At 43.4% G+C, this 286814-nt stretch overlaps 16 protein-coding genes across 25 annotated transcripts; 8 read left to right on the top strand and 8 right to left on the bottom strand.

Annotated features, from left to right (window-relative positions):
• The first annotated feature begins 14260 nt into the window (after window positions 1-14260).
• On the top strand, window positions 14261-18557 carry lig4 (ligase IV, DNA, ATP-dependent). The gene is made up of 3 exons (XM_079185484.1): window positions 14261-14355; window positions 15046-17116; window positions 17206-18557. Exons 2-3 carry the CDS (start codon window positions 15054-15056, stop codon window positions 17873-17875), a joined length of 2733 nt encoding a protein of 910 aa, XP_079041610.1. The 5' UTR covers window positions 14261-14355; window positions 15046-15053; the 3' UTR covers window positions 17876-18557.
• Window positions 18558-21344: 2787 nt separating this feature from the next.
• On the top strand, window positions 21345-43230 carry nalf1a (NALCN channel auxiliary factor 1a). Its single transcript, XM_079185455.1, has 3 exons — window positions 21345-22499; window positions 41470-41641; window positions 42535-43230. The coding sequence occupies exons 1-3, from the start codon at window positions 21813-21815 to the stop codon at window positions 42831-42833; spliced, it is 1158 nt and encodes a 385-aa protein (XP_079041581.1). The 5' UTR covers window positions 21345-21812; the 3' UTR covers window positions 42834-43230.
• A 15546-nt stretch (window positions 43231-58776) lies between these two features.
• cckbra (cholecystokinin B receptor a) lies at window positions 58777-85906 on the bottom strand. Of its 2 annotated transcripts, none has more exons than XM_079185709.1 (5): window positions 85476-85906; window positions 75353-75601; window positions 70094-70355; window positions 65322-65449; window positions 58777-64530 (listed from the first exon to the last, which is right to left on the bottom strand). In XM_079185709.1, exons 1-5 carry the CDS (start codon window positions 85630-85632, stop codon window positions 63959-63961), a joined length of 1368 nt encoding a protein of 455 aa, XP_079041835.1. In that variant the 5' UTR covers window positions 85633-85906; the 3' UTR covers window positions 58777-63958. The 2 variants fall into 2 exon arrangements, with proteins under 2 accessions (XP_079041835.1, XP_079041836.1); XM_079185710.1 differs by lacking the exon at window positions 85476-85906 and adding an exon at window positions 77173-84766.
• Window positions 85907-93198: 7292 nt separating this feature from the next.
• On the top strand, window positions 93199-96627 carry LOC306715399 (carboxypeptidase O-like). Its single transcript, XM_079185761.1, has 9 exons — window positions 93199-93311; window positions 93447-93486; window positions 93616-93717; window positions 93809-93913; window positions 94005-94121; window positions 94394-94487; window positions 95013-95215; window positions 95902-95986; window positions 96084-96627. The coding sequence occupies exons 1-9, from the start codon at window positions 93247-93249 to the stop codon at window positions 96347-96349; spliced, it is 1077 nt and encodes a 358-aa protein (XP_079041887.1). The 5' UTR covers window positions 93199-93246; the 3' UTR covers window positions 96350-96627.
• Window positions 96440-97882, bottom strand: nudt15 (nudix (nucleoside diphosphate linked moiety X)-type motif 15). Its single transcript, XM_079185762.1, has 3 exons — window positions 97698-97882; window positions 97079-97275; window positions 96440-96990 (listed from the first exon to the last, which is right to left on the bottom strand). The coding sequence occupies exons 1-3, from the start codon at window positions 97844-97846 to the stop codon at window positions 96860-96862; spliced, it is 477 nt and encodes a 158-aa protein (XP_079041888.1). The 5' UTR covers window positions 97847-97882; the 3' UTR covers window positions 96440-96859.
• Window positions 97883-98940: 1058 nt separating this feature from the next.
• On the top strand, window positions 98941-104497 carry trim25l (tripartite motif containing 25, like). Of its 2 annotated transcripts, none has more exons than XM_079185708.1 (16): window positions 98941-99625; window positions 100475-100570; window positions 100672-100905; window positions 100991-101150; window positions 101234-101266; window positions 101346-101384; window positions 101478-101519; window positions 101611-101655; window positions 101747-101788; window positions 101907-101963; window positions 102744-102965; window positions 103076-103186; window positions 103283-103318; window positions 103395-103463; window positions 103581-103646; window positions 103804-104497. In XM_079185708.1, exons 1-16 carry the CDS (start codon window positions 99008-99010, stop codon window positions 104376-104378), a joined length of 2445 nt encoding a protein of 814 aa, XP_079041834.1. In that variant the 5' UTR covers window positions 98941-99007; the 3' UTR covers window positions 104379-104497. The 2 variants fall into 2 exon arrangements, with proteins under 2 accessions (XP_079041834.1, XP_079041833.1); XM_079185707.1 differs by having other exon boundaries at window positions 101904-101963.
• Window positions 104498-104501: 4 nt separating this feature from the next.
• On the bottom strand, window positions 104502-115478 carry trak2 (trafficking protein, kinesin binding 2). The gene is made up of 16 exons (XM_079185706.1): window positions 115372-115478; window positions 113475-113673; window positions 113009-113194; window positions 110371-110450; window positions 110167-110283; window positions 109833-110051; window positions 109660-109738; window positions 109436-109566; window positions 109115-109189; window positions 108711-108848; window positions 108495-108574; window positions 108217-108357; window positions 107843-108132; window positions 107228-107713; window positions 107054-107153; window positions 104502-106959 (listed from the first exon to the last, which is right to left on the bottom strand). The coding sequence occupies exons 2-16, from the start codon at window positions 113527-113529 to the stop codon at window positions 106179-106181; spliced, it is 2958 nt and encodes a 985-aa protein (XP_079041832.1). The 5' UTR covers window positions 113530-113673; window positions 115372-115478; the 3' UTR covers window positions 104502-106178.
• A 61-nt stretch (window positions 115479-115539) lies between these two features.
• stradb (STE20 related adaptor beta) lies at window positions 115540-121635 on the top strand. 4 transcript variants are annotated; one of them, XM_079185481.1, is made up of 12 exons: window positions 115540-115770; window positions 116348-116582; window positions 117113-117193; window positions 117996-118098; window positions 118190-118311; window positions 118409-118517; window positions 118737-118860; window positions 118949-119120; window positions 119219-119323; window positions 119488-119744; window positions 119841-119883; window positions 120025-121635. In XM_079185481.1, the coding sequence occupies exons 2-12, from the start codon at window positions 116571-116573 to the stop codon at window positions 120175-120177; spliced, it is 1281 nt and encodes a 426-aa protein (XP_079041607.1). In that variant the 5' UTR covers window positions 115540-115770; window positions 116348-116570; the 3' UTR covers window positions 120178-121635. The 4 variants fall into 4 exon arrangements, with proteins under 4 accessions (XP_079041607.1, XP_079041608.1, XP_079041606.1 ...); XM_079185482.1 differs by lacking the exon at window positions 117113-117193; XM_079185480.1 differs by lacking the exons at window positions 115540-115770; window positions 116348-116582 and having other exon boundaries at window positions 116694-117193.
• Window positions 121636-123134: 1499 nt separating this feature from the next.
• nbeal1 (neurobeachin-like 1) lies at window positions 123135-155721 on the top strand. Of its 5 annotated transcripts, none has more exons than XM_079185651.1 (54): window positions 123135-123193; window positions 123714-124072; window positions 130179-130270; window positions 131253-131414; window positions 131624-131705; window positions 131880-132007; window positions 132108-132190; window positions 132865-132950; window positions 133269-133707; window positions 133902-134008; window positions 135276-135362; window positions 137497-137580; window positions 137672-137770; window positions 137858-138429; window positions 138525-138657; window positions 138947-139066; window positions 139260-139569; window positions 139729-139814; window positions 139963-140052; window positions 140169-140346; window positions 140436-140569; window positions 141227-141386; window positions 141673-141775; window positions 141866-142028; window positions 143038-143196; window positions 143354-143513; window positions 143771-143859; window positions 143994-144593; window positions 145334-145509; window positions 145620-145908; window positions 145990-146298; window positions 146401-146550; window positions 146646-146803; window positions 146934-147058; window positions 147219-147345; window positions 147430-147578; window positions 147666-147799; window positions 147911-148015; window positions 148142-148237; window positions 148328-148452; window positions 148550-148690; window positions 148792-148922; window positions 149119-149228; window positions 149350-149467; window positions 149819-149916; window positions 150007-150123; window positions 150220-150309; window positions 150412-150521; window positions 150673-150845; window positions 151024-151118; window positions 151390-151506; window positions 151724-151885; window positions 152026-152174; window positions 152259-153031. In XM_079185651.1, the coding sequence occupies exons 2-54, from the start codon at window positions 124022-124024 to the stop codon at window positions 152563-152565; spliced, it is 8418 nt and encodes a 2805-aa protein (XP_079041777.1). In that variant the 5' UTR covers window positions 123135-123193; window positions 123714-124021; the 3' UTR covers window positions 152566-153031. The 5 variants fall into 5 exon arrangements, with proteins under 5 accessions (XP_079041777.1, XP_079041778.1, XP_079041780.1 ...); XM_079185652.1 differs by lacking the exon at window positions 123135-123193 and adding an exon at window positions 153218-155721 and having other exon boundaries at window positions 123435-124072; window positions 152259-152394; XM_079185654.1 differs by lacking the exons at window positions 123135-123193; window positions 135276-135362 and adding an exon at window positions 153218-155721 and having other exon boundaries at window positions 123435-124072; window positions 152259-152394.
• A 96-nt stretch (window positions 155722-155817) lies between these two features.
• LOC306715331 (uncharacterized protein) lies at window positions 155818-160502 on the bottom strand. Its single transcript, XM_079185649.1, has 7 exons — window positions 160344-160502; window positions 159582-159800; window positions 159433-159501; window positions 157363-158558; window positions 157060-157197; window positions 156425-156536; window positions 155818-156040 (listed from the first exon to the last, which is right to left on the bottom strand). Exons 1-7 carry the CDS (start codon window positions 160378-160380, stop codon window positions 155967-155969), a joined length of 1845 nt encoding a protein of 614 aa, XP_079041775.1. The 5' UTR covers window positions 160381-160502; the 3' UTR covers window positions 155818-155966.
• A 1072-nt stretch (window positions 160503-161574) lies between these two features.
• On the top strand, window positions 161575-165687 carry LOC306715625 (adrenodoxin-like). The gene is made up of 4 exons (XM_079186054.1): window positions 161575-162063; window positions 163398-163522; window positions 164022-164151; window positions 164829-165687. Exons 1-4 carry the CDS (start codon window positions 161930-161932, stop codon window positions 164935-164937), a joined length of 498 nt encoding a protein of 165 aa, XP_079042180.1. The 5' UTR covers window positions 161575-161929; the 3' UTR covers window positions 164938-165687.
• A 271-nt stretch (window positions 165688-165958) lies between these two features.
• On the bottom strand, window positions 165959-208455 carry LOC306715327 (rho GTPase-activating protein 20-like; the record flags this gene model as incomplete). Its single annotated transcript, XM_079185645.1, has 17 exons — window positions 208363-208455; window positions 205199-205284; window positions 203715-203888; window positions 203418-203567; window positions 203086-203127; window positions 202915-202999; window positions 202713-202790; window positions 202171-202237; window positions 201714-201875; window positions 201197-201609; window positions 200630-200742; window positions 200295-200487; window positions 199623-199737; window positions 171007-171842; window positions 170012-170737; window positions 166651-166704; window positions 165959-166063 (listed from the first exon to the last, which is right to left on the bottom strand). Exons 1-17 carry the CDS (start codon window positions 208432-208434, stop codon window positions 165959-165961), a joined length of 3471 nt encoding a protein of 1156 aa, XP_079041771.1. The 5' UTR covers window positions 208435-208455.
• Window positions 208456-211392: 2937 nt separating this feature from the next.
• Window positions 211393-219811, bottom strand: pspc1 (paraspeckle component 1). Its single transcript, XM_079186040.1, has 10 exons — window positions 219373-219811; window positions 218752-218901; window positions 218478-218629; window positions 218305-218400; window positions 217957-218153; window positions 217614-217698; window positions 217405-217510; window positions 214878-214935; window positions 212647-212783; window positions 211393-212204 (listed from the first exon to the last, which is right to left on the bottom strand). Exons 1-10 carry the CDS (start codon window positions 219733-219735, stop codon window positions 211893-211895), a joined length of 1656 nt encoding a protein of 551 aa, XP_079042166.1. The 5' UTR covers window positions 219736-219811; the 3' UTR covers window positions 211393-211892.
• A 5752-nt stretch (window positions 219812-225563) lies between these two features.
• On the top strand, window positions 225564-226960 carry LOC306715326 (ly6/PLAUR domain-containing protein 6-like; the record flags this gene model as incomplete). Its single annotated transcript, XM_079185644.1, has 4 exons — window positions 225564-225681; window positions 226344-226442; window positions 226568-226698; window positions 226778-226960. The coding sequence occupies 4 exons, from the start codon at window positions 225564-225566 to the stop codon at window positions 226958-226960; spliced, it is 531 nt and encodes a 176-aa protein (XP_079041770.1).
• A 779-nt stretch (window positions 226961-227739) lies between these two features.
• On the bottom strand, window positions 227740-231337 carry mmadhca (metabolism of cobalamin associated Da). Its single transcript, XM_079185994.1, has 8 exons — window positions 231289-231337; window positions 230785-230829; window positions 230379-230520; window positions 230041-230258; window positions 229461-229566; window positions 229259-229377; window positions 229085-229171; window positions 227740-228997 (listed from the first exon to the last, which is right to left on the bottom strand). Exons 2-8 carry the CDS (start codon window positions 230794-230796, stop codon window positions 228779-228781), a joined length of 903 nt encoding a protein of 300 aa, XP_079042120.1. The 5' UTR covers window positions 230797-230829; window positions 231289-231337; the 3' UTR covers window positions 227740-228778.
• Window positions 231338-269470: 38133 nt separating this feature from the next.
• rnd3a (Rho family GTPase 3a) lies at window positions 269471-280446 on the bottom strand. Its single transcript, XM_079185415.1, has 5 exons — window positions 280174-280446; window positions 279743-279830; window positions 272927-273036; window positions 271731-271865; window positions 269471-271552 (listed from the first exon to the last, which is right to left on the bottom strand). The coding sequence occupies exons 1-5, from the start codon at window positions 280321-280323 to the stop codon at window positions 271304-271306; spliced, it is 732 nt and encodes a 243-aa protein (XP_079041541.1). The 5' UTR covers window positions 280324-280446; the 3' UTR covers window positions 269471-271303.
• Between the last annotated feature and the right edge of the window lie 6368 nt (window positions 280447-286814).

Below are 286814 nucleotides of genomic sequence, written 5' to 3'. Positions count from 1 at the left end.
CGACTTGTGACGAACTCTTGCTCCAAGAAGTCTTTGGAGATCGGGAAGTTGTCCAATTTCCATTGAAATCAAGTGCCATGCGTTCCTTTTGAAAATGGGGAATATGTAATGACTGTCTTTGTTAATTGGATCGCAAATACACTTTTTTTCTTCTAGCAACAACACATATCAACTTTCAAATCTGTCATTGATAAACAGGTCATCTGCAATCATGAAACAGGAAGAGTGGCCGCACCGAGGATCAAACCCCGTACCCCCTCCCTGACATGTTCACGCCTTGTTCTTCAGAGAGAGGCCGAGCTGGAAACAATCTTGTGAAACTGAACTTTAAACAGCATGTACCCTGTGGCCTCGATGCACCCGCCGTACATTGGAGCAGCATGTGTGGTATGCGCTGTAGATTAGGGTCTTATAGCTGCTCCTTTGGCAACCCTGAGCTCCACTGGGCCTCCCTCCCTGCCAGCTTGCCGCCGTGCTGTGCTGAGGCTCTTGAGGGGGATTGAGAGTCGCTGGCCCCATTATTTCTCCCTGAATCAGCCTAAGGAGGGTTTTCAGCCGGGACTCACTGAACTTCACCGCGCAGCAGCAGCAGCAGCAGCAGCAGCAGCAGCAGCAGCAGGGCGGAGCTGTGACCCACTTACAGTAGCTGACTCTCCACAGAAAAGAGAGGACAGAGGCACACAGCGCTGGTGAGCCCACATGAAAACATAACATACTGACATATATTTCTTTGAAACACCGCACTAAATCAAAATACTCCCGAGAACATATTTGCTTTTGTCATGCAAGCGAAGACGTTCGTATCTACATCGAGGGATCACATGGCCTTCCACTGGTTGGTCAAATGCTGCCGTGCTGGCTTTTTCAAACATGTATATGCCATCAGCAACGTCGGTCATTTAAGGGGCTCGTAGTAGTAATAAATCAAGTGAGAAGTAGGATCATTTTCTCATAGACTTCTATACAACCGGAGGAGTCGCCCCCTGGTGGACACTAGAGAGAATGCAAGTTTAAGGCACTTCCGCATTCGGTTCCCTTTTCAGAATTTGAGGTTGCCGCCTGGAGGGGATCACCTAAATCAGTAGGATTCTTCCTTAAGGGATCCGGATTAGCTGTACAAAAATGGTATGACAAGCCATTCGATAGCTGTTGAGTTATCTCAGTGTGAACCAACAGGCCGACATTGCCATCCCATAGAGCCATGCTGCTATAAATGACACGGTTGGTCACACTGGAGCCTTTTCAATGACGTCTATCAGGAAGGTCCTAGTTTGAAAAATACAGTAGAAACATAGAGAAGAAAAACTAAAGGAAACACCAGGTTGCAGGTTAAGTTGGAAAAGGACGATTGGTGATAATGCAACATTTGCTTCTGCTCTTCTGGTTTGTTTGTCTCTAACTCATCAAAGAGCAGAAAGAGAGCTGCAGGAAGTGAGAGGATCATTTATTGTTATTATGCAACACAGGGATGCACGACGAAATTCAGTTGTTGCCCATTTGTAACGTAACAAGCACACGTCAAACAACACAAAAACAGCAGTAGATTCCTGTAGTGCATATATTGAATTGGCATCATAAGGAATGTAAACAGCAGCAACAAAAACAATTCTCTGGGCAGATAATATGGCCAACATCTTCACATTAAAATTCAACATAGGGAAAAAAACATTGTCCATCAACTTTGACTGTTTGAGCACCAAGCACCATGATGCAAACACAGAGTCCACGTCCTCTCGTCCCACCGGAGTCCTGCTCTCTGTCCTGTGGTCCACCTTTCAAGTGCAGAACAACGGAGCCAGGCCTTCGTTAAGATGTGGGGTCAATCATCACCGACCCACGCCATCAGTGGTAAACACAAAAAAACAAAACAAATAAAAGACAAAAATGTAGCGAGATTCCATTGCCATAGCAAATGTTGATCAGTTACCAAACCACACTCTCTTTAACCTGCTTCTCCTGGAGCAGCAGCAGCACTCTGAGTTACATGGAGGTCAACAGGTCAATCAGCCCTCATGCATTCTCTCTGGTCCTTTCTGGCTTTTATCAGCCATCACTTCTGCATGCTTGCCCAGACCAGAAAGCTGCCACAAGGCAAACAATCTGGACGCTTGGCTTCGTATCTGAAGACTGGGCCGTTTTTCATTTTGATCTGTCTTTTTTGGATTCTCGCTGCAATACCAGGGAAAGGTTCTGGGTCGAGATGTCTGCTTGAGAGCCTCACGGACAACTATTGTCTTGAGCTTGTCTCTGCTCAGTTTGACTCAAGCCAAGGTGGTTTAAACTGATAGATTTAATGATCAATGAGGCTTGAGCAGCATTATCCGGTACTCATTGTTCAACTTAAAATCTTTTTCATTGGCGCTTATATGATAAGTGAAAAGGTTTCGATGAAGTGGTTTGACGGATGCATTATTTGCTTGTGAGGGAGCCTGTACATGCATGTGACTGTGTGTGTCAATGGAAAGTCTTCAGACTCCACGTATAGGGACAGCATGCGGAGCCCGTGTCCCGCCCACTGCTCACAAACACTCCTGCTGCTGTTTACCACGCCGGCAGTGGAGTGGAAGACTCCAGCCTGCCCGGTCCACATGCCACCTTATCAGCCAACACTCTCTCGCGGCTCATCAACATGTTTTGCGAAGGAAACACTCTGAGGAGAACGCTGTCTTAAAAAAAGCCAAGCATGAGTCGACTCCTATGTGTTCCCCGGTGAGCTGGTATGAGAGCTAGTGGGCTGAGAGCAGGCGTCATTATATGTCACTTTACTAGTTTTGGAGTCAGCTTAAACAGATCACCGTCTGCAGGATGAGTTCTTCTCACATGCTCCCATGCTGCTGTTTATAGCAAAACATGACCCGCACCCGATCACGTCATACTGGAAACCCTTTTCACTCTTGAATTTTAGTTTCTCGTCTCATTAGTTAACTTAAACCTCTGAGCAGAGCCAAAATAAGAAGGAAGAAGGAAGTTAGGAACTAAGGAAGTGATAAAATAGGTCTAGGAGGCGAAAAGCTATAGCATGGCTACACCGATGTAGCCTTGGTTAAGCTAGGCTAAAATGCTAACTTGTAATTTATTGATTAAGAGATCAGTCAAATGGTTGTATTTCCTTAATGGCACATGAAATGCATGGTTCTATATTTGAATGGAATAGTTTTTACGAGAAATCAAACGAGCACTGGACTTGGAGCAGAGGCTAACCGCTAAGCTAGCTCTGTCCAAAGTTCCTTTCCAATATAACCACAACACGATATAATGTGCTCATTATACTCAATTATTAACTTAAGACAGAGCCCGGCTAGCTGTTTCCCCCTTCCAGTCTTTATGCTAAGCTAAGCTAACCACCCCTGGCTCTAGATTCATATTTAAAATACATATATGAGAACCAAAGATTGGCTGTGAAAGTATCATGTAATTATTGAATTATTTAATTAAAGCATCATATTTCAGACTTCAAGATGAAACAATAGACCCGTCACTAAGTCTCTGCTGAATATGTTTGACTTCCTGTATATATGAATCCTTCCAGTGCACACTGTGGACCCTTCTGTCTGCTTCTCTCTGAAAGCGCTCCATGGTAGCTCTGACAGCAACACTTATCTAAATCTAAAAGCTGCTTTAAATCTACCAAAAGCAACCAGATGACAGTGCCAAAAACTAGAGGCATCGTTTTAAATCTACAACCACAACTCTACTTGGTCCAATACACTTTGTACAAAAGCGAATATTGAAATGTGCTATTTCCTTATTGCCTATGTCGCCAACTGAAAGCCCCGACCTGAGCGGTGAGACACGCGCCACATTAGTGTCATCAGCTCATTGAATTCAGCTCAAAACGAGTCTATGATCTATTATTACTGTTATATCTTTGTATGTAAGTATTTGAGGTGATCCTCAGGTCGAAGCACGCCGGCCTATATGAGTCACTGCAGGCCTGAACATGTGAACACACAGTGGGCTCGCAGACAATGTAATGCTTGTTAATACACCTTCACACTGCTTCTTGAGTTTGCACAACCTTTAAATGTGGAAAGGATGACATGGTTCCAGCTATTTACTTTACATCTTCTGGCTGATGACTTGCAGCTCCAGGCTCCTGAAAGATAAATAGAGATTCTGAGACTACTTTTCTATTCTAAATGTATGTGTTAAAACAACCATATATTTCTTATTTTCTATAATCTGATGATGTTTGATGATGTCGGTTCGTGTCTTCTACAGCCATGCTAGTTCTGGTTGTAGGATTCATCCTCCTGAGACCATGAATATCTCCACAAAATATCATGGCCGTCTATCGAACAGTTGAAATATTCTGGACCGTCACAACGTTTGCTGCAGCTAAAGCCACATTGCTAGCATGACAGAATACATTCACCATGATGTGCACTGCAGCAGTGAAGCACAGCTTTGTGTTGTTGGCCATGTGTGTGTTGTGTAGTAAACGAGCTACATATGACTTTCGTACTGCATCCCTGTGTTGCATAATAATAACAAATGATCCTTGAATCCTTGAATGCTAAAAGGCTCGAGGACCGTTTCTTTTCATGTCATTTAATCCACCGTTAATCATGACTCCTTGATTTGTTTCCTGTCATCATACAAATCTCTTGGAAAAGCGGCATACAAATGCAAAAACATCCCCCCCGCCTACACACACACACACTCTGATCTTTGCCCTCTGATCCACAGAGTCACTGGGAAACACAGGCCGAGTTTTAAGCACGGCATTCTCCCATCAGAAACACGCGAGGTGGAGATTAGGAGTTATGGTGACTTTGATGCACAAATACAGTCATGCGCATGAAGCCTGTCAGCTTACCCATGTTTCCATCTGTGTGTGTGTGTGTGTGTGTGTGACATTTTACTGCCTGAGAGCAAACAACAGGAAACACACAGAGCTGTAAAGAGCCTTTTCTCAAATACTTACTAAAGACACTATGTGCTATGTGTGATCACAGTTTTGTTGTATTTTGAGGTAATTTCCCACAGTGGGTGTGTATGAGGTTCTCCTCATGCGCTGCAGTGTTCAGGTGTGAGGTAATTCGTGCCACCTGTGTTCAGGCGCCGCTCTCACGGAACAGGATTTCTTAAGATGCTCGAGTAATCTGGAGGGCGCTCGACCTTCATATACGTTTCTGAACTTAACTGACGTGTGTTCTTTTTCTTCTTCATAGTCAGTGACGTGATGTATTCCTTTCTCTCGTGCATCACATGCTCCAGTTTCCTGCGGCTCTGCGCGGTTGGCAGTGATGTTAACAGGTTCTCCGTAGTGGAGGAGGATGGTGTTTCAGAGCGGAGTCAGTGAGACACTGATGCTAATGAGGCATTAGCTTAAGCCTATAATGCGGAGCATGGCAGTTTAACATTGAGGGCGGCCCCTTCAGCGCACAACCAATCTGACTCACTGGATTTGGGATGATACTGCCGGTGACCTAACAGCTGCGCAACACACATTCAAACGCACACGTTGGCTCTTCTTTTTTTACTGAATCATAAATCTAATTCCATCTCCTTTATTTGATATTCTATTGTTAGTGTAGTATCCCAGAAACTGCTTTGTCAACGAATATTTTTATTTATTTTACAAAAAAAGTAAGAAATAGAACAAATGTGAACATGCTATATATATATATATACACATATACATATATATACACAATGTCATCCCTCCAGCTTGGGCCTGAGTCCAGCTCTGGTGTTGTCCGCCATACATTCCTCTAATCTTATCTCATACTGAGGCTCCTGCATCTGTAAAGCAGAGCTGTGAAAGCAGCACCATGGTCGCCTCTGAGCCGATTCTCAGCCTGTAGCTTTGCGTCAGTCAACTCTCTGAGTCACGCTTCTATGTGGATGTCTGCATGAGGACCATCTGTGTATTTGTATATATGTGTACGTGTCTTTTTACAGCGGCAGCTCCAGTCTGAGTTTCTCATCTCTGTTAGCGTGAATGAACGAAGACGAGAAGGATTTTGTGCTCACTCCTGTTAGACTGTGGGATTTATGTGCATTGTTCAAATTCCTTTTTTAAACCCGGACTTTTATGAACTTTGCTCTAAACTTTTGCTACTCGCCGCACTGCCAAATGAGGACAACTATCTAAATCCATCTACTTCTGGCATTTAACCCTCTAGCCACGGCCCTGCAGCAGGATTCTAGAACTATCACTACTGGACTGCTAATATGATGAAAACATACAAAAATACACAAACATTTTTACATTTCCCCTGTTTTCAGTCTTTGTGCTAAGCTAAGCTAACTGTCTCCTGGATTGGCTTTATATTTAAAGCAAAGAAATAAGAGTGGCATTGATTTTCTAGTCAAACTCTGCAAGAAAGCATTTGCACTTCCCAAAATGTTTAAAGGAGCAGTGTGTGGGATGTAGCGGCATCTAGTGGTAAGGTTGCAGATTGCAACCAAACGAATACTGCTCCCCTCACTGCTCCAAGTGTATCGGAGAACTATGGTGGCCTTCAGGTAACATAACATAACAAACAGCAGCCTCCGGTGCTGAAAAATGGCACCAATGCAGAAGTGCCAAAAACTGCAGTTCCTCAAATCGCCACTTGAGGCCCAAAGACCCTCAAGGTAAAATGCCTTTACAGCAGAAATAAACATGTTTACAGCCTGTCATAAAGGACCGTTTTGCTCTCTACAGCTAATTTCCAAGTTAATAACAACTGTTTATGGGGTGAATGTTTATATAAGTCAGCCATTTAAAGTATAATAAGGCTTAAAGTGAGACATAATTAAGGGCGTGGCTGCTCTGCGTGACAGGTGGGTGCCGTCTCAGGTTGCTTTCTGTAGCCAGTGTTTGGTTTGTCCCTTCTGGACAACGTTGTAGAAACATGGGCGGTGCAACATGGTGGACTCCGGGAAGAGACATAAATGGCTCATTCTAAGCTGATGAAAACACAACGATTCTTAGTTTCAGGTGATTTCTAAACCACGCATTGAGTTTGTGTGCCCGATGTGGGTCACTGTGGCTCAGATCTGATCCGCTGGCGTCTGGCTCCGTAGTCGAGCCGGTGCCTCACCGCTTGTCGACCTTAGTCCCGGGGCTTGTTTACCTGCTGAGTGGAATGTGGAGTTATGTAAGGCTTAATCTATCAGAGAGCACATATTTCCACTGTTACCTGGGTCACAGGGCAAAACACACACACACACACACGGACGTACACACTGACTCGCCAACAGCTTAATGACACAGCCTTTCTGGTGTCGCACAGGGTATATCAGAACTGTGCTCAAACAACAAAACACAACCCTGTGTACACACCGCCTCAACACACACACACACACACGCGCGAGTGTTACAGTCGCACACCGCGTCTGAGCTCCGTGTGTCCTGACGCGTGGACTTTTATGACCAATAACTGGGCTTCTGCGGTCGCACAGCAAAGATAAAGGCCCATTCAGCTTACGCATGCTGAACACACACACACCCACACACACACACACACACACACACACACACACTCACACACACACCTCAGGCGTTGTTAACCACTCTGAATGTGTTAATGGAAAAGTTCCCCTCATGTTTGCTGAAAACACGCCGCTGACGCGTTTCCGTGATACGTTTTTTGTGTTATTGACGCGCCGGACGGGGTCAATATTTCTTTCCGGGGGGTTTCCATTCGTGGAACCCGTCCCGATTCAAATGATGTGCCGCTGCCCCCCCGCGCCCCCCCGCGCCCCCCTGCGCGTCCCATGCTGGTGTGTGTCGTCAGACTTGCTCGGAAACACCCCGCAGAAAGTCTGCTGCTCGCACCATCGGGGGTCAACAGGCCCTCGTGTTTTTCCACACAAACATATCGGTGCGTTGGAAGTGTGATAGAAACACAATCGCCGTTAAGCACATTGAAGGACGCGTTACAACCATTTTGCTTTGTGTTCCAGGTGAACAAACTGCACAGTATGTTACACAACCTTTTGTTTGAGTAAGATAATTACCTGAACTTTGTTCTAATGCTGGTGCCCCATATGAACTTTTCACCAGCAGCTGTCTGCAGCGGTTTGAAAGCAGGCCCGATCGCATTACTGGGGAATAGTTGGTGTCTATAGGAATCTCATTCAGCGGCCCAACAACACCCTCCCAAACCAAGTTCACACGGGGGGCATGTTTGCGTGCGCGGCAGCCAAGTAAATCATCCGTCAAACATGCAGCCACGAGGCTAAAGCTTACAGGAACAGGACCGGGTCGGAGAAGCGCTCTCAGAGGGAGGGGTGGTGGGGGGGTGGGGGGGCTTAAGGGTGAGCGGCAGCACGCAAAGATTAAGCCAAGAACAAAGATCCGAACACCTCCCCAAGTCAACACCAGGTGCCGAATACTTGGACACCTCATTGGGCGTCCAACAAACACAATAAACACGAGATGGTCGTAGTGTTAATGGCAAGTGTGCTGTAAACAGAGCGTGACCTTTCCTTTGGTCTTGCTTACACAACTAAAACAAGACACGCCTGCATGAGCAGAAGTTCTCTTTTTTCCAACAAAACATGTACTTGATGCTTGTTTTTGTTCCACTGAGGAGAAAGACAGAGGTGGTGATGAGGTGAACAGGGTTTCAGACGGCTCATTGCTTTCAGCCATTTTTATGATGTTTTTAATGGTTTGTAGGGTGTTACCAATAGCTGAATTTATTAATAACTTGGTGGAACACATGACCCTTTATTTACAGTTTGTGAACATTATCTTTTAGTTACGTATTACGCAGACGCTGATGGAAAAACATGTTCATCATTTATGACTTATACTCATGCACTTCCAAAAACACATGCAGACCGTACTGCTGACAGTCCGGCTGGAGAGACGCTGGGAGTAAATGTTTGTCTCTCCAGTTGCTCATTGGATTATGGAATCCATTATGGAAGTGTCCCAGATTGGCACCGGGCACTGAGGGTCAAAGAAAACCAAAGCATGCCAACAACACACAGAGAAACAAACAACACGAGAGGTAGAGCGTCCGTGATGTATTAATGGTCCCTGTAGGCAGGTTAAACAAATAAATCCCTGTTGCATTCTTTCTACTGACCAGCAGGGGGCGACTCCTCCGGTTGCAAAAAGAAGTCCGATTGTAAAGAAGTCTATGAGAACATGACTCTTCTTCTCTACCTCAGTAAACATTGTAAACATTTACCCAAGACAAAAAAGAGCTTCTTTGTGTTTTATGTCAACCACAGAATGAGTGCTAACGTTAGCTTAACACAAACCATGAACGCTACGCTACCTAGCAGAGTGAATACACATTTTAGATGCATTAAAACAATTTACCCAAAATCTCAAGTACTGCAAGAATTTCTGTTCAGAAATTGTTTTTATTTTTAATTTTAACTCGAGGGGTTCAGGGTGCTTCTGTAAAAAAAAAACGCGCTCAGAAATGCAAAAGCAGCGCACAAGAAAAGTCACAGAAAGCAGCTCCCAGGCAGCAACATGGCCTTTGTCTCAGGGCCTCAAGGCAGTAAATTGATGAATGAAGGTGAAAGGCAGGAGTGTATCTGCACAGAGCAGGGCGGTTCAAAGCTCACGTCCCATTTAACAGTATTCAAGATCAAACTTCACGGCTTACTGTCTTGGCACCGTTCCGCCGGTCCGAATCAAAGTTTGAACCCCGTGTCCAACAAGATGTCTCACTCCGTCAGAACATTGCCGTGTCATTAATTTTGAATGTTACGCAATGAGTTGTTTTTGAGCGGTATCTTGGAGCGGGGATTGGTGATAGCACAGAGTTGCATAAGACGCATCAGAGGGTGCTGTCTGGTTGTGTACTTGGATTTCTGACGGGACTCGTCTCGTTGGAGTTATCGCTCAGAAAGCTCTTATCAGTCGTCGGGTTCGACAAAAGCGCTTCGATAGCTTTAGCAGATAGCAACGACTGTCACGGTGTTCAAAAACACATTGTGATCCACAATATGACCCGAATGACAGAGAAGCCTGAAAAGTAATTATGTTCTTTTTTAATAAAGATTATATATGTGGATACACCTGTAATCCATGCGGCTAAAATTGCTAATTAATTGTCCTTAAAACCTAAGAGATACAGGGAAATATCCTAAATAATTGAATGTGTTTATTTCAATTCATCGATACTCGTTACATCTTCTATGAAGCAAAGGATAAAAGGAACGGGTGCGTTTGCATTCCTGCTTAAATGGAACATTCTTGACAAATGAATCGACGAAACAACAGGACAGCAGCAGTGTTTTTGTTATAAATGCAATTATCACATTTAGGATGAAAGATAATTAAGTTTATTACAAAAGTAAAGTTCATTGTATCATCCATGAGACCAAGAGAAGTATATAGAAGGAAAATATCAGAGTTATGAGAGCGGAGCCCTGAGGGACACCAGCTCCCATGTCAGAGGAGAACCAATCAAACGCAGGTCCTGATGTGGGTCTGAAGTAATGAATCACTGATGGCGTGATCGGCGGCGTCGGGGGCAGCGCTTAGATTTAGCACCAGCAACGTGGGCACCTGCCAACCTAGAAAGGCTAGAAAGGCTTCGGTCTCAGTGGAGAGAAGCGAGCGTGTTGCGATTAAGCCGACGCCTCCCTTCACGTACAAATCTACGATGCTGATAATGGACTCAACAACAGTGGTCTTGCTTTTTTCACGGTTTAATCAGCCCCAATGACACCTGGGCCCCAATAGTGATATCTGAACATGTGGAGAGTTTCCCTTTGAATGGACGTAATAAAATACGTTTCCTGGACTCACAATTTCTATGTTGCATTGAAACAACAAGAACAACACTTAACAGCAACCTGGTTTTTTTAATTAGATGCCCACAATCTAACCCTGGCCTTCTTTGTTACTCCATCTGCTGCGAGGGCTGTTATCTCCGGCTTTAACCCCAAACCGAAGCCCAGTCCAGGTCACCGAAAGGCTACGGCGACGAGCAGAGGCCGCGGGGAGACACGGGGAGACGGATTAATAAACAGGTATAAGGATCGCAGATCGCAGTGTGGAATGGCAGCAATGTGTGAAGCTGATCCAGTCAGTTTAGAGCGGGGAAGGTCACTGGGTGCAGTCTGGCTCGCCCTGCCAACCGAGCAAAAAAAAGAAAAGAAAGAATCCCAGCACAGTATTTTGTGTTCCGCAGCTGAACGGGATCTCCCTGTCCTCACCTCCCCTGACATTTGCGTGAGATTATGTGGCGAGGAGTTCGATCGAGCCTCGAGGCGGCGGCGCATCAGAAGTGGCTTTGGCAAGTGCGAGGTGTACTTTTTTACTCCCTCTGTATATAAAACAGCTGCTGGGAACACACGTTAGTCCCCGTACGGTACATGCTGTTCTCTCATACGTGCCCTGTATTTATAATTGCTAATGTATGTCAGCTTTAGCCTCCGGGCCCATCTGTATCTGGTATTCTATACTTACTAATACAAAATGTACACGCCAGACCTCGTGTTCTACAGTTACGGCTACAGACTCCCTACCGCATATTTTGAGTGCAATTAATTCGCCATACGCACATTATACACAGTGAAAGATAAATCTGACTGATAGGGTTATTGAATATTATTCTTTGTTTTCTATAGCTATCGTGATAATATAATGGGAATTCTTATGGCTAATCGTGTTGTGACAATCTGACAATGTGACAGCCCACACATATTCTATGCAGTAATATAATATAATATAACCAGGAATTTATATTGAAATACAAGCCACAGCTCAATCATCGGAAAGCTTAAAAGTGTGTTCCAGCTGTTTAATATTACACTTTCATTATCGATTTAGTCAAAAGGAATGTGGGCGAGTCTTGCTAGCTGAGTGGTTAAAGAGCTCGTCATATAACCACAGCGTCTTGGGTTTGATTCCATCCTTGGAACCTTTGTTTTATGTTGTACCCATCTCTCTCTTCCCCATTTCTACTGAGAATATATTTAGCTCCTATAGCCCCCCAAAAAAAAACTTGGATCCCCCATTTCCCATAATGCAACCCAATAGCGTTCATCACACCCTCCCTGCCTGGCTGAGCACCTTTTGCTAACCCTAACCCTTGCACTTTTGCGTGACCTCGATGACTTTGTGAGAATCCAGCTGCCAGTGCAAAGAAAGGAACACATCAAACAGCTGTTTGTCAACTGATCTTCTTCGAAAGTTCTTCTTGACTCATCCGTTTCTACCCGTTTCCATCTCTCGTACCGGGATTCACCGCGTCCTTTCATGAAAAACGTTGCATAAACCAAGCGTGAGTAATAATCAACGGGAAGGCTTTTGGCAAACATCACCCCCCCAATCTGTCAGTGAGCAACAGGGGACAGGAAGTGTTTACGGTGGCAACACATCACCAACAAGTCCCTCTGAATGAGGAGCTGACTCACCGCGTAATCATTGAGCCAATTCTCTCTCTGTGCCTCTGTGCCTCTCTGCCAAAATCTCACGACAAACACACCGCCCCCCCTCCTCTTCCTCCTCCTCCTCCTCGTTCTCAGTCCCAGCACGGGCTGATGCATGCCACGGAAGCAGTGACGTCAGTTGTTTACTGTCTTGTGGGTCGTTGCTAGTTGCAGTGCAGCAGCACATCCAGCAGGGCTTATGTAACCCCGCTGCCCGCTGCACGACAGGAGGGTTACTGCAGTGTGTGTGTGTGTGTGGGGGGGGGCATAGCATCACCCAGTCCCACACAGGTGCATGCTCGTGCTGCACTAACACAGCAGTAAGCCCCCCATACTGGCCAGCTTTCATCTCCGCTGCATTGTGTGTGTGTGTGTGTGTGTGTGTGTGTGTGTGTGTGTGTGTGTGTGTGTGCTGTGAAAACACAGCGGGTTCACTGCTGGAGCACATAGTAGCTCCAAACGGACCCCCTCCCTTCCCCACAGACGCACGCACATATCCCAGGATCCTCCACTGCAGCAGCAGGACAGGTAAACAACCCCGGGATCAGCGCACGCGCTGCTCGCTCCGCCACAGGCGCGGGTCGCCCCCTGCTGGCAGCAGGAAGCAATGAACAAGACCAAATTTGGGTTGCTGTCAGAAGCGAGGAGTCTCACTTTGTTTTTCAGATCAACATGAAGCAGGTTTTATAGTCTCACGAGGGTATCGCTGTGGCAGAACGATCGTATATGTATGTTAAAATTAGAAGAAAATAAAAAATATTCAATTCTGTACCTGTGGGGAAGTAATCACAATGACCATCATTATATTCTCTATAAAGAATATAATCATAAAAGTCTTTATAAAGAATATAATCATAAAAGTCCTCCCCCACACCTTTACACATAAGATAGAATAAAGATGCATACCCTTACTGGTATTGTGATGATAGTTTCACCTTTATAGATGCTTTTCTGTTGGTCATTCATACCTTTTGTGATCTTACTTTTCAAATTTGCGCACACGCCCGCACAAAGGTCAAAGGTGAGGGTCATTGATTGAGCCCCACACCTCATGGCCTGGAAGAGAGAATTGCTGTTTTGCTGCCATCCAAATAAATGACTAAACTGTTATGAAACTTTGATGAAAAACAAACATGTATCGGTATTTGTGGAATCTACCCTCGATTGGGAACAACACATCGCTGCTTTTTCCTTTCAAGTAATGGCATGTTCTTGGCATAACTTGCCTACTAACACCGTGAGAGTCAAAACAAGTTGATGATGGAAACAAAGCACAAGGTTCAAAGTTGTGAAGCTGCTATCCAAACACCAACAGGCAACAAATATGTCTGTGCAGCCTGAAATGACCAAATCCATGACGTGTCAACTGAACAACTGTTATGCCAGTATTTGGAGATCCTACTCATAGTTTGTCCACACTAAATGGCCAGTCAGCCCAATAATTAGTTTTTATTGGACCAAGACCCCAAAACAGGACTATTTATTCCCTTAAATAAGCAAAAAAAAATAGTTATTCTTATCATACAGTATTTGTTTAGTACAAAATGATCCCAGGCCCATCTGGCATCATCACAATCTTCACTGAAGGTAAGGCTGCTGCATTAATGACCAACCAGGGAGGTCTTAAGTGTTAATAGTGCCGCCTGCAACCAGAGGACTCTGATCCAAATACGTCCACATAATCATTGTAGCGAAAGGGAAACAGCTTGCGGTCAACAAGTGCGCATTCCTGTTTTACTACCAGCTTACTACTGGCTCACTGGCTCGAGACCCGTTATGGTAAACAACCCTCCCTCACTGCAGCGGCTCGGTATCGCCCTCTGCTGGCGAAAGCGAGGAGCAACAATGTTGCGCTCTGCAGGGAATTCACACGACAAAGGTTCCGCATTTGTTTCCGGGGGAAGATATTCCCGGTTGGTCCCTGCTTTGAGTACGAGGAAGTAGTCCAACATTTAGTTAGCTCGCGGGGAGAAGCCTGCCATTCGCTACCTCTTCTTTGGAGCAAGAAAGGTAAGATTAAAATATATATGTCTTTAAGAACAACACCTCCCGCTTCAACGGTCTGTTTTCAAAATTAGAGCGCGACGAACATCTTTCCTGTTTTGATGTGTGTGTGTGAACGGAATTTGACATTTAGCTGCCATTAAAACACTAAATTACTCTTAAATATTGGCTAAGTAACTACCCGTAACTTCTCTGGACAGACACGGAGGTACAACACAGACGTCATATGACAACAAGTGCTTTTATTTTGGAAATAATCAAACCGGAGTTGACAGTAGCTTTGCGCTTGACAGCAAGACATATTAATGTACATTTAAAGGCTTATTAGGAGCTAATAACCAGTACGAGATCCTACACTTCACATGCAATTGAACGTGTAAACGTAGTATTGGGTTTAATACTTTCCACCATCTTTAGGTAAACTTCTGTGTTTTAGTTTAGTTCTGTTTCCTGTTTGTTTAAAGAGCTCTTGTTTGGAGACATGTTATAGTTTGATCTCTGTGGACCACTAATCTGCAACTAAGCAGTGAGTAAAATAACAAGAATTATAATGTATGTGAACATCATTCAATGTTTATCTGATCACATTATAGTTTGTCATAGCCTGTATTCATAATCATAAGGATGTTTTGTGAGGGCAAATATCTGCAATTCAATTGGTAAACAACACAACATGGCTGATTTTATTTATTTCAGATTTCACCATGGAGGGAGCTTCCAGCAGCGATGCTGCAGGTCAGCCCTTTGTTGCTGCTCAGGTCCCTTTCCTTCACCTTTGTAACACTTTAGAGAAGATCCAGAAGTCTAAACTCCGCCCAGAGAAATCCAAGGTCCTCGGGGATTTCGTTGAGTCATGGAGGAAGTTTCACTCTGCCCTCCACAAAGACGACCCAGATACAACCGACTCCTTCTACTCAGCCATGCGCCTCTTAGTCCCCTCCTTCGAACGAGAGCGAATGGCGTACGGCATAAAAGAGAGCATGTTAGCTAAACTCTACATCGACGTGCTGGGCCTCCCAAAGAATGGCCCGGAAGCCAATAAACTCTTGAACTACCGCGCTCCGACTACATCCCAAGGAGAAGCCGGAGACTTTGCCGGCATGGCGTACTTTGTGCTGAAGAAACGGTGCGCCAGCCAAGGAACCCTCAGCGTCAAAGAAGTCAATGACTTTCTGGACTCTGTGGCCATCAACAACGCGGGCAAGCAGAAGGATCTGGTGAAAAAGAGCCTGCTGCACCTCATCACCCGGAGCTCGGCCCTCGAGCAAAAGTGGCTCATCAGGATGATCCTGAAGGACATGAAGCTCGGGATCAGCAAAGAAACCGTCCTCGGGGTCTTCCACCCAGATGCGGCCGAGCTCTACAACGTCAACACGGACTTGAACAAGGTGTGCCGGCAGCTCCACTGCCCCTCCGTGTCCTTAAGCGAAGTCTCCATCGGGCTCTTCTCCGCTTTCAAGCCGATGCTGGCGGGCATGGCGAACATCCGCAACGTGGAGAAACAGATGGGAAACGGCTCTTTCTACATTCAGACCAAGCTGGATGGGGAGCGCATACAACTGCACAAAGACGGCGACGTGTACAAGTACTTCACCAGAAATGCTTTTGAGTACACCCAGCAGTTCGGAGGGTCCCCGCTGCAGGGCTCCCTGACGCCTTACATCCACAACGTCTTCAAAGGCCACGTCGTGAACTGCATCCTCGACGGCGAGATGATGGCGTACAACCCGACCACAGAGACCTTCATGCAGAAAGGGAGCAAGTTCGACATCAAGAAGCTCATGGACGACTCCGAGCTGCAGACGTGCTTCTGCGTGTTTGACGTGTTGCTGGTCAACGACCAGAAGCTCGGCAGGGAACCCCTGAAGAAGCGCTACGAGACCCTTCAGACGGTTTTCACGCCAGTCAAGGGACGGCTGCACCTGGTGCCAAAGGCCGACGCCAGGACCGTGCAGGAGGTGGTGAACGCCCTGAATGACGCCATTGACGGCAGAGAGGAGGGGATCATGGTGAAGGATCCCATGTCCATCTACAAACCTGACAAGCGGGGGGAGGGATGGCTGAAAATAAAGCCCGAGTATGTGGACGGCTTGATGGATGAGCTTGACGTGTTGATTGTCGGTGGCTACTGGGGGAAAGGGAGACGCGGCGGCATGATGTCCCATTTCTTATGCGCCGTAGCCGAGGCTCCAAAGCCCGGCGAGAAACCCTCAGTTTTCCACACTCTCTGCCGCATCGGCTCCGGCTACACCATGAAGGAGTTGTACGACCTCGGTCTAAAGCTGGCCAAGCACTGGAACGTCTATCGGAAGAATGACCCGCCAGCATCCATCCTGTGTGGAACGGAGAAACCAGAGGTCTACATCGAGCCCTGCAACTCCGTCATCCTCCAGGTCCGGGCGGCCGAAATAGTCGGCAGCGACATGTATAAAACCAACTGCACCCTGCGCTTCCCCAGGATCGAGAAGATCCGCGACGACAAGGAGTGGCACCAGTGCATGACCCTGGCAGAGCTGGATCAGTTCCACAGCAAGGCGTCCGGGAAGCTCGCCTCGCGGCACCTCTGCATCGACGGCGACGAACCGCAAAAGAAGAAGCGCAAGCAGCCGGCCAAACCCAAGAAGGTGGTCGGGATCATTGACAACTTCAAGCCCCAGGACCTCTCCGGGGTCACCAAGGAGACTGATATGTTCAAGGATGTGGAGTTCTGTGTCCTGAATGGCGCAGAGGATCGCAGCAAGGCGGAGCTGGAGAAGGACGTGGCCAGGTAACGTGAAAAAAGCCTTTTGTGTCAAAATCAAACGATAGTGTGAATCCTAAATAATGAAATGATTACTGGTGTCTTCGTCTCATTAGGTGTGGCGGGATCGTTGTTCAAAACCCGGGACGGGACACCTACTGCGTGATTGCCGGCACGGAGAACGTGCGAGTGAAGAACCTGGTCTCGTCCGACCAGCACGACGTGGTGTGGGCGTTCTGGCTGCTGGACTGCGTGGGCCGGAGGGAAGTGGTCCCGTGGCAGCCACGCCACATGATCCACATGTCGCCCTCCACCCGGGAGCACTTTGCCAAGGTGTACGACGGCTACGGCGACAGCTACTTTGCGGACACGGACGAGCAGCAGCTGAGGGAGGTGTTCGGGCGGATGAGCGGCGCGGACGCGTCCGTGGCGGTGAACGTCGGCCAGGTGGAGCAGCGGTACGGATGGGAGGACCTTCCCACCAGCATGTTCAGACCCTTCCAGGCTTACATGGACAGCTGCGCCGACATAGGAGACCCTGAAACCGCCATAGCTGCCACCTGTTTGGACATCAGGGCTCTGGAGTTTCGCTACCATGGAGGTACGGTGATGCAGAGGTTAGAGGAAGGAGCCTCTCATGTCATCATCTCAGAGGAGACGAGACTTCTGGGTTTAAAGAATCTGAGACGCCGCTTTAGGGAGAAATTTAAGATTGTAAGGGACTCATGGGTGACGGATTCAATCAAAGCAGGGCACCTCATGAATGACACGGACTACTTGGTTTGAAGAGTCTTCTGGTGACACACGGAGGACTTAAGGAGAGAAATCCTTGTATAGCTAGCGTTCAATTCATTTACTCAATAATCACTGTTTTAAAAGGACACAGGGATGCTACTCCTCAGGGGTTCATGCAAACGTTATGAGTTTTAATTTGAGTCTTCTTAGTGAGGCTTGTTTTTACTGTAAAAGTCAGAAGGCAATGATTGTTTTTTCAAATTTTGGAAGTTGGAATTAAATTTTAAATTTTATAAATACGGAAGCTGATTAATCTTTTAGCCGAGCAGTTATTAACACATTTTATGGAACGAGGTTTTCCACTTTAACAAATCGAGATTTGGGTTTAATTTGCTGTTTAAAAATATGAAGCTGCTTTCATCTTCACTGTTCTGCCTTTTAGAGATGAAATCCTAAAACAAAATAATCTACAATGGACTGATATAAATTCACCGTAATAGTCTATAATAATCTTATCTTTCAATTTAGTGTCGCACTTAAAATATGTGGACTTTAATGGTCCACATGGAAGCAGCAGAGGTCAGAGATCCTGACCTTTAGTCCCTTTTTATGAGGCAGCAGAACCGTGTGTGTAGAATTGCTGGAGGCAAAAGAAAAGGAGGGATTATTGTGGCGAGTCTTGAACATGTTGTCTTTTTGCCTTTATTTTTTCACATGTGAAGCACAACTCTAATAAATACCTTTTACTCTTTAAAACACGACTTCTGTGTAAAGCGATGGCCTTTGCCTCGGCTCGCCGGCGCTCACTCTGCAGAGAGAGAGAAACCGGCTCCGCTCAAGGCCCTCAGACGAAGATGTGGCCGTGTTTTTCGCCGTCTTCCAAAATGTCACCGATACGCCTTGGGACTCATTGATATGTTATAACCTTCATTACCACGGCCTCTAGGGTGCAAGGTAGCTGCCTGTGGTGTCGTGGGCATTGTTGTGCTTAAATGCCGCATGAATACATTTTCAAAGGCGAGGCGATGAGGTACCTGTTCTCAATCACCTACACTGGAGAACGTCTCTTATTGGCACGTCGCGGCGCTCCCTGCAGGGTTCGTCATTCTGTTCAACAAATTAATTAAAAGTCTCCCTCTGAGACAGAAAAACGACAACACAAAAGCATAAAACAGTTGAGAGCATACGATTCAAGATGAAGACATTGTGCCTTGATAGGCCCTCTTGTAACCCGCCGCCCACTCTGGACTATTTCCAGGTGCTGCGGCGTGAGCGTTGGACTGACAGGCCTCAATTAGAGGAACTCAACCAGCGCTCGCTCCAGCGTGGCCTCGTGTGCACGCGTTGCTCGCAGCACAACCGTTGGTCTTGAAAAGTCTCGACTTGCGTGGTCCTCGTCGGGAGCAGATTGGCAGCCAGCTGAAAGCTAGCGTGGCAGAAACACCGTGCCCTAATGGGATAAAAGCCATAATTGGGATGCTTTTTTTGGAGAGATGGTTTCCGGCAAGCACGCTCGGACACGAGCGGGAGCAAATGTCCCAGACTCAGCTGCACTCAGCTGAATGCACTCAGCTGAAATATATGAGCTCCTGTAGAGACCAAACAGAGGCTTCGCGGCTGCAGGGGAGGTTTGTCTGCAGCAATTAGCCCGGCGCCCACCCTCAATGGAGCGATTCAGTCAAAACAACCGAGAATCAAGCTCCAGCTCGTGCCTCATGCATAATCGGTCTCACATTTTGTGAATATTTTTTATATATGCATCCAACATCGAGCTCCGGTAAACGGGTTATTGTTGAAATGTCGAACATGTACAAAGCATTTTGGTAATTTGCTTCAAATTGTGTCCTTTCTACTGTGGAGGGGAGGAGACACTTGAGATAACTGACTGGACAAAGTGAACAAAACAAAAAGATGTAGATTGGTGAGATTTAGAGGTTCAGCCAGAGCCGAGCTAACGGTTTCCCCCTGCTTCCAGTCTTTAGCTCATGCTAAGCTAAGATAAACTAAACTAAGCTAAACGTCTCCTGGCTCTAGCTTCATAGCATCATCTGGAGGAAAGTCTGAATAAATAAAAAGGATTTTGTGTCGTTTCGTCTGGTTTGTTTCCCCTCAGGTTTATCTTGTGGCCCCTTGTTTGGGGGCCCCGACCCCCAGGTTTAGGTTCCAAGCTAAAAAATAGTTCCTCCGTGAAAAACAATTGCTCTGCCTTCCCTGTAACGCTGTATATAAACACCAGATTATTCATATTTTGATTAGAAAAACTGCAAAAACGGCTTCAACATAGCCTCGAGTTGAGAACACCGATTTCATTTAAAGGGCTGTACTTTTGTTTTAGCATGTTTTTAGCAAATGTTTTTAGCACTTCCACAGATCGATGCACTGATCTCTAAAACACAAAGGCAGCCTGTGCTTTTGTATGAATTATAAAGTGCACTTGAATTTTAAGTGAGATAAAACAAGCTAAATGCATCGGTGTTGTCCATTAAGGAGAAAACAGGCTCCTTTCTTTTGATGGGAGCATCTTGCCTGGAGCTGAAACCAGGTGAGTACCAACCTGTCTGACTGGTACAGTGTCAAGACAACTACAATACAGGCCATAATAAGGCTGTTAGTGGAACATTTCAAAATAAAATCATCACAATCACAAACTATCCCTAGCAGCACGTTGCATTGCTCTGTGTCGTCAGTAGAGCTGATGCTTTCACTTATAGTGGTTGCTTTTTGTCCTGTATTTTTTGTTCCACACACTTAAATAGTTGAGATATTTTATTTTGGTGGCTGACATCATAGGCTTTAATTTTGAAGTGACAGTCACAACATTCCTGGTGTCATTTCAGCGGGCTCTCTCTGACTTGACGCACTTCAGTGCCGAGGGATGCGGCGACTGCGATGCGCGCGCATAACGTAAGCGATGGAGAAGTTTGTCAAGGTAGGAAGATTAGGCAGCACAACACCGGATGTTGCGCGATTTCACCATCAAAATAAAATATATGTATCTGAAACATAGTATGAAGTTGTTGTTTTTTTAAATGTAAACTGTGTGGTGATTCAAAATTCTGAATACATTATTATTTCCAATGCTTTATTGTGCTGCATTTGTAAATGCACTAGAAGGCTACTCGCTTTTTTGTCTACAAATCTGTAAAGTGACAATAAAACAACTCAAACACATTGAATAAAAGGAGGAAGCTGGCTCCTGGAAGAGGTACTCTACAGGTGTTCCTAAACTGGGGGTCGGGGTCTCACGATTTGAAGAGGGTGAGAGATAAGAAATAAAAAAATGTTTGTTTCTCTGTGACGTAGAATTATGTTTAATGGGTCACAAATATAAATCAGTGATCAGGGTGAACAGAGGTTGGGAAACCTTTGTCTATATAACGGGACACATGAAACAAGTTTCTCAGGCACAAAAATAAACATGACCTTTATTTTGAATGCTGCACCCGGAAATGCTGACTTAACTCAGCTTCCTGCAAACACACACCGTCTCCTGGCGAACATGGCGGCAACTTGACAACGGCAGCGAGATGAAGACGGCGAGGGCTTGAACAAGAAAAGAGGTCCGTACCAGGCTGCAGGCCCATCCGCCGACACAAAGGCAGACAGCTTCGCCATGTTGGAAGAGGATAGCGCCCTTGTCCCTGCACGACCGAGGCCGGGGAAAACGTAAAAAACGCGTCGGTGAGTGTTTCTAAAAACGGAGTCGGGGCTACGCAGAGGAGCGGAGCGGCGCGGCGCGGAGCTCGGGGCGGGCGGGAGGACAGCGGCTTCACCGGTCAGCCATGGAGGATGCGGCCCGTGGTCGCCAGCGTCTAATTTCCCATCCGGCCCACGCTCGTTTTAATGGGAATTACCGCTGAACGCAAAGGCAAGCCGGGACAACCCACCGCCTGACATTCCGAGGGGAAGAAAACGCGAAGCGGACCCCCACGTCAATGACTGTTGCGGCAGAGGAGCCCCCACGGTGGAGTCGGCCGGTTCCCAAAATATGACCAGGGGTGCTGGGACGTGTCGGCAGCAAGAAGATGACGACGGCTTCCAAATCTGGCTCGAGCCCCCCCGCGACAACCAAAAGCCATTCACCGACTCCGAGAGGGCGCAGAGATGGCGACTGTCCTTGGCATCCCTCTTGTTCCTCACCATCCTCCTCTCTGATCACCTGTGGTTCTGCGCCGAGGCCAAGCTGGCCCGGACCCGGGTCAAGTTCGCGTCCTCCCACCTCCTCTCACCCCAGACCCACTCAGCACACAGCAGCCTCAGAGGAACCCCAGATGCTATTTTTATAGGAAACTCAACCAAACATGTGTGGCGTCTTGAAACTTGCCACCGGGATAGTTTGTCTAAGAACTGCTTCACTTTCGCAGACGCCGACCATTTGTGCGGGGGCCTTTCCGACAAAGAGGGGACGCCGGCTGTAAATATGAGCGATTTGTACCTTTCCTTTTGTAACTCCTACTCCCTGCTGGATTTGTTCTACGGGTCGACGAGTCCGGACAATTTGAACTGCAGCCTCGACGTGCTCGGCGACGGCGACACGGCCAGATGCAGCCTGTGCGTCCAGGCGTACCAGCGCTACGACCAGCACGCCCAGGAGAAATACGAGGACTTTGAGCTCCTGACTCAGAAATACGAGCCGGGGGCATATTCGGTGAGGACGTGCATGGAGCAGTGCAAGGTAGGCTGCAGAAAAGGGAAGGGGGGTTGGGGTTGGAGGGGTTGGAGGGGGGGGGGGGGGGGGGGTGTGTGTGTGTGGATGTGGTGGTGGCCATCTGTTGATTTGGGCCCGGATAGATGCCAGTTTTGGTCCTCCTCCTCCTCTTGTCGCCATGGAGACGGATGACAGATTCTAGGAGACTCCCGGCTCCGGCCCTCATGTTCATTCATCTCCTCATTGTGTTTAGGCCCCATGCTAATGTGCAGATGGAGGCCCTGCTCGTGTTTTTTCTTACAGCATCCGGAACCATTTCTCCATCTCCCCCGCTCCGGTCTGTGACATCGATGACCGCCCGGTGCCTCTCGCGGCTCACACACTCCCCACCGATTAGCCATCGATAACCCGGATGGGGTTGTTAGACCCGCACTGTTGCACGAGCCTTTTTTATGACGGTTTAATGAGCAGGAAGGAAGCTGTTGGCCTATGCAAACAACTCCGGGGGAGCCTGTGTATGTGTGAGTGTGTGTGTGTGTGTTGTCGCAGTCCGCCAGGTGTTCATCATGGCCGCCCCCACTCCATATCGAGAGCGTTTCATTAAAGTCAAGAGGTGGTTTCCCTGCCTAATGTGGCGGAAGGCTTTCTTCAGCCGGACTTGTGTTTGCTCATTACAAGGCCCGCGCGCATAGGGGCCTCGTGTCGGAGCCCGGGAAGAGCGCGGGGGGGAAGGGGGGGGGGGGGGGGGGGGTCTCGCTGTTTGATCACCGCGCGCACTGTTTACCCAGCTCACAACAAAACGCGAAGCGGGGGTCAGAGTGGGTTGTAACGGGGTGTCCGGGAGACGCGGAGGGCCACGAGAGGCTGCCTTCAGCACCGCGGAGAGGGCTCCCGAGCTGTCCGCGGTGCTGAATGGCGCTTCTCCCCCACCTCCCCCCTCGGGCTCCATTCACAGAAGCCCTGGCCAATCCCAGATGGCCTCCATTCACCCAACCGGTGGCAGAGACACGCGCACATATAGGCGTCAAAACGCGATTCTGATGAGGCCATCTGCACGCTTATACAAAACCAGTGCAACGCAGACGGAGCCACTGGGCCTAGACTGCAAGGCTAGCTTAAATTTAAAGGAGGAAGAACATAGAAGACTGTGTGTGTGTGTGTGTGTGTGTGTGTGTGTGTGTGTGTGTGTGTGTGTGTGTGTTGTATTCATCAAACAATGATTCACTTTATTTTATATTCTCTGTTGGATGTTTTAATCCCAGCAAAGACAACACAGCTTTTTCTTTTATACAGTAGGAAAAGATAATTCAGCATTCATACAAATTTCACAACGTAAACACACACACACACACACACACACACACACACACACAAACTTTGTGCACACGCGAAGTCGAGCTTTCACGTATCTTGTGCAGTTCCAGCTGTATATGGGAAGGGTTTAAAGCTGCGCTGATGTTTGGATTCATTCTGTTCGGTGCAGTTAGTCGACAACTCGTTGTAGTTGGATCTTGGACTTTTTGTGCCAACAAAACCAGGCGTTAGAAGACCTTTTTTTGGGGGGACGATTAACAGATGAAACAATGGTCGGATGAATCAACAGCAGACAAAATAACCAGTCGCAGCCCCAGTTCTCATATTTCCCATGAATCATCGTCGCTGGAAGCTCAACACACTCATCACACCAAGGTTCTTTACTTATGTTGCGTCGGTAAAGCCCGACCGCAGCTACTTCAGGGTTTAACTTCAAGGTTGGTCGGTTGCCGGCTGTAGAATATGCAATCATGTCACACAGGAAAAGAAAAGGCGATGGCCGCGATTGTGAAATAGACGTGCCGTGCCGGCAAGTATCAGCCATTGATGGGAGCCTTTCCTTTCCTCCGCGAGCTGACCTCCTGACACTCGGAGAGAAAACAGTCATTTAGCCACGCTGACTAATTCCTTCAACACTGACCGCATTTTCTCCATCGCCTTCTTGATTATAGGTTTTGGTCCCGCGCGGCCGGCAGCGGCGCAGGAGCGAACGGTGCCAACTCGAAAGCGGTAATGTCGAGCTCTCGTCGAGTTAATGGCTACCTGCCTTCAAGAGGAGCTCAGGCGGGTGCTTGCTGTGCGAGCTGTCTGAAATACAGCAAGACGGGACTGAACACACCGACCAAACACGAGAACCAGAGGAAGGTCTCTGACACCTCAAGTGTTGATGTTTGACATGGAGAGCTGCGTTGTTTGTTTGCGCGGTCCGCAGGTGGCGCTTTGATTCCTCTAGCCCGAGGTGAAACATCACATGCTGTTCCTCGCGATGGGATTCTCCATCGTCTGACTGTGTGAAACACATGACTGTGATATATACATGCTGATACATCTGTAATAATCAATAATAATAACTATGAAAGTGGCTGAGGTGGGACGAGCAAAACGACCCCGAAAGGCTGCTTTGAGGCCTACAAACATGGTGTTTTGTTGTTACTCTCTTCATCGATTAATCTGGAGGTTGTTTTCTCTTTAATTCATTAGTCATTAGTCGGAAATGTCAGGACATAATTGCATCTCTCGCTGGTTTGAGGTGGGCATCGATTGTGGTAGTTTGTGGCAGGGCGATAATTAAATATGATGACTACAGTATACAAAACCATATGGTTATTTCATATCGACTATTATTTATTGAATTACCAGAAATCTTGCTGTGTTGTACTATTGTTATTGAGATATGAAATGAACTATATTGAGTTCAGACCCAGACCCAGTTTTGATAACTGGATTCACATTTGTTTATTAATACTATGTGTATTTGTATGGAGGCCTTTATTTGATCCAGTTTGTCTTGAGCTTGGGCATAAACTAAATACAATGAACTAATCTAAAGCTTACAGAGTGAGAGACCGGGGGTCCCCTCAGGAGCCCCTTTAGAGGTTTAATCCGGCCCTGCTGGGGATGGAACGCGCAACACGTGGTTTGTCAGGGTTTCCCCGCCAGAAACGAGGCGTTTGAGGGCTCTTGGTTTCGTAGAAACACCTTTTCACAAGCTGGCGATCTGTTTGACGACAGCAGTGAATGCTCTGCTGCACAGGTGTCTGCAGCCTTATTCCTCCCTGGCAGTTTCACTCATTTGTGAGCTAAAAAGACGGATCTCTCTCCCTGCTTATTCTCTGTCTGCAGCTACTGTGTTGTAAAATACTTTCAGAACCAATCACTGATGAGCCACACACACACACACACACACACACACGCTCCAGGTCCAATTGAATGTCTAATCTTAGCCGGTGTTGTGTGCGAGTGGAAAGGAGGACAGCGTCCACGGCGTCCTCCTCTCTTCAGATCATTGTCCACCGCCCACATCTGCATTGATCTGAGCTCCTTTTGAGCCGGAGGGACGGGTGGCAGCAATACCAAGAGGTTGATCCCTATCGATTTGCGCCGAGCCCCTCCGCCATCTCTCGTCCTTCATTTGAGCTCCTCCGAACGACATAGGGCAGTGAAGACATCATGTCACTATCTGAACCTGTCTGATTATGCAAAATACCTGTGTGTGTGTGTGTGTGTGTGTGCGTGCGTGCTTTAGGTAGACCGAGCTGCACTCTCCTCATCTGTTACCTCCCATCTACATCATGACAGTGGACGGTTATGCCATTCAGCAGTAAATGATGTGTAACAACAAGGATATCGGTTCTCAGTTGGGGGGGTAGGCACTGAAACACAATCTAAACACAGATGGAGCCTCATGAAAAAGGCTTGAGCTCCACATTTTAAATCTGTCCTTTTAACGGAGTCTCGCCAAAATGTGCAAAAAGTTCAATCACATGTTGATCGCCCGACTTCTCCTTCTGCGCCTCCTCCATTTGGTTTATGGCTAAATACCTGTAAAGTTAATGACATTCCCACCGGCAGTTAAGCGAGCGCTAGCATGCTAACACGCTAACACGGTATACATTACCTGCTGCATGTTAGCCAGGCAGCAACCTCCGGTTCTGCTGAGTGAAGCTGATGCGGAAGTCTCTTTAAACGTGCATTCTCTCTACTGACCAGCAGGGGGCGACTCCTCTGACTGTATAGAAGTCTATGAGAAAATGACTCTACTTGTCTCTTGAATTATTACCTCAGTAAACATTGTAAACATACAGCATGATGTCATTTAGCAGACCCCCTGTACTTGACAACAAGACACACTCTCTCATCCCCAAATCTATCATTAATCTTAGAGTAACGAATGTGGTTTATCTCATCTGCATGAATATCCTGTGACCACTCGTGCCTTTATTAAAGTAAATGCTGCCTTTGTTAGCCTTTTATTCGTCACTCATATTGGCTCCAGCCTCGTGCGCATTAATGAGCGACGGGTCGTTGCATCGGCCACCCGTCCAGGTTGCACACGGAAGCGCTCACATGTGTGAACGCTGACCTTGGAGAGGGCTTTGTCCCTTCGAGATGCTGGGCCCGCTCCACGACGGCCCCTTTTTTATGAATGGGCAGATCCCTGAGCGGCATGCCAATGAGCCGGGGAGGAGAGAGAGGGAGAGAGAGAGAGGGAGGGGGAGGGAGGGAGGGAGGCTAGCTGCTGCAGTGCACGGCAGCGCTTCCATATTGTTTGAACTGTGATCGGAGAGCCGATCCGATCACGTGAGATAACAGCAGGGCTGGCGGAGGGAGGGGGACCGCACCATGGGGGATACAGGGGTTAAAGTGGGTTACCCAATTAATAGGCCTCATTTAACCTCTGTGGCATTTCCATTATGGCTGCCATGTGAAGTAATTCCTCTGGCCTACAGTAATGTTGTCAATCAAAGGTGGAGATTGTAATTAAAGCTGCATTGTCACTTTGTAATGATTCCATTTATGGAACTAATAGCATTCCCATCAGCCTCAACTGTACTTTGTGTTTAGCGCTCATTATGTTAGCATGTTAACACTTTACACTCAGATGGTGGGCACGGTAAACATTGCGCGTTTTCATTGCTAGCATGCTGACGTTAGCATTCAGCTAAAAGCACTTCCTGTATGGTAAACAAGTTCAGCAGCTTCTTTTTGGGTCACTTTTTTCTTTGAAACAAATTTATCCTAAATGATATATTTAATGTATTTCACAAAAGAAAAATTGAATGGCATCAGATTTTAAAGAGGCACACTTCCATAAATCTGGCAAAAATGTAAGCAGCAGTGGCTCGAAACTACATTTCCCATAATGCCACTCAGTGGTCTTTCAAACTCCAGTCTCTACTACGTGATGCAGGCTTTCTGTCACACATTTGAAGTGTCAAGCCCAACGAGTCAAAGTTGACACAACCCCGATGATGTCATCGATGAGGTAAACCTGATGATGTCGTCAGGGTTACCTCAAATCGGGCTTGAGACTTCACATTTCACTCAGACTTTAACAAGCTCCCTGCGACATATTACTGATTCAAGTAAAATGATGTTGGTGTCTAAAAATCTGTGGAGTTTGCCCTTTTCCCTTTGTTGTGTAAAAGTTTTTAAAGTGTATGTCGCCCAGAAGAAAACACACACAGACACACACACGCACACACACACACACACACACACACACACACACACACACACACACACACACACACACACACACACACACACACACACTCACAAATTGCATTCTTAAACAAAATCTTCCCCCGAGATGAATCGCATTTAGTTGCCGTTCTCCTGAGCACCACCGAAATGTAATTATAGTAAAAACATTCATTACTTTGGCTTCGTAATTGTGAGAAAATGAAGATGTTGCACCCCCCCCCCCCCGTGAAACACCTGAGGGTCAGACTAATACCTTCATACATTTATGGGCATGACATCAATTAGTCTAACAGTCATACTGTCTGCATCGGTATTTGAATGGATTATTCTTTTACAGGGACAGATATAAGCCTGAATGCATATCCGTGTGCTGTATTTAAATAATGTAGAGCGTTCAGGAGCAGGGTGGAGGTTTTGTGTCCTTGTTCGGCGGGGAGAGGCATTGTCCACAGCTGGTGGTGTCAGATAGGAAAACTGATGACTGTGTAATTCAGATATCCTGTGGGGCGCCTCCAGATGATCACATCTAAATCCCCGCACCACTTGGCACTAATGGGATTATCCGACTTCCCCTTATTCCCCGGGAAGGCACCTCTCTCTCTCTCTCTCTCTCTCTCCCCGTGTGCCCCCCTTTTGTAAAAGCGTGTTCAAACCCGGTCTGGATGTATACAGTGGACTAGGTAAAAGGTTAGAATCTCCGTTAAGCTCCGTGTGGCCCATTAGGATGATTGAGGATGATGCTCCCGTTAAATGAATTGTCAGTCACTGGACATGCGTTTTATTTATGAGAGCGCCGGGCGGCGGTTTGCCTATTGTGCAGTTCCTTCCATTAAATTGCTCAATGCATGATGGACGCTTCTGTCTTATGCATTAAGTTGATATGATACAGTGTGACAGACTAATGCACTGCCGGCATAAGATTCATAGGACAAAAAAGAAAGACAGAAATGGGATATAGTCTCGGAGTTAACGTCCACTCACATCAGAAGGTGGCTAAAATACTACGTGTATACACAGGGCTGGTTGGTTAACTATTATAGCTGGCAAGCTAATTGCTAACACGCTAGCAAGCCGGGCAACATGCTAGCACTAGTCAGTAACACTGGCTGTCAAAGTTTCTGTTTTACCCGTGTAGGCGGGAAACAAGCTCTCTGATGCTAGCGAGCTTGCTAACTGTCGGTTAACAGTCAGTTAGCGAGCTAGCATAGTTGCTACTGCGACAGTAAGTTTACACAGTTCTCCTGTCTCAGTAACTCAGACAGCAACTGTCTGCCAACGATGGACAATGTAACCCAGTCCAATCAGAGCCTTGTTGTCAGCTAATGTTAGTCCATCTCTCAATACTTTAGCACTTCCCTAATGTCTCTGTGGCACAGCCCTAAGCCCATTGGTTCATACTGAAGATGTATTTCTCACAGATATTTAGTTTCATTTTTGAAAAGAGCTCAGTAGTTTCCAAAAAGAGCTGAGCACTTACATTTTTTAGCAAATGCTATTTAAACAGGAGGAAATGGTAGCATATGTTTGGGACTATTTTCAGCTGCGGATTGATCCACATTTGGTGCTCTCGTGAGTATTTGTGACAACAGGATGGTGTATGTGGGATTGAGTCAATAATAAACTACAGTGCGTGTGTTCGTGGCAGGGCTGTAGTCCTTGAGTCCAGTCTCGAGACCACTTTTTTAAAAAGTCTTTCACTTGTCTTGGACTTGTGCCTCGTTGGTCTCCGGCCCGGCTATTGAGAACTGATCAGGTTGTTCCTGGCCGCTGATTTGGGATCAGTTGTACATAGGCTGTCCTGAATCTCCGTGTCTCCTATATGCATTCAACAGCGGTGCAGTGACACTGCTAAATACCTAGCGCCACTGCTAAATGCTTCAGGTCACTGCTAAATGCTGCTAAATGCTGCTTAAATTATCCTTAGGATAAGTTGGTCTGGACTACAGTCCTGGTTCGTTTCAGTTTACTTCCATGTCTGTCCAAAATGTCATTACATTTGATCCTATAAGACATTATTTTGTGAAATTGTCATAATTAGCATATGAATTCTTGAGTTATGGCCAAAAACGTGTTGTTGTGAGGCCACAGTGACCTTTGACCGGCAAATTCTAATCGGGTTAATCTTGAGTCCAAGACGTTTGTGCCACATTTGAAGAACTTCCCTCGAGGCCAATCACAGAAACATGTTGAACCGATTTCAGTGATGGAAAGATGTTTTGCAGTGATGGAATCAATCAGACTCAGAGCGATTTTCTTTTGTGTTGGCGCATTCCTTTAACAGTGTCGTTTTTTAACTTAAGGTAAAGCTCTGTAAACAAAGAAAACACTGAACACAGAAGGAACAGTTGGTGGCGCAGAAGGCGAGTCTGCAGAGGAAGTACATCACAAACAAAACCGTTTGTTTTGGTTTTGATTTCAGTTTCTGCAACTTCTACAGTAATATTCTCCATGTTTCAGCTGTATCATATGGTTCATAGGTCATTTAACGGAAATACTAATAGTAATAAAACTTCATTTCAGCTTTTTAGTTTTCCTTTTAAACTTCTTTAAAGGAAAGAAGTGATGATACGCTGTATTAAATACTGCCCATCGTGTGGAATCAACACAGCCCAAACCGGATGCAGGAAGAGGTTTTCATGGAGTATCAATCAATCAAACATCCGCCGAGTGGCCCCCTGAGTCGGGGGCCCCCCTGCAGCGCTTCGAGGAGGGCCCCTCTGACATCTCCCCCCGCTCTTCGACGGCTCCGTAATAACAGGAGAAGTTAAAAAGGGGGACCCTCTCTGAACCGGCCTCTAAAATGTCCCGGAGATATCGGCGAGGTTCTCCCGCAGTCACAAGGCCGTGATGCGGGGGATATCATCGCAGGGAGCTCGTGGGCGGACTGGGAGGCCTCTTGGCTGTTTAACTATCAATTTGTCCTTGTATGTTTATGATTCATTCCTGGAGAGCTTTTTATTAACATTTCTGAAGTGTGATATAGCCGACTGGTGTCTGAGAGAGTTCGCTTTATGCCACAGCTGTCTTCTTGGCAAATAAACACTATTTAGTTTTACGTTCTTCCTGAATAAAAGACGATGACACCCCCCCTCCCACTCCCCCTCTCGTTCTCCGGCTGTGGCAGATTCATGTTCACACTGACAGTGTTGCATAAGGACCGCCGCCTTGACCACAGTTATCTGCCCTCCATCACTCACACAATGATCTTTCACATTGTCTCTACCCTCCAGGCCAATAAATCTATATGCTGATTGCTCCCCCCCCCCCCCCCCCCCCCCCCACACACACCCCAGACCTGTCCTCCTCATTCCCTCACTCTCATTACGGCCAACACTCGGCCGATAATCATCGTCTTGCACAGTATTTACCTCGGAGCGGCGATCACGAGTGATGTCATGCGTATGTGTGAAGATGAGAGTGGGCATCTCCATGTTGTGTGGTGCAATTTTGCAACTCAAGCACTGTACAACCTTTACCTGAGTATTTCCATTTTATACAGCTTTATAGGAGGAAATATTGATATTTTTACTCCACTAACTTTATTTCACAGCCAGGGTTATAGTTACAACGTATACTTATACAACGGTTCGTATGATATCTTGGAAAGTTTCTCCTCATTTTCCTACCAAAGTCCAGCAACAGTCTTTTTTTTTAAATTCAGTCGATATGTCCCGGCTCGAGCCTCCTGCAGACAGCAGCCTCCCAGAGCTCTGATCCAGCTGAGAATGAACTCTTCAAAACCTTTGAAAGAGGTTGCAGAGCTGGAGCCGTGCCAAGGGGGATTCCCCCCCCCCCCCCCCCCCCCCCCCCCCCCCCCCCCCCCCCCCCCCCCCGAACCAGAGCACCGCTTGATCTGTGACAACGTGAAACCAAACCTGCTATCTGTCCCGATAAGCTTTGCTCCCGGCAGCAGAGAGGATCTTGACATCAGCGGAGAGCCAGTTGTTAGACCCCCACCTGTTTTGTAATCTTAACGGATTCGTTGCCGCGGCAAATCCTGCCATACACATTCATGACCACGTTTTTTCTCAGAACTGATCTGCAAAACACGGCTCGGGGGGGGGAAACGAGAGGCTGACTGGCGGATCCGCGCTCTGACCGACGTCCCACAATGCCGCGTTGCTCCACGGGGGCATTTCCAGTTAAAGGGTCCAGGGTTTGTGGAAGCCTCCGGGGGGGCCTGTCAATACGATTGACGGGTCGCGAGCTAAGAATGTGCTGCTTGGTGTTGTGTGGGGATCAGATGCTGACGCTGAATCGCTAAAGCTGTATAACCCAAAAGAGATTACATAGAATGTTTAAATACCTGAACGTCATATTAAAGTGGCAGTATCTAGCATTTAGATGCTCACATTGGTTTGGGGATGTCCCAGCCGAGCAGCCACAAGCAACAGAAGGAGCTGAAACCTCAAGTGTAACAGCAGCACAAGCTCCGGAGGCCTGTCGATACCTTTTATGGATCACTAATCAAGGCCTCTGTTTACTGTTACTGACGGCTTGCTTCTTGCTTCTGACACGGCATCTCGTTACGTGTTTCCGTTCGCTTTGTGAACATGTATTTATAGCCGTTTGCACATACGTATGCAGTTTGCTCACTGCATACGTATTTTGGAGTGAAAAGTTTCCTTTTTTAGTTTACAGATATTGTACAATTAAAAAAAAAAGCATAATCAATTGGCATCCATAGTTTTGATGATGTATTAAAAGCTGCTTAGAGTTACTGGCAGGACGTTAGAAAGCTCATTTCCTTTCTAATATCCATTTTATTTTGCTGTGAAAACTCCTTCAAACAACAGGATTCATTCACGTTTATTGGCAACAACTACATTTTACAAGATTACATTTGAACACATCTTGGTTAGTGTCATAATCTACCTTCACATGATGGCAATTACTTACAACAAAATACGTTTTTAATGTCTTTAAGGTTGTTCCTCCGCTGCTTATTTTGCGACCAGTTGTGAGTTTTATCTGGTCAGAGGTGTCGGGAACTATCGCTCGGACCGAGTTCCCCCTTCCAGTGTCTCAAACCTTCATGCCATTGCTCACCAGACTGTTATTCACAAGAGAAACCACGTTTAGGCTCTGTTACATTTGTAGTCCTCCGTCCTCAGACCCGTCTTTGACCCTACTGCTCCTAGAGTAGCACTTGTTGCTGGAAGATGACACGGTGGACGTGCAAACAAGGGTTGCACCGAGATTGCAAAACCATCTTCTCTTCGATGAAAAAAAAGCGCTCTGCCTCGGAGTTTCATTTTCCAGAAATGCGCACACACACACACAGCACCTGGATTCGTTACATCACCGGGGGATGGGATGTAATAAGTACGGACATCAATGCAGGAGGACAGACGCCCGTATACATCCCCGTCCTGCCGGATTATCCCGGGGTTGCGTCAGTGGGAGCGCATCAAAGTCCTGTCAACAACACTTTGTCAGTTTCTTTTTATGTTGTGTTGTGTGTGTGTGTGTGTGTGTGGCATATGAAAATAGTCCTTTTGAAAATGTCTCGTAAAATCGACCAGGTGACCTCATCCAATGTATCAGGAATTCATTCTTTTTTTGCACACTCAGGACAATAATGGCGCTATAAGAAGAAGAAAACACAGCCCAGGTAGTGTGAGAGCCGCTTCCTGTCCTCCCGCGGCCACGATTTGTGCGAGTGGCAATGATCTGTGTCATTCAGCTCATAACTGGGATCTCACTCTGTAGCTGACTCACATGCTTTTTATAGCCCGTCTCTGTCATTCCACTTTATAGCCGTGTGTGTGTGTGTGTGTGTCTGTGTGTCTGTGTGTCTGACTGAGACACACCGTCCTGCTGAGAAGAAAGAGAGTGTTGATACTCGAGTTAAAGTTCCGACACACCCGGGAGTGTAAACCAGCACGGGTACAGCTCAGGGATGCACCACTACTGGCTGAACATGTGCTTTTATTTTGGTGCTACGTCATTAGACGTCATTATGGCTTAAAGCTAGGTTAGGTGAAGCAGCACAAACCAAGGGAGGAACCCGAATGCAGATTGGATGAAGATGCTTTTAATCAAACAAGTCTTGCAGGCACAGCCGGCAGAGCACAAGCAAACAGAACTCCACGTAGCAACAAAGACAAAAACGACAAAAGACAAAGGAGGCTAAATACACAAGGACAGGAGGGAGATAACGAGGGACAGGTGACCAGCAACAGGTGAAACTGGTCAACAAACAAAGGCAGGAAGTAAAACGAGACGCGTCACGACAGGAGAGGACTTTCAAACCAAAACGTGACAAAACCCAGAGTTCCATGACAAAAAGAGATTTGACATTTTATAGAAATACTATTCTAACACCGCTCTGTTGACAACAATGAGGCGAGATGCACTCTCATGTCTGTACACTTAGCATGAAGCTAGTGCCCGGAAGGTGGATGGCTTAGCTTAGCATAAACACTGGAAACAGCTAGCCCCTGCGCTTCAAAGCAATGAAAGAAATGGGTAAACTAGATGAATCTTGCATCTTAAGTATATCTCTCTGGGGTAATCGAATGTTGCATCTGTGTCTTCTTGGTGAGTACTCCAGCGTGAAGCAGCTTTTTTATGTTTCCCCGATACAGATGTCCTCCCAGTAATCGCCGTCGGCATTTGTTACAGATAAAGAAACTACAATTGCGAAGCAGTTTTTTGTTGAATCACAACAAGGCGATAAAAGTTATCATGTAACAGATGACAACACATCGCAACGTGGATATGAGAAAAGTCCTGGTTGTTTTGAAAAGTGCTTCTTCTATGATTTTTATGTTGCAGCTGCAGCTTTTTTTTGGGAGTCATTTCAGCTTGACATTTTCCTCGCGGCGGTGGTAATTTCCCAAATTTGAGCAAACCTACGACGGTCCTCCTGTCTGCGGGGCGAGCTCCCCCACAGCCCCTCTCTGTGTCGGATGACAGGCGCGTGAATGGTGATTGGTGGGGGGGGAGCCCTTCTCCAAAGAGCTGCTTTGCTCGTCAGATTTAACAGGAGCTGTCGGCCTGGGACTGCTGGACGCTGGCGGAATGACCAAAGCTGACCTGCTGTGAGGGGTGTTATCCATCTGAGCCGAGCTGTGGGTTCCCTGAGCAGAGGGGAAACGCAGTATTATAAGGGTCATCTCGTCACATCATGAACGTGACATTTCACTCTCTGCTGGTTGCTAATTTGTATCACATTGAGCGCCCCATGCAGCATCAGTACATTATGAAATAGTGTGTCACCCCCACCCACCCCAACACACACACACACACACACACACACACACTCCCCGCGGAGACACGGCTGCGACAGCATTCGCTTTGGGCATGTTTTTCCGCTCTCAGATTGATTGATGCTACATGACAGCACACAAGCAGAACTCCCCTCCCCACTCCCATCTCGCAGGTATCAGATGCACACTTCTTTTTCTACCTGCCAATTATTTGATGTGCCAGACAGGAGCACAAACTCAGTGCATTTTAAATGGAACTGGTTGCTAAGAAATCAGCAGTACCATTGGTGTTTTGTTTTGACCTTGTGTAGTTCAGTTGGTTTAATTAGTATTTCACAAAAAGAGGACATTTACATTTTTTGGCAGTGATGGTGCCCCCATATTAGAGTTCTCCTTGGGGGGCATGAAGTTTTGGTTCCGACTCATGATGCTGGTACAGCACTGGTTAATTTGATTAGTGCAATATGGTGTCTTTAGCAGACGTAGCTGTTGCTTATGCTGCGTTCCAGAAAACCCAAATTTCTGATATGACTGAAAAAAAAGAAGAAAATAAAAAGGCCATTTAAATTTAGAGTTGCTACTTGTAAACTCCATGTTTTGATAAAAATGATGGAGTAATGTACGAAGTGCTGAGTTTACTGGTCTGTTCATTGCTACGTGTTTTGACAGTCTGGTCGTTTGCCATTATCTTCGATTGGAACCATGGAAGAGAGACAGCTAACACCAGCTATAACATTATAGCTTCTATAATGTATAATAAACCCAACACTGCATGTGTGGGAGCTGCCAATGACTCAGATGTTTAGATAACACGAATAAAAAAAATACTGTGTGAATCAGTGCTTCTATTACCAAGCAAGGCTAACTTGCTTCCACTTCCAAGTTGTAGTAGTAGCAGCGTCCACTTATGCTAGGCTAACTAGCTTCCACTTCCAAGTTGTAGTAGTAGCAGCGTCCACTTATGCTAGTCTAACTAGCTTCCACTTCCAAGTTGTATTAGTAGCAGTGTCCACTTATGCTAGGCTAACTAGCTTCCACTTCCAAGTTGTAGTAGTAGCAGTGTCCACTTATGCTAGGCTAACTAGCTTCCACTTCCAAGTTGTAGTAGTAGCAGCGTCCACTCATGCTAAGCTAACTAGCTTCCACTTCCAAGTTGTAGTACTAGCAGCTTCCACTCGAGCTAGGCTAACTAGCTTCCACTTTCAAGTTGTAGTAGTAGCAGTGTCCACTTATGCTAGGCTAACTAGCTTCCACTTCCAAGTTGTAGTAGTAGCAGTGTCCACTTATGCTAGGCTAACTAGCTTCCACTTTCTGAGGGGAAGTACTAGCGGCTTCCACTCAAGCTTGGTCAATTAGCTTTCACTTTGAAACTTAAAACTAAAATATGTCCACAAATGTTTTCATCCTTTCTTATCCATTAGCTGCCGTAATATACTGTAGTTTATTTCCTTTCTGTATACTTTAATTGTATTTTAGACCACCTGATGCATTTTCTTCTAGTTTACGGTGGACTCTGGAGGAAAGTCTGAGGTTTCTTGGTTGAAGTTAATTAACAAAATATAACAGAAAAAGTAATATATACTGCATAGTCACAGTCATTCATCTGAGGTTCTGAACAGTATGTTCTGGCTGGTGAGCGCACTGCGTGCATAGAGAAAATGAGAAGCAGTCCACGACTTGTCCTACAGTCTGCTTCTTATATAATAGTAATAATCACTGTGGTGAAATTCAGATGCCAGCGCTGCTGACACTTATCTGCCAAAGCGTCAGCATTTGAATCTTAATTTTTTTGAATGTTATTTATAGGCTTTAAAAAGATTTGCATGCAAGCACTGGCAGAAAGTGCCTCACTGGCGCATTTTACATCTCTGCGTTAATTTAAACGTCCAAAACATCAGGATCGCCTTGATTTCACCTTTGATTTGATGAGTGCTGGTGCTGGCTGATGTGAGCGGGGTGAAGCGCCGCGTGTACACATGTTCCAGGCTGTGGGGCTGAAACGGTGGAAAGAGTTCACCAGCTTGGTGTCTTTCCCGTCGGCGTCTCCGGGCTTCAGTGCATTGTTTGATGCAGACTAAGCTGCATGGCGACAGAGGCTTCTTGAGTGCCAGGTTCCCATTCACACTGATCACACATTAGACTGATCGAATCAGACTCCAGGCCTGCTTCCTGACTAACTCAATTTACTCTCATACGCTTCCCTTTTCACGCTGAGCACACACACACACACACACACACACACACAGATACCTGGTTGTGTGCTTAAACATGTGCACACAAACAGAAAACCAACAGAGAGCGGGGCAGTACCCATTGAGCTCTAATGAAAAGCAGAAAAAGCCGTTACCGTGGCAACTGCCAGCATACATCTTCAGGAGGACCCAGATTTCCTGTCTGGCTGCGCTCGTATTGTTTTGGTTCCCTTTTGATAGCCGCAGCATCCCTAGACGGATTATCTCACAGCTGGGAAGAATTTATGCTAAATCATCGTGAATTAAACAACAGCCATTTGCACAGACGGGAAGTCACTGAAAATCCCCGGTCATGGATTGAACGCCCCCCAAAACCCTCCACAGAATACCAGACCCAAACATCAACTTAATCAGTGATCTGGGACATTTCTGTCTTGGCCTTGAGCCAGTTCCTCTGTAGAGTCCCACCACGGGGAGACCACTGCCGCCAAAAGCGGAGGTGACTTATCCACATCACCCTCCAACATACAAAGAAGTGTAGTCGACCGTGTTTATGAAGACAGAACATGGAGAGAAACATGTTGTTAACCCTGCACCACAAGGTTCAGATGGAGACAGATCTCCCATCAAGGCTCTGAAACCAGAGTGTTGACCTTTTTTTCTTTTTTGAAGGATGAGTGTATTTCCTGGAAAACAGAGTTTAACCCCCGCAGTACAGCGTATTCCTGTAAGTCATACGTGTCTGGAACGTTTGTGATTTTGCAAAGCATTCGGGTCCACAATGTGCTCATCATTATCATTCTCATCACCATCACCGTAATCAGATTGTTATAATTATTATAATTGCCCGTGCAGTGTTTGTTATCTTTGTATGGCGGTACACAAATCAGACCCCCATGTGATTTCTCAGCATTCAGATGTTGGAGGAGGGGCACATTCACCTTCTTTCAGAGTCTGGTGGAGGTTCTGGATGTAATTTTACCAAACATCCATAATGACAGTATCCAGTCCCATTTACGGAGCCATTCAGTGGTAAATGACACAAGGCATAATTAGCCGTGTGCAGTGTGTTCTGTAGGTGGCTATGGCTCATGCTAAATGTTAGCAATGGACAGGAAATGGAAAGACAGGAAAACTTAAAACTGTGACAAAATATTTTCTCAAGTATCTTCCGACTATAAACATTGATTTCCTACATGTACACGCAACATTTTTGAAGAAATTTGAGCTTATTTCACATTATTATAGCAGCTTTTGTGTTTTTGTTGCTTTGGTTTGAAGTGGGCAGGGCTTTGCTGGAAAGGAGAGGTCACATATTTCGGTGCACCAATCAGACTACAGCCTAGACTGTATGTAAGAGGTGGACGTCACCCATTGGTTTGTGGACTGACGTTTTTAAGGCCTTGAGTTCGGCGATTTCGCCGTCGCCATCTTGGATTACGGCTCTTGCCATGTTGTTGTTTTGCAACCAATAATCCGAAGTTACCATATTTGGAATGCAGAGGAGTGAGTAGTAGAGACCTGTCAATCACTGTGTAGCCCCGCCCCTAAAGCATCCCCTGCTTTATGGTCTGTGTGACTCTAAATGGACCATCATGTACTAAATGAACATCATGCTGTATTGAAGAAGACTTGAAACTAGAGATTGAGACCATAAACTCATGTTTACAATGTTTACTGAGGTAATAAATCAAGAGAGAAGTAGAGTCATTTTCTCATAGACTTCTATACAACCAGAGGAGTCGCCCCCTGGTGGACACTAGAGAGAATGCAGCTTTAAGGCACTTCTGCATTTACCCGGCAGTACTGGAGGTTGCCGCCCAGACTATAGCTGCGTGAATTTGATCACTTTCAATCAAACTGGATGAAGCAGGTTTGCTGAGTTCATGTGTGTTAAACTTTTAGTAATAATAATAAACAACTAAGACATTCAAAACTTTGATTGTTGACTACTTAGTGGAGAATATTTCATTTCTAAAGACACAGACACTTGCTTTCAAACTAAATAATGGGCCTTGCAAGGTATTGCTTTTGTATGTGTAAATCTAATACTCAAAGGTCATTATTCTCCCACTCGGTAATCACCTGATTGCCACTAATGCTTGGTTTTGTCCTGGTTTCATGACTTGGAAAAGGCTGTTGTGCCCCTCTTGAATGTGTCAGGTAGTCAAATGACTCTTAACGCTCTGCATCACTTAATAGCAGCACATTTCCTCGACTGTATTATTCAATGGACAGACCTTTCCCCTTGCACGTCTTTGTGATTTCTGCAAGAGGTGACTGGATATGTTGCCATCAGTGTCAGGTGAGCAGTGGAACGGTGAGTTGCTGTTGTTGACACAGTAGCCGTGTGTGGGTTGTGTTCACTTCCTTCAAGTGGGTAAAAACTCTGAAAACTTCTCACATTATCCTGTTAACACAAGACAGAACCCTCCACATCTGTTCCTTATTGGTGACGTTTTAGCCCTAGCAGTGTAGTTCTAGCAAATGTGGCTAATTAGCACTAAACTAAAATACTAATTAGCTAAAACGCTTACTGCTTATTAGCCATATATGTTAATTAGGAGCCTCATCTGTTGCTATTTAGCCAATGTTAGCATGCTAACACGCGGTAGCCTCAGTACAGCCTCACAGAGCTGCTAGCGTGGCTGTAGACTCATAATACAGGTTAGAACTTCATTTAATGCTGTTTACAGTTCAGGAGTTTATTATAGTCCAGCTTTGATCGAGGAGCTAGGAGAGATCTCCAAGGAGCCATGAGTGAGGACGCATGAGAACAGCCTTCAAGGAAGTGTTTTAATGGCTGACACGCCCCCTCATTGTTCATCAGTCATGTGATTGGACGCTGCAGCCGATCAGACTGATCAGATTTTTCTTCAGAGGAAAGGAAGTCTCTTGTATCTTAAAACATATTTCCTCGTTTCCTCTCTCCTCGCATGGTTTCCTTGCATCTCTCCATGCATCCCTGGTGGAAGGGACTAAGACGCACGGAAAGGATGCAAGTGAGGGGAAACAGGGATGCAATTAAGAGACTTGGGATGCACCCACAGACTCACATGAAGGCTGTTTATCGGACAGAGTGTCGACGACCTTTCACCCCACCGGGTTGGTGGAGTTCTTCATCCAAACACAGTCTCTGTACGCTGGACCAGCTGTTATTCCCCTTCTCTGGTGTTAATCCTGGTAAAAAGCAGAGATAGCTAAAAGTGACAGTGAATCCAGTCTGTGGACCCTCGGTTCATTTTGTCTCGCTAAGCTTCTCCAGGCCCGAGGCTTTGGCTATTACATGTCACCATCTGTCTTCTTCTGCACATACGTCTGTGCGTTTTGTACATTCTGCCTCCCGGTGAACTCGTGTGACTCGGAGGAGGGACAGGAACTTGAGTTTGATGACGTTGTTCGGGGCTTGATTTAGCATTGCATCGCTGTACACACCAACCTACATCTAAGAAGGCAAACCACTCGCTGGATGTGTGGCGGAGAACTGTCTGATTTTGAGAATCGATTATTAATTTTACAAGCAAAATTGTAATGAAATCTTCAGTTCCAGCCCATCATATGTGAGGATTTGGTGCTTTTCTTTGTCCAATATGACAGTGAACTGAATATATTTGTGTTTTGAACCGTTAGTCACACAAAACACGAGATTTGGAGACATTACCTTTGAAAATGAATTGATTAATTGAGGAAATAATGTGTTTCAGCCCTACTCTGGTGTTAAAGTGCCTTTAGCCTTTTGATGTTAAAAGGTTCTACATCTGCCGTCTCTCATAATCCATATCCCGTAAACAAGCACATTATCACTCTGGGTTTGGCATGCTGTACTTTCTGTTAGCTAATGCTCTGCAGGAAGATTTATTCAACGTCCCAGAAGGCTCTGCTTTGCAGACTTGGCGAATAACTCCTGAGCTTTCATTAATGCATGAAGTGCCGGGTATCCATTTTGGAAGTTTGTATCCGATGGTTTAAATATACATGCAAAGACTTTTTTCAGCCCGAATGTCTCTGGATGTACGACTCAACAGATGGAGGCCTGAGTTCATGTCATCCTCTCTTCTTCTTCCTTCCCAGACGGCCTATAAGCCCTGGCTGTGCGCTCAGTACTTCCCCACCACCCAGCTGTCCTGTCCGAGGAAGGTACCGTGCCACCAGTACTGCCTGGAGGTCCAGCAGAGCTGTCCGTTCATCCTGCCCGACAACGACGACCTGATCCACGGCGGCAGCCCCAGCTTCATCTGCACAGGTTAATACCAGGTCCTCCCGTCCTCCCGTCCTCCCGTCCTCCCGTCCTCCCGTCCTCCCCAACCGCCTCAGAGGAAAACAACATGTCAGGGAACGGTTCTCAAACGTGTGTCTTGTATCTGCTGGGTGGTGTTTCCTCAGGAACAAAAACAACAACAGTCTCTGAAGGCTTTCTGATGACATCTAGTGGTGCGTCTGAGCAGTGATGAGTTGAATGTTTGCTGTGCTTTGGTACAGTAGTGATCAGCACAGCCATGCTGGGGTTTGAGTTCAGGGACGGTGGAGACGTGATTAGTGGGGGAGGGAGTCTGACAGGAAGGACTCTCTCACTTTCACTCATCATGAAAATATATATATTAGAGATTAAATGTTCACTTTCCTTCACTTCAGCAAAAAGTTTTAGATTTATAAATCTCATATTGTAATTCAACTTTAGCCTTTTATTTATCTTCTATCTCTTTATTATGTCCGTCCCCACACGAGTCATTACAGAACAACCAGGTCCTCTCATGGCATCAGTAGAGACTTTAGGTCTTTGTTATAAGGAGCTCAGCTGAGGGTCACAGAGCCACGGACTGAGACCTGACGAGGATCCAGTGCAGGTCAGACTGTCGGTGCTGCTTTTAACCCAACTGGAGCAGGTTTCAGGCTCCAGATGCCCTACTTCTATCTGATCCTGGATTACATTACTATCATATTAGTTTGTGTTCCCATTAGAATATATACTAATGGACGTATTGTTATTATGATTCCGTCCCAGTCACGTGATGAATAGGGAACCCAAAAAAAAAAAAACCCAAATCACCTTGACACCCAGGTTTTAAAAAGTCATCATCTCTCTCTCTCTCTCTCTCTCTCTCTCTCTCTCTCTCTCTCTCTCTCTCTCTCTCTCAGGGATCCTGGCAGATCATCGATCAGACGGCGAGGCGGAGTGCTGCGACGTCCGGTGGGACCCCAGAATGGACAGCCCCTCAGGCGGGACACTAAAAAGGACTGCCTCCTCCTGCCAGCCCGAGGGGGCCTCGGTCACCTCCGCCGCCACCCCGAGGCTGTGCAGCGGGCGACTGAAGATCTGCCTGCTGGCCCTCGTCCTCCTACACACTGTCATCATCATCTCGGCCTCCCACAACTCCACGCTGGTGGGCGTGGCGGCTATTTTCTCGCCAGAGGAGAGCGCCTCTAACGAGGAGTGAACCTTTTTGGGGTTTGAATCCGGTGCGTCGCTGGGGAGCGGCGCCGGGGTTTTTGTTTTTCTTCTTGCGGGGCTGCCGGAGGACACGCTGGAGATGCCTCTACGACCTCGCCTGCCAACGAACCGTCAGCCACGGTGGGAGTGGGAGGGTTTTAACTGGAGCCCAAAGGTGCCGGGATTGGACGTCGAACCGAACCGAGGCGTTTGGAGAAGCGCCCCCTAAAGGACTGACCTCTTGCCACTTGAAACCTGCTCATTGTTTCTAACCCACCCAAATGTTTTCTAGCATATCCTCCCTCCCTCCCTCCCCCCCTCCCCCTCCCCTCCCCCGGCGTTTCCCGTGTGTATGGACGGCACGTCGAAGGAACAACAAACGGACATCGATGAAGTGTCGCGCACTCACTTACCTTTTTAGATTTTTGCTGCATTTCTTTCAGGTGCCTGAATGTTTTGTTTCTCCATCACCTCGGCGGCATCCGGCGTGTGTGCGATGCCGCTCGAGGGGCCCGTCGGGGGGGCCCACGCTCATCCATCATTCACCTCGTTTCTCTGCAAACAGGAATGTGTGGGGTTCCTCTATGTTCTTAACGTTCAGCATTGTGTTTCTCCCCCCCTTCCCCCACCACCGTACCCACGCGTTTTAGGACCTTAAGTGCTCTGAGACCGGCTCGCTTTCTCTTCTTCTTACTTGCCGGAGACCAAAAGGGGGCGACAGGCGTCCTCTGGTCTCTGGAGTGTTCAGTTTACATCGTACGGTGGCGGCGCAGAGAGCCTTCAGAGTACGGGAGACTGCAGGGACACTAGAGGGCGGCTGCACGATGCCAAAACACCAGGGGCCTCATTTATCAAGCGTGCAAACGCTCATTTTTAATGTGCGGAATGCAACTTTCTACTTTTACCCAGCAAGACTTTCAAAACAGAAGTTAGAGCGTCTTTAGTTTCAGCTTTGGCTCAGTTACCAGAGGGGCTCAAACCAGATCCGACAGGCGTGATTGGCTCAAAAAGGGGCCGTAGCTCAGCGGCTGTTGGGCCTCCACCTGCACCTCCAGGAGGACGGGGGTTTGGGCTTCAACCACTAAATTACACATTCTTTGGGAAAAGTTTGAAAAAGTAATTACGAGCACCGATCCAATGTCGCACTACTCCTGACTGTCTGGCAAATAGAGCCTGGAGCAGATTCAGGAGCTTGTTTTCTGTAACAGTGTAGTTCCTTCGTATCGGCAGGGAAAAACAGTCGTCTCTTCGGTTGTCGGTGGTCAATCGGCAACGAGCCGGGGGGCGCGGTTCTGTCTAGGTTGGGACGGCGAGGAGATGTGTGATGGATTGAACCCGTCCGGCGCTTGCTTTGATCAACGAGGCCCCGGATCTTTGAGTGCCTCTACGCCCAGTGAGGCAGACGCTGGCAATGGAGCAATATAGACGGGGAAAAAAGAAAGAAAAGAGTCCACTTCAGTACTGTCGCCTCGTCTGTTCTGTATCACAGAGGAGGTGACCAGCCAGCCAATCAATCAATCAGTCCGTCGACTCTTAAATCCCCTGAGACGAGCTGATCCCCGCTATCTCTCACAGACTATAGCAAAGGGCTGTGTTAGTGTCACAGCGAGGAGTGTGAGGAGTTTTCAAAGGGCTGATCCATCCAGTTTTGTTCTGTTTGTTTTATCTATTTATTTATTTTTGCTAAAGTGCACACGGACACGAGGGCAGGGCCGCGCAGGGATTAACAACACTTTGAAAGAACTCGGGACGGGAAGCGAGAGATTAACCCGATGTTAAGATCTGATGCCGACGAGTGATATACCAAAAATAAAAAGTCTCTTCACCGCAGCCGTTCTTTTGTCCTCTTGATGATCAGTTCACCACAGATTTGGAGTTCTGCCTCCTGTGAAAGCGTGGTACTGTTGCTTGACCTCTCAGCGACCACCGTCGAGTTTCACTGTTCACGCGTCAGAACGGGACGTCCCGTCTTGCCCCCCCCCTCTGCTCGGTATTCTCCTGTGACGTGTTGTGACGACGAGAACTACGTTCCCTCGAAGACAGCAGCGGATGTAATCGGCCCACACTTTTTGCGCTTCGTCCCCTCCGATCTCTAGCTGTTCACGATCTGAGTCCTGTGGATCTATGCAGATGAACCCCACCCCAAACTAACACCCACCCACCTCCATCACCACACCCCCTTGTCCTTTCTGTTGTAAATACCCCCCCCTCCCCCCCGACCTGCCCCTCCGACTGTTGGAATCTCACTGTGTTTTCTGTTCGCCTCCTTGTTTTGTTTTTTGTCTGTTTTTTTAGATTTTTGCCGCATTTCTTTTCTTCTTCTGTTGTCTAAAGCAGTGGTGTCAGTTGATGAGTAGGACTAAGTTGGATGTTAAAAAGATGAGATGAAGAGGTCTTGAGAGAAATATACAAAAAAAGAAAGAAAAAAAAAATTATAACGAAGCTTGAATTGAGAAAAGGGTTCAAATATAGAGAAAAAATTATGATAAAGTTGTCATATTGTCATACTAGAGATGCTTTAGTTTGCTAATTTACTTTCTTTTTTTTCTACAAAAGACTTGGATGAAATTATTTATAAAAGTGCGTCCCACGAGTCATGATCTTTTTTGGACGTAAAACAAATACATTTATTAACATTTTGTTCAAAAGAAAATAAATATAAATTATGTTAAACATTACTGGTGTTTGTGCTTTCTTTCCACTGTGAGTGTCTTTGACTTCAATAGTAACGGAAACCCAAAGTGAAATAAAAAATAGACATTATGAAATATATAATCATAATAAATTCAGTCAAATATAAAAGTGATCCAACAATTTGTGAAATATCTGAAGAGGCTATTAAAACTCGAGTCATTATTATGAAATGTTATGTCATCTGGGATTTTTAGGATTTAATTGAATATTTATCTAATTTTAGGCTTTATTATGAAAGAAGAATGATGAAATTACATTTCATAACAATACAATAATTTGGAATAATTTCGCAAATGATTCTTCCATTAAGATATTTTGATAAATGTATTGATTTGATTATTTATTATTATTATTGAGCACTTAGGGTCTGCAGTAGTATAATCCTCATGTTCACCAGCAGAGGGCAGTATAGGACCATATCTCAGGCCACTGTATGCCCTGTCCTCCATACCGGATGTTGTTCTCACCCTGAGTGTTTTACGTCATCATCAACGCAAAGAAGTTATACGTTTTAATTTTAATTTTTTAATTAATTTTTTTAATAAAATGTAGTATATTTTACTTTGCAGTCTTCACTAGTAGAGTAAAAAATACTTGAAAAAGTCGAAGGAAATTGCGAGAAAGGAAGGAAATAGATGAAGAAGAAGCTGCTGGTGTGTTTGCGGCCGCGGGAGGGCAGAGCGTCAGAGAGGGGTGTTACATGTCCAATGTGTTGCCAAATCCAACCAATCCAACCAACGAAGGCAACGAGCACTAGCCAATCAGAGATATACAGAGGAGGGGGCGGGTCATGCAAGGACGCTTTAGCGAAAAAAGAAAATGTAATAATTCTGTACCATGTCATTATGGTGTGTGGTCAGCTTTTTGTACCTTGGCAAAAAAAAGGTTACAAACTACCTTAATTAACCGCTGATATAATTTACCTCCCGAAAAACACCTAAGTGACACAAATCAAGCACACCCACGACGTGCATGAGTGACAGGTGCATGCTAGGTCTGGCTAACACGCTAAATGCTAAAAGAGTTAATGGAGGTTCCTCCTGCGGCCGTTTCTGCTTTCAGTTAGGAACTTCAAAACTTTCGGTGAGTAGTGTGAGGACTTCTTTTTTATTTGACCGTGGATTGAGAATAGATGAGCAGAAAAATTCAACAGAGCCGACTGTGGAGGACTTCGCGGGGCACGAGACTCATGAAGTTCGGACACGTGAGTACAACAACGTGTGTGTGTGTGTGTGTGTGTGTGTGTGTGTCAGGCTAAGCTAATGTAAGACACATTCACTTAATATTGCTCTTCTTGTTGCACCCGCCGTGGTGTCCATTGCTCCTTGTTTATTTATTGTCGGCCATGTTTGTTTGAGTTTTGTCTCTTTTCTGGTTAATGCCTGTCAGACTATGAGGAAGCTGGTTGTATAAATGTATAATTGATAAGTTGTATGCTCAGGCCTCAACATGTCTTTCTATAGAGGTGGAACTTACTGCTAGTTTGGACACGAGGGCTTTGTGTTGTGAAGTTGTTCCACTAGTGAGTATGTTGACATTTTATGCAATTATGCCTTCTCTGTGATGAAAACAATGGCTGCCAGGGGTGTGACATGTAAGCAGTCTGGAGTGTTTTGTCTGTCGGGTGTTGTTGCTGGAGACGGAGTTAGTGGAGCCTTTGCTGGAGTAGCCTTCCATTGGGAATTCAGGCAAGCAACGCATAAATAAAGGATATCACTATTATCATTATTGCTAATGCAGCATCTCTGATAAGTGCTCTGCCATTCTCCCAGACGGAGACAAAAAGCCACCAATACCTCGATGCAGCCACAAGGCGGCACCACGAGACCTGGTTCAGCACTGAGGCCGGCTGCATGGCTCACACAGGGACAAATGGAATACAAATAGTTTGGTTATATTTTTGAATTAAGCGAGTCAAAGTTGAAGGCCTTTAGAAGACGGTGTTGGATTTAAGAGGCTGAAATACAATTCTTCTCTCTCTTAACCACACGTCATCTGACCTGACATTTCCCCATCTCATGGGCCCAGTTCTCCTGGACAGTTGAGTTTGGGGGGTAAAAGAGGAGCTACTTCTGGAACTTCGTGGTCTTGTTATACCAAGAAATTCCTAATTGTGTCTTAAGTGTGAAAATGCACTTTCTTCACGGGGTCTTTCTGGGTATGTTCATATCCATTTATACCATTTTTGGATCCGAAATCTCCCAAAACACGTTCTCCAAAGAGCATTATTTGCAGCTGCAGTGTTTCACCATTTTCCACTGATGTCCAGCAATAACGCAAGGGGTGCAAATCCCACACAGCGATGACATGTGTACATGCAGTGCTTGTGTTGAAATCAAACAGCCAGCCACCAACCAACACAAAAAGGCCCAGTCTGTGTTCTTGCTGTCATGCGCTCTAAATGAGTCGGAGATGCCAGCAGCACTCCTCCCACATCCCATCCTCTCGCTGCCCACTTTCCCTCCCCGGTACGAGTTTATTTATCGAGCGAAGCTGGCATCTAACTCGAGCCGAGACGCTTCAGCGTCTTGACACCTCATCTTAGCAACCGCCCGGCACACCGTCCATCCGACGCCGGGGCTCCTCTGCATCAAAGGCCCTCGCTGCACCAGCAATTTGGGGGGGGGGGGGGGGGGGGGTGACAACAACAACAAAAAGATCCCTGGCTGGGTGCATTTCTTTTACTCCGCTGCACCTGCCTGAGGGAGAACAGCTGGGGTTCACTACTGTACATGCAGCTTTGAGTGGAGAGGCAGCTTGACACCCTGGCGAAGGAGAATAATGTGTTTACATGCTGCCTTTTGGTCTGAAGGAAACGCAGAAGCAAGCTGCCGTTGTTGCTACACACACACACACACACTGCTGTCCAGTGACTGTGCAGTCTTACACCGTGCCCCGTTGGCACCCATGTCACCTCCCATCTGTCTTGTGCATTCTTGTCGAACAAGCTCCCCGGAGCCGTTGAGTTTTTCGATCCGGAAGCAGAAAACAGTTTAAATTGTAATGCTCCGAGACGTGTGTGTTAGTGTGTCGTTGCAGTTTGAAAAAATAGGTTTTTGGTGGATTTCTGTCCCGTGGAGAAATTGCATGGAAGCAAAAGAGAGCCAAAATCATTAGTTCTCTCCTCACCTAAATAATATTTAACCACTATTGAATACTTGGTGTCATTTCACCCCCTAACCACATTTTAAATATCGCAGTCCATCACGTTCATTTAATCGTGGGATGCCTGAATCGTGATTCAGATTAATTGAGCAGCCATAAACTTTGCTTCCATAAGTTCAGGGTTTAATTCCTGTTAAACACCTGCAACCTCAATTAATTTGAATTACATTAGTCGATCAAATAGGTTAATATCGATAAGTGTTAGTGTGTTTTTTGAATTATCATTATTTAATGGGTTTTAGTTGCTCCAGAGAAATATATGCAAAGTGCTCACGTGTAGACGCATTGCTCACATCCCTGCTGTAATGCATTTCATCAGGAGAATTGCAGCAGGTTTAGAGGCCACGTTGTTTTCAACGTCAACAGGTGGCTGATTTTTTGCAGCAGCAGCAGGAGGACAAGGGGTGTCATGGGAAACGTAGGCCTGGGATTAATTCCCAGAGGGCACAGAGCGATCGGCAGTCCGGACACGTTTCCTTTTACAGACGTTCTAGAAGAAGACACGGATGTGCACGCGCCACATCGGCTGACTTTATTAATGGCACCTGGCACGCCATCAACACTCTCCATTGTTGGCACAGCCTCCCAGCAGAAAACGGACACTGTGCGACGTGAGCAATGCGGGGACATAAACTCGTTTTTAATTTCTTTTCCCCGCATCCAAGAATCTGTCAAAAAAGTCACAATTGCCAGATGGCTCGCGGCCGCACCAGACATTTAACAGACCTCACTCTCTTTCATATAACGGAGCTGTAAGTGAGTGACGGCACAGAAATGTCACAGGTTGTTTTTTTCTCCTCGATGCGCACTTATTTATAAGTGAGCCTCCTTCTTTGCCATCAATCTCTGCTCTTCTTCCTACACACGTTGTTTTAGAGCAGTGGTTCTCAAACTGTGGGGCGCGCCCCTCTAGTGGGGCGCAGCGGTATTGCAGGTGGTTTCAAGAACTTAATTCATACCTGCATTTTGTTACCATGTTGTTGGGGCGGTGGGGCGTGAACATTTCTCTTCCTCCAAAGTGGGGCGTGACAGAAAGAGTTTGAGAACCTCTTCAGACTCCACCGCAGAGGACACCGACCCACGTGTGGCTGCTAATCGGTCCGATCGAGAACACTGCCGTGGACCCATAAACCAAGGCGTTCAGTCTCATTAAAGCCGATGGCGTCGTCGTCTTGCTCGCACTCGAGGAAAGCGAAAGCTTTAAGAAACACGGCGGCGTTATCGTAATGAAACACGCTCAGCAAGCTGTGCGTTGTAAAGGTCAGACGTACAGAAATGTGATTGAGAGTGGTATCTCCTTATCAAATCTTCTGCCTGAAATATGTGTTTTAACAGTTCTTGGCGCTGTCAACGGCACAAAGAGTACAGTAAATCAAATTTTAAATGGTTGTTTCCATCCCTCTATCTCAATGCACACAGCTTCTCACTAATTCTAGTTCCCCATACGCTGGTTTAAAGTCAGCTGTCGACTCTGTGTACTTCATTCTTAGAACTCCACATTGATGTCAAACTTCCGGGTGAAGTTCAGTCAAACGCTGTGAGAATGAAAAGAAGGCTGTCATGAGCGCCTGCAGCCGCTCTTATTAACTCGCATCGATTTTAGTCATGAAATCTATTGAGTTGAAATTGGGCTTTAATGACTCTGGTTAAAATGTTCGCTTTCAGGCTTCAGGCGAGTTGGCTTTCTCCTCACGGGCAATTACATCTGTCATATTCATGCAGGTCTCTGAGAGGTGGAAAAAATGTCTCAAATAGCCCAAAAGTTAATACATGTGGTCAAAATAAATACCCGCCGGCGTGGCGAGTGTGTCGGCGGGTATTACTACCTGATTACCCCTAGAGAGTGGAGCAATGAGGGGGTGCAAACACTCACAGAGACCCACATCAGCTGCCCCCCATTGATTACAACCAGGGAGAGTGTGGAAGAACAAAGTAGCTCTGGAGCCTCGCTGCCGCTTCTCTGGCTGAAAATGTGAGTGTTAATATGTGCGTGTGTTTACTTAATCCCCCCCCCCCCCCCCCCCTACTCTACAAACATGACATCTTCCACAGATAACTGCTGGTGGTAAATTACACATTCATCACAAACATCATACACAAACATTTAAATTCACTTGTGTGACTTGGGTGTGAAAACAGACAAAGGAATCTAAAATCCACCCTCGCACTAATGTTGCTCGGTGTATCGATACTAAAGAGGTACCGCGGTACCCGTACGTTAAAAACGTTCAGAGCGCACTCACTGTTCCACTTCCTGTCATGCTGCCGGCACGCATTGACTGCAAGGGGGCGGGGCTTCCCAGCGCTCACATCACATCTACAGCTTAACAACATAAACAGTGTCACACAAGCAACATGAACTATATTAATGATGTTATGCAATCAAAACAATTCACAACACACACAGAGACCCGTCTGCAAAACTTGTTTCAAAGCCACACAGACCAAGAGAGGCAACCCGTCAAACATGGCAACGCACCTTTCAGACAGACACCCCAACTGTTCAGAGTTCAAAGAACGACAGGTAGTTTTCATTAATGTCTTGCTGTAGGCTAATACTAACCATACAGATGTTTTATTTATTACTATTATAGATGAATATACCAGTATCGTATTTGTATTCTGGGATGGTATCGTAAGTATCGGTATCATGATATTTATGGCATATTTATACCACACACACACACAAAATAGGGCCGTAAAATAAAAGAATAACTCGAAATATATGAAAATGACACATTAGACATATGGAAAAGCAACAAATGATGCAATAATGCCCGTAGCCATAGTCACACATGGAACAGATGGCGAAGCATTTGCTGTAATTAAACCTCACCTCCTCTTTGTATGTCTAAATCTCTCTGTTTCACAGCCAGATGGTTAGATACGGTTAGAGGTGGGTGTTATCATTGTGTTTTGATAAAAACAAAAAAAAAGGGAAGTCCACGTATGCAATGTGCTAAACGTCACAGATTGAAAGAAAAGCCCAGAGTGTGCAGACATGTCTGCTCCTCTGTCAGGGTTTAATCAGGCTCTCTTATGTCCTGAGCACAGAGAGGTCACATGTGAGGCGTAATGATATCTGGGCCGGCTGAGGGAAGATGTGAAGCTGATGAGCTGGATGGTACAATCGTATCCGCCTGAATATGAGAGCAATTTAAAGACCTTTCCCTGGCAGACGGTTTTTGCAAATGACTTTTTCAAGATAGAAAAGAGCTTTGGGACGAGCGTAAAGCGTTTGTGAGGTGCTAGTCGACCAAAAGAAGAGAGAGTTCTTATCTCTGAAGCCCTTTTACTCTCAAACACTTGAGCAGGACGTGGATCAGCTCTCTCTCGTCAGCCTCTTTGAAGCGGTCAGATTGGTTTTCTCTCGGCGTTGACGTTTCTCAGACTCAGCTCTTCTCGGTGAGCCACAAATGTTTCTCGGCTCGGTCAGATATATTCTGCAGCGGTTTCAACTTGTTTTTTGCTCGTCAGGAGTTTATTTATTCCAAAACATGAGCCGTCTGAAACTGTTGAACTGGACTAGTTTCAGACATCTGTAACAAGTTAAGCTTCTTTCTGTCTCTGCTGACCCTAAACTGTGAGTTTTATGGAAAAACAAATGTCTTAAATTCCAGTATTTTACTGGATCTAGTGGGCGACATGACTACTGCTCCCCTGCGCTGTGTGATGTCTCTGCTTGTCAGTTTCCTAAGGAGAGGAAAAAGAAAGTATGAATATGAAACTCTGCATTTCCTTCATTTGGTTCCTCTTTGACGGAGCGTGGCTTTGTTTGGTAGCCATTTGACGGTAAATCAAGGCTCCTCACTTGGCTGGTTTCTGCTTTGTTTCAGCTCGCTGGGTGATTATAATCAATTTCATCAGACACAAAACGAGTGAAGACGACAGCAACGCGCTTGTACAGCAGAAGAGAAAAGAAGAAAGTAGCAGAATGCTTTAAGTTCCTTTGAGGCGACATCATTCGTTTGTGGATGCTCACTCAGGATGCAGCAGAAAAAGGCCCGCGCGGCTCATTTATCCGCCCGAAAACTGCGTGAACATTTCAAACAAAGCCATTCTCCGTCTCTTTGAAATGTCCTGGGAATTATTATCATATTTCTTTGAACTTTCGGGGGGAAAAAAGGAACGAGTCATTTTCGGTGCATCTGTTTTTTTCCTCCCGCCGCATTTGAATTGTGACGTAGTGAGTGAGAGAGACGACACATTACAGGAGATCTATTCTCATTCAGATAGTGTATGTATCTTGATATTCCTCTTTATACTTAGAGACACTGTGTTGTCATGCACACGCGCTGTAATTTTTATTTCTATTTCCTCTTTCCTTCATCTTTCTTTGCCACATTCAACCACTGAAGGCCCACTTTCCCCACAGGGAACATGGAGTCTTTGTTTGTACGTAATACGAGAGGCGTGAAGAGAAATAAAAGCGTCGCACCCTTTATTTCATGCTTTGTTACCGCCCAGCGTCTGAGAAGCCGTCAGACCACTCATTCATCCGAGTCCTCTCCAAAAAGCTAATTATGAAGCGCCGACCTCCACGACACCGGAGACCTTTGGGTTCAGCCTGAGCATTTCAAAGAAACGAAAGCAAAGCGTGTTTATCGCTCGCCAAGTCTGAGGACGCGGGGCGGCTTGCTTGGACTTCGCAAATTGGGCAGAAATGAAAAAGCGCAGTTCAACGGTCCGATTCTTTTGTTGATCTTCACGTATAAATGAAAAGTCTCCTTCTCCTTTCTCTTACTCCTCCCGACAATGTAGAAGTATTTCCGGTGACGCATGGACTGATGCTTCACGTCGTAGCAGTGAAACACCGCCGAGCACACAAGTGCAACTAAGGCGAGCGCGTATTGACTTAAGGCATGTAGATACCGCATGACTTGCTGAACACGGATGTTGTTGGTTCAAATCCCCTTTACCGGGATACTCCTTGAAGGTAAAAGGCACAAACATTTGCACAGTGAGATGAGAGCTCCGGTGTGTGTTCCAGTCACGGGCCGTGGCCTCATGTTTACCAGTGTGTGTCTGTGATGTTAGCCGACCTCTGCCCTGCTTCACCCGCTCTCTCTCGGCGTGGGTGGACACTGACCGATTGTTTTAATGTGGAGGCACAAACGAGGGCCTGCTGAGTTTTGGGGTTTATATAACTGTGCTGTACCTTCAGCCTCTCCTTTAAATGGATGCGGCAAACACTCTTCTGCTCATGTGACTCCTCACCGCCGGTCCCTTGGTGCCCGGTGCCTGTCAGGATGATTGACAGCAGCCCTACAGGCAGCTGAAGTCAACACCTCTCTGCTGGAGCAGTCACAGATTGATGTTTCTCCTCGGGGAGTTCAATTACATTCATGGTCCACTCGAAAGACAAGTGACAAAATGCCTTCATAGATATACGTAGATAAATGTGACATTTCACGTCAGCACTTAGCAAAGACACCGGTTAAACGTGTCTAGTTACTGGAAAAGTCATAACTGCAGCAGGAAGCGAGTTCAGTGGCGTTTAAATTGGCTCCTCTGAGTTTCTCTTGAAGGACAGAAAAGTGTTTTTTGAGCGTTCTCTTCCTCCTCTCGTCTCCACAATACAGGGATCGTCTGGCTCCAGAAAAGTCTTTGAATACATTTCAGCACGATATTTTTCCAGCCTCTGAGTGCTGCAGCAGCCAAAACACACGTCGTATCCGTCCGATTTATAGCACGAAAGTATGTCGTTCACCTTTGTTTCGGTCCGTCATCACGCACACATTCTCTCACGATGCCGAGGCCAATGCAGCATTATCTGACCCCCCCCCCCCCCCCCAGAGATCATCATAACGAGGTGTCAGCGAGGAGTGTTGATGCCACCGTCCCACATATTGCTTTGCTCCTAATAACCGGACTCCCACTGAGTCACCGGCTTTGATCAACACCCTGAACTTCGTTTCCGGTTGTTTTGTGCTGGGGGGCCCCAATACAATTATATTCATTGCATCTTTAATTGCACATTAAACCAGGTTGTGTCATTGTTACCTCCTCCTCTGGCTTTCTTTGAGTCATTCATTTCATTTTTGTCTTCATCACGGGTTCATGCAGCTACAGGTGCATGTCAGATGTACACACCTGTGTATTTTTTATAATGATTTCCATATTTGACTGCCGGTCTGTGTTTATTTGCAGTTTAGGGACTGGGACAGATGTTAGCTGTCAGCTAGCCACGTAGCTCAGCTCGGCCTCGGTCTGACCTCTGAACCCACCGGGGTCTGTCGCACACTGGCCATTAGTGCTTTAGATTGATAGTTAATAGTGTTGAAACACGACCTCCACCTCTACACGTGGGTCAACACATAACATCATTAAGACGAGCAGAGCTGAGACGGCAGTGTTTACACGGCCAGGTAATATGCAGCTCCGACCCCTCTTCCGCTGCGCTTATCAACATGAGGCGAGGCTCGATCAAATTGACGACCAATTATCGGCGCGCGTGTGACCCGGCGGCGTTCCCGGCGCCAGCTTTGATGTGCGCCCTCGGCCTCTCGGGGCAGACGCGTGTCAGAGTCGCGCGTGCAGCTGTGTTTGTTAATTATTTCATCCAGCCGGGTATTCCTAATTAGAAACTCATCCTGATGGCAGGATGGAGATGAAATTAACGCACCACGCTGGAAAGCAGACACGGAGAATTCGTCTAACCATCATTTTACATACGAGGCCCCTGATGCTGTCACTGTGACGATTACTAGTCCTGTAATGATCCGGTTAATGACGCTCATCATCCGTGATGAGAAAATAGTCCCTTAATGAGCTGTTGTTTTGATACCACGAGCTAATAACCCATCATGAGTTTTGATTTATTCGTCCTCGAGGGTTGTTCACAGTGCAGCGAGATGTTTCTTTCAGGTCTGCTGGCTGAGCTTGACTTTGTCCCCAGTGAGTGAATGTGGTTTCTCATGACCCAGCATCGTATTTATTCAGGATAAAGTACATACAGATCCTAGAGGATCACAACAGACACCAGCTCTTTGGATGCTGCATATATTTGTATGTAACTTCACGTTAGAGGCTTTTTCTTTCACCCACTCAATGCTCCCTGTATTAGACGCTCTGTAGCTTACTGTACAGTGAGCCGTTTGGCATTGCTAGCTGCTACTTTTTTCTTTCCATTTTGGGAATTTTGGAGGATGAGAGCACAATATACATTAGACAGACAAAGTAGGCTCTCATCAACAGAAACATTTCCAATTAAAGCTCTCCGGTTTCAATTCATTAACGCTATTCTGAAGAGTTGCTGCGCAGTTGGTTGCTTCTCGACCACGCCCTAAATAAAGATGTAAGGCTTTGGTATTCTTTTACGTAGTATATATTTCTACTCAGTATATCGTATTCATGAATAAGTCATTTTGCTCTGAACTCTGCCTGCTCCTTAGATAACTAACTGTGTTGGATGAGAATTGTTTTGGTCGCTGGCTGTTTGTTTTTCATTGTTGTTCCTCTCAGCGTGAGACCAAAATGTCTGTTTCTTTGCTGTAAATGTTCCAATGCTGCTTCATTGCTGGTGACTTCCATAATTGCTGGACGTTGAATCTGCTCAATACGATCAGAGAAGAAAACACCAACCAGCCTCGTCTTTGGACCCATTAAACAAAATGACATGTTTCTGCTTCGTGAGATCGTAAACATGCCGAAATCAGTCAACAGGCTCTCAGCTTGATTATACGATGATCATAATTCTAACGGCTTTTTGGACACCCAAAGGTCTCCTCACGTGAATTATGTCTCATCTTTGACCCTTCTTCTGTAAACGGCGTCGGGCACAAGCACCTGAAACCAGCCACAGAGAGCAGAGACGACAGTATAAACCTGTTACGCATGGCACTCCTTCCCTCCGGTGCAGGAAATGAATGCATAACACTCGCCAAGCGCGTCAAGCTGTCGGCCCCGGCTCGGGCCGACAAAACCAACGGCCAGATTAAGAAGGTGAAGTCCAAATTCATTACTTTTAGCTGCCGTCGCAAAGGCCGAGTGATTACTTTCCGCAGTAAAATGCAACAACCCCCCCCCGTCCCCCCCCCCGTCCCCGTCAGCTCTCCAAGCCAGCCAGTACCGTTTCCTTTCTGATGAATACATTTTACACCGCGGCAACTGTTCTTTTCAGTTTCAGTTACTTAGCAACTACATGACGTTACCTCGTAAAAAGCAAACCCTAACCCCTTTAAACGGTGACTGGGCGTTCATCCGAGACCCACGTAGACGTAATAGGGCTCAGAACATGATGATGGAAGTCTATGATGGCCATGCTCTATCATGTCTTTTAAGTTTTTGGATTGATTTATAGTTCTTCTTTTTTTCATATATCCTTAAATAGGTGGAGAATATGATTGTGGTTGTGAACTAAAAGGGTGAAAAGGGCATTTTTTTAAATGTAATTTCGGTGTTTTATTATTACGTTGGTCTCTTTCGTCCGAGGATAAAGACACAAGGAGCTCCAGAGAAAGAGGCAAGTCCTCCCGGTCCATATTTCGGTCTTTCACGTTTGTGGGTTGGAGGTTTCATCCGACCCCTTTCTCTCCCTCTCTGAAACGTGACCTTTCCCAGTGCGTCCTCCCCCCTTTGGATCCATACCACTCTAAATGGAAAACCTCTCAGCCTCCCAGGACACGGTGAGCTGTACGGCAAACTTTCGTCATAGCGCCGAGTTCTGCTCACACCGGCAAAAAATAATAATTCATGGCCTCAAGGTTTTTGTAGCTCACGTGGCTTTCTTAACAAAAGCGCTGTGGAGCTGAAAATACCTACAAATGCTCCGAGGTCAGGAAATGGGAAACATTACTTAAGTGCAGAGACGTCGACAGCAACACATGGATTTACTGTAGAACACAGGATGTGTCTTTATAATTCCCTCAGGCTGGTTGGACACGAGGTTCCTGCTGCTCTGGGAAACCCTGTATCTTCTCTTTAGGTCCCAAACTACAACCCCTGCCTTTACATGAAAGCAGCATAGCACAGCTTTAACCTCCTGGTCAGGACTATGATTTTCATTTTTTCAACCCGGGAGAGATAGATGAGGGAAAGAAGATGAATGAGCTGTCTGTGGTGCTCTGGTGAGAGGGGGGGGGGGGGGGGGGTGCAACAGAGAAGTCCATCTCCTCCACGCTCCACTGTTTACTGAACCCTGCGGTGGAAGGCGGCCGTGACAAATGGCGTAGGAACCGGCGCGGTAATGGACGGAGGGAACCCACCGCTGGCTGGGGTTACTGATCCACAACAGTGAGGGGCTCCTGCAGCCCTACAGGTGTTGAATACCTCAGTAACATCTGAAACCTATTAGGATGCGTCACCGGTGTACCGTCACTTGCAATCAGTGAGATTGTAAATCCCACTTTGTAGTCAGGAAGCTGTTTTGGGAAAAACAAAGCCGGTAGTTTGCACTTGTTTGTCCCAAGTTTAGATGATATTGGTAGTTGTAAAAATGTCTATTGGGCCCATCAGTCTTAAAACACTCTTTTGAAATAACAGGATGAACTATGACACATTCTTTTAATGTGATTTTTAAAGTGTAAAAAAACCAAAACATCAATACATACGGTTTTGGAATTCCTCGTACCCGGTGCAGTTTATCATTACACCTGTACACAGCCGTCATTAATATTCAGGCGCCGTGGCGTGTTTCACCATGTGAAATATTTAAACCGCCTCGTGGGCTTCTGCAGCGCCTGGGAGACAAAAAAACAAACGTGCTTCTGTTTTTACACAAGTCCAGATCCTCGTCTCTGAAGGCTCGAAAAGAAAAAGTATTTTCTTTTTTTTTGGGTTCAAGACGACGTTCAGCCTCTTCCTCATCCCGATCCTGGATGAAACGCCAGTTTGAACTTCCCGAGGGCTTTGATTTAAAGTATTCTCTGTGGAAGCTGGCTGGCCATTGTTTATTTTATTATTCATCTGCCCTTTTTTCATGTTTTACTGCTGAATACCTTCAGTCCAGCCCTCCTCTGCCTAACATGTGAAAGCGCTTCAAAGGCAGATAGATACCCTTCATCATCCAGCAGATGTTACACCAAAAACCTGTTTTTTATTGAAGTAATCACACATGCTCTCACACACACAACATCAACACATAATCATGTTTTTTTCCCAACGTTTATTCTTTGTTAAATAGTGGACATTTGGCATGAAAAACACCGCACTTGTAGCCAGCAACCATGACCCGAACAAGACCGCGTCAGTATAACAACATCACGCTGGAGACACAGTGAAAGCAAAACATCACCAACATCAACAACCTCACACCGCAGACCTCTCACAGACGCGAGGTCCCGTTTGACGGACAAGTTACACATTTCATAACGCAGCACGAGCAGGCACCAGATGTGGCAAAATGTCCCAAAAAGAAAGAATCCAGCAGCCTCTGGAGACCGCTTCGGTAAACATGTAGCGCATGTGGACACGCGAAGGGGACGGACCTCCAACAATAAATATAAGATTTCATCACCTCGGCATTTCTCAAGTTGTTGACTCGTTCTGCTGCCACGTCAACACCCAAGGCGCTCCGCCAGAAGGTGTGAAGAAGCGAGACGTTTGAGCTGGAAGCGGAGAAGAGAAAGCTGCCGTACCAAAGACACGTCTTCTTTTCTTCCCCTTATCATAAGGCTGAACACGGAAAGATGAGACCGTTCCCATTAAGTACGTTTCACAGGTGCAAGACCTGCAGGCCCAAACACAACATATTTCATTCTGTGCCCGAGGTGAAGCTACAAAAAAAAAATATATATATATATATATATATCGCTCTTTGAAATTATGACTTATTCTGCAGAAGAGCAAAATTAAAAATCCAGCAGAGGCACATTTTACTCGCAGCCGCTCCCCCCAGGAAGCCATTATAAATAATTGCGAAACAACTTCTCGTAATTCACTTATGAGCGTTTTGTCAGTTTGCTTGCCGGCTGGAAAATCTCTGAACTCCCAGCAGTCAAATATTCAGCAACTAAGGAAAGCAACTTTTGTAAACTCAAGGTGAGCAGAGTTTCCTCAAAGTGTGTAATCTAAAACTAAAAGCAAAATCATAATGAGCCGCTTAAAGAGCACAAACTACATTCCCCATGAATCATCACATATACAAAGAGGCGCCCGTCTCACTGCCAGAGAAGTGACATTTCTGAAACATGACACTGCAGCTTGTGATTGTGCCGTCCTTTCTTACGGTCAAACATTGTGCAGAACTGAAGAGGTTTTGTTGTGTTTTCTTTTTCCTCCCTGTGTGCCGCCTGCAGCGCCTAATGGGATTCTTGTTGAGGGAGGTAGAGATAAGAGATAAACCGACTGTGCGCGCCGTCCCGTGCCTCCGTCTCATTTCACTTTCAATTTGCATCAGGCATTGTTCTCGGGAAAGGGTACGAATTGGATTTCTCACCCCTGCAGGGGCATTTTTACCTCGCTTTTTTGAGGAGTCTGTAAACTTTCTGTTATGGTAGAAATGTATTATTTCGGTAGCCGGAAATAGCTTTTTTGTTTCAGGAGATATTCCCTGATAATAGAGACGTGCTCCATATAGACTTAAAGACCTTTTTTGGCTTTTTTGCTGAGAATTGGACAAGATTATTGACGTTACAGCCAGCACAGCGTATCCAACAGTTCGTATGATATCTCACGGAAAGTTATTTTGTTCTTTTTCACGCGTCAAGCGATCACAAGCATCCTCGGTTTTTAGGCAACAAAACTGCTTGGTTAGGTTGAGGAAAAGATCGTGGTTTGGGTTAAAAATAAGTTCTGGAAGTTACAAATCAGTCGATGTTGGCCTCTGGTTTCACACCGGACACGAACAGCTGTCTCCTGGGTGAAAGTTTTTAGACCCATCTGTCCATAAACACCCTATATGGCCTTTGTTGCTCTCCATACCTAGCGCACAATTACGTGGATAACATTAAAATTGATTATGTGGGTTATATACACATTAAAAAGCTATACTACTACTTTTTGTAGCATAGCTTCTTGACTGTTAAAATATATGTTTTTAAATATCTGCCTACACCTCTGTATGAACCACAACTTGTCGTTGGTTTTTGAGGATTTGGTTTAAAGACTAAAATCATCTCACACTTAAAAATGAAACATGAGCAAATCCTGCAGTGAGGAAAATGAATTGCACTTGTTGAAGGTACGAAGCGTGCTGAGTAAAACTAGCTGAGACTGGGAGGTTCGCTCATTTTAATAATGCAGACATGAACTCGCTGGCCTGCTGAGGTGAATAGATAAACTCAAATTCAAAAACAGTTCATTTTCAAGAGCAAACATTTGCTTCTCTCGGAGCCTTTTACCATAATTAGTGAGCGAGGTTGCCTGTAAGTCGTTACCCTGACCATTCATAATGCCAATGAGCGGTGATTTATTTTGAGAAGTTGTAAATCTACAGGCCATAAAATAATACCAACGCCAGCTTTAAGAGGCTTATCTTCATTATTCCTACTCAGCTATGGTCATTTAACATACTTAAACTATAACCTATAGGTTCATAATGTACCAAAACATGCAAATTAATCCAAATTTAACTGGAGGGGAAAGTGCACAGACCAGGGAAATAAATCCGTACTAAATCCGCCAGGTTCTCCGGTGCGCCAAGCGCCGGCAAAGATATGGAAATCACTCACTGTTCTGCCTTAATTACAAAAGCATACACGGAGTAGAGGCCGCCAGACGAGGTGTGTACAAGTGAGGCTCTGCCAATCGTCCGTCTGCGACCCCCCCCGCCACCACTTGTGCCTGCAAATCTCAGCTGTCACCCACACGCTATTGCCATTCATGTATTCATACGCCTCTGCGCTGAAAAAAGAGGATTAAAAAGGCGGGGTGGGGGTGGGGGGGCTGGAGGCGATGCGAGGTCATGAAAAAGAGCAGCAAACTTGAAAGTGATAGGAAATGAAAGGACTTAGCTGTCGACATATCACCGCATGTTGCACAAAAGCATTGCATCACTCTGCTTAACACACGTCCAGATACGGTTGTGCTGTGGAGGCCAACTTTTTGAATTAGTCACTGCGACGATAGCCCGTCCATATTTCAAAATCTAATTGCCTGAGTTCATGAATGAAGTCGTGCATAATTTCCACAGTGATTCAGAATTGTCCTTTCATCAAAATACTATCTACTACTAGCTCATGAATCTACCAAGTCTGCCTTAACATGAATGTTTATGTATGATGCGGGGGATTTGGGGATTTTTCAAGCTTGGGTCTCATTCTCTTATCTCATTGGTCATGCTAACGTTTCACTTTCCACCTTTTGTTACAAAGTTTTTAATATAAATTTGATAATTTAAACGCTTGCCTCCGAACCAATGTTATCACATGAAATAACCCCTGGGATTAGCTAAGGTAGCGCGCTACTTCTGGGGCAACTTGGTCGCTAACGACACAGCTACCTGGTTATCTTCACACACTGGCTGGTTAATTTACGTTACACAGCTGTGCATGCGTGAGAAGTAGTTCTGAATGATTTGTTTACACCGTTGTCTTGTTTATTCAAACCGAAGTACACAACCGAGGAGCGAGAGAAGACCGTCCCTCTAAACAGCTAGCTTGGTTAGCCGGCTGGTCGCTCCCTAGCAGCATTAAGCTAAGCTAACCGACAGCTGGCTGTTGCTTCATATTCAGCGTAAAGACATTAGAGGGATGTCAATCTTCTCACCTAACTCTCAGCAAGAAAGCAAATAAAGCCCTATCCGCCTGTGATCTTAGTCAAGTGCAAATATGCCGTAATTTGAAGGACATTGAAAATTATAAATGAAAGTTTTGATGACATTTTGGGTGCAAATTTAGGAGGCTCATCTCACTAAACAGCATGGAAACCCATTCACAACCCATTCTTATTATTATTAAAATCCTTTTGTACTTGTTTTTGCCCGACAATGTTCCCTTTTATTGTAGCGATTCCTCGAGTGAAAGACTCTATTTAACTGGAGGTTGTTGTTGTTATTGTCAAAGAACTGAAGGGGCTCAGATGTGGCGTGTCAGCGGAGCCATTTGTCGACGGTTTTGCAGAGGCGAAGCCACGAGACGCTCCACCGCAGGAGAGGAGAGGGTTCCCGAGGAACACCTCATTAGTCTAAGCCTGGAAACGGGGTCTTTGTACTTAGGTAACGCTCAGAATAATTGGCAGCGCTGCAGAGAGAGAGAGAGCGAGAATAAAAGACACTGCAGAGATAATTGAGCAGAAAAGGTGAGTTTGACTAAAGCACTTTTCTGTGCCATTTGTGGCAGACTGGAGCAACCAGCGGGTGCAATCAGCCTTTAATAATCCCCATCCCGATGTTAATGTCTGCATCAGTATTCAACATACATCGGAGCAGTGGCGACCGGAGATTGAAGTTTCACGACCGAGGCTGTGCGATCCCAGTTTGTTATGCTGCCGGCTGGATCAACACAATAAAATTGCCTCTTTTTAAACACCAGGCTGTCTCATTTATGCGTTCCAAGGAATGAAGCTAGATTACAGTCCTCAGATGTTTATCGTCAAGATAAAGATGCACCTGCCTCAATCACAGAGCGCTGCCTCAAAAAGGTCAAACACATAAAGAAACAAGTGGGCAAAATTACCTGAATGAATGGATTCTGGTGATATTTGCAGAAAATATGCTGAACAAGAAGCGATGAAACATAACTCAATAAGAGTGAAACATTAAGCAAGAAGCTGGACTGACTCTGTTCCCTTCAATATTTTTTGGTGTAAATAGAATGCTATCCAAAGTTGCCCTGTGTAGCCTTCAATAGACGACTCAGAAGATGCCCTGAATGAGTGAAGATATAACGACATTAAACACAAAAGGAGCTGAAATCCATACTGATTCATTCCTGAGGTAATGAGTCCTCATTGCTCAACAGTATGTCTCCGTCAAAAATGTACCTTTGGCACAATAAGAACTTAAAGGCAGTATTTACAAGTACACAAGATTCATATTCCCAACGTAGTTTCTCACTAAAATGTCTCTCAGCCAGTGAACAAACCACCACGACAAACACAAAGCTACACAAAGAGCACAGGCACTTGATGTTTTCTTCAGGATGCAACAAAGCGGATGCTGCCAATTAAACAGAAAAATAAGAATGTCACCAAACGCCTCACATTCTGCAATCATGCACGCAGAATTTGAAGGCAACCTTTTCAAATGGCCTCATGAACGAGGGCAGGGACATTACTCGGCGCGTGACTCGTAGCATATTCAGATGAAGAAGATTGAAGAAAAACAAAACAGATGGTGGACACGGTGACCGCTGCCCCGGCAGACACCCGATTGCGACCAGCTCCGCCCGAGGCTCAGCAGGTGCCGGTGGTGCTGACGGTGGTGTAGTTGAACTTGGACATGGAGGTGGCCGTGGCCATGGAGGTGGCGGTGGCGCCGTCTTCGGCCCCCTCCTTCCTCCTGCACCAGCGACAGAATCGGTTGCGGAAGCAGCAGGCGAAGGTGGACAGCAGGGCCTTGCGGAAGCGCATGTTCATGAAGCAGTAGATGATGGGGTTGACGCAGGCCGAGGTGTAGCACAGCAGGTGGATGAAGGAGATGGGCGCTCCCGTGAGGGCTTTGGCGGCAGACTTCTGGTCGAAGGCCTTCCAGGTGTTGGCCGAGTACAGTGGCATCCAGCAGATGAAGAAGAGCGCCACGATCACCATCAGCATGTGGACGACCCGCTTCTTGGCCTGCAGCTTGGCCGCCGAGGTGTTGCTGCGGGCGCGCTCGCGCTCGGTCTTGGCCTGGGCGGCGGCGGCCGACGAGGCGGAGAGGGTGGGGAGCTCCACGCCGGAGGAGGGCTTTTTGGACACCTGGACGTAGCAACCGTCGTCGTCGTCATTGGATCCCGCGACAGCCCGTCCTACACCGTTCTTCTGGCCTGGGGAGGGTCGGAAAGTTTACAGTTGGTGAACTTCAACATGCTGTCAATGCCGAGCACTAAAGGATAAACGGCCAGCGTGAACAGGAGGTTTGATTACAAAATGCCAAGGTTGGAAGTTCATGATTTTCTTTCGCATCCCGAAGGAATAGAACACTATGTTCAGCAATAACAGCTGCTACCGAAGGCTATTGCAGATCGTCTCAACCTTGATGAATCACACACTAGACTCCATGGAAACAGGAGCCTCTCATGCACACAGTAACAGCAGCAGACCACAGCTATACCTGACAGATCTTTCCTTTTCTTTAGGAACTATACTGTAAAGCCTCGCAGGAATTCCAAACGCGCACGAAAAACAAGCAGAGTGGGTATTTTCCGACAACTGAGAAGAAGTCTATTTGTGTCTGTAACAGGTGCAGAACGTCTAGGTAGCAGCCAAATATGTCATTCTCTGCTTGAGGCAAAACAAACAAATCTCCCTCTCGCAGTCGTGCTGCATTATGTGTTTACTTGAGAATGTTGGTTTGTTTCTATTATAAAGTGCAAACATTAAAACACTTGAAAATGCATTCAAACAAACGTGTTTAATTGGAATTTTCATTCTGTCATGACTGGAGGTTGTCGTGTTTGACCAGACTTCTGAGAAAATCCCGCTGTAGCCTCTTTCTAATGAATTCCACACACGGGCCTATAAAATGTGCGATGGGTGTTTTCATCCTTGCTGTGGAATAAATCGATGTGAACAGAAAGTCTGCTGCAGTTTGGATTGAATTTATGATGGTTCTCACCAGTGGTCTCTCTGTTCTGGCCCCCCTCAAACTGCATGCCTCGGAAGAGCTCTCTGGAGATCAGACCGTAGGCTACAATCATCACCACTCCCGGGATGAAGAACAGAATGAACAGCAGCAGCACATACCTGAAAAACAGCCAGAGTGGAAAGACAAGAACAAAACACAGAGAGGGAGTTGAATCAGCCCTCAAAACCAACCGAACACAACAGATTTTCTAGCTACAGGCAGAAAAACTCGCTTGTGAATAGCGCAGGGTATTGTTCTAAAGAATAATGATACCAGTACCCTGAAAGTGATACAAATACCAAGAGAGTACTATTAGATCTGGGTAAAAAAGGATCGAATGCATGTATCATTTGACTGGAGAAGTTTCGATACTACTTGGTTCTGATCAGAACTGTTTCTTCATTGAAAGAAGAGCACGAAAGGCTTTTCTCGATGGAAAAGATGTTTTCGCTCCAACTGGCTTATAGGCAAGACTTTGATTGACTGACAGTTCATCCAATGCCACGTATTTTCTGAAAGTGCTTGCCCTTTTCCTAAACGTTTGCCAATGTCGGCTTCCCACATGGTTCTGTGTAACAAACCATCTGGCGGGTCAGGTTAACGACGCCCAGCCCTCCGTGTGAACTCGTGTGCTGGAGGCCCTGCAGATGGTTGACCCCTCCCAACGGGCCTCTCTCCACCCGCGGTGCCTGGCGAGCACTACTGCAGCATCCCGGGCCAGTTCTGCAGCTTCTCCCTGCAGGCTATCAGGCTGCTCTCTGCACTTGCTCCACCTCCTTTTGGGCTGTTTTTGTTTACTACACGCAAATACTTACAGCTAGGACCAGTTGGACCAGTCAAACACTTCAACACTACTTTCTTTTAGAAGGTAAACCATCTTGTTTAACCAAGGAAAGGCTTTCAACACAACCTCATCAAAGTGCCTTGACATATTGACAGTGTCCACAGTAGCTATATATACGATACGCGGTAGACATGGCTGTATGTAACGCACATAGATTTAAGTGGATGTAGTCGCAGTGATGTCGCTCATCGGTTGGTGGACATTTCCATCATCCAGCAATGTCTCGGTAGCGACCTGTCAATCACAAGGTAGCCCCGCCCTAAAGAATATCCTGCTTCATCGTTTTATTGGGACCATAATTTACTAAATGAACATCATTGAAGAAGACTAGAGACTGAGACCATGAACTCATGTTTACAATGTTTACTGAGGCAATAAATCAAGAGAGAAGTCATTTTCTCATAGACTTCTATACAACCAGACGTGTTTGACTAATGGACAACCCTCTGCTGTCCATTAGAAATAATACGTTTATGGCACTAACGCACTGGCTTCACTTTTCACAACCTGATGACACAACAGACAGAAATGTTGTTTTTCAAAAGACATTTCTGAAATTACCTTTTGCCAAGTAAGCTTTATTAAATATGCTGTTAACACCGCATGCTGCTCCAGGCTGTGTACTCGGCTGTTGTCTGATCATAAATGTTCCATTTTCCTGGCACAGAAGAATAATGATCACGGCTCTCTCTCTCTCTTTAGTGCCTGGATTGATGGCACCTCAAAGAAAAAGCAGTGAACTGAGTAAGTTGTAAAGAAACTGAGGAAAATAGGGAATTTATCAACAGAGCCGCTGATACCGCTCTGCAAATTCTATACGAGACCTGCAACACTGGTCTGCTTTCTTATGAAAGGATAAACTCTATCAGCGGATCAAATGGATAAAACCTTAACATGAGTTGGCCTAGAAAGGGTAACCCGTGAATAAATGAGATAAAGAAACTGCAGGTGTCACTTTGATCGTAATAAATCTTTCCCGTCTGCAGACACATCTCCCTTTTGATTCGTCATAATCACAGAATAACCTTCTGGACCACGCGGCGCACATCAGTCAGCACATGAAAGTGACGGCACAGAGGAAGTCTCATTCATTCTCTGATATTCTAATGTCTTCTCAGGCAGCCCTCTGAACTCAGCCTCTCTCTTTAGCCTGTCATTTACAAAAAGCAAAGGGGGCTTTAGCCTCTCATCAGCTGTTTGATACTGTGGAAGATCCGTTTGGACAAAAGCTGTAAGGAAGTGAGCATGTAGAAGTGCGGGAACGTCGGAAAAAAGAATCGGGTCGTATCTGTGCTGGTTTTGCCTCGAGGGGGAAACCCAGATGGACCGCACGATGAATATTCATATGTAGCATCTTTCTTTTCACTGCTCCAACATCACCTGAAAGCTACATGATTAACAACCAGGAAAGGTGTGTTTGGTTCCTATTCATTACCTAGGAAAGCCATATGCACGTGCTACACATTTAACGACTAAGAATAAACCCAGCCTGTGATCGAGAGGTGTGGAAATTGTCTACTTTTGCAGCGTTCTGATGAAATCTTAGTTTTAAGCCACACTAGCAGCATTGCTCGATGGATAGCAATGTCAGTCAGTCCAACCATTTTTGGACAGGCATTCATGGTCCACAGAGGATGAACCCTGCTGATTTTAGTGATCCTTTGACTTGGATGTATTTTGCTGTGAAGTCACCCATCGATTTATGGACTGGCGCTTTGAAGCCTTGAGTTCGGCTTTTTGGCCGTCGCCATCTTGTTTGCATCCAGAAGTGACACGAGATTGTGTTGCAAAGTACAACCGAACGCTGATTAAGACATTTTTTGGCAACCAAAAAGGTTATTGGTTGTTTCTGTTCCCCTCAGGATGAATTGTTAGAACTCTGGTGGTCCCGACTTTTACGCTAGCACCACTAAAGATGCAAACACAGCATTATCTAAAGTATTGTTAAGCACAGGGCTGCAACTAAGAATTATTTTAGTAATCAAGTATTCTACTGATTATTCAATCGAGCAATCAGATAAAAGATACCGTTGCTTTATTCAGGCGTAGAGTAAATATAAAAAAGAGCAAACATTTCTGTTGCTTAAATTGCATACAAGAATATTATCCATCAAAACAAAACCCATTTAGTGCATTTAAGTGCCGTGTTAAATTCAGGGTTTTAAGGTACCAGACCAGACCACCATCCCGAAAAATGATTTATTTATAGTTGTAATGATGTACAATAAGCTGCCTAACGTCCGTGTTAGGAAGTTAAATGGGTCATAAGTCCCTCTCCAATTTCTGTTTGATTTAGCTGTGAAAGGAAAACTCTTTAGGAAAACATGGCTGTTTTAGAGCATCCTTATTTCTTCATCTTAAATGCTCATATTAAAAGTTTTGGGGCTGCTTTGCCTCAATGAATGTGATTATTCATCCCTCCGGCGTAGCTCTTTATTAAGACTAAATTGTCATTCACACTATGCATAATAATAATTACAAGAATCGAAAATCATTACATTCATCTTTGACGTGACAGGATTGGTTCATTAACCACTTTATGCACTTTAGTGTCATCATCTCAGACTATGAACGCTTCACTAACTCCAAGCACGGCTTCATTAGGAGCCATGTTCGCAGAGCGAGCAGATGGAAAAGGTGATCTCTCCTTTTTAACCCCTCACCCCGGTGGACTTTAAAAGACGGTCCCGATGGGGGCGAAGACGAAGCGGGGGATTAAAACTTGAAAGGTCTGCGTACTTAGTGACACATCTGGACTCTTGACATCAGAGCCTGGACTTTCTTCTTCCTCCTCCTCACCGAGCAGACTAATTAACTGGTCTCCCACTGCCTCGTCTCTTCCCAGAGAAGCTTTACAGTTTGACAGACGGACCGAGAAAAAGAGCGCGCTCGACCACAAAAGGCTGTCAAGTAGGGAGATGTCCGAGGTTCTGCCGTGTTCAACTTCTCTTTCATTTTAATTGCGCCGTCCTGCAGGACCTTAAGTTGCTTACGGACAGATCTGTGGAAATCCTTGAGTAGCATATGGCACTTTAACTTATCTTCTCCTCGGCAGCGTATCCATGTACTTGGGGTGCTTTTTAGCAACGAAGCATGTATTGGTCCTCAGAGGGCATGCAGATGGATGGATCCACCAATCCAGACTGTATAGCATCAATAATAGATTTTCTTTCTAGGAGCTTTATTATTAGAGTACAGTCTTTCTTTTTGGTCCCACCGCTGCTATGCTAGCAAATGAATCCATTACATACGGTCTCCAATTATGCCTTAACAGGAGCTGCTTGGTCAGCTTTGTCCATCTTAAAAAACTGTCCCCCCCCCCCCCCCCTCTAATGATTTCATCCATTTTTCAGACACCACCTTTCACAGCTTCAGCCCAGGGGTTCAAGTCTTAAACGACAAGAACTCAAGAGCCGTCTCTTCATCATTAGCGAGACTTTTTATCCGTCTCGTATGTCTAACTGGGCAGGTATGCAGTGTGTGGAAGTCAGTAGATCCATTTTTACAGCACCACAAAATGTATAAAGTCAAACATACAATATTTCAGAAAGCATGTTTGAAATGTGCTCCGCTGAGAACATGAAATTTGAGCTAGATTACCAAAATGACCAAATCCGCATGCAATCAATTTTCTAACTGCGAGCAATCAGTGGAAAGGGTCTGATTGCACGGCTCACAAAATGAAGCGACTTTCTGCTCAATAATGCATATAGATTACACAATTACACCGCATGTAAATCAGAGTGTCTCCACAGTGGAACCACAGCCATGCAGACTTTATTCAATTCACTAACTCACTCCGTCTATTCATCTGTCACCTCTGTTATTAAGGAGCACGTCCACCAAATTACCGTCGTGCATGTCTTTATGCAAGTTTTCACATGTTTGGTGAGCTGGTGAACGAGCCACCAGTGCTTACCAGGCCTGCTCCGCTTCCCTGCTGGGCCAGCCCAGGCGACACTTGTGGCCCACGGTGCCGTTGGCCTTTGGGAACGACGTGGTGAAGCTGAACACCGGGTAGGGCACCATGATCATCAGCGACACCAGCCAGGTGGCGGCGATGACGCGGTAGGCGTGGGATCGGGTCTGCCACGCGCGGGACTTCAGCGGGTTACAGATGGCGCTGTACCTCTCGATGGCGATGGCCACGAGGCTGAAGGTGGAGATGCTGACGGCGATCCCTGCAGGAGAGAAAAAGACCACAAGAAGACCGTTTGAGAGTCTGGTCTGCTTGTCCGTTCGGCACTTTTGTCCCAGGCAAGATATATCAGCACTTGGGATGCTTATTTGCTTTCTTGCAGAGAGTTGGACGAGTAGATCAATAGTACTCTCATGTCAATAAAGCTGCAGCCCCGAGGTTGCTATCTCAGCATAAAAACTGGAAGAACTAAATCTGCACGTATTGTCCGGTTCCCCCTCAACACTGTTGTCTTTGTCAGCACGTTGAGAGGCAATAGAAATGCCCCAAATCCTGTATGAAACCAGTACCCAGCAATCTGAACTATTTGCTTTATAACAATTGTAATAGCTGATGAGCTGCTGAAACATGCGCAGCGTTTAATTATTAATTATCATTATTATAATGCTAGTTATGCCCAGTTCGCTTTCGGCGCTATAAAATCATTGGTCGAATAAAGCCCCAACACATCCACCACCATGGCAATCAGACTACAAAGGCGTAGAGATATTTCTGTTTAAACATAACATCCATCTTTGATTGTCTCGGTCAACGGTCTATTGGGTCCGACGCGGGTTGAACTCCTTCTGAGACAATCCAAGGGCAAGTTGTATTTGCATGCATTGATCTGCATAATCAGCAGAGGGCGAGCCTTTTATCCGAGGGTGAGACGGGGTGAGACGGGGTGAGACGGGGTGAGACGGGGTGAGGCAGAAAGCATTAATGCGTGTCACTGGAAATATTAACCACGCTGATCCTCTTGTTGCTACGAGAAGCAACAACATTTTAATCCCCCGTCTGTTGTTGCTTCGCCACGGAAGAAAGTGTCCCGACGAAGCCGTCGCGTTGGATTATCATTCAAGGGAAGGAAGTCGTTCTGCAATCTACAGGAACCATATTACTGCAGGTGTTTGAGTGGGGGACTGCTCTCTGACTGAACAATGTCTCCTTTCCAGCATCAGCCTCTGGCGACGGTCTCTCCTGCCAACCGCTGATAAAGTTCCTTTCTATTGTGATAAGCTCTATCAGAAGCTAAAAGATTAGGGATTTAAGGTATATTGTCGACCGTAAAATTTGAAACTTAGAGAAGAAAGAGCTGTGGGGGCGTCTGGTTGTGGGGGTTTGATCCGGAGTGTGATAGAGCGGCGATGGGATGAAGCCATTCTCCTGCTGACAGAACAAAGGAGCTGACTGGTCGGGATACTCCAGAACAAAGAGAACATCATTATTACAGAAAGACGTCTGTATGCCTTTTATGCTCCGCCAGCAGTCGGAACGAGACTGCATTATTTAAAGCATTTCGGCTCATTGAGAGGGGGGGTCATTTTTTGTGATTGCTGCTACACCGACATGAAACCTGACAGGATACTACATCAAACCAAAACCTCTGGGTTTATTGGCTCAGAGTGGGTTATTCAACACGTGAGGCGAAGATACTGCGAGAGATGAAAGATGTCAGTTTGTAAAAAAAGCAGTTTGCATCAAAAATATGACATGAATTAGATTCACTTTCTGAAGTTATCTTTAATCCCTGATGGACATTCATGTGAAGATAAATGACAGAAATAGACCTGGCTTTGACGAGACTGTCCATCCATCTTTGTGTTTCAGCACTCTGGACAGTGACACACACACACACACACTAACTTCCTGTTGATATCCCCAAACCAGGCCACGATTATCCACCAAATAGAAGTTATGTATTAATGTGCTCAGAAAATCAGGGTGGCTCGTTAGCCGGCTAGAGTTTCTATTTTTGTCAGAGAGCCTTCGCCGTCTATAGGCTGCTGGTGTGAGGCTTGATTGACAGGCGACCACTGTACACCGACTAGAAAACCAGCCACCTCCGGCTCCGGGCTAAGCAGAAGGAGGTGGGTGGCACAGTCAACCGATGCAGATCTGTACAGTGCACCGGCACTGTAAGAGTCTCGCACAATAAGTCTCTCACACCCACACATCTCTTTCAAGTGCGAAGCACAGACACAGACCAAATCACACACACACGAGGGCGAGGCGGGGGGGTTCTGTTGTTGATGCTTGAAGGCGGTCATGCCCAGCCAAAGCGCCGGCTTACACTGATTGCTAAAAACGTGGGACACGGCAAGGTAGGAAGGAACAATAAAAAATAACGAGTAGAAGATGAAAAAGAAGGTGAATTATTTATACCGCACTTTTGTAAAGTGCTTTACAAAGCAAACAGACGCACAGCAGGATTAAAAGACTTATGGAATTATGGAGAGTAAAAAACAACTGGCGGTAAAATGCAGATCAAACGCGAAAGAAAATATATATTCAAGGCCTTTGCATAGAAAGTTCAAAAGGAATCGTGTGACATGTTTGGGAAATGTACTTGTTTTCTTGCAGAGGGTTGGACGAGATGATCAATAATACTTTCATGTCTGGTAAATGTAAAGTTTCTGCTAGCTTAGCTTAGCATAAAAACATAAAAATCATTGGCTCGTTCTTGTCAGAACACGCGTTCGTAGGCAACGTTTCAGTGCGTGGAAAACACGAGGATGAGCCCCGCCAGAGGGAGAGCCACAGGACTTCATCATGAGTTTTCAAACCCTACACTTATAAAGACTGATAGCTGGGAGGTCGTTCACATTCAAACTGAAAGGAAGTGCACTTCCAGGTGATGTACGGCGCCGACAACCCGGTAATTTGAATTAATGACGCAGCAGAAAGTGCGCAGACCGCTCAAAGACTAGCGCGCTTCTTGTCTAACAATCGGTTTGTATTGCTGGCAGGGAGGGGGCGGAGCAAACGCTGACATCATCAGCATTGACGGAGCAATTTGTTCGGCCTCTGAAGAAGCGTTATGACACAGGAAACCATGAAACCTTCAGCCACTTTAGAACAGACTCTCATATTAATACTGTACTGCATTAAGGAGACACAGCGAATATCATTTCACATGTCATGTTCCAACACCATGAAATAAAACAGCCGGCTCCTCAATATAAGCTTCCATTACGTGCACACTTGGCAGTATGGAGACAGCTAATGTTGGAGGATAGGAGGTTCTGGACAAGGTGCAGCCAAGTTAATTACCAGCCAAGTAACCGACTAAACGCTGCCATTTTTCCTCCCTTTGCGCCGTATCTTCCCGTCTCGGGGGAGGAAGCTCTAATCCCTTTTTTCTTGTTCATTAAACACGAGTCGGGGCCGATGCTCGCAGTTTGATAACTGGCTTTTCGGCAGATAAAGCTGTGAAGCTCTGATTCGAGAGGTCTGCCAGCACACCTCCACCCCGCGGGGGGGGGGGGATTTACATTCCTTCAGCTGAAACTATGTTCACCGTCGGCTCACACCTATTTCGCTCTGTTGAAAGTTGCCCGAAAAGAATCCTAAAGGCTTTTACAAATGAATGTTTAATAGGTGCCAGACGCGCTCGCAGCCAGTTTTGTAAAAGTCTGCTGGAAGCGACGACAAAACCCAAACTCGACTACATTATGCAAGCAGCTCCTCGGGGGGGGGGGGGGGGGCGGGGTGAGCTGGTAAGTATGTTAGTAATTGCATCATATGACCGGCAACGACAAACGCAAACATGGACGCATAAATGTGATGGAAGACTGCACACGCACACGTCCAGATTATTACAACATCGATCTCATAACTGCCACGGAAACAGTACGGGGGCCATGACTCACGCTCATCGAGCGCGGGGGCGGAGAGGAGGACGGATGGATGGAGGGTAGCGGGTGAACGGGAGGACGGACGGTGTATCGCATGTCTTAATGGCCGCGCGCTAACAGATGAGTTTGCCGCGCAATCAATGGGGTGAGGACGGTCACAGTGAGCCTGCGTATTGATCGGTTCTGGCTGATGGAGGGCCGTCCTCATGGGAGGGTCAGGTTAGGGGGGGCTTAAGATGGATGTGGGTGTTTACATGCACATGTTGGTATTTGTATTTGTCAGTATTTCTATGATTGTTACATGGAGGAGCTGGGACTACTTCTACTTATTTGACAGTGTAGACATGTGGGAGAGACGTGCCACAAAGGTCCAAAGGCCGGAATCCTTAGTGGTTGTACGGCGTGCGCTGGAACCGGCTCTCCGGACTACAAACACCAGAAAGTGTTTTAAAGTTAAAAGTTAGAAATTCTAATATTCAGATGCGGAAGAAGAACACAGTCGACTTTGGGGAAACTCGTAAAAACGCTGACTGAAGAGAATATAGAATAACAAGCAACACACAGAGGGACTTGCATCATTATTGAGACTCTTCCAGCTCGTATCAGCTCCAACAGAAAGGGGGAGGGAGGGGAGGGAGGGAGGGGGGTTCTTCTTCTTTAAGGCTGCCCGCCTGCTAACATTGCAACTCTCTCGTTCTAATTGACAGTCAGCAAGCTCACCAGCTCTGAGGACTTTGTTTCCCCTCCATCAGTAACTCTCAATTGAAAGGAATGGTGTCCTGGGAACTAAGTGCCAAAGGGAAGGGGGAGTGTGTGTGTGTGTGGGGGGGGGGGTGAACGGAGCAATAAACCGAACACGCTGAAGAAGCTCGGGGAGCTAGGTGATTGACCAGCTGTTAGCGGTTAGCTCCCAAGCTCCATCAACCGACCCAGAGACCCAGCTCTCAGAGCCGCATATTTAAATCTGGACCTTTTAGGTCATGGTGGGGCTGCAGCATCATCGAGCCCCCCCCCCCCCCAGTCACTGAATGACCTGCTCATTGTTATGTAGAATTAGATTCATTTGATCCCCGCCTTTTGCTCCTGACAAATGTGACTCCATGAATGATTTTGGAAATAATGGCCCACTCAAATTAGCATTTCATTTGAATATTAAATGGATAAGAAATAACCTCTAGCCTGGACCTTTCTAAAAGTCAACAAAATCCACCCACAAGCACCTGTGAAGCGCACTAATTAACACGTTATCTGTACAAAAAGCAAAGTGTGTTACAGGGATCGTGTGCAGTGACTTCCTGTTTCCAGTCTTTATGTGAAGCTAAGCAGCTGCTGTCCTTAGCAGGGGGAAAAAGCCCGTCCTCACCCATGAAGTAGGAGACGGCCTTGCACATGGCGCCCCCGAAGATGAAGTCCTCCAGGATGTTGGGGATGAGCGTGAAGGGCATGCAGAAGACGGCCATCATGACGTCGCTGACCGCCAGCGACAGCAGGAAGGAGTTGGTGACGGTCCGCATGCGCTTGTTCAGCACCAGGACCACGACGATGAGCAGGTTGCCGAAGACGCTGAGCAGGAAGATGAGGATGTAGAGCAGGATGCGGAACGAGTCCATCTCTGTGACAGAGAGAGAGAGAGGACATCATTTATTCTGCTATATAACTCCGCTGATCAATTAAAGGAAGGAAGCATAGTTTCAGAAGTGAATTACAAAGCTTTGAATTAATGGGACATGCCGAGTGAACGTTGTCTGCCTTCTAAAACAGAAAATACAGAACTTGATTCATCAAAACCTCAGTGTTCCAGTTCCTTGTTGTCATGAGACAACAAAACTAATGAATGGAACTGGGAACAGTCATGAAAGTAATTAAATGAACTGCGTGGTTGTGAAAAGACTTCGGCTAGATTGACAAAAACAAACTTTCGGTTTTAAAAAAAACAACTTTTTTCCTCATTTGTGTGCAGAAGTCGGTGCTTTTTCTTGTCTTCACTCCAGCAGCCCACGTATTCAATGACACAAGAAATGACAAAATAAGACTGAACATAACATCAATACACGGAGGGAACAGGCTGTATTCAGGCTGTTTACCTGGGGAAGGAGAATCCGGGCACATAAGACAACAAAGTCTATTACAAGACAGAATAACAGTCTTTTCCCGCCCCTGTGAGCCAAATTCTAATTAGATTAATACTACTGAGAGAAACGATGACGACAAACAACAAGCGTGCGCTCTAAAACATCTCTGAAACGAAGTATTAAAGGGTCTTCCTCTCTCGTCTCAGCGCCGCCACATGGCTGAGCATCGGAGAGAGCAGGACGGAGATTTGGGAACGCTCTGTGACGTGCTACGTATTAGTTAGCTATACTTCCGCGCGCCTTCTATTAGATATATGTATATTAAAAGACAAAAAGTTTTTTAATCAATAAAAAATACAAGTTCTTTATTTTTATTTTAAAATTTACTTTTATCAGTCCCTTTTAATCACAAGTGTGGTCCATCAAATGAACAGAGGCTCTCCGTCCGAGACGGACTGTGATTGACCCAGGATCTTTCGGAGTGTCTGCGTGCACTCTGACTCGGATCCTCGGCAGCGAGGGGCAGAATCCACGTCTGCCCTCAGGGTGAACACGGATCAACGGGGCTCTTGTCCCGAGGTCCGGTCTCCCCCGGTGAGTGGCCCCTGGGCCGGAAGTGGTCGGCTAGAAGGAGGAGGGGGGACGGCGCCCCTTTTTTCTTTACCTCTATGTTATTCCACTCAACTGGCTTTAAGTTTTAGCGTTGGCCTCTTGTTCTGGACTGATTTGTTAAAGAAAATCCCCGACGGGATGTCGCTTTCCCCACAAAGTAATAAATCACCAATATGACCCTTTTAACCTTTGGGCAAAGTTATTTGATCTCGCCAGTTTAATTACCTTAAGTGAACAAGGAGTAGCTACCTGGTCTACGATCAACTTCTCAATTTCAATCTCAACAGTCAACTGTACTTTTAGAAATCCTTAATAATTTTCCCGGTGCTCATAAAGGAGAAGCTGTTCTTAATTTATTACCACCTGGATTTAGAGCCCAACAGATATTAAGCTCGTGCAGGTTATCCTACGGATCTCTTCCTCCTTTTTAGAAACAGATGTATGTGGTGTGTGCTAAAGGAGCAATCAGTCGTGTAGCCGTGCATGGATCCTTGCTTACCTGCAGGGGCTGGTCTCGTCCCCGAGGGGGTGTCCCCTCTCCCGGAGGCCGGAGATCACCGATGGACAGGGAAAAGAATCTTTGACGAAGCGCTACAAGTTTACTTATTTATTTTCTGCCAATTACAAGTTTCCTATTTAGGTCCCAATGCATACAAAAATGATAACCAATAAGGTAAAGAACAAAATTGAAAAGACTGAAAAACCGCTAACACTCAGTGAGACACGGAGTTTACAAAAAGTCCTGTGAACAACCAAGGCTTATGCCTTCAAAAGACTATACGTCTTTCCTCCCGACTAATGCCTCGAACATTTAAAAATTGAGATTTTTTATACTCTCAAGCGGGGGATCTGCTGTCCCCCTCCTTTCTATCTTAGGGCAAGATCCTCTTTTTGGCAGGTGCCTCGTGACAGCTGTCTTGTGATTTGACGTATGCTTCAACTTGAACTTGCACTTGGTCTGAACCCCGACTTCCTCTTTTCTTTGTAATTAGGTCACAGGACTTCTTGCCTCCCCCCTTGCTCCCTCGTGATAGCTTCTGCACAAACGTAGGTTTAACAGTGCTCAGGGTATGACATTAATCCATCTCACTCATCACAGATCAAGGAAGGACAACATCATACAACATATTATCAGTCATAATACAACTCATAATACAAAATCATAATACAAAATCATAATACAAAATCATAATATCGTTTGTTGCCCAGCCTATGATTAAAATAATCGAGTATTCTTAATATACGTACTCTTTTGCCTATTTTAGGCCTGTTCCCTTAATGGGTACGGGCTTTACATGTTTTCTAAGCCTCTATGGATGTACCATTTAATCATCCTAAATCTTGATCAAGCAATCCTAACACAGTGATCCTTTTTGATATGTGTCATGCTTGTGGGTGTGTGTGTGTGTGTGGGTGGGTGTATATGTGCTGAGTGTGAGTTTGTCAGTTGGTGTGTGTGTGTGTGTGAGTGTACATGTGCTGAGTGTGAGTTTGTCAGTGGGTGTGTGTGTGTGTGATCGGCCCCCCTGATAAGAGGAACTTGAACTTGGCCATGGGGCCCAGCCTATGTGTCAGAGGATCTTCTCCCTCAAACCCGACATTGTCAGCAAAACACAAGAACCAATCTCTGTCCGTTCTTACATTATTCTTACATTAAGCAGAACTAGATTCGCCCCAGATTTGCTTAGTGTCTGTTTTTTCGGAGGCACCTTCTTACGAAACCCTCAAGGGTCAAACCCCGAGGCCTTCAGTTACTTATTTTGTTTTTAATAGTTTTTCTTTTACTGTTTTCTACTAAGCAGCCAGTATGGTGTCTTTAATACCACACGGCCCTGGCATTCCGGGGAGAAGCTACTCCCAAATTCGCAGATACTTCATCTCCTTCAACACCCTCTCTTGCGAATTGTGAGTCTCTTCCCCCGGCAATCCATAGGCCTCAAATAAATTGAATCCAAAATCAACCATCGTCATCACTATCCGGGCTCATTCGCTAACTCTCCTAACAGCTCCCTTCACTCACACCGGCCTGTCACAGCGAGTCTGTGCCAGAGTGAGAGTCACCGGCGGCACACGGCCGGGGCCTGATTGAGTCCTCCGATTAAAGGCGGCGACGTGAGAGAAGGCCGAAGGTCAGCAGACAGAGCGACATGCGTCACCTCAGAGGCACAAACGCAGTCTTCATTAGGGCTGAGCGGTGTGGAGGAAAATCTAATCTCACGCTATCTTGACCAAATGCCCTCTATGTGGATATTGTGAGGGAGGGTTGGCCACACCGCAGCTCTATTTCATACTTTTGTACACTACGTGTTTTGCAGCTACAGCCTTACTTGATCCGATATGACTAGTAGCTTATGGCGGCTAACGTTAGCTAACATTAGCATACTTCGGATACATATTGCTGTGTAACTGACGTCATAGTCAGTGTGGTCACTTTATGGCTCTTTGCATCCTGTGCTACTGTAAAGCTAACGCTTAGCATTTTCATCGTCTCGCTTTAAGGCGTGTGAACATTTAGACGGGTATATACTTTATTAATATCACATGCATTATCAACAGTATTGCTTATAGTGATGCTAGTTACATACAACTGCAGTGTTTTGCTGTTTCCTTCTGTTCTGCAGTAAGGAGCATCCTCATTCATTCGTTGAGATTGTGATTTAGTTTCTGAATGAATTGCTCCTACTGTCCTGTGTACCTTAACCTCCATTGGTGTTGGGGCATCGCTGGCCCAGTTACAGAACTGTTGACTCGTGTGGCATTGTGCTGTATAAATAAAATATGAGCTGTTTTAAACACCCTTCTCTGTGCGCTGCACCAAACATTACCTGGCCCAGTATTTTACCTGTCTAGTTGCATTTATCGGACAATCTGCAGAGGAACTACGGCTAAAGATAAAAGTATCTGAGGGATTTGAACAGGAAGCATGTTAATCACCTCTGCCATCTGAGAGACCTGGTCGCTCCGCCCTGCAAATATGAATTATTCTTTTGATCACAAAATGCTCTGACGGCTCCGATAACGGTTTCCTCAGCCGGGGATTGACGTCGCGGTCAAGTTAATGGGAGAGAGTTTTAACACACGCGGTAGAGATCTGCCTAATCAGCGCTCACTGAGCGGGGTGAGCCCACACACACACACACACACACACACACACACACACACTGGCTCAGCGGCTTCTATTGAGTTAGATCGGGAGCGATCCAGCTGAGTGAAAATGGAATTATCTATTCATTGGGCACCGGCGGTACGTCGGGCTCAGGGGAGCCGGCTGCAGAACAATTTACTTCGGTTCCTTTGACTTCCTCAAGCGTGACAGCTGCGTTCAAATACATCTATAAATACATCGCAGATTTTTTTAAAAATGCCCCCGAAATGCCCCCGTGCCACAGTTGTCAAAGTGGAACATTATGGGCGTGTCCCGGGGCTGGGTTACGTTAGGCCTGTTTATTGAACCTAATAAGGATCCTGATTAAGAGGATCCCTGAGACAGGGATCCATCTTGAGAAGGGATCACACCAGGTACGATGCAAAATCGAGGAAAGGCGCTTCCCTACGTCCTACCCCCTACTTCCTTGCTGCCTTGCTCTGACCACACCCATCGTCTTCATTTTGACCCGCACCTGTGAAGCTGCGTGAGCGGCAAGTCCGGCGCGGTCGCGTTGACAATCTGTCCACAGACAGAAGAAGTCACAACCGCCTCCGTGCTGGTTCCTCGATGACTCACGCCGGTAATAATGAACAGTAATAATGTCAGACGCCACAACCCTGAACTCTCCTTTTAATCACGGCCTCGCCATGAGGTGGTGTTTCGTACCCGAGGCGCTATGAGATGATGAAATGCTAAGAGACGACTGTCGGCTCCTCGCACATCTGATTTGTCTTCCTAATTACAAGCGAGCAGAACGCATTCATTGGAAATGAAACTGTGAAGCAGCAGACATGAATCAGGAAATTAGTCCTGTTCTTCTGGGAGTCGGCAACTGATTCGCTTTTCTCAAGTATATTTACTTTCAAACTTGTATTAACGTGTCGTTGATCAATACCTGGACTGTTTCTTTCAGCAATAAATGCGCCACAAATATCCGGCACTTCTTCATACTGCATGCTGTGGTTTCCCATCTTCCTCTGGAGCATGTGCATGTCTACGAGCACTAAGAATTACCACAGGCATCATTTACTTAAAGGCACCATGTGGAGAATGACAACCAGTCACTGTAGACATAACTCTGTGTCCCAGGAAACACCACCGTGTGTCTTTTAAGCTACAGATATGAATAAAACTCATTCGTGCAAACACACGATCACCAGAATATTAGAGGAATCACTCTAACATAATGACATTTCCAATTCTACAGTACAACTCTGTTGAGACGTTTCCAGTTTGTCCTTAAAGCGATAAACATCCTAAAATTACATTTTCATTCTTAGTAGTCGCTCTTTTTTTCTAATCAAGAGACAAACAAATCTATCACTGGTTGACGTTTCTGTAGCCTCATAAAACATTTTCCCATATCAAGGACGATATAATATCCCGGTGACAGCAGAGAAATGGAAATAAGATGATCCTCATAAATACCTTCAATACAGTAACTTGTGTTTTCATATTTGGTTTACCTGCACTCCCACTCTGCAGCTTCAGCTCACAGCGATCAACTCGTCTGTGCACCTTTCCCTTTTACGGTGTTTATCACGTCTGAGTGTTTTGAAATGTAATCTTTTTTTTCTTCTTTCCGAGCACAAGGACCTGCTGGTTATTACATATAAACATCTGTTTCCTTATAACCATGTACGGTTGTGTTTTGGAGTCATTTCATTCTTAACAAGTAAACACTCCAAACATAAACATGCTCATGAACGTTTCCCCAGACTGGAAGGTTGCTCCTGGTACCAGATTTGTGTCCGCATTGCCGATTCATCTCTTTCTCACGTCACTGAGGCGCTCCCTGGCTTTAATCCTCAAAGATAGGGATTGCTTTTTCAGTCTAATCACAGAGGGGTAGCCCCACCACCGAATACCAAGACGGATATCACCTTGAGTCAGGTATGCGGATTCCTTTTTAGGCCGAAAACATCAAACTCAATCTTTGGGCTCGGAGACAATCTGGCTGGTTGCAGATTGGAACCGTCAGCCCTCTTCGGAGCGAACACGCATTACTGGGTCTTAAAAGAAGCGGTGACAAGTAAATCCATTGACAAAAGCAATCAAGCGCCTCGTGCTCCGCATCTGTATCGCATTCTATCACTCTAATGAGGTTCAGTTACTGTTAGTCAGCACAGTTAAACTCAATTAGCCTTTCCATGAGAGGATAGTATTGACCGCTCTCTACCGGGACATTTCTGGACATCTGGGGCGGAGTTTGTTTGTAGCGCGCGCGAACGAGCTCAGCACATCTTAGATTACCCACGAGGCCTCGCCAGATATGCACTTTCACTTCGGAACGCCATTAATTCCTCCCGATATCTGCCTCATTACCATATTGTAAGATACCAAAGAGAATATTTAAAGTTGAAAGCACAAGTGGAGAACGGGTACGGCGGACAGCGCAGTAGGTGTGAGCGCACGTCTATTTAAAGTCGAGCGTTCAGCAGCGTTACCGCACTGCAGTCGACAAACTGAGTAAATCCCTGTCCACGCTGCTGCCTCTCCAATGCCTCCACAGTGTAATTAAGAGAGTGTTGTAATCACCACTACAACACTCATTAAAGGAAGGGAAATCAGCTATTCCGACCCTAACTTGTTGGAACTTGATTAAATGGGAGTTTCCTCATTTGCCTCGATAGAGCCTCATTTGAACACCTCGTCGCCGGGTATTACCGCAGCTGTATATCTTGAGGGATTTATTTATGGAATTAAACATTCAGCTGAGGTGGTCGCCATGTGATTCCCATAAATCACTGTGTAAACAAAGACAGCGGTGAGGCGTGTTCCCAAAGGGAGCACCATGCAGTGAACATTACTAATTGGACTTCTTCCGGACTACAGAGACCTCAAACTTAGTGAGGTTCAGACTTTACAGAAGAACAATCAATCAGAAGTTAGTTTGTATATTTCAGGATCATTGAAGTTGCACAGGAGGCGGAGAGCCCTGTGAAGCAGAGGAGGACTCAAGTCACGTGACTTGAACCCGAGTCAAACTCGAGTCACAACTTTGAAGACTTTATATTGGATTTGACAAAGTAAAAAAGACTCGACCTGGACTTTAACACCAATAACTAGTGACTTCATTGACTCGTGACTTGATTCTTTTGACTTGAAAATACTTGATGACTTCCCTTCAAAGATTAAAACGTATTGTATTTAAAAGGTTTACTACCAATCAATTTAATTCTTGAATTAACGTCCCAGCAAGTCGATATTTTTATCCCCAGATGCTTTTTTATGATTAAGTTGCACTTGTTTTAATAAATAAATACAAATTTTAAAAAGCATTCAGGATTTTTGTAAATGTAATGTGTTAGTATTCTGTTGTTAAAATGGCATTACATTTGGTGAAGAGCACATTTTGACTTGTTTAGAATTCAAAACTCAAAGTTTAGGAGGTGAGACTTGCCTCTCTTGAGTGGGGTGTTGACTTGGGACTCGTCAGTCTTGACTTGGGAATTGCTTTTCTTTACTAGAATCTGGACTTGGGACTGGACTTGGCACTAGTCAGTGTTGACTTGGTACTTGCCTGTCTTGTCTAGTGTCTTAACTTGGGACATGGCTTGTGACTTGTCAGTCTTTGACTAAGGACTTGAGCGCAAAGACTTGTGACTTGAAAACAAACCCTCTCTCCCTCCACCTCTGCTATAAATCTGTCACATGACGGCGGATTAACCGACGGTGAAATTGGTCCTCCATCATATGGAGTCTGTGATAACCCATAAACCTGCAGCCCTGCCTGCCACCAATCCTCTGCTAGCAGCGAGCTCAAAGGGCCGTCGTGCAGAGGCAGGCCATTAATATTAAAACGGCCGAGGACGTCTTTATTATTTGTGCTGTCTGCTCTACAGACAACACTCTACACCCTCTCATAGTCTGCAATAACTGTACTGTTTTTATTGAGTGAATGAGATAAATATCTAACGTCTTTACTGAATGTACGCCAACAAGAGGCAGCAGCTCATCATCGTCGGAGGGGAGGACATATTTCTGCCTCACCAGGTCGCTTCAAATGTCACCGATTATTTGATCTAATTCCCGTGATCATGTTATGACAGTCTACATCACCGTGTACACACCCAGCTGGAAGAAGCTAATCTCCTATACGAGACGACTCGCCGTAGATATTACAAACTCCTGAGGCGTCCCTCCACTATTACTGTGCACACAGTATATGCCTTCTCTGGACTAACAAGAGCCCCAGGGCTGCAGGAGTCTGCAGTCTGTGTGTCCTGTAACTACAGACCTCAAAGGATATCATGCATTTACATTGTAGGAGGGGTCACCTGTGTTTTTGTTGACGTCTCTGCATATTGGCGCCATCAAAAGTTAGCAGGATCAGCTATTACCGACTCCTCTTTGCGATGCACCCGAGTTTAAAATGTCACGATTCTCCGGCTAGTTAAGTAGGAGCGCCTTTTTTTCTCTCTGATTACCGAGCGATTATTCGTGGCGGTTGTTTGAAATGTGATGAGCCGATTTCAGAGTTGTGTAAGTGGACGATAAAGGTCTAAACTCCAGCCGTTAGTCAGGAAGTCTTTGCAGCCTTTTGTAAAGACGAGGGTTCAAATATTGAGAGCGACTGATGAAGTGCGTTTAGTCTCATGACGGGTTTGTCACCCCGGAGCTTTCGGGCCGAGGACGAGAGCAGACAGGAGGCTCCCTCGGCCTGAAGGGAGAACGGGTAAAAATCATCATCAAACAGCGGAGCACGCTCCACTCCGGCTCGGTTCTACGGTTGAGCCCGATGTGCCTCCTGTATAAGGTCAATAAAAGTAATGCAGCACAGAAGGCGGGAACGCCTGTGAATAATTTAGTGGGGGAAGATTTTTTTCTAAAATTTTCTGCAGCAGCAGCGCTGGGGGGGAATAAAAAAATCAAAGAACCCTCGCCCACGTTCAGACCTCAATCAACCCATATTTTCCACATGGTGTCCCGATAGGAGACGAAGGGCCTTATCTTCCTCGGTTGTGTTGGGGGGGGGGGGGGGGGGGTAATCTCCTCAATGTGCAGTCAGCAGTTTGAGAATTATACACAAGAAAAATCAACATTCAAGATTAAAACAGCTTCTCTCACACACACACACACACACACGCATCGATGCAGAGTGAAGTATAGTATAATTGGTCTGCTCGGTGATGGATTGCACACAATGAGGCTGAGGAACTTGATTTAAACTCCTCAATGCACCCTTCTTTTTTTTTTACTGTTTTGCAGGCAGGGAGTATGAAATACAGGAGGATCTGTCGTTTGTGTTGCAAACGTAATATTTGTGATGAAATGACCTTCGGGTCTGCTGATTACAGTTGATTACAGATTACAGTCATAGGTGGCTGTTTTGTAATTGGAAGCAAACAAAATTATCAATCGGAAAAATAAAAGCATCCTTTCAACCAAGGGGTTTGAGCTTTAATTTTGTAGGGCATATTTACAGATATGCACTTGTTTCCTTTTTTGTGTCCTAGTATCAACACACTATTTGTACAATATAATTACGACACAGTTTGGGGCCAGATTTTGTCTTTTTCTTTTTTTTTTTTGGCCTGATGGAAGCACTTCCATCTGAAGCATGAATACAGTTTCACAGCTCAGCTTGGGTGATTCATGAGCGACAGCTCGGCGTAAGGAGGAGAGGATGAGGAGAGGAGGATGAATCCTACCTTTGCCTCCTCTGGCTGGTCTAGGGAGGACGGATCCGTTCTGGCAGCTGACATTATAGTCGCCAACTTCCACGCTGAGGTTCCCCCGCTCCGCACAGCCCGCCGTCACCACCTCCACCACCGCGCTCCAGTTCGCCGCCCGCAGAGGCAGAGCCATCCTCCCTCGTGCGACAGGACGCGTGTCAGAAGTACTGTTTAGCGTGCACCCTGCGCGCGCTGTTCGACACCGGAGCCGGCGCTGGAATCAATTAGCCACCGTCGCGTTTATCTTCATAACAGGCGTCGTGGAACTTGGAGAAACTGGAGTTTGCTAATTTGAAAAAAAAATAAAAAAACAAACAGCGGTGGAATAACCGGACCGTGAGAAGTTAATCAGCGCGCAGTCGCGAGGGGAACACCCCGTGAAGTGAAGCGCAGCGCGCACAGCACCAAACTGTGAAGGAATGAAGCTGCGCTGCTAAGGCAACTGAGGAGCTCTCTCTCTATCTCTCTTTCACACACTCCTCCTCCCTCCCCTCTTTCTCTCTCTCCATTCAGCTCACGACTGTCACTGTACAATTCAGTCACAGCTACATGAGCAGCCTTCTTATTTGTATAAAGCTGCGAGGTGCGTGACTTCAGGCTCACCTCTTTTATCGTCTCTGCATCTCTCAGCTCATGCTTTTGGTCTGACGGCACCTTTTACTGCTGTTGGCTCGTTTTTTAGCATTTAGCTGCCAAAGAGACAGATGTCTTTTGTTGTGGCCCCAAAACTGCTTGCGAAGCTTTTCTTCTTCCTCTTTTCATAGAGGAATTGATTGTGCTGCTGGGGTATAGGTCAAGTGTGAGTGAGCGTGTGGAAATACATTAGACGTGGGTGGGCGATGGGGTTCAGAGAGATAGGGATGTAAATTCTAACACACTTAAGACTCGAGAGCTACAACGAAAAAAGTTCTAGGACGAAAACACGACCTGTCAAGGTAGCCCCGCCCTAAAGCATCCTCTGCTTTATGGTCTGTGTGACTCTAAATGGACCATCATTCACTAAATGAACATCATGCTGTATTGAAGAAGACTTGAAACTAGAGATTGAGACCATAAACTCATGTTTACAATGTTTACTGAGGTAATAAATCAAGAGAGAAGTAGAGTCATTTTCTCATAGACTTCTATACAACCAGAGGAGTCGCCCCCTGGTGGACATTAAAATGAATGCACGTTCAAGACCCTTCTGCATGGGCTTCACATCCCAGAAACAAAGGTGGCCGCCTGTACTATAAATATAAATGCTGAGACCAGCTCCCTCCCTCAGTTAGCAGTGTTGTTAGAACTCATCTTTCAATGTATTGTTTTAATTTCATGTACCGTTTCGGCGAATCGATAAAAGAACAATCTCTTTCTGTCAAGTAATGGATGCTGTGAGTTCCTCCAGATCTTGCGCGGGGGGGGGGCGACACATAATCAGTGGGACAAATAGCTGCAATTCTACAAGGTTTAGAGGAAGGTACCGGGTTCCTTCTTGGTGAATTGTCTGGTGATTTAAAGCAGAGGATGGTGCCATGGTTACAAATTGTTGTTTTTTGCACAGGAAAAGATATTGCACATCCTATTCACTCTCTGGTGAGTGTCACTGTCTTGTTTACGCTTCTGTTTCAAAATGATTTTGTTTTAAACGGGAGAACGTCTCTGATATTCTGTCAGGTTTTCCATTTGGCCGCCTGGCCCCCCCGCTGGGCTCCGACGTGCCTGATGGGCTGTTTATGGGGAACATTCGCCTCCGGCTGTAGCTCGTGTGTAACCACTTGAGAAAAAGGATACTGATGCTTTGGGAGGGGGGGGGATTTATTTTATTTTATGTGATATGGACATCACAGTAGCATTAGAATACATACATTTATGCACAAAGCCCAGATGCACTGTGTTAAGTGTTTGTAGCAAAATGCTAATTTACAACACCTGTCCACAGGAGGCTTTTCTTCTTTTTAAAAAGAAGTTAAAATGGAAATAAAAAGAAGTTAAAGATAGAAAATATATCCTCAGATACATACACAAATACAAATACAGATACACAAAGTACAAGTGTGGTTATAGGGGTGTTAGGTGTGAGAACAAAGATTTAATACCTCTATTAAAAACATTAAAGTTGTGTTGCATTTTCAACTCAGCTGGTAGACAGTTCCATAGTTTTGCTCCTTTAACAGAGAAGACTCATTGTCCAAATGAGGTTTTGCGTAAATCAATGTGACAGCAGCTCCCGTCTACTGAGGCCGTGTGTTCGCTGTGGGGGAGGAGGGGGAGGAGGGGGAGGAGGGCTCCACTATTTGTGTTTGGGATTTGTTCGATGGTTGCTGTCAGTCCCGATGATGGTTTAACAAGCGAACGCCGCCGCTGTTGTTGCTGCTTTCATACCGCGCTTGTGTGGGAGGTGTGTGTGTGTGCGTGTGTGTGTGTGTGTGTGTGTGTGTGTGTGTGTGTGTGTGTGTGTGTGTGTGTGTGTGTGTGTGTGTGTGTGTGTGTGTGTGTGTGTGTGTGTGTGCTGCTCCAGCTTTGCCAACATGTGCTGGTGTTTCGTCCACATTTCTTTTAAAGACAACAGCTTATTAGAAGGAATGCCAAAAGTCACTCCCTCCCGCTTCCTCTCTGAACCCACGATGTTCTTTGGCGAGATCGCCAGCGTCTCCACATTGATTTTTCACTGTGTCTCCACGCAGGCCGTGCGCAGCATGTCTGATGAGATGGGGGAACCATTCACCTTCTGGTACTCCTGGGTGTCAGAACATCCTGCTCCAGTAGAGGCATTTATTTGGCATTCTTTTTCTTTTTTTAGTGGAACTGAAAATCTTTGTGGAGAAATCCACCGACGCAAAAAGCAGCTCAGGTAAAGCACTGAAGCTTCTGATTTGCATAAGAGGGAACAGTCAAGTTAAATTCACGGGTGCCCCAGGACAGCGCTGTCAATACCGATGAACAAACACCAATCAACGGGAGAACTGCTACTGGACTGGAAACAGGCTGCTCACTGCGTCGGCAGTGGAATGATTATATTGCCTGAACAACTTTGGGACGCAATAATAAAATGAGTGGAACTTGGTATAAATATCTTCAAAATGAACAGGAATTAAAACTCCAGTGTAGATTAGGCTGTAGATTGAATAGATCAGCCTCGTTGTCACTGATGTGTGTCCTCTGACACTGAACCCCACATGGCTCCAGAAGGCTGTGCCATCAGTGTGAGTGGACGTCCTCGGTGGATTCCAGTTTTGAAAAACCCTGACCTGCCGACTCAGATTTTCTTTTGAAGAACTATAATTAACAGCGAGGCTCCAGGAGGATTTAGTTTACTTACACTGTAAAATGATTTGACATTATCCCGGTCCATGAAGGCATTATCACCACCACAGCGATCACGTGTCTCATTATGAGCCTATTACCTCATGTTAAGTGCAGACAGACAGGGTGTTGAACTTTCCCGTAAGAGAAAAGAAATAGACCTCGATAGGACTCCTTGACCTTAGCTATGTGTCTTTGTTCACCCGGGGATATTCTCCCAAGCCTGTGATGTAATTAGCACACGGACTGGAAGCAAGGGGGAGAAGCTGGCCCGGGTCTGTCCAAAGGTTAAGAAATGATTGCATAGCAGCACCTCTAAAGCGCGCTAATTAACTCCAAGTGTCATCTTTACATTTCTGAGTCAGGCGAGCTGGTTTGCCCTCGCTGCCAGTCTTCCAACCGTCTCCTCGCTGTGGATTCGGGCCACTTTAAGGAAAAGTTGGACATTTTGAGGAACGCACTTATTTGCTTTGTTGCCCGAGAGTTAAACGAGTAGATCGATTACACGCTCGTGTATCTCCTTCAAGTGTGAAGCTAGAGCCAGGAGACGGTTAGCTTAGTATAGCATGACGACTGGAAGCTAACGTACGAATTATTGAACCACCAGCGCCTCCAAAGCTCACAAATGTATATATTCTTCATCTATTCCGTAAGTAGTGAGCTTCAGAGCTGGTGGTGTATGTTTGAACTTTGAACTGAGTCAAGCTAGCTGTGTTTCCTGTCTTTACACTAAGAGAAGCTAACTCTCTCATGGCGCTAGCTTCATACTTAACGGACAATAAAGAGCTTTTTTACAATGTTATTTTTGATAGATGCCTGAAATATAGTCTGTGGTTAACACTTAATATTAACATGTTGTTCTACGTCAGTAAATACCCCTCCAGTGAAGCTTTTTACGTGGTCCAGTAAAGGCGGTGGCTAACAGGTGGCTAAATGAGACAAAACATCATCACGCCGACTAGCCTGACGGGTAGTTTGTTTATAGCGTAACATTTAGCATTTGAGCTTCAAATATCATAAAAGTGGTGCTCATTTGTGGAAATGATCTTGCTGAGCAAAGCTTGTAAGTATCTTAAACTTGTGTTTATTTTTTGCAATAATCCAAAAATCCAATAGAAAAATTGCATCGAGGGAACCAGTGAGCAAAAATACATCATCCCTGCAGCACTTTATAGCCTGATAATAACAAAGACGTATCAGCGAACTCATCTTGGCTGCTTTTTATTTTTGAAATAAAAGTATTTAGAAATAAAACACTGAAACACATTTAATGACAAACACACACACACACACACACACACACACACATGTCAACGCAGCACCGACAGACACTTCACCTCAAACCCGCCGACCCACAAGAACCCCGATGCTCCTCAGGGATGCACGGTGACCCTCTGCAGTCTGTCCCCATGTTTACGCAGCTCTCTCTAAGTTAACTGCAGCTCGTAAAGCAGCGAGTCCAGCGCTGGAATAAACCCCCGGAGTGTCAGGTGATGAGATGTTTGGTTCAATGAGTCACAAACCATAAATGGAAGAGAATGGCTGCGTTTGAAATTGCGTACTATGTACTTCATATTAATTCAACACACTTTTGTGTGAATAAACAGTAGTATGTTTAGTTTCGTTTAGTTTTCGTTTAGTTGTTTGAGATGCGCGTCATGTGACGCAACGATGATTTGTGAGCTGAACTTCAAAAAGTATATTCTACAAAGTGGAATCTTGTACTTAAATTGAAGCGTTTTTGACGTCCTTTGTGAACGTTGTTGCCACTACCGCGTTGCATTGTGGGATATCCATGCCAGCGTAGTGTCCACTGTAATATTTCCCCGGAGATATTATGCAATATGTGCTCTATTGGTTTCACATAAAAGTTTTGGACATACCAAACATCACATACTGTTTTAGCGTACTTGTATGGAATTTCAGCGCATGAAGTAGCAACAAATATCTAAATTCAGCTCTATTCCCCCGGGAGGAATCTCTGATCTCTGAATCCAAACTTGAAGATGCTATCGGTGGCTTTAAAGACGCCGACGTGCCGTGAGCTCGTGTCTGAGTGCAGCAGAGCGGCCCGCCTCTCTCATCCGAAAGCATTAGCGCTTTCATCCATCATTATGACTGTTTGTGCACACAGCACCAGATCTGAGGCCTCGTCTCCCTATCTCATGAGCAGCTTATGAAGAGACAAGATGCACACGTCAGCAAAGGAGTGGGAACAAAGGCTGGAGCTGCTGAGGCTCAGGTAGACGGAGACAGATAGAGCTCTGAATAAAGGAAAGACTGCATCCGACACTGACTAATCTCAAAGGGCTAGAGCAGCGCGTAACATGAATGAATAGTTGACAACATGCTTTACTTTTTTATTGACAACTTAAGGTGATTTACTCCCAATGAGAGTCTGTAGCTGTCGTTGTACTCTGGGTGTCTCTGATTATCTTACGCTACAGATTTGACCTGAGCTCAGCATTGCACTGACATCTGCTGGTGAGGCATTACATGGAAGATGCCTCCAAACCACCACAGAAGCAGACCTTACTAGAGTGGCAGCATACTTCATCTGACGTTCAAACGTGCCCGAGTTAAAGTTTCTTTTCCCATCGAGAGCAATGTCGTTAACGTCAGAAAGGTTGTCTGTTTGGCTCCATTGCCCCAACGCAATTTTCATTTTACTGCCTAACAATAAATCGCATGCTCGGACTCCGAAATCCAGCTTTCAGCGCTTATTACTAAAAGTATGAAGGTTTTACTGCAGTGCAGCAATGGAAACACAAAGTAGAAAGAACGGGGAGGAGGATTATTACTCTCAACATGCTGCTGAGTGTTTTATTCTTTGCAGCATGACCGCGCAATGTACTGATGCAGAGAGGTATAGTCATTACAATCCTCATTTAACCTGTAAAGTCAGACTCCAGACCTCCTTATCTATATTAACAGAAGAGTGAATTATGCTATTCTTCTGTTAATAAAAAAGATTTGAATAGCTTTTTGAGGAGATGATCCCTCTTTACATGATGTATGGAGAGAACTGGACACAGCGTTCGAGTATAAAACGACCCGGATCTGTCCGTCGAGCGTCTGCGTTGGCGGCTCCTTTAGCCCCTCCTCCCGTGGTCAGAGGAAGGAAACCCTGGATTCTGCTATTAGCTCCTTTTACAACGTGTAGGACCTACTGCTTTAAATAAGGGCTATTCATGTGTTCCTACCGGGAAGTTAATTCATCATTTTATTTGTATTAAAAACCTGAACGAGGACTCTTCAGCGGGCCCTGCAGGGACACCGTGATAGCTCGTTATTCTCTAAATGAAAACCTGCATTAGACTGAGACCACGATGTCATGCAGTCTACCTGAGCACAGTCGCTGTTGACCAGCAACATGTCAGCCTCACTGATGAAGAAAACATAGTTTTTTCCCTCGAGCATATTATAAAGACTAAATTCTTACATGCTTTAAATTCCAAAGAAGCTCTTGTTGTCCTCTATCACAGATGCTGATGTCAAAGCATGCCGACTGATTGAGAGGCGAAAACAAGATAACACTTCATTTCCAGATAAGGATCTTATATAACCACAGTTTAGCACTGATATAATGATTAATAATTACCTGGATAAATATTAGTAATGTGGAACTATAAACACGTTTGTATGCCTCCAGTCAAAGCCATACACTTCAAGAATAGAATCATGTTTAGCAATTAAAGACTGTTAGAGTCTACAGCCTTGTGTACAGTGTTCATTCACATCCTTATGTTTTTATATTTACAGAGGATACAAACTCATCCTCTTTGTTAAACACAATAACATTTGCAACATCGGCATTTATGACCCAGTGCTGGAGGACCTTTGCTCTTTTTCATCAGCCTCATTGTTTTTAACTGTCATGTCTCTGACTTCATGGCTCTTATCTAATCTGCTGCCTCTTATATTCTAGAGAGATGTTCTCTTGTGTGGCTCAATGCTCAGGCCAGGACACTTTAAAAGTTGTCTCACTTCAGGTTTCCAGAGAGGACGGACTGCTTATGAACCACACAATGTGTCACGTGAGTTCATCTGGTGTTCCTTTTGACAGGCAGGACTAAATATCACCTGCTCTGTTACTTGTTGTCCGCTCCACTAGTGAGGTAAGAATAGAGCGAGCTGGAGTGGATGCAGTATAGAAACATACGGTCAATTCAGTGCAGCTGAATGTGGCTCACGTCTGTTTTTATAGCTGTTTATAGCTATACCCTAACCCATCTGACCTTGATTAATATTTAGCAACAGCGACCTATAACATATAAAAAAAAGAAAACCATGATCAGGCTAAAGGATGTAAAGTCAAGGCTCTGGGCTCAGATTAATCACTAACCAGCTACTACGATAGCGAGTGAGCGGGAGGCAAAGGTGTCTCTTTATCCGATGGACGTCTTCTATAAAGGCGAGTCCCATCCGGAGGTCAGGAGTCTCAAACCAAGGAGTTGTGACGATGCTGAGCTCTGTACTGAGCCTCGTGGTGCTGCTTTCAGCAACGGGAGCAGCCGCAGCAGAGAGGTGAGTGTTCATTCATAAAGAGACACACTGGTCCACTGTGACTGACAGAAGAATGAAGAATTGTTTTTGCACAAATAAAACATGATATCAATGAGGTGGGACGCACTTCTCACGTATTTTTGCGGTGCGCAACAGAGTGGGGCATGACTACTACAAATATCATCCCATGCCGGAGGTGAGAAGGCCCCGATCGCCGCTCTGACACACCTCACTTTGACAGATCACTACGCTCACACACACACACACACACACACACACACACACACACACACACACACTGATGCGTAATGCGTACACACTGCAGATCACCGACTGGATGGCTCAGGTTGAGAAGGACCACCCCGACGTCGTGACCGTCGTGGAGTACGGGCAGACGTACGAGAAGAGGACCATCGCCTTGCTCAAGGTCAGCCGGCTTTGTATTTTGTTGAGTTCAGATCAGAGATGTTTGTGTTGCGCGGCGGCCTGATGACGAGCTCCATGAACGTGTCTTCAAGATTGGCCGAAACACCGGGGAGAGAAAGAAAGCCATCTGGATGGACTGTGGCATACATGCCAGGGAATGGATCGCCCCGGCCTTCTGTCAGTACTTTGTCCGACAGGTAAGAGACGCGTGGTCATTTCAAAATCACGACTTATTTTTATTTTTTATTTATGTAATTGATTCCAAACTGTTTTTTCCCCTCAAATCAGATCCTGCAAGCGCACAAAACAGACCCAAAAATGCAGGAGATGCTGAAGAACATGGACTTCTACGTCACCCCGGTGCTCAACATGGACGGCTACATCCACACCTGGAAGAACGACACAGTCAGTGCTCAAATCAAATCACTTCTCTGGGGGGGGGGGTAGTTTACAGCGAGCCACGATTCAATCAGGGAATAAATTGATGTCCGGTGCTCAGCGTGACCCAAGTAGAAAATCATCTCATTTTCAAAATAAGCTGGACGGAAAAATGATATCAAACAGCAATCCAAGCAGCACTGAAGTATGTTTGAGTGCCCATTTTGAATCCTTCTAAATTGATAGAACAAGCCGCACCGGCTGATGTAACTGACTGAGTGTGTTTTTTTTATCCGTAGACTCGACTGTGGAGGAAGAACAGGTCACCGGGACCTTCGGGCTGCAACTGCACCGGCGTCGATCTCAACCGCAACTTTAACGCCAACTGGGGCAGTGAGTCTCGTTGTGGTTCTCCATCTCCTTATTCGTGCAGCCTGTTGCCTCGATAATAAGCAAGTTTGTGTCACAAACCCCCAAATGTCCCTGAAACAGTCTCATCAATGGACAATTTGTTTTAAAGAGCGCTGAAAACGCTGGATCCTACAATTCCCACAATGCAACCCAGTGCCATATACACCCACGGCTCTCAAAATCCCGGTTCTTAACGCTCTTAATTTTTCTACGCATTGCATTGTGGGACAGCAGTATCTACCGTCAAGTTAATTCAGTGTGTAAACAGACATCTTTGACTTAAAGCTGACGCTATACAAACGTGAATCTACCACATGAGCGATACCCAATCAGTGTGTTGTATTGACTCAATGTCCCATGATGCTCTCTCACAGGCCCCAGTGGCCAAAAATCCGCTTCAGACATAAATGTTTGCACACAGTTATGTTGACGTTGGTTTATAGAGTTATTGTGTCCCGGCAAGAAGTGGCGATACTACTACATTTGATTCTCTGGCTGCTCTCACAGCGATCGGGGTGTCATTTGACTGCTGCTCCAACACCTACTGCGGGAGCCAAGCCGCGTCCGAGCCCGAGGCCCAGGCCGTCACTTATTTTGTGGGAAGCCGGAAGGAAGACTTCCTGTGTTTCCTCACCATCCACTCCTACGGCCAGCTGCTCCTGATTCCCTATGGACACCCCAACTTCACCGCCTCCAACTACAACGAGCTGGTACACACGCAGCCGTGCACGTTTTGACACATTAAGAGCTTATGCAGATCACAAAAAAACAGTGGAAGTGGGACAACCTGTAAATACCTCGGTACTCATGGTCTGGGATTGAATATTGTGCGTCGGACGTGCAGAACATTTGAATGGCGCATTGCCAAAAACACATCTCGTTTGTGTCACATGAACACACTCCAGAGCGGTCGGTCCTCATCTGCCAAGAGCAGAACAGAGCCGAGCCGGAGGAAGCTGTGAAGCATTGATAGTGGGGAAACGAATGGCTGGTTGCTGATTGGATAGAGAGGCTGATGCAGGTAATAACCACTGGAGCCCAAATTATGCTAATCAGGATTACGTCCATCCGTTCTCTTGGGCTTCAGTATGACTTTAGTCGGAGCGGGGGGATAGAACCCGGAGCAGGATTGGTTCATGAACACAGAGACGCTTGAATTGATGCGAGAACATCCTGTCGGGTCTTCTGTTTACGTTTTTGAAACATTACTATTGGCTGAAATATCCGATTTTATCAAAATCAGTGTCAGAAATCCATTATCTTCAGACCAACACAAACTTGAAATCTGCATTTCCCGCCTTGTTTTTTTCCCCTCTGTGCACTCAACGCTAGTATAAACCTGCAGCATAGATGCTTTCGATGACTGTATGATGAAAGCGAACGTCTGGTTCCTCAGATGGAGGTGGGTTTGGGTGCAGCAGACGCCATCAGGAGGGTCCACGGGATGAACTACACCGTAGGAACCTCACCGGCCGTGTTGTGTAAGTCACTGCCGGTCCTCGTCGCTCTTACCCGTACTGGCAAGCGTGCCTCCGATGGACGGAACGGTAAAAACTTTGTGCCCTCTTTTTTCTACAGACCCTAACTCCGGTTCATCCCGGGACTGGGCTCGGATGCTGGGGATCCCCTTCTCCTACACCTTTGAGCTGAGGGACAACGGGACGTTCGGCTTCCAGCTCCCCGAGGATCAGATCCAGCCGGCGTGCGAGGAGGCCTACAGCGGAGCCCTGCACATCATCACCTACGCCCACGACAAGACCTTTAGTGGTGCCGTGACAACCGCCGCCGCAACCCTGTGGACCATGCTGTTAGCAGCGGGTGTCACCGGCAACACCCTGATGTGAGGAGGGGAAACTGACCTGTACGGCTTTCTTTATATGGCACCAGTATCAGAAACAGTTCCAGTTTGTAAGACGCTGTTTTTTTAGGCAGGATGTTTTGTTGAGAACATATGATCAATAGTCTGGAAATGTATCTGTTGATGAATAATAATCAAACCTTAATGAATGATGTCTACATCTGTTCATAAATCTTTCATATCAGTGAATACCATGACATATAAATAGCATTACCTTGTGCCAGAATGTAATAAAAAAGAGAATAAAGATATTTTAACATGCCATTTTTCTTGTGGTGTTGAGTGTACTCTAACATTGTGAAGCCCATTCCAATCGGTTACATTTTATTTGTAATAAAAATCTGAATGAATGTGGCAAATGTTACAGTATGTACCGTAATAAAAGAACATGATGTTTGAGGAAAAGCACCAACCAGTGATGTGAAACAAAGAGGTATGTCTGTTCTATTCCCAATGTAACAATGTAACAATGTAACAATGTAACAATGTAGCCGTTTCAAAGCTGAGTTTCAGTGCTGCTCGTCGCTGTGATCCTGAACGGCTGGAAGCCTTGCTGTCTCAGACCCGCTAGGGGCAAGAAGAGCTGCTCCTCTGGCGGAAACCGGTCCCACGGCGTCCACGTCCAACCTGGGAGAGGCAGACAACCACGCACACTGCTCGGTTAGGTAGGACTCTTCTCCTTTTCTGCATTTAAATCTTGCTCCGCTTCACATACCCTCGTTCTTCTCCGGCTCCAGGTTCTCTGGCTCTCCTGACTGCTTCCGGTCCAGCTCTCCCTGCATGATGATGGTGACGTAGTGGTACTGCTCCTCCAGTCTGATGGAGTTCACCACCGAGGCGAAGCAGACGTCTACCAAACGCACCCCTGCTTCCTCCAACACCTCTCTGTGAGCACACTCCTCCCACGTCTCTCTTTCAATGACACAGAAATGAGTGTGTCACATCCACTGGAAGTCATCCATGTCATGTACATTGAGGAACACATTTAGTCCACTGGCTCTACTCGCCTAACCTCAATTTGCTTTAAGGTGACCCCAAATTATTACCCAGACTCACTACCTCAAACCAAACTGCCTTGGGGGGAAGTCGGCATATTGATAACTGGCTTAGACGTTTTTTATTTCATTGTAAGTTCACTCTTAATGACAGAAAAACACATCATAGTGAAAGCCGTAAAGTGTATGTAATGATGCAACAACAGCTGTTTTCTGTTTATGAATGAAGGCCAGTTTTGAGCGTTCATGAACGGCCTTACGTCACATATATACGCGACTAAGCCGTGTCAGATTTATGAATGGGGTTAGCTAACCGCTGTAGCTGCGCAAGTTACGTACCCAAACTCCAAGTGGCCCCCGGGGAGCTGGTACGTCCCGTGGCCCATTGGGCTCTTCCGTTTCCCCAGGAGAACACAGCCGGGGTGGGCCGAGTCTGTCACCAGCACCCCGACCCCAACTCCTGGACGTCTCACGGTTTTATCTGACATCTGGGAGACTCAGAAATGACACAAAGTTAGCTAAACACGCCGTTGCTACACTCAGTAGTAGCTATCTGGGAGGTACAAGAGGATTCCTTTACAGTACTTCCGTCTTCGTTTTTAAAGAAAATAAAATCGTTGGGTAGACCACGTCCTCTCTTGTTGTCTTTACTTTGGGACATTAACGTCTTCTTTGGTTCAGACTTATAGGGTGGCAACAATATAATGGTATATAAGTTGCAGATATTCCACATTATACCGTCTTAATTGTTCTATTTAGCTGGTTATCTGAATTGGCTTCGCTGTGGATACACTCTTTGACAGTTAAACGCTCTTTGGCTACAGGGCGCTTCAGCAGCGTGACCTCCATAACTTCTGTAATTGGTTATTTCTTCACATAATGGGCAATAATTACATTTAAAAGCACCAGCTGTAGCCACTAAACATTGGTGTAACACTGCCACCTAGCGACAAGATTTGCTAAGTGTATATCTATTTATAGACCTACAGGCACTATATTACCATGACCGTTAACGAGGGTCGGCTGCAATCACTGCTTTTAGCGCACGTGGCTTTGATAGATACGGTAGAGGCCTTTCTTAGAAAGGAGGAAGAAGAAGAAGAGGCATTTCACATCATTTATTTTCCAAATAGGACTTTATTCACAGTTAAGTCTAAGGGTTAAACCAAACTTGAATTATTGGGACACTAATTTCACACATTTCATTTGACAATCTCATCATCGAACTAAAAAGAATGCAGAGAGCGAAAGCTGCTCCCAGTTCCTTGTACAACTGTTGTCATATTAAGAAAATTTCAAGCACATTCTTATCTACTTTTAGTCTACTGAAGTAGGATTTTAAACAGAGGATTGTGACATTGTAGTATTTGTATGTTTACTAAAGTAAAAGATCTGAATACTGAGCAGGCCTACACCACTTGTTTTTTGTGCAAAGATCAATCCATTCACACACCTTTAGCAGTTTTCCACCGACACCCGTTTTCCCCGCTAGACCTGCCCGGTGGCTCTGGCCCCGCCCCGCCTCTCCCTGCTCTCACCTTGAGAGACAGAACTTTCCTCCGCGTCAGTCCAGACGAGGCTCTCCTCCTCCACCGCTCTGCTTGAGATTTTCTCTCTCTATCCTCTCCCGTCTCTTCCCCACCGCCGGCATGAGCGCTAAACTGTGGACTGAGGAGCAGTTCAACTGCCCCGTGTGTCTGGATCTCCCGAATGACCCGGTCACCATCCCCTGCGGCCACAGCTACTGCATGGGCTGCATCAAGGACTACTGGAGCAAGGACGACCCCAAGGGGGTCTACAGCTGCCCCCAGTGCCGAAAGACCTACAGCCCCAAGCCCTCCCTGTCCAGGAACACCATGCTGGCCGAGGCGGTGGAGCAGCTCCGCAAAGGGGCCCTCAAGGCCGACGTGCGTGAATCCATGCGATCCAAAGGGAAGACCCCCTCCTCCTCCTCCTCCTCCTCTTCCTCGGCGGTGCCGTGCGACATGTGCAAAGGGGAGCAGCGGGCGGCGGTCAAGAGCTGCCTGTCGTGCATGAGCTCGTTCTGCGCGGCCCACCTGAAGCCCCACACCAACAAGAAGGCCTTGAGGGCGCACGAGCTGATCGCGCCCACCGCCAACCTGGCGGAGAAGATCTGCACCCAGCACAAGTACCTGCAGGAGTTCTACTGCCGCCAGTGCAAGATGTTCGTCTGCTGGCTGTGCACCAGCAACCAGCACAAGGGCCACGAGTGCGTGTCCACCAAGGCCGAGCGCCTGGAGAAACAGGTACCGGGGAGGGGGGGGGGGGGGGATGCTGTGCTTTCCCTCCGTTAAAGTTTAAGTTCCGTTATGTTCCGCTACAGGTCAGACTTTCTGGGTTAAGTTAACGTCACTACCTGCGGAACTTTGTGGACTGTTAACGTTCGTCATTATCGCTCGTTCACGCGGTCACTCATTAACGTTAAACCGGAACACCGGCGCACCTGGTTGCGGGTTGGTATTTTATAACTCAAAGTAGAATGAGGATGATTTCGTGGTGATAATAACTTTCATGACCACGAAACATGAGGCCGAGATACTGATGAGATGATGAGGTCAAAGAGCTTCAGGGAGAGGAGGCTGTGTGTGTCGCGCAGCTTGACGCAGGGCTGAGCTGCGTCTTTTTTGCACAGATAGAACTTTATTTGCTTTGTTCTAACAAAGTGATTGCACATTGTATTTGTTTTTGTCTGATGGAGCGATCTGTCTTTTTGAACCGGAGCCTTGGACAGTGAGCATAGGCAGCTGTTTCTAGAACAATACTGTGCTGCACATCACCCCATCACCTGACGTCCATTGTTCAGCCTGATGGGGTTTCTGTGTCTTCGAGGGTGTCGTCCTCTCTCCTTTTGTGTCTCGCAGTGGCTCCAGCAGGGCTGAGGACATTCCTAACTGCATTCCTGTCCAATCATAACGCTCCACCCTGTCACGTTGTCCTCTGTGACACACACACACACACACACACACACACACACACACACACACACACACACACACACACACACACACACACACACACACACACACACGGCTGTTTCCTGGTTGTTTTTTCCCATGAGATAGATGGATATTGTCTTCTGTGTGCCCCTCCTGCAGAAAGTTCTGTACGAGATGCAGACCGAGAACCAGCAGAGGCTGAAAGACCGCGAGCAGGAGCTGAAGGACATGAAGAAGATGATGGACGGGATGAAGGTTGGTCGGTTGCACTGCTGTTTGTAACCTCAAAACAGGAATTTCCCATAAACCCCTGTGGTAGTTGTTTCAGGTGTTCATCAGACCTCCTCCTCTCCCAGCGTTCCGCAGACCGGGTGCACGGCGACACGGAGCAGGTGCTGGCAGAGCTGCAGCGCTCGGTGGAGCGTCTGCAGGAGCTGCTGGAGGAGGTGCTGGACCAGGCCGGCCTGGAGAAGATGGGACAGGCCCAGGAGGTCGTCGACAACCTGGAGGCCGAGCTCAAGGAGCTGAGGAGGAGAGAGACGGAGATGCGGGACCTGGCGCACTGCGAGGACCACATCCACTATCTGGAGGTAGGCCAGACCGTGGAGGCGGAAAGAGTCAAACTACGACACACGCCACCCCCGACACTAAACCAGCCGCCATGTTTTCTCTCAGGCGTGCGAGTCCATCGGCGGCCCGCTGGAGTCGGGGGACCTGCCCGCCGTGACGGTCAACCCCGAAGCGTCCTTTGAGCCCGCGCGGGAAGCCATCCTGGACCTCAGGGACCGCGTGGAGGACCTGTGCAACCTGGAGCTGAGCAAGATCACCAAACAAGGTCCGTCACCAGAGTCTGGCCTCGTTTGGTCCCGCCTCTGTTCATGTCCTATCTTTCATCTCATCTCTTCTGTTCTCTTCCAGTCAACGACACCACTCTGTTCACGCTGAAAGACGGTAAGTTCAAAACATTTTATCTTTTTCCAACATGAAAACAAAAGCGAGTTTCTGCCTAACTTCCTCTTGTCTCATCCAGCAAACCGGAGCGCAGGGTCGAAAGGAGCGATTTTAAAACGTGAGTTTGTTTCTTTATTGTTGAATAAATATGAGAGGATTCCTGAAAGTGCTTATTTCATAAAAACGCATTCACCTCTTTTCTTTCCTACAGTGTTTGGTCTGGGCTCTCGCAACACAAACAGCCGTCCTTCAGGTACGTCTTCATCTTATCCACCGTCACTACATCGCATCATCTTCCATATGAACCCGCGTAACATATCCATGATTTCTGTCTCGTCTCACAGCCTCTCCCAGCATCTCAGTGGGAGCGCGGAGCGCAGACAGACGAGGTGATGCCAGCTGACACGCGACAATATTAAGAAAAAAGTATGTTCAGCTTGCACTCCCCGTTAAACAGGATGTTCACATTGTGTCATTCAGGTATCAAGACTCAAGACGTGAGGAGCAGGGACACTCCGCGAGGTGAGGAAAAAAACTAAATTAACCTCAAACCTGTGAGTCGCTACCACGGATGGAGCAGTAAAAATGTGTGTGTGTGTGTGTGTGTGTGTGTGTAAAATATGCTTCCTCCTTGTAGCAGGAAACACGAGCTCACCCAGACCCAGAGACAGACAGAGGAGAGAGGAGAGGGAGACAGGTGGGTTCCTCACTGCAGGAAATACTGAGATAAACATACTACCAATGCTCATAGCACTGAATGCATTCATTAATGCATTTATTAATGCATTCATTTACAACAATAATCACACATTATAAAGCAAGTGTCATGACTTCATAGTTCAAGGTCACTTTGTGGACCACAGTGTTTTATAATCTTCATAGTTGTAACACATTATAATAATAATAATCACTGTTATAATGCATTATGTGGTTTTAAGTTACTATATTGTTTGCCTCAAGTAAAGTGAAAAAAACATTAAATATATGCTAAATTAATTTGATTATAATCCATTATTAAAATAATACAATCCATTACAACAATGGGAATTATAATACACTTTGCAAAAAATGAAACTTTATTACAAAATGCTTTATAACGTGTTCTAAATTACCTATTTATACGTTGCTGTAAGCCGATAAGGCATTATAAGTGTTTATAGTGAATTATAAGTGTTTATAGTGAATTATAAGTGTTTATAGTGAATTATAAGTGTTTATAGTGCATTATAAGTGTTTATAGTGCATTATAAGTGTTTATAGTGCATTATAAGTGTTTATAGTGCATTATAGTCATGGAAAAATAGAAAGTGTTCACTGAAATGTTTGTAAATGTCCGTTCTTCATATTCTAGAAATAAAGAACAAATATTGTTCTTTAACTCAGCAGTTTTTGAAGAATAGTTTAACATTTAGTGAGCTTTAATCAACCGATGCTGATTGTAAACCCCCGACCTCGATCCAACATGTCCTCCAAACAGTGAGGGAGACCAGCCCCAGACCCAGACCCAGTTCGAGCCCCAGACCCAGTCCCAGCCCGAGTCCCACTCCCAGCCGCAGAGAGTCTCAGTCTCTCTGGAGCAGGTCCAGTCAGAGCCAGGCTGTCCCTGCTGCGGCCCCTGCACATATCCCTACTCCAATCCCCGCCGCTCCTGCTCCTGCTCGAGCTCCAGCTCCTGCTCCTGCTCCTGCATCAACTGGAGGTACGAACATCCTCAGAATTGTCGCCGTTTGCTGCCACCAACAATAAAGATCTCAGGTTGGGAGTCTTAACACCTTTGTTATTTCATCTCTCCCCTTCTCTCCTCCTCAGGGTCCGGTTTCAGTCGGATGGCGTCCATCAGCAGCCTGTTCCGCTCCCATCGGCGCGGCACCACCCCGGCTACCCCGGTCAACAACACGCTGCCAGCAGGAGGAAACCCCTGTAAGATCAGACTCCCATCATCTCATATCAGTAGTTGTATAGCGTGTTGACTCTGGTTCAAAGTGTCTAAGTGTGTGACTCGTGTACACTCAACAGGGGGGATGGCTGCTCTGTCTGAGACACCAACAGAAAGTAAGATGGCCGCTTTTATACATGTCCTATTGAACACGGACTGTATGTTAATACACATTATTTCCTCATTGGACAGTTAACCCCAGTCTCTTCTTGGACCTGCCCACCCCCGTCTCCGTGATTCACGCTCCTGCTTTCCCCGCACGTGAGTAACATCATCATCATCATCATCATCATCATCATCATCATCATCAAATGATAAACGCAACCAGAAACAAACCAGACAAGTATGGACAATCAATACGTTTGTTTGCTTTTCCAGTGAGAGAAATCAACCTGGACAGCATCCAGGCCCCGGAGCCGAGGAGCAGAGAGGAGTTCCTACAGTGTGAGTGATCTGTTCATGTTCACGCCAAAGAAACATAAAACATATCAGAAGTTATGCTAGAAACGGATTTACAGAAGGGGTTTAACACTTTGAATCGTCTTGACTAACCAGGTAAAGAATGAACAACGTGTGACTAATTGTCCGTTAAACCCTCCAGACTCGGTTGCTTTGACCCTTGACACCGACACGGCCCACCGGCGGCTGACTCTCGCCGAGGGCAACACCAAAGCCACCCTGCAGGCGGCGGCGCAGCCCTACCCCAACACCCCGCAGCGCTTCGACGGCTGGACCCAGGTGATGTGCGCGAGCCCGCTGTACGCCCAGCGCTGTTACTGGGAGGTGGAGTGGAGGGGCCGGGGCTCCTCCATGGGCGTAGCCTACGGCGCGATGATCAGGAAGGGCTCGGACGCCCGGTCGGGGCTCGGTTACAACGCCCAGTCCTGGACCCTGGAGCTGTCGGACACCTGCTGCTCGGCCATGCACGACAACGAGAAGCAGAACATACCGGTCACCTACTCCCCCCGCGTGGGCCTCTACCTGGACATGTCCACGGGGACGCTGGCCTTCTACAGCGTGGCGGACAGCATGACGCACCTGCACACCTTCCGCGCCAACTTCACGCAGCCGCTTTACGCCGCCTTCGGTGTGGGCAGCGGAGTCGGGGTGGGTCTGGACTTCGCCCTCGGACAGTTCAGCTCCAGCTCCGACAGCATCAAGATCTGTCCCATGTGAGCAGGGTGCAGGCTGGAGGATCACGACTTCAGTGACATAAGTAGGGGAAAAAACATTGCATTGACTCTCTGCACCGGTTCTTCCACCGAGCATGAGTAATAAACCAGTGGGTGAGTCAGCGGCTTTGTTTCCATTGCTTTATTTAAAAAAGAGGCAACTGAATAATAGCCACGAGTCGCTTACAGAGGATCATGATCTTAGAGGGCAGGCATGAGGAAGTGACATTTTATCATTTAGCAGAAGAAAGACACACACACACACACACACACACACACAGAGCTGAACCTCCTGCTCTACTGGAAAAACAGGGGATATGACTACAACTAGAAGTCTGGATGTGTCTTCTTTCCTCTGCTCTAAACTCTGACAAACATACACAAAAAAACCTTAAATATGTTCCAGCTATTCAGCACAAAATGCATTACAAAAACACATGTTCTCCATTACTTGAAAAATAATAGCATCACTTTGGGCTTAGTTTGGATTCCCTTCTGCAGGAAAGAAAGAAAGAAAGAAATCCCTCTACACATATTAAAATAGGTTAGCCGAGGTCGTTACAGTGTTCTCATTAATGTTAAAATCTGTATACTTCAAATAGTGGTGTCACTCAAACAAAGGTTAAATAAAAAGTGCGGAAGCTGAGTGGGAGGTCTGGTTGGGTCACGGGGGTCACGGGGGTCAGCGCTTCCTCGTGTCTAAAAGCATGAAATTATAGAATACAAACAAATAATATAGATGAACTTTCTTTATGCTCTGCTGCAGGAACACTCCCACCTGCTGGCCAGTGTGTGAACCGCATAAACAACCACACACGTGATCTACTAAATGGTGATAATATCTTTCCTCCCTTTTAACAGACTGAACTTGAATGTCAACAGAACCCGTGGCCAAATGTTTTCAACCAAGCAGTGATCCTCAAAAACTAACCCAACCTCCAAATCCCACTCTAGTGCAACTACTATATACAAGCATGGCCTCACAGGACCATGAACCACAACAGTGCTGGCTTCTACTTAAGGCCTCCAACCATTAAAAACACACCGAACACAAGGACCCGAAGGAAAAGGCAGACCCGGTCTTCCTCGCCATTCGGCCCGGCCCGTCCGGCCGACAGGTGCATGCTGGGAACCCCCGTGGGCGAGGTTGCCTCCGACTTCTCGTACGCTCACCAGACCAGTAACATCATTAGAATATTAATACTGGCATGTTAACGGCGTGGACCGACTACAAGGTTAGTCCGGCAGTATGTATTAAACTAGCGAGCACTTAAAGCCCTCAAATTATAAAAGCATGTTGAATCCCTTCTACTTGTATTTGGAGATGACCACAAAGCATTCTCTGAATAATGGTCATAGCGCGATACTATTTGATGTAAAGCTTTTCTGAGCCACTCCAGAACAAGCCCGATGCTCAGTCGTTCTTCTACCTTTCACTTACTTTCCCTTCTGACATATTCCTTCATCACAACTCAATCTCCTCTAATCCACATCCACAAACCCTCGTCCACGTATGCGTTACCGTTCCCTCCCTCCTGTCCCTGCACCTGAGCATCCAGAGCCTCGCAGCAGAACTACAGAACCGAGTTAATGACTGAGAAGGTATCAGGCGCTGGGCAACCCAGTCGGAGGCGGGCTAAGGCCTGGGTCACTAGCGTCATGGCGAACGTCTACGCACGTAGACACAGCGGTGTAGCTAAAAACAGTCCGTTATTCATTGAATTGTGCTTTAAAAGGAAGTTAAAAAGAAGAGGAGGAGAGATGAGGGGAGTGTCTGCCCTCGCGGTCCAGCCTTCTCGTCCCCTCAGCGTTTGGTTGAACTGGACGGGGCGTGGGGGACGGAGGTGAGATGCCGTCGCCGCTCTTTGGGGTTTCCCCAGGGTGGTGGCGGGAGGGCCAGGGAGGTGGGGTGAGGAGGAGGAGGTGTCGGGATACCGGCTGACTTCCCCGCTCGGGCACCGATCATGGCCGGGAGGCTCTGGTTGCGCCTCAGCCCGTCCAGTAGGCTTCCCCCGCCTGCCGACACAAAAGTAGCAGAATCCTGGCGTGGCGCCTCAGACTCTGCGCTCTGGAGCACCTTGGAGAACCCCAGCCGCCGCAGCCTCTCCACCAGGCCGAGGTCAGGCTTGGCGCGCCCCGACTTGGGGGACGGGACACGGGCTGGGGTTCCCTGTGACGGGCTCGGTAGGTTGGGATGTCGGGCGCGGCCCAGGTTCAACCCGTAAACGTCCTGGAGAAAGAGCTCTGCCGGCCGGGAGGCGAGGAAATTGTCGGAAGGTTGCTTGCGGGACTCCGGGGGCACCGGGGAGGGGTCCCGCGAGTGGGATGGGGAGTTAGGGGGTGTGCCAGGGAGGAGGCGGAAGAGGGGCTGCCGGGCTGCCGTTTTTGGGGACGGAGGGGGGGAGTCGGTGGAGACTTGTGCGGAGATGCCCCTCTCCAGGACCAGCTTGGCCAGGCCGCTGGTGGGCACAAGGGGGCGTCGAGGGGGAAAGGAGTCACCCAGGCTCAGTCTGCACGGAGTCACGGGGGTGCTGGGACCGGTCCTCATGGAGCTCGGTGTGTTGGCCATGAGGGACGACTGAGAACTGAAAAACATGAAGACGGGTCCGAGGTGAGAAGAGAGTCCTCCTGTCATCAAAACATCATCAACATTCTCTGTGTCCTCTGCGGAGGACTTACCTTGAGGTGACCTGTGTGATGTCACTAGGGTGCAGGATGCTGCAGGTCGTGAAGGTGTAGGTGGAGAAGGTGGAGCTCTGACACTTCCCTGGATTTTGGACTGAACACACAACAAATCAGGTAACGACAAACACTCATAATGGCAACGTTGAAATACAGCAGTGTAGTGTTTACCAGAAGAAGACGTTGCCGTGGAGATGAAAATCTGACTTTGTGATTGGACCACGGTTGTACAGGTAACTGGAACGGTCTGAGGGGATTCCTCGGTGACACGTCGGGGTGCGGGGGTCAGACAGACGTCCGCTCCGACTGAGGAGGAAGTGGCAGGTGTCCCGGGTGATGCCGGCAGGGTGGGGCAGCGAGGCACAGGGTGCGTTCTGTCTCTCCTCTCCTCCGGCGTGGACGTGAAGCGCACCTTGAAGGTGATCCCGCCTTCCTCCTCTTCGTCCTCCACCTCTTCCTTACCCCGCTCCGCCGCCCCCTTCTCCAGGACACCCGTGTGCTCCTCGTCCTCCTCGTCCTCCTCCATGTCAGACAGGCGGTAGACGGCGTCCTGGGCCAGTGGACAGAACCCTTTGGTCACCACCCCAGGGTGGGGGTCCAGGATGGTGGCCAGGTGTGGTGTGGCCAGCTGCTGCCAGTGATGCAGCGTCAGTGAGCCTGTTTGATGCATCAACAAAAGATACCACATCCCTTATAGTCATTGAAAACTTTCTCTCCGAGCATTAAATCCACTGGTACCAGTTTGTAAGATGTGTTTGCTGGATTTCTTATATCTGAACATTTTACCTTCCATGGGCTTGACGATCTGAAGCTTCTCGGGCAGGAAGGTCTTGAAGATGCTGGAGCTGAAGGAGAGCTCCGACAGGTTGGAGAACGAGGACGTGACGCTGCCCATCGGTGAGCTGCGGCCGCTGCCCTCCCCGCTGCCCTCCAGGGCCTGCAGCTTCCTCTCGCGCTCCGCCTGGAAGAACTGCCGCTCGCAGAGGAAGTTCTGTCGTCGCAGCGACAGCCGGTGGAGGGCTTTGGTCAGGTCGTTTCCTCCTGGACAGCCAGGCTGGCCCATTCGCACCTCCTCCCTGCAAACACACATTTAGTAAGCTGAAGGGGTACAAACGTCATCCTCAAGTTCAAAACGCAAGGCAGGGATATTTGTGACGTACCCCTGAGTGGACGTAAAGGGCTGTGCGGTCATCACTAGAGAGCTCTGTCCTGAGCCGGGGATGGGAGGCGTGGCCGAAGCCGGCCGCGACGCCGAGGCGTTGATGGAGCGGACTGTTTGGAAGACTCGCTTCTGGGATACTCTGCAGGGAGAAGGAGGTACGAGGTCAGAGACGAGGTCCTGGACCTAGTGCTTGAAGTGTCTCATAAAAACAGTTTGGGTCCAATGGGTCTGTGTTTCACAGTGGGGTTCTTCAGTGGTGAAGTTTAGGTTTCTGACCTTTGGTCCTGAGAGGCGGCCACCTCCTCTACACTCAGCTCTCTCCTCATGGTGCCCTCGATCTCTGCTGCCAGGGAGTCCTGTACACACACACACACACACAAGTTCTGTTTACATTCATAGACGCATACATTTCTTTTCGTGCATTTTCAACCATTATTTAGCAACTAGCGTGTTGTGAATTTGTGTCTGGGTTCATGTCTGTGTGTCTCTCACCATGGGGTAGAGGCCGTAGGAGAGGTGCCTTCGCATCCCAGCAGAGGGAGTGTTTTTACTGCGGAGTTCCTTGATCTCCTCCTGGGACTCATGCAGCATCTCTACACACTCAGCATTCGTGTCCGCCAACTCGTCCAGCTGCAAAGTGCACACACACACACACACACACACACACACACACCAGCAGTTATTCAAATAACTTTGTATGCAGCAATTAATCCGATAAATAGATATTTGAATTAGGCATGCATTCAGACTTTACACCACTTTTTAAATGAGGCAGGTAAACTATAAAAAAATGAATTCAATTATTTGTTTAATTGTATTTTTTTAAATACAGTGTCGCTGTATGTTAAAGCTACAAAGCTAAACATGTGATTTAGTTATTTTAATTGAGATTGTACCTCTGCTGTGAGCTGTCTCTGAGCTTCTTTAGACGCCTGCAGGTGGATCCTCAGCTCCTCTTTCTCCAGAGCCAGCTGGGTACAAACACAGCATTTAAACAGACCACCAAGACCAGGTCCAGTCCCAAGTCAACATCACCAGTCCACATCAAGTCCCAAGTCAAGACGAGCGCTCCACGTCAAGTCTCAAGTCCAAGAGAAGTCACATGTCATCGGCGTCACGGTCTTAGTTTAAAGGCTTTTTATTTTGCAGACTACAGTCATCAGATTCATGACTCGCGCCTCAGAGCATAACGTGGGACAGCAGTTCAGCCTCCTCACCTCCTTCACTCTGTGTTGCAGCTCTACTATCTGGGAGAGCAGCTGAGAGATTTCCTCCTGGTGTCGAAGCAGCTCCACGTTCTTCTGAGACAGCTCGTCCGTCAGAGACACCATCTGGCTGTTGGACTCTCCTGCGACCGGCACACAGACCAAAGTTAAAAATCGGCCATTCTGGACACGAGAGCGCGTCTTTGCAGTGTGAACTGGGTGCGCGTCTCACTCACGGAGCTCGTTGACACAGTCGCTCACTAGCTGCTGCTCCTTCTCCTCGTAGGTGAAGGTGTCGCTCTTCAGTTGACACGCCTGGAGAAGAAACGAGAGGAACCAGTAAGCACTTCCATCATCGTATAACAGCCATTATGCTTACGTCCTGAACCGCCTCTCCACTACCTCGTACCTCAGACCTCAGTGACAGGTTCTCCTCCTCCAGGTCCTGCAGCTTGCTCTGCAGAGACTCCAGCTGGCTGAGTGCAGCGGCGGCCGTGGTTCCCCCGAGCGGGCGGGGCTGCCGCAGCGGCGTCGACGCGCTGGAGTCGGTCTCGCTCTCCTCTGAGGCGCTGGCCACCATGCGCAGCAACTCGTCCTTCTTGCCGAGCTCATGCTGCACCTGGTGAACCTGGCCAATGGGGGAAGGTTTGTGTCGAATGGTTACTGTGTGAGCTGAAAATCTGCAGATTCCTGATATCCATAGAGATTTAAATATAGAAACAAAGATCTAGTGCGTGAGCTACCTGGTCCAGGGCCTGTGCCAGCTGCTCCTCTAAGGCCTCGTTGCGTTCCTGCAGCAGGTGGTTCCTCTGCAGAAGGGACTGACCGATCCGAGCTGCCAGCTCCAAGTCTCTGTCCCGCTGTCCAATCAGAGCACACAGAGCAATCAGACGCCGCTTCATAACGCCAAACCATTTGTGGGCGGAGGGGGGGGGGGGGCGACCTACCTCCGCCAAAAGGTGCGAGACCACTTCGATGTCGTCATTGTAAGTCTTGGTCATCTGCTCCACGCGATCCCCACTGAGGACTGGCCACAGAGATGACATGTTACCATCAAGAGACTCACGAGCAAACACACACTAACACGCTTGCATGCGGTCTGTTCTGCACATCGTGCATGCAAACACAAAAGCATTCAAATAAAACCACACACTTTACTCGCTACCTAACAAAACGTTCTGACCACGAGCAACGCGGGCAGCCACTTCCTGGAGGCTGTTACAGTGGCAGCCAGTCTAGTGCGGTTACAATATGTCATTACAGAAACACTACTGATGCCATTTGGTGAGATAGCTCCACAAGAAGGCGATGTGGTTGCTAGTGGTCTGAATGTAACGCAGCCACAACACACACACACACACTATACAGTGCTATAAAGCTGTCTACAGTAACAGACAGCAGACCTACACTCAGTTCATTTATCGTCTGCTGTCGTCTACAGAAGCAGAGACACACTGGAGCTAAATGATGAAGTCGCAGAGCAGAGCAGGCAGGTAGAGAGAGGAAGATACCTTTGGAGAGGCTCTGAGAGCCGGGGTGGGAATAGGAAGAGGGCTCCAAGGCAAGATACGCTATAGAGAGAGACAGAGATCAAAGAAGGGGAAGAGTTCAACAGGAGCACGAGCATCCAGCTTGTTTTCAAGACTAATGGGGCAGAAAGACAGGAAGTAAAGAAGCCGAGGGTGAAAGCTGAAGCTTCAGTGAATCAACGTCTCTCAGAATATATTAGTGTTGAGGATCTACACATCGATTAGTCCGGTCCGCCTTTAAGCACCTGAGTGGGTGTCACCGGCGCCGCACCGCCGCCCCTTCCACCTGTTCAAAGAGAAGTGGCAACTCTAATCACTGTGAAACATCGCCACGCTCAGCGCCGCAGGAGCGATCGACGCTCACATGCAATAAGCGGCGTGCAGGGTCGACAGAGGTCGTCCGGTAATCCAAGGCCAGCGGCGACCTCTGGATCTCTGCACCAACAACCTGACGGTTAAAAATAACCTCTGCTTCCCACCGGGGCTGTCTCTGTTACACACGCGATGCATTTGATCTCTCTTGTTACTGTACATTTAACGCCAAGAGTCACACGCACACACACACACACACACACACACACACGCATATCCTTTTACCTGCTGAGCGACGTGAGCTGTCACCGTGTCAATGAAGTCTATGATCTGCCAAACACTACATTACAAACTAAAGATATAATCACACACTGACACACTAGTGTGTTGTTTTTACTCGTTAGACTGAACTCTGACCACAATAAACTGCATCACCGCAAAGTCCAATGAGTAATGAGAGTAGTGCTTTTATTTTGAAATTGATTCTTGTACTGCTGACACACACACACAGTGCAATGGTCATTGGGTGACTTGTTAAGAAATACTGTGGACTTTTAATACTAATAAACTAACTACACTCGCTGCAGGTACATTTAGTTTATGCAGCTTGTTACAAACAACAACTCAAATGGGTAAATATGCGAATTTGAGCGAGCAGGATCCAGTTTTTTCAGAATTTTTTGCGGAGTCAGACCGCTCCCTGTTCTGATTTCACAACATGACACACTAAAGTGATACTTGAGCTGCTTGAATATTTACGCTATCGTCAGCACCGTCTGAAATACGTACAAACCCTGCACATGTACTCACTTCTCCTGTGGGGCACTCGGGACATTAGCATTCCTCTTCCGAGTCCATCGGGCGCTATTAATAGACCGCGTTTTGATTTTACGCCACACAAGTGCAGCAAATATTTCACCGAGCAAGAAATATGACACAGACTCCCTTACTGTACTCAGTTAATAAAACATAAAAGCAGTAAACTTTAAACTGCTCGCGTGTGTTCAGCTCTGATCAAACGATGCTTTAATTTAAACTGTTAAAGGAGAGAGGAAGTACATGTATTTGCAAAACAGGAAGTCGCTCCTGCATACCACAACTTGTTTGAATGTAAACACCCAAGCGTTCATTCAGACTCTCCCACTTCCTGTCTTCCAAGAAATACACACACACACGCTCTGCTTGACCTTGCAGACTCTACTGGAGCTGCAGTCACACCGGCTCACACACACACACACACACACACACTGTGCTAACGCCTGCACTGACCTTCCATAGCGAAGTTGTCGTAAACCTCCTCATTGTGAATGTTTAAAACCGGCATGATCCGACTCTCTCTGCCGTCCTCTCTTCATCCTCTATCAACCCCCCCCCCCCCCCCCCTCCCTGTCCCGTGACTCTGGCCCCGGCTTTGAACTGCACTTAACACTGGATTCCTCTTGCTCACTGTCTCTCTCTCTCTCGCACACACACACACACACACACACACACACACACACACACACACACACACACACACACACACACACACACACACACACACACACACACACACACACATCAGCAAAGACAAATAATGGCAAATAATATCCCTGCGATTTTAATTGAAGAGGATGTGCGTTGTGTAAAACAAATCCCTCCCGTGTCCAACGCACTGAGGCGCACGCCATCTGCTCACCAACTGTCGCCACGGGCTTTAACCAATCAAAAGGCGGTAGACCGGAGCATTGAAATCCACACTCACTCATGTAGCGGAAGGTCTCCTCGGCCAGCACGGGGGAGATGGCGCTGTGCTGGGCCGAGCCTTCGTCCGGGGAGCAGCCGGGGGAGACGGCCCAGTCCTGGCTGTCCGACAGGTAGACGGAGCCGGAGTCGGCCGAGCCGGAGCACAGCGAGCCGTAGCGCTTCCCGCTGCTGCCCAGACCCTCATCTGTGGGCCAGGAGGACGGATTAAAGTACATATTACGATTATATTACAAGTAACTAATAACATTAACCGCTTGTAGTAGGTGTGTGTGTGTGTCCTTCCACTTAAACAAACATGTGGTTTACTGGGACAGACGGGGCTACAGCATCAAGCCCAAAGACACGGCGTACTGTGCTTCAGGGCAGCGGGATGTTACAATATTTGAGAATGTACACAAAGCCCACACTGCAGACTTTTCCCTTGGAACATTTTTGCAGTATCAACATTAATGTGACGTCCTAACCTGTCTCTGTGCTCGACTCTTTCTTCTCCACCGCCCGGGGTTTGACCTCAAACATGTCTCCTGTCCTTGGAGCTGGAGCGGGCGGGGGGGGGGGGGGGGTCCCCGCTCGCTAACACAAAGCTGGACCGCGAGCCGCTTACCGCTGTGACATCACATCCTGTCCCGGCACTGGCGGGTGGTGCCCCGCGCACACCTTTACCTGAGGAGAGGTAAAGGTACCAGAGATGAAGATATTTACGTTTAACGTTTACAAATCAAATTACTCCCACAGTGTTTGCTGCTGGACTCTTTAACCGCTGGCTGTCTGGCATCTTCTTTAGGGTTTGAAAGATCTTTCAAAGCAGCAGCAGAGCCCTCCCACATCCTGTTGAGTGTCTCTGTAGGGAATGCTCTGGGCTCAAAGGGATGAGACAGGATGCACTCTCTTAAAGGGACGAGCTCCCAGTTGAGAATTTGGAAAAATGAGCTTCTGTACTGTAATTCGCTAGATTTTCAGTTGGTATCAGTCTATTTAAATATTCATTCACACATTTCTAAAGTTTCAAATGACTCGCTGCTGCTGGAAACGTTCAAAATTGAATTAAAGGGCAGCTTTAGCAATTTAGCTGAGAATGGGCAAAATCAAAACTTTTAGCCCTACACTTCCCATAATGCAATTCTACAGCATCTTTCATTCGATCCTCTTATCTTATCGTGTAAAACCTGTGCTGTTTTCAGTGGGAAGCGGAGCGCGTTATCACATTTCAACTGATGACAGCTACTTTAATAAAAAGGACGCCGTGCAGGTTGATGCACTCCCAGCGCCATCTGCATCACTGACCTCAGTGCAGGCAGACACATCTGTGTGTGTGGGCATGCCTGTGGAAAGACAAGAGTCCTTGGGCAACATTCATCCTCTGCTTACATAACACTGAAGAGATTAATGTAATGCACGCAACGCTACAGACCAAATGTGCTGCGTGGCATTAGAGGCCTGGCAGATAGAAATGTACTGACCCATTAATGACACCGGTATTACAATGAATGGGGGTATGCGCAACATTCTACTCACAGAATATTGCATTTGCACCAACTATGTCCATGCTTGTCATAGCAATGTCTTTCAGATGCCGCCCCCCTGGGATAAAATGTCATGGCTGATCTGGACCAAGTGCCTGTGAGTCATCTCTTGAGTAAGACACACAGTTTGTGACACAGCCTGGTGCTGTCTGGAAAGTGAATAGCAAGAGATGCACTCCTACAGGCATCTTTAACTTTAAACGGGAAGGAAAAAAAACTAAAATAGCAAAGAAAGATCAATCAATACACTACTTCCTGTGGTTTGAAAAAGCTGGAGGAAATCCAGACCTCAATCTGGAAACCACCACTTAATGCTGGTCACAGATTATTGCACTTGCATTATTGTAACTGCATAACCAGACACCTCAGCCATCAGCAGAGATTGATTAACCCAAACTCCGTTTGAAAAACCTATATACCTCAAAGATGCTTCACTGGTCAGTTAATGTACAGACCTTTTAATTAACCCCCAGGAGCTGCTCTCCATTTAGGAATCATATATTTAATCATATTAAAACAAGCTAACCAATAAACAAACATGTTTAGCAGGCCAGCTAACATCTAACGTTACATGAGTTAAACCTACAGACAAGAAGGTGAGCTAACTGTTAGTCCTTTATCAAAATGTCCTTGAATTTAAACTTCGATTGTTTTTATCAGGTATTTAGCATCAGCTAACGTTTCACATGGTGGGCGAGTATGACAGCTTCACTGTTGCTCGTCATAGCGGTGCCGTCGCGAGCTCAAACTGGCAGCGTCCCTCGCGCGGGGGCGTATTTACAGCATTGCGGAAATACAAAATAAAAATAGGATGTTTGATTATTATTAAAAAACATACCCTGTGTCAGTGTTATTTCCCAGCATCTGTTATTCCAGTTTGAACACACGGTGTCTTTCAATCCCTTCACCACTGAAACAATGGAGCGGAAGGGAGGGAGAAAACAGATACGAGTCATCAACGCGCGACAGTAAGCTCAGTGACGTTTTTATCCCGCGCCAGCTATCAGTGTCAAATTAAAAGTCCTGTCAAAAAAATATTGCATTTTCGCGTTAGGATGTCGTGCAGTTCGGTACTGACTGTAAAACGCGACACTTCTTTCACAGCCCGTATAATCTAGCCAAACAAAATGGAAGACTATGGAGTTTATAGACACAACGTCGCTTAACATATCAGACTCTCTTTTGTATTTTTAACTTGTTTACGTCGAAGCGCTCGAGTTGCAGCCGAGAGGAGACGGTAAGCAACTTCTTTTCATTACAGGGTAACGTTACTACAAGTAGTAAATAGCGTTACAATAAATATAACAGCTAGTTTAACTGAGCTAACGTTAGCGTAAAGCTTGAACTATACACATATGTTCATAGCTAACGTTACACTCGGTGAGCATAGCTACGGAAACGAGAGACCTTCAAGATGCTTGTTGTGTTTATGTTTTTGCGTTTCCTGTCCCGTATTTCTTTCACCACGCAGTTATGAACCAACGTGCGTTAAGATAATGTCACCCGAAATTGGATAAATAGCCTACATGTCGGCTAACTGACGACTTTCACCGTCGGTTTGAAAAAATAGCCGCGTTCTGGTTAAACTAAAATGGCTGCAGTTAATCCTAACAGTGAAGTGGAATTGAGTTTAATAATTGTACAGCGACATTATTAATGTTGGATAGTAGTTAACCCAGTGTTAGGACGACAAAGCTGCATACATTTATGTTAACTTCTCATCGGGAATGTGCAGTTTTCCCGGGCTTTATTATCCGACCCACTGGATGGGGATATTTGCTGGTGACTTTCATATCATATGCTCGGATCTCCAGATCACCTGATTCAGCCAGGATGGATGGATGAATGCCCACGGTAGGACTGACGGACGCTGGCTGCTCTCTAGTGTAGTGAGGGGGGGAAATCAACGCTCGTCTCCTGTTACACCATCATCCTCTTCCCCTCCCCCTGTCTCCCTCCTTTCGCGGCCGCTCTCCCTTGGCCCCATGAGCGGATGAATAGCAGAGCCTTTGATTCTACCGTCGCCAAAAGGACTCGATGTCTTTCTTGGTAAGAATATCACGCTGCGTGCTTTTTGTTTTATGTGCGTGTTGCTGAGTTGTGATCTAGCAGATGTTGATGAAGCAAATTCAATCAGTCTTTCTGATGGCGATGCAAAAATGTGTTTTTCTGAGGTAAATAACATGTCGATCATGCCTTAGGTGGCATGTGTGAGAACCCCACTGCATCTGCACTGACATGCATAATATAGATGGGAAAATATGAGACGCTGCTGTGCATCGCTCACATCTAATGGACATCTAATTATGTATGCAGCTCTCATCTTGCTCTGTGGGGACACATCAGTCACCCGGCTGCCTCTTATTGTTGCCTGTTATTGTCACTCTGGTTCTCTCACCACTTCCGATAAAATGCCCTGTGGCCCCACCCCCAGCACAGATTCCCCAGATGCTTGCTGCTCTTGCCTCACCCCTGACCCTCCTCTCCCAAGCTCCCATGTTTCCTCTCCACCTCTTCCGTTGTCCTGCAGGGCATGTCTCACCTGTGCTCCTCCTACTCCCTCCCCCCCCCTTCACCAGGACTGTTCCTGCATCTCCCACACTCAAGTCCAGCCGCTGGACATAGAGGAGCAATATGAGGACATCAGCCACCAGTTCCTGGTCAGTAGCCAAAGACACTGTCAGCACGGAGACAGGCGTCACACTGATGCTCTCCATCACGTCATCACTGTTCATTCATCCGTCTGTCCGGGGCTGCTCGACCTTTGGGATCGCATTGCAGCTGTTAAAGCTGTCGGTAACATTTTAAAGGGGTGCTCCATCAATTTAACATTCTAACACAAAAAAAAAACATGAGCAGATCTTTTTTTTGCCCATGTCTCTTATACTTCCAGTTTACAACACAGGCTTTTGTAACAGTGTGGAGCTGAAGTCAAAGCAACCCTGATGACATCACCATGACATCATCAGGGGTTGTTTTGTTGTTTTGATTATCACCGATAATCAACATTATTGATTTAATTGATTCCACCAGAGAGTTTGGCTGTTTTATGATATTCTTCTACAACTACATATACTTAACGCAGCGCTCACTATTAAAATGCACTGCTGGTGTGTAAGGTCATCTCCCCCTGGTGATACAGGCAACATGCTGGCTCAGCTGATGTGTGTTATGAACAAAGCTGCATCAGAAACACATGTGGCTGTCTGATGCTGAGAGAGAAATCTGTCTCCATCTCTTAAAAACTGCAAGCATCCCCACCCCCTACCAACCCTTTGCTCTGCACAGTGTCACAGTGCCACCCTCTGGCCCCCTCACACATTACCTCACCACTAAATAGTCTTTTGGTCGATGAAGGTCGTGGATCACCGGGAAGCACATCTAAAGCGACTGCGTGTGCGTCTGTGTTTGAGTTACTGAATGTATAAATGTGTAATATACGTGCATGGACGTCCCCTGTAGAGCTCTGACGGTTCTGAGTACACCCTGCAAGGGCCGGCAGGTGGCGATGACATCACGGGGCTGTCGGCTGAGCCGGCCCACTACCAGCTGCTGTCCGAGCTGGGTGAGAACACCACCACATGCACTTCAGTCAGGCAGCTAGTTTCCTCTCCCGGGGGAAGGTTTCACTCTGAGTAAATTCTCTTGTGTCACAGGGAGGGGCTTCAATAACCTGAGCCGGGTGAACATGGCGCGCCACGTCCCGACTGGCCAGCCGGTGGCCGTCAAGCACACCAACCTGGACGAGTGCACAGAGGAGGAGCTGCTGCAGCTCATGGTGAGCTTATTTTGGGGTTTCAAAAACCCGTTTTTTCGGCATAACAGCTGCTTTCCACCCAGGTGTGTTCACGTCTGATTCTGTCTCAAAACCCCAGAACGAGGTCCTGCTGTCCAGGGTGTTCCGTCACCCCAACCTGCTGACCTCTCGCCTGGTTTTCGGCTGCTGCTGCCAGCTCTGGGTCCTCACGCCCCTCATGGCCTACGGTCAGCCACTGCTACACCACTATTCACTTTTCTGCGTTTCGTTTTTCCCTTTAAAATCCTTCAAATGTAGCGATTGTGAAACATGGCACTGTGCACAATGATAGACAATAGCTCTTTATTGGTCCATTTATTTATAGAAGAACCTTCTGAGGGCCAAAATGTGTTCCCACTGTCTCTAAATTAAAATAAATCACTGAGGTTTTCCTCTCTTGCCTGCAGGCTCTGCAGACTCCTTACTCCGAACATATTTCCCAGATGGAATGAGTGAATCCCTGATAGCGTACTTGCTGTACGGCGCGCTGAAAGCATTGGAATACCTGCACCGGATGGGCTACGTTCACCGGTCAGTGGGAGACGTTAGTCTGTATTAACAAGAGAGAGAGAAGTATTTCAAATACTTAATGTCTGTCCACATATTCCTCTCCTGTCAGAGGGGTGAAGGCCAGTCATATCCTGCTGTCTGGGGAGGGGCGTGTCTACCTCTCAGGGCTCCACAGTGTTTACAGCATGATGCGCGACGGGAAGAAGATGAGGACGGTGTTCGACATGCCCCACCACAGCCCCGCCCTGTTGCCCTGGCTCAGCCCCGAACTGCTGCGACAGGTGAGGACTCCCTAGATCTAGAAACGATGTGTCAGTGTCGGTGCCTTGTTCCTAATGTATCCTGTCTCGCCTCTCCCCCACCGTGTTGCCCTCAGTAGGACCTGCACGGCTACGGAGTGAAGTCGGATATCTACAGTTTAGGCATCGTGGCCTGTGAGCTGGTCAGTGGCAGGGTGCCTTTCCAGGACATGCCCCCCACTCAGGTAACTGCCTAGATCAGAAAACGTGTGATTCAACTCCTCTTCCTACAGTCTGTCACATGCAGGCTCATTAGAACCTGAAAATGGGCATGATGTGTGCCCTTTAAGAAGAATACGCCCGTGCACATTTAGCTTTAAAGGGCCGTTGTTTGAATCTCCCCGTCCAGATGCTGCTTCAGAAGCTGCGCGGCTCCCACTGCTGCCTGCTGGACGTGGCTCCCTTCCCGCTGGGCGAGCTGAGGGGGCTGAAGGTGTCGCGGTCCGGGGTGGACTCCGGCATCGGCGAGAGCGTGGCCACCGGAAGCATGACGCACAGCGCCACCGCGCCTCCCGCCGACCGACCCCAGAGCCCCGCGCCCAAAAACCACTCGGTCACCCTGCACAACCTGGTCCAGCTGTGTCTGCAGCAGCAGCCTGAGCGCAGGTCAGTGCGTTAAAGGGCCGGTCGACTTTAATGACAAATACCATATCGCAGCACACAGACTTTAATGCATGCATCCTTTTCTTTTGTCTTCCATAGACCGTCAGCATCTACACTGTTGACCCACGCCTTCTTCAAGCAGGTGGGTTCATTCAGCCTCTTAGTCCTCAGCTCGGTTTACACATAAAACATTGGTGGGAGATAATAAATATAATCAGTATGGGTTACGGGATTCCCCACGACTTCAACCGTGTTTAATCAAAGTTGTGTGGTTCTGCGACAGGTGAAGAGGCACACCAGAGACACCTTCCTCAGCCTCATGTACCCAGCAGTGCCCCTCACCAGCCCCGAGGACCCTCCGGTATCCTGGCCCCCCGCCCCGTCCTGCCACGCTCCGGTGTCGGCCTCCGCCGAGGCGGCGTGGGACTTCTCCTAACCCCACAACGTCTGCCCCCGAAAATCTCCAAATCCTGACTAGCAAGCCAAACACAAAGACAATCGAAGCAATGAGGCCAAATCCTACTGTGCTTTTATTTTATATCAGTAACCCGACTCTCTGAGCCTTTTTCTAAAGTAGTTTCGTGGGTTTTTTTATGTTTGTCTGATGCATATATACAGAGTTTGCGTCGTGGGACGGTGACGGGACTGAAAGTGCTCGATCAAAGATGCTGCTCTGGATTACACATTAACGATCCATGATGAAGATGATGATGATGATGATAAGAACAATGGACTGTCAACATTCACAGCACAAAAGAACAATTAGTTGACTTATAATCACACTTCCTTCTGAGATAAATGCAACAACGAGTTAAAGGAAAAGTCCACCCTGAAAATACAGCAATTTGTGAGCAACGCCTGTTGTTTTTACAGTATGCTCTTCATATTTCCATCCATGATGGTCATTTTTTAGGTGACTGTTGTACCTGTTCTCCTCAAAGTATTCTGAACAATGGAGGACCGTGTTAACTAAATCTGAAATATATAAGTGAATACATCAGAAAGGTAAATCCTTACAGGTACGGACAAAAAAAAACCTGAAGCACAAGTGACGATGTGAGGGTGGGTTTTTTCCTTTCCGGAGTTTTTATGTATTCAGACTGTGAATAGTTAATACTGAGGTACATGAGGTATTTCCAGCACACGTGCATATATGTTCATCTATATCAGAAGTTTTCATTCAGAGTCAATTTGCTTCAAAATTCGCACTCAGAAAGCAAAACACATCTGACCACAAAGACGCGATCCACTCATTTTAGATTTGTTTGTGACTTCCGCTTTGCGAGGATGTCGTTATCTCGCATGTCCGTCGCAGTCGAAGAATAAAAAGATGATAGAGAGAATTCTCACGCTTTTAAGTTCTCTTCTGCATCAAAGTAATCTAATGATGGTCGCCCCCACACCCGTGAGTACATTACAAACAGGAAGTGCTTATAGCTGATTCGGCATACTTTTAATACTGGCTTCAAAATCGGGGATCAAGTTGGCAACATATTACACAAAAGACCAGTTTGAGACTGCATCTGAAATTACACTAATGTCCTAAATGTTTAGAAAACTTGCCACAATCCAAAATGTAAATGTCTTTCTGCTGTATGTTTGAAGCTATATGCACACAGTGTTTCACCATATGCATTGGAAAACATAGGAATAATAAGATAAACTTGGCTCTAGAATAAAGCTAGTGTCCCATGTAGGAGTTAGAAACAGTCAGTAGGTGAATTATCGCCAGTGAGTCATCCCAAAAGAATATTTCTACTGTGACCGCCTCTCCAACAATGCCTTTATGTTTTCATGAAACCTGCATTCTGAATATGATCCATCTGTAACTGTGATTACGTGTACTGTGTATGAGAACTGTGATCTACAGTACATATCAAACATGGTAGCTGTATGAGCCTTATATATAGATATATATATACTAAATATACTACATTTTATTTCCAACCTTCTTGTTGAGCCTTGAATATTTCTTTTATAGTTTTGTGTTAATAGAAAGGTTTTTGACAATCCTTCATAAAAGGACCCTTTTCTTTGCTTTACAAAGTGAATCAACTGTAGACAAAAGTATTATACATTATAATTTATGTGAATAACCCAAATATTTGTTCCTATAATCTCATGAAGCCGAACTGTCAGCGGCTGTTTTGATTTGTGCACGTAGAGGCGAGCAGATGATGTCGGCTTCTTCTGGGCGCATGAGGAGACTTCTAAACCAAACCAGCAGGTGGCAACGACGTCATCCATACAGGTGAGTGTGTGACTGTCGAGTCACTGGTTCTTTCAGGTGATGTGAGGGGCTTGTGTGTTCTGTGCACTGCTACGTTGAAAAAAACAAAAAGAGTTTTGGAGAGAAATGGCCAACAAGAAGTATTTCCCATCCGGAGTCCATTTACTTCTCTAAAAAAAAGGGAAAAGCATTCAACCTTTTGTTTTGTAATTTCCTCGTTTGCTAGTTCCTCTCTGTGCTATATCCACTTGTTTTTTTGTTATTGACCGATAAGGACATTCCTAATCTAAAAAAAATAATTAGAAAGGCAGCGCTACTTTTGCCAGTTTGCTTATATTATTATACAGTAATTCAAATGTAATACAAATACATCCCCGTCACATTTAATCACAGAAATACATCGACGTAAGGCTTGTAATACATAGCAGTACTGCTCCACTAGATGGCAGCATGACATGAAAACAAACCTGAGCCCTGCGCTTAGCAACCACGTAGCTCCACATCGACAACGTAAAGTGGATAAAAAGTCGCAAACACACCGAGTGTTATGATAAATATTGCAAGCCACGTATTCCGTGTTTTTTATAGTTTTTTTTAATCATAAACAAGCCGAATACGCCAAAAAAAGAGAAACACGTATTCTATATTGAAACAGTTTAGTACTAAATATGTTTACTTGCTGGGTATTTATGTGCCAGTTGCTGCAGTGTATTGTGTATCCGGTTCCCCTACCAAATTAAAAGTTAAAATTAAAAGTCCCATTGTATTTAACCAATACCACTAGAGTTGTCTTGTGGCAAAAATGAGGCATATTCATTTCCTGTGAGAGCCAGGTTAATTGTACCACACCCCTGTGTGACTAACGATACAATCTACCATTGAATATACAGTATTGAAGAATTGACTTGACCCTGACTCAATTTGAAAGTAAGATACCGAACATTAAACGATTAAAAAAATGTTTTCAAGCAGTACATCACGTTGTAATAGAATATCATTTTTTTGGGATAATACATCTGACAAAAAAGAAAAAGTCCTTTCAAGGTGGGCTCTCTTATTTTGACATAAATCAAAACGTACATTGACCGGAAGTTGCTGTCGGTTGAATGCGCGGTGTCTGTGTCGGCTACTTGACACATTTACAACATCAGTGACAGTTGGTCTTCTCGTTACACAGGTGAGAGGTCTTCGGTTTCTCGACGGTTCCAATAGACGTTACCAGGTATTTATATTCATATTATATTTTGAATGAAACGTTTGTAGCCGAGCGGGCTCGGGAGGACGAGGCGTTTATGTCACATGAGGAGGAGGAGGAGGAGGAGGAGGAGGAGGAGGAGGAGGAGGAGGAGAAAGAGAGGCGAAGAAAGAAAAAAAAATAGAAATAGGCTTTTTTTGACAGCTAGCTTTGAGCTAACGTTAGCTTGGTCAGGTAAGGTCGACTGAAACAGTAAGTTTGCCGAGGATAACCGAGGGCGTTGTGCAGCTGTCACAGGAACGAGCAACTCTGCTTCTAGCTAATAGCACGCTACAGAAACAGACATTATTAACGGTGTGTGTTTTTGTCGTGTGGTTAAACCACTCAGTCCGTCTTCTTTCGGAGCCAGCAGGGCAGCTCAAAGTGCACCGGGACCAGCGTTACTGGAAGTATTGCTGCTAGCGGCGAAGACCACTGCCAGGCGTCTGCCCGTGACAACACATCCGCCTCTGTGAGAGTTAATTGTCTGTGTTGTTATCGTTTATAGCGCAAACACTGCTGGGAATACCCTGTGGTTCTCCGAGGAAGAGCCGAAGAAGTGGAAGTACAGGCCCGGGACTACACAGCTCTCCTCCGCCATGGAATAAGTCTTGGGACAGTTTCCTGCCACAACACGCCTACCATCCGTTTTGATCACATCTGAAGGAGTGTTTACACCTTGTCCAGAGTTGGACAGCAGTCATGATGCTGAGCGCTGAAGGCCAGCAGCAGAGGTTCAGCTCGTGACTGAAAACCATGAAGCAGCCAGGGAAGTGACCTCGGTGGACTCTACAGAGGGTGCCGATCACTGGCACCATGGCATCCAAGGAGAGACTGTACGAGGTCTGGATGCTCTACTGCACCAAGGTAAAGTGTATTCCTGTGCGCACACACACACACACACACACACAAACTCCCACTGTGTCTCCCTGTGGGCAGCCAGGGAAATGTCATTAGGTGACGTAATGGACAGTGTGATGGCATTCCCTCCCTGGCAAAGAGGTTATCCATTCATGGCATTTCAATTATGGAAGTCTAGTGTTGCTGGCTGTTTTTTTTAAATAATAGATTTAGCATTTCTGCAGTGGCAGACTGGTTAGTAGTAAAGTCAAAATCAATGTGCGATTTCAAAGCTTGTGCTGGCAGACATTTTTAAACCAAAGTCACTGATTGCCATTATTTTGTGGTTAGCACGTTTAGCATCTTTTTATTCCCTGCAGCCTCTGAAACAGCATATAAAACATTATACGACTCTAAAATGCTCCAGTTAAACCCACGCTAATGAAACCGCCTGCAGAGCGTTTATTGGTAGGCGACAAATTAGGCTTATGAATGAGTAATTAATTCCCAGAGAACTACTTTAACTTCATGTCCGGTATTACACACAGTTTCTCTGCAGCTGTGGTCGGACAGGACCCTTCATCACATTGGTGCTGAATAAATAATACCGTTCCCATTAACTCTAAAAACATAGCCAACAGTTAATGCGCTACGTGGTGTCCTCAGACTGTGGAATCCATTCATGGTAGGAAGGTCTCGTAATGTGGTGGGCACCACTGCAGTGACCGGTGCAGTGTTTGTAGCGCTCTGCTTTGTCTATTACAGCGGAGATGAATGAATGGCACTCTAGGCAGAGGCAGCACCCCTTGAGTCAGCTGTTGGCTAGATTTAATTCACTTGGAGATAAAGCACGCGTGCGTCCTGGCGTCCAATCAAAACGGCCTGCCGGACTGAACCTGGCTGCAGTCACACACTTAACTTTCCCACTGTAATCCCTCACAACAACAACAACAACAACACACACGCACGCACGCACGCACGCACGCACACTACACATCCCTCTCTGAAGTATCCCTTAAAAGCAAAGCTGTTGTTTTTTTCTCCCTGCAAGTTTAGGACACGACATTGAACAATCCTCACCCTGTGAGAGAAAGTGTAGAAGCTTGAATGCTGACACAAATAGAATATCTAATGCCAGTTTGTGTGGGTGTTTGGGGTTCACAGCAGAACACGCTGCTGCTGCTGCTGCTGCTGCTGCTGCCACACACACTCGTCACAGCCACCCGTGAAAATGCCAGCAGTTTGCAGCGAGCATACACATTGCATTTGTTCTAGCAGGAGTGTGTGTTTGCATTGGCTGAGCATTACACTGCGAGTAGAGTGGATTATTTCATTTCATCCTGGCCATGAGCCAAGGGTCCACCAGGCCTCTCTGTCTGCACGAGGCATTTCAATCTATATGTGTCTGTCTTTCTCCCTCAGCAGCTGAAATGTCAGGTTAGGCCGGCGGGGTGTCTCCGCACTGTGTGTGTGTGTGTGTGTGTGGGGGGGGGGGGGGGGGGGGGGGGGTGGGTTGCTGGGAGATGTTGCCTCCGAGGGTGAACCTGCAGTCACATGGCCTTAATCAGACAAGGAATGCTGGTGTGAGACCCCCTGTGTCCCACCGATGGGTTAATTGTGTCACAACCAGCCTCAGCCCTCCATAGTCATACTACAAATGCATTAATGATTGAATTTCAGTTATTGACATCTTCAGTCCAGATGCTGACCTGGTGATGCGCTCTATGAGGGCTATTTAAGCATAAAAGAGTACAAGGCATAGCTATTTAAAGTACGTTATGTAATTCAGTTAGATGACTTGATGGTGTTTTATTCTCGCGCTCGCCTTCTGTCCGTGTAATGATTGACAAAACCAGCGGAGACACCACGCTGCCCTCGGTGTCAGAGGTTAACACTTGCACTGTTCTCTCCGAGGACGATTCCCTCCGCAGTGTGTTGTTGACAATAGAAGCTTCTGCGATGCGAGCGGCCGAGGGTCACGTTAGGAGAAGCCTAGAAGTCTTTTCTTATCTCGGTGTGTTGGAAGGAGTGTTTTTTTTTTGTTTCTGATGGAAGCAGATGTGATCCTGTCATTAATGTTCGTAGTATTTTTGATACATGACATTGCGACAATGATTTCAGAGCCGGCAGTGGCAGCTGTTCACATGTTGATGGGCAGGTCAGACATTGTTGGGTGAGCAGCTGTGGCATCAACTGTCAGTGTTGAGTTGGTCTGTCGACTGGTGCTGCATTGGGATCGTACTACTAGCTCTCTGAACTTTTAAATGCATGCTCGTGCTCAAAATGATTGCTGTCCTTGACCAAAGAAATTCTCAGTCAACACTCGACTTATCTATTCGTTGATTTAACCGTCAGATCTGTAAAACTGAGTTCCTCCACAAAGATTCTCACAGATGTGCTCATAAGTTTCCTTCAGCATGAAACGATCATAAAGACACTAACTGCCTACAGAATAGAGGACTCTGTAGTAGTAGATGCCCGAAGCAATCAGAGATATAATCTATCAGTTAAAACAGTTGTTATGATCATCTGCAGTAGACGCAAATGCTGGTTACAGCTTGCTTCTCGGAGTTGTCGAGGGCTGAGAGGTCACAGCTGACGGCGGAGGCCGTTACGTAACCGGCGATCCTCTGAGCTGCCTGCCGTTGGTGTTGTCTCCGAGCACAGAACCGCTGGCTGCCGCTGGCACGCGGTTGCCGACAACGCCACGCCGGCATATTACCCAGAAAGGCCTCGTCGGAGAAAGTCTAGAGCGTAGCAGGCTCCTGAATGGTGCCAGTTACTCTGGCCTTTGTCTGCTGCAGAAAAGCCCTTTTTAATTCCCAACCACAGGGGGAACATGCCTCAATAGGAGGCATCGCTTTACCCTTCAGTGGCTTTAAAGCTGAGTCCGCTATCTTCATTCTAGAGCAGAGGTCCTCACTCCTTTTTTTTTTAATTGTCCACAAAGCAGGGAATATAAACCGCCACCCTGTCTTATGTCACCCCGCCTTGACTGGAATGGGAGAAACGACAGCCATTTGCATAAGCTTCAGTGCATAAGCACTTCAGGGGAGTCAGAATAGTGAGAGGATCGGAGGGAGAGATGTGAAAACAGAAGGGGGAGTGTGTGAGAGAGAAATGAGGAGGGAGATGAACAGTTGGAGCTATAGACGGATGGAGGAGGAGAAAGTGCCGCGGTTTCACATATTTGCTCAAGTAGATTATTCAGGTCTTTTCCCCGGCTTTGCTGCCTGTTTGCTGGTTACGGTCTAATCTCTGTTGTCACACACACACACACACACACACACGCATGCACACAATGCCTCACAACACAAGCCCACACGCTCAGGCTTTGGTTCATGTGCCAGTATGCAAAGTTTGTTCCCTCAGGCTAGCTTTCTTTCTCGCTGCCGCTCACTGCATTCAGCGCTACCCTCTCACTTCGCTCTCTTTTTATTTATTTTTTATGTCTGCCCTATGAATATCTCTGGAATAACACTGATGTCACCAACACAGTGCATCAGACGTGCCCTCGTGTGGTTTCCACCCCTCCCACCAGCCTGCTTTAAAATACACCCTTTGGCAGTGACGTCACGGGCCGGGGGAGTCGTCGCTGACTGATGGGGGAGAGTGATGTCGGGCTGCAGATGCAGAACGACCACAGCGGGGAGGGGACCCTCTTCTATTTTTAAAAACATTGCGGTTTTCAGTGACTCTATGCCACCTCCGCCGAACCAGGTCACTCACAGCGAGCCCAAACCAAGCAGGCAGCCACCCGGCCAGCTTTCTGGAACGGGTGGAGCCCTCGCTGAGGCTGTGTTGCTGCTCTGCACAAGAGCAAACTGATGATAATCAATTGAGTAATCTAGTTTCTGTCAAACAGGAGTGCATTTCCTTCCCCTTAAAACATTTGCAAGGCGGAGTCAACACACGTCTCTTGTTTCATTCTCAATGAAGCGCATTGAGCCGTGATCGCTGGTGACTTTGAGCTTAAACAGACCAGTGGGAATGGGATGTAGTGGCTTGGTAGAGGGCCTAACATGATAATATATATATATAGGGAGAGGCATGGGAATTGTTTGCGTAGATGTTTGTTAAGAGTCGGGACAAGGTGACTGTTGTTCAGTTAGGATTCCTGCTTGTACGTAATCATTGTGTGTGTGTGTGTGTGTGTGTGTGTGTGTGTGTGTGTGTGTGTGTGTGTCAGGCCAGTGATGAAGGCCATGGATAAACAGAGCCATGCAGAGCAGGGTGTGTCCCTGCCTGCCACAGTCCAAAACCCTCAATGGGCATCTGTGCTCCCCGAGCCGAGCTGCTGCCTAAAAGAGGACATTCTTTCAGACACACACACACACACACACACAGTCATTCAGTCACTGCTACTAGCGAGCTCACTTGAGAGTGAAGCTGCTGCCATAAATCATCATGTAATTATCTGGCGGCACCGTGGATGTAAAGACAATGCAGTGTGTATTGCTGAAGTTAAAGAACAGCTTTTAGCAGCAGGCACAAACAAATGAGGTTTTCTCTTTGAGTCAGTGATTCATGCAGACGCAGAGGAAAGAAAGAAGCACACAGGCGACATGCCGCCTTCTCCCAACAGAACATATTATTCACACGTGGCTGAGTTCAGATGTTTCTCTTACACACACACACACACACACAGGTCAGCGTTGCAGGATTGTTCTGATGACTTCATAGGCATTGCAGAGAGCTGGCTTCCTGCTTCGCTCTGGCTGATTCCACACTCTGACACGCAGACAGAATCAGTCTCCCTCTTTATAGCCAGATGGCTCTGTTGGTCTCGCACTTTGGTTTCCGCCGTGGACACTTGTGTGAAACAAACAAACTGTATCCCCAAATGCACAATATAGTGACCGGTGTTAATCTGCCCCTATATGACCCCTTCAGCCCTCCTTGACCCAGATGGCTCACCTGCACCCTCCAGACGGCTCAAAGTCTTTATGACGGGATCTGCTGCAAGCCTGTGGTGGACGCTGTGAGGCTCGCACCTCTGCTGTGAATGCATTTGCTCCAGAACACGCCGTACTTGTTTGCTTTCAGCCACGAAACAGCCATGACACACGGGAAATATGTATTTACTGGCAAAGTGTGTGGCATATTAGCAGCTGGCTTTTTGCATTAACCGGCAGTCATTGCTATAATGACGGTAATAAAAACTGACAGCGCGCTACACCATTTGCATATTTTATTGAGATATGAAAGAGCTGAACTACTGAGCAACAGACTTTTTGGACTCTAAATGAACACGAGTCTTTAGGGTGGCAGCTGTTGCTGTTTAAGCAGTTTTGCCGCGTGGTCCCATGTGTTTGGTGTCCTTTGTTTGTTTCCTGTGGGACATTTACACACCGAGCCCCGCCCAGCCTTCCTCCGTGGCCCGCATTGCCATCCCGTCCTTTCGCTGGGCATTGTTCCAGGAATTTAGGAAATGCCGGTCAGCCGGCTGCTCGAAGCCCCTCCTCAGAATGCAGCCGAGCTCGTTTTCCGCTCCGACAGGTGCAACGTTTCAGCTTCCACGCCCCGAAAAAGATAAGAGGCCAACACGCGCACCTGAGACATTCCTGCCTTCACGTGTCTGTCCTGCTTCGGGTAGCAGCTTGGTAAACCTGTTTTTAACATGCTCAGTATGCACTCCATCCCGTCTCGCTTGTTCTGTTGCTGTCGCTCCACGAAGTCAGACATTTGTATCCTTTTGTTGTCAAAGCAAAAGTTTATTTAAGTCCTCGAAGCCATGAAAAACATCACCTCCAGCATTTGAAGGGTGCGTTGTTCTTTCATGTTCATTGTTGCCATCATGATGAATTACTGAGAGACAAAAAAAAGTTTGCTGTCTAGGAGTAGACACACACACACACACACACACACACACACACACACACACACACACACACACACACACACACACACACACACACACACACACACACACACACACAACAAACTCAATCCTATTGCAGACCAGGCCTGTCAGCTGCCAGTCATTTATGTATTTCAACCATGACAGCTTTTGTCAGCAAAGGCCACTAACTACATTGTCTCCTTTCTTTACCCCGCCCTCTCTCTCTCTCTCTCTCTCTCTCCCTCTTCCGTCACCCCTTCTTTCTTTCTTTCTTGTCGTTTCACTTCTCAGAGGGATCCCGACTACTTGAAGGTATGGCTGGAGATTTTCATCAGCTCCTACGAGCGATGCCTGGATGTGGACTTTGAAAAGCCACCGTCGAGGTAACGTTTGGCAAACTGTGGGTTTATCGGTTGTTCTTCATGTCCCAAGCATATTTTACATGTAATGGTTCAAATAGTAGAAACAAAAGCTACCTCTGGTGACGGTAAATACCCACTTCCTCTTTTGTTTATCCAACAATAAGTGGAAATATAAACACAACGTGTGTGCAAGAGAATTCGCCCGCATATGACACTTCCTGGTGGGGAATCACTGTCTATAATATATCACATGACTACAAAACATCCATGCAGTTTCCTGTATTAGGTCATCGCCAGGGCGTTCAGTACGGTCTCTTCTGGTTTGCGTCATCCACAGCGTGAACGCATACCGTGCACAGCCTTCCACCGCTCCATCCAAAATAGCCACCAGATGCTTTCGTGCGGCGCGGTCCCATTCTGCTGCAGGTGCTGCTCTGATTGGTGTCGACATGCGAACATATGAAGCCCGAGTTCGGTATTTGAGAGCGGGCAGAAATAGGCGAAGTTTGTTGTTACCATGTCGCATCTTTATCACGGATTGAGGGCCATGTGAAGAGGAGGTGGAGGAAGCTTTTCATCTCTCCGTCTCTCTCTCACGCTCTCGTCATTTCCTTTTTCTCCTCCTCCCTTGACTCATATTCTCCCATCCTCTCCTGCTTTTTCCCCCCACCCACCCACTTTCCTCCTTCCCTTCCTCTGCAGCTGCCACATCTGTCCCACTTTTCCCACCGACACTCTTTGCGAGGGTTTTGGCCGCGTTCGCTCTCTCTCTGTCATATATGCAGTGCAGCCCACAAGCTGGTTTTCTTTCCCAAGGAAAGAATGCCTGAATGCTGTGTGAACAGAGAACAGGGTCCTGCTCCTTCAAGCTGCCCCTTGTGTACGCTGCAGCGACACCTCCGTGATAAAAAAAGCCACATCTGCACCATTGTTGACATGATTAACCCCCCCCCCCCTGTGCTTTCTTATCTAATGGAGATTAATCCTGCGTCTGTGTCCCCAGGCCAGAGGAGGTTCCCCCGGTGTTGACGCTCCTCCCCGACAACATCCTGCAGGTTTTGCGCCACCAGCTGCTGCAGTGCGTCCAGAAGGCCTCTGACGGCCTGGAGCCCGAGCAGCAGGACCTGGCTCTGCTGCTGCTCAAGTTCCTCATCATCGTCTGCAGGTCTCTGCAGTAAACGCACACAAAACAGTTTAGTTACTTCACAGCAGCACCAGAAGAGATTGTGACACATGAATCCTGTGTTTTTCATAGATTGTGCTGTAGCGTTAGCATTGCTATCTTCACGGAGTAGACGGTACTCCAAAGCAAGAAAACGATCAACTAATGGTCGACTTTGTGTGTGTTTGTGCCTGATGGGTTGTTTCTGATAGGAACCTGTCCAACGTGGAGGAGATTGGCACTTGCTCTTACATCAATCACATCATCAACATGACAACACTCTACATTCAGCAGGTGCGTCTCCCCTCTTATGTCCTCGCTCTGATCTTTCTGTTTATCTCTGCCCTGCAAAAATAGACGGTAAACTAAAAATAGCAGTTGAAAGGTTCACTTATTTTGGAGGAACATAAATGTGGAAGTGGCATTCTGGACAATACTCGGGTGTGACGTGTGTGTTTGGTGTTGCAGCTGAAGAGCAAGACCAAAGAGAAGGAGATGGCAGACCAGAGCCAGGCGGAGGAGTTTGTCCGTCATGCGCTGGCGTTCTGCGAGAGCCTCTACGACCCGTACCGCAACTGGAGGCATCGAACCTGCGGGTAACGCCGTCCCACGCTTCACGATACCCTCACAACCGTGACGCTAACGTGCACCGGCAATAGAAGTGTTTCTCATCCCGGTGTTTGTTTTTTCTGCCAGGGTGCAGCTGGGCACAGTAGAGAGGAGCAGACAGAAGTACAAGGCAGCTCCGCTCACCGTGGAGTTTGTTCCTTTCTTTTACCGTAAGTCATGTGTAACATAGTCAGATTAAGGCAAACTCTTCAACTGTACACGGTGCTTTCCTGTCCTAAAGTTTGCATAGCTTATTTGCAAACACAGTAGCAATATTACAGCGCTTGCTGCGTATGGTCCTTACTTTGCATCACCTGCTTTAATGGCCTCTTTGGGTGCAGATGAGGAAGCAATCTCCTCTCATAAAAACCTCTCCTCTCCTCCACCATCTTTTTTTCCTAAGTGCTAAGTGTCATTCTCTCCCTCACCGCCGCCTCCTCTTCTTTCCTCTCCGGGTCCAGTTGAATCCACTCTTTGTGTCCGCGTCCCGATAGCGTCCCCAGTCAGACGTGTTGACAGATGAGTTAATGGATGACTGGGGCCACCATGACCCAGAGGTCACTGGCACCATTGCCACATGCCAAGTGTGTGATTGTGCTTTGTGTGTTTGCTAACTGGGCTCCTATCCTATCTGGTTCACAGATTTCATTTAGCTTTCGTGTGTACGAAAGAGTCAGAATAGATAAAGGTGTGTCTGTGTGTAGACTCCACTGTGTTTTGGTTGTAGACAGAAATACAGGAACTTCAGCAAGCGTAGCAGACATCACGCCTACAGATCAAACTAATGGTGTGGGTGTGTCGTGTGTGTCTGTGTGTGTTTATTTGTGCCCTGCCTTTGTTCCAGAGTGCTTCCAGGAGAGCGAGCACCTGAAGGAGAGCCTGAAATGCTGCCTGCTGCACCTGTTTGGAGCCATAGTAGCTGGTGATCAGGTACGCCTCCATGTGTGGCCGGATGTTTTAAGCAGCAGGTCACAGGCCTGATCCCCATTGATCCTTATTCCTGGGAAATATACGAAATACATAAATTATAGTAAATAGCCTAATATTGTGTGACCTATAAGATGTGTTTGGTGTCATCTCCTCACGGTCTGCTCGCTGTTCGTTCTGTGTGCGCTGAAGTTCATACAGTCTTGGCTATGTTGATGGCAAACAAACCAATAGATTCTTCATGTCTTTCATTTTTTCAGTGCACTTTGTCCAGTGTGACCCCTGCCTTTGACTTACTCTCTCCACTCTCTGTTGCTCCAGAGGAACGCTCTGCTGGCCATCTCTCCAGCCACCATGGAGGTGTTGATGCGGGTGCTGGCCGACTGCTCCATGGGGAGCGGCTCCTCGGACGAGGGCGAGGACTGGGACAGCGAGGCCCCGGACCGGAAGGCCCTGCTGACCCTGGGCTGCCTGCGGGAGGTGGTGCAGCGCCTCCTGGCCTCCAGCTCCGACCAGCGGCAAGTGGAAATCGCCTCTGTGCTGGAAAACTACTTCAAGCTGCTCAATTCAGACCCGGCCGCCGTCGTTGCTTCCCAGCAGCAGCAGCAGCAACAACAACAACAACAACAACAACAACAACAACAACAACAACAACAACAACAACAACAGCAACAGCAGCAACAGCAAGCCAAGGGCAGAGTGCTGACACTGGGCCGACACTGGGAGAGCCGGTTTGTGGCGCTGCAAGTGAATATGCTAGGTACGGTCTTAAAGGACAATAAAAGTCTCAAGCAACACTTTTGTGATATTGAATATGTTATTTTGAGCTCAAGCTAAGTTCATGTGACTTATTCCACCTTCTTGTTTTATTTCTGTCTTTTCTTTTCTCTGTGTGTCTCTCTCTTCCCTCCCCATCTTTGTCTCTCTGTGTCTTTGTCTCCTGCCGTCTCTCAGACACCATCAGGGACATGTTCCTGTGTTCAGACAGGCCGGTTCTACAAGCCATCTTCCTCAATAGCAACTGTTTCGAGCATCTGACGCGGCTGCTGCAGAACAGCAAGGTAACGGTAACGGCACAGGTCTTTCTATCGAAATACAACCCGAGGACACAACTCAGGTCTGAGTGTGTGAGCGCTGGGTCATTATTCTTAACTTATTAGTTGGACAAAAATAATACAAGACTGTTTGAGGTTGTAGTATCGTACCAGTATGACGGGTTTTCTCCACTGCTGGTGTTTTTCATGTAGAGGTTTTGTGAATTTTTTAAATATACAGTTTTATACTTGATGATGTGATGCAAGGAATATACGGCTCGCTGGGTCTTATTCTGTATACGACGGGAAAAAGTATCAATGTTTTTGATGAAAGACATCTTTCATAGTACTCAGATCCTATGCAGTAACAATACCAACATGTACAAATACTCAAGCAAAAGTAGTTTCAGCAAAATCTACTTGAAGTATCAAAAGCAGAGGAATGAATCCTGTCAGCATGTTTTATTGTTATATATATATATATATATATATATATATATATTCTATTACTTGATTATAGTTGGGTAGTTTATTCAGGAACATGCATTATATTTTAATTCTTTATCACATTTTATATGTAAAAGTACAATACTCCCCTCTGAGATATAGTGCGGTAGAATTATCAGGATGCGTACAGTAGATGTACTAATACTGAAGCTCTTGGTGAATCGGCTTCTGTAGTTCTGGGCTTGTATTCATAAAGGATCTGAACACGAGGAGTCCTTTCCTCCTCGAGCGATTCACCAAGCTGCCGAGAGGAACCAAGAGAAGAGAGGAGGGGCAGTGTTGACCCCGCTGCTATGACATCATGTTCTTACTCAGTGTGTCAACAATGACGGGTGACTGGTCTGTGTCAGACAATCAGTATTCATTCATGAACAAGATAAGATCGATGGATGTAACTTCTACTGTTAACTAACTCAGCTAGTTTGGATCCTTGGGGTGTGTTGTGAATATGGCCCCAGGTGTTTAACAAGTCCTTTGGGGTGCATTATGTTCCAGGTCTGCTTTTAAGAGCATTTTGCCCACATTGCATGTTTACCTCCCACAGCAAGGCTGGATCACCAACACACCTCCACACGGTGACCCCCCCCTCTCTGCTGAAGGGTCACGGCTATTAACCTCTCGCCTTCTCCTCCACTTACAACATCTCCCCCCCCCCCCCCCCCCCCCCCCTTCCGTCTTCTGCACCATCCTCTGACTCCCCCCCGTGTCTCCATTTTCTCTTTCTGTCAACCTCCCCACATGCCGTGTTGACACCATGCCTGTTGTTGTTGTTGTTGTTGTGTGTCAGCTGGTTAACGCGAGGTGCACGGCGGCAGACAAGGACCAGAAAGATATAACCAACAACAGGTTACTGACAGGAGAGAGGGACACTCAGGTACCGCCGAGAAATCCCCCCCCCCCCCCCCACCTACCTGCCCCACTTATCCTCACCTGCTGCCAAGTCCCACCCCCTTCCCCTCACCAGAGCCACGTGGCCCCTCCACAGCAAGACGCTCACGCTGCTCTGGGCCACACCATTATTTGTAATTGGATCGTGGCCTCACAGAAAACTACACTGAGTCACCGGCCTGCCAGGGTGCTGTGTGAGCATCATTTATTCAACAGACTGTCACGCCGTTTGGGGTTTTCACATTCACACCGTATGTCCCGTTAAACCGGTTGTAACAGTCGGTTTGTTTTGTTTGTGGCTTAGGAAAGCTGACCCAGAGACCAGCTTTTACAAAAGCGCTTTTAAATGAAGTTGTGTTCAGGTTGCTGCAGTAGGTCTGGTTAAAGGAACAGCTCAACATGTTGGGGAAATACTCGTATTTAATTTCTTGCTGAGAGTGTTCGAAGAACACCGCCACAGCCAGTTAGCGTAGCTTAGCATAGAGACTGAACACTGCTTCCCCCCCCAGCTTCCAATCTCACAATCTTCCTGACGCTATAAACGCCACTCCTCCGGTCCTTCAAGCAGGTTATAACAAGTCAGCTAGTAACGCATCAAATAAGAGATTTCTCAAGCATGTACCTGCGTTTAGAACAGCTGAAAAGAGTCTTTATCTTCCTTAAAGACCATCGATTTGATGAATTATTGCTCTGAAGCTGTGACTTACTGTAGCTTTCTGATGCGTCTAAGGCCCGTTTGAATGGTGTAACTATCAGTCGGGGCTCTTTCACTCAATCATCTCATGTGCACAGAAAGGTCACTTGTTCCCCCTCAGAGTGTACCGGCTTCCCTTCTCCCCTTTGTACTCTTTGTTTCTGCGAACAGAGCCACTTTTTAGAAGGTCTATTCCCTCCCTTGATCTGGATAATGTGAATACAGGTGGACTAACCAGCAATGGGCCTTTTGTTGCTGCGCAGCCGCAACCCGATGCTTCAGTCTGCTCGGCTGGGTTTTTAGACATCAAGCTTTGGCTGCTTTCGGGGGTCACGTGTAGAACTCGGGCTCAGTAGGTCAAAGCGGCTTTAAAGTTCATTCACAGCAGAGAGATTCCAAAGTAATCATGAAAACACACAAAACTGACATTTTATAACCAGAATCGACCGTTTAGCTGTCTTGCTGTGGAGTGACCACTTGTCACAGCTGTCATTTTCATTGATTTTAATGCCCCCCCCCCCCCTCCCCTCCTCCACATTGTCCTGGTTCTCTGCGGTATACTATGGGTTCCGCTGGAATGCTATCACGTTGACCTGGTGTGTTCTCACAGAGTTCAGAGTGGTTCAAGGTGATCTGGACTCAAGTGTTTGATTCATTTATTATTTTTCGCCACAATCCCTCTCCAGCTGGTCCAAGACTCTCTTCAGGGCCAACCAGCCTACGAGCTGCACGTTCATTCTAATGGGACATGTTGGACATGAGCTTGTACAGAGCTGGACGGAGATGTGTGTGTTTGTCATGGTTTGGCTCGTGTTTTTATGGTTTGCATGCTTCTGTGTGTGTGCGAGGAAAAAGAGCGAGGTACTTCTGTGTGTGTGTGTGTGTGTGTGTGTGTGTGTGTGTGTGTGTGTGTGTGTGTGTGTGTGTGTGTGTGTGTGTGTGTGTGTGTGTGTGTGTGTGTGTGTGTGTGTGTGTGTGAGCTTCCTGCTCCAGTGAGATCATCATGCTATTAAAAGGATTTTTGTTGTTTTTTAATTATTTTATCACCTGGAGCAGAAAGACGATACTTTTCACTAAAACATCTGCAGTACAGCACCGCAGTGACAAACGATGATTTTACTCACATTCTCACACAAACTAATTGAATCAAACCAAAAGGCATCTACTTAAGTCTCTCTTTTATTCCTCTGTGTGATGCATGTTGTATTCAGCTCCTTAAATACATTGATCATTATCATTTTAGCATTGCAAACCATATATATATATATATATAAATGTGGCTTTAAATTGTATGCACGCTTGTCACCTTATAACTGCTGTAGCATTCATGTGGAATAAGAGGAGATTTGACTTGTGTCCAATCATCTGTTACTACACTGCCAGGGATTTGGCTGTAGGGACTGACGAGTCTGATCCCCCCCCCCAGGTGTTTCAAGGGCGACTAGACTCCCTCGCTGTGGCGACCATCAAAGCCCTGACAACAGTGATGCACAAATCACCGGCCGCAAAGGTGACGGGAGCACAAACGCATGCTAGTGAGGTTATTGCTCTGCGTTAAGGAAGCTTTGTAATCGTGTTCTTATTGATCTTTCCCTCTGCAGGAGGTGTTCAAGGAGAGGATCGGCTACAATCACCTCTATGAAGTGCTCACCTCGCTCGGCCAGCCGTCGCGGCTCCTCCTCAAGGAGCTGATGAACATGGTGAGAGACGGGTTGTCTTTTGCGGTCTCTCCGTGGTTATTCTGACGTCTTTGTCGTGTCGGTGTTTACGTGTGTTTCCGTGTGCAGGCGGTGGAGGGCGAGCACACCTCAGTGGGGCTCCTGGGCATCAGCAACGTGGAGCCCTTGCTGCTGCTGGTCCAGTGGCTCCCGGAGCTGGACTCGTCGGAGCGGCAGCTCTTCACGGCCGACTGGCTCCGCCGCCTCAGCTGCCTCAACCGCCAGACCCGTGCCACCTGCGTCAACGCCACCATGGTCATGCGAGCGCTGGCGGGGCTGGAGCGCGACCAGCGGCTGCACCGAGCGTGCGCCGAGAGCCTGTTGGGGCTGGTGGGCTCGCTGGGCTCCCAGTCCCTGGGCGCCAGGGAACTCTTGGGACTCCTTCGCCTCCTCAGGCCTCCAGAGTCCACTCAAGCTCACCCCTATGTGGGTCCCGCCCTGAGGGCCCTCCTGGCCATGGTACGAAAGCAGGGCCTAGAAAGCGCCATGCAGTACTTTGACCTGTCACCCAGCATGGCGGGCATTGTAGTTCCGACGGTGCAGCGCTGGCCCGGCTCGGCCTTCAGCTTCCTCGCCTGGTTGTCACTAGACCAGGACCAGCTGGGCCCACTCAGCAAGGACAAGAGGAAGCAGCTGTACAGGTGAGAGGAAAAGAGAAAGTATATTGTCATCTTAATGTCTTTTTGCAGTGCAAGAGATTATCACAAAGTGTTTTCTCGTGTTTTATCCCGTACAGCTTTTTTACCCCTGGAGGGACGGGGTTCGAGGCCTTCATCAGCTCCGCGGGTGTGCTGGTGGTGGCTGTGTGCACGAAGAAGGAGTACGTCACGGTCATGCTGCCCGACTACTGCTTCTGTGACTCGCTCTGGGTGAGTGCGGTTCAGCTGTCGACACAAACTTACTGAAAAGGTTGAGCCACTGAAATATAGAAGATAAAAGAAATACACTTTTCCAGCATTAAAATGTGCCAGTTATATTGCTGAAAGTGATTTTGAACTCTCCTCACCTTCCCCAGGGACATCTAGACTAAAAGGAAATCTGGCAACACAGACGGCAGCCTATATTTAGAAGATTACACCTTTTTAACCGAATGTCTGATTAAAGAGAGCAACGCTCGGGATTAAAGGGACTAAATTCTGTGTGTATTTCCGTTTACAGCACAGCATTGGTGTGGTGCACGTACCAGGAAAGAGGCCATTCGGACAGAGTCTCGTGTACATTTACGTGGACGGGCAGCAGAAACTGTCTGCTCCCCTCAAGTATCCCACCATGACAGAGGTGAGACCTGCACTCACTTGGTTAATAGTGGGAATTCACCAACTTCTTGGCAGCTGGATTGTGTGTGTTTTCATAAATGGCTCTCTGGTAACTTGCAGTTTGCTGTTTCTTATGTGTTTTTCTGTTTATAAGAAGAGAAAATAGGTTTCTGAAATGCACCTCATGCATGTTTCTGTTTGTCCTCCACCTGCAGCCATTCATCTCCTGCTGCATCGGCTCAGCAGGCCACCGGACCACCACTCCCCCGCCCTCCCAGATCCCAGACCCGCCCTTCTCCTCCGCCACCACGCCCACCACTCGCTCCTCGCTGGGCTCCATCCTGTCGCCACAGACCTGGGGGGGGCTGCTGGGGGGCAAGCCGGAGTCTCTGACCAAGCTCATCTCTGCGGGGACCCAGGACAGCGAGTGGGGGAGTCCTACCTCGCTGCAGGGCCAGCTGGGAAGCGTCATGGTCTTCCATGAACCCCTGCAGCCCAACCACATAAAAGCCATCTGTAGTGCTGGTAAGCAGGGGAGGAAGAGGAGGAGAAAAATGTAATGATGTTAGAACAGCGAAGCAGCAACAATATTACCAAAGAATGAAAATTAAACCAGCAATAAAGATTAGAAACTAATAAAATGTTTGCGCGCTCTCTCTCTCTCTCCTCCTGTCTTCTGCGCAGGTCCAAACTGCATCTCTCCATTCAAAGCCCAGGAATCCGAACTCGGCGACCTTTCAACCAAAATGCTGCTGCACTACTCGCCCAAGGTGATTGGACCGCTGCAGTCTCAGTCATCCCGTCAGAATGTGGAAACTTGCTTTGTGGCGTGTTCACCAATGTAGTCGTATGAAAGAGTAATTCTTCTTATTTGTTTGAAAGATATCCGCTAACTAAACTCAGTTGTTTTGTCAACAGGCGTGTAGGAACCCCATCTGTCTCGATCTGTCTCCGAACATGCTGCACGGACGCCTGACTGGGAATAAAGTGGTCAACTGGGAAATCAAGGTGGGAGGATCGTGCGGCTCCTGCCGTCGTGTAGTCGTCCTGCGCTCAGAGGAATGTTACAACTTGAATTGCGTGCATTTCTGTTTGAAAAACGTGTCGCTGTTGTGTATCTGCAGGATATGATCAACTGTGTGGGCGGACTGCCGGTGCTCTTCCCCATACTGGAGCAGTTGACTCTGATCACCCCGGATCAACAGGCCAGTGATCCTGCAGCCGGGTCCGATTTCATCACCCCTGATGTGACCACGCCAGCCGACGGAGATTGGGTCATTCTGCCGTCCAACCGGGCTTCAGGTCCGCTTTCTTTATGTCTTCCTCTTTACCTTAAATGTAACCGTGGAACTGGGGCATGTGTGGAAACAAATGTTTATTTTTGCTTTCAGAGGCGCGTCTTGAGAAGAATCTGGTGGCCACCTTCCTGTTGGTTCTGAAGCATTTCCTGCAGAGGCACCCGATCAACCAGGAGAACCTGCTCCACTCGCATGGCGTCGGCACACTGGGGGCTCTGCTGCAGAAGGTTTCCGTTTCATCTTTGCACGTGAACAATATTACCTGGAGGGCACGGTGGAATTTATTTCCCAGAAGGATGTTTTAAAAAGCATTTTCTTCTTGTTATTGTCAACCAGCAGGGTGCATTTCACAACATGAATGAATTGCATCAGGCCTCCACATGCAGAAAGGACTTAAGAGGATTATGAATGTTGCTCAACCTGAACAGCTTTTGTCCCCGTGTTTGTCTTGATTGCTCATTCTTTTTACCTCGGCTCTCTTTCTTCTCTCTTCCCTCTTCTATCTTCTGTCTGGTGCATGTGCCTAAGTAGTTATTTGTGTATCGCCAGGAAATACAGATGAATTAGCATTTAGCCCGTGGGAAAATAAAAGACTCCGCTGAGACTCAGATAAAAGAAAATGACTTTGATGCGGTGAAAGCTGCTCCAGGCAAATTAACCACACCCTGTAAATAAGTAGAAATAAACCACTAATGTGCATCTACCCACTGTTCCTTATCTGGTTTGTGGAGGCAGGTTATGTGTTCGAGGCATTGCTTTAAACTTGATCATCATTGTTTATGTTCATATCGCATGCTTTTCTCCCCCTTCTTGCGTATTATCATTTTGTAAGTGTGCATATAATTGAACCAATAGTTCAATGCATTGTTTTTGTCTGTGTTAAGCTGCCAACAGGTCACGTGGACGTCAGCGTGCTGGTTTCTGTGCAGCTGCTGATAGAACAGGTGACCTATGAGAAGAACCAGGCTCTGCTGCAGCAGCTTCACACACATCTGCTGTTCAACTTCAACATCTGGAACAAAGGAGACTTCCCTCTACGCATAGGTTAGATCTGTGTGTGTTTAATGTGTCTGAACTATTTCTTTAACGGGTCAATACTTCCTGCTGTTTTTAAGGAAGCTGAATAACAATATATGTATGTTAATGATTTATCAGGCAGCGTGAACACAATTAGAAGAAATTGACTTGCTAGGTTTGAAGAAAAATGGTGGAAACCAAAAGAGCACAGTGACTGCTCTGAATGTTATGTTACAGCAAACACAAAAGGAGTGTGTGTGTCCCCAGACCGTCACCATAATAAGTTGTGCTCTTTTGTTTCCTTCAAATGAAGGTCATATCCAGTACATGTCCACCGTCATCAAAGACAACAGGAAGCAGTTCAGAAAGAAGTATGGAGTTCAGTTCCTCTTGGACACCGTGCGCCTTTATTACGGGTGAGATGCCGTTTTCCCAGAGTTCATCCCTGTGCGACTAGTTCGGCGTCTTTCTCGCTAAACGTCGTCGTCGTGTGCTCCTTTATTCAGGAGGAACAACAACAACAGAGAGAGCGACCTGAGCGAGGACGACGTCCGCACCATCCGGGCGTCTCTCTGCGGCCTCATCAAGTACTACATCAGCAAGGGCATGTCGCAGGAGGAGATGCACAGCATTCTGGGATACATCGCTGCCATCGGAGACGAGGAGCAGGTGAGGGAGGGTCAGACATTATGACGTGCACGTAAATGTAAATGCACCTGTTTTGTGGCAGGAAATGTTATTTTTAGAAATCTTAAAGGTAGAAACTCAATCATCCTGAGAAAATAACTACTCTGTGTGTCAGGCCAACATCTAAGACATGTGGAGTAGGTCAAGTTATTATCGGTGTATGTTTGCCAGATGACCCATATCGTGTGAAACCGGTTAATGCCAGCCGCTCTTGCCGTTTTCACTGCGGGGTTTGTCTGCCGCCCCGTGAGACTGACTGCAGGAGTGCCTGCACAGGAAGCTGTCGGCATCGTTTTTTCGCCTGGCAGCCTCTCTCTTTGCATTTTTTTTTAACATTTCCCTCTCTGTAAGCAATATCCATCAGTGGCTGTCGGCTGAAACAAACCACTCAGTTTCTCAACTGGTTTCCCTCTCCGTCACCTATTTTGTGAAATCAATTTCCTCCTCTTGTCTCACCTTTTATCTTGTTTTTCCACTTTGTCTGTCACTTTGCATATCCTCTTACACCGCAGCACTAACAGTGGAAGCTTACATCACCCTCTATGAACATATGGTCAATATAATCACATGATCCTCCTTCACTGCTGGGCATCTGATCATACTTATCCATTCATCACGCCGAGTCTTCAAAGGCCATGTATTATGTGAAAACCATGAAAGTGATTAAATATTACATACATGATCCAGGTATAAATCATGCAACACAAGCACAGTGTGCATCTTTGTGAAGTGGGTTTTTATGAAGTACTAATCCATAAAGAGTATTACCGACAGTACATGGAGCACAAGCAGAGCAATGTACTGCTGTGGACATATGTTAGAGACATAAACAAATCAATATCCGCTGTATTTACAATATTTTCGCCGCTTCATTTTGCCGCCGTACTGCCTTTTGTGATGGGAGCTGAAGCAGTTCGTTACCCCTAACAATGTAAAACTCTGTCAAAACTACAAAGAAGTATTAAATGTGGTCGTTGCTGTGTGTTTGCAGTTGTGTGGGCTGCTGGAGTTGTTGCTCAGCCTCCTTCAGACCAGTCCGGCCCGGGACCAGATCTTCCTGCTGCTCTTCGAGCCCGGTGCCGCCGACTCCTGCTACGCTCTCGTGCTCAACAACAAGCACTCGGATCGACTCCGGGAGCTCGTCTTCAAGGTGGGGGTCCATCAGCAATCATGGAATTTTACAAATGTACTCGCTTAACTTAACATTAGTGAGTCAATACGGGACCCAATGCACGTCCTTCACCTGAACGTAAAAGCGACTTTTGTGCCAAACGCGACTCAAAGTTGTTGATTCTTCTTCTGCGCAGTTGTTTGAGCGCATGCTGCGCTGCGACCGCGTCTACGAGAAGAATAAGCAGCGCTTGCGGCTGAGGGAGGCGGGTTACGCCGGCCTGTCGCTGCTCTTCTCCGAACTTCACATCACTCCGACACTGATCCGCTGTCTCCTCAACCAGGTCCTCCACACAGGTCAGCTTTACTTCTGTTTCTTTTAGTTAGTGTTACTTTAAATTTAAACTCTACTCCAGTCATATTCACACTTCAGTTGAAGGCTAAACGGCTATTTTAGAGAGGCTGAAAAATGGATCAATGGAGCTCAGGCTTTATGTCGGAGGCATTAGACAGAATTGCTCCCCTGTCTGTCATTAGTAAAAAATGGAAGCGCCAATCAATACCACACACAGTTGCACAAATGTGAACTGTGTGTATGTGTCTAACATCTACAGATCATGTGGTGAACTACAAGGACCTGATGGCTCTGGTCCAGCTCACTCACCGGGCCGGACCCAGCGAACGCCTCCTCGTCTGCAAGAGGGTGAGTAAAATACCTGCAGACATCCACACGATTCATTACAAATATTGCATCACAGCAGACAAAGGAAATGACTGAAGGTCATTAGTTTAGTGCAGTTAGCGTTAACTTTAACCTTTTCCCCTCTCTGTCTTCAGGTGTACCAGCTGCTTCAATCCCAACAAGATGCTGCCGTCCAGATCTCGAAGCAGCAGTGTTGGCAGGACACTCTCATGCGGCTCTTTCTACGGAGCGACGGGTCCCAGCAACAGCGGGGCACCGACACCATCAGCGCCTGCAGCCTGGACCTGAGCCGTCCCGGGGGCGTAAGCGCCGCCAACCGCCTGGAGCTGCCGCTGGAGAGGAGGGCGCGGGCGGGCAGCGCCGGCCGCCCCGAGGACGACCGGCTCAGCGTGGGCGACACCCGCTCCGTGGACAGCCTGGAGAACGGCGACGTCATCTCGCTGCTGGACACGCCGTCCTCCTCGGCCTCCACCGAGCCGCCTCTGCACGTCAGGCCCTGGGTGGTGGGAAAGTCGGGGGGCTTGATGCTGGATCTGTCCCACCTGCAGGCCTACGAGGGCGGGGACAGCGGCAGCCAAACACCCGGCAGCATGCCCAGCACGCCGTCGCCGCTGGAGAACTCGAAGCCTTTCCCAGGGACCGCTGGGGATCGAGATGCAACCTCCTCCCTGACCGAGGACAGCTTTCTCTTCAGCGACAACATCTCACTGGGGGAGTCCTTCAACAATGCTGAGGTGAGACGGCTGAGAGGGTTCAAGAGAAAGGATGTAACATTACATTGTTGTTTACAGCAGGGTTATTATTTTTTATTGTTATATTCCTCAAATCCCATGAGAAAAACATAACATATCTCTAATCTTATCCTTTTTAAAAGGGATTTATTCACCTTCCTCCTCATACATTTCTTTTAAAGCAACTATTCAATTTAGATCAATATTAGATCTGCACAATAATCCCTAAAATGATTTCTCATAAAGCCTCTCGAAGTAAGCCAGTAAGATATTTCTGTTTCATATGATGGTCTGTACTCGGTTGCCTCGTTGCTACTACACAGCACGAGCTTCTTACTGCGCGGGTGAAATGTCAGTGGCACCTCGGGGACCCGGCGTTGCCTTTCATCCAGCGAGCTCTTCTCAGAGACGACCCGCCTCCTCCCGCAGCAGGAAGCTGTCAGCTATAGAATTAAATGAATCATTTTAAAGCCGCAGGGCTGTGGAATGTGAATTCAGCCATCACAAATGTAGTGTCATCTACATTCCAGCACGTTTTATCCGGAGACAGATTAGAGGGGGATCATGCTGCAGCTCAGGCTGTCACAAGGCTTTGAGGCTTATTCGAATGCATTAAGTAGGGAAATAAGAAACGCTGTTGTGACATCAACTGTCATCATCTTAATAAAGTCCTTTTTCTTTGAGCAATCAATGACTTCTCTCTCTTTTTCCCTCCCTTTTTTCGGTGCGATGTCGCCCCCCAGCGGGCGGAGGAGGAGCTGTGCGCCATGCTGCTGGAGATCGTGCTGTGTGTGATGTGGCGTGGGGTGGAAGGCTCGGACGACTCGGCGTGGCTGGAGCGCGGCCAGGTCTTCTCGGCCCTCACCAAACTGGCGACCGCCAACGAGCTGCTGCTGCCCGTCGACCAAATCAAACTGAGGTCAGCCCGTAGCGGGAGCTGAAAACACGTTTCCAGAGACTGGTTAGCTGACGGTATCTAACGGGTGTCCCCTCCTCCTCCCTCTGTGGCCTCTCTTTCTCCCCCCGCAGTCTCATGGAGCGCATGCTGGAGTGGGCGGTGGGCGACAACCGCGAGGCGTCGGCCGCCACGTTGCCGCAGCACACGGAGAACGCGGTGCGGTTGCTTCACATGGTGCAGGACTTCCTGCAGGCGGAGGGCCTGGTCAACCCGGCACTGTGGACGGAGAAGGTGCTGGAGGAGACGGTGACGCTGATGGACAGCCTCATGGTGTGGTACTCGGCCGGCGCTCAGTGGTTCCAGCTCTCCCAAGTTGGACTACGGCTGCTGCTGGGCTTCATGGCTCAGGAGGACCCTGAAGTGAGCGATTCTTCCCACTGGCCCTCCTTTCCGTGTGTGTTTCTTTCATTCATGTTCATTAATAAATGGCCTCTGTCCCAGGTGTGTGCCATGGCCACAGCCAAGCTCAACGGCATCCTGCAGACTAAACAGGTGTCCAGCCAGGACGAGGCCTGCTACCTGCTGGGTAAGGTGGAGGGCATCCTGCGGCGCTCCATCCAGGAGCAAAGGGAGGAGACGTACTCCTTCCTGGTCCCCCTGCTGCGAACGCTGCTCTCCAAAGTCCACCGCCTCCTCTTCATAGAGCTGCACCTCCCCCAGCTCCCCGACACCAACGGCAGCCCGTCCTTCTTCGAGGACTTCCAGCTGTACTGCAACTCCCCCGAGTGGCGCGTCTACCTCGACAAATATGTACGAGATGGAGATTTAGAGTTAATCGTTGTCTTGGTTTATATCGGATTTATTGGAAAACTTAATGTGAATGTTCTCCTTTTCACTTCCACTTGTCTCCAGATTATCCCGTACATGAAGCAGTATGAAATCGAAACATTCAGCCAGGGCCACGAGACCATGGCTCTCTACTGGAAGGAGTGCTACGAGGCTTTCATGGTCAGCCTGCATAAGAGAGAGAGGGAGAGGGGTGAGAGCAAGATCCGCTTCCAGGTGAGTTGGATCAGTAATAAATAATAACTGAAGCCTTTTTCCCCCTCCGTCTGATCTAAGCTGAAACTCATCTCTCCTAACTTCTTCCTCTTCAGGAGCAATTTGTGGAGCCTTTCTCCCGCCGCGGCCGCCAGGAGAACCTCCGCTACAACAGCATGTTGAAGCAGCAGCACAGCCAGAACAGCGCCACCCTCAGGCAGTGGAAGGCAGCACGCCGGGGTCTGGTGTGTGAGAGAGGGCCCTGGGCTGACAGGTACCGACGTCAACCGCTCTCCTCTGCAGTACTCTACTGTAGTACAAAAAGTGTATTAATATAATATATAGAGATGTAAATAAAGGCTGCCTTTGAGAGTTACAAGTGTGTTTTGTAACAACTCTAACAGGCAGCAGGATGAGATGCACTGGAGGGTGTCCAGCGCTGAGAACTTCTCCCGCATGAGGCTGAAGCTGGTTCGTAATTACAACTTTGACCTGCACCGAGAGGCCAGCGCTCTGAGAGACAACCTGGGTAATGCGACAACGCCTCACTGTGGGCATGTTGGTGTCTGTGTCGTCTCTTAAATGAACGCTTGAATATTTGGACTAATATCAGCTGCACTTTTAGCGTTTGTCAGCTGGATGCCTCCTCTCAGTGTTGAATCCTCTCCCCTCTCTTTTGCTTTTCTCAGGCGTCCATCAGCAGCGTGTAAACGCAGAGTCTCTGCTGCTGGAGGCCGCGAAGCAGGTCAAAGTCAGCGACCTGGAGGACGACGTCCTGGAGCTGCCGGAGGACGACCCGGCCGCCGCCAACAACCAGTCAGTCTTCAAACACAACAACCACAGAACAACCGTTGTAGAAACCAAGTCGAGAGTTACAGCCTACGATTCTTTGTCCCGCAGAGTTGAAGCAGAGGAGGCGGGCCAGAAGGAGAAGCTGGTGCTGTGGGAGGACTGCGAGCTGGTGACGGTGGTGGACGTGGTACCCGGCCGCCTGGAGCTCACCACCCAACACATCTACTTCTACGACAGCAGCCAGGAGAAAGAGGAAGGTGAGGAGAGAGCGAGGGAGGAGAAACGATGAGGTAAAAACATCACTAAACCTTTACGTACACTAACGGTCAACCTGTTTCCTGAAGGAGTGGGCCACGACTTCAAATGGCCCCTGGCTCAGATCCGAGAGGTCCACCTGCGGCGTTATAACCTCCGTCGCTCAGCTCTCGAGATCTTCCTCATCGACCAGACCACTTACTTCCTCAACTTCAAGAAGGAGGTAATGGATTTAACTAGGCGTTAATTTCAGAGGCCTGTTGAATGAGGTTTGAGTTTCATTTGATCCTCTCCTGCCTTTGAAATAGTTTACGGTTGTGTTTCTCATGAACAGGTGAGGAACAAGGTCTACAGCCGCATGCTGCTGCTGCTGCGATCCCTCAGCCTTTATGGAACCCGCTCACCGCAGGAGCTCCTCAAAGCCTCCGGACTGACACAGGTCAGGAAACGTTCATTTTGAGCGTATAATCACAAAAATGCAAACAATGTCATCTTGTTTTGAGGTAGATCATTTTAACAGAGAGGATTTGATGCTACGGTTTGTAATATTTTGTGTTTTGCACAGAAATGGGTGAACCGGGAGATTTCCAACTTTGACTACTTGATGCAACTCAACACGATTGCAGGCAGAACGTACAACAACCTGGCTCAGTATCCGGTGGTACGTCCCTCACTGAATACTTGACTGTACAAGTGTGGCGACGAGGTGAATGTTTGAGCTGACTTGTTGTGTGTTTGTGTGTTTTACCAGTTTCCCTGGATTCTAGCTGACTACACTTCAGAGGAGCTGGACCTGTCTGATCCCCGGGTCTTCAGGGACCTGTCGAAGCCAGTGGCGGTTCTTAACGAACGCAATGCCAAGGCTGTTAGAGAGAAGTACGTCCACTCATTCTCATCATTAGATTATCAGAGGAAGGCACGTTGCTGCCGATCTGTCTTGCTCAAGTCAACTTTTTTTAATTTGTCCCGTCAGGTATGAAAGTTTCGAGGACCCAACGGGCACCATCGACAGGTTCCATTATGGCACCCACTACTCAAACGCTGCCGGAGTGATGCACTACCTGATCAGAGTGGAGCCCTTCACCTCCCTGCACATCCAACTGCAGAGCGCACGGTAAGGAGACCAGTTAGTCGCACCACTCCTCCTCCTCTGCTTCCCACACATGTTAAGTGTTGATGATAGCTGCTCATCCTCTCCGTCCTGCCTCGGCTCAGGTTTGACTGCGCCGACCGCCAGTTCCACTCCATCCCCGCGACATGGCAGACCCTCATGGACAACCCCAACGACGTCAAGGAGCTCATCCCGGAGTTCTTCTACTTCCCAGAATTCCTTGAGAACCAAAACGGTAAGCTTCGAGTATTGAGGATTCTTTTTCAAATGCTCTGAAATATTATAAACAAAACTATCGACCACTTCCATCAATGCTATGATGGCAGCACGTATTTTCATAAACATGTTTTGTTTTCTGATCCTTTCCTTTCACTGTTTATTCTCTCTTTATACCTCGCTTCCCTCTTTCTGTTCCCTTGTCCCTCATCCAGGCTTTGATCTGGGTCGCCTGCAGATCTCCAAGGAACGGGTCGGCGATGTTGTTCTACCCAAATGGGCCAAGTCCCCCGAGGACTTCATCTACAAGCACCGCAAAGCCCTGGTGAGACGCAGCTCTAGTTCTACTGCGTCTTCGGGATCATCCTCAGTAGATGTTGTGGAACAATTTGATCTTTTTGATATACAAGGCACATGATGATTGTAATAATGTGTTTTGGTGACAGGAGTCGGAGTACGTATCGGCGCACCTTCACGAGTGGATCGACCTGATATTTGGTTACAAGCAGAGGGGCCCCGCGGCGGTGGAGGCCCTCAACGTCTTCTACTATTGCACATACGAGGGTAAAGCATCCAGAACAGTGGCTTTTATTCTGTCCTCAGTCTTTAGTTGACAATGTTGTTCTCGTACACATTGTTTCAGGCATTCAGTCACACTCTTATCTTTTTCAAACACCAAAAAATACATTTAAATAATTGGTGATTATTGTAAGTTGTATTTCAATAAATTAAAAAAAGCATTTACTTAGTTTTTCCTGTTAATTCCTAAAAGGGAAATAATTTGACATAATTGTTTCCAAAATGCGTATACAAAGACTGCAAGATTGTATTTTATTATTATTTTGCAACAACGACGTCCTAACCACCGCCTTTGTGAATTGTCAGCACAGTGTTGTGATTGGTTTGGTGTTGCAGGGGCGGTGGACCTGGACGCCATCACGGATGAAAAGGAGCGCAAGGCCCTGGAGGGCATGATCAGCAACTTCGGACAGACGCCCTGCCAGCTGCTCAAGGTGCAGACACAACGTGAAACCCGTCGAGCTGATGAAGTGCTGCATCTGTGCCAATGAATCGGATTTAGACTTGTGTGTGTGTGTGTGTAGGAGCCCCATCCAGTGCGACTGCCTCAGGAGGAAGTGGAGAAGAGGAAGGCTCAGCTTGACTCGTGTCCTTTCAGCATGTTCGAACACCTCAGCGACCTCAAGTCCTTCTTTGTCGAGGTTTGATCTTTCTACTGCTCAGTAAAGGAATCAGGAATAATTTAACCATAACTTTTCATGAAAACGTGCCCCTATAATAACCCCGTCATGCTGCAGGGCATCAGTGACAACGTGCCGCTGGTTAAGGTCGTGGTGCCAAAGAATCAGTCCCATTCCTTCATCACCCAGGGGAGCCCTGACACCATGGTGAGCCGGGTGCTGCTCCTTTGAAATGATAGAAGTTGTAAACAACAGGAATGAATTAAGGGCAGACATGTGATGTCTTGATGGTGTTTGCTCCGTCTGCAGGTGACGGTGAGTCAGAACTGCCTGGTTGGGACCCACGGGTGGCTGCCTTACAACAAGAACATCTCCAACTACTTCACCTTCATTAAGGACCCCACCGTGTCTAACGCCAAGTGAGAACACTCATGCAAAACGCAGTGTTTACAGCAGAGCAGCTCCGCGGTAACAATGCAGCGCTGCCTTTTTGCCGCCAGGTTGCGTCCTCTCTAAGCTCTCCCTCCCTCCCTCCCTCCTCTCTGTCGTCCTCTCACCATCCTCACCCAGGACCCAGCGTTTCCTCTCCGGACCCTTCGCCCCCGGCATGGAGGTAACAGCGGGGCTGTTTGTGGCCTCCCACGATGGCAAGCTGCTCTTCAGCGGCGGCCACTGGGACAACAGCCTCCGGGTCACCTCCCTGGTTAAGGGCAAGACTGTGGGACAGCACATCCGACACATGGGTAAACACACACCCTACACCCGTACGCACACCTCAGCGAAGAGAAGTCTTGAAATCTGTCGCATCCAAAACAAGCAGGCCAAGCACGATGATGATGATGACACTTCCTGCAAAGTCTTTTTCCCCGTATGTGTTGTATGTCCTGTAACAATCGGCGGTTTCGCTCGCCTCTCCTCCAGACATCGTGACGTGCTTGTCGACGGACCACTGTGGCATCCACCTGATCTCTGGCTCCAGAGACACAACCTGCATGGTGTGGCAGGTTCTGCAGCAGGTCAGCACAGCCGGGACTCGTGACAGATTCTGATCTGCAAAAATAGAGTTTTAAAGTCATAGATTCAACTTCATAAAACGACACAAAGCAGGTGTAGTTTGCTAGAAAGAAAATAGTTCCTGTAGGAAACCGCTCACAGGAAGGTGTTATCTTGACTAACCGGGTCATGATTCAAATGTATTTGTTTTTAGCTCTGAGCACCGCTATCTTCTCTCTTTATGTCCGACGACCGGACACGTTCCCTCTCAGTCTCCTTTGTGTGTCTGTGCAGGGTGGAGCTCCCGTGGGTCTCCATCCCAAACCGGTTCAGGTGTTGTATGGACACATGGACGAGGTGGTCAGTGTCAGCATCAGCACAGAGCTGGACATGGCTGTGTCTGGATCACGGGTAAGATCACACACACACACACACACACACACACAAAGACGGCGCTCTGCTGGAGAATGGAATCACGTGTGGGTTCTCAGTCACATGCTGAGTCATTGTAATGAGCTGGATATGTTTAATTCTGGGTCTTTAAAGTAGAGAGATTTGCCAGGTCTTGTTTAGATACCATGCGTGTGTGTGTGTTGTTCACTGTGTGCTTCCACTCTCTGTGCCCCAGGATGGGACGGTGATCATCCACACGGTGCGTCGGGGTCAGTACATGCGTTGCCTGCGACCGCCGTGCGACAGCTCCCTGCCGCTCTCCATCCTCCACTTGGCCGTGTCCTGGGAGGGTCACCTGCTGGTCCACACCTGCCTCGAAGGCAAAGCAACGCTCAAGGTGCACACAGATATACACAGATGCTGCAGGGAACCTGGGAAAGCTACATCTCAGATGTTTTGGACTGTATGTGGAAATGAGTGCCTTGGATTTTTGAGGATTGAGATTAAGTCAGAAAATGTTTCATTTTCTCTCCCCAGGATAAAAACGCCCTCCACCTTTACTCCGTCAATGGGAAGCACCTCTGCAGCGAGCCTCTGAAGGAGCAGGTGACTGATATGTGTGTTTCGGGGGAGTACGTCGTCATCGGCAGCGAGCAGGGATACCTGTCCATCCGTGACCTCTACAGGTAAACTCCTCAGAAATTGCATTTGTCTAACAGCAGTCTGCGTTGCATGTGGGCGTCACAGCTGTGTTTGTGTCTCCTGTGCAGTCTGTCGCTGTGCGCGGAGCCCATGGCCATGAGGGTGCCGGTGCGCTGCGTCTCGGTGGCCAAGGAGCAGAGCCACGTCCTGGTGGGCCTGGAGGACGGCAAGCTGATCATCGTGGGCGTGGGCAAGCCAGCGGAGGTAAAGAGCTCGCTGAGGAACTACATCGCTCAGAGCCTGGAGGGGTCGCCGCTCTTGGCGTCCCCCCTGCTGGCCCCGCTCCGGGCCCGCTCGCCAACCCGCCTGCTACACCAGCGCGACCAGCTCGTGTTCAGCCCCTCTCCTAGCTCCCATAAACCCCAGTGGCTCTAGTCCCCTCCCCCGACACACACACACACACACACACACACACACACACACACACACACTTACATCTGAGCCACACAGATTGAACTCGTTCTTTGAGCGGACACAGAGGCCACTAGAGCCACAACCGTGACCTGAAAACAACTTTTTGTGCTTACATCATCCGTGCAATATTTGACTTGATTTGGCCATTGACCTGGGATAAACTCCAAACCCATGCTGTTTACCTGAAGTGTCATTATGTGACGTGTTTGTGTGCACTCCACCACTGTAACAAATATGCTGTGAAACAAACTTAAGACTGATTAACACTTTCTGCAAACTCAAGCCATATTAACAGTGTAGCCACAATCTAATACTGAATAATCCTGCGCCAAGATGGACTTTAATGTGTTGATGATGTACATAGTGTGGTAGTGTAGATGAGCTGGATGCAGGCAGTGAACCATCGCACCTTTCTGCTTTTCATCTTTTCTCACCAAAGTGAATCAACCTTTGATTTATTTGCCTCACAAGTCAATCAACCTGCAATGAACTAATCGATCACTCATGAATCATATCCCTCCCTTCTTTCCTTCCGGTTTCCTTTGACTTCACACTTCTCCTCCCCCACTCTCCTCCATCCCACTTCCTCCTCTTCTTCCTCCGCTCTTCTCAGATGCGCTCGGGCCAGATCACGCGGAAGCTGTGGGGCTCCAGCAAGAGACTGACCCAGATCTCCTCGGGGGAGACGGTCTACAACACCCAGCACGACCACGACTCACCCTGAACCCTCCCTCCCAAGCGCATCCAACATTCCTCGCACCCAGTTCGCCGCCATACCTGTCAATCACCAAACAGTTTGCTTCATCCTGTCTGAGGAACTCCCTTCTGTTCCTCCAGCACCTTTCCACTGTTTAATGGCCGTTGTTTTGAGGCGCTAGAGCATCGCAAAACCCGCACGTCCATGCGTCTGTTATGTTTTTCTATGTGTCTTTTTTTCTGCTTTGGATTGAGTGTACGGCGCTGGCGCCTTGGCTCGAATCCAGCCTCAGCACCACCACACCACTACCAAACACCATGGCTCCTAATCCCCCAGCTAGCCATCATCATTTTCTACATGATACTAATGTTTCTCCAGCAGGAGCCCCTCCACAGAGGCCCTGTGTATTCTCCGACCTGCTCAGTTAAAGATATGACAGGATCGGTGAGCTAACTGCTCTCCTGTGTGAACGTGTGTGTGCACGCTCAGTGTATTGCCGTGCTCTCTGTCGAAATATAGTTTCAAGTGGCCTTCAGTTTGCCTCCGCTGCAGACAGGCTGTGCTCTGTAGACGGAGACTTCTCATGGTTGCCTCAAAGCTGCCACACAGCAGCCTTAATGCAGTAAGACGGCTCCATCACTCACAAGACCAAGCTCTCTGCCTTTCTTATGCATTCTTATATATATTTACATATATATATATATATATATATATATATATATATATATATATGTGTGTAAATGTTTGTGTGTTTTTTTTTTTACTGTTCATTTCTTGTCTCTGGGTTTGTTTCTTTTGGACAGATGTATGCATGTGTCCAGCAACTTGGCGTCTTTGTTCGTATGCATAACATTTTTGGTCCATTTTGAGATTAGGCATCAACAACATTGGTGATGGAGAACACATGGTGGTTGTTGTTGTTGTTGTTGTTGTTGTTTTAACGCTTCGATATAGCCGACTTGTTTTGTTCTAGAAACATCTGTAGCGTCTTGTCTTTAATGTCAGCATGTCATTTCAGAACTAGTTTTGTAAAAGAACATATTCTCACTACGGACGAAACACTACATTCTTATGTGAAGATGTGTCACTGCAGTACAGAGAGATGCAGCTTTAAAGTCACACAACACTTCATTGAATGTTTTTAATTTACTTGAATCCGTGTTTATTTATAAGTAAAAGTAGCAGTTTTTAGAATTCCACTTTTGTCTCTTGAATACAGGCAGCGGTATTGCATATTTAAAACTGTCCCGACTGTTCAGACAGACGCCTGCAAAAGAAGGAGGAAGACGAAATCCTCAAGGGCTTAACGAGATGTCAGTGTTAACGGCAATACAGCTCCTTCGCCGGGTGGCTGTCGACGCTTCCTTCCTGTCTTGGTTTGCTCTACCGGCCCTTTATCTCAGTCTTCCTGTAGCTTAACAGCAAATGCACCATATCTCCCTCCCTCTGCTTTTAGCTCGCATCATTGCCTCAAACTACCATCCTCTTATTATTTTGACATCTCATCCTCCTTCCTGTGCGTTGTGAACAACAACAAGGCTCACAGGCCTTGTTGAGGTGGATTAGAAGACGTGTTGTTCAAGTGTGTGAATGTGATTTCTTCACACAAAAAGCCACAGAATGAAGCTCTTGTGGATGAGACTGTGTGATTTATATTTGTTGCACCGTGTGTGTGTGTGTGTGTCTGTGTGTCTGTGTGTGGGTGAGGACATGCCAACGATGCGTTTTTATTTCTTTAAGCCAAAATTCTGTTGATGCGGTTCCTCTGATTCTGTGGATGACGGCAGACCTTGATTGCTTCGGGTCATGGATTCGGCATTGGACACAAGGTTTCTCTGGTGTTTTTTCTGTATTTAGTTTTTATTTAAATGTCACAGCAAGATGGAGCGCAAAGACCAGTCTGTGTCCTTCTTTCTGAGGTTTCTGTGAAAGACGTTTTTCTTCGTTCGCTCGTCCACATTTTGTCGTTCAGACAATAGACCACTGTTTGGGTTGTTCCACGACTGCAACAAACGGAGTGCCTTTTATCCCAGTGTGGCATTAACACAGGTTTCTCTCATCGTCCCCGACCTCACGGTAGATCTAATGAAAGCAGCATTCCACATGTGAAACCTCCAGTTTCAACGGAAGCCAAGAATATAGGACTTCAAAGTGAAATCAAACAAAATTACAATTTTGTGTCTTAGCAACATTCTCTGTGACTGTCACCAAATGGATGTGTGTATATCTGTGATTATTTATGAATACAGTATATAATGTACAGCATGATTTTTATTTCTGCGTATTTGAAATGTACTTTTGCACTTTCCAGGTACTAAATTGTAACAAATTGTTTTAACTTGGCTCCCTAATCTGTATAAACTACTTTGTATACACAAGTGGAAAATGATCATTAAAGTCTTGTCTAAATTTAAACGGGTTGTATGAGTTTGTGGTTCTTCTGTCTGAGGAGTGGACTGCCATGGCTGAGGTAAAAATGTCTTCTCTTTTGTGCACTAATCACACACACACACATGTAATATGCCAAGTTTTATTTGAGGAAATACAGATGTACACAGAGGATGGTAGCCCAAACTAGTGTCAACAACCTTGTCTGTAAGATTGTGAAGGATGAAGAAGAGGAAAGCGATCCAGAGAGCCTCCCTCTAATGCTTCTTTCTGCTCTTCATGCAGTGATCTGGTACGAACAGATGGACGCTCTCTTCAGGTCACAGTCGGCGGCCGTCCACCAGCTCTCATCTGCAGAAAGGGTCGGGTCAGGTAAAAGTCAGGTTGGCTCACCCTAACTTGGCACACAGTTCAACGCTGGTTACTGGTATTTATGAAACGTATGATTGTGCTAATGGGACAGAACAATAAGGACGTAGGTCTAAGCAGTTCAACAGGGCAAAGATTCCTTCATACAAGCTTATTTTATCTTATCTAACTTTCCGTGATGTAACCACGACGGTTATCTGACCTTCACTGGTTGCTATCCCTTTAATTAATAATGTGGTTAAAGGTTTATTTATTTTTTATTACATAGTCGCTCTTAAACGGTCTACCTGCCTGATACAACAGCCTTCTAGGAAATGCTGATTGTAGATATAATTCAGTGGTTTGCGTGTGTCTGTGTGTTCTTACCCATCTTGAACATCTCCACACAGACGGGTTTATCAGTGTGAATGTTGGGGTGACCTGGCATCCAGTCGCTGTAGTGCCACTCTGACCCGTCTACCCATGAAGCCTGCTGGTTCTGAGGAGTGCAACGCCAACACACATACAGGTTGTCAAGAACATGCACGCGTAATAGGCTTAATTCTTCTTGAAACGGACCGTTAACACAGTGTTCAGATCCTTTACTAAAGTAAAAGCAGCAATAACAGGAAAAATCTTACTTCAGTAAAAGTACAGAAGTATCATGAGAAAAATACACTTAAAGTAAGTAAAAGTATGCAATGAAGAAAAGGGCCTCTTGTCCCATATACGTTATAGTTTATTTTGAAATTGTTAATACTGTTCATAAGTAGGATTTTGCTGGTGTTTGCGACACAACAGAAACAGGTGGAACATTTGAAAAATGAAAGTTCAACGGTCAATGTTCTACCAAGGTAAGAATAACACTATCTGTCCTGTTGATAACATATCTGATGACACTCTCCTTGGCCTCGATTCTGTGCCACAGTACAGGACCAGACTGTTGGCGTTACAGCCAGTAAGCACGTTCATAAAGATGGTGATGTGACTCTAAACGGGCCTAGTTAATGAAAGGAACTTGCCTTGACCGTGCCTCCCAGCCAGGTCAACACAGCGTTGTTCTTGCCACCCTTGGTCACCAGGTAGACCAGGCGGGAATGCAGATCGCCAGTGGTTACAGATGCAAGCTCAGCATTTGGGGCGAGAGATCTGCATAAGGCCTGAGATATATGACACAGAAACGTTTGAGATTTAATCTGTTGAGCCACAAACAGACCTTTAATGTGAGGATGTCTTTGACACAAAACAGTGTAGGTGACATGGACTCACCACTGTCACTCAGCATCATTGTTTCTAATTGTAACATGAGGTGTCATGTGTCTAACCTGTGCATCTTGGAAGGCCAGCTGCGTAGGATTGAACTCATAGCAGTTTCCATTGATGACCTCCCCCTTACATGCCACTGTCTTTTTCTGGAGCCTGGAGGTGGAGGGTTCAGTGCCCTGTCTAAAGCCCTCTGGGATTGGAAGAATGGGTTCAGTTCCCTGTCTGAAACCATCTGGGATTGGAAGAATGGGTTCAGTTCCCTGTCTGAAACCATCTGGGATAGACCTCATGGGTTCAGTTCCCTGTCTGAAACCATCTGGGATAGACCTCATGGGTTCTGTTCCCTGTCTGAAACCATCTGGGATAGACCTCATGGGTTCAGTTCCCTGTCTAAAACCATCTGGGATAGACCTCACGGGTTCTGTTCCCTGTCTGAAACCATCTGGGATAGACCTCATGGGTTCTGTTCCCTGTCTGAAACCATCTGGGATAGACCTCACGGGTTCTGTTCCCTGTCTGAAACCATCTGGGATAGACCTCATGGGTTCAGTTCCCTGTCTAAAACCATCTGGGATAGACCTGAAACCATCTGGGATAGACCTCACGGGTTCTGTTCCCTGTCTAAAACCATCTGGGATAGACCTCACGGGTTCAGTTCCCTGTCTGAAACCATCTGGGATAGACCTCATGGGTTCTGTTCCCTGTCTGAAACCATCTGGGATAGACCTCACGGGTTCTGTTCCCTGTCTGAAACCATCTGGGATAGACCTCACGGGTTCAGTTCCCTGTCTGAAACCATCTGGAATAGACCTCACGGGTTCAGTTCCCTGTCTGAAACCATCTGGGATAGACCTCACGGGTTCTGTTCCCTGTCTAAAACCATCTGGGATAGACCTCACGGGTTCAGTTCCCTGTCTGAAACCATCTGGAATAGACATCATGGGTTCTGTTCCCTGTCTGAAACCATCTGGGATAGACCTCATGGGTTCTGTTCCCTGTCTGAAACCATCTGGGATAGACCTCACGGGTTCTGTTCCCTGTCTGAAACCATCTGGAATAGACCTCATGGGTTCTGTTCCCTGTCTGAAACCATCTGGAATAGACCTCATGGGTTCTGTTCCCTGTCTGAAACCATCTGGGATAGACCTCACGGGTTCTGTTCCCTGTCTGAAACCATCTGGGAGATGAGGAGCAGAGGGTTCCTCGACCCGGACCCAACCACCACCGTTCTTATGGGCTGGAACATACACAGAGACTGGAAAACAGAAGACAAAGGTTACAAAGGTTACACTATATTATACAGGCTTATTTAAGTATAGCTAGATTATATTGAGTACATTAAATAAATAAAACAAAACTATGAGTTGTGAGGAATTGAAGTTTTAAAGCATTCCTAGTGCTGGATATTATGTGACACAGTATATTTACTTGTAGGAGTTTAAACCAAGGAGTGTGGTCATTTCATGCATTGAATGTCTGTAAGAGCGGGGTGAGATCAGAACAATGGGTCATCAGTCAAGGGGGGGCTCAGCCAATCATTGAGCTGATCGATGGGTGTAATATGAGACTCTTCAGAGACCTTTCGGGGGGGAGGGGGGGGTTTGAAACTCTGGAGGAGGTCAGATCTTCTTGGAGCCATCCGGCAAACGCACCAGTATGCTGGGTGGCCTGAATTGGGCCTCCATTTTTTATTCGGTTTGTAACTGTTCTTATGTGTGTGGGATAATAAATCCATTAAGATTTTGACTTAAACCTGCTGTTCTGTTTGAGAGGCGGTTGAGAGCACATGGCTGAAGGGAGGGGGGGGGTTTCTCTCTGTGTTCAAAGGTTACGGCCCTAACAGAGTCTAGAGCCATAATAAAAACATTCACAATGACAATGCTAGGATGTTGAAGTTTAGCAAGTTTACTATTTCCACCATCCTAGTTTAATGTGTTAGCATGCTAACATTTGCTGGCAGACACCTCCTTATATTCTTGGGGCCAGTTTCTTTGTTTGGTTCTCCACGCCCCCGCTTCCAGTACACTCCTCACGCCCTCCTCTTACTGCATGAAATTACCTCTAATGATGAAATGACTTCTTGGTTTAAACTCTTCGCTTTAAAACTTAGATTCTTCACACTTCCTCACCTTCATCTGTCAGCCAGTGTCTTCTCTCCATCTCTCCAAATCCCTTTCTCAGAGAAGGACGTCTGAAAGCTAGAAGAGGAAATATACATATGAAAAACAAAAGCGGGTTTAAGTAGTTAGTTTGGGATTGGGTTTGATTATATACTTACCCACTCTCCTGTCCATCTCACTGATGTGTTCCTGCACAAGGCCAGTGTTGAGGTCAACAAGGAATCTGCTGGAGGGCTCGGTACCTTGACGGAAGCCGTCAGGAACAGGTTCATGGATGTCGGAGTGTTCGGTGCCCTGTCGAAAGCCATCAGGGAGCTGATAGGTTGAAGATGTCTTCTGAAAACGTCTTTGGACTGCAAGTGGGGCAGCTTGGAGGCCTGTGAAGGGTATTTTACACATCCTGCTTATTACCTTTGCCAAGGAAGCTGTGTTTTGTTAATCGGGGGAAGGGTGTCGCATGGGCCACGGAAGAACCCATTCAATTTTGGGGCGGATACACGCATTATTGTTCACTTTTATAAACATTGCCAGACAGGGCATTAGGCCTTGGCGGAGGTCTGCGCGCTCCGAGTGCAATTCCAGTTTATTTAGTGTTAGAGATGCTCACATACAGGCGACTACCTTGCTGATTAGGCAAATAACTTGGCCATATGACAGATGAATATAACTTTTTGGCTCTTTACAGCAATTTATTTACTATTTAGTTTTTCTTAAACAGAGTAATAAATCAATAATGGTCTATGTCTTATTTATGTACAGTCCAGTTGCTTGGATTACACTGCTGTAAAAACCTCCGATTAGAAATGGACATTTTTATATTCTCCAAATATATCAAAGGAAATATGTTACTGGAAAAAAACTGAATTATCTTCACTACAGTTAATGTATCAAAAAAGCATAACTGCAATGAAAGATCTTACCTGACAGCGTCAGGAACAGCAGCACGAACTTGAACATCCTGTAAACGGCAGAATAAACGGAGCAACTTGAAACTGCTCTATGTATATCCTGTGCTCTGTAGAGAATGTAAACCTGCAGACTGTGGGTCAGTTCTTGTGTCGCTTACCTGAGTCAGCGGAGATGAACACTTGGGAACAAAAGGCGTCCCATTAATATATCACTGTCTCGGTAATAAACCCCAGATAATAACAGTGAACGAGATTATTGATTAATCTGCATCTCCCATCCCATGGCTTTATGATGGCTGATATCGGATGCACTTTGCCCTCAGGGCTCGCCTGCCAGCAGCCAATAAAGTGCAGTTTACCCTTGACATCCTATAATACTGTACCGATACAGTCTATGTACTGTACACATCCTGTTTTGTAAATACGTTGAAGGTGAACGACACTTGGTTTACTTGAATCAATATTTGTGACTGGACAGAGACTGTGGAGGTCATTAATGGTTGGGGGGGGGGGGGGAGTACTGTAGACCTAAGGGGTTGTAGACAAACCTCAGGGCCCCTTATTCCAATTTTTCAAAATAAAATCCCGGTCATGTTATATCTTTTTGAAATAAGTGATTCGTTATTCTATATATCTGGCTCCACCTGATGCAGTAACATGCACACTGCTGATGGATCGTTGTACCTATTCAACCCTGACCCTGTCATATCTGCTTATAGCAGGTGTGCCGTGTTTTTAAACATAAACAAAGTTCAAGGTTGCGTGTAGTGTAGTTGTTGCTTTTTTACCTTTTATCAAGCAATACTTTTGAGTTTCTAAATGTTATAACCTACTCTACTTCGGGGCAGTTAATCTGCTGTAATTAAAAAAAACTCACACAAAACCCGGATTAGTAAACTTTTAGCAAGCACGTGGATAAACCATTTACAGTCTATGGGACATGCACGGAGCATATTCTGTTAGCGGCATCGAGCCGTCCAGCTAGCCAGCACTAAGCAGGAAGATTGTCGGTATAGCTTTCAAAATAATAGTAAACAAAAACACTCCTGATAATGAATTATAACTTTGTGTGGCCAGAACGACAAAAAGTGAGATTCTTAAGCATGTACTTAATTTTAATCTATGGGGGGTGTAATTTCAGAAGAGTTAGGACCGAAGCGTTGGTTGCTAAAGCTTTTATTTTGAAAGTCATGACAGGAAGTTGTTGTGTTATCCTTGCTCTCGCCGTTGTTTTGGTCGGAAATCCTTCGGGATCGCTCACGTTTGCTGATAGACTACATCAAGCTGGGCAGTGGGATTGCGGCTGATAGCATCCGCCTACTTTGTGTTTTTAGCTATTTATCACAGTCCAATCCACGTAACGATTTGGAATCTTAGACAACAAGCTCGTGCCCTATGTTACACGTTACGCAATGAACGTAACAGTGACAGAGTGACTTCTCGCAGCTAAAACAAGCTAGCTTAGTTTAGCTAGCTCTGTCGGCTGAGCCAGACAACTTTGGGTTTCCTCTCTCCGGTGGGACGCAAAGAGCTCGACGGAAGTGGACCGTGTCTGCGTGCTTCCCAGGCCAGCTTTCAACTTCTTGTTTGTACTTCCAATGGCTTTTGTAACGGCGTTACGGAGACTGGCTCACGTGAGGTTACGAGAGTATTCTTGGAGGACGGCGGCAGTAACTTCGGGTGCCTGGCTGACCAGTCAGAGGAGCTTCACCAGCGGCTCACCGTCTCTGAGGTAGGCACCTTATTGAGAAAGTAGTGTTCATATACAGGGCAACGTTTAAACCTAACCCTGCTTAATGTTATACACGGAGCCAAACTCCATTCATAAAACGCGTAGTTTTGACCTTTCTCATTAGCACCCACACCTGGCAGGTCATCAGGTTCTAGTGCCTGCTGTCCTTCAGCGTTAATGAGGAGGTGTGTGAATGGAGTTTGGGGAGAAAAATTATATAGTCCAAAAAAACCAAAACAATCAACAATATTGAGGAAATATAGGTGAACACAAATGGATCAGGTTTGGATTTGTGTGAAAACAAGTGTGTGCGCCACACAATAGCAACATAGTAGCAGTTTGTTGTGTTATCACCTCAGCACAGGCTGGTTGAACCTTGGATGAGGCTAAAAGGCCTAAAGGCATCCATCCTTGAGGCACAAGGCTTTGGCCAATGGCTCGGCTCCCCAGGGCCAAACAACTTTGTTGAATTGCACAACTGGAATTGCTGGCCTTAAACTGGTTAACACGGCCCTGACCCCTCCAAAGACTATCATGTTCAAAAATCCACTTGGGTGATCAAAGTTGCATGTATTGCCAAGTCTAAGCATATATCTTTTTTTTTTTTTTTTGTCTTAAAAGGTCATGTGGTGCAGGAGCACGTGTTGTAACTGACATGTTTTTTGCAAGCGGATTAGGAAATCTGTGTAATCTCCTTACAAAAAAATATTGATTGAGTTTATGTTGTAAGAGTTCTCGAAGGTCGTTGAGTTTAATATTCATTGTTTTGGAAAGAAGACATTTGTGTGTAATTTATAATCGGGGTCACGCAACAGCAATATAGTGAACTTGAATGCTCTTTATAAGTGATGTAATAACTTAACTAACTGGACTGATGAGCATTTGATCATTTCTTTTTTCCAGCCCTATGAGAGGATGGTAGTTTGCTAATATGTGTTTGTTTTCATATGTTACTGTAACAGAACATCAGTCTCAGGAGGACTCACTGTTCCTTCGATTTAAAAGTTCACAGCCCTCGTCTTACTTTTCATTCTCAAATCCCGGTTACAACCCGAGCTGGTGCAGCCTCTCGCCGTGGTATAAAGTTGACATCTTATTAAATATACATTTTTAAGTCACACAGGTGTCGGAGTGCTGCTAATCCAGATGTTATTCGCTATTACTCCCTAGATCAGAAAGAAACAGCTGCTGGTTGAAGGCTAAGTAGATGAAGAATGTTTGTCCTCGGCCCGATCGACTGCACAATGGACAAATGTTGTACAATGCTTTTTTTTGTCCATCCAACTATCAAAAACCTTAAATATTCTAAAATGTCTTGTGTCTGTGTTTGTCAGGTCGGACAACAAGGTGACGATCAACTTCATCAACGGAGACGGGGAGAAGATCTCTGCGAAGGGGTCGCCTGGAGACTCGCTGCTAGACCTCGTCCTGAATGAAGACCTCGACTTTGATGGCTTTGGTATGCGAGCGCACGTGTACACACACACACACACACACACACACACACACACACACGTTGGTGTTGCAGTGTAGGAGATGCAAACTATTTTGGCATCAACTCTCTTAAGAGATGGGTGCATTCACAAAACGTTGAGGGCACTTTAAAAAAAATAGTAATTAGTGTGTAAAGTTGCTGATTTTGATGTGAAATGAGTAAATACAAATAATGCCATTGCTGTTCCAAAGAGTAAACAGTTGTAAATATTTAGGCTTTAGCCCACAAAATCCTTCCGTTCTTACATTTAACAATAAAAGCCCGAGACATAAAGTATTCACAGGCGAGTATTTTGCAGGTTCATTACTCTGCAGTAACTGTGTGTGTGTGTGTGTGTGTGTGTGTGTGTGTGTGTGTGTGTGTGTGTGTGTGTGTGTGTGTGTGTGTGTGTGTGTGTGTGTGTGTGTGTGTGTGTGTGTGTGTGTGTGTGTGTGTGTGTGTGTGTGTGTGTGGGTGGTTTCAGGGGCGTGCGAGGGAACCCTGGCGTGCTCCACATGTCACGTGATCTTCGACGAGGACGTCTATAAGAGTCTGGGGCCGGTCACAGACGAGGAGATGGACATGCTAGACTTAGCCTACGGCTTGACTGACACGTAAGGAGGACGCACGTTTTTTATTTCTACTAAAAATTAAAAAACAAAAGCAGCGCACACAAGACGGTGTACAAACAGCATCAACTTAACTCGGCTACAACAGCAAACTACTTCATAAAGGAGAGCCGTTGTATCTCCATCATGTCTTCTTGCTTTAAAGCTGCTCGTATCAATATTTTAACAGTAGACTGTCTGGAATGTAACGGGGGCCCTTGTAGTGATAAACCCACAGAATTAACTTCATAAACTCATCTTGTTTCTGCTGCCCCCAAGTGGCCAACTAAGCGATTGCAGGCAAGAACGAACACATCAACTGTCATTGAGATGTCGCAGTAGTTTCAGTAATCTGACTGGTAACAAAAGCTGTGGTTGTGTTTTTCATCTGCAGCCACCTTGTTCGGTATTAGTTAAACGATGATGTGCAAGTTTAACGTGACAGGCAGAGAGAGGGATGTTTAGAGTATTTAGAAAAAAGAAAGAAATGTGCTGTGCAAGCTGTGTAACGTTAGATTGAGTGATGTCTGACAGACGATACAATGACCTATTTCGACATGCTATACTATGACTCTTTTATAACTTATGTGTTGACTACCGGCGGGTCTTAGCCTCTCTGTTAGTTTAAATGGAAAACCGTTTGACCATAAAGTGAAGAGTAAACACTACGTTTCTCCCCACAGATCCCGTCTGGGCTGCCAGATCTGTCTGACGAAGTCTCTGGATGGCGTGGTGGTCAGGATACCAGAGAGCGTCGCCGACATCCGGCAGAGCAAAGACGAATCCTCTTGAGCTGCGCTGAGAACGTTCTCCGTAGACGCTGGTTATGCCAGGTTAGAACTGAGGGTGTGAAACTATCACCACTGCTGGACTGCCACAGTATTGTTTCCTCCTTTAAAAAAAACTTCCAAGTCACAGACATCTCGGGCCAGCGCTCAATAACCAGGATGTTAGAATATTGAATTTGACACAAAATCATTTTTATTGAAAGTAAAACCATTCGAGAACTTTGCCGCTCTAGTGTGAGGAAGAGTATGATGACATAATCTCTAAACTAAGACATATCTTATTCTAGATAATCCGTCCTGATTTAAGATTTGTCCTTTTTAATCACTTTTAGTCGTCACTATGGCCTCACAGTCATTTATTAACCCTCCTAACCGACATCTAGACCTCTAGTTTGTGGCTGTGCCTTTTGATTCTCTAAGAAAGTTTATTGTGTTTTTCTTGTGAATACGACTGAATTTACACAAGACGGTGTGTAAATTCAGTCGTATTCACTAAAGGAAAAGGTTCCACAGCTGAGTGCAGCTCAGTTCTCTCCGCCTCAGAGACGGTGCTGATGTTGACCCCTCACACATGTGTATCCCTCTACTGTTTGATCAGATCCTCATGTAACCATATAATTCTATCGTGTGATTATACATAGCTAGAACACACATATATCCATGTATAGAGTGAAAAACTATGTAATTAAAGAAATCACCTTTCTAACGGCAGTTTTTACATGTTTGTAATGAAATAAAATGCTGCGTTTGTCTTCTTGCACAACATGACAAATCCCGTCCTTTTCCTCCAATTATCACCAACGTGAACCAATAATTACGTCACACGTTGTATTCAGGTCATTTTATTTTCAAATGCAGGTTTGTTGGGCTCGTTAATGCGTTTAAATACATGTAAAGGAGGCATAAAGCAGCTGCATAAAATATAAAGCTTAACAAACATTGAGGGATCATATGTACATAATAGAAACATTGCGACAGGACGTATGCATGTCCAGAAGAAGGTTTGGAAAGCGACTGTCCCCGGTTCATTTAGCAGAGAGTGATTCCACCAGGCCGGTCTGAGGCCTGTCTGTCTTTGTCACGAGGTAAAACGTCAGCTCACTGCGTCCCACGAGACTGATGGGTTCAACCTTGGACACAAGGACAGCACCACTGGCAGGGGAAGACCTCTCATCTGTAAACTGTCAGCTTTTCAGGAATCTAGAAAAACAGGCAGAGAGTTGGGTAATGTAAGGGTCAAGCTTTCTGATTCAACATGTTAATCTTCATTCGTTTGTTACCTGATTCATGTTTAATGAGGCAGCATTTGTGAGAGTGATTGGATTCATACTTGTCGTTGTGGAAAAGCAGCACATTTTTACATCCCAGCTGATTTGTAGAGCAGTCTCATCAACTAGCATGCGTCAGTGAAGTTTTGGTACCACAGTCAAAGTGAGAACAAACCGTGCTATTGTGAAATAATTACTGTTTGACTCCTTTATGGCATACTATACGAATCCTTTTTGTTTTTTAATGACTTCTAACTTACTTTCTTTGACTTTGTTATGGCACTATGAGATTTGTATGACTTTTAATGTGACTTCTAATTGAGATGCAGCTCAGCACTGTGTGCCATGTTGTTTTAGCCGTGAAGCAGAAATATAAGTTCATTCATTAGAATAACTAGTGAAAGGGTATCCTATAGGTTAGGGTGACAATAATCAACATGTGTCCTTACTTTGAACTTGTCATGGAGGCGGATGAGCAGCTTCTGATGCTTGTCCAGCATTTTCTGGAAGACAGTACCACAAAAAACATGTTACACTATGACGTATTTTTTCGACATGCTATACTATGACTTTATTTTTACATTTTTCGACATGCTATACTATGACTGTTTTTAACATTTTTCGACATGCTATACTATGACTGTTTTTAACATTTTTTGACATGCTATACTATGACTGTTTTTAACATTTTTCGACATGCTATACTATGACTTTATTTTTACATTTTTCGACATGCTATACTATGACTGTTTTTAACATTTTTCGACATGCTATACTATGACTGTTTTTAACATTTTTTGACATGCTATACTATGACTGTTTTTAACATTTTTCGACATGCTATACTATGACTTTATTTTTACATTTTTCGACATGCTATACTATGACTGTTTTTAACATTTTTCGACATGCTATACTATGACTTTATTTTTACATTTTTCGACATGCTATACTATGACTGTTTTTGACATTTTTTGACATGCTATACTATGACTGTTTTTAACATTTTTTGACATGCTATACTATGACTGTTTTTGACTTTTTTCGACATGCTATACTATGACTGTTTTTGACATTTTTCGACATGCTATAATATGACTGTTTTTAACATTTTTCGACATGCTATACTATGACTGTTTTTAACATTTTTCGACATGCTATACTATGACTGTTTTTAACATTTTTCGACATGCTATACTATGACGGTTTTTAACATTTTTCGACATGCTATACTATGACTTTATTTTTACATTTTTCGACATGCTATACTATGACTGTTTTTGACTTTTTTCGACATGCTATACTATGACTGTTTTTAACATTTTTCGACATGCTATACTATGACTGTTTTTAACATTTTTCGACATGCTATACTATGACTGTTTTTAACATTTTTCGACATGCTATACTATGACTGTTTTTAACATTTTTCGACATGCTATACTATGACTGTTTTTGACTTTTTTCGACATGCTATACTATGACTGTTTTTAACTTTTTTCGACATGCTATACTATGACTGTTTTTAACATTTTTCGACATGCTATACTATGACTGTTTTTGACTTTTTTCGACATGCTATACTATGACTGTTTTTAACATTTTTCGACATTTTTCGACATGCTATACTATGACTGTTTTTAACATTTTTCGACATGCTATACTATGACTTTATTTTTACATTTTTCGACATGCTATACTATGACTGTTTTTAACATTTTTCGACATGCTATACTATGACTGTTTTTAACATTTTTCGACATGCTATACTATGACTGTTTTTAACATTTTTCGACATGCTATACTATGACTGTTTTTAACATTTTTCGACATGCTATACTATGACGGTTTTTAACATTTTTCGACATGCTATACTATGACTTTATTTTTACATTTTTCGACATGCTATACTATGACTGTTTTTGACTTTTTTCGACATGCTATACTATGACTGTTTTTAACTTTTTTCGACATGCTATACTATGACTGTTTTTGACTTTTTTCGACATGCTATACTATGACTGTTTTTAACATTTTTCGACATGCTATACTATGACTGTTTTTAACATTTTTCGACATGCTATACTATGACTGTTTTTAACATTTTTCGACATGCTATACTATGACTGTTTTTGACTTTTTTCGACATGCTATACTATGACTTTATTTTTACATTTTTCGACATGCTATACTATGACTTTATTTTTACATTTTTCGACATGCTATACTATGACTGTTTTTAACATTTTTCGACATGCTATACTATGACTGTTTTTAACATTTTTCGACATGCTATACTATGACTGTTTTTAACATTTTTCGACATGCTATACTATGACTGTTTTTAACATTTTTCGACATGCTATACTATGACTGTTTTTAACATTTTTCGACATGCTATACTATGACTTTATTTTTACATTTTTCGACATGCTATACTATGACTGTTTTTGACTTTTTTCGACATGCTATACTATGACTGTTTTTAACATTTTTCGACATGCTATACTATGACTTTATTTTTACATTTTTCGACATGCTATACTATGACTGTTTTTGACATTTTTCGACATGCTATACTATGACTGTTTTTAACATTTTTCGACATGCTATACTATGACTGTTTTTGACTTTTTTCGACATGCTGTACTATGACTTTATTTTTACATTTTTCGACATGCTATACTATGACTGTTTTCGACATGCTATACTATGAGTGTTTTTGACTTTTTCGACATGCTATACTATGACTTAAATAAATAAAGTGAACGTGAACCAATAAGTATGTCACACGTTATATTCAGGTCATTTTATTTGCAAATGCAGGTTTGTTGGGCTCGTTAACAGCGTTTAAATACATGTAAAGGAGGCATAAAGCAGCTGCATAAAATATAAAGCTTAAAAAACATTGAGGGATCATATGTACATAATAGAAACATTGCGACAGGACGTATGCGATTAATACAAATCAATACAGGCGTGTACACATTGTTGGCAACAAATGGAAAAGCGGGATCACATGTAGCTCCTGCGTGTCGTTTAACTGCTGAGAAGCGTTTGAAATGTACGTCGTTTATGACTAAATATAGAGAACAAAGAAAATCTAATCGGTGTTGGCAAAAAGCAATTCAGTGGAGACGACACAAAAAAGCACGTAAGTGAGTTCTTACAATGTTCCATTAAAACCCTTAATAGTGAATAAGCACATGGAGCATATCAGTAACATGAGGGATGGTTCTAAACTGTTCTTTTGGGGTAAAAAGCAAAGTCACAGTGATTACATTTACATTACAGGCCTTGTAAATAAACAATGTTCTTGTTATGATCCAGGATAATACAGGAACAGAGTGACAGGTTTGTTTAATAGAAGTAATGGTGACACTGCGCAGCCATTTGACTCTGAGACTAGAAATCATCACATTTAACCTATAAAACAAAAAGGTTTTATATACAAGTTCGCTATCAGGGCAATTCCATTGATTGGTTTTTAATGAGATTCTGCTTGTTCATGATAAAAGAAGGCAACTCCAGGTAGTTTAAATTGGCATATTTGAACTTTGGCCTGATATAGTTTAAATAGAATAAGATCTAACTTAGTTCCATTATGCATTCGATACCAAGACAATAATCAGTTTGGACTTTCATAAATGTATTATTGATCCAAGACTAAATGAACACATTCCCTTAACGGCGATAAGCTCTAAGTAAAGTTTAAAACGTACCTGTTCTACCAAAAAGCACTCATGCATTTAAAGGTGCAGAGTATAAAACAGAAGCTGCTGCACGAATGTGCTCCAGTGATGATCAGACATAAGATTCTTCAGCAAACAGAAGCTGGTCGAAGTCTGTTTCTGCTGTGGGGTCGCTGCATCTCTTCAGCCACTCCCTGCGACTCTCCAGCAGTGCGAGCGTCACCTGCTGGCTGCTCTGGGGGTTAGAGCGCGGGTGGGAGGAGAAGTAGTCCCTCACTGCTTTGGTGGCATTGGGAGAAAGGCAGGAACGGAACCCTGACGTCGCTCCTTGTGCGTCCACCTCAGAGACCTTCAGTCCCGGGTCGCTGGGCCGCCTCGCCCGTGTGACGGCGGAGGCTCGGTCCACAGCCTGCCGCCCAGGTTCTGACGCCCGGCGCTTGTCGAGCTTGGCGTCGCATCCCTCCTCCGCGGAGTGAGACTTGTGTTGCTTGAACAGGGACAGAGACGACCGACTCTGCTTGTAGAATAAAGATGGCGACGATTGCTTCCGCTCATTCACTTCCCTTTCAGCCGTGGTGGTGTTGAGCTGCTCAAAGGTTAGCGGGTAGTCTGATGAAGGGAGCCAGGGGGACTTGGGAAATTGTACACTCCCTGTAGAGCGGTGGTGGGAAGGGGGGCTGGATGAGTCGGGCTCCGGGCCAGACCTCCCCTTCACAGGACGTCCTGCATCTCTTGAGGCTCTGCAGGATGTTCTGGGCTTGACTTGGCTGCTGGACGTTAGTTTTGCTTTTCCTTTCTCTGGGACATGTTTCCCAAATGTAAGCGGCTTATCGGAGGATCCTCCCTGTTTGTAGAAACACAGATATTATTAAGTTCGTTGGGAAAAATTGCCAACTGGCAACAGAATTAAATTAGAATTCAATGAGATCTATTTAAAGAGAATTTCCACATGCAAAGGTCCGGAACATCTCAATGTCTAACGAATTATAAATACATAATCTAATAATAAATAAATGTCCTCTCGTATCAGGTATAATAAAGGCTGCATTAAAGAATATTTGTTCTGACTTTATTCAACTATTAGTGACCCCTCGTATAGTAAAAAGAACTCACCCCAGTCTTCTCCTCAGCTTCCTTCTCCAACGTGTCTTCTTGGGTCAGTGACAGCCTCCGGTCTTTCTTCAGCCAAGAGTTTGGGTGGAGGCCCCTGCAGCCTCTTAAGGTCCCCCAGTTGAGTGCTTCTGTTGGTGGGGAGCCTTTTTGAAAAGTCCCCGTGTCGAGATGTCCACCAGCAGAACTTCTCGTTAAGGGTTTAGAGGGCACAGAGGAAGGGGGAGAACTGGAGGGCGGCTGTGTTTTGGTCGGGTAAAGCCCGAGTCTGGACTCACAGGTGACATCACTGCTTGGGGAACGCAGGGAGGAGCGGGTCTGTACAGGGGAGGAGGAGGGGGAGGACAGGCTCGGGGAGCTCACTTCCTCGCCTCTGGAGTGTGCGAGTGCGCGGCTGCCAGGTTTGTTGGAGAACTCTTCATCCTCGTCAGAGAGACCATCAGTGACCCCTGAAGCACACGGTTGAAACTTGTACGCTACAGCTGGAGCCGAGCGTCGCCGCTGTTTGTGCCGACCATCCAGGGACAGCAGCTCCAGGCTGGAGGACGTGTCCACAGTTGGCTCATCCTGGCTGGGGTTGGAAAGGTCAACGTCCTGTCTTCTACCGCTGGTTCTCCCCAGCGGGTGTAACTTCAGACCCTGCGGGCTGTCGGTTTGGGTCTGGTGGTTTTCTGGGTCCGTGTCTTGGTCGTAGTCGCTGTACGTGAGGACGGAGTCCAGGCTGCCTTGCAGTGTTTTGGGTCTCGTGGGTCGTCTGCTGCAGAAGCCACTGCTGCTGCAGTCCAACTCGTTCTCCAGACTGTCGTAGGACGAGTCCGTCAGAGGGAACAGCCAGGAGTCTGAGGAGTGAATGAGACGGATGACTTGCATGTTGAAAAATAAATAAATAAAGTCAATAGTATAGCATGTCGAAAAATAATTAAATAAAGTCAATAGTATAGCATGTCGAAAAATAATTAAATAAAATCAATAGTATAGCATGTCGAAAAATAAATAAAATCAATAGTATAGCATGTCGAAAAATAATTAAATAAAGTCAATAGTATATCATGTCGAAAAATAATTAAATAAAGTCAATAGTATATCATGTCGAAAAATAATTAAATGAAGTCAATAGTATAGCATGTCGAAAAATAATTAAATAAAGTCAATAGTATATCATGTCGAAAAATAATTAAATAAAGTCAATAGTATAGCATGTCGAAAAATAATTAAATAAAATCAATAGTATATCATGTCGAAAAATAAATAAATAAAGTCAATAGTATAGCATGTCGAAAAATAAATAAATAAAGTCAATAGTATAGCATGTCGAAAAATAATTAAATGAAGTCAATAGTATAGCATGTCGAAAAATAATTAAATAAAGTCAATAGTATAGCATGTCGAAAAATAATTAAATAAAGTCAATAGTATAGCATGTCGAAAAATAAATAAATAAAGTCAATAGTATAGCATGTCGAAAAATAATTAAATAAAGTCAATAGTATAGCATGTCGAAAAATAATTAAATAAAGTCAATAGTATAGCATGTCGAAAAATAAATAAATAAAGTCAATAGTATAGCATGTCGAAAAATAATTAAATAAAGTCAATAGTATAGCATGTCGAAAAATAATTAAATAAAGTCAATAGTATAGCATGTCGAAAAATAATTAAATAAAGTCAATAGTATAGCATGTCGAAAAATAATTAAATAAAGTCAATAGTATAGCATGTCGAAAAATAATTAAATAAAGTCAATAGTATAGCATGTCGAAAAATAATTAAATAAAGTCAATAGTATAGCATGTCGAAAAATAATTAAATAAAGTCAGTAGTATAGCATGTCGAAAAATAATTAAATAAAGTCATAGTATAGCATGTCGAAAAATAATTAAATAAAGTCAATAGTATAGCATGTCGAAAAATAAATAAATAAAATCAATAGTATAGCATGTCGAAAAATAATTAAATAAAGTCATAGTATAGCATGTCGAAAAATAATTAAATAAAGTCAATAGTATAGCATGTCGAAAAATAATTAAATAAAGTCAATAGTATAGCATGTCGAAAAATAATTAAATAAAGTCAATAGTATAGCATGTCGAAAAATAAATAAATAAAGTCAATAGTATAGCATGTCGAAAAATAAATAAATAAAGTCAATAGTATAGCATGTCGAAAAATAATTAAATAAAGTCAATAGTATAGCATGTCGAAAAATAATTAAATAAAATCAATAGTATAGCATGTCGAAAAATAATTAAATAAAATCAATAGTATATCATGTCGAAAAATAATTAAATAAAATCAATAGTATATCATGTCGAAAAATAAATAAATAAAGTCAATAGTATAGCATGTCGAAAAATAAATAAATAAAGTCAATAGTATAGCATGTCGAAAAATAATTAAATAAAATCAATAGTATATCATGTCGAAAAATAATTAAATAAAGTCAATAGTATAGCATGTCGAAAAATAATTAAATAAAGTCAATAGTATAGCATGTCGAAAAATAATTAAATAAAGTCAATAGTATAGCATGTCGAAAAATAATTAAATAAAGTCAATAGTATATCATGTCGAAAAATAAATAAATAAAGTCAATAGTATAGCATGTCGAAAAATAATTAAATAAAGTCAATAGTATAGCATGTCGAAAAATAATTAAATAAAGTCAATAGTATATCATGTCGAAAAATAATTAAATAAAGTCAATAGTATAGCATGTCGAAAAATAAATAAATAAAGTCAATAGTATAGCATGTCGAAAAATAATTAAATAAAATCAATAGTATAGCATGTCGAAAAATAAATAAAATCAATAGTATAGCATGTCGAAAAATAATTAAAGTCAATAGTATAGCATGTCGAAAAATAATTAAATAAAGTCAATAGTATAGCATGTCGAAAAATAATTAAATAAAGTCAATAGTATGTCGAAAAATAATTAAATAAAGTCAATAGTATAGCATGTCGAAAAATAATTAAATAAAGTCAATAGTATATCATGTCGAAAAATAATTAAATAAAGTCAATAGTATAGCATGTCGAAAAATAATTAAATAAAGTCAATAGTATGTCGAAAAATAATTAAATAAAGTCAATAGTATAGCATGTCGAAAAATAATTAAATAAAGTCAATAGTATATCATGTCGAAAAATAATTAAATAAAGTCAATAGTATAGCATGTCGAAAAATAATTAAATAAAGTCAATAGTATGTCGAAAAATAATTAAATAAAGTCAATAGTATAGCATGTCGAAAAATAATTAAATAAAGTCAATAGTATATCATGTCGAAAAATAATTAAATAAAGTCAATAGTATAGCATGTCGAAAAATAATTAAATAAAGTCAATAGTATGTCGAAAAATAATTAAATAAAGTCAATAGTATAGCATGTCGAAAAATAATTAAATAAAGTCAATAGTATATCATGTCGAAAAATAATTAAATAAAGTCAATAGTATAGCATGTCGAAAAATAATTAAATAAAGTCAATAGTATAGCATGTCGAAAAATAATTAAATAAAGTCAATAGTATATCATGTCGAAAAATAAATAAATAAAGTCAATAGTATAGCATGTCGAAAAATAATTAAATAAAGTCAATAGTATAGCATGTCGAAAAATAATTAAATAAAGTCAATAGTATATCATGTCGAAAAATAAATAAATAAAGTCAATAGTATAGCATGTCGAAAAATAATTAAATAAAATCAATAGTATAGCATGTCGAAAAATAAATAAAATCAATAGTATAGCATGTCGAAAAATAATTAAATAAAGTCAATAGTATAGCATGTCGAAAAATAATTAAATAAAGTCAATAGTATATCATGTCGAAAAATAATTAAATAAAGTCAATAGTATAGCATGTCGAAAAATAATTAAATAAAGTCAATAGTATAGCATGTCGAAAAATAATTAAATGAAGTCAATAGTATAGCATGTCGAAAAATAAATAAATAAAGTCAATAGTATATCATGTCGAAAAATAATTAAATAAAGTCAATAGTATAGCATGTCGAAAAATAATTAAATAAAGTCAATAGTATAGCATGTCGAAAAATAATTAAATAAAGTCAATAGTATATCATGTCGAAAAATAATTAAATAAAGTCAATAGTATAGCATGTCGAAAAATAATTAAATAAAGTCAATAGTATAGCATGTCGAAAAATAATTAAATAAAGTCAATAGTATAGCATGTCGAAAAATAATTAAATGAAGTCAATAGTATAGCATGTCGAAAAATAAATAAATAAAGTCAATAGTATATCATGTCGAAAAATAATTAAATAAAGTCAATAGTATATCATGTCGAAAAATAATTAAATAAAGTCAATAGTATAGCATGTCGAAAAATAATTAAATAAAGTCAATAGTATAGCATGTCGAAAAATAATTAAATAAAGTCAATAGTATAGCATGTCGAAAAATAATTAAATAAAGTCAATAGTATAGCATGTCGAAAAATAATTAAATAAAGTCAATAGTATAGCATGTCGAAAAATAATTAAATAAAATCAATAGTATAGCATGTCGAAAAATAATTAAATAAAGTCATAGTATAGCATGTCGAAAAATAATTAAATAAAGTCATAGTATAGCATGTCGAAAAATAATTAAATAAAGTCATAGTATAGCATGTCGAAAAATAATTAAATAAAGTCAGTAGTATAGCATGTCGAAAAATAATTAAATAAAGTCATAGTATAGCATGTCGAAAAATAATTAAATAAAGTCAATAGTATAGCATGTCGAAAAATAATTAAATAAAGTCAATAGTATAGCATGTCGAAAAATAATTAAATAAAGTCATAGTATAGCATGTCGAAAAATAATTAAATAAAGTCAATAGTATAGCATGTCGAAAAATAATTAAATAAAGTCAATAGTATAGGATGTCGAAAAATAATTAAATAAAGTCAATAGTATAGCATGTCGAAAAATAATTAAATAAAGTCAATAGTATAGCATGTCGAAAAATAATTAAATAAAGTCAATAGTATATCATGTCGAAAAATAATTAAATAAAGTCAATAGTATAGCATGTCGAAAAATAATTAAATAAAGTCAATAGTATAGCATGTCGAAAAATAATTAAATAAAGTCAATAGTATAGCATGTCGAAAAATAATTAAATAAAGTCAATAGTATAGCATGTCGAAAAATAATTAAATAAAGTCAATAGTATAGCATGTCGAAAAATAATTAAATAAAGTCAATAGTATAGCATGTCGAAAAATAATTAAATAAAGTCAATAGTATAGCATGTCGAAAAATAATTAAATAAAGTCAATAGTATATCATGTCGAAAAATAATTAAATAAAGTCAATAGTATAGCATGTCGAAAAATAATTAAATAAAGTCAATAGTATATCATGTCGAAAAATAATTAAATAAAGTCAATAGTATAGCATGTCGACAAATAATTAAATAAAGTCAATAGTATAGCATGTCGAAAAATAATTAAATAAAGTCAATAGTATATCATGTCGAAAAATAATTAAATAAAGTCAATAGTATAGGATGTCGAAAAATAATTAAATAAAGTCAATAGTATAGCATGTCGAAAAATAATTAAATAAAGTCAATAGTATAGGATGTCGAAAAATAATTAAATAAAGTCAATAGTATAGCATGTCGAAAAATAATTAAATAAAGTCAATAGTATAGCATGTCGAAAAATAATTAAATAAAGTCAATAGTATAGCATGTCGAAAAATAATTAAATAAAGTCAATAGTATAGCATGTCGAAAAATAATTAAATAAAGTCAATAGTATAGCATGTCGAAAAATAATTAAATAAAGTCAATAGTATAGCATGTCGAAAAATAATTAAATAAAGTCAATAGTATATCATGTCGAAAAATAAATAAATAAAGTCAATAGTATAGCATGTCGAAAAATAATTAAATGAAGTCAATAGTATAGCATGTCGAAAAATAATTAAATAAAGTCAATAGTATAGCATGTCGAAAAATAATTAAATAAAGTCAATAGTATATCATGTCGACAAATAATTAAATAAAGTCAATAGTATAGCATGTCGAAAAATAATTAAATAAAGTCAATAGTATATCATGTCGAAAAATAATTAAATAAAGTCAATAGTATAGCATGTCGAAAAATAATTAAATAAAGTCAATAGTATAGCATGTCGAAAAATTATTAAATAAAGTCAATAGTATAGCATGTCGAAAAATAATTAAATAAAGTCAATAGTATAGCATGTCGAAAAATAATTAAATAAAGTCAATAGTATAGCATGTCGAAAAATAATTAAATAAAGTCAATAGTATAGCATGTCGAAAAATAATTAAATAAAGTCAATAGTATATCATGTCGAAAAATAAATAAATAAAGTCAATAGTATAGCATGTCGAAAAATAATTAAATGAAGTCAATAGTATAGCATGTCGAAAAATAATTAAATAAAGTCAATAGTATAGCATGTCGAAAAATAATTAAATAAAGTCAATAGTATATCATGTCGACAAATAATTAAATAAAGTCAATAGTATAGCATGTCGAAAAATAATTAAATAAAGTCAATAGTATATCATGTCGAAAAATAATTAAATAAAGTCAATAGTATAGCATGTCGAAAAATAATTAAATAAAGTCAATAGTATAGCATGTCGAAAAATTATTAAATAAAGTCAATAGTATAGCATGTCGAAAAATAAATAAATAAAGTCAATAGTATAGCATGTCGAAAAATAATTAAATTAAGTCAATAGTATAGCATGTCGAAAAATAATTAAATAAAGTCAATAGTATAGCATGTCGAAAAATAATTAAATAAAGTCAATAGTATAGCATGTCGAAAAATAAATAAATAAAGTCAATAGTATAGCATGTCGAAAAATAATTAAATAAAGTCAATAGTATAGCATGTCGAAAAATAATTAAATAAAGTCAATAGTATAGCATGTCGAAAAATAATTAAATAAAGTCAATAGTATAGCATGTCGAAAAATAATTAAATAAAGTCAATAGTATAGCATGTCGAAAAATAATTAAATAAAGTCATAGTATAGATGTCGAAAAATAATTAAATAAAGTCATAGTATAGCATGTCGAAAAATAATTAAATAAAGTCAGTAGTATAGCATGTCGAAAAATAATTAAATAAAGTCATAGTATAGAATGTCGAAAAATAATTAAATAAAGTCAATAGTATAGCATGTCGAAAAATAATTAAATAAAGTCAATAGTATAGCATGTCGAAAAATAATTAAATAAAATCAATAGTATAGCATGTCGAAAAATAATTAAATAAAGTCATAGTATAGCATGTCGAAAAATAATTAAATAAAGTCATAGTATAGCATGTCGAAAAATAATTAAATAAAGTCATAGTATAGCATGTCGAAAAATAATTAAATAAAGTCAGTAGTATAGCATGTCGAAAAATAATTAAATAAAGTCATAGTATAGCATGTCGAAAAATAATTAAATAAAGTCAATAGTATAGCATGTCGAAAAATAATTAAATAAAATCAATAGTATAGCATGTCGAAAAATAATTAAATAAAGTCATAGTATAGCATGTCGAAAAATAATTAAATAAAGTCAATAGTATAGCATGTCGAAAAATAATTAAATAAAGTCAATAGTATAGGATGTCGAAAAATAATTAAATAAAGTCAATAGTATAGCATGTCGAAAAATAATTAAATAAAGTCAATAGTATAGCATGTCGAAAAATAATTAAATAAAGTCAATAGTATATCATGTCGAAAAATAATTAAATAAAGTCAATAGTATAGCATGTCGAAAAATAATTAAATAAAGTCAATAGTATAGCATGTCGAAAAATAATTAAATAAAGTCAATAGTATAGCATGTCGAAAAATAATTAAATAAAGTCAATAGTATAGCATGTCGAAAAATAATTAAATAAAGTCAATAGTATAGCATGTCGAAAAATAATTAAATAAAGTCAATAGTATAGCATGTCGAAAAATAATTAAATAAAGTCAATAGTATAGCATGTCGAAAAATAATTAAATAAAGTCAATAGTATATCATGTCGAAAAATAATTAAATAAAGTCAATAGTATAGCATGTCGAAAAATAATTAAATAAAGTCAATAGTATATCATGTCGAAAAATAATTAAATAAAGTCAATAGTATAGCATGTCGACAAATAATTAAATAAAGTCAATAGTATAGCATGTCGAAAAATAATTAAATAAAGTCAATAGTATATCATGTCGAAAAATAATTAAATAAAGTCAATAGTATAGGATGTCGAAAAATAATTAAATAAAGTCAATAGTATAGCATGTCGAAAAATAATTAAATAAAGTCAATAGTATAGGATGTCGAAAAATAATTAAATAAAGTCAATAGTATAGCATGTCGAAAAATAATTAAATAAAGTCAATAGTATAGCATGTCGAAAAATAATTAAATAAAGTCAATAGTATAGCATGTCGAAAAATAATTAAATAAAGTCAATAGTATAGCATGTCGAAAAATAATTAAATAAAGTCAATAGTATAGCATGTCGAAAAATAATTAAATAAAGTCAATAGTATAGCATGTCGAAAAATAATTAAATAAAGTCAATAGTATATCATGTCGAAAAATAAATAAATAAAGTCAATAGTATAGCATGTCGAAAAATAATTAAATGAAGTCAATAGTATAGCATGTCGAAAAATAATTAAATAAAGTCAATAGTATAGCATGTCGAAAAATAATTAAATAAAGTCAATAGTATATCATGTCGACAAATAATTAAATAAAGTCAATAGTATAGCATGTCGAAAAATAATTAAATAAAGTCAATAGTATATCATGTCGAAAAATAATTAAATAAAGTCAATAGTATAGCATGTCGAAAAATAATTAAATAAAGTCAATAGTATAGCATGTCGAAAAATAATTAAATAAAGTCAATAGTATAGCATGTCGAAAAATAAATAAATAAAGTCAATAGTATAGCATGTCGAAAAATAATTAAATTAAGTCAATAGTATAGCATGTCGAAAAATAATTAAATAAAGTCAATAGTATAGCATGTCGAAAAATAATTAAATAAAGTCAATAGTATAGCATGTCGAAAAATAAATAAATAAAGTCAATAGTATAGCATGTCGAAAAATAATTAAATAAAGTCAATAGTATAGCATGTCGAAAAATAATTAAATAAAGTCAATAGTATAGCATGTCGAAAAATAATTAAATAAAGTCAATAGTATAGCATGTCGAAAAATAATTAAATAAAGTCAATAGTATAGCATGTCGAAAAATAATTAAATAAAGTCATAGTATAGATGTCGAAAAATAATTAAATAAAGTCATAGTATAGCATGTCGAAAAATAATTAAATAAAGTCAGTAGTATAGCATGTCGAAAAATAATTAAATAAAGTCATAGTATAGAATGTCGAAAAATAATTAAATAAAGTCAATAGTATAGCATGTCGAAAAATAAATAAATAAAATCAATAGTATAGCATGTCGAAAAATAATTAAATAAAGTCATAGTATAGCATGTCGAAAAATAATTAAATAAAGTCAATAGTATAGCATGTCGAAAAATAATTAAATAAAGTCAATAGTATAGGATGTCGAAAAATAAATAAATAAAGTCAATAGTATAGCATGTCGAAAAATAAATAAATAAAGTCAATAGTATAGCATGTCGAAAAATAATTAAATAAAGTCAATAGTATAGCATGTCGAAAAATAATTAAATAAAATCAATAGTATATCATGTCGAAAAATAAATAAATAAAGTCAATAGTATAGCATGTCGAAAAATAATTAAATGAAGTCAATAGTATAGCATGTCGAAAAATAATTAAATAAAGTCAATAGTATAGCATGTCGAAAAATAATTAAATAAAGTCAATAGTATAGCATGTCGAAAAATAATTAAATAAAGTCAATAGTATAGCATGTCGAAAAATAATTAAATAAAGTCAATAGTATAGCATGTCGAAAAATAATTAAATAAAGTCAATAGTATAGCATGTCGAAAAATAATTAAATAAAATCAATAGTATAGCATGTCGAAAAATAATTAAATAAAGTCAATAGTATAGCATGTCGAAAAATAATTAAATAAAGTCAATAGTATAGCATGTCGAAAAATAATTAAATAAAGTCATAGTATAGCATGTCGAAAAATAATTAAATAAAGTCAATAGTATAGCATGCCGAAAAATAATTAAATAAAATCAATAGTATAGCATGTCGAAAAATAATTAAATAAAGTCATAGTATAGCATGTCGAAAAATAATTAAATAAAGTCAGTAGTATAGCATGTCGAAAAATAATTAAATAAAGTCATAGTATAGCATGTCGAAAAATAATTAAATAAAGTCAATAGTATAGCATGTCGAAAAATAATTAAATAAAGTCAATAGTATAGCATGTCGAAAAATAATTAAATAAAGTCAATAGTATATCATGTCGAAAAATAAATAAATAAAGTCAATAGTATAGCATGTCGAAAAATAATTAAATAAAGTCAATAGTATAGCATGTCGAAAAATAATTAAATAAAGTCAATAGTATAGCATGTCGAAAAATAATTAAATAAAGTCAATAGTATATCATGTCGAAAAATAATTAAATAAAGTCAATAGTATATCATGTCGAAAAATAATTAAATGAAGTCAATAGTATAGCATGTCGAAAAATAAATGAATAAAGTCAATAGTATAGCATGTCGAAAAATAATTAAATGAAGTCAATAGTATAGCATGTCGAAAAATAATTAAATAAAGTCAATAGTATATCATGTCGACAAATAATTAAATAAAGTCAATAGTATAGCATGTCGAAAAATAATTAAATAAAGTCAATAGTATAGCATGTCGAAAAATAATTAAATAAAGTCAATAGTATAGCATGTCGAAAAATAATTAAATAAAGTCAATAGTATAGCATGTCGAAAAATAATTAAATAAAGTCAATAGTATATCATGTCGAAAAATAAATAAATAAAGTCAATAGTATAGCATGTCGAAAAATAATTAAATAAAGTCAATAGTATAGCATGTCGAAAAATAATTAAATAAAGTCAATAGTATATCATGTCGAAAAATAATTAAATAAAGTCAATAGTATAGCATGTCGAAAAATAAATAAATAAAGTCAATAGTATAGCATGTCGAAAAATAATTAAATAAAATCAATAGTATAGCATGTCGAAAAATAAATAAAATCAATAGTATAGCATGTCGAAAAATAATTAAATAAAGTCAATAGTATATCATGTCGAAAAATAATTAAATGAAGTCAATAGTATAGCATGTCGAAAAATAAATGAATAAAGTCAATAGTATAGCATGTCGAAAAATAATTAAATGAAGTCAATAGTATATCATGTCGAAAAATAAATAAATAAAGTCAATAGTATAGCATGTCGAAAAATAATTAAATAAAGTCAATAGTATAGCATGTCGAAAAATAATTAAATAAAGTCAATAGTATATCATGTCGAAAAATAATTAAATAAAGTCAATAGTATAGCATGTCGAAAAATAAATAAATAAAGTCAATAGTATAGCATGTCGAAAAATAATTAAATAAAATCAATAGTATAGCATGTCGAAAAATAAATAAAATCAATAGTATAGCATGTCGAAAAATAAATAAATAAAGTCAATAGTATAGCATGTCGAAAAATAATTAAATGAAGTCAATAGTATAGCATGTCGAAAAATAATTAAATAAAGTCAATAGTATAGCATGTCGAAAAATAATTAAATAAAGTCAATAGTATAGCATGTCGAAAAATAATTAAATAAAATCAATAGTATAGCATGTCGAAAAATAATTAAATAAAGTCAATAGTATAGCATGTCGAAAAATAATTAAATAAAGTCAATAGTATAGCATGTCGAAAAATAATTAAATAAAGTCAATAGTATAGCATGTCGAAAAATAATTAAATAAAGTCAATAGTATAGCATGTCGAAAAATAATTAAATAAAGTCAATAGTATAGCATGTCGAAAAATAATTAAATAAAGTCATAGTATAGCATGTCGAAAAATAATTAAATAAAGTCAGTAGTATAGCATGTCGAAAAATAATTAAATAAAGTCATAGTATAGAATGTCGAAAAATAATTAAATAAAGTCAATAGTATAGCATGTCGAAAAATAAATAAATAAAATCAATAGTATAGCATGTCGAAAAATAATTAAATAAAGTCATAGTATAGCATGTCGAAAAATAATTAAATAAAGTCAATAGTATAGCATGTCGAAAAATAATTAAATAAAGTCAATAGTATAGGATGTCGAAAAATAAATAAATAAAGTCAATAGTATAGCATGTCGAAAAATAAATAAATAAAGTCAATAGTATAGCATGTCGAAAAATAATTAAATAAAGTCAATAGTATAGCATGTCGAAAAATAATTAAATAAAATCAATAGTATATCATGTCGAAAAATAAATAAATAAAGTCAATAGTATAGCATGTCGAAAAATAATTAAATGAAGTCAATAGTATAGCATGTCGAAAAATAATTAAATAAAGTCAATAGTATAGCATGTCGAAAAATAATTAAATAAAGTCAATAGTATAGCATGTCGAAAAATAATTAAATAAAGTCAATAGTATAGCATGTCGAAAAATAATTAAATAAAGTCAATAGTATAGCATGTCGAAAAATAATTAAATAAAGTCAATAGTATAGCATGTCGAAAAATAATTAAATAAAATCAATAGTATAGCATGTCGAAAAATAATTAAATAAAGTCAATAGTATAGCATGTCGAAAAATAATTAAATAAAGTCAGTAGTATAGCATGTCGAAAAATAATTAAATAAAGTCATAGTATAGCATGTCGAAAAATAATTAAATAAAGTCAATAGTATAGCATGCCGAAAAATAATTAAATAAAATCAATAGTATAGCATGTCGAAAAATAATTAAATAAAGTCATAGTATAGCATGTCGAAAAATAATTAAATAAAGTCAGTAGTATAGCATGTCGAAAAATAATTAAATAAAGTCATAGTATAGCATGTCGAAAAATAATTAAATAAAGTCAATAGTATAGCATGCCGAAAAATAATTAAATAAAATCAATAGTATAGCATGTCGAAAAATAATTAAATAAAGTCAATAGTATAGCATGTCGAAAAATAATTAAATAAAGTCAATAGTATAGCATGTCGAAAAATAATTAAATAAAGTCAATAGTATAGCATGCCGAAAAATAATTAAATAAAATCAATAGTATAGCATGTCGAAAAATAATTAAATAAAGTCAATAGTATAGCATGTCGAAAAATAATTAAATAAAATCAATAGTATATCATGTCGAAAAATAATTAAATAAAGTCAATAGTATAGCATGTCGAAAAATAATTAAATAAAGTCAGTAGTATAGCATGTCGAAAAATAATTAAATAAAGTCAATAGTATAGCATGTCGAAAAATAATTAAATAAAGTCAATAGTATAGCATGTCGAAAAATAATTAAATAAAGTCAATAGTATAGCATGTCGAAAAATAATTAAATAAAGTCATAGTATAGCATGTCGAAAAATAATTAAATAAAGTCAATAGTATATCATGTCGAAAAATAATTAAATAAAATCAATAGTATAGCATGTCGAAAAATAAATAAATAAAATCAATAGTATAGCATGTCGAAAAATAAATAAATAAAATCAATAGTATAGCATGTCGAAAAATAAATAAATAAAATCAATAGTATAGCATGTCGAAAAATAATTAAATAAAGTCATAGTATAGCATGTCGAAAAATAATTAAATAAAGTCAATAGTATAGCATGTCGAAAAATAATTAAATAAAGTCAATAGTATAGCATGTCGAAAAATAATTAAATAAAATCAATAGTATAGGATGTCGAAAAATAAATAAATAAAGTCAATAGTATAGCACAGGGGTGGCCAACCCGCGGCTCCCGAGCCGCATGCGGCTCTTTGCCCGGTTTCATGCGGCTCTTACGTTCATATCGAAGTTTGTATTTGTGTTTTTTTAATGTGCGTGTTCGCTTCGCTTGAGTTAAATACGGTATTTTCGTCAAACGCGCATGTGCGGCCACAGATTACGTTCCTCGTCGACCCATTTAACGCCGAGACGGACTGTTTGAAAGCCCCGCTAGTCACAGATGAGGCTGCGGCTGAGTTGGAGATGATCGATCTTTGTGAGGAGGACCAACTCAAACCTGCTTTAAGGGACGGGACCATTGAGTTCTGGAAAAGTGTGCCAATGAAAAAATACCCCAATGTCAAACGGGCTGCGCTTAAGATACTGTCAATGTTTGGGTCAACATACGTCTGCGAGTCTGTGTTTTCTACCCTGAAACACGTGAAATCAAAGCATCATCTGTTCTGACTGACACCATGTGAAAGAATTGCTTCGAGTGGCAACAATGGAATACAAGCCAGATTTGAAGAGGATTGTTCAAGGCAAGGAATGCCAGAAGTCCCACTAAGTAACATGCATAGTAAAAGAAAAACACTATTGTAAATTATTATATTTTTGTTTGTGGACTTGGTTGAACTGAGAGTTTGTCTGTGTGACACAGTGCACACAATGTTCATTGTTGAAAATGACTGGCCTGTGGTCTTAGGAGTCAATTTCTGTCATTATCATATTGGTGTGTGACATTTACAATAAATCTGGCTGAGCAAAGGTATGTGTGTGTGTGAGGAAGGGATAGGGTGATGTTCATGTGTGCCCATGTGTATGATGTGGCTCTTTGCGGTAACACAGTAAAAAATGTGGCTCTTGGTCTCTGACTGGTTGGCCACCCCTGGTATAGCATGTCGAAAAATAAATAAATAAAGTCAATAGTATAGCATGTCGAAAAATAATTAAATAAAGTCAATAGTATAGCATGTCGAAAAATAATTAAATAAAGTCAATAGTATAGCATGTCGAAAAATAATTAAATAAAGTCAATAGTATAGCATGTCGAAAAATAATTAAATAAAGTCAATAGTATAGCATGTCGAAAAATAATTAAATAAAGTCAATAGTATAGCATGTCGAAAAATAATTAAATAAAGTCAATAGTATAGCATGTCGAAAAATAATTAAATAAAGTCAATAGTATAGCATGTCGAAAAATAATTAAATAAAGTCAATAGTATAGCATGTCGAAAAATAATTAAATAAAGTCATAGTATAGCATGTCGAAAAATAATTAAATAAAGTCATAGTATAGCATGTCGAAAAATAATTAAATAAAGTCAATAGTATAGCATGTCGAAAAATAATTAAATAAAATCAATAGTATAGCATGTCGAAAAATAATTAAATAAAGTCAATAGTATAGCATGTCGAAAAATAATTAAATAAAGTCAATAGTATAGCACAGGGGTGGCCAACCCGCGGCTCCCGAGCCGCATGCGGCTCTTTGCCCGGTTTCATGCGGCTCTTACGTTCATATCGAAGTTTGTATTTGTGTTTTTTTAATGTGCGTGTTCGCTTCGCTTGAGTTAAATACGGTATTTTCGTCAAACGCGCATGTGCGGCCACAGATTACGTTCCTCGTCGACCCATTTAACGCCGAGACGGACTGTTTGAAAGCCCCGCTAGTCACAGATGAGGCTGCGGCTGAGTTGGAGATGATCGATCTTTGTGAGGAGGACCAACTCAAACCTGCTTTAAGGGACGGGACCATTGAGTTCTGGAAAAGTGTGCCAATGAAAAAATACCCCAATGTCAAACGGGCTGCGCTTAAGATACTGTCAATGTTTGGGTCAACATACGTCTGCGAGTCTGTGTTTTCTACCCTGAAACACGTGAAATCAAAGCATCATCTGTTCTGACTGACACCATGTGAAAGAATTGCTTCGAGTGGCAACAATGGAATACAAGCCAGATTTGAAGAGGATTGTTCAAGGCAAGGAATGCCAGAAGTCCCACTAAGTAACATGCATAGTAAAAGAAAAACACTATTGTAAATTATTATATTTTTGTTTGTGGACTTGGTTGAACTGAGAGTTTGTCTGTGTGACACAGTGCACACAATGTTCATTGTTGAAAATGACTGGCCTGTGGTCTTAGGAGTCAATTTCTGTCATTATCATATTGGTGTGTGACATTTACAATAAATCTGGCTGAGCAAAGGTATGTGTGTGTGTGAGGAAGGGATAGGGTGATGTTCATGTGTGCCCATGTGTATGATGTGGCTCTTTGCGGTAACACAGTAAAAAATGTGGCTCTTGGTCTCTGACTGGTTGGCCACCCCTGGTATAGCATGTCGAAAAATAAATAAATAAAGTCAATAGTATAGCATGTCGAAAAATAAATAAATAAAGTCAATAGTATAGCATGTCGAAAAATAAATAAATAAAGTCAATAGTATAGCATGTCGAAAAATAATTAAATAAAGTCAATAGTATAGCATGTCGAAAAATAAATAAATAAAGTCAATAGTATAGCATGTCGAAAAATAAATAAATAAAGTCAATAGTATAGCATGTCGAAAAATAATTAAATAAAATCAATAGTATAGCATGTCGAAAAATAATTAAATAAAGTCAATAGTATAGCATGTCGAAAAATAAATAAATAAAGTCAATAGTATAGCATGTCGAAAAATAATTAAATAAAGTCAATAGTATAGCATGTCGAAAAATAATTAAATAAAATCAATAGTATAGCATGTCGAAAAATAATTAAATAAAGTCATAGTATAGCATGTCGAAAAATAATTAAATAAAGTCAATAGTATAGCATGTCGAAAAATAATTAAATAAAGTCAATAGTATAGCATGTCGAAAAATAATTAAATAAAGTCAATAGTATAGCATGTCGAAAAATAATTAAATAAAGTCAATAGTATAGCATGTCGAAAAATAATTAAATAAAGTCAATAGTATATCATGTCGAAAAATAATTAAATAAAGTCAATAGTATAGCATGTCGAAAAATAATTAAATAAAGTCATAGTATAGCATGTCGAAAAATAATTAAATAAAGTCAATAGTATAGCATGTCGAAAAATAATTAAATAAAGTCATAGTATAGCATGTCGAAAAATAATTAAATAAAGTCAATAGTATATCATGTCGAAAAATAATTAAATAAAGTCATAGTATAGCATGTCGAAAAATAATTAAATAAAGTCAATAGTATAGCATGTCGAAAAATAATTAAATAAAATCAATAGTATAGCATGTCGAAAAATAATTAAATAAAGTCATAGTATAGCATGTCGAAAAATAATTAAATAAAATCAATAGTATAGCATGCCGAAAAATAATTAAATAAAGTCAATAGTATAGCATGTCGAAAAATAATTAAATAAAGTCAATAGTATAGCATGTCGAAAAATAATTAAATAAAGTCAATAGTATATCATGTCGAAAAATAAATAAATAAAGTCAATAGTATAGCATGTCGAAAAATAATTAAATAAAATCAATAGTATAGCATGTCGAAAAATAAATAAAATCAATAGTATAGCATGTCGAAAAATAATTAAATAAAGTCAATAGTATAGCATGTCGAAAAATAATTAAATAAAGTCAATAGTATATCATGTCGAAAAATAATTAAATAAAGTCAATAGTATAGCATGTCGAAAAATAATTAAATAAAGTCAATAGTATAGCATGTCGAAAAATAATTAAATGAAGTCAATAGTATAGCATGTCGAAAAATAAATAAATAAAGTCAATAGTATATCATGTCGAAAAATAATTAAATAAAGTCAATAGTATAGCATGTCGAAAAATAATTAAATAAAGTCAATAGTATAGCATGTCGAAAAATAATTAAATAAAGTCAATAGTATATCATGTCGAAAAATAATTAAATAAAGTCAATAGTATAGCATGTCGAAAAATAATTAAATAAAGTCAATAGTATAGCATGTCGAAAAATAATTAAATAAAGTCAATAGTATAGCATGTCGAAAAATAATTAAATGAAGTCAATAGTATAGCATGTCGAAAAATAAATAAATAAAGTCAATAGTATATCATGTCGAAAAATAATTAAATAAAGTCAATAGTATATCATGTCGAAAAATAATTAAATAAAGTCAATAGTATAGCATGTCGAAAAATAATTAAATAAAGTCAATAGTATAGCATGTCGAAAAATAATTAAATAAAGTCAATAGTATAGCATGTCGAAAAATAATTAAATAAAGTCAATAGTATAGCATGTCGAAAAATAATTAAATAAAGTCAATAGTATAGCATGTCGAAAAATAATTAAATAAAATCAATAGTATAGCATGTCGAAAAATAATTAAATAAAGTCAATAGTATAGCATGTCGAAAAATAATTAAATAAAGTCATAGTATAGCATGTCGAAAAATAATTAAATAAAGTCATAGTATAGCATGTCGAAAAATAATTAAATAAAGTCATAGTATAGCATGTCGAAAAATAATTAAATAAAGTCAGTAGTATAGCATGTCGAAAAATAATTAAATAAAGTCATAGTATAGCATGTCGAAAAATAATTAAATAAAGTCAATAGTATAGCATGTCGAAAAATAATTAAATAAAATCAATAGTATAGCATGTCGAAAAATAATTAAATAAAGTCATAGTATAGCATGTCGAAAAATAATTAAATAAAGTCAATAGTATAGCATGTCGAAAAATAATTAAATAAAGTCAATAGTATAGGATGTCGAAAAATAATTAAATAAAGTCAATAGTATAGCATGTCGAAAAATAATTAAATAAAGTCAATAGTATAGCATGTCGAAAAATAATTAAATAAAGTCAATAGTATATCATGTCGAAAAATAATTAAATAAAGTCAATAGTATAGCATGTCGAAAAATAATTAAATAAAGTCAATAGTATAGCATGTCGAAAAATAATTAAATAAAGTCAATAGTATAGCATGTCGAAAAATAATTAAATAAAGTCAATAGTATAGCATGTCGAAAAATAATTAAATAAAGTCAATAGTATAGCATGTCGAAAAATAATTAAATAAAGTCAATAGTATAGCATGTCGAAAAATAATTAAATAAAGTCAATAGTATAGCATGTCGAAAAATAATTAAATAAAGTCAATAGTATATCATGTCGAAAAATAATTAAATAAAGTCAATAGTATAGCATGTCGAAAAATAATTAAATAAAGTCAATAGTATATCATGTCGAAAAATAATTAAATAAAGTCAATAGTATAGCATGTCGACAAATAATTAAATAAAGTCAATAGTATAGCATGTCGAAAAATAATTAAATAAAGTCAATAGTATATCATGTCGAAAAATAATTAAATAAAGTCAATAGTATAGGATGTCGAAAAATAATTAAATAAAGTCAATAGTATAGCATGTCGAAAAATAATTAAATAAAGTCAATAGTATAGGATGTCGAAAAATAATTAAATAAAGTCAATAGTATAGCATGTCGAAAAATAATTAAATAAAGTCAATAGTATAGCATGTCGAAAAATAATTAAATAAAGTCAATAGTATAGCATGTCGAAAAATAATTAAATAAAGTCAATAGTATAGCATGTCGAAAAATAATTAAATAAAGTCAATAGTATAGCATGTCGAAAAATAATTAAATAAAGTCAATAGTATAGCATGTCGAAAAATAATTAAATAAAGTCAATAGTATATCATGTCGAAAAATAAATAAATAAAGTCAATAGTATAGCATGTCGAAAAATAATTAAATGAAGTCAATAGTATAGCATGTCGAAAAATAATTAAATAAAGTCAATAGTATAGCATGTCGAAAAATAATTAAATAAAGTCAATAGTATATCATGTCGACAAATAATTAAATAAAGTCAATAGTATAGCATGTCGAAAAATAATTAAATAAAGTCAATAGTATATCATGTCGAAAAATAATTAAATAAAGTCAATAGTATAGCATGTCGAAAAATAATTAAATAAAGTCAATAGTATAGCATGTCGAAAAATTATTAAATAAAGTCAATAGTATAGCATGTCGAAAAATAAATAAATAAAGTCAATAGTATAGCATGTCGAAAAATAATTAAATTAAGTCAATAGTATAGCATGTCGAAAAATAATTAAATAAAGTCAATAGTATAGCATGTCGAAAAATAATTAAATAAAGTCAATAGTATAGCATGTCGAAAAATAAATAAATAAAGTCAATAGTATAGCATGTCGAAAAATAATTAAATAAAGTCAATAGTATAGCATGTCGAAAAATAATTAAATAAAGTCAATAGTATAGCATGTCGAAAAATAATTAAATAAAGTCAATAGTATAGCATGTCGAAAAATAATTAAATAAAGTCAATAGTATAGCATGTCGAAAAATAATTAAATAAAGTCATAGTATAGATGTCGAAAAATAATTAAATAAAGTCATAGTATAGCATGTCGAAAAATAATTAAATAAAGTCAGTAGTATAGCATGTCGAAAAATAATTAAATAAAGTCATAGTATAGAATGTCGAAAAATAATTAAATAAAGTCAATAGTATAGCATGTCGAAAAATAAATAAATAAAATCAATAGTATAGCATGTCGAAAAATAATTAAATAAAGTCATAGTATAGCATGTCGAAAAATAATTAAATAAAGTCAATAGTATAGCATGTCGAAAAATAATTAAATAAAGTCAATAGTATAGGATGTCGAAAAATAAATAAATAAAGTCAATAGTATAGCATGTCGAAAAATAAATAAATAAAGTCAATAGTATAGCATGTCGAAAAATAATTAAATAAAGTCAATAGTATAGCATGTCGAAAAATAATTAAATAAAATCAATAGTATATCATGTCGAAAAATAAATAAATAAAGTCAATAGTATAGCATGTCGAAAAATAATTAAATGAAGTCAATAGTATAGCATGTCGAAAAATAATTAAATAAAGTCAATAGTATAGCATGTCGAAAAATAATTAAATAAAGTCAATAGTATAGCATGTCGAAAAATAATTAAATAAAGTCAATAGTATAGCATGTCGAAAAATAATTAAATAAAGTCAATAGTATAGCATGTCGAAAAATAATTAAATAAAGTCAATAGTATAGCATGTCGAAAAATAATTAAATAAAATCAATAGTATAGCATGTCGAAAAATAATTAAATAAAGTCAATAGTATAGCATGTCGAAAAATAATTAAATAAAGTCAGTAGTATAGCATGTCGAAAAATAATTAAATAAAGTCATAGTATAGCATGTCGAAAAATAATTAAATAAAGTCAATAGTATAGCATGCCGAAAAATAATTAAATAAAATCAATAGTATAGCATGTCGAAAAATAATTAAATAAAGTCATAGTATAGCATGTCGAAAAATAATTAAATAAAGTCAGTAGTATAGCATGTCGAAAAATAATTAAATAAAGTCATAGTATAGCATGTCGAAAAATAATTAAATAAAGTCAATAGTATAGCATGTCGAAAAATAATTAAATAAAGTCAATAGTATAGCATGTCGAAAAATAATTAAATAAAGTCAATAGTATATCATGTCGAAAAATAAATAAATAAAGTCAATAGTATAGCATGTCGAAAAATAATTAAATAAAGTCAATAGTATAGCATGTCGAAAAATAATTAAATAAAGTCAATAGTATAGCATGTCGAAAAATAATTAAATAAAGTCAATAGTATATCATGTCGAAAAATAATTAAATAAAGTCAATAGTATATCATGTCGAAAAATAATTAAATGAAGTCAATAGTATAGCATGTCGAAAAATAAATGAATAAAGTCAATAGTATAGCATGTCGAAAAATAATTAAATGAAGTCAATAGTATAGCATGTCGAAAAATAATTAAATAAAGTCAATAGTATATCATGTCGACAAATAATTAAATAAAGTCAATAGTATAGCATGTCGAAAAATAATTAAATAAAGTCAATAGTATAGCATGTCGAAAAATAATTAAATAAAGTCAATAGTATAGCATGTCGAAAAATAATTAAATAAAGTCAATAGTATAGCATGTCGAAAAATAATTAAATAAAGTCAATAGTATATCATGTCGAAAAATAAATAAATAAAGTCAATAGTATAGCATGTCGAAAAATAATTAAATAAAGTCAATAGTATAGCATGTCGAAAAATAATTAAATAAAGTCAATAGTATATCATGTCGAAAAATAATTAAATAAAGTCAATAGTATAGCATGTCGAAAAATAAATAAATAAAGTCAATAGTATAGCATGTCGAAAAATAATTAAATAAAATCAATAGTATAGCATGTCGAAAAATAAATAAAATCAATAGTATAGCATGTCGAAAAATAATTAAATAAAGTCAATAGTATATCATGTCGAAAAATAATTAAATGAAGTCAATAGTATAGCATGTCGAAAAATAAATGAATAAAGTCAATAGTATAGCATGTCGAAAAATAATTAAATGAAGTCAATAGTATATCATGTCGAAAAATAAATAAATAAAGTCAATAGTATAGCATGTCGAAAAATAATTAAATAAAGTCAATAGTATAGCATGTCGAAAAATAATTAAATAAAGTCAATAGTATATCATGTCGAAAAATAATTAAATAAAGTCAATAGTATAGCATGTCGAAAAATAAATAAATAAAGTCAATAGTATAGCATGTCGAAAAATAATTAAATAAAATCAATAGTATAGCATGTCGAAAAATAAATAAAATCAATAGTATAGCATGTCGAAAAATAAATAAATAAAGTCAATAGTATAGCATGTCGAAAAATAATTAAATGAAGTCAATAGTATAGCATGTCGAAAAATAATTAAATAAAGTCAATAGTATAGCATGTCGAAAAATAATTAAATAAAGTCAATAGTATAGCATGTCGAAAAATAATTAAATAAAATCAATAGTATAGCATGTCGAAAAATAATTAAATAAAGTCAATAGTATAGCATGTCGAAAAATAATTAAATAAAGTCAATAGTATAGCATGTCGAAAAATAATTAAATAAAGTCAATAGTATAGCATGTCGAAAAATAATTAAATAAAGTCAATAGTATAGCATGTCGAAAAATAATTAAATAAAGTCAATAGTATAGCATGTCGAAAAATAATTAAATAAAGTCATAGTATAGCATGTCGAAAAATAATTAAATAAAGTCAGTAGTATAGCATGTCGAAAAATAATTAAATAAAGTCATAGTATAGAATGTCGAAAAATAATTAAATAAAGTCAATAGTATAGCATGTCGAAAAATAAATAAATAAAATCAATAGTATAGCATGTCGAAAAATAATTAAATAAAGTCATAGTATAGCATGTCGAAAAATAATTAAATAAAGTCAATAGTATAGCATGTCGAAAAATAATTAAATAAAGTCAATAGTATAGGATGTCGAAAAATAAATAAATAAAGTCAATAGTATAGCATGTCGAAAAATAAATAAATAAAGTCAATAGTATAGCATGTCGAAAAATAATTAAATAAAGTCAATAGTATAGCATGTCGAAAAATAATTAAATAAAATCAATAGTATATCATGTCGAAAAATAAATAAATAAAGTCAATAGTATAGCATGTCGAAAAATAATTAAATGAAGTCAATAGTATAGCATGTCGAAAAATAATTAAATAAAGTCAATAGTATAGCATGTCGAAAAATAATTAAATAAAGTCAATAGTATAGCATGTCGAAAAATAATTAAATAAAGTCAATAGTATAGCATGTCGAAAAATAATTAAATAAAGTCAATAGTATAGCATGTCGAAAAATAATTAAATAAAGTCAATAGTATAGCATGTCGAAAAATAATTAAATAAAATCAATAGTATAGCATGTCGAAAAATAATTAAATAAAGTCAATAGTATAGCATGTCGAAAAATAATTAAATAAAGTCAGTAGTATAGCATGTCGAAAAATAATTAAATAAAGTCATAGTATAGCATGTCGAAAAATAATTAAATAAAGTCAATAGTATAGCATGCCGAAAAATAATTAAATAAAATCAATAGTATAGCATGTCGAAAAATAATTAAATAAAGTCATAGTATAGCATGTCGAAAAATAATTAAATAAAGTCAGTAGTATAGCATGTCGAAAAATAATTAAATAAAGTCATAGTATAGCATGTCGAAAAATAATTAAATAAAGTCAATAGTATAGCATGCCGAAAAATAATTAAATAAAATCAATAGTATAGCATGTCGAAAAATAATTAAATAAAGTCAATAGTATAGCATGTCGAAAAATAATTAAATAAAGTCAATAGTATAGCATGTCGAAAAATAATTAAATAAAGTCAATAGTATAGCATGCCGAAAAATAATTAAATAAAATCAATAGTATAGCATGTCGAAAAATAATTAAATAAAGTCAATAGTATAGCATGTCGAAAAATAATTAAATAAAATCAATAGTATATCATGTCGAAAAATAATTAAATAAAGTCAATAGTATAGCATGTCGAAAAATAATTAAATAAAGTCAGTAGTATAGCATGTCGAAAAATAATTAAATAAAGTCAATAGTATAGCATGTCGAAAAATAATTAAATAAAGTCAATAGTATAGCATGTCGAAAAATAATTAAATAAAGTCAATAGTATAGCATGTCGAAAAATAATTAAATAAAGTCATAGTATAGCATGTCGAAAAATAATTAAATAAAGTCAATAGTATATCATGTCGAAAAATAATTAAATAAAATCAATAGTATAGCATGTCGAAAAATAAATAAATAAAATCAATAGTATAGCATGTCGAAAAATAAATAAATAAAATCAATAGTATAGCATGTCGAAAAATAAATAAATAAAATCAATAGTATAGCATGTCGAAAAATAATTAAATAAAGTCATAGTATAGCATGTCGAAAAATAATTAAATAAAGTCAATAGTATAGCATGTCGAAAAATAATTAAATAAAGTCAATAGTATAGCATGTCGAAAAATAATTAAATAAAATCAATAGTATAGGATGTCGAAAAATAAATAAATAAAGTCAATAGTATAGCACAGGGGTGGCCAACCCGCGGCTCCCGAGCCGCATGCGGCTCTTTGCCCGGTTTCATGCGGCTCTTACGTTCATATCGAAGTTTGTATTTGTGTTTTTTTAATGTGCGTGTTCGCTTCGCTTGAGTTAAATACGGTATTTTCGTCAAACGCGCATGTGCGGCCACAGATTACGTTCCTCGTCGACCCATTTAACGCCGAGACGGACTGTTTGAAAGCCCCGCTAGTCACAGATGAGGCTGCGGCTGAGTTGGAGATGATCGATCTTTGTGAGGAGGACCAACTCAAACCTGCTTTAAGGGACGGGACCATTGAGTTCTGGAAAAGTGTGCCAATGAAAAAATACCCCAATGTCAAACGGGCTGCGCTTAAGATACTGTCAATGTTTGGGTCAACATACGTCTGCGAGTCTGTGTTTTCTACCCTGAAACACGTGAAATCAAAGCATCATCTGTTCTGACTGACACCATGTGAAAGAATTGCTTCGAGTGGCAACAATGGAATACAAGCCAGATTTGAAGAGGATTGTTCAAGGCAAGGAATGCCAGAAGTCCCACTAAGTAACATGCATAGTAAAAGAAAAACACTATTGTAAATTATTATATTTTTGTTTGTGGACTTGGTTGAACTGAGAGTTTGTCTGTGTGACACAGTGCACACAATGTTCATTGTTGAAAATGACTGGCCTGTGGTCTTAGGAGTCAATTTCTGTCATTATCATATTGGTGTGTGACATTTACAATAAATCTGGCTGAGCAAAGGTATGTGTGTGTGTGAGGAAGGGATAGGGTGATGTTCATGTGTGCCCATGTGTATGATGTGGCTCTTTGCGGTAACACAGTAAAAAATGTGGCTCTTGGTCTCTGACTGGTTGGCCACCCCTGGTATAGCATGTCGAAAAATAAATAAATAAAGTCAATAGTATAGCATGTCGAAAAATAATTAAATAAAGTCAATAGTATAGCATGTCGAAAAATAATTAAATAAAGTCAATAGTATAGCATGTCGAAAAATAATTAAATAAAGTCAATAGTATAGCATGTCGAAAAATAATTAAATAAAGTCAATAGTATAGCATGTCGAAAAATAATTAAATAAAGTCAATAGTATAGCATGTCGAAAAATAATTAAATAAAGTCAATAGTATAGCATGTCGAAAAATAATTAAATAAAGTCAATAGTATAGCATGTCGAAAAATAATTAAATAAAGTCAATAGTATAGCATGTCGAAAAATAATTAAATAAAGTCAATAGTATAGCATGTCGAAAAATAATTAAATAAAGTCATAGTATAGCATGTCGAAAAATAATTAAATAAAGTCATAGTATAGCATGTCGAAAAATAATTAAATAAAGTCAATAGTATAGCATGTCGAAAAATAATTAAATAAAATCAATAGTATAGCATGTCGAAAAATAATTAAATAAAGTCAATAGTATAGCATGTCGAAAAATAATTAAATAAAGTCAATAGTATAGCACAGGGGTGGCCAACCCGCGGCTCCCGAGCCGCATGCGGCTCTTTGCCCGGTTTCATGCGGCTCTTACGTTCATATCGAAGTTTGTATTTGTGTTTTTTTAATGTGCGTGTTCGCTTCGCTTGAGTTAAATACGGTATTTTCGTCAAACGCGCATGTGCGGCCACAGATTACGTTCCTCGTCGACCCATTTAACGCCGAGACGGACTGTTTGAAAGCCCCGCTAGTCACAGATGAGGCTGCGGCTGAGTTGGAGATGATCGATCTTTGTGAGGAGGACCAACTCAAACCTGCTTTAAGGGACGGGACCATTGAGTTCTGGAAAAGTGTGCCAATGAAAAAATACCCCAATGTCAAACGGGCTGCGCTTAAGATACTGTCAATGTTTGGGTCAACATACGTCTGCGAGTCTGTGTTTTCTACCCTGAAACACGTGAAATCAAAGCATCATCTGTTCTGACTGACACCATGTGAAAGAATTGCTTCGAGTGGCAACAATGGAATACAAGCCAGATTTGAAGAGGATTGTTCAAGGCAAGGAATGCCAGAAGTCCCACTAAGTAACATGCATAGTAAAAGAAAAACACTATTGTAAATTATTATATTTTTGTTTGTGGACTTGGTTGAACTGAGAGTTTGTCTGTGTGACACAGTGCACACAATGTTCATTGTTGAAAATGACTGGCCTGTGGTCTTAGGAGTCAATTTCTGTCATTATCATATTGGTGTGTGACATTTACAATAAATCTGGCTGAGCAAAGGTATGTGTGTGTGTGAGGAAGGGATAGGGTGATGTTCATGTGTGCCCATGTGTATGATGTGGCTCTTTGCGGTAACACAGTAAAAAATGTGGCTCTTGGTCTCTGACTGGTTGGCCACCCCTGGTATAGCATGTCGAAAAATAAATAAATAAAGTCAATAGTATAGCATGTCGAAAAATAAATAAATAAAGTCAATAGTATAGCATGTCGAAAAATAAATAAATAAAGTCAATAGTATAGCATGTCGAAAAATAATTAAATAAAGTCAATAGTATAGCATGTCGAAAAATAATTAAATGAAATCAATAGTATAGCATGTCGAAAAATAATTAAATAAAGTCATAGTATAGCATGTCGAAAAATAATTAAATAAAGTCAATAGTATAGCATGTCGAAAAATAATTAAATAAAGTCAATAGTATAGCATGTCGAAAAATAATTAAATAAAGTCAATAGTATAGCATGTCGAAAAATAATTAAATAAAGTCAATAGTATAGCATGTCGAAAAATAATTAAATAAAGTCAATAGTATATCATGTCGAAAAATAATTAAATAAAGTCAATAGTATAGCATGTCGAAAAATAATTAAATAAAGTCATAGTATAGCATGTCGAAAAATAATTAAATAAAGTCAATAGTATAGCATGTCGAAAAATAATTAAATAAAGTCAATAGTATAGCATGTCGAAAAATAATTAAATAAAGTCAATAGTATAGCATGTCGAAAAATAATTAAATAAAGTCAATAGTATATCATGTCGAAAAATAATTAAATAAAGTCAATAGTATAGCATGTCGAAAAATAATTAAATAAAGTCATAGTATAGCATGTCGAAAAATAATTAAATAAAGTCAATAGTATAGCATGTCGAAAAATAATTAAATAAAGTCATAGTATAGCATGTCGAAAAATAATTAAATAAAGTCAATAGTATATCATGTCGAAAAATAATTAAATAAAGTCATAGTATAGCATGTCGAAAAATAATTAAATAAAGTCAATAGTATAGCATGTCGAAAAATAATTAAATAAAATCAATAGTATAGCATGTCGAAAAATAATTAAATAAAGTCATAGTATAGCATGTCGAAAAATAATTAAATAAAATCAATAGTATAGCATGCCGAAAAATAATTAAATAAAATCAATAGTATAGCATGTCGAAAAATAATTAAATAAAGTCATAGTATAGCATGTCGAAAAATAATTAAATAAAGTCATAGTATAGCATGTCGAAAAATAATTAAATAAAGTCAATAGTATAGCATGCCGAAAAATAATTAAATAAAATCAATAGTATAGCATGTCGAAAAATAATTAAATAAAGTCAATAGTATAGCATGTCGAAAAATAATTAAATAAAGTCAATAGTATAGCATGTCGAAAAATGTAAAAATAAAGTCAAGTCAAACTACATTTATATTATTTTAAAACACAATCAAATTAAAACATCCTCCAACTTCTAGTCCCGTGTCCTCGTGTCACGTTGTTTGTTTGTACCTGATCCCGTCTCGTCGGTGTCGAGTCTCTGTGGCGGCCCACCAAACAGGGAGGAGGGATCCTCGCCCACGATCTGCTGACAGTGTTCAATCATAAACTTCACCAGCTCACAAGCCTGAGAAAGACAACGGTGGATATTAAACTACTGTGTTAGCATTCCTCCACGCTCATCGTCTAACCGACTGTAGCGTTCGACACTTCTCAAGGCTGCGGTGGAGCGATCTCCGGCTTTCTGAAACAAAGTGCCTTTTGCAGCAACGTTTTCGTCCACACAACGAAAGGTCAAACAGTCAAACGCTGATCTGAGACATTCCTGAGGAAAGCTTGATGTGATTTTAGAGGTGTTACAATGAGCTTGTTCGCGCCGGGATTAACCAAGATCTTGTTTTCAAAAATAACATTCAGTTGACAGCTTGTGTGAACGATACCTATTATATACATTCACAAACCAGAGAGTAGTTGTCCTGATCCCAGGCCAGCAGTGGTTCATGAACCCATTACGTCTTTGGTTTTTATGGCGTCATGCAGACAAAACTAATAAACTTCTCTTGGTCACTGAGCGGTGGCATGGCTTACATTAGAACAGTACTGGGCGTCCAAATCAAAATGGCTTTGGTAGCCAAAGTTACAGATGTGGGTTAAATTCCACCGTGCATTATATTTCCTTCTTACCTTCTTAGTTCCTTCTCCCTCCACCTCAGGGCTACAAGGGGCTCCAGGAGGCCAAAGCAGGCTGGGAGCGATGCACACCGACAAATTGAAAGTGGTCATCTGGTTCTCGTGGGCGTTGCCCTGGATGCCGTGCAGCATGGCCAACAGGTAGCGCAGCAGCAGGGCGTTTTCTTTGGGCAGGCGGCAGATCATCCTGCAGAGATACACAACCAGGGAACACAATGATGTCACAGCCTGTAGGTGAAGCTCAGCCACATGTTCAAGCATCTGGACAATCATGCTGTGTCCAATACTTTAAAGGAATAATAAAACCATATAGAGTGTGAGCACGTTACCTCTTTATGTCCTGCACTTGTTCTTCCTCCTCCTCCTCTTCCTCCAGCACGTCCATCCATTCTTCATGCAGCTCACAACAGAACAGGCTGCTCGGGATGCTGCGCAAGAAATCCTGAAAACATCACACGTTGATGAATACATTAAATTCATTGTTTGTATTTCTGTAAAACCTTTTTGGTGTCAGAGAGATCTGATAGAGACAATATCAATACAACCATTAATATAACAGACAAACCTCCGGTGCTGTTGTGCTCAGAGGCTCTCTGTCATCCCTCCAGATAATCTGAGATTATAATCCAGATTAACAAACCAATCTGCTGTGAACAGCTTGTCCTGGTAACGTAGCCGGGGAAGCGGATTGGTTTTGTGTTTACTGATTTGAGTCAATAAGGTGACGAACACACACACACACACACACACACACACACACACACACACACACACACACACACACACACACACACACACACACACACACACACACACACACACACACACACACACACACACACACACACACACACACACACACACACACACGCTCACACTCGCTCACACTGTCTCACCTTAAAGACTCCGGCGATGAGGAAGACGTGGTCTCTTGTCAGAGGGAGTTGAAACTCTCCGGCGTCCAGAGAGTCCCGCAGCTCCCTGACGGCCCGAGCGCCCGCCGGCCGTCTGAAGATCCCCCGCGTCCACGAGCCCTCGTGGTACAGGAACGCCATCATGTCCTGGTCAGAGGGGGAGAGAGGAGGGTGTACTTCTTGCTTTTTCTTTACAGCACTGAGTGAGAGAGCGAGACCCACCATCACTGGCTTTGGCAGAGCGTCCTCTACGCAGACGGAGACGAGCGGCCGGCCGAACAAGCAGCCGCGCGGCGCGCCGGCGAGGGACAGCTCGTTCAGGTGAGGGGAGGAGCCTCTCCAGAAGGCCCAGGTGATGAGGGAACGCCTCCTTTTAAATGGCTTCTGAGACCACTCTAAAAACCAAAAGATGACACCATATCCCAGAATGCATCAGCAAAAACACTCAATCTGCTATTTGTATCACTTTTTTGGGGGGGTGAATGAATAAAGACATCACCTGCAGGTATGTGCAGCGTTTCAATGGGTCGCGGCTTCATGATGAACTGGCACTGCTTGTACACCTGCATCTGCTCCACCTGCATGGCCCTCTGTCCGCCGCCTCCCTGAGACATCGTGTGTCTCACATGACTCATCTGGATGCTGAAGGGAAACTCATGACCTGAGACAGGAAGGACAAGACGGCGGCATCACTCCCTGGAGGCCTTTGATAGAGTATCAAACATCTACAGCAGCATAAAGTGGTTTTATTAGTCCCCCTCACTTCCACCCTGAAGGAGGCCGGTTACACAGCACACACTCTTCTCTGGGAATGAATGCTGCTAGTGTGTTTAAAAAGGAAGAACAAGGCCTCGACGCTCAGAGCAGCAGACCTTTCAGAAGCAGAAAGAAAAGGCCACGCAGCAATTTAAAGACAGGATGAGATATTTAGTCTGGTCTAGACCTCACTCACTGACCGATCAGAGGGTAGGGGGCGTTGTCCCTCTTGGAGATGACCCACAGCTGGAAGTCTTTCACATTTCCCTGAGCGGAGCAGAGACACAGACGGTCAGAAAAACAACGACCACACGGCCTGTCCCTCTGAGGAGAAATGCATGTTTTAGGGGACAAAGAATGTTCTTCTCTCTCAGCCTCTCCATGCGGTGTGGTAACGTCACATGTAACTGGCGGAACTGAGCGGACATCAGGCTGCAGGGCTCCTGTGAAATCCTTGTTGTTCTCAGTTTGGGAGTCCAAAATAAATCATTTTGGACGAATAAGCAAAAACGCTTTTTTCTTTTTCTCTTATTTTGTGTCACGTGCATCTTCGCTCATTCAGGAGAAATATGTGACCTGAACAGGTGATCAGCTGTGTTTAGAGTCTAAAAACACCTGCAGCCGTTCACAAACTAAAGTTTCATTTTACGTAGTTTTTATTGCTCTTCTTGTGTCTCATCACGACCACACTGACGAAGCATATATCACACTGAATGAAAGCAGGAGGAGCAGATTCACTCACTATGATGCTGAACTGCTGCAGGGCCAGTCGGATCACCTCATTGGTCGAATCCGAGTTGCTGACCGGGAGCGTCTTGGTCTAATCGGGGGAGAAGGACATACGGACACGTGTGGTGCAAAATCAACAGCACATCAGAGATTTATATAGAATCTTCATAATGTCACAGCAACTAAAAGTAGATCAAACATCAAAGTCAACTTACAACAGCAAAAGTATTGATCCCCTTCCCGTACACTCTCAGAGGAATGGTTTTAGGCTCCTCCCTCTCCTTCTCTTCTCTTATGCGGCTGCAGACAGAGGAAACATGACGCGTCTCTGTTCTCCGCACAGTAAGTGGACGAGCTTTATATCGATGCATGACGGTGGACTTTACCTTTTGAGGAGGGGGAGCCATCTGTCCCTCAGTTCTGCCGAGCTGTTATTGAAACGGATTTGAATTTCAGGTTAAGCAGGACAGATGACTGCTGGCTCATCATGTCTGTTATCTGTTCATTCGGCATTCAAGGTCAAGTTTACAGCATCAGCGACATATTTACAGCTGGAACGTAAACCTGAACTAAGTTTAGAGAAAGAATCCCTTTAAACCATCTCGTTACAGTCCAGTGAGACCTTCTGAACATCGTGGTATTAAAAGACGTGTTCATAATTGTGTGTTTCTGTGACACTAATTCATCGTCGTAACGTGTGTGTGTGTGTGTGTGTTACCTGAACGTAGCCGCACAGTTACAGGTGGGCCAGCCCATAACGAAGCTCCTCTCTGGGTTCGTGCTCCCTTCACACACCTCGTCCATGCAGTCCGCCGTCCACATCTCACACACACACACCTGGGCCTTCAGCTTGAATTGGTTGGCCGACCTGTGTGACGCAGAGACGGTGACGCCACACTTGGACCCAGGTATTGACTTTAATCCCGACTAAAGGGCACGAGGAGCAGCCACAAGGATAACGACACACACACACACACACACACACACACACACACACACACACACTTGTGCTTACTTGGCTTTGGCGATCACCAGCATGTCATTGAACAGGAAGAGGTGTCTGTCCTGGGTCTGCATCCCGGTCTTCAACTGAGCGTGTCCGTGGAGCAGGAACGACCTGTCGGAGCCGCTGAGGTAGGACTGGACCAATGAGCAGGTCTCTGGGCACACAGGAACCAGGAAGCTCTCTCTGGGATACAAAGGCACTGCTTATTCTAATTTCACATGTTCAGATATGCTGTTATTTGGGTTTTCTGGACAATAAAACATGTTTCTTCATATGTACTTGTGTGATTCATCAAAGCTTGTTTCGGCATCGATATAATATTAAACATCTCAGAGCACATTTCCCATAAACCCCTTTGCTTCATGTTACAAAGAGAATAATTGTATTTCTGTGAATAATAATAGTAACTGTACTAAAGTAGACTCTGTGGCGTTCTTTCATCATGTTAAAATACGACAGGTTGCTCCTTCAAAAGTCCTCTCAGTGCAAACCAGAATATTCTCCATATGTGAAGATGTACAAATATATCACAAACATGTAGATACACTGTAGCGCTACCACTGACAGTAACAGACTAATGCTAAGCAGCTGCTAACTAACGTGCTCTCCTCTCAGGACATGTTTTGAGGTTCCGGTGTTTATCTGAAGGTCTGGTGGTGACGTCGCAGAGTAAACACGACGACTCAGTCATTAGATTATTCACTTCAGACCTCCGTCTCTCTCCCTCAGCACAAAGTACTAAATAGCTTCCAAATACTGATGTTTTTGGACATTGAGTTTGCATGATCCACTTTGACCTGTTTGGGATTCAATAAGAGATCAAAGGACTCTCTTGGTTATGTCATGAGTGCAGCATGGGGTCAGTGTCTGAGGCAACATCTGGAGAGGGATCTTTCTAAATTGTTAATAAAGGGCATAACAGCTAAAGGGTTGTGCTGTTGAACATAGTCCAGCATTGTGGTATAAAACAGGAAATAAATGCAATTATGGAGATGAATGGAATAATTTCAATTGTAACGTCCTGGTTCAGGGCCAGGTCACCTTCCCCCAAATTGTAAACAACATTTTTTTAAATGAAGATAAAAAAGGAAAGATCTAAAATTACAAAAATTGTAACTATAACGCAAGAAAACATTCTGGGACAGTAAAATCTGCACTCAGTAACGCCTCCCACAGTTACCTGGTCCACCTCTGTGGGCGCGTTTTAACGAGGTTATTTCTTCTTCCCCTTCGGTTCGTACGCTCAAAGACGGAGCTATTAATAGGCGCTTGATCCTCTGATAAGTCTGGTAACAGGAGGATTATCTGTGCCAGTGGATTCAACACCTCACTCTGGGTGTGCGAGCGTGCACGTGTGCGAGCGTGCACGTGTGCGAGCGTGGCTTCAGGGTTGTGTGTGTGAACCGGTTGGTTCTGAGGACGTGATAACCGACCTACTCGCCCCGTTGAAAGCTGCTGGTGCCTGTGAATAGTATCCATTGTTGTTACAGTACCTGGAGAGGGTCTTAGACCTGATGAGGGCTTTGGTGATGACCAGTGACGGGGCGGACTGCCGCCGATAACTCTGAGACTTCGTCCGCTGCAAGAGACAAAAACAAATAATTCAAAGTGAATTCAAAGGAGAAAGAAAAGGCTCAACTCCCACAAAGAGCGGTGGACAGGATCTCCCCCCGTGCTCACGCCATGTTTACACTCTCCTCGCTCCCGATGTTCAGCACATCCATCACACCATCGGGACCGACCGTGGCCTCCGACGGGACAGGAGCGGCCGATTGAAGCAGGAGAATTTAAACACGGAGGAATGTCGGAGCGTGAAGATTAGCCAGGGGACAACATCGTACAGTCTGTGTTGCCTTCGGTGCTCAGCGGCCTCCATCTGTCTCTGCCATGACCCTCCTGACCTCTCTCACACCTCGCTCACTGCCCACCACGCAGCGTGTGTCACGTATCTTTTTGCATGTTTGGGGGTTTCAGAGCTACAAAGGCTGAATGACATAAGACTAGACACAAATATCCCCCTCCCATGCTGAATTACTCCGCTGCTCCCACCGTGCACATTGAGATCCCCACGAGGTCATTAAGGTTTCATTTAATCTAATTGAAGACGGATTTGCGAGTGTGAAGCGAGGTGGTGAACAGTTGTTACATCAGCAGCTCTTTCATTGTGTGGTCAGGTGGGTGAAGAGGTAAACTCACTTTTAAGGCGAGGGTTGGTAATCTTCTTCAAAACCATTTTTGTTATATTTGTTGGAATTCTCATTACAGCTCGACAGAAAAAGAAAAATGAAAGTTTGATATTTGTTGTTGACGTTCATCTGGATGATTTTGGGGGCTTTGGAGGGACCAGTATTGGCAACTTTCTCGCTAGCTTAAGCAAATTTTTGAGCTAGTGCTGCTAGCGACTTTTATTAAAAATGGTTTTTGCTCTTATGGTTCCCTCGTCTTAAAGTCAATGTTTGTTTGTTTTTATGGGTTTTTGGTTAGACGCCAGAAATAAGGTCTGTGATTGACACGAGCTTCAGAGATTTCACCGTTTTCGTCTACAGGACAGTCAGTAAATACCCCTCTTGTGAATTTTGAAGCTCTTAAAAAGGGGGTTGCTAACAAGTGGCTAAATGAGATGACAACACGTTTAGTCCACCTTTACAGCCTGACGTTAGCGTTTTACTTCTGGTGATTGCATTCACGCTTCAAAAATCTGAAAAGTGGAGTTTATTTGTAGAGATTTGATAGATATATACACACATATATCATTAGAGCATGCTAACATGCTGATGTTTACAATGTTCACATCCAGGTTAAGATCGTTAGCATGCTAACATTTGCTAATAATCACTAAATATAAAAAGGGAGGCTCTCAATGGACTGGAATGGACTGGAAGGCGAGGGTCACATGACCGACGGAGGCAAATGAAGGCGTCGGTAGGCTAGTTTTTGGTAGCCGCGCTAGCGTGTGTATCTGCACTTTGGAAGGACAAAACAACAGCCAGTGTGGTCGGTCTACAGCTGAGGCTGATGGGTACGTCAGTCACAGACGTTATTATAATTCATCCTCAGGGGATGAGATCGAGATATTTCAGTCTGGACCAACTGAACGACGTCACCACGTCATCAACTTTCAGTCCCAAAAAAATATCAAAAGCTCCTCAGTGAGCAAAGCTCAATCCCACCTCCACGCATTCCTGACATCTCACAGTGTAATATCATTGATTTAGGCGGTCGCACAGCGGTGAAACATTCCTTACACTCCAGCCACAACATGACAATGTAACCTTTCACTACTCAAGATAAACACAAGCTCACACGTAGATACGAGTCTTCTGTCGGGACACAAACCTACGGACCAGCAGCCCAAATCCTACACTTTTGGGTCCATCACAGATGGAACTGCACATCTGTATTTACTCATACTGTCCAGAGCAGTGACAGTACCATCACTAACGAGATGCTGTGTTTCTGTATCTGTTTGAATCATTAATGAAAACAAGGACGCAGCAGAAAGGGATCTGTGCTTAAAGTGACTTACTGTTAATAAGTGAATGAATAAATGAAGGAGCATCGCACTGAAACAGGAGTAATGTTAAGATTTACATCATATTCGGCAAAATACATTTAAAATTGTATGTTTTAACTGTACATTTACAGTGATATAACAAAGTAGCAAATCGTCACTTTTGAGAGGCTGCAACAAGCAAATGTTTCACATTTTTGCTTGAAAATTAACTTGAACTTTTAATCGATTATCAAAAGTCATTTTTCTGAATTGTATAAACTTTACGGTACAGAAACCTTCAACAGCTGACGAGTGCATCCAATTGAGACTACAGTTATGTTTATACATATTTATGAAATCCGCCTACAAGAGACATAAAAGGAAACAATTAAATTAATAATTTAGTCGATTAACATTTATAAGACACTTAATAAATGGTCATAACCAGCAGAACATAACACTTAAACGCTTGATGACGCAATACAACAAACGCTGTAATCCTCTAGAGATGTGTGATTACACAAATCTTTGCAGTGTGTCATTAAACATTTTATTAACCGTTTAATAAGGACACAGTTAAATATTGTCACCAAGCATTCACTATTTGTTCATACATTCGTAACAGATGCTTGATGAGTTTTAGATGTTAATAATTACATTTCTTAACACTTAAAATCTCCTTATTTCTGCTAACGACAACATTGGACAGTTATTGATCATTTGTGAATTTATTATACTGCTTATATTATGATGCTATTTGGGGGGGGGGGGGGGGGGGTTCAAATAAAATTCTACTGTTGGTTATTAATCCCCAATAACTAATAACCAGAATATTGTTTATGTTGTCTGTGGTATTTTGTACACCATCACCCTGAAACATTTTCACAGTTTGACCGCGTTCACGCGCTTGTGAACTCTGAACAAACCTCTCACCCGACGCGAACGCGCTCACTCATTCATGAGGAAAAATATATTCGTTTTTTTGTATTTGTTATTATTAGACCCTACAAATGAGTCCGGAGATAAACAAAAGACGCAAAAAGTAACGGAGACCAACTGTAGCTCCTTTGCGCACTCGTGTTAAATGTGAATAGAACTAAAAAAATAAGTTTCTATTCACGTTAAGAACGACCGGGAGCCCTGGTGGCACTGAGGAAATCATACCCGTGTGTTGTCCTGCTGTCCGCCGCCTCGGCTGAGGCTGTCCTGGTGCTGCTGCGGAGACATGTTGTCCATCCAGCCTCCAGACGCCCTCCGGCTCACTGTCCAACCGCCCACAGGTGATGCGGGTTAGAGAGAAATCCCATTAATGAGCTCCGTCTCCGGGAGCCAGAAACCATCCCCAGCGCGCGCTCGTTTGGACAGTCGCAGGAAACTTGTTTTAGTCTGCGAGCGGGGCGCGTGGATGGAGAACGTGATCTGCGGGGAGGGACAATTAAGACGCGTTAAAAAAAAAAGAAGTTAATACACAGCTGTCTCTCACTCCTCACACATCAATGGAAGGCTGTGCTGTCACCAAAGCCTCCTCCTGTCTGGATTATCAGTTACTGAGACACTTCTTAATGCGTCTCTACGCACAGAGGGAGGCGGCGCCACTACGCTGTAAAAAAAACAAGCGCATCTATTTTTAACTAAATTGCTCCATACGTTCAGCAGACAACCGGGTTTACCTCAAAACAGACCATGATGACGACTGGTGGGTAACAAGAGATGTTTGCATTGGGGATCAGGTTCAAAGATCTGCTCGTGGACGAGTCTGTATACAACATTTATCAGAAGCTTCCATGATTTATGTTAAAGCTGAATAAAAGTGTACAATATTGACTTTTGTTGGTTTAGTTTTGCTCCAATGAAAACACAATGAAAACAAAAAATACAGAGAATACGTATGCTAATATTTCCTCCTCTAAAGCAAAAAGCCAAACTTGCGTAGCATTCATGTTTTATTAAAAAGAATATGATAGCATTACAAATTTAAACCAAATAAATAGTTTTATTTAGATTTTTAGAGGCCTGAAAATGTCAAGCATTTAACAAGAAACAAAGCAAAAAATATGAGAAAACTGCATTTCATGGAACAGAATTTGTTCGTAACTTTTGAATCCCCTGCTGACCAATCAGATTCATCTTACAGAAGCCGCAGGTTGGGTTCCATCGCTTTATAGTCCTTTCAGTAATAATTATCATTGTGTATAACAGCACTGGATTCTTTGGGAGTCCAAAAAATGAGGAAAAAAACCCCACGGGTTAAAAATCAGTGCAGATCAACAAACTCAAGAGGAATCCTGGGAACATTTTCTGAACTAAAAGAAGTTATTGAGATGCGTTATCAGATTATGCGTCTGACGCACACTGAGCATTAGCTCCAGGCTCATCCATCAGTCTGAAGACACGTTATTAGATTCCAGTGTCTCTGGGAAACCGTCAGGAATAGTACTGACTGCAATCTGGGCCATACGGTTGTAATGTAGGACACTCAAACCTTAAATGAAGTGATTCTTCTTCAATTAACTCTACAAAGGGACATCATCTTTGATCTGTAAAGCAGATGTTAATGTATTAAACACTTCTGATGGATACTTGGATACATTTAAAGCTAAATCCCTCATGGGCACAAAAAAACCCACCTGACCACATAGAGAGGAAATTAGGACATTTTCATAAGAACAAATGACAATTACCCCAAAATCGATTGTTCTTCTCGAAACAGAAGTGGGCCACAAACTGGGCTAAAGCAGAACAAGGCCAGGAAGTATTCCTTCCCCAAATTGGCCGCAATCAGCCCCGTTAATAAACTGGATCACTTGAATGATTCCCTCCGTGTTGGTAATGAGCAGCCTTGGGCAGAGAGAAGCAGCGCGTCCCAACCGCTCGGCTACAAACACACTTCTTCTTTTCCCTTAAAGCATCAATCAACTCCTCGTCATTACTTTTACAGAATCACATCTAATTTAATATTCTAGGAGTAACGGGCCACTCAGGCATTACATCATCTCTAACATCGCTATCAGATATATTTTTGGAATATGATTATTTCGATCAATCAAAAACTATCATGAAAAATCAACAGTAAATCAACCATCAAAAGAAAAGGTCAAACTGAGAGGCTGTGCTTTAAGAAATCATCTTTATTTAATGTGTTAGAGTGAAAGTAATCCATGCAAGTGAAGAGCGGTGTTCATCCAGCTCAACCACGGATCCTTTGTCTCTATCTGTGTTTATGAACGCACATTAACAGCAGTGGAAAAGTGAACAATTTAAGCTCGAGCCAATTACAAAAGGAAGCACGACGGTTTGTACGAAGCCCTGAAGATCTGAAATATATTCTACTTCTTTGGGTCTCTCTCTTGGAGAAGTGTAAATATACTTCCGGATGATATTTATTTATATATATTCAGCATTTCCCTTTCAGGGCAATACATTTATTGTCATGTGTGTGTGTGTGTGTTGGGATTTACCTATTACTTCACTGGAGGCAGGAAACAAGCCGGACCTATAAGAGACGAGAAGAAAACAATAAATGAATGAAATCACTGAATGCCTGATGTGAACAAAGAGGCAAACCTGGCTGATTACTTTAAAGCTGCTCTTGTATATATATTGTATATGTTTAAAATTGCTTTCCAGCTTCCAACTAAACATCTAAAGAACATTTTTTCAGATTATTTTCATAAATTACCAGATAAAAGCACATACATGGTAATAGTTGCCTTTAAATTAAACATTACATCATGAAGTGAGCCAGCTTTGTATCTAAAATTGATTCACAGAAATCCGTTATAAACAAATATAACTTATATACAGTTAAACAAGTGACACAGTGTTTCTACTCATTCATCTGGAGGCTCGACAGTAATCGTGGTCAAACCGGGAAACGTTACGCTGATGCTAAAGCTCGTCTCTCCGTTACTGACGCGTTAGTCGTCACGTACACTCGATGCACAGAGAAAGACAGACGACACGAAATATAGTTCAAGTCAAGTATGCAGAAGTGCTTTGAGGAAAAGAAATGTAATTACCTGTTATAAAACTATTCTTTAGAACCCGTGACACCTGGTCGGGATATTTCATAACTACAAGATCCACTGAAACAAGGAAGTGAACAAGTGAACTGATGCCACATGCAGATTGCACTACACCGCCACACACACACACACACATCATTCTTTCAAATCACAGAGACAGGACTTCCTACAAATATTTTATTTCTCTTAACCATCCAATACAGCTGCAGAAACATTCACTCACTTTAGGACTGAACATCTAATGAGCTAAGAGTAACCGTGTGTTTGAAGGGATGACCACAAAGTATACCAACTCCCAGCAGCGTGTCTTGTTTGGGTGTCTCACTACCTTTCAGTTTGACTCGAATCAATGTCCAATCTATTGAAACGTACCAATCCCACACAGCAGCTTCATGAAGTGTATCCAAGATAATGTCATCTACTGCAAAGCTGTCGACCCACAAAGGCCTTCTTGACATGCTTTCAAACTCGTTTGCAGTTAATATTCAGCAGACAAAAAAAAAAAAAGCTCCTTGTCCCAACTTGCTTTACATAAGAAGATAATAAAAAATACAAAACTCACAAAAATCTGTCCGATTTCCCACCGACGTAAAACAGAAAGAGAGATGATTGGGTGGGGGGGCAGAAACAAAGATCCATGAGTACCGAGCCTCCGTGATCAGAGAGGATTCAATATCTGCGGCGCTTATTGTTTGGCCCATCAAAGACCCCCCCCACTGGACTCCCCCTCCCAGCTTGAGGGCCCAAAGCTGGCTGCTGCTGCTGCTGCTGCTGCTGCTGCTGCTGCTGCGGCTGCTGCGGCGGCTGCGGCAGCTGTTGCGGCTGCTGCTGCTGTTGTTGTTGCGGCTGCTGCTGTTGTTGCTGTTGTTGTTGTTGTTGTTGCTGCTGCTGCTGCTGCTGTTGTTGCTGCTGTTGTTGCTTTGGGGATTCAACTTCTGGTCGCCCCCCCACCGATCCACCCTGCAGGAATCTATCTTTTCGCTGAGGTATCATGTTGTCCGCGTAATGAAAAAGACGGGAATGGTGTATAATCGGGAGAACGTTTGAGCGTCGGAGACAAATACATCGTATAAAAAAAAAAGAAAAAAGAAGCAATTTCAAAGTTCATCAGTCCGGGTTTGATCCAAGCGTGGCCATCCGAGAGTAAACGGAGGTGACCCAAGCAGACAAAGAGAAAGAGAGGAAAGGGACTATTAGTTAAGTCTACAGTTTAAAACAAATTTTTAATGTCTTTACAAATTTAGAATTTGTTTCTGCATCCGATTCAAAAGAAAGCTGACTTAAAAGGATAAAGGATGACTTTTATTTTATAAACAGTTTGATTGACGTACTGTTATTAGGCAACGTTCTTGTAGAGTAGTTTTTAATGTTGAAGATGGACCAATCAAGAGATAAGCTGCATCTATTTTTCCTGATACATTACCATGGCTCCATTCTCTGACATCAATGGTGTCCCCATATTTGCAGTTCCCTCTGGGCCAATGGCTCCTCCCCTTCCACTCATGCCCATCATTTGACCCTGGTTACCAGTGGGCCCCGGAGAGCCCTGGTTAAAGCCATCTACACGCAAAACAACGGAGCATTGGTTTGTGATTTGGTGGGTCAGTGTAAAAGTACCCAAACGCCCCGTAAAGACCTGTTGTAGCTGAACGCTGAAACTAATTACAACAGTTAACGTTGGCTTTTGGTCGACAGCTAACGTGATTATCTGTCATCCGATGACGACTGCAATCTAGAATTGGGATTTTGCTTTTAAAAACAACTTTGCAACTCATTTAAAAAACAGTAAACAGTCATCTGTTTGAAGTGAGACCGTTACAAATATCATTAAGCATTTATATGTAATATATATACAAATATGTCACCAATACAACCAAAAACCAACGTCAATTTTAAGTAGCCAACTGGTGATATAACATGCTGAAGTAGATATTAACAGTCACATTTTACAGATAAGTTATTAATAATGAGGCTCAACTCAACGTTGAGGCCAAGTGCCAACTTCCACATCTTTTGCTAATTACACCTTGGATTGCACATCATCTCAGTCATGGAGCATACAGAGCTGTTAGAAAACAACGTTGGAATTCACTAAATGAACATCATGCTGTGTTGAAGAAGACTTGAAACTAGAGATTGAGACCATAAACTCATGTTTACAATGTTTACTGAGGTAATAAATCAAGAGAGAAGTAGAGTCATTTTCTCATAGACTTCTATACAACCAGAGGAGTCGCCCCCTGGTGGACACTAGAGAGAATTCAGCTTTAAGACACTCTAGTATGGGCTTCACTCACAGAACTAGAGGTTACTTCCTGTTTGCAACATGATGGCTGATGTGAACCATACACAGCTATGGACAAGTGAGGCAGTAAACCTATCGTTGTAAACTGTAATCACGAGCAGCTGAACAGGGAAAGCGCTTGCATCAGCCCCGAGCCAGGGATAAGACATTTAAACTGCCAACATCTCCCACTGTGAAAACAACTACAGACGTGCACATTGTTAGAAGAATGTCTGCAAGTGCACCTTTGCTGGCAGTTTCATCAAAATAATAATGAACACTAATCAAATCAGCTCATGTTATAGGGGCTAGACACTGTTGGATGTTATAATTTGAAAGTTATGTTATAAAATGTTATGAGGGAAGAGTTTGCCGGTAATGCGTTCCCAGCCACCTGTTTTTACGACCATTTTCAATTTGTGCATTAAAACACCCGAGTGTAAATAATGGAAAGTTGAAGTTGAAATGTTGTAAAAACCTTTTCATGCTTGGCTGAGATAGAACATTTGGTGCAATGGCAAATAAATCCTGATGTTAACTAAGCATGAGGCTTAAATGTCCACTGGGGGGAAATTGCAGCAGACATTAAAACGCAGGTTACAACATGACACAAACAGAAATGCCATATTTCCATAATGTTTTCAATATAGTTTGATGTGACTGTAAACACACCAGGAGAAGACAGAACAACAAAGACTTAAACAACAGCTGACCCCCGACCCAGACAAAAACTGGATTCTACTGTAATTTGTGCAACAATAAAAACGGAACACGGCAGTTGTTCATGTAGATGATGTGCAATCCTCGGTTATAATCGTTGTACGGTGAATCTGTCCCACTTCATAGACCTCAGTCCCCAGCCCCTCTTCCTCAGCAGACCAACATCATCCTCACTTTTCATTCATGATGGAAATAAACGGACGTTTGTCTCCAATTATTTTTAAAGTGCTAAATAAGAGCTGCGGCACAGACTTAAAGGCTACAACAGCGTATAAATGTCAAGCTTAAATCATTTCAAATCTGCATAGAACCGAGGATGAGAGCTCAGGGACTAAAGATTTCTCAAACTATGAAACCTCCCAACAAAAACAATCCCATTCAGTACGCTGTATATTCTGTTAGTATACACATTATGTTGTCATGTGGTGTATTATGGGTTTTTCCTCCTTTGCATTGCGTCCCATGTGACTCCATTTTACACCAAAAAAGGAGTCAAAACATACAAAGTGAAACTTAAAACGATGTTGTTGAAACAGAGCCACTTGGGATGCAAGGCCAATAAACGTAATAAATGACATTAAGACAGCCGTCATCATCGTCACTTGATCCGGTCTTTGTATCAACCAGTCTTTACACAATCATGCCCGTACCTCCCATATTAACGGCTCCACGAGGGCCCAGCTCACCCACTCTCATTTCCTGTTCTCTCTGGAAGAAGTGAAGAAGAGCCTTCAGAACAAAACTCCACTAAAGAACAAATCTTTAGCGGACGGGCTGTCGTCCAACACTCGCACTGTGAAAGTAATCATTTCTACACAGAACTGATGAGAGGGAACCTAAGCTTCAGCTCAGTGCTTCCTCGTCTCTATTTAAACTCTTTACTGCTCACAGACGAGCTTAATCACATCTAATGATCTGGAGGTGTGCAAGCATTCATTACAAACCGAGCGAGTGACGCCTGTCAGCTTGGTGTTTCAGGGCCCAAACACACATTCATTCATACGTCCTCTGACAATAAACAGTTATGGATACATTTCATTTGCACACAAACTAATCCTCTTTCTCTCCGTTTCTCACATAAACGTCTCCAGTAGCAGGTTTCACTGAGCTGGATCGAGTCCGCTTCAACATGAAACATCTGGACACGGCTTGATCCAACTCACTGAAACCAATTGGACATCAATGACCAAATATCTCTTCATGGAAAGTTATAAACTCACTACAATGGGTCAATAAACTATCACCGATGCAGTGAAATGCAGGTGGAGGTCACCTCGCAGAACACTCGGTCCGTGTGTTCGTTGTGTTATTGTGTGACTTTGGTGTTTTAAAGTCACACAGTAACACTAACGGGTCGAGGCAGCGGTGAAAGTATCGACATCAAGATCACATCGGTGACCCGGTGCCAGGTTTGCACTCTAAATTTGAGCAGACTTTGTCCCACACATACAGCACTTTATGAAATTTGAAACAATACGTTAAATTACTACAAATATTGTAATGCTCAACATTTGTAATCTTTATATACTTACCTGTTAAATGGTCAATATGTTGCATTTATAACAAGTAGTAGTAGTAGTGTGACGAAGCCCTTTATCATTGTTCTACTAAAGTCTAGGAAAGCTTCAAACCTGTCCGTCAGATCTGCAGCTACGATAGTCACTAGACGGCAGCGTTTATATTCTGGGAGTCATCACTAACAAGTAAATGTGTAAAAAAAAAAAACACACCTTTAAATTAAAGTTTATGTTTTACAAAGCGGCAAAAGGAAGCTTGTGTGGAGTTCATATTGTTGCCGTGAGGGAAGTGAAGTGTGTGTGAATCCACACACAGTCCGGTTAAAAGTACAAAAGGAACGTCTCGTGTTTTCCATCCTAAACTGTGTGTTCACGGATGAGACTAATCACTGGTGTTCTGATATTAATCGGCGACGTGCAGAGAGACTGCTGCGGTTCAGCCGGCGGCCGTGAAGGAGTCGGTATGAACCGGACGGATGGTTCTAGATGCGAGGTGCGAGTGTGTGACATGCGTGTAAAGATCGCAGCCTCCAACGGGACCTCTAAACAGAGCAACGGACATGAAGAGAGAAGTTATGACATAGAAATCAACAACATATCACACCAACAGACACGCACGCTGACCTAGAATTCACACAAACTTTGCTTTTGATCAAATAACAATCGGAGAGATTACACAACGGCTTTTTATCACCGCAGAGTTCCATTCTACTCTCATCCACTCATGCAAAGCTAATGGATTCTGTTTCCTTATGCTATGAATATCTGTGGGACTGGTTGTTCTTATTCACACATCCAACCGGTTCCTGCTTCTTAAACAGTGTCGATTAATAATGAACGGGTAAAGCTAGCAATGCAAGAGATCTAAACTATCTATATCTGTGCTTTTGAAAGAGAATAGATGTTCTTAAAGGGAAATTAAAGATGAATACAAATTCCTCAAACTTACAGGAAACAACTAGAGCTCCTCTGTAAAGGATAAGCAGATCAGAGAGGAAGAGGCATTTAAATTAATAACTCATTTATTGATACTACATTATTAAAACATCAGTAGAATTAGATGATGTATTACAGTGATGTGTACCATCGCAGCCCGAGCACAACGATCAAACACAGGAGAGTGCTTCTATAGAGACGACATATTCATAAGTCACTGAACGCTTGAGGCAATAAGAAGTAATTCAGTCCAGGTTCTGCTCAAATGTAGGAAAAGCAAAAGCATCCAAAATGAAGAGAGGCGTTCTGTGAACCAAAAGCTGGTTAAAACTTTATAGTGTGTTTTATGACTTTCGGGGGATCCTTCCTGTTGTAGCACACGTTAAAATAAGATTTGCCTCAATGAGATAGATTCATAGCTGCTGGAGAAACTATAAACTACTCTAACGTCAAAGACCAATGGCTGAGGAGCTACAGACAATACTGCTGAGGAGGTTAAGTATGTACAAGCTGACGACAACCATTTCACACTATGCTACACAAATACTTTCATCTTTACTATATTAAATGCTTAAAACACTACATGTGTACTTCTAATTTCTTATGCTTTATATGTCTGAACGAAAGAAATCAGTGTACGTGATGTTCACAAGAGAGAGACGGGTTACGTGTATCTGGAGCTTCAGTGCGTTTGACTGCTTGTTTGTATTGCAGCTGTACTCACGTTGTCATGGTAGTTTGGTTTGAAGCCATCCGGGTGGCGTCTCAGGTCCTCCTGTTCTCTGTGTCTCATCATCTCCTCCTCTCTCCTCCTCCTCTCCTCTTCATGCCTACAGCCGGAGAGAGCGAAGACAGAGAACGGTCAAATAAAACACAACGGAGTCAAACTTTACCGCCTGTCCTGTTGGTTCTGCTCAAGAAAGGACAACGCACCTCATCTCGATCTGCTTCCGTCTCTGCAGCTCCTGGTTGCGGAGCTCCTCCAGTCTCCTCAGCTCCTCCTGACGCCTCATGAGATCTGGAAGAAGGGAGGAAGACAACACTCGTGAGAGGGACATGTAAAGAATAATGCAACCGATCAACACAAAAAGGGGGCAGCATGCATGACTTATGGGAGCATTTCACTCAGCTCTACTTCTTTAGTCCAGTTCAGGCGGCATAATCCATCCCCTCATTCTCTTTACATCCGTCACCACAGGCAGCTACAGTGCAGCCACAACCTCAACAAACACGTCTTACAAACCTGAGACACCAAGAACACTAAAGCAGCCCTTACCTTGTCTCATTAACATGAGCTGATGTTCATGTTTGGCCGACTCCAGCTCAGCCTCCAGTTTCTCTTTGGCCTCCTTGATGTTCTTGTCCACTTGGTCTCGCTGCTGTTTCTCCATCTCATGGAGAGCTTTCCAGCGAGACGAATATTCAAACTCAAATGTGCCCGGTTGAGCAAAATGGGGCATCTGCTCTCGTTCCCTGGGGTAAAAAAAAGAAGATCAATACAAAATAAATTACAACTCCAGTCGCTTACTGACAGACATCCCGGACCAAGAGGAACATCGAGCACATCTTAGCTATAAGATAACGTACTGTAAGATGACAACAAATCATTTTACACTTTACTTACTTATAGTAGCCGGCAGACTTCTGCAGTGATTTTTCAGGCTGTCCATCCTGGTCATCAAAGTGCTCCGAGGGCTCCACGATGGCCGGACAAGGCGTGCTGAAGAAAGGGGGACGACAATGAATTAAACTTGTGATATTATATGAAAGCGACCCCGTCGTCCCTGCACTCCTTACGTGGTCAGCAGCAGCGCTCCCTCCGTGCAGCGCTCCAGGGCTTTGCGTGCAGCTATTTTGTTTGCGAACTCCACGATGCCTCTCCCGGTGGGGCGACCGCGGTCATCCGTCACGACGACGGCCCGTTCCACCGGGCCAAACTGAGAAAACGCCTGATGGTAGAGGATGGTAGAGGATTACATATCGCTGCACATAAATGAGCAGATTCCACAGAGCAGCAGACACAGGAAGTACACTTGTATTCCTGAGACGTTAAAGCTCTTGTTCGGTGTACCTCTTCCAGCAGCTCATTGGTTACTGCAGGCAACAGGTTGCGCACCGTCAGGGCAGCAGTATGTGTCGCAAAGCTGACCCGGATTGGTCGATTTTTCATTACAGTCCCATCCAGCTCGGCTACAGCGATCTCTGCCAGCATGCGGGTTTCCTGGAAGACAAGGATGGTGATGCCACAGTGAGGCAGGTTGTGGCTGCAGAATACATTTCTTTACAATTGTTATCTTCACTTATACCTATTACACTGTTCAAAATGTGGCCTTGCACCACTGTGTTTTCTATATGTATACAAACCAAAGAAAATGTGTCACACAAGTCCAAAAAATTCAACATAAAGGCTGCAATTCAAAATATGAAATATGAAATATGAATACCTAACATTACTCGATACAACGTGGTGCAGTGGAATGCAATTTTGAAACATACATCTGGTTGCACAAAAATAACATGTTGTTAAATGTAAGACACGGTTAGATATGAATGGGTGTCTGTGCTAATGCTAACATAGCAGCTAGCTCGCTCCTCGTAGCCACACGTCGGTCCAGTTATAAAACACGTGAAGTTACAGGTTAGCTTAGGTCAAACCAACAGCACAGTTTAAAACCAATACACGTTCATTTACCAAGCGGACAAAGCCGAACCCCCGGTCTCTGTTGATGAACACCTCGCTAATGTTCCCGTATTTAGCGAACATGTCTTTGAACTCCTCCTCCGGGACGTCCAGCGGGAGGTTCCCGATGTACAGACGTGAGCGCTGGGTGAACGTCTTCTCACCGGGCTTCCGAAAACTCGTGATATCCAAAGTCATTTCAGCCCGTCCCTCTTCGACTCCTTCTCCTTCTTCGGCTCCTTCGGCCGCGGGTGACTGCTGCTGCGGAGCTGGACTGTCTTTGTTTGCCGGAGACTGCACCGGAGAGTCGGTCCTCTCCGGTTGAGGAGAGTTGCTGCTTCGCATATTCGCTTGTTGCATATTTCGGTTAGCCATTCTCGGACAAAGTAGGTTTTGGGACGATATCTAAATTAAACTAAGTTTGAGGAGAAGGCTGGTGGGCCGGTGTTGATGGTGCACACCTCCTGAATTTCAAAGATGGCGGTGCATGCGCGCGCAACTTGATGTTTGGATCCATTCAAGGGGCGTGGAAAATGTGGATGATGACGCCCCAGTCATCATCAACTTCCACCCTTCAACACACTGAATCAAATTAAGGCTGCAACGCAACAGTAATATAATAATATGATATCATATAATATATAATAACAGCAGCAAATCCTCACATTTGAGAGCTTCGAAACATCGAAAAATAAATAAATATTAATGATAATAAATAAATCGATGAATAAATAAATAAAAGCAACTGGTTGCTTTGACAATGAGTGACAGAAATAATGTATGTATTGCTGATTAATGTTCTGTGGATGGACTCATTGATTATTCAACTAAACATGTATATATATTCTTTATATAGTAACGTTTTGGTCTATAAAATAACCTGCGGAGCTAACATTATGAGAGTACATTAGCACATAATGAACTGGGGTTGGCACTTCTATTATAGTCTAAGCTACTGAAAGTATGCTGAATTTATACACATGCTGAAAGAGACTAAAACAGCGTTTCACACAGAGGGGGAATACAGGTGTGTTCAGACTGACAGTATAAAAACATTAAGGTATGTAGACATGTTCTAGTAGAAACCAAAAATACAAATATAAACCTGAAACATGATATGTCGCCTTTAAAGCTCCCAAGCCTTATTTCAAACATGAACAGATACGTTTTGACTGATCCGCTACATTAGGTGTCTTTTTCCGTCCGTTTTCTGTTATTTGAGCAACGTGCAGGCTCAGGAGAGGCCTGCTGGGAGCTGTTCCCATGTTGCACTGGCCATCTGTACAAATATTATGGCACATCTGTGTGCATATTGCTCTGTTGGGGGAACTCATTGCTCTCCTGCCTGTCACTGAGGAGTCCCCGTATGAGTCTGTCCACCTGTGTTTCACTCAGGGAATATTAATAAGCAAGAGGTTTGTGTGGGTATTGTTGTAATTAGCCTACAGACATAATGCATGCTCATTATAGTACAGAGAAGATTTGTTGTTTGATCTCTTTTGATCCTGAGCACAACCCTTAATTAAGCATTCATTTTACATATCTGAAACATCTTTGTCTTAATGAAGTTTATGTTCATTAAACATTCATTGTGAGTGTTATATTACTGTGTATCATGTTTGTTGATAGTGAATACTGATGCATGTCAGTGCTATAGCTGCTATAGAGGTGGAGCTCATTCTAAGAATGTTATGTGTCGGATAGTTTAATCTTAAAATACACAACATTATAAACAGTGATCATCAACATACAACGTGACATCAGATAAATGTGGTGGAGTAAAAAGTAGTCTTTAACATTTGCCTTTGAGTAGAAGTACCTCAAAATTGAGCTCAAGTACTGTACTTGGGTTAAAAATACTTTGTCAAATGATGACACCACTGGATTATAATGACAATGTCGGATCACTTCTTACTGATGTAATCATTCATCCTAATCATAGAATATTTCTATTGGTCCAGCTGTAGTGTTGCTTATGGGAGTAGTAAGAGTGACGTAACAGTGACGTCGCGGCAGCCTCCTCCCGAGCTCCTCTGAGCAGCGCAGTAGTTTCTCTGATTTCCATCTGCGGACTGACCGGGGAAATACAGCGGGTAAGTAGTACGATGAAGTGAAATGGACCGGTCAGGTCAGTGTTAATGCGTGTGTAGATGTCACGCATCGGAGTAATTATGCGCGTTAATTAAGGATTATGGTTTGGATTGTTTGTACTGAAGCTGTTTTAATCGTGATTAGGGTGGTTGTCCATCAGGACTCTGTATGACAGGCTTCTTTATGAAAACAAATGTAAATACTGTGTTATTTCCATTTGACTCTACTTTATAATTAAGGCTTATGCCGCTACAATTCAAAGCTACAGTTCACTCCACTACATTCATGCAGATTCATTGCATAAAAACAAGTGCTGTTTATATGAGGCAGTGTCATCGACTAAACTATCCAATAGTATAAAATACTTAACAGTAGCTCCACCTCCACCAACTTCAACATCAGGTTACTGCTTAAATCCAATAATATAGTGTAAAGCTGAAACGATGAGTCAATAAATCGATTCACACAAAAACTCATTCGCAACTATTTTGATAATCTGAGAAGATCAAGAGAAGATTTTCATGCTTTTTTTCTCATATAATCATTCTTAAATACATATTTTTGGGGTCGTCATGTTTGGCTCTGTAACATTTTCTTTTTTTACAAATTTCTTTACGTTTCATGGACTAAACATTTATCTTTAATTGAAACAAATATGATGCAACACTAAGGGGACATCTGCTGCAGTTTTGATACTTTAAGCACAATACTTTTACTTTCATACTCTCATTTGTAACAGAGTATTTGTACACTGTTGCCAGTGCAGACTGTGTATTCATGTGTGCATTGGGAGGCTGAACGTGAACCATAATAATACTAAGGTGTTCCAGTCAACAGTGAAGTGTCAAACAGCAGAATCCAGCAGCGATTGCTGGAATGTCTGCGGTGCGGTCATGTATGTCCGACCTCAGTGTGGAAGCGGAGCACATGAGCGGCGGTACGACAGAAGTTAAGCTGCTGCCGTATGTGTCTGCTCGATATCGGCTGAACCTCAAAGGCAACCCACGGTGGCCTGAAATGTTGTATTCTTTTAACACACATGACCAACTCAAAGCAATTATCCCTCATCTGTTTTGTTGTACCATGGAGGTCTAGATCCCTTAATGATTATTAACACGGCTCTGTTGGGCCGAACCGAGCACATTCTCTCCTAAAAGATGCCGATGTTTGCATGTTTGCATTCAAGTTTGACAGAATGGGTTCGGGCAACTGCGGAGTCCTCAGGGTTTTTAAACAATTTCTCTGTTTCAGTACCTGCCTTTACGTGTTCCTTAACTTTCTAAGTTTTAAACAGAAACACATTAAGTGGTTTCTGAGCGAGACGATGTTGTCTAATAAACATATTCCTGTCAGCGAGCAGTAAACACAAGCACCAACAGGTCAGGAACCATCGGTCGCAGCGTGATGTAGGTGGAGATGCTTTCTCAGTTATATGTTCAAGGTTTTGGGTCATTCGTGTGTCTTTCAGCCATAAATCAAGTTTCTCTGACAGCACTTGAATGCAGCGTAGCTCTGCCTGGGGACAGAAGGTGTGAAGTGTTAATAGTTTGGATTACCTGAACAGTGTTTTCTTAGAAATAACTTGCTGTTTTTTCCCCCATTGACGTGCCATGTTATTAATTCAGGTCTATATTTATGAATACTTTAAGTAGTATATTTACAGAACACAGCTTAACCTCTGGCCTTGTGATGACTGATTCATAGCGTCGGACTCGGCAGACAGACCCGACTTGTCTCTGGTATGAAGAGGTCACAGGCAGGGTGACGAGTCAGAGTCTAGACGGAGTTCTTCTTCTTTTGTGGATAAAAGAACAAAATGTGACACTAAAGTTCAGGTTGGCTGCATCACCACTGAGCCCAAATCACAGCACAGAACAGCTTTTTGGATGCTAATGTCTCTAATGCTCCAAACATCGACTTTGACACAATCTGCTAACTTTATCCCGTGTTGTCAGGGGTGACAGAAACATGTAAAACCTGAACTCCTTCAGATTCTTTCAGCGCTGCGACCCGAAGGAGCTGATTGAACCCTGAGAGATATAAACCCTCTCCAGTTGTAATAGGGAGGCCTAATCCCCCCGCACTCCAAGGTTTACTCCGGCATCTCTCACACAGCTCAGAGCGCTGATCTTGAGTTTTCCTTTCAGCTTACAGAATATCATTATGAGCCATACAGTACAGCGAGGAGGAGCTTAATGAATGTAAACCTGTGGATTGAAAGACTTCCCTGAATTGTATCACATAATAACGTATCATTTAATTAACAACGAGTTCCCAGAACTCAACATCTTTAAAAATAAAGGATATATGAAATTGTTTCAATACTGCTCCAAAGATATTAAGTTTAATATCATAAAACACTATGAAACCAGAAAATCTTTACATTTGAAAAGCTAGAACTGCTGAAAATCTGCCATTTTCTCTTTAAAAATGATTAATATGAATTGACTACAGATGAAGCAATAAGTCAATGAATTAATTAGATTCTATGGTGCTGTCCTCATTCTTCATTATAGTAATTATAGACCAGCTGATTTTCCTCTCAAGTATTGTGTAAAAGTCTTGATCGTACAGTGTTCAATGTGGCTGAACGAGCCTTTAGTGCCGTGTGCAGCAGAGTACAGTCTGGTTATTCAGTCTGCAGCGAAGACACGGATCAATGTTACTGGGGCATGCATAATGCTAAGAAAACAAGCATTTACAACCACACAGCCGGCACAACGCCTGGGGACGAACAAACACAAAGTGGAGTAAGAGGCATCTGAACTCAACGTTGAACTAACACAACTGATCTCAGATCAGAACCAGGTCATCTGGTGTCTAATTCACTGACTGACGTCTCAGTGAATCTTAAGAAGAGCGTTTGTCCCTCTTGGAATGTAGCTGAATACTATTCGATGTTATCGAAGGACTCAAGACATACAAATACAGCCTGAATATTCTTTGTACCAAAGCCCAAAGAATATTCATTACATTTCTATTAAGAGACATTTCCTGTTGCATAGAAACAAATGCTTTTAATCTTTATAAACCAAGGCCACTCAGATATCATCTTAAACAGTAAAGCCCCTCTTAAAGGAACAGTGTGCAGGGTTGAAGGGGATTTATTGGCAAACATGGAATATAATATGTATAACTGTGTTTTCTTTTGTGTATTATCAACTGAAACTAAGAATCGTTGTGTTTCCGTTAGCTCAGAATGAGTCGTTTATTATCTGCATATATCTACATATATATCCTCTTCACTGAGTGCAGCATGCTGCACCAACATATTTCTACGGTAGCCCAGAGCGGACAAACCAAACACTGGCTCTAGTGTGAGCTTTTTGAGTTTTTACGTGAAGGATGTGAAGGATGGAGTCTGGAATGATGAACTTATTTCTTGCTGCATTAAGATGCCCATATTGTTCCTCTATCCAATAGAGTGAATTGCCTGAGCATTACATCTCTGTTAGAGGTATAGCGCTTGTGTAAATTGCTCTGCATTCATAAGTTCCCTCACACACTGGACCCTTTATTAATGGGGCTGTGGGTCTGTTTAGCCAAGGAAACAATATGGAAGTAAATAAGGCCTGAAGCAGACCTGCTGCTGCGAACAATTTAAAGGAGTCGCAATAAAAGACAATACACACTGACTCGGTTTATATATAAATGATCCATTGCATGACATTGGAAAAAAAGGATCTGGCAAGCAAGGACCAATGTTTATAACCCCAGAGGACCAAAGAGGCAATGTAATCGAAACATAACTCATGTTTATGTCAGAAGTGTTGATATGTATAATAGATGTCTGCAGACTGCTGGGGTTCCTTTTGACGTTTAAATAATGAAGCCAGCTCACAGCGTGAGCAGCACACACAGCTGATCAGCTTCATAGATTATATCATTCCTGCTATTATTAGATGTTAGCTTCCAGGCATTTGTTTTCATGTTCTGCGTTTACTGCAGCTACGAAATTTCTTTAAAAAAATATATATATATATTTAATGTATTACGGTGCTCCTCTTGGGGGTTTATCTGAGCCCACCTATCTCTGCTGCTCATGGTCCCCTTCTCTCCCGCAGAGTTTCAAAGTGCCAACGCAAAGTGCATGAAGGAACTTTGGGCCAAAGATGGAGGCCTGGCCAACAGTGGCCTGGGTGCTGCTCATGACCAACGTTGCTGATTGGCTGACAACGGTCCAGTCACGGGACTTCTCCATGACGGACATCATCCTGCTGCATCCCTCAAGTAGGAAAGAAACTAACATTTTCTCATAGACTTCTATACAATCAGACTTCTTTTTTAAGGAGTCGCCCCCTGCTGGTCATTAGAAAGAATGCAGGTTTAAGGCACTTCCAGCTGGCTTCACCTTTCAGACCCGGAGGTTGCCCCTAGGTGTGGTAGAGGTACAGTTTCACCACATTCCACGCTCAAGCGCAAACAGCGGACTCTCCGTGAGAGGCTCCGCCATCACTTCCTCTGTGGTGCAAGTCAAGTAGCGCTGTCTGAGGACTGGTAAGGTCCTTCGAGTCCAAACGGCAGTGAGTGGTTCTTTGTCCTCTTCAGTCTATCCATTACTGTTAACAGAGACTTCCTGCAGCAAAGCCTTTAAACTCGTCCCTTTAGCGCTGGTGCCACTCGACCGCGCTGACTGGAGTGTGTCAAGAGTGTGTGTGTGTGTGTGTGTGTGTGTGTGGGGGGGGGGGGGGGGGGGGGGGGGGGGGGGGGGGGGGAAGTCCTCGGTTGAATCAGTATTTAAATTGTGCATTAATTCAAACAGTGAAACCCTGTATTAACAAACACTCAAATCCTGAATGTTGTGATCAGATCAGACATCACAGACTCAAGAGAACTTAAGTGTGTGTGTGTGTGTGTGTGTGTGTGTGTGTGTGTGTGTGTGTCCTCCACAGCTACACCCCATCCTGGCGGCTTCAAGTGCTTCACGTGTGAAGACGCCGCAGATAACTACGAGTGTAACCGCTGGGCGCCAGATGTTTACTGTCCAAAAGGTACGTGGCCTCATCTGTTTCAGCGACACTGAGCTAAATGCAAACTCACTTCTACAAAGACGAGATCTGCTTATTGTCAGTAGTGAAGAAATAGTCCAGGAGTGAAGGTGTGCCATGTCTTCCAGATGCCAGATACTGTAGCACGCTCCACATGATGGATAACCATGGCAACAGTGTGTCCGTGACCAAGCGCTGCGTGGCCCTGAAGGACTGTCTGTTCACCGGCTGTGCTGGCGTCACCGATAACGGCCATCAGGTAGGTGGAGGGAAAAGAGATAAGAGTGTTGTACGGAATCAGGAGGACGTCCCCTCAACGTCTCGGTCTCGTCCGGCAGATGTGCTCGTCCTGCTGCGAGGGGAACATCTGTAACGTGCTGGTGCCGAGGAACGCCAGCAGCTCCGTCTTCTCCTCGACTTCTCCTCTGGCCAGCTCCAGCAGAGGGTTCCCTCCTGTAACGCCGAGCTCCTTCATCATCGTCGTCGTCATCATGGGCATCTTTACAGCTGGACACGTTTGAGAGGGAAAACTCTGCATCTGACCCAACTTTAAGGACACTTTTTGTGTAAATATTTGCTAAAGGTGAAGAACAATGACACATGCATTAATCTCATCTCTCTTCTTATCATGTTCACGTTATCTGATAACTGCATTAAGATGTTTCACAAACCACCACGAAACTCACAGAAATGCAATTAACTGTTTTAACGACATAATCTTCCCTTCAAATGAGGTTTTCTCTCTTCTCTTCCTCCTCTTTGACAACTTTACAATATGCTGAAGCTTTTTTGTTAATATATTTATGCGTTGTAACAGTGTTAATGTTGCCCTGTTAGTGTGTATTTTCTAAGGTTTTGTCAATATTAAATTGCTCGGGAAATCAGTAATGTTTTTTTGTATGTTTTTTTTACATCAATTTGACTTTCAAGATCTGCATTGGAATCAACAATAAAACTAACAGTGAAAAATATGACAAAAATTGACAATTCTTTTTTTTCAGATTAGATAATTTGGTTAAAAACTTGTTTTTCTTATAGCAGGATGATAATGTGTGGAGCCAGACCTTTAGTAAGCGGTGAACAGCTCTGTGGAGTCAGAGTCTGTTAGATCAAATGAAAACTATCCAGCTCGTGTTGTCTTCAGCCTCTCTGCAGTACATCTAACCAACCACTAGGTGGAGACAGACCACCACTGTTTAAGTATACACACACAAGCTCAACTTAAAAGTCCACACACACACACACACACACACACACACACACAGACACAAACGCAGTCAGTTTTTTTTTATAGGTTCAATAAAATGTTCAGTGAGACAAATGTCTTCTGGTTGTTTTGACAGAAGGAATCATTGCACCCTGAAGGAGCAGCAGCTTTCATTGAGTCTAGCTTCAGGCTCACAGATGATCAAGATGTCAACACCGCAAAATAAAAACGTCAGATGAGGCAGTACGTCTTGTAAAAATGTGTCTGCGAGCACCACGTTTGTTTCAGTGAGCATTTGAATGAATCTCCTCCCCGCTGACATGTCTGACAACAAGGTTGTTTCAATGCAGTCTGCTTGACTGGATCTTCATTTTGTGGCGGAAAATACATTCACTGAAGTACTCCGCTCATGTACACGTTTGAGGTACTTGTTATTTAAGTATTTCCATTTTATGCAACTTTATACTTCTACTCCTACATTTTGAGAATATTGTACCATTTACTCCACGACAACTATTATTTAGACATTAGAAACGTACACGTCAATTTATCAAATTATGAGGCAATATTGTATAAACAAACCTGAAATGGGCCATTCTGCATAAGTATTTTTCTTTTCGGTACTTGGAAGTATACTTGATATCTCTGCAGCCGGATGAGAAGTCACTTTATTGGCTCAGCAGTTCTGACGGTCACAACTGTAGTGATTCAAATCAAACAGGACACACACGCGTCTTCACATTCTGTGCAACAGATAAGAGGAAACAAAACAACACTGTACACGTTTGTTTGAAAAGTTTTTGACCTGATATCTGCGTTTCTATTTCAAATCCACGGCTCTAGTATCGTAAAACACAGATGATGTCATCCGAAGGGGCAACATCGGCTACTAACTCTTCAAACAGCAGATGTTACGCGTTGAAAGGCCTCTGATGTAGTGCAGGGTGAGCCGGGTAGACCAGCAGCGAAGTCTACTTTAGAGTCAAGTCCTTGTTACAGTACGACAAACTCTGCACAACCTTTCACTGCTGCGACCGAGAACCAACACTAACGAGATCCAAGCTCCTTCAAACCATAAATAAGACGCCTCGCTTGGATTTCGTTCTGGGAAATATATCATTTTTTAAAAAGCCTATTCCTCATCAGCGAGCACATTTGAAAGTCCTTGTAGTCTCGCGATGGCAGAACTGTGAGCGGGTGCGTTGGTGAAAACGGTCCCCACAAACTGAGGCGTTCCTCTCAGGATGTGGCGAATGACTGTGCAGGAGCCCGACACTTCGATGTGGAAGCCCAAATCTCTTAGTTCCTCCTCCGTCCGCAGTTTGGCTTGACTTGATGGAGATGCAAAGAACTGTCGGGGGAACAAGAGGCGATGTAAACAGGGAGGACGAATCACCGTTAATGCAAGAAATCCCGACTGCAAACAAGAGCAACTCACAGCTGCTCCTGTTGTTGGGTCGATGAAGTCGGCCCAGTAGCCTGCAGTCCACAGAGCGAAGCACATTTCCTTCGCTCCGCTCACAAACTGCAGTTAGGAGAAAACGCACGTCAGTACGCCGTTTCAACGTCGCATCTCTTAACTCGTACAGTGATGAACTATCACACGACTGACTTTGTGCAGCAGCTGGTCTTTGTCCTGCTCTGCTGCCTCCTCACACCGACCGTTACTCTGTGTGACCGTCACAACTGTGATGGAGGTGGTGGGCGCCGAGGGGAACATGAGCTCAAGATCTGACACACACACACACAGAGTTTTGTTACTTCAGGTTATGAGGAGTCAGTGTATAATCCGATGGTGAATAACGGTCCCTTACCTTTCCTTAGCAGCTCAGGGCAGTTATTTATGGAGCAGTCTGTCTCCGTCTGATTAAAGTACTGCTCAGCTTTATGGACTCTCGTGTCTATGGTACCGAGGTTTCCCTGATGCACGCACGCACGCACGCACACACACACACACACACACACACACACACACACACACACACACACACACACACACACACACACACACACACACACACACACACACACACACACACACACACACACACACACACACACACACACACACAACAAAGCAGCTTTGAGAACTGGAAATCACTTATTCTGAGAGATAATATGAATTTCTTTGGAAATTATACCCGAGAGGTAAATGTGGCTACATGCCGTGTACTACAGTGTTTTGAGTAGTTGTTTATATCATGTGTTGGAATTAATAATGAGATACCTGGCAAGTGAAGAATCTATCTAAATGTTCTACGGTTATATGGATATACGTCCCCCCCAAGGTTGTCAAAATCACAAATAAATGAATAAAAACACATAAACAACAAGATAACCTCAGTGACCTCTATGGTAGCTACAAGTTCAAACAAAACCGATTCAAAAACGTACTTGGAACTCATTAACAAACTGGGCCAGTATGAACTGGTGCCTCTCTGTGCAGCTCGGGGCCGTCAGTACATCCGGCACCGTCCTGTGGACCGGAGTCTTCTTCCGGTCCTCCATGCCCTCCAGGTGGCAGTCGAACCCGACGTTACCCGGTAACTGAAAGCGCTGGTCTTGTGGTCCGAATGGTCCCATGTTCTCGTCGGGCCACACGGTCCTGGGGCCTGGAGGGGACGTGACAAAGACACGCGTCTTTATTTATTCCTTTGTTCTGACAAACCCTCAGTTTGCTGCTGAAGACCTGCACCTGGAACATCGTCATCACAACATACTATACGACTCACCTGAGTCTGTGTGTGATGCAGCCACGTAAGGCTCATCTGAGCTTGCAGCAGAGAAGGTTCTGGTTCTGCCGACACGGAGGGCAGCGAATGCTTGATGGCCGGCAGTCTTAGACAGAACCAACCTGCCACGACCGCACAGCACCTGTATGGGAGCAAAAGGCATTTGTTAACAGCCGGAAGCATCTTAAGAAAGGTGCAGGACTGAAGCCTGTTCTCAGACACACACACACACACACACACACACACTTGTGTGTTTAGGTAAACATGCAGACCCATGTTTACTCGCTTAAAACGTTATCGGCATTTCAGTGATTCAACAAAAATCCCAATTCAGTTTTGCATGTAATTTGTAGGATAAGCAACATCTTGGGAAATTGCCTGTATTTTAGTGTGTTATGTAACTTACACTACTGGACATTGTGGTTCGTCTCCTTCTCCCTCTGACTTTAACCTGTTGGATTAAAAACAACAACAATGAGGACAACTTGGACTGTGTGTATTTTTTGAAATTTAAAAACAAGCTTTAGCTAGCTAACCTGAAGTTTGCTAACCAGTTAGTTATAACACACATGCTAGCTGACATGATGCAATCTTTCACGGGGCAGCGTCCAAGTCTGTCATACACTCGATTCACAAGTAACAAAGACGTTTAATATGTACATCGTCTCAAAATGTGTTCGGTTCAAAGCAAACAAAACAGCTAACTAACTAGCTACTAGCGTTAGCGAGTTGTTTGCTAACACATCGATCAGCTGATCGCTTACTTTGACACTTTCCCTTTTTAGGAAGTATTTTACATTCCCTAACTTGATATGACGAGTGCACAAAACAGCCGACAACGTGATTAAGAAAACGACAAATATACATATGTTAACGGCATTATATCTTGAAAAGTACATGTTGTTCTTACCTGGCAAATCGCACGTCCGCGACCCTACTATGAGCTCCTTCCCTATCGCGAAAACAACGACGGGAAGCGATGAGGGACAAACAAGTCATGCGCAGTTTGCATAACAGTTAAATCAACGTACATTTCAGTGTGACGTAAGAGACAATGGGGTTATTTAACGAGAATTCAACGTGCGCCATTCTCTGCGTGACATTGTGCCACTTTGAGACGATAATTATTACTTAAAACCACGGACGTCCTTTTTACCGGTGCTATCAGATATTAACAGGGCCGTGTTTCCCCATGTTTCACCACAAGATGGCAGCAAGTTTACACGACCAAATATATTTGATTGCAACAGCACCACTGCCCCTGTTTAACATTGCAAGTTGGCCTCATAAAGTAGCATGGTAGTTGGTATTTGGGAAATGAACTGTAGTATTTTAAGTTTCTATAATGTTGACTTGCCTCCCGTATTGTTATTTGTGCAAAAAAATTAAAAAAGGTTTACTCAGACTTACTTTTGTTGATATTTATAGATTCCAGCTTGATGATAATGGTATTGTCCGACTAAAGAAGACATATTGGTTGTTTCAAGCCTTCGTTTTTTCTATAAAAATCACAAGGAGCAGGTAGAAAACAGCAGCTAATTAATACCAGGTGTGTCACCTGAACTGTCAGATAGATTATCAATATACAGCATATCAACACCCGAGTGCTCTGCAAACAACTTCAGTGGACAGGCCCCAGTGTAAATTATGACATCTTTAATCACATTTCCACTTAAGTTACCTAAAACTCTAATAACTTTACCTTGGCTAACCTCTCATAATGTCCAGAATCAATGCACTGGGTGGTTCCCAGGTGGGAAACACACACGCTCAGCAAAAAATGCCCTCCCTTGATCCCTTTTAGAAAAAGTAGAATAGAGGAATTGTCCCAGCAAGAACAGTAATATTTACTGTCAGAAGTCGTGAAGGACAAGGACAGCGAAAGTGCATTTTGCTGGCGTGGACACGTCTCTTTATAGCTGACTCGGACAAGCTGATTGACATTTTCTCTGAACTGACAGTATGTGCAGTGGGAGTTTACCCCGTGTATGTGTATGTGTGTGTGTGTGTGTGTGTGTGTGTGTGTGTGTGTGTGTGTGTGTGTGTGAGGAGGAGGCATGTGGAACCGCACAGGGCTCGGCTGTCAGCGAGTCTCCCACAGGATCATTTGTAACAGCAATGCAGCATCCACCCTAGACGGAGCCCCTGTGGGATGTACACACACACACACACACACACACACACACACACACACACACACACACACACAGATATGCGCCAGCATCCCAAAGCAGCTACCAAATGAAATCTTAACCACAGGCTCCTTCCACAGTGTTGTTATTTGGAGGTGAAAAGCATCGAATTAATCAGGACCAGTTCTCTTGCTCTGTGGTGATAATACGCAGCTCGGCTGACATTAAAGCAGCACCGTATCATTTCTTTCCATCTTCGATTAACCTGGAATTGTGTTTCAATGAATCTATTTGTTAGTAAAACATCAAAGAATAGTAAAAAAAAAATGAAATGGGCAAATAGACACAATGTACAGTGTTTTTCAGCCGTTACTGGGTTTAAAGTAATAGTTCAGTATCAGCCTCTAATTGTTTCGATGAAACACTTGTTTTCCTGGACAGCATGTGGCTGGAATGTAATTCCTCAGTTCAGCGGAGCCTTGAGACCTGCAGACAGAGCCGTGAGTCACTCCAGGTCTTATACCGCCGCGCTGTCAGGCCGCAGCGGATCTTGTCTGGAATCAGCACTTTTCTGTTAACATTTCATCCACTGTCAAAAAACCCTCCACACATTCTGAGCTATACCTGCTCAAGTCAGCACTCTGTTTACTGCCTTAACTAATGACGTAGTGAGAGCCATTAAAGGTTTATATCCCATCTCCTTTTACAGGTTTTGGTTATGTTTCCCACCTGCACACAACTTCAGTTTAGAACCCTCACGGGTAAAGCTCTTTAAAGTTCCTTGCTAAGAAAATGGTTCCACAAAGAACCTTTTTACGGTTCTTCTGGCATCACTCTAAAGAACCATTTTTGGTTCCAGATGGTACTTTTATCTTTCTCTGTGTGGTTAGCTTAGCTTAGCATAAAAACTGGAAATGGGGTTTAGCTAGTTTGGTTATTTACGAAGGTAAAAAAAAGTCTAAAACTCACTAATCAATACATGTTATCTTGTTTGTTTGATTCAATTAAAAAACAATCTACATCTGGCCTGGAAACAGTGACTTCCTGAAGTCCTCACCGGTTGCCTGAGTCAGGCTAGCTGTTTCCCTTCTGTTTCCAGGCTTTATGCTAAGCTACGCTAACCGTCTCCCGGCCGTAGCTTCATATTTAGCGTACAGACATGAGAGTGGTGTCAATCTTCTCATCTAGCTCTCAAGAAAGCAAATAAACATATTGATCCAAATCACATAACTATTTATTTAATGTGCAACAATTTCATTTTGAGCTATGATGGTTTGAGGAGTCTCTTTTCTATTAAAGCATTCACATCTTTAATCATTTAAACAGCCATACACACGTCTACAGGGTCTCAGGGTCTAACACTACGGTGGATGCTTTTTTAGCTGAATAAAGAGAAACACTTCAAGCGTCTGTGTATCTTGGTAAATGGCAAAAACCAGTATATTCAGGGGGATTTTTCTCCATTTTATTACTTATATTTTATGATTTTTCCCGATGAGCATACTGCTTTATGATAGTTTGACAAGTTGACGTCCACATTTCCCAGCAGCCCCTGATTTTCTCACGGACTTACGAATGAGAGGGACAAAGACAATACCTGTGACGCTCCCATGTGATAAAGTATTTTTGTACACTTTCATATGTATTACGAGGCTACATCCTGTTATGATGACATCGATGTGAACTTCAGAAAATAAAGAAGCTTTTAGCTGAAGTTCAAGCAGGAAGACAATTACCATATTCATTTCCTCATCTCTCCGGGTTATTATCCGATGACCTCGCCGGGTTGTGTTTTGTGTGTTTTTCCTGTGAAGGGCATCTAAACGCCCTTATTCATCAAATCTCTGCTGCCACTGCATCACCGCCATCAAGACCACATCTACGGCTCTCCAGGGTGGGACATTTAAAATGACTGCAATTTATAGGTTCTTACCCTATAAACCCATTTCATTGATGGGGTTAATCTTTTAAATATTAATCCACATATCCATTTTTCTTCCCTGATTGACCAAACTTGGTGAACATGGTCACAGTGGGCACTGATGCAAAATGCATGACCACCCCCCCCTCCTGAAACATGCATGATTATGTGAATTCAGAATAACGGCTAAAAAACGGCACTACCTCATTATTGGCTGTAAACCTCAGGCTTGCACGCGGAAAATAATTGAAGAGTTCAGCACTACTGACAACGCTCAGAGCATTTTGGAATCTATTTCAACAAATAAGCACCAGGTGCAAGTATGATAATACCTCAAGAAAGTAGCACAGAGGCTCGGGCGAGTGCAATAAACCACTGCAGAGATGATTATTATTACCAAAACACTGGCAAGGTGGCTCAACAAGAAGAGCCATGCTAGCAGCTTTGTGAGGATCCACATAGGAAAAGCAGTGCTTTGAGACAAATGCTACCGGTAGCATGCTAACATGTTTAGCATGTTTTTTTTTCATGTGTTTTTGGTTAGTAGTCTGAAATAAGGTCTGTGGTTAACACAAGCTTCAATGATTTTAACGTTTTGTTCGACATAAATTAGTCAGTAAATATAACAGTAAATATATTATAGTTGCGTTTGTTTGCGCGATCATGACCATGGTGACCATGGTGCAGGTCGTTTATAGCCTAGCGTTAGCTTTTTACTTTTGGCGACTACATTCACGCTCAAAAAATCACAAAAAGTGGACGGAGATTTTCTTAACACAACACACTTGTATAGGCTATATTCATAACTACGAATGAGCTATTCCAAGAACATTTAAACTATTTAACGGGTCTTGTGCTCCGCGAAGTGACTGACGCAGAGTCAGTCCAACATCTTGACTTGTTCCCTCGGTGCTCCCAGAAAGTTCCAGTGACTTAGCATGAGCTCAACTCGGCGGTTTCAACCGTGACAACCGTGACAGGGAATAACAGAATACTACTGTAGGTGCTCGCACCTGATGCTCATTTGTCGAAGTCTGTTCCAAAAAAAAAAAAACGCCCCGAGCGCTGTCAGTGCTGCTGAACTGTGCAATTAGGGCCTTTTCCCGGTTGTGAGCCTAGGGGGGCTGCGGTCACTAATGAGGTAGCGGTGGGTGTGTGTCTGCTGTTGCACTGTGCGCATGAGATTATGTAGATGTGTAAAGGGCCCCAGGGTGTAGCTGCACCACTGGCCCCAACTGACGCTCGCCTAGTGACTGCCTTTAGTTGATGGCAGATCCTGATATGCTGGTGAATCCCTGAGATCCCTGATCACTGTTTGCTCAGTTTTTACTTTGTTCACTAACACGGACGTCATACCTGCAGCAGCTCCTTTATGCGGCAACGGGTTCATTAAAATTCAGGCAAGTAGTAATTATGAGGAAGATAATTACTACGCAGTTTGCATATAAGACCACATCAGCTTGTGGCACCCTGATCATTTAAGCCATTTTACATATCTTTACATATCATGAATGCAAGCCTACGGAGCAAAGTGCTCTAACGGCATTCTGGTTCAAGTGATATTCCCAACCCTGTTTCTTCTCTCGTCAGCCGGAGAAGATGGAAGTAGCGGCTATAAATAGAAAATGTGGTTACACGTGTATGCCTGACTGTCCTGGTAAGAGATTAAAAACTTTCAGAGCGGCTGCACGCTTTCACTCTGAAGCAAAGCCTCTCCTGCCTCAATTGCTTTTCCCACCAGATTCCGTGTGAAAAACCTCAGGACGGATCGATGATTAGTGTGTGTTTGTGTGTGTGTGTGACTTCAAACAACAACCACAAGCGGAACTAATACCTGCAAAATGTTACTGGCATCTGGAATGTCTGCACTTGACAGACTTTCATTAAATGACGACTCATCCAGTCTCAAAAATGACTCCGTAAATGTGATCAGTTATTAAGTCAAATGAAACCAGGAAGTGCAAATAAGCTTCATTTTGAGTTTCCCAGCTCGGTTCATGTGTCGTGTACCAACTGCAACACAGTGTGTTTGTTTGGGTCATCTTTCTTTGTACAAAGGGTTCATTTTAATTTGATGTAATGGTTAAAGTTATACATTGACCTAGAATGGTTTAGCGTAGGCACTGACCTAAAATAGTTAAGGTTAGCATTGACCTAGAATAGTTAAGGTTAGCATTGATCTAGAATAGTTAAGGTTAGCATTGACCTAGAAAAGTTAAGGTTAGCATTGATCTAGAATAGTTAAGGTTAGCATTGACCTAGAATAGTTAAGGTTAGCATTGACCTAGAAAAGTTAAGGTTAGCATTGACCTAGAAAAGTTAAGGTTAGCATTGACCTAGAATAGTTAAGGTTAGCACTGACCTAGAATAGTTAAGGTTAGCCATTGACCTAGAATAGTTAAGGTTAGCACTGACCTAGAATAGTTAAGGTTAGCATTGATCTAGAATAGTTAAGGTTAGCATTGATCTAGAATAGTTAAGGTTAGCATTGACCTAGAATAGTTAAGGTTAGCATTGACCTAGAATAGTTAAGGTTAGCATTGACCTAGAAAAGTTAAGGTTAGCATTGACCTAGAATAGTTAAGGTTAGCATTGACCTAGAATAGTTAAGGTTAGCCATTGACCTAGAATAGTTAAGGTTAACTATTGACCTAGAATAGTTAAGGTTAGCATTGACCTAGAATAGTTAAGGTTAGCATTGACCTAGAATAGTTAAGGTTAGCATTGACCTAGAATAGTTAAGGTTAGCCATTGACCTAGAATAGTTAAGGTTAGCATTGACCTAGAATAGTTAAGGTTAGCATTGACCTAGAATAGTTAAGGTTAGCATTGACCTAGAATAGTTAAGGTTAGCATTGACCTAGAGTAATTAGGTTTAGCCATTGACTTTGATTGGTTAAGATTACACATTAACCCGGGATGGTCATGGTTCCGATGGCAGGGATCAATATGTGTGCAGAAAATTAGAGCCAAAGTGAGCACAAACAGTTCAGAGCAAACTTTCATTAAAATATGTTAATAGAAAATACGATTGCAATGACATCATTTTTCATTCAGTAAGGAGAACAGCATCCCTGGTCTTGGAAGGTCAGCATGAGCCTTTGGTCACAGAAGCTACTCCAGCGAGATGAAACTTTGAAGGTCAGCCAAGCGAAGTAGCAGGATCATTTATACCAGACGGCAGGTCTGCAGTTTGAAGCAAAAGACTTCTTATTTCCCCGTCTCTTATCTCTTGCCTTTTAACCAGGCCGTGATCAAACATCTTCCCACCCACTGACATTCTAACTCAAGCCAGTGAGATTACCACTGCCTCCGGATCAGCTAAGCCCGCGAGAAATGTTTGTGTAACTAAAACTTCTACATCATCTCATGTGTGTGTGCTTGTGTGAGTGCGTGTCGGCGCTCATCATTTCCCGGCGACGAGAGGAAGGGTGACATTTCTGAAGGCACGTAGAACCTTGCCACTGTCTCACAGCACTGTCTGTTCGGATTACGGCAGCAGTGTGTGCGGTGTCGACGGGGAAAAGCTCTCTGAAAGCGTGTAAAAATACCCAACTTCTGTCATGTCTGATACACAAGGAAAATGAAAATAGACAACATGGCTTCAGTGTGTTTATAAAGGGGCGGGTGAGTACCAGCTTCTGTTATATTGTGTATGTGTTATATGCTCTCTGAATGCAGGAAGAACAGCTTGAATGCTAATGAAGCGATTATCCACTTGTTGATATTTTGTCACTTGTTTTTTAAGAACTCTAAGCAGACATAAGGCCGACTATTAGGCCCACAGTTAGGGAAAGAAAATCAGATTCTCTAGAAATATTATGACTTTTTGTTGTAAAATGTCAAACTTACCCAACTTAAGTTTTTGACTTTAGTCTCAAAATAATGACTTCACTGTACAAACTTGTACATTCTTCATTCTCATAATATTGCGACTTTAATTCAAAAATATAGAACATCATGACTCTATTCTTCTCTGTTAATATTATATCTTTCTTAAGGTAGCTCAAACGACCTGATAAAGCTGTGACATCGAATCACACACATGGTTCTGGTTCATGTTTTCATATGTTTTGAGATATCTGTCAGAAATCGGAGGAATGCAGCAATGACAATACAGCATTGTTTCAGTGTGGTCGCACAACATCCACCCGGGCCAATGTGAGAAATCCCATCCACCACCTTCAGGCTGAATGACACAGGACGGCATTGTGATGACTGCATGGTGCGCAAAGGGTGCGGATGGGGCTCGGCGATGCCACGGCTCATAATGCCCTGCTAACCTGTGCTTTCACTTTCCATTCAAAACAACAGAAGATCATAGTCCCTGTCAGATCTGGGAGGGTGGCAACTCGGTGCGAAAAGGCGACGGCCCTGTGACTCTAACGCCGTTTGATAGAGGGGACGGGTTTTCACACTCTATGCCCAGCGGCAACGTAGCTAATCTCAGAGTACAATGCTGCTGTTTATCGACCCGTTGGAGGATGAAAGAGCTCCTTATAGAAACCAGAAAGAATAATAATGTCATGAGAGGGTGCATATACATCAGAGCAAGAAGCTAAACAAGTTCACAGTGTGAGGCCTAATGTGTATTGATGTGTTCATGTCAGCTGTCTCTTTGGCTTTGTCACACGCTCTGATGATCGCCATCCTGCCCGTGAGCCACCTACACAGACCACATGAGACAATAGAGAGCCTGTGCAACATATAGGCAGGAAGGGAGGACGGAAGCATGTCGGTGTTATTTCTGGTAAATAATTCTTCTTGTTTTGTTCAGAAAGGTTCTGCAGCTAGAAGGAAAGTGTGTGAAATGCATCCGTTGACACACATTTGCCCTCACCACCAACCAGGTAGCGCTAAAACAATTAAATGCGTAAATTAGCCTCCAGAAAACTGACTAACACTATTGTACAGGAGGCTGGGATAATCGTAGCTGACAGCTGGAAGGGATCCAAATGAGTTCATCACACATCAGGCACCCCAGGGCTGAATTAACTCTTCATGGTTGGATTACACGGAGCAGCATGATACCGCGCCGAGGGGCAAAGCACCTTTGCGAAACAATGAGTGACCACATGAGCTGAGATAAATCTCTCAAAGGTCAAGAGTTGCAGGGACCTTACAGTCTTCAACACATGTTTGCATTTCAGGTCAAATAATAAGTCTAAGAGAATGCTGATGTAAAGAATAATTTTACTTCTTTACAATAGGATTTAAACTAATGTTTCCATGGATTCATTCATTTTCTTTTACCAGGTATAATGTTTACAATTGTCTTGGTTTATAGCATTAGCATGCTAACGCTTGCTAATAAGCACTAATCACAAAAGAAACACCGAGTACAAGTGAGGCCGATATAAATGTCATTAGTTTATGCAGTCATAAACCAACGTACTACACAGGCCAACCTCATGGTGGTGCTAGAGGACTCACGCTAGAGGACTACATCATCTGGGAACCATGAATGTCTGCACCAAATTTAGTGCAAATCCATCCAGTAGATGTTGAAATATTTTACAGGAAAGGTCAAACTTTGACCTGCTGGAAGCAAAGTCAAGAGATCACAAAAGTCAAAAGGGTTCATCCTCTTGGAACCATGAATGTCTGTACCCAATTTAGTGCAAATCCATCCAGCAGATGTTGAATTATGTATTTATTATGTGGTAAAAACCTTAACCTGCTGGAAGCAAAGTCTAGGGATCAAAACAGTCATAAGGATTCATCCTCTGGGCACCATGATTGTCTGGACCAAATTTCCTGGCAGTCCATTCAATACTTGTTGAGATATTTCAGCCTGGATTCGAGCGGTGGACCGACCGACCAACACTGCCATCCCTAGAGCCAACTTAACATAATAACATAATAATGAAAATAACAACTTAAAGCTGAAGGGGAAAAATAATCATGAGACAAATCTGCAGCCTCATAGCAAGCTGCCACCTTACTTCCTCCTGATAACCAGTTCTCAGCCTCTCCTAATTGGAACCAACCATCTGCTCGGGCAAGACTTAGGTGAGCTCAACAGATACGAAGCACTAAAAGAACACACTATGACAAAACAGCAGTAATTTAAGGTTTGTCAGTTACTGCTGGCAACACAATTTTCCAGGGGAACACACACGAGCGCACCAACCTTCATAAAAATCTCACTGATGAACAATTTTACCTTCCTGCACAGCTCCTATTAATCAACATGAGCTAACATGTGAAAGCAAAGAAATCAGGCCTTAAACATCCTTCAGACATTGCAAATTTAAGTCCAATATTCATTCTCCTTTTTGCTCTGTTTTGGTCTCCACCCCAACTCCTGGGGGATATATTCGGCTCTTTAGCTGCTAAATGCTCCACGATGTTGACCAACTCGTCGCTAACTATGTGTGTCTTCTGTTTGATGCTGGGCAGGTAGTGTTCAGTAGGTCTATAAGAGGTTTTCTGCCCTGCGAGGTTGATGCGAGTAGTGAGTGAACCAAACGAAATGAGCTGAGCTGCTAAAAAGCTCTGTAAAGCGTAACCCCTTTTACGTAACATTCATATTGTTCAGAGCTGATTTAAGCACCCTAAACGCATCGTGTTTGTAAGTAGAGAAACTCTAGGAAAGAGGGCTGAAAGGTCAAAGTTGTATCTCTGTAGTTGTAACGATCTTCACTGAGCGCTTCGCTGTTTGCAGCTCTGCAGTCCTGAGGTTAACCATCGCTCTGCAGCATCATTAAATAAAAAGCCTTGTGACATATCAAAACACGTCCTTTCCTCTTTTTAATGACTCACACTCCATAAACCCGGAGCGCCGCCACACTTCACTAGGTTTCGTGCTTTCCAGTCTGCGGGCAGCGTGAACGGCGGCGAGGCGTTGAAGCGTGACCATATTGCTCCACTATCGCCGGCCTCTCGTCTCCTGGCTTCGCTCGGCATACAGTGCGGGAACGAGCACGTGCCAGACAAGGTGAGAGCGCCGACCTCGCTCAATCAGACGGGGGCGACGATCCGACGAGTGCTGACCTAATTTGGTGCGGTATCTGTGATCCGCTCATGTTACCTTCAGCAACCTGTGTGCCGGTTAAATTCCCTGCAGCTGTGAAGTCAGTGACAGGTGGAGGGAAATCAGGATGGTGTGTGTAATGGCTTTTCTATCATGCCATTTTGTTGTCAGGTAGAAACGAAACGACTATAATGTCTTTCTTCTTATTATAATGTTAACAAAGCCCTATTTAAAACATGCATAACAGGATCCTATTGACCCAGAGCAGCGACTGGCCGATAGCCGAAGCAACTGTAAGCTATTCTATTGAGTTTCGTTTTAGTGAATTTGAGTTCCCTCTAGTAAACAGTTACGAGGTGTATATGTTTAGGGCTTTTATTGTGAAAGGTAAGGATGGACAAAGTGAATACGCTGCCTTTGTCAAAGTGTTGCCGTTTTGGTTGGGACCGAGGAGCCTCCCTGCTGGATAACATCGTGTACGCACAATGTGATCGCTCGATGCCTTTACTTGTGGTGAGAAAGATGAGAAAAATCCACCTTATTGGGAAAAAGAAATAAGCCGCTTTTTCAACGTACAATATTCGCTTTCTGTCTTTAAGTACTCATGACAAAAACAGTTACAAAATATATATTATTATACAATGGTAAGAATACATTAGGCTAAAATATATGAATGTCATGCAGGCACGGTTCCTCTACTCTTTGGGCCCCTCATGAATATGTAATGAGATGAACTGTATCTATTATGGTATTGATTGACCAGTCATTTCAAAAGGTCAACATATTCCATCTGGACCAGGACTACACTGAATGAATTTGACTAAATAGACATATGTATGCGTTTAGGTTATTTGTGTGACAGGACGACAGGACGGGACTTGAATCTGATTATCTTGACGTGCATGTCGAAACAATTACCCAGTCAAGATCATCTCCAAGTTATCAACTAAAAGATTTAAAAAATAACAGCAACAGAATAGATTTATCAACCACAGAAACATTAAATCAAGAAATACATTTTATTTCTTATAATAACACATTTCCTATTAAAAGAAAAGGGCTGTCACATATTGCTAAACTGCAGGACATTGTGGGACCGGTCCTCTCGTTCTCTAGGTCTCCCTCTGGACTAAGACCATCGATTCAGGCAGTGCACTCCGAGGTCAAGAATTGGCTGTTTGCCCAATCAATGGCCACCCTACAGTCGTCTATCGGCCCGATCAATAGGCCTACCTGCTTTAATCTTCCCACAGCTCCCTCTCAACATGTAACCCAGCATCTATCCTCGACAAGGCACCGGCACATCCTCACCAGTGGTGCAAACTCATAACAAGTCCAAATTGGCCAGTGTCTCCTGAGGAAGAGGTTAAAAATCAATACTTTGAGAGAGAGGAGCCGTGATGGATGATTCTCTTCCAGCCAGACGATCAAAATCTCATCACTGCTGTGGATGTTGTGGAGGTTAAGTGGACAAACTGATGGTCAGAGATCCAATTGTGGCTTTTGTGACAGAAATCTCCTGTAGCAGAAGCGAAACAAACTCAAATAATTCCTTTTGAGATAATACAAAATACTTGAACTCCAGAAGAAACCTTCATCGTCTCAAGTATATAATAGTAGGATCCCATCCAATTGATAACTATTGATTCAGTGTTCATACTAGCTACCAAACCTTCAGCGGCCAACAGTGTAAGAGTTAAACATCAACACGTCTTTTGGCCACTTGGGAGCAGCGTCAATAGCTAAAACAATAATACTGACAGACGTTCATGTGGCTAACAGAAATGAATTGCCTGTTTAGCATCCAGAAGCTACAGAGCAACATTAGCGTTTATTTGGAGTCGTGTCTCTGACCAACAGTTGAATGTGAGTCACATATTCACTCTCTTTTAGCTGTTTTTGGTCTCCACCATCTCCTGAAGGAAATATCTGCCTCTCTAGCTGCTAAATGCTTTACTGTATTCACTAGCTTGGCGCTAACTTCTTCTGCCTGCTGTTCGGAGCTGGGCAGGTGGTGAATAGAGGTTATTTTAACAGCCAGGCCTGTTTTGCTAACTGCCATGACTGATGGAACAATGGGAAGCTTTTTCATCGGAGGTGATGTGTTTTGTTTGGCGCTAACAGGAGAGGAACAGGGTAGCATTAGGAATGACAGCCAGAACCAGAACTCCAAATAAATCAATTTGATTTGATAAGTGATCTCCGGGAGGCAGAACCACCACCACAGCTATTTACCAGCAACAGTAGAGTAGAGAAAAAAACAAGAAAAGGACGATCTAGCGGATTACCACACTGCACACAGTGACAGATAGTAGGCCCTACCAAGCCCCCCGCCCCCCCACGGTGCCGTCGTGGTGCGGCAGCGGAGCCGGATGAAGGAGACAAATTGGTTTTGACGGCACATTACAAAGCCTCTCGGCTGGACTGGACTGGGCGGCAGCATCGTGGACTTTAAAGCATGGTGAAGGACACGCAACACACAGAGGAAAGAACACATTTATATTCAGGGTCGCTCTGTAATGCAGATACAATGAGTGTTCACAGGTACAGGTGCATGCTGTTGCCCAGCTAGAGACTCCTCAGTAAAAAAGTATATTTTAAAGGAATAATTTGACGCGTTTCTTCTTTTGGCTTAATCATTTTGTTGCCCAGAGCTAGATGAGAAGATTGATACCACACTCACTATGTCTGTACGCTAAATATGAAGCTAGAGCCAGGAGTCGATTAGCTTAGCTTAGCTTGGTGTACAGACTGGAACCAGAGGGAAACAGCTAGCCTAGCTCTGTCCAAACAAATCTATCTACAAGTACCTCTAAAGCTCAACACTTCATATCTTGTATGTTTAACTTTTTTTTAACCTTTCAATAGAGCCAACTAGCTAGTTTCCAACATGTATGCTAGCTACGTTAAGCTAACATCTGCTGGCTCCTGCATCATATTTAGCGCACGGACACAAGAGCGGTATCAATCTTCTCATCTAACTTTAAAGCATATTACTGTACGACAGAAAATGTGGAACTATTGCCTTTATATATAGGAAACAAAATACATTTAATTCTCTAACACTCAAAATAAAAAGTACATATTTCTTTCACCTCTAAGTGATGTGCAGGCGTGTTAATATTTCCTTCTCCGAGTAACCTTGAATGATTGTGGTGTAAATACAGTGATGCACCGCTCCAGTATCTTACTACTCCATCTGAACCAACCACCATTCAGTCGTTGTCGTTTTTTTCATTCACTCTGCTCTGCAAAGGTTAAAAAACTCTTCCCATTACCTCTGCTCGCACAATGTCACCCCTCCATTGCTTATTCATACGCACACATCGGCAGCAGAAGATGAGGGTCAAGGACAGGCGGGACCTCGGAGAGACATTGTTGAAAGCTGATGGCCTCTCCAAAACAAACACAGAGGCTGGGATGCAGAGAGAGGGGAGCGGTAAATGAAAAAGAAAGCTATCAGAAGCAGCAGCTGGATTGGTTGTGACAAGGCACTGATGGGATAGAGAGGCTCCTACAATGTAGCAAAAGCCCCGGCATCAGCAGTTCTGTGCCTTCAGGTAATGGGCAGATAACATGAACTCACCTCCTCGCTGATGCACTCTCTGCGACGGTGTGGCACTTTGGTTGTTGTGAGAGTGCTTTCCAACAAGGGCTGGCGGGAGAAGCAGCATCTGGTCGCAGCATTCCTCCCCGGCAGATAAACTTCCATCTTTGTCTCCCTTGCTGTCGCCGCATGTTTTTGCTGACCTTGTAATTTCGGGCTTCTTCTGTTTCCCACAACACAAAAACCAGCCTTGATATGAAATGGCTCTGATTCATTTCCCCCCAACAGATGGAGGTGAAGCACCCTTTTTCTTCAGATTTGCAGCTACCAGTCGAGCTTTACTCAATTACCCAGTGGCATTTTTGGGACCTTGCACAAGATAGTAACGACCTTCGTCCCGCTGAGCTCTTCTTTTTATTTTTTCCTTTCAAGGGGACGGCAAGTCCTCCATCACAACACGAGCTGATTGATGCCTCGGCGGCGCGTGACCTCATGTTAGACGAGGACGACGGAAAATCTATTCTCTAAGTCACGATTTCAACATCTGATTTTTTTATCTCTTTAATGCAGAGCAATTACTTTTTTTACATTTTATTTTGAAGATTATTTTCTCGTCTTGAGTCGATAGAGACTTTCCCTGTTAAAGATGAACCAAACCACACATTTGCCCCCCCCACCCCCCTCTGGTTGGATAATCAGAAACACAAGAAGGAACTAAAGCACTGCTCTGCAAAAGACGACATGCAAACTGCTCAGCTCCATTGTTGTTTTACAAACAATGTAACGCGGAAAGCAATAACCACAGATTATGCAGACGGGATCATTGAAACGCGCTAAATCACTGTGATCATGCAAAACATGCAGCGTTCAAGAAACTGCATTTCATTCCCATTTTTTACAGTCAAACTGAACCAAATGGTACAAAGAGTACAAACATCATGATGCTGAGTCTGCATGATTATTGTAAAGCGGCTTTTACTACAAAACATTCTTTGAAAATGAAGCAACGACCGCGGAAGGGGTCACATACTGTTGCATGCACCTATGCTAATAAAATGAGCTAACACGCAGAACGCATCACAGTTTGCATCATTAAAACAATCTGCTGTAGCTCTGAGATGAAACACCGCCCCACTGAGCAGAGGAAAACCTCCACACGGGCGGCGGCGGTTTAAGCTTTTATTGAGAACATTTGAGGAAAAAGGGATTTGACCTTTGACCTCGTTTGTGATCACACCATAGGTTCTCGTGTTTGTGCTGTCGGAGGGGGGAAAGTCACGATGCATGAGCGTGATGGAGGTCAAAGGATCTTTGATCTGGTTCAAAGTCAGCGGCGAACAACAGCTGATCTTTGTTTTTCTCCCCTAAGAAACATTAAGAATGTGAAGTTGTTGATATGAATGCGGGACAATATATGATAAATATATATATCTCCAGTCCCAGTGTTGGCGACAAAAAGGAGCTGATTTTACATTTGTAGTATTTGAAGCTCCTCACCGTTTCCTTGGTGTTTGCACTCTGAACTGTGGACAGTTGCGGTGTCGTGCTCCACCAGCTGAGCTTTAAAATAGAACCACACTGATTAATGAAGGTGAAACAGGACAAAACACATCCATGCACCCAAAGTCATTTGGCACATATGGTTTTATCCCCCTGCTCCTGCCTCATGTGGAGGTCATTCTCCCTCAGCCGGATACAAGCATTTCTATTAAGAAGAAATTATCACCATGTTGAATATTTTATATTTTTTGATTGATTATGTCCACACAAATGTAATATTTATGCACAAAACCTTCACCAAATTAATGTTCTAAATGTTTTCTACCTTGCAAAAATAGGCAGTTATTCAGCTAATCATAGAATGAATGTCTCTTTAACATCTGTAAGGTTCACACACTGAAGTTAACATTAGCCACCCGTTCACTTATTCACCTTTATTCAGGTATTCCCTTATTTCCCAAGAAGTTTCCTTGAAATAATTACATAATGTATAAATTACTAATCTAAAGGAAAATAGAGAATTATATTTCTGCCTGTTCAGCTGACCTACTGTGCCTTGACTAAGAGCTATCTAGGTTATGCAAGCAATTAATTTGAGTTAGTTAATTGAAAGTGTATTAGCTGAACACTCCATTTTCCCTATAATTAGTACCAAAGTCTGCAGCCCTCTTCAGGAACCTTCCAAAGCATTTGCAGTTATATATCAGTTCATTTCTAAGAAATGATCAGGAAAACTATGAGACACGTAGAAAGTGTTACTGAAGTCTCACAGCATCTCATCACAACCAGCATTCAAAGTGGCAACATTTTTGCGGCAAAATCAATTATTATAATGGGATGTTTTCTCCTGTTTTCAGACAACCTCAGATTTAGATGATTACAGCTTTGTTTACAGAGCAACTCACTAAATGACTTTTCTCAGTCCGACCGCATCAACGTTGTTGGATGCACTTCATCACCACCTCATCCTCCTCCTCACATTGTTGCGCGCCAAAGAGCTTTGCGCAGGAACCAACGCTAGACTACGAAGCCTTGATGACTGGTGACAGCGATCAGAGTGCAGCATCCTATTAAAACACACACACACACCTGCGGTGATATGAGCAGTGACAGTCATTACCGTCTAATGAAGCGTCCGTATTGAATGTGTCAGCGTGGCACTAAACCGCTGATGCTGTCGCTGTTCAGCAGTGCTGCACTGACACCCCGAGGCCTCTGTGTCACACGTCCTGTACCAGATGATGAAGTCATTCACAGAGCAGGTCGCGGGTTGTTTCTTGTGTGACGTCACCGTTAAAAAAGAAAAAGATGGATTTTTGCATTAACTTAATCTCGTATCAAGCTTCGAAAATGCAGATCCAATTGTGAAGCATTAAACCTAATATCCCTTCACAAAAAAAAGGATTATATTGCATTCTTGTGGCGCACGCACCGCATCCACTCTGAACCGATGAAACAAATGCATTTAAAAGCAATAAGCGGCCTTATCAACATTTTACAGAGTCTGCAGAACGTTGGCTCGGTGAGATATCATTTGCAGCTTCCCAGGGGGAAACTTGCCACCGCTCATTTAATCTGTGGCTCCCTGCAACACTTTCTTTCCCCTCAAAGCGGCAGAAAACAAAAGGAAGCCGAGAGAAAGGAAAACACGACTCATGTTTTGTTAAATCAGTGGGAAACCAGAAAGCAATCAATGGCGGAAACACGGCGTGGCCATTTTCTTATTCTCTGACTCGGAAAGTGAAGGAAAGGGTTGTTGTATTTTAAAAGCTGCTGCTGTTTGGACATAGATATGAACCCGTACATGCGTGGAAAATGCATCGATATTGTGTGAAAGCTGATTATTCATAACCACTTTGTCCATAATCAAAGTGTGAAAACACGTATTAATCTTATTGATTAAAAGCCACATCAGGGTAAAGCTCTTCTAAGCAACTCAATCTATATTTATTTCAACTGAAACGTGATCGAATTAGGAGTTCATGGGACATTAGAGGTTTCCCTAAAGGCGGAGCTTCAATATAACATCATTTGAAAGTTCGGACCTTGTTTTAGATTTGTTGCCCTTTTGTGCACCATTTCTCTTCAAATTAGGCTGCGAGTTGATTTAATTTGAGATCCCCAACGATGGAATATTACTGTACATGTAGTATATTTCAAAGACATCTCTGCTTTGCAGCGTCCACTGAGTGTCACAGGATGTGACAGCGGGCTGTAGGGACCACCGTGCTCTGCAGCGACACGCAGTCCGCTCGCATCAACAGCATCGTTCCCCACGGCGGCCTGTCACTATCCTGCCTTTAACCACCTGCTCAGGTGGGGGGGGGGCGGGGAAGCAGCTATGGCAACACCTGCCCACATCTGGGTTAGGGTTGCTACTAGCTGGTGAACATAGCGGAGCAGTTAGCAGCTATATATCCAGAGATTTTAAACACGACCCCAAATCAATGCTAATATTGCTCCGTGCCTGCCGCATGTGGTCGGTTATAGGCAACTGTTTGCTAACACATTAGCAGCATCAACTTTATGAGGTGCTACTCAGTGTTGTGTTGTTGATACGAAAGTCTTCGATGTTGCCCGATAAGCCTTGAGTTTACGTGAGGATTGCAGTGCGTGGCGGTGATTGAATTACAGTCTTTATCTTCATTCTCGTCACAGTCGGGCTCCGCATTTATCACAAGATTATATAAATTAAAATGTGAGCTGATCTAACTGCGGTGATAACAGTCAGACACAGAGAATCAGAGCGTAAAATTAACTTAAATGACTTTGTAATGAACTGGGACATGTTTAGTGCTAACTGTTCAAATGTTCAAATATGTGAGTAATGACAAAAAAAGAGCGAAAAAAACTAATTACCGGTATGTACATCCTATGTATGTACAGCTGCCACTTGGATGCCCTAAAACAGAGTTTAGTCTGAAGCTTTGTAATCATTGGTAGCCAGAAGATGTGCAGTGAAGAGGCAGTATGTGGCTTCTGTTTTGTTAATTGCAGTTTTGTCTATCACTTGGGAATTAAAGCATCAAATAAACTAACTGTGCAGCTGCGTGTCCTGAATTTTCTTTCGGTATTGAGTGGAAATAATATCCCACCCTGTCTGAGAAGTTATTAACAAAACTTAAAATGCTGCCAGTGTTTAGAGGGGGAGTTTCAGTATTCATCTACGCACACAGAGGAGATCAGGCTTCTTGCAGCACACTTGTGATGCTGGAAGGAGGACTTGGACCGACACGCTCATCTCTCTCAACGTTTCAGAAGTTTTGTGCTCACGAACAAAGTTACGAGAATGAAGGTCCACTGTGAAATATAAGTTCAAATAATATCTAAAGTATGAATGCTGTGAAGACTTTTTTATTGGTTTTTAGGCGAAGTCGAGAACAGTGCATAGAATGTGTTCCTCCTTGTATTTGCTGTGTATAAATACACTAAACTGGGCCTCACACTGACTTGCAGCCACGGTTTGTCTGTTCTGTGTGGATCTCCTCAGTAGTTTGTGACAATAAAGAGTTAGTTATTAAAATCTTTGGTGCCTTTTATTTATGTGCAAAAAAGATGCTCAGCAGGACATTCACAAGCCTGGAGACGGCATCATATATTTTCATTTACATGTGGGTTTTTGCATGTAAAAATGATATCCTAACCTACACATTTATAGTCCTCATGAAGAGGTGAATAGCACCACAACATGTAAATCTGTATGATGTTCAGCTCCCACGCGGCGCCTGTTCTCTCTGTGACTCAGCCGATCGGCTCGAGCTGTTGCATCTTCCTGTGTTTCCCTGAGGAGTCATGAAGGTGCAATCGACACACAGAGCTGGGAAAACCCTGGTCTCTTGCTTAATCCGGTTTGGTTTGTCTTCCAGACAGCCTCTTCAGAGATATGCAGCTTTTATTAATCCTCTGCTTGGAACAGAAGGGCTTCGCTGTTTTACTGCCTGGAACTACAAAACAAAACATACAAAACAAAAAGAAACCCACAAAGAGCCTGAAGCGTCAATCTGGTGTCTTTCATCATGAACAGGCTGCGGCTGGACTTCCAACTGCTCGGAGACACACTGGAACTTGTACGTTCACTTATTGTGGATAACAATACGAACAAAGCACAACTTACAGTATTTCTTTTCCCCTCGGCCGCAATGAATTATAGTCTATTGCTTTGTTTCTGCGTCTCCGTCTTTTCTCCGCCACTATGTGAGAAAAATAATCAATTCTTCCTCAGTTTTCCATTGATGTCGGCACTGGACATATACTATATACTGGAAACTGGATTTTGGTTCAACTTTTGATTTTCACATGCTCAGAAATTCAAGGGAATAATGTTTTTTTACGCTTTTTAGTAAAAATATGCTGCAGACCATACCATTTTATTCTGATTATTTACAAAAGGAACATTTAATAGGACTTGCTTTTATGATTTTTTGTGTGCATGCCTTGAATTAATGAGATAAAAATCAATTCCAAAAACATATTACATTGCGTCAGCAGTCTGTCCTCGCTGGGCAATCAATAAGGAAACATCACGTTCACGTTAAATGTTACATCTGGTGCTAATGGATAGATTATGAGACGATGAGTCTCTGGGAATACGTGCTGGGTGGAAAACACCCACATTTATATTATATTTTGTTCATGCTGGAGAAAAAGCGGCACATCTCTCCATAGATATCATACATAATGGATAAGACATGTTATATTCTATATAATTAATCCCCAAACCAGCCTGTGATAGATGAGAAATATACTTCTTTGCACTTGTTTCACTCAGACATGGTTGACTATGGTGAAATATTCCTTATACCTACCTTTTAAAGAAATATACAAATGTACAGTAGATGGTTGTAAACATGCTTTTCTTGGAAAAGAGTCAGTCAACACAGTCATCTCTCCTCACATGAAGAAAAACAGTTCACCTTCTCACATACACGAGCGCACACAAACCGTGACATTTCAGGTCCTTCCAGTGACATTGCCGACGATAACCAAAGGGCAAAGTGTGCCCGTGGAACTGTGTCTGCGTGCGAGGAGAGGACGTCATGTTTTACACAATCTGACAGGCAAATCTATGATGGAGGAAGAAAAAAAACGCTCAGCCACTGGAGTAAAACGTGTGCAGCTTCGGAAATTTGAAAAGATAAGTCTTTCTGCGAAACACATCCCAGACATGACATATCTGGGTCCCCACCAGCGTGGAAAAAAACGGTCTCAAGCTCGCACAAGTGAAGTCACAACAACTCGCTGCTGCATCGGTGAGTCAGTTGTGTTCAGGATTTCAGGTTTAAATTAGTCAAGCTGCTCCTGCTGCGTCGGATGGTTTCACAAATACACGTTAAGACTATTTCTAGACGTACACGGTTACGAAGCGTAACGTACAGCAAACTACTCTGTTTCCAGTTCATACAAGGTCTGAAAACTCTTATTTTAGCTTTGTTTAGTTAAATATGCATTTACAACCTCCACAACTTCAAAAGAGGAAAAAAAAACAGATCTGTGTTTGCAGCGTAGTCAAGAACACATATACGTTGTCAATAAGGATCCTCCACTACGCGGCAGTGGCGCCCGGCTGGCATCAGGGTGTTTGTGTATGTGGAGCAAATGTCCTCACAAGGACAGAAAAACCCTAAAAGAGATGGCATTATTGGGTTATTCAGGGTTTGGATTTGGGCTCAAAGTCAAAGCTGGAAAATAGCTACATGATCTAAAAGGTCAATTTGAACCCTGTTTTTGTTTCCTTGGAGAATCTTTGAAAAATAGAGCAGGTCACTGTGACAGTCACAATATCATGTATGCACAATAGTCTAGCATTTAGATTTCTCACCACCTAATTAAGCATCACAGAAATGGAGCAAATTACCTTTTTCTCTTTTTAAAATCTCGATAACCACAATCCTGTAATCTGAACACCGTGCCTGTCTGCTATGGTAATTTTTCCGAAGCTTCCCAATGGTTAAATCTGTTATGTCACTGTTATTTACTGTAGCCTGTAAAGCCCTTTTCCACTAGTAAACCTGGATTTTTCCATAACCTGAACTTTCAAGAAGTCCCACACACCCTGGACATCCTGCGTGTATTAATCCACGACTGAAAATAGTCCCAAACAAAGGCACTCTTTTCTCCAGTTTGAGCGACGTTTGCTAAAATCCCGGCTCTGGTATCGAGTTGGTGCTCAGTATCGGCTGAATCCCAAAGCCCTGGTATCGGTATCGGTATCGGGACTGAAAAAGTTGGATCGGTGCATCCTAATTAGGTTAGGACAAAATTGTGGTGAAGGCAAATAAACTATGGTTAAGCTTTGGTTAGGGTCAGGCAACTCAAACAATTAAAGTGAGGGTAAAATCATGGTTATGCTTTACAAAAAGGCAAAATCGTGAGTGAATTCCCCCGAGATACTGGACTGCAGCCCAGGGAAGTCAAGAACTATTGAGAGATGGACTTACATCTTTGGTTTTCATGGGAACAAAAATTGTTTTTCATAATTTCACAAATCCTCACAAACCTATTTCAACACCCTCAAACTGTAATTCCCCGCTGTCCCTCTGCTTATCCAACTCACTTTTCCAACATATCAGCAGGTTTGGCTCGTCGCCGCTCTATAGAGAGTAGCTTGAAAGCAGCGTCTTGACTGCGACGTTGCTCGCTAAGCCTCTGGATATAGACTCCCACATCCTCTGGCTTTCACATCTACAAGAGCTGTCTCCCCCACCGCCCCTCGTCTTAACAGTGTGTAGGAAGCCTGTGGAAAACACACAGGAAATAATAACTAATGTGTCAAACCTGGAGCGAGATCAAAGCAGCGCGGCTGACAAGAAACCTTCCTACCAACACAGCAGCAGTACGTAAGGGGGAGGGAGAATTTACATGTTATGCAATGCGAAGCTGTCGTTTTAACACTCAAAACACCCCCAGTTCTCAATGAAATGTTCCCTTTCACCTCGTAGTGAACCCGACAACCTTAAAATCCTTCCACAGCAGTAATTCGGCATTGAGAAACGACGACTGAATCTTTCTGCGAAGGTATTATGGAATATTATTTGCAAATGTGCCACTTGCAGCAGTGCATGAGTTTGGTGTTAATCGATCTTCTGTGTTGCACAGAAGAATCCCTAAAAGCAATTAAAAGCTTTTTAGTTTGTTCTCTGCAACCGGCGACTAATTGTGTTTTTCGTCAGAGGCGATGGAAGAGGCACCTGCAGCGTTTTTTAATTAGTCATTTTTCTGAGGCACTATTAAAGAGACTAATCTATAGAGAGATGCTGGAGTCTCTTGATGTTTACGTCCTCACTCCCACATGGGTTTGTGCAGAGAAATGTGAGGACAATAAATGTAGAGGGATAGAGGAATGACAGCATGCCAGATCTTCTGTTTTTCTCTCTTTTCTTTGGCACCCATCACTTCAGTCTCACTTCATCTTCAAGTTTTAGTTTGACAGTTTCAAACGTACCCTTGAAAACTGAATCAAAGTTGAGTGTCTCATGAGTCTCAGCAACTTCTAACTTTTTTCAGAAAGTCTCACAATCCTTTTTTCAAATATGTCAGTGTATTGACAACATTGGTCTCTTTAAAAATGTATTATCTATTATCAATTCTTGGTATATTCTGTCAGCGAATTCCTGACAACGTAGTTATGTAATGCGTTAGGATATTTTTTTCATTAGCAAGTGAGAGTAAATAAATTGCAGCAACTATTCCGCTCAATTTGCTTCAACAGTTTGGGGACAACTTGTTTGCTGCTTTACTGAGAGTTAAATGGAATCAATATCAGTTTGGACTTTCATTAGCTTGGCGCAGAGGGTGCGGAGACACGGTTAGCCTCTACCAAACGAGGAGAAATGCATCTCCCGGGTAAAATGTAAACAACTGTCTTGTGTTGACTCCTTAGCTTTGTAGCTTTGCCCACAATTGTTTGGTAAACCGTCCGTTGCAGACGGGAATTTAATGGAGTGTTACATGCACTCTGCAATCACGAAGGTTAAACTAACTTAAAACCTCCCAACTGTAGGCTAAGCTAACGTAACACCTCCTATCTGTAGGCTAGGCTAACGTAACGCCTCCTATCTGTAGGCTAAGCTAACGTAATGCCTCCTATCTGTAGACTAAGCTAACGTAACGCCTCCTATCTGTAGGCTAAGCTAACGTAATGCCTCCTATCTGTAGGCTAAGCTAACGTAACGCCTCCTATCTGTAGGCTAAGCTAACGTAACGCCTCCTATCTGTAGACTAAGCGAACGTAACGCCTCCTATCTGTAGGCTAAGCTAACGTAACGCCTCCTATCTGTAGACTAAGCTAACGTAACGCCTCCTATCTGTAGGCTAAGCTAACGTAACGCCTCCTATCTGTAGACTAAGCTAACGTAACGCCTCCTATCTGTAGGCTAAGCTAACGTGACGCCTCCTATCTGTAGGCTAAGCTAACGTGACGCCTCCTATCTGTAGGCTAAGCTAACGTGACGCCTCCTATCTGTAGACTAAGCGAACGTAACGCCTCCTATCTGTAGGCTAAGCTAACGTAACGCCTCCTATCTGTAGGCTAAGCTAACGTAACGCCTCCTATCTGTAGGCTAAGCTAACGTAACGCCTCCTATCTGTAGACTAAGCTAACGTAACGCCTCCTATCTGTAGGCTAAGCTAACGTAACGCCTCCTATCTGTAGACTAAGCTAATGTAACGCCTCCTATCTGTAGGCTAAGCTAACGTAACGCCTCCTATCTGTAGGCTAAGCTAACGTGACGCCTCCTATCTGTAGGCTAAGCTAACGTAACGCCTCCTATCTGTAGGCTAAGCTAACGTAACGCCTCCTATCTGTAGACTGACAGCTTGTTAAACCACATTGTCTACATCGTTTTTAAAGGCATGTTTGAGGGAGCTGTGTGAAGTAAACAAATGAATGTAACAAATGTCATTTTTGCAGTTTAGCTGTTTTCGAGTTACTTTTTCAGTGTGTAATAACCGAATATACTTTTCTAGACTTAACACTAGTCATCACAGGCAATGATCTTTGAGAAAGAAATGCAATTAAGAGTCTAATCAATATCCAATCTAATTTCATAATCCTTCGACACTGCACACATTTAAAGGGCAACATGAAAGGGCAATAGAACAAGAAAGAACAGAGCAGAGACACAAAGGCTTAAACTTATTGCAAAATGGAAAACACACAGTTTTAATCAAACGTTAGAAATGGAAATTCACACCCGGGCAGCTCATGTGTGGAGCTTTTTATCTTGGGGTGTTCATATCTCCTAATCAGCATCCTTTGATCTGTATGTTGTGTATGTTTGTGAATAACTTTTCTCTCATCTTTCGGTTAGTACAGTCAGCAAGGAATCATGCCAGTTTCTTTCCAAATTATTGAAGTACACCTTGGTCCACTTCTTATGTTAAACGTGACGGACAAATTAACATAAAATGAATCAATCAGTCGCTCTGCTTGACAGATAAACTCTTAACTTTAATCACAAACCATAGCATGTTTTCAATTCAAGCCAGCACATTGCTCACTTCAATGCATGTCGTGTGCTCGATGTCGCCTGTCAGTTTGTGACAGTGCAGTTGACGGTTTCGACACGACAAAACCGAGCTATTGCAAATATCTTTGAAGTATTGTAGCATAAAATTAGATTATCCCATCTAAATTGTCCTACCTTGAAAATTGCTTATTGCAGCATCTATAGGACAAACCGATGTTGTGCACAGTGCGCTAAAAGGGTAAAGATTCAATTATTTATTTGGACTTCTGAAGATGGATTCTTTAGCAAACGTCCTTCTTCGGGATAAAATCAAACACCTGACTCAATAGAACTGAATTCTTTTAAATGAGATCTCTCATGGTAATCAACATGTCTGCATATCTAAGACAACAGGAAATTCTAAATTAATTTTAAGTTAATGGGTAAAAAATAAATACAATTGAAAAAATTATATTGACAATATCTGGTATTCACAGGGGCTTGAAATGAAGGTCAAACATGCTGAGTTATGCACGAACAATCTTGTTATCGCAGCAATTTGGCTTCTGTAATTAAAAGACAGAAATAATAGAAAAGTAATTAAAGGAGGAAATAATTCATTAAAGCCAATGTAAAGCACCTCTGACGCAAAGAGGAGTCGTTGTTTCAGCAAACTGAAAGGTGTTTAATTTGATCTTCTAGGGAGTATTCACGCAAGGAATCAAATGCATTTCGAGGGAAGTCAGCCGACCAGGATGTTTAGAGGGACCAGCCCTCTCCTCTCGCTCTCCGTTTCCCTTTCCAACTCCGCCAGTTTCAGTCCCAGCTGAGAGGAAGGAAAGACGAAAGGAGAGAAGAGGAAAGAGGAGAGCGGAGGAGGAAGATGGGAGGGTTGGTGTGTGTGTGTGTGTGGGAGGGGGGGGACACTTCCTGCGAAACCTCCAGCAGTTAAGGATCTGAGAGGAGATGAGCTCCGTTCGCCGAATGAGCTCCTTCACCCATTTCACAGAAGGTCAAAGAGTACAGAAACACATCCTCTGTCTGCGACAAGGGGTCTTAAAGCTATACATCCAGTCTGTAGGAGATGGGTAAGAAATGAGAAAAAAGGATGATCATTATCATTATCATTGCTATAACAAGCAAATGCTTTTTTCGGATTATAAAACGATGAAGAAATTATACTTAGATAACTGGCATGTTTTCTTTTTCCTCCAGTGAACAAATCGATCACATGCTTTAGCAAAAGATGAAGTGAGTCTATAGGCAGGATGTGGTCAAACTGCTGTCATCTGAGACAGGAGATGGTTGGAGGAAGTAGCTGTATTGATTCCTCTGTGTGTGTGTGTGTGTGACGGAACCGTCATACAATATTTAAGATGGTACCCATTAAGATAACAGCTCAGCATTGCTTTGGTTTTCAATGGCAAGAACAGTCATGTGCATATTAACGGTATTCCAGTTTACCCAACGCACACTACGAATGTTTTTCGGTGAGGCATTTCAGGTAAGTTAAGGAAAACTTCTTCCCCACATGTGAGGTAAAGGGTGGAACATGTATATTTGTACAAGGTCTTATAAGATTTTCATGAAAGGGTTGACCTGATTTCTGTCACACTCAGTAAAAGCAAAAATTATTCTTTTAGACTGCTGGATGTGAAATTTTGAATGCAAGCTGGACCTTGGTGACATTCTTCTCTCGTAAGTCTTTTTTCCCTCAGCAGAGCCTCACATGGTGTTTCATAACGTGTCAAAGGCTCCCAGGCTTCCTTTCTATCAGGAAAAAGTTGAACTTTTCATTTTATAGCGAAATAAAATCCAAGAGTCAAAACCAATCCTTTAGCTTTTTGTGCTTTATATCTTTTTTAATTGGATGCATTGGAGAACATGTCACACATGTCACGATACAATTTTCAGGGTGGACTCAATGGACCAAAGCTAAATGCAAGATGGTTTCCTTTTAATTCAATCCACAAGGTCATGTTCATCAAATGCTTTACATGGATCAATGCAAAGCCAACATGGATGACTGCCGGGGTTACATGGTCTCCTTTGATGCATTATTAATAATGCTGAGCTACTTCTTTTCGGTGTGTTTTGAGTGTGTGTGAGAGAGAGGTTCCTCAGAGGAATATTTTGTGCACACAGCACACTTTACTGGCAGTCGCGAGAAAAATTGTCCTTGGCAAATTGCTTGGAAAAAGTTTTTTAGTGTCGTCCTTGTTGCCTTGTTATTAATGTAGTTGTTGATTAATGTTGCAGCCGTTTAAGTAATCATCAATATCGACGTTGTCATCATCCGACTCATCTTGAACCAGGTAGAAATCTCAGAAGAATAATCTAAAGAACTCAACAATTAAGTGAGTCACTTTAAATTCACTGCTCGTACACTTTTATTGTATTATGTAGCCTACCAATGAATACACATTATTGACAACTTCAAAACAAAATAATAACTTCCTTAAGTAAATATACTGTATCACATAGGAGCGCTTTAAAACTTAAACTCCTCACAAAAGCAGTTTCTCATTTCTAGCCCACTGCCGTCTGAACTGACATGGCAGATTTTATCAGCTAGCTAGCTAACTATGTTTCCTGCTAGCTGACTCGCCTAAAACAAGTTAGGTAATCAGCCCTAATATGTTACAGTATTATATATAATAAAAATCAGATTGTAACTGCTGTATTTGGCAAACGTAACATGAGGTCCTGTATTGAGTTTGGCTGGTGTCGCTGGAATTGCCCTAAACCGAACAAAGAGCGGGACATAGAAACTACGTTAGCTTGAACTCTGATAGTAACATGCGGGCTGTGATTTAGTGGAGGAATACCATGCAGTGGATGTGCCAGTCAGTCCTGAACAGGGCTTTTTAAAATATTGCCTGTAACACCACCAATTTATGAAGTCTAGTTAGCGGATGATATGCTACTTGGCTTTGGAACTAACGCTAGGTTACGACTGAAGATAGCTAGTTAGCCGGACATGCTAACATTCGCAGACCAACAAACTTTAATCTGTGCCGTACACGTTTGCTTCTGTTTTTTGTCATTGACAAAAAGAAACCACACTCTTGAACTCTTACTGCTCGTGTTTGTCAGCTTGGGGAATCTTTGATCCTTTAAAAGAAAAGGGTGGATTTGGATACAAAAACCACAAGAAAATGCTTTATTCCTATCAGCGAATGACACCGTTCACCCTAAAAAAGCATTTTTCATTTAATGGGACCATTAAGGGATCGCTAGAGGGACCTTTTTGAATGTCTGACATTAAAGCAGCGCAAGGCAATTTCACATACTGGCAGCTAGAAATGGAAGCAAGAGATAAGTGCTTGCAATTTAATGAGTTTAGTCACCAGAAATCCAACAATGTGACTTCGGTAAACTGCACTTGGCATGCTCGTGTTAACCAATAGAGTACCAGAGCACACCTGAGGAGCAATCGAGGTCTAACGTTGGTACAGCTTTCTCAGAATGGAGAGCTCTCACTTCCTGTAGACTTCATTCAACGTTCGGAAATTTGTGTATTTTTATTTTGTTGGAAGATTCTTGCCATTCAAGACAATCTCACACTTCTGTGGCCCCAAAGTGGCAGCCAGAAGCTTTGAATCTCTGGGTTTCACTACCCAGAAATGTGATATCAAGTCAGCAACTGCGTATGAAACACCAACATTTGGTCTTTGTGGTCTGGGGGACTTTTTGGATGGAGGGAATGTTTTACATTATATTTCATTTTTGAGGTTTCCTTTGTTGCTTCCTCTGGGTGGAGACCATTTCCTGTCATTGTCCATATCCATCACTTACATTTAATTATAACAAACTCTCCAGAACTGCTGTGCCTTTTTTTTAAAATGAGCACATGATCTTTCAGGTGTTTTTGTCTGATTTGATGATGGAGGACGTTCTGAAAGGCCTTCGGGGATTTTTTTCCTTCAGTTATTTCTCAATTTTCCAGATGGCGGTGAAATCCCGAGAGTTCGCCTTGAAATATGCACAACGACAGCGGAGGTACAGTGTTCCCCTTGTTTAATTGAGTTTCAGTTTTTGGGCCCCCACCTCGCCGGGACTTTGAGTCATCCAACCTCGCTGAGGTTTAATTGCTTTTGGCTGTCGAGCACCTCGGGGAGAATTGTGGCAGCTGAACAGAATTCCAGCGTTAGGAGGTACTCAGGCACGCTTTCACTGAACTAAGATGCTTTTTTTTTACACTCACCATGAGTTGATTTTCAAATAAATCAGCATTATGGATATACACCCCTAGCAATTCTTCATTCACGTTAATGTCAAATGTGTTAATTACTACAAATTATAGAGTGCAGTCAAACCATCCCATTGGTGTGTTCTCTACTGTATGAAACAACAAAATGAAGACGATTTTATTGCATCTTCAGCCCACATAATCCGTCATGATTACATAACAGTAATGCTGTGTGCCTCATGTTGGCGAACAAATGTCATCTTACTCACAAATTCACTTTTTCTCCTCCAAAGAATTGCCGAAGCTGCTGCACTCCTTTGTGTGCCGACGTTAAAAGGAGATCCTTGAATTATAGTCTACTCTTTTCTGCGCCGACGCCGCGGTACCTCCTCAAATACACGAAGGGCAGTTTTCTTATTCCACCTTGATTCGGACGAGCACAGTCGTTAAAAACTGCGAGGAGCAAAGATTGCATTCTGGGTTGCTCTCAACTCGGCAAGCTGCTCTCCGGCTGCATGCATGTGAATGTTTCTAATAAGGTTTCTAATAATAGTGTTGCTGCAGCTTCTTCCATCTGTGATCCATCCTCAATCTTTGGCTTTGCTCTGAGATGACTGATACAGAGGACTCAGTGTGCTGCACACAGCTGATAAGCCAAGTCTGCGCAACCCATGGACTCACCTCTAATCTCCACACACAGTTTGATTCCAGTGGTTTCCGTCACCTGACCTTGGTAGTTTCATTTTGAAAGGCTGAAGAGATGTTATCTAGTGGAAGAGTATTGACAGAGCTACTGGGTGTACACTTTGACCCTTCAAACCCATACATGTTCACAGCAATGGCTTCACACAAAATGTATTTGTGTGTAATCAGCGTAAATATGAAGCAGGAAGTATAAAGACTGCAAAGATGGGAGGGGAGGTGGATGGGACCAACAAGAACCAGTCTTTCACCCAGGAGACCGCTGAATAAGAAGTATACGTTGAATACTAGTAAGTCCAGTACCTAATTAACGGCACTTCTGCAGATATTTTAACCCAACCAACATGTTGTCACGTTGTGCATTTAAAAGCATATTCCTTTGAGAGTAATCACAACATACGTCTGCCTCAGACAATGATCCTGGAGCTGTTGGTGCAGTGCTTTCCAACTAGAACACAAATATAGCCACGTTAGCAGCTCTGTAAGGCTGTGTTTAGGTGCTAAAAGCTATGCTAACATGCTGATGTTTATTAATGTAAATTGAGCAAAACAAAAGCATCCTATGTGGAATTAATATTCAAAAGAGCTGACAGTTTCCAATCTCTCGTCACGTACGATGCACAAAAAAAAAAAACTGTGTTACCATGGAAACTAAACCAAATCATTCAGAGGCTGACACCTGATTGGTCCATATCTGACCTTGGCGGGAGGCCGATCGGCTTTGCAAACAGTTATGCTAATGATGGCGCATCTCCACCCTGCTGCTCCAGGATCCCGGAGGACTCCTCCTCCCCGCTGGGACACCAGTCACCCACCGCTCAGACCCCGCATGTGTCGCACGATCAAAGTATTTGTGTGGGGCTTGGACTGCAAAGTCCCCTTCCTCATGCGAAAAACACTTTGAGAGGCTCTCTGCAGAGCCAAGGCAATCAAATACATTACAGGCCATTAACAAACAGCCGCTGCAGGAGTGTAATTGTGATTTAATAGCCTGAGACAGCAGAGGTGGCAAACGGATAAGACAAGTTTGATTAAGAGGATGAACATTAAGTGTGAACTATCTTCGAAACGTGCTTAAATGTGTGCTAAGATGACATTTGGCGTCAGCTCAAGCTTTCGTCTGTGTGATATTTATACACCACAACACTCCGGTGTTTCTCTAATCTCATAAAAGCGTGATTCCCTTCATCATTTCCGCTCGCAGCTCGACAATGAGCCCGCTTTACGTGGGACTTGAGGCAAAATGTTCCTCCTGCGACAACGCAAACTTGTCTTTTTTCTTTACCAACAAATAGAGCTCTCGAGACGCTCGCAGCTCATCAGCACAAAGCGGCGTCCACGAGTGAAATTAAGATTCGGGAGGCAAATTGAGTTACAGCGCAGCAGAAACAAATGCCCAGCGGGGCTTCAGCGCGGCTGACAACTGATAAGCGTCTGTGGCTCAGTGTTCAGCATCGGTGGCGCAGTAGGGGTTTTGTGGGGGGGGTTGATGGGTGGCGGGCATGCTAAGTTGGGCAGGTGGGAGTCCTGGGTGCTTTTTTGTTATTGGTGAAGTAAACACACTCAGCAGGAGGGGGGGGTCACTCTCTGTGTCTCCTGCACACAAAGTGATTTTGTGATGCTCCAGTTTCTCTAATCTTTAGGGGTCCTCAGCTCGTGGAGATACTGTAGCTAACTAATAGATAAACAAACACTCTCAGAGGCATTGATGCTTCAATGAGAACGGCTGGAATTTGGATTAGCTGTGACCCAAGTGTGTGTGTGTGTGTGTGGGGGGGGGGGGGGGGGCAAAGCCGCTGGACAGGAAGTGGTGATGGCTGAGGTTAATGAGGTCAAAGCCCGGAAAGATGGAGAGAAGAGAAGAGGCTCAATCATAAAGTACATATTTGTCTAGCTAATGAAAAGGACAAAACTGCTGTGCAATCATATATACCTGGATTAATCGTGTTTGCATTCTTTCACAGTAAAATGTTATCAAAACCTTCTACCGGTGTCGGAAAAGTGTCGGGATCACAGTTATTGCTGTCAAAGCAAAGGGCAACTTGAGGTAAACTGGTAGTACACTTGAAGTATACTTAAACTAAATGATGTATAAACTTATTATATAGACTTTAAAACACTTGTTCCATATATAATTTTTTTGCATTTTCTTTTTTGCATTTTTAGCCCCACGCTAATTTTTTTATAGTTTTTCAAATAAAATGTAGCGGTAAATTATACTCAAATTGATACGGATTGGACTTTAGATGTGAAAATGTCCTGCTGGTTAAATTGTTGATGTGTCCCCAGCGGACCGTTAGCCCACCGTAGCCTACATGATGGTGACTGATATTATTGCTATGAAGGAGATACATTTAGAGCTCAAGCAGGCGATGAAGACTCTCCTGACAACATGCTCAAACATGTGTTGAGTTTGGCTCCCGACCAAAAAGGCCGAGCCGGGGAAGCAGATGGCGAGGAGAGGAGGTGAAGCAGGAGGTCAGCGGTCTGGATGTAGTCCAGGGTGAGGATCAGACATATGGCAGACCAGACCGGAGAGGAGAGGATATTGGAGAAAGATGAGGGAACGCAGTTCACCGGCATATAAAAAAAATCTGTTGTGTGGAAATTCAAGTACTTAATGTCAAGTTTAAATGTCAAAACAGCTCTAAGCTTTCTAGTCAAAGCTCAATCGGTGCCAAAATCCCCAGATAAAACCTAGCGCTAGCGAGCTCCCTAGCAGACTGAATCCAATGAAACATGAGTCAGGAACTTTTCTGGCGACCTGGCAGCCGCTCTGCAGTTCACCACAGAAACATTCCACCGAGAAGCATGAAAAGCTCTTTCCCACAGTCTCCTCCCAACACAGTCCCCCCCCAACACAGTCCCCCATGGAGGGCAGCAGTGAGCCAATGTGACTGAACCAAGAACACGTTGGTGGTGCGCTAAGAAGAAAAAAAAGCCCATTGTTTCGCTTTCAGTCCGTCTCTATGTTACAGCTGTGCATGACTGATTGGGGAAGGGGGGACAACAACAATGCAGCACCAGTTTAGACCTATTGATCCACACGCTCCCGGTCTGCGTCCGCCCCAGCTGGTCGTGTAGGAAAATGGAAAACTCTGTGTGGGGGGGTTGAGGTTAGCGGCTGCTCTCACACACACACTACTTGGGGGGAAGCTTGCGTTCACATTCGGGGGAACTTCAAGAGCGTGTGAGAATACGCTGCGTGGATGACGCCTGCTTCTTTATTGAGCTGCCGCGCGAAACACAACAACTCACTTTTCACCTCGGCCTCGACTTCAGGCGGTCGATCGCATGCAAAAAGCAATATGCGAGTGACAGATGATCGCCCCCGCTCAATCGAGTTGTTGCTTTTGCCAGAACGGTTCATCCAAGTGATCTTATTTCTTAATCAAGACGGAAAAGCTTCTTCGCTCCTACAAAGATGGTGATGAATAGTTTCCATCTCCCTCTAAGTCTGTTACTGCAGACAGATTAAGGTATTTATTCTGCTTTGCGCTGGAGAGTGGGTAAAGGGTATTCGGCTTAATATTAAAACTATTTATCAAACCGGCGCATGCGGGAAATCCTGAGTGATACTTTAAAATGGTCTCAGGATAGTTCGCCCTTCATGAATCAAAGTCAACTAAGCAATCATGAGGTTTTTTGTTAAAGGTTTGATACACTTATTTGTGTGAAATTAAGATAAATGTCCAATGAGGAATGGCGTCCTGTAACGTCCGACGCCTTCCAGCTCCTTCCAAAGCACACAGTTTGTCACTTGTCAGATTAATGGCATGGAAGGTAGGTGTAAACAAAAGAATATGAAGACAAGATTCTCTAATTCTCTTTTCTTCAGACAATTTTTGTCTTTTGGGACTGAGCTGCCAAATGCTACAATGGAGCTCAACCTTTCCATATGCCAGATCAGGAGTGGCTTCTTGTCACATTTCTCTCACATAAATGCCACCGCTGTATGTGTGTGTGAGTCATGTCTGTGTCAGTATATTTGTCTGAGAGGTTTATAATAAACAACAGTATGAGTTTAGAGCCACGCTATTCACCCTGTGAGGAGCACGAACGTCTGAAACAAACTTCATGGCGATCTATCCAATAGTTGTGAGGATGTTTCACTTCAAAACCAAAAATGTCAACATTGTGGTGATGCTAGAAGTGACCGAAGTCAGTGGGACGGATCATCTGGGAACCACGAATAGCTGCACGAAATGGTGTGCCAACTCGTCACATAGATGTTGATATATTTCACAGGATATGTGAAAACTTTGACCTGCTGGTCGCGCCAGACCAAGAGAAGATTCATCCTCTGAGGACCATGCATGCTTGTTCCAAATTCCTTTGCAATCCATCCAATAGTTGTGGAGACATTTAAGTAAAAAACTAAAATGTCAACCTCATGGCATTGCTAAAGGGAAAGTAAGAAGTCCCGAAGTCAGTAGGATTCCACTGGGGACCATGAATGTCTGTTCCAAATTCCACAGCAATCCATGCAATAGTCTGGATGTGGTGGACCAACCAACATTGCCATTCCTTAAAGCCACAACACTGGCAAGCTTAAAAAAACATACTGAACAACTGCAAATCATAAGAACACAATCTTGGGAAATGGGCGGAAAGCACTCACAGCACATCTGCAATCAATGGATTAGCTCACGTCACCTCGCATACTTACACAACATGGCTGGGTAAAATGAGACGTTGTGGGACACATACAGAAGAGGACAGGGTGGACTGCAGACTTGCTAAAGACTGATTCTCTGCCAGTTCAGCCCACGGTTGGGAGTCTTTAAGACCAGAGCTGTGCTTTAGTCGGATTCCTTACTTATTACAGTATCTGGGTCAGGCTGAATACCGTTAAAGGCTGGACCCGGCGGTAGAATTAGGGTTAAATTGCCACAAAGCTGTTGTGTTCTTTGTAAGGATCGGTGTCAGTCTACCGCCGCTATCATAGCGAGTCAGTGATGAACAGCTGCATTCATGCATTTCAGAGAGTGTATGAAAAAGAACAATGGAGGCAATAATGGCAAGAAATCAGGTTTTTCCAGTTAGTTGTGTCCGTCACTCAAATGCTCAAAATGTCCAGACGTTGTGGTTTATGTGGCAATAATCCGGGTGGAGAAAGTGTTATATGATCTACATCTTGCACAGCAGAGTTGTGCGTCATGTGTCTCTTGTGTTTCTGGTGAAAATAGAGGCAAAAGCAACGCTAGAAAGAAGCCCATGCTGTGTAATAGTAAAGGACTGACATTAAACCTGATTGCAGCTGTTGTTTTGCTGAAAATTGTTCTCCTAACCTTCTGAATGCATGAACAACATCAGATAGCACTTAAGGCTGAAAGGAAAATGGCATTTTTGGCTTTCTTACTGAGAACTAGATGACAAGATCATTCCCACTCTCATGTCTTTACACTAAATATAAAGCAGTTGTTAGCTTAGCTTCACACATAGACTGGAAAGAGGAGAAACAACCATCCTGTCCAAAGTAGGGGGTGTGAATCTTTGTGTATCTTACGATTCTGTATTGAATTTTGGTGTCAGGATTTCGATTCATTCTCGATTCACAATTTAAAATGAATTCTAAGATAGACGTTATCATCACAGCAATGTCTTTATCTATTGAAATACCCTGCTTCAATCCATATTTGTTGGTGTTTAACCTTTTTAAAAACACTGCGAATCCCTTTATTCAGATAATTTATTCAAGGATTTATTCTTTTCAGTGTGACGATCACAAAATATGACCACAGACATTCAAAGCTTCCTCCGGAAACCTCAGTAGAACCTTAGAATGTAAAAATATATATATTTGGCACAGCCCTAATTAAAATACTATGCAGTTTTTTTCAAAGCGGCTTAGAGCGGGCGAGCAGAGGGAACGAACCGCTTCGCTGTGTTTCTTGTACAATATAGTGTTGAGAAACCAAATTGATTAAATGTTCCCCCGTTTCAGCAGCACACTGTGCAAGTATTCATAACAAACCACAAAATCCGTTTATATGCATATTCTTCTAACAGAAATATGTGCTGTGGCTTTTACTGTCCATCTGTATCTCTGTTGTGTTAACAAAAACATTATAATTGATTTTTGGAAGTTTGGATGATTAAGGATTCTAGAAAATATGAATGTCAATTTATACATGATCGATTTTTCCCTCCACCGTTAGCCTAAAGGTAACAAAAGCTGCCAACCAGCACCTCAAACATGTAACCAGTAACATGTCGTATCTCGTTTGTTTATTCCCAAACTAGTGTAAATATACAAGTTATGGTTTCATTCGGTGCCATGTGTTTCTGAGCTGTAGAGGTTCTGATAGGCATCCTTAGCCAGGCTAGCGGTTTCCAGCGAAGCTATGCTAACTGCCTGCTAACGATAGATTTATGTTGCCTCAACAAGAATAAACACATTCCCCAAAATGTCGAACTTTGCTGTAATTTGGCTAATTAAAAGAATAAACTTGAACATACTATAGACTTAAGGACAAATCTTAATAAGAGCTGTTACTTCACTCTATATGTTGTAGCTGCAGTATGCTAGTCCACTTAGAATTATAAGAAATTAGTTTTAAGACTACGAATTAGACTTAAATCTAATATAAATGCATGTTACTCCATGTAGCCATAAGGAGCCCAGTTGTGCGTCTTTCATCTCATTTATTTATTTCTCACCTGACAGCCCTGTTTTCCTGCCCCCCCCGACAGCCCAATACATCACAGACCGTATGTATGTGATGAAGTCATTCCGTGATATATCGGCTCGCTGTGAGAGGAAAAGCAGTTTGCATGCTCGGCAGCCCTCGGGACTTTGCCAAGGCCTGCACAGCATTGTCTGCTGCCAGCGGTAGCAGACGACACGATGTAGTCTGACTCACAGAGAGCGTTTTGTTCCATTCAGCCGCTACAAAACCTGCTTTTCACTGCGATGTCAAGACGGTCAGGACTCAAGTCCAACTTGTTTTTTTCTGAAAGAAAACACTGTAGAGCTGAATGTTAACGCCGCTGTGTAAACGCTCAACTATTCAACCCATTTGGTACGGCGTCGCCAGTGATTCTGTGTTTTTTCCAGTATGTTCGGTAAACACAATGCTGTTTCTTTTGTAATGCCTCTGTACACGCAAGAGTCAGGCCCAAGTCTCCAAGCTAACGTTACGTTAGCAAGCTAACGTTACGTTAGCGAGCTAAAATGAACTTGTTTATTCGTTGTCAGTTAAATTGGTCCTTTGAACAGTTACATTTTTGGATTTCTTCATCATGTTTTAAATAAAAGGTAACAAAAGTAAAGTTATATATATATACATATATATATATATATATGTACATATATATATATATACATATATATATATGTACATATTTGCACATTTTAGTAATGACAAATCCCTGGTCTCATAACAATCAAACTTTAGATTGAAAATATTTATTTTTCTCATAGTAAATTAAATACATTTTTGTGCACCACAACCTACTTAAGAATCTATTGTGAAATTAAAAAAATGTACTCACAGATTTTTATGGTATTTCATTATGGTACATTTCGTATCTAAAATGAGTTTCATAAGCATCATAATTTTTTGTAACTGGTGTATTTGCAATATCAGAAGCTGTGTATGACTATACATGGCTCATTTTTAAACCAATAACTTATCATGTGTTTATAGAGATTAGTGCATTTATGATCTGACTCAAGAAGAAATGTCTTGATCCAGCTTCCTGTGAGTGAACAGAACCTTTGCAGGTTTGGACTGAAGTACTTGTTGCTATAACGACAGCTCCACATTACCTTTTAAGCCAGTCTCAAAGAAACAGGCTGTTGTTGAGTCAACAACAATGAAATTAAGCTAGTTCAGTGTATTTACACAGAAAAGGGATTTACCGTATTGTTGACGAGACTGGAGCTCATTCCCCACCCGGGCATCAATAAACCACCAGAGCACATATAGATCCGTTGGGAAATATGTGTGTGGTTTAACTCCTGGCATGCTTCGGTGTACCACAAATGGAAAAAACAACACTTTTGTTCGAGAGAGCAAATAAAGGTTGAAAACCACCTTCATAGTTGAGCTGCAGGCCTCGGATAGGCCGCACCTGTGCAATCACCACAACGCAGGTGTGTCCTTTGTCCTCAGGAGTCCGATTGAAGGATGAAAGAAAACCTTTTCTGTGCATTTAATGACAACCGGTGATGTTTCTTTTGTTCTAAATAGTTCTGTGGCTATATTTTTGTAAATGAAATGTAACTTTAAATGAGGAAGTGAATTTTTTTTCACCCATTCTTGCAACTTTACTTTTCTTTTCTTTTATTACCTTTAAGACATTTGTAATCTATAACACACCCTGTAACTATGCTGTGGCTTCATAGAAACATTTTGCATCCCTCCATGAAGCATTTTATGCCCCATTTTACCAACTGTGTAACATTGCAATGATTGCAAAGCTCTACATGAATAAACTACTGTGCCTTCAAATAGGTTGTCCAATCAGCAGATTTTTGTTGAGGGTGTGTTTTTACCTGCTTTGACTCATTTTTGGTTCCCGTGTTTACAAAAGGTCTATCTTTGGTTTAGCTGGATAGCAGCCTGAACTTGTGCAGAAATGACTGCTGTTAAATCTGGTGGGAACCCCAATGTTGCAATGGTCAGAATAGAACAATGAACAGCAAACACACTTCTCTTCAATTTCATTTGCATTTATTCTAAAGGGAAAATATATAATTCAATAAATACTGCGGAAACAACATTGGCAAAGACAACCGAAGGTGACATCAACATTCAAGAAAACATGACAATGCACACGGGGGGGTAACAGATTAGAAAATCAAGATGGCCGACTGAGCTGCCAAATGTTACAGCGCGGGCATTTGAGCGAGATAAATCAGGGAAGTTACATTAAAAGTGCATCAATACCTTTGATATTCAAACAGATCCTTAACTGTACTGTTGGAGGAAAAAAAACAACACAAATGTACACTGTAAACACTGTTCCTCAAGACTCTAGACAAGTCGCTCATTTTCAAATTAACGCCCATTTGTTGTTTACAATATTTGTTCTTCTAAAATGTGAGGGCTAATTGGTGAGCTAACCGCTAACGCACTAGCCAACCTAGCTAACTCAAATTTAGCTCCATTAGCTTATTTTTTTTAATTTTCCGTCTATGCCAACGACTCCGCTTCTGCCGTTTTATTCTCAGTATTGTACATTCAATCAAGTAGTGCCAACGATCGTTTTCATTATTGATTAATCTGCTGATTATTTTCCTGATTAGTCATTTAATCTGTAACATGTTGAATGAAGAAACGACTGAAACAACTGACGGATCCAAGCGGTTTGCTGGCGTGACGGGGCCTTTATGAGGATCTTTACCCAACAGTGGAGTCTACACATTTGAGGGAAAAAGCAGAGGCTCTGACGTTTAAGATTCTAATAAACAAGCTTTAATTGTTGCTTGCATATACTCTCCCTCCCTGGAGTGCGGCGGGAAAATGACTCATTGCTCAAACCAGCTGTCAAAACAGACGATTTTACACAATTAAACACATTTTCACTTTGACTAAAGCTCTCCGACCCATTAAGGGTCCATTAAAAGGGTATTTAAACGTGTAATGACAGTTATTTCAGTGTCACTAATTGACGCTGCATTTGTTTTTAAAATGGACTTAAGGAATCGTCGGGCGAATCCTGGAGGCCGACCCACGGCTTTGAGTCCTTTTGCTCGCGGCTCCCCGGTGCGATACAAAAGGAGTCCATAAACCTGTCAGTTAGGATGATCTGTCTTTGTGTTGTCTGTAGCTGTTGGCGTGAAATTAACGGGCACAGAATGGCGGTCCGACTGCTACAGACGTGCGGTTGTCAACTCAAGAATCGCTCAGCGGTTCGTGGTTGAAACTCAACAGAGTGGGGCTAAAAACAAAACAATGATGCGGGTTACACACCGACGACTTCACATTATACCGACGACACATCAAGAGACACGGGACACACAGCGGCAGGTTTCCTTTGTGCAGCACTGAGAAGTTCCTCTTTCTAGTGTCTAACAGTCACAGGAACGAGCAAAAGGTCTTTGATCCGGCACAAACGGCAACCCCCCCCCCCCTCCACCCCTCCATCGCCGCTTTTGGCTCTCCTTCAAACGATCACATGCTCTTAAACCCCTCTTCCGTTCACGAATGAGCGTATACTAATGACATCACTCCTCCTGCTCATTTCCTGCCTCGAACCGTGTCCGCTCCGTCCTCCCCGGAGGGAAGCGGGTCACTTCCCCGAGCAAGTAGCTCACTGACGGATAGCTTCATCGTCTGGCGGGGCGGGGCGGGGTGGAGGGGGTGGGGGGTTCACGTGGGTGGGGATGCTACTACGCGTTGAGTTTTCCAGCGACATGAACATGAATTGAAGCTTATAAAACCCCTCTCCGGACAAACAAGGGGTCTTTAGCATGCAGGAAAGAGCGTCGCCCCACAGCTCCCTGCTCGCACTGTGCCCGGTCCTCGTCCTCAGTCCGATCCCCCAAAGTCTGATCGGTCACATGACCGAGCAACTTTTGGCTTTGTCCTTCCGCAGGTCCGAGGCCACGGCCGCCAGGTCGGGCCTGCCGGGCATGTGTGAGATCCTCTTGTTGCCGCGGGGGGCCTTGCTGCGCTTGACGTTCTTGTTGCTCTTGTTGATGCAGGCCAGCGTGGCCACGTGGAAGATGTCCCTCACGCTGTTCTCCGACTGCTGGGCCGAGCACTCGATGTAGGGCGCTGAGATCTGCTTGGCCATGCTGGAACCCTGAGGAAGAGGAGGTTGAATGAGGTCACAATACGAGAAAAAAGGGCTTGTACGGTCAAAAACGACGGGATTTTCTCTCTTAGGGATCAGCCATGGCGTTACGTTGAGTACAATGAACGACTATTCATGAATGACTCCAGGACAAATGTGTCATTTACAACATTTTGGATCTGCATACCTGGTCGTAGGAGACGGGCGTCTGCCTGTGGTTAGAAAGCTCCACCAGCGTGTTCAGGTCGGTGCGCAGGTCCGACTTGCATCCAACAAGCAGCATCTTGGTGTTGGGACAAAACTCCTGGATCTCCCCTTTCCACTGCGGAGGAAGACAAACGCTTGCATCATGTAACATTCAGAGAGAAAACAATGTCGACCACTGCCAGAATAACATGAGCAGAAAATCAATATTTAGCTACATTTTCTGCTGCGATTAAGTGGTCAAATGTGCACGTTTTCCTGAAAGACGTGACACAACATCCCATGAATCCCCCCCCACCCGTTCCTTTAAGCACAAAGGTTAAAGCTGCCACTTCCTGGAGCCCCTCGTGCTTTCAACCCTTGAAGGGAACTACAAATAATCCTCATGTTTCCTCCCGGACAACAATAAATGCTCTGTGATCGATGGCATTTCTCCAGGGGCTTCAAGCTGAGGCTAATGTGCCTCAGGGCCGGCTGGTCGGCTGGTCAGGGGATCAAGATCATCAACATCCAAAGAGGAAGTTGTTTTGTACAATGTGTCACTTTCTGTCTGCACAAACACCACTTGACTAAAAAGCCAACGCTCATTCCACTCTAGATCGTCCGAAACACGACCTGCGACTGACGCAACGTCGAGGAAACGCACTTAACTTACAAAAACTAACAAACGTTGTTTTTATGAGCCTTTTTATCAGTCAGATGACTGACGTCCTGCTCCAGGTTCAGCACACACATGTGGCAGTCAGCCAGCGCGACCACAGTCATCAGACGTTAACCACGTTAACCCCGTGTGAGTAATTGGCGGCTAGGTTCCGGTTAAAAAGTCAGTCGGTGGAGAACAGCCGCTCCGGGGATTTAACCCAGCCGGCCTCCAGGTCACAGACAAAATCAAAGACTTTACAGCGGAGGAATTTGTAAGAGTTTAAGACATCTACTGAGCTTATCAAAGGCTTGATGATCGCTCCTTGAATGAATGTGAAAGTAAAAAGCAACAAAGAGTTCAGAGTGCTCTTCACAGTGTGCGTTTTCAGTTCATGAAAGTTAATTGTAACAATTTGGTCGCCTAGAACATGTCTTGTTCGGTTGTACTTAGCTCGACCCTCTCGTGTCACTTCTGGTTGCAAAACAACCCCCAAGATGGCCAAATCGTTCAGGTGAGACAAAACGAGCCCCCTTTACCTTTTTCAGCACGCTGTCGAGTGTTTCAGGGCGGCTGATGTCGAAACAGATGAGGACGGCGTCCGAGTCCGGGTAGGAGAGAGGCCTCACGTTGTCGTAGTACGGAGATCCTGAAACAGAAGGAAATTTAAGAAGCTGAAAAAGTATTCACACTTCATCTAACGGTGTGTCTGTAGATGGAACTTTATTTCCCTGCAAGGCCTAAAATTCTTCACTGAAAAGGAAATACCTGCATTGAAGTGAGCGGCAGTAACCACATCTCCAGAGGAAACCACAGACAGATTCACGCCCCAAAGATCGCTTTAAACTCCTAAGCATTTTTTGGCAGCTATTCTCATACGGCATGATTGCAGCTCAGCCATAATCCATAGCAACCGGGGCGAGGGAAACAAAACAAATAACGCCGCATCAGTCGGAAAAATGTGCTGACTACGGCGAGATCACTTGTTGAAGAAATCCTGGAGAAGAGCGAGGAAGCGACTCCCAATACTCCAAAACTGAAAACATGTGTGAGGGAGACGCCCATCTCTCCGGCAGACTGAAACATCTCAGGGGAGGAAGGGGGGGAGGAAGGGGGGAGGGGGGAGGGGACGGTGGCCTCATGTCAAGGTGAGTCAAGATCACATGACGAGCCAGAGCTGACCACACAATCGGCTGCCAAAAATCCAGAGAATTTTGTTTTTGGTAACTGAAGGTTCCCCCTGGGAGGTCCTCTATAAACACTGCTGTGGAGAAAAGTCAGGAATGCACTGTCACACACACACACACACACACACACACACACACAATCAGGGATCTAGTGTTCCTGACCTGAACGGTCCGGATGGGAGACGACACCGTTTATACAATCTGCACTTCCTTCCAGGCCGCGCACAACAAAGCAAGACGATGGCGTATGTGTGCACAATAAATGAACCGCCGCTGCACACAGAAATCTGAACCATATCTATGTCCACAAGCATACATTCCCAGAGTTCGAGCCGGGGAGGGGGGGGGGATGGGCTGGTTAGGTCACTGCTCCGTCTAACGGGGATAATAAACAATCCTGTGAATTCCACCGTCTCACTTTCCCAAATGTTGATACACGCGGGCCAGCCGAGGATGCAGCTCGTTTCTGTGTCGTGATGCCTTTTACTGGTTCTAAAGCTGAGAGTCAGTGAAGTACGGACGCCAAGAACAACACAGAACTAATTATTTTGATGTCTTGATCTGAACATGATGTGTTTTTGGCTGTTCCCGCCCACTCCCTCAGGATCCTCGTCTGATAGGTGACACCACCTAAACAAAAAGGAAGTACAGGGCGAGGAGGAATGTGGGATCTCCTGCAAGAATTTATTTCCCATTTTTCACGGCCGTCTCACAATCAATCACGACCACATTGCATTGTTTGAAGGTTTTTCTTCTGAGTGCCTGGAACCAATCACTGGAAAAATAAGACCCTGCGACAGAAAGGGGAACGAGTCGGTTGACATTTTACGATGAATTGATTCTTTTGAGCAACCCGTTGGAGGGGGAACACACGTATCCGAGTGGCTGGGTGGAGTGTGTGCGTCTCTGTACATATGCCTGTGAAATTACTTGGAGATTTATATATTTATAGCTGCGAAATTTTAAGCCTCACAACACAGAGGATCAAAATGTGCATGCGGCTTGTGCGCAGGTCTGTTAATGGTTTTCATTTGAGACGCGAGAGTTTTTGAGACGTTCTCCGTCTTGATTGTCGTTCACAGCGGAGTCGTAACTGCGTTGAGGTCATTTTCCTGCCAAGCGGAAAGATAAGAGGACATCCCATAGGCCTGGTGACAGCCATCTAATTAGCTCCTGTCATTGTTCTCCCACAGGATCTCTAAATCTGGACAAAGACACACCCCGTCCTCCCTGTCCGTCCTTTACACACACACACACACACACACACACTCTCTCGCCTACTCTTAAAGCTATTCCCCTGGTGCCTCGCTCACAGCAAATGAATGCACGATGACGTGAGAGGACGCATTACGCTGTCAGACAATACCAAACTTCCCACTGGTGAAAAACTAAATGTCTTTCCATGACTGCGCAGAAACTTTTATAAAATGTAAAATAAAAAATGTTCTTCCTTCCCGGTGTGCTGACTTCCTCAACAGCTGGGATGGAAAAGCCCCACTGAATGCACGTGAAACCAGTCGGAAAATGCATTCTGCTCTATTCGCACGATTGTGACTCAATATTCAAATCCACAGATGTTCTCTCGACTTCCACCGAACGACAAAAGAAGCTGACGTTTCCCCACGTCGCCTGTCGGGAATACGGTTCCTAAATAATCCCGTGACGTTTCAGACATCCCACTTTCTGTTGGAAGCCCTCACACAAAAACGGCCTGCAGACATGGAAACACACACACACACACACACACACACACACAGAGTCCTGAGGTAAGCCAGCTGCGGCCCGACAGTCTGGAGGTATGGTCTGGCAACAGGTCTGCAGGCCTGCTGATTTACTGCATAGCTCACATAGCTGAGTTAACTGAGCTGAGGGGGGGGGGGGCGTGTGTGTGTGTGTGTGTGTGTGGAGAGAGGCGCTACGCCTTCAGGGACACCTGTGGAAACAACAAAACAGCGACAGGCACGGCCAGCCGTCCCCCACACACATCATCCAGCTTCAGTCACCACTCGCCAGCCAGACGCATTCAACGCAGCGAGGAAGACAAACGGCCAATCAAGCTGTTGTTGCTGTGGTTACAGAGTTATGTGCTGCAGAGTAAAACTAAGCTTTTATGTATGCTGTGATATATGATGTGTTACTTTACAATATGATATAATATATAATATACATTACTGTAAGACGGGGAATATATCGTGTGTCTGGCTTTAACAGACGGCCTCTGAAGAAGGAGTGGGGGACACCGGGGGGGAAAAGCTGCACGTCAACCCGGAATATTTTCCACCAAACCAGAGTTGGTGATTGTTGGAACGAGACGGTTTTGGTGACTTTTTCATTTTTTGGGTGTTTTACGATGAGTTAACAAAGAGAGACTTGAATTTAAAAAAAGGAGTACGAAAAACAGATTTATTGGCCTAAACGGTACAGACGGTTAAGATAAATGCACGATGCAATACGTTAAACATTTCTTTGATAAAGTAGATCAGCATGGTTGTGATTTAGATCACAAACTATCAGAAATGTAGCTTAAGATAGCCATTCATCTCAAAACCATTACATTCACATGTGGATGCACCTAAAAACGCATAATATATGTAAATGAGTTGATGACAGTCGTGTGAATCGAGTGAATCCACTTTAGAACAACTACAAAAACCTGTGGGGGGCCAGGAGGGCAAGGTGTTCAGCGTCAAGACCGGACACGGGTTTTAATGTCGGGTGTAACATCACACAGAACGTCCTTCCAACACATTAGCAGACAGGAAGTCTTTTCATCTCTCCCAGAATTCCACTGCCCTCACGTTGATACACTGTATCGGCCACCGTGGGCTCAAGGCTCTCGCTCGCCGCTCGGCAAATTCCAGCGTGATTCAATTTCCCCCCCTGGAAACGAGGTAGGGCTTTAGCGGACCACGCCACTTCTCTTTCACTCCGCCGGGGATCTAACCCGGCCGGGTACAATGGGGGTCTTTGTAGGCGAGGAAGGAGAAACCTTTAGTCTGAGGAATGCCAGACATGCGGCTCCAATTCGCTGAGCCCAGAAATGTGATCCGATGCAACAATGGCCGCCGACACAAGAGAGTGGAAGGGGGGGGGGCACGGTTTGCAGAGGAGCTTACTGAACACACAGAAAAGTCCCATAGTTCAACTGTTCAGCATCACAAGAAACGATGACAACCTGGGCTCCACTATCATCACACATCATCCTGTATCGAGCTGCTTCAGTGGGTCGTCTTTTAATCTGTCGGCAGCTGTTCAACTCAGCCTCTAAACACAACACAACGAGAAGTTTCCCTTAAGGTTCCCCAGGATAAATATTACCAAATGAGCTCCATGGGGGCCAACACGTGGGTCTCTTTGGGAGTCCTTGATGGGGAAATGCCCGACAGTTGCTGTTTTTCCTGATATTATTCTATTGAAGCTTGCACTCCTCCTGGCTTTGGCAACTTGCCTCAAGGAAGTTGGAACAAACACATCACAGTGATTTCTGAGGCGCTAAGCTGCTCGGTGCTCCAACATCATTACATTAAGAGTGTTTCACCAGTGTCAAATCTGATTAAACTAATTCTGGGATTAGCGCTGAAACGATAAGTTGATTGACAGAAAACAGCATTTTTAAAGTTTATTAATATTTTGAAGGTGTACTTCTGTTTGATAAACCCACCAAATAGCAGACACAGTTAGAGACGAGCTTGGCGAACACAGTGGGACATTTAGCAGCTAAAGAGCCAGATGGTTTCCTCAGGAGTTGGTGGAAACCAAACCAGAGCAAAAAAGGAGCATTTGCATCTATGATGTGGCCAGAAACACGAGCCTACATAAATACTAATGCTGCCTGGGGTCAGATCTCACCAGCATTAAGTGCGTCGGTGTTATGTTAACAAATAATAACTGTATGCAGGTTTAACAATCGATACATTGTATAAAAGGATTTGCTGCTTTTCTCTGTAAATTACTCATTTAAAGGCGTCACCTCGGGGTTTGGGAAAGTGAGTTTCTTGCCATTTTAATAATGAAAACAGTTGCCAGCTGCCGTTCCTCTGCCTGAGATTACCTACTTTGCAGGTTTTGAGATGGATTTTTGCTCATTTCAACTGGCATGGCGAGAGGCCTCGGGCCCTCGGGCCCACGGGGGTTGTTCTGTTTACCTTCCCCGTCTTCCTGTCCTCCTGTTTACCTCTCACGCAGAAAACACCTTCGCAGCACATTGAGACATGCGGGCAGACGACATTAACCACTTCCTCTTGCTGGTGAGAGACGTGCGAAGCATCAAAGGGTTCCCCGTCGGGCCCCGCCCTGAGGCCTGGGAAGCAGAGCTAGCGGCCGACAAGCTGGGTGGGTGGAGGGGGGGGGGGGGGCAATACGACAGGCAGGCATTTACCTTAATGACCTGAATTACTCCCATCACCCTCCCTTTTAAAACACACACGGCAGCCATTTCATTAGGCCACTCATCACCGCAGAACAAAGACCACCACGGTGTGTGATTGAGAGGGAGGGGGTTGGATTGTTTGTCTTCATCTCTGCGTCCTGGTCTTTGTCCCGGTGCATGCTGGGGTCACACACACACACACACACAGCCCCCCCCAGCACACCTCAGGAGATAAGGGATCGATTGGATTGGCCACGGCCGATGGGTTGACTCTACAAAGGGGACGAGTCGAGTCGAAGGCCGTATCAATCAGTCTCTGGGTGTGTGTGTGCATGCTGGGTGGGGGTTAGGATTGTAGGTGTGTGTGTGTGTGTGTGTGTGTGTGTGGTGGGGTGGGGGGGGTCTGGCTCCATCTCTGACCCACTGATCTAATAGGAACGGCGCTCCCCCCAACCCCACCCTCGCTGTTTTATGAAGCGGAGAGAAAAAGAAAAATGGCTCCAGGCGGCCAGCCAACACAGCGCAATAAAACAAAATTCTCACCCTGGCCGACTTTCATTTCTTCTTTCCCAACACACACACACACACACACACACACACACACACACACACACACACACTTGTAGGGGCGAAATAATTTGAAACCCGACCTCCCTGCCTCTCGCTCGCTTGGAAACGAGGGTGACTTACTCCGAATAGACAACATCTAACTTAAAGCCGCTTGGGTCCAGCTGTTGTTTGTGCAAAATCTAAATCTGTTAAAATCGATTCTGCAGTTTTGCGTCGTTCTTTAAAGTTCAACAAAGTTGCTCAAACATCGCTCAGGAATTCCAGACCAGAGACCCGCAACAGCTGGCTGTGTGCTTGTCCCCGCCCATCACACACACACACACACACACACACACACACACACACACACACACACACACACACACACACACACACACACACACACACACACACACACACACACACACACACACACACACACACACACATACGCCTCGCTCACGCCTCACTGCTGTGCTATTCACTGCTCGGGCATTGATGGATGGGAAAGTGGGTTTGTTTATACACACACACACACACACGTTTAAGCACACACAAGGGGACACAGCAGCTGGTTTGGACCCCGAACACAAAGTCCAACCAAACAAGTGATAAAAGCTGTTGGACACGCGTTGCACAACAAAACTTTCCCCTCAAAAAAAAAAGAACCCGCAGTGGGAAGAATTTGAAAAGTGTGTTCTCCAGATGTGGGAATACGTTCAGCCCGTCTTCCTGTCTCTGCCTCGGCCTGTCCTCAGCTGGGAAGAAATCATAAATCAAATCCAGCGTTTCACACTGAACTGCGAGTACTAAACTGTTTCTATGTAGGTAAAAGGTGAGCCACTTTCCTAATCTGAGGGGGGGGGGCATGTGTCTGGCTTGTGGGACCAGCAACTCTAGACTATGTGTAAAGGATTAACCCAGCTTTGTTGATTAAAATGGGTCACAGATTAATTTCGTTATTCAAAGATGAAAGCCCGGGCCTCTTTAAAATGTCACGATTTGGACATATTTTAGGGGAAATACGTCAATGTTGACTTATGAAGACATGGCCGAACACAGATTCAGTTTGACAACACAACAGGAGAGCATGTCCACAGGGGTCACACAGGAACTGTGCAAGCAACCCGCATGTTTGGACATGTCCGGACATTTCACCAGGATTGATTTGCATTGAAGATGAAGCACACAAGAGAGGTGATAGATAGGAAGGAAGGAAGGAAGGGAGGAAGGAAGGGAGGCATAATTACCTGAGGTGTCCCACAAACTGAGCTCAATCCTCTGCGTGTCGATTTCAAAACTGGCTGTGTAGTTTTCGAACACTGTGGGGACGTAGCTCTGCAGGAAAAATGAATAAAATACATTAACTTTGGTTGGAAATGGCTAAAACGAGGCCTATAAACAGAGGAATAATTCTAAAGTGTCATACCCATTTAATAACTAGTGCCAATACGCAACTAGTATCATAATACCACAGCACTGTTACCACTACTAGAACTGCATCACAGCTACAACACATACTAATACATATGCATGCATCATATAATATGTGTATAACATTCGTCATTATTGGAGCACCAGCCCTTCGGACACATCCGTCTCCGCACAGGCGCGAGGCGTTTCCCCCGCGTCCTAACAACAGCAGGTTAATGAGCGTCACGCTAATCAGTCCGGGTCTCACCTCGGGGAAACAGTCCTTGGCGAACACGTGAAGCAGGGCGGTCTTCCCGCACTGGCTGTCTCCCACCACCACTATCTTACACTTCACGCTCTGACTGGGCTCCATGCCGGATTTCAGAGATAGTTTCTGACACGAGCGTCTCTCCTTCATTGGTTGCGAAAATGGAAATGAAGCGTAAAAGTCCAATCCTGCGCGCGCGTGTGTGTGGAGTCGTCGTACAGCGACAGAAGCGTCTCCCTGCTTGTCCGTCTTCTGTCCGCCTCGCCTGGTGTCTCCGCTTGCTCTGTGCCGGCAAATACCATTTGCCTGTATTTATAACGTCGCAGGGAGCCAATGGCAGCGGCTCTCCTCCCGCGAGGACGAAGCTCGTCCCTCCCGCGAGCCCTGCGCGTGAGCCACGCACAGCAGCCCGCAGGACCTTCCCTCCGTCGTGGCGCCCCCGTTCGGACGACCACAACTTTTACATGAAATACATTGAAATAATAATGAACAATATAAAATTGATCTTTACTGTTATGTGTTGATATGTACAAATGAATAAAAGATACAAACGCAACCATTTTGAAACACTACTTCCTGTTTTCATAACATGACAGGAAGTAAATAAACTCATAATGCTACTAGTTTGTTTGATTTGAGCTGTTAACTACAATTAGCATTCAGTTGAAGGAAGATTACTGAACAGTAAACCATCATTTAGTCATGGACTAAAAACTTAAAAACAATTGTGATAGAATGTAAATGTGTTTGTTTGTAGTTTGGTTTGAGGCAACAAAGAAAAGGCGAAGCGGCTTAATATTCAACATAAACTTGGGCTTTTAAATTGCATTTTACTCAGTAACGTATAAGTTTAAAGTCATTATAACAAATGCTCTTGATCAGATTGTTTTCTTTGTGTAAATTCTAATACAACACGTAAAATCTAAACTACTCCGACTCGATAATTTCCCTTTTTAAAACAAAAATTGCAACAAGGAAACTGGCTTATACGATCATACTCTATAAGTAATAAAACACCTTGTTTTTACTTAAGTATATACAAACATTCCCCAGTCTTACGTACACAGGCGTAACCTTCATGAAAATATGTATTACAGAAATGAAACTCAAAGAATGGAGTTGGAAATATGTATATTTTTTAATCACATGTTACATTTCATGTGAAGCCTGTTAACAGGGTCTTGCTGACAAAACTGATGAATTTGATGCAATAAAAGTGTTGCACTCATTAATATACGCTTTAAATAATATGCTGATTGTGGCAGTTTTCTGCTGAAACAAAGGCCCCCGTGACTCCCAGTTATCCCGAAGTGATGTAGCAACACACACTGCTATCTTCATTCTTCTTTACACACAATTCACTCGATTCCTACGGCGAACGAGCTGAACATGGCGAGCAGGTATCGATTGACTCGCACGCGCTGAGGTTTTTTCTGTAGGAGCAAATTAATTTGACAAAACAACAATAAAACCCAGTGAACCCAGTAACAAGTGCTTATTTCTAGCGAGCAGCTTTGGTAGTTCCCCTCATTATCGGTGAATAATACACATACTTATTGTGGCACACACAGCCAGGGAAAACATATTAGCTTTCATTCTTCTGAGAAGACACAGAGGAGAAAGGGTATAATGAAAGATTTTCCCCTTCGGGCTTGATAACGCTTTTCCATCTTTTTGCGAGTGTGAGCAGACACCCTTCTGGTCTGAAGGCCTCGTCTCTCAGCCTTCAGGCTTCCTTCCCAACACGGCAGCACCACTATCTTTTTTTTTTTTTTACAAAAAAGGGGGAAAGAACAGCGTTCTGCATCAGCTCTCCCCCTCTGTGACGGAGTGATTGGACTCTCTGTGCTGCTGGCAGCCTTTACAGTGAGACAGCTCCACCCTGCAGGCTGTATGGTGGGAGTCCCGTCTGTTGTGTGGGAGCTCTGCCTCCAGGACACAGCGCTGCCAGGAGAAAAGGGACGGGGGACGGGGGGGATTTATACTACTATAGCTCTGCTATTTGGCTGCCGTCTCTGTACCGTATGCATTCGACCTCATTCACATTCTGTCTGAATCAGATTACAGAGATTTTACCTGCATGGGTTGCAAAACAGCCCGTAAATAAATAAAAACATGCTCCCGAGCTCAACCTTTTTCCTTCCTCTGATATATTTCTTCATGTTCAAATAAATGCAGCTTACTGAGATTGAAACGGACACAGCAGAGGAGACAGTGAACAAAACCACATTAGCTGAGGTGTTTGCACACTGTGCCCTTGTGCCCTTGTGTGTGAGTGTGTGTGTGCATGTGTGTTGCATTCTGCTGTAGCCGGCAGCGTTGCCAATCTCACTTGGGTGCAGCCACACATTTGGGCCAAAGTGAGACTGTGCAGAAGCATCTTAAAGGAAAATTCCACCCATTTATACATAAGATATCACCAATCTGTTACGCATTTAGGCGTTATTTAATTTTGTGTGTAATTATTACCCCTAATCCCTTGCAGCAAACCAAAGAGAAAAGGTGTAAACTTGCCGGAGCAAAGAAAACGCTGTAATATTTACCATCATCATTCAGTTGTGTACTGAGGTCTGTTGAGTCTTGGGTCAATAAAACAAAATTGGTTCCCTGCCCCCTGCGTCTGCAGCATGATTGATGCTGATACAGATAGCACAGCGGACCCAGAACACACAGCGTAGTCGACATTAAAGTGGGTCTTTGTGAGAATGGAATTGGCAGACAAAGTGCAGTTGCCTGAATACTGTACACGGCTCCCAGAATAGAAATGAGGGTACCACCTGTTTCTGGTCACATGCTGCTGTCAACATCCTGTAAATCTCCACCAGGGACTGCAGAACACTAACTACCCCCAATTAGGGATCATTTTCCTCCAAAATGTACTTTTTTTTTAATCTTTGGTGGCTTTCAACTGGTTTTCATCTTTGTATTTAGTGTGGAGGTAACAGACGTTTTATCTGGGTTCCAGAGATGATCTTGAGGTATCCTTGACTGAAACGTCAATAAGCTCAAATACTGCATCTCTCCTTTGGGAACCCTTTCACCGTCCTCACTGCCCCGCACATATAGAATAATGCAGCGATGCCCTTGGAAAGTGAGGGATTTCTAGCAGCTCTGTGAATGTACTAAACTGCGGCACATAGAATTTGAGTGCTTGACTGAACCATTTGGGATGCTCTACATCCAATTTAAAATCACAAAATAATGATGAACGTACATTTGAACGAATATGCTGTAATTAATCAAAGCGCACAAACTGTAAGAGATGAATACTAGGTGACCGTGGTGCGTATTCCCGCAATGCTTTATTACACAACTAGGTCAGCACACATCTACCTCGCAGCAGTCCAGTGTGTTGGCTTCGGTAAATGTTGGAAACAATCCGGGAAATCTGCCACAGGTATTTTTCAAAACTATAAATAATCTGAATTATTCATACGGAAAGTACCTCAAAGCGGCAACACTGTAGTTTTCCAATGACGAGCTCACATCCCTGTGTGTTTTGAATGGGAGGCGGCCATTGTTATCTGTGGTATCTAGCCTAGTTCAGGTCTGGGTCACGCGCCGGTGCCCGTAATTCTTCCTGTGCGAAAGCTTCTCGGAGTACCGAAATGAGAGGGATTTATCAGGTTGATGCAGGATTTCCAGGAAATCTTAGGCAACCGCAGGAGCGGTAACCAGTCGAAAATGACGATTAAAAACAGTTTCTCCCAACAGGTCACAACGGACGATGAAGAATGAGTAAGAAATAATGCAGTTTGAAGTGAATCTGAAGTGGTTTGGTTTCAGCCGGCGGGCCAGCAGTGCTTGGAGGTGTGCTAGTCTAGGTCACTGGGCCGCTCTCCCTCCACCCTGACGGACGTGACAGCATGCTGCCCCACAGTTATCTCTGTCGATGTGCATTCGATCAGCGGAGCGCTGACATTTACACACACACATTGCTTCGGTTCGGGAGGGATTTCCTCGACGGTGAGTCACCGCGACTGGGAAATTAAGGGCAGATTCAAAACAGTTCAGGGGAGAAATAGCGGTGGACGTCCCTTTTGTTCTTTATTCAAAAACAAGTGGAAGCAACACGGGAGCTGGAGAAACATGTCACTGCTGTATAATTACTTCAAATCATTTTGCTGTATTGTGAAATCACTTTAGTGATCACTGGTGTCCGTATTTGTCCGTGGTTTTGTATTTTCTTATGATCTGGTATAATATCAAATTAATTTGGATTGGAACATTGTGAACATGTGAAGATTTCTCCTTTTAGCATTAAATGTCTTGAGAAACCCTTGAATCTTTGGCTCAAGCTTTCGTGGAGGGAATAAAGGCACGAAAGAGGTGAAATGAACATCAAAAACAGTTTTTGCATGTTAATGATTTGTTGATTTTCTAATTTTAACTCTATTAGGATGGTTTATTCCATTTTAATCTCCATTAGTAATTATGAGTAATACTTCAGCATGTCCACACCTTTCATGGGAATACAAAGTTCAACCACATCCTGTATGAATCACCATTACATCAACATTACAGATACAATGTTAGCAAGAAGAACCAGAGCCAAGACATCCCATCATCCAACAGGTACACATCTACACAATGGCATTCTGGGTTTTCTAGTGCATGAAACAACTGTAACCGACTGGAACCCACTAATGAATCCTAATAATCCCCCCCGGCTTACTAACACATGACATTTTGTTTTAATAAACCATTAGCTTAATATCCTCTGCTGAATGTACTGTAGGGCAGCGAGGGCGCGGCACACACACACACACACACACAGAGGAGGAAGGCAATGGCGTGTTTGACAAGAGTACAGTAAGTCTGCGGAGTGTCTCCCGTCAGTCATTAGGTCGGTTCAGGCATGGATACACACTGATGTAATGAGGCACAGTGAATGTGTTCAGTCTGTGTGTGCGTTTAATAGTTTGAAGGATGAATCATTCTAGGGATGACCTGATTCTTCAGGGAGGTTCGAGTATGTGTGTGTTTCTGTGTGTGTGTGTGTGTGTGTGTGTGTGTGCGTATTTGGGGGTTAATGGCGCATGAAATTACGTCTTCATTAGCATCTCCTCAAGACAAAACCACATGATGGGACAATCATCATATCTGTCAGATACATGACAGGAACATAGGGTATTTGTGAGTGTAATCATTAAATGACAACAGTGGGAAAGAAATGATGAAACCATTTTACCTGTTTCGAGCTGATTGGAAGTATGCTAACGTCACGCTAACGTTACGCTAACGTCACGCTAACGTTACGTGTGTGGCTCTATATAACGTCAGCTTAACTTTTTATAGCCTGCTTGTTTTTGTGGTTTGTGCCGCCTCTTAACTATTTTATAGTGGAATTGTTAACGCGTTTAGTTTGTAAATTGTTACTTTATTAGTTCCAGGAAGTGGTAGCGTTAGCTAAAGTCACTGACGTTATTGAAATGTGAGCTAAAAAGCGATTTTGCAGGATGCGTGCTAATGTCTATTAGTCCATCATTCACGATACTATTTAATTAAAATCTTTCTTGAAACGTGTAGTTTTTGTTATCGCAGGTTCTTTATTTTGAACTTGTCTGTTTGGTCATGCAAAACATGCAAAACATGCAAAACATGGAAAACATTTTGTGAACGCAACCAACACTGCCCGGTTCACCACAGTTCTGGCTGTATCTTCCAGTCATGTAGTCTGTGATCCAAACCAGCGCCTGCTGTATAATCCCTCATGATCCTCAGAAATGTGCGGCTGCTGTGCGAGGATGTGGGTTTTTTTTTTATTTAACAACCGTGGCGGACCCACCACAGTCATGCCAATGAGTCAAATCACATCACAGGGCGATCCAGATCTGGCGGCGTGTGTTTTGTGTGACGTGTGAGGTGGAGATGAGGTTGACAGCCTCCGGTGTCATCAGGCTTTTTATCACAGTAATGATAAATGAGAGGCTCCACATGACTTGGTTTTAATGTGAGGTCTGGTATCAAATGCACAAAAGGCAAAAGACAGATAATGCCACCACTGCTGTCGCCAACGTCGTTCTGATGAAAAGCTTTGACTGATGTAGATGTTGACATGATGGTCGGGTTTGGATGTGTTCTTTCATAGCTTCCAGGTGACATAATGTGCCCCCTGGCTGCTTCATTGGAGGTCCTCAGCTGTGAATGAGGGACAGCAACTGATCCTATTTCTGAATGCATGACCAGAATCATGCATCTTAATGTTTCTGAGGTTTCATCACGAAGACAGTTAATTACTTTAGTGCACGAGATAAAAGAGTTTATACGCTAGACTAGTTCTCGGCCGGGGAGCTTTACTTAGCTAACCAGAATGACACATTCGAATGTGACATCAAGAAATCAAAACTCTCTAAATAAGGCCTCTACATCCACGCTAAAACAACCCTTCCAAATATTTCATGTTCTGGATATATATAGCTAAGAACCAGGCCATCTCTCTGGCCCATATATGTGTTAACTCACCACCAGACCTACATGAACGTGCCAGACGTGGCTGCTGGGAGATGTGAGATCCTCTGCAGGGCGATGATGTGCTAAAGTACACCGTGTTTCGTTAACTGTTAACTGTCTGATAAGCCACTTCTGTAGACAGACTTTAAATGTGTAAATGCTTAATTATAACGTGAGTAATGTGAGAA

This window comes from Pholis gunnellus, assembly GCF_910591455.1.
Source record: "Pholis gunnellus genome assembly, chromosome: 24".
Taxonomy (NCBI): Eukaryota; Metazoa; Chordata; class Actinopteri; order Perciformes; family Pholidae; genus Pholis; species Pholis gunnellus.
Note: the sequence above shows the minus strand (reverse complement) of the source record. Positions and strands in the feature narration are given on the sequence as shown.

Coding starts and splice junctions, on each gene's coding strand:
- lig4 (XM_079185484.1), top strand. CDS start 15,054: ATGGAGGGAGCTTCCAGCAGCGATGCTGCAGGTCAGCCCTTTGTTGCT. Junction 17,117..17,205: donor CTGGAGAAGGACGTGGCCAG/GTAACGTGAAAA, acceptor TCGTCTCATTAG/GTGTGGCGGGATCGTTGTTC.
- nalf1a (XM_079185455.1), top strand. CDS start 21,813: ATGACCAGGGGTGCTGGGACGTGTCGGCAGCAAGAAGATGACGACGGC. Junction 22,500..41,469: donor CGTGCATGGAGCAGTGCAAG/GTAGGCTGCAGA, acceptor CTTCCTTCCCAG/ACGGCCTATAAGCCCTGGCT. Junction 41,642..42,534: donor CCCCAGCTTCATCTGCACAG/GTTAATACCAGG, acceptor TCTCTCTCTCAG/GGATCCTGGCAGATCATCGA.
- cckbra (XM_079185709.1), bottom strand. CDS start 85,632: ATGGCTCTGCCTCTGCGGGCGGCGAACTGGAGCGCGGTGGTGGAGGTG. Junction 65,450..70,093: donor AGGGAAGCGGAGCAGGCCTG/GTAAGCACTGGT, acceptor GCTGTTTTTCAG/GTATGTGCTGCTGCTGTTCA. Junction 64,531..65,321: donor CCAGAACAGAGAGACCACTG/GTGAGAACCATC, acceptor GACCCTCCCCAG/GCCAGAAGAACGGTGTAGGA.
- LOC306715399 (XM_079185761.1), top strand. CDS start 93,247: ATGCTGAGCTCTGTACTGAGCCTCGTGGTGCTGCTTTCAGCAACGGGA. Junction 93,718..93,808: donor GGACCATCGCCTTGCTCAAG/GTCAGCCGGCTT, acceptor CGTGTCTTCAAG/ATTGGCCGAAACACCGGGGA. Junction 95,987..96,083: donor AACCTCACCGGCCGTGTTGT/GTAAGTCACTGC, acceptor TTTTTTCTACAG/ACCCTAACTCCGGTTCATCC.
- nudt15 (XM_079185762.1), bottom strand. CDS start 97,846: ATGTCAGATAAAACCGTGAGACGTCCAGGAGTTGGGGTCGGGGTGCTG. Junction 97,276..97,697: donor GGGGGCCACTTGGAGTTTGG/GTACGTAACTTG, acceptor TGTCATTGAAAG/AGAGACGTGGGAGGAGTGTG. Junction 96,991..97,078: donor GGAGCCGGAGAAGAACGAGG/GTATGTGAAGCG, acceptor TGCCTCTCCCAG/GTTGGACGTGGACGCCGTGG.
- trim25l (XM_079185707.1), top strand. CDS start 99,008: ATGAGCGCTAAACTGTGGACTGAGGAGCAGTTCAACTGCCCCGTGTGT. Junction 100,571..100,671: donor AGATGATGGACGGGATGAAG/GTTGGTCGGTTG, acceptor CTCCTCTCCCAG/CGTTCCGCAGACCGGGTGCA. Junction 100,906..100,990: donor ACCACATCCACTATCTGGAG/GTAGGCCAGACC, acceptor GTTTTCTCTCAG/GCGTGCGAGTCCATCGGCGG.
- trak2 (XM_079185706.1), bottom strand. CDS start 113,529: ATGTTTGAGGTCAAACCCCGGGCGGTGGAGAAGAAAGAGTCGAGCACA. Junction 108,849..109,114: donor AGAGACAGCTCACAGCAGAG/GTACAATCTCAA, acceptor TGCACTTTGCAG/CTGGACGAGTTGGCGGACAC. Junction 107,714..107,842: donor GATCGTCAAGCCCATGGAAG/GTAAAATGTTCA, acceptor TGCATCAAACAG/GCTCACTGACGCTGCATCAC.
- stradb (XM_079185480.1), top strand. CDS start 116,795: ATGAGACGCTGCTGTGCATCGCTCACATCTAATGGACATCTAATTATG. Junction 117,194..117,995: donor ACATCAGCCACCAGTTCCTG/GTCAGTAGCCAA, acceptor CGTCCCCTGTAG/AGCTCTGACGGTTCTGAGTA. Junction 119,745..119,840: donor CAGCAGCAGCCTGAGCGCAG/GTCAGTGCGTTA, acceptor TGTCTTCCATAG/ACCGTCAGCATCTACACTGT.
- nbeal1 (XM_079185651.1), top strand. CDS start 124,022: ATGGCATCCAAGGAGAGACTGTACGAGGTCTGGATGCTCTACTGCACC. Junction 130,271..131,252: donor TTTGAAAAGCCACCGTCGAG/GTAACGTTTGGC, acceptor CTGTGTCCCCAG/GCCAGAGGAGGTTCCCCCGG. Junction 147,579..147,665: donor CAGCCAGGAGAAAGAGGAAG/GTGAGGAGAGAG, acceptor TGTTTCCTGAAG/GAGTGGGCCACGACTTCAAA.
- LOC306715331 (XM_079185649.1), bottom strand. CDS start 160,380: ATGTTCAAGTTCGTGCTGCTGTTCCTGACGCTGTCAG. Junction 158,559..159,432: donor ACACTGGCTGACAGATGAAG/GTGAGGAAGTGT, acceptor TCTGTTTTCCAG/TCTCTGTGTATGTTCCAGCC. Junction 157,198..157,362: donor TGGCCTTCCAAGATGCACAG/GTTAGACACATG, acceptor CATATATCTCAG/GCCTTATGCAGATCTCTCGC.
- LOC306715625 (XM_079186054.1), top strand. CDS start 161,930: ATGGCTTTTGTAACGGCGTTACGGAGACTGGCTCACGTGAGGTTACGA. Junction 162,064..163,397: donor AGCGGCTCACCGTCTCTGAG/GTAGGCACCTTA, acceptor TGTGTTTGTCAG/GTCGGACAACAAGGTGACGA. Junction 163,523..164,021: donor CCTCGACTTTGATGGCTTTG/GTATGCGAGCGC, acceptor GGGTGGTTTCAG/GGGCGTGCGAGGGAACCCTG.
- pspc1 (XM_079186040.1), bottom strand. CDS start 219,735: ATGGCTAACCGAAATATGCAACAAGCGAATATGCGAAGCAGCAACTCT. Junction 217,511..217,613: donor CGGAAGCAGATCGAGATGAG/GTGCGTTGTCCT, acceptor CTCCGGCTGTAG/GCATGAAGAGGAGAGGAGGA. Junction 214,936..217,404: donor AACCAAACTACCATGACAAC/GTGAGTACAGCT, acceptor CACTTCTTCCAG/AGAGAACAGGAAATGAGAGT.
- mmadhca (XM_079185994.1), bottom strand. Junction 229,378..229,460: donor CCCTGAGCTGCTAAGGAAAG/GTAAGGGACCGT, acceptor TGTGTGTGTCAG/ATCTTGAGCTCATGTTCCCC. Junction 229,172..229,258: donor AAGACCAGCTGCTGCACAAA/GTCAGTCGTGTG, acceptor TCCTAACTGCAG/TTTGTGAGCGGAGCGAAGGA.
- rnd3a (XM_079185415.1), bottom strand. CDS start 280,323: ATGAAGGAGAGACGCTCGTGTCAGAAACTATCTCTGAAATCCGGCATG. Junction 273,037..279,742: donor CAGTTTGTGGGACACCTCAG/GTAATTATGCCT, acceptor CTTCTGTTTCAG/GATCTCCGTACTACGACAAC. Junction 271,866..272,926: donor TCGACAGCGTGCTGAAAAAG/GTAAAGGGGGCT, acceptor CTTCCTCCGCAG/TGGAAAGGGGAGATCCAGGA.